The sequence below is a fragment of the Oncorhynchus clarkii genome, chromosome 21 (assembly GCF_045791955.1).
Source record: "Oncorhynchus clarkii lewisi isolate Uvic-CL-2024 chromosome 21, UVic_Ocla_1.0, whole genome shotgun sequence".
In the NCBI taxonomy this organism is placed as follows: domain Eukaryota; kingdom Metazoa; phylum Chordata; class Actinopteri; order Salmoniformes; family Salmonidae; genus Oncorhynchus; species Oncorhynchus clarkii.
In genome coordinates this window covers 16,223,170-16,511,527 of record NC_092167.1, presented here as the reverse complement: position 1 = coordinate 16,511,527, position 288,358 = coordinate 16,223,170, and the positions used below count along the sequence as shown (strand labels likewise).

Below are 288,358 nucleotides of genomic sequence, written 5' to 3'. Positions count from 1 at the left end.
GCTCAGACCCTGGGCAGATCTAGCTCTCAGCCTACCTCTGCAGCTCAACTCTGGGGGTAGAGAGGTCTGAGGCCTTCAGACTTTCTGTCAGATTTGGACAATACAGAAATTGTAATTGTTTTAGGATTCTTGTCTGTGTTCATTCTCATGACTATTAAGTCACTGTAATGCAATTAGATGTTCATTCCGTTTTGGAAACAGTTTTGTTTTAACTCCCAGTGCAATAACTTAAACTCCTTGGGTAAAAGACTCAATTATTTATCAAACTAGGACACATTTCCCTTTTCATCTCATTAAATAAGTATTTTTGTATGAAACCAGAATTGAAAGAGTTTTACGTCCGCACCTTGTCACTTTGCCTATCCGCTATTGGCCGGGCCAGTATGCGTCGGTTCATTGCTATGGTAACCGGTGACGTAAGTCAACAGGAGAAGCGTTCTAGCAGAAAATAGCTCTGACCGACTCGCACTGACTGGAGCAGGGATCATAATAACCATACGCTGAGCTTCAAGGCTGTCATCATTCATTCTTTCTCCCCTATAATTTTCCCTCCAGGCTGAGTGAGGTGCGTTTTGGGGAGATCTGTAATGCCTGTGTTCTCCTGGTGAAAAGGTGGAAGAAACTCCCAGCTGGCTCCATAAAGAACTGGAATCATGTAAGGCCTCTCAGAATCCATCCATACTCCCTGTCCTACTCCCATCCACTCTCAGTATTCCATATAAGTCTTAAACAACACTATTACTGGGAGTGACTGACGCAACACCTGTAGGCATATAATAACCGCTTTTCCTTAGATACAGTACACTGTTTATTTGCTGCCCTATAGGCCATTCTATACATTGATGCAGTTACCTTGGAAACAGACATCCACCCATCTGTCACTCAACCCTTCTCTCCTGTGTCACAGGTTGTTGATGCTAAAGGTTCCGGGTCAAGCTGGAAGATGACAGTGAGGTCCAAGAAGATGAAGAGGCGAGCCAGGCCAAGTCAGATCAGCCGAGTGCAGAAGGAGCTCAAGAGACGCAGTAAGCAGATGATACTCTGTGCTCGGCTATGCTGCCTTGTGCAGTGTAAACTTTGGGGTTTCAAAAGTAAATGGATCTAAACTCTTCTCTCCATTATTTGTCCTGCCTAAAGGGCTGTGAAACGAGATCTTGATTGATATTTCTAGACTAATTCCAAAATAAATATTACAGATGTTTACCTGAACCGTGCCTGCTATGTTATGAATAAGTTGAGATGAGTTTCTGATTGTGCCCTGCCCCCCCACAGACTCTGACGCCCACAGCACCACCTCCAGTGCCTCCCCTGCCCATTCTCCCAGCTACAGCAACCAATCAGACGAGGGCTCGGACATGGAACTCTCACCTGGTGCCACCCACTCGCCAGTCTTCTCTTTCCTGGACCTCACCTACTGGAAAAGGTAATGGCTAGGATGGTGGAATCGGTCATTTATCAGGCCCCAAACGGACAGAAACTAATGAGGAACTACCTGAACTTTTCCAATGAGAAACCATTTTTCTGTTGCAAAATGCCTTGCTACGGTGTACCCAAATGAATGCAACCCATGTTATACTCGACCAGTTTTGGTTCAGATGCTGTATTTTTCCTGTATTTCCATGCATAATTAACTCCATAGCCCCATTTAAGCCTCCTTCATGGCACATTTGTTTGCTTTGGTTTACTCTCACTATAGTGCTTTGCTGTCTTGACCGTCCTCTGTGGGTTTTAGGCAGAAGGTGTGCTGTGGCATCATCTACAAGGGACGCTTCGGAGAGGTCCTCTTAGACCCCCACCTCTATAAGCCCTGCTGCCAGAAGAAACAACTGCATGAGCCAGAGGAGGAAGCACAGGCGAGCAGAGCGAACGTGATGAGCCCCACGCCACTGAACATCCCACTCACTCCCCCAGGTCAAAGATGAGGGGCGGAGGAACAGTGGGGATTTGATGTCATAATGTCTCACAGAGAAATCACATGACACTCTACAGAAGTCAGGTGGAGACAGTTGGGATTTTATGAAGTTCTGGAGCGCTCTCAAGACAGTCTTTTGGGATTGCTTTCTATTCAAGGGCAGCTGGACTACTTCTAAAATGTTGCGTTCTGTACCAGGAGGGCAAGGTTTGTTATTTTATATCTGTTAACAATGATGGACTCTTGCCCCCCCCCCCCCCCCCCCCCCCCCCCTTTCTCTCTGAGTGCTATGAGATTGTGAATATTCACAATTTGTTTTCAATATAAAATGCTGGATCCACTAAAGCTGTATGAGAAATGGAGACCTCTGGAACTGTACCTTTTTGTAGTAGGATAGAGCCATATCCATTAGGATCGAGAACAGCCTTCCACACTCTGCCTTCTCCTGTCCTGTACCCCATACACACACTGGGTCTGGTCACTTTCTGAAAGGATTTATTCTCTTTTATTTCACTTGTCCTTCCCTTAACATGGTCATTGATCAGACTCCTAATAAAAGGTAAAGCTGTAGAAATTTGGCAAAATCAATTTGTCAGAGGTGTGGGAAGCAATTCAGTTTTTAATTTTTTTTATTCTGACCAGAGCTTTATTCTTTGCGGTTTCTTTGTTAAAGGGACTTGTCTACACAACCAATGTCATATCCAGCCTTGATTGTGCACCAGGTGTACTCTCTGATATATTGATACTATACTCTTTCCAGTGCACATTTTAATATTTAACATTTGATATTGTAATATGTAAGGCCAGTGATATTGTTCCGTGTCTTTGGATGTACATACAAAGCACATTCAAACGTTCGAGGGAGCCTATAGTGTGCCCTATAGCGCTCTCGATCGCCAGTCCTCACCTGAACCAATATAAGCTAAAAACCCACAAACTGACCTTGGAGCAGCACTTTTTGAGCACTTCCTATCTCAGTCTACAGACCAGTTCCATTTAGTGTCCTAGCCCCTTAGAGCATATCTGAAGGTGACGGTATAGTGGACACTTATTTATTCTTTTTTTTTAGTTCTTTGAAAACAAACAGGGTTCCGGGAAGGGGCTATGGTGCTAAATGGAACGAGGCCTATGGACCCTCTTATGATGTCAAGAAAAGACTGGCGAGTGGGCCAACCAAAAAGCCTCCCTGGTTTTCTCCTATTGAGAATTGATGCCCTTTAATTGTGCTTTAAGTTTGATGCCTTTCCAGAACTTTGAGTCCTGCATGATTCGGTTGTACAAATCCTTTTGCATGATGTTAGTGGTGAAATAACACTATTTTCGTCTGCCACTTGGCCTCTGGCGCAAATACTGTACAGTTCTGAATATTTGTGTATATAAGGGGGGGGGAGGCTACAATGTAATGAATAGATCACAAAAATGTTGTTCTTAGTATTGTTATATACAGTGCCTTGCGAAAGTATTCGGCCCCCTTGAACTTTGCGACCTTTTACCACATTTCAGGCTTCAAACATAAAGATATAAAACTGTATTTTTTTGTGAAGAATCAACAACAAGTGGGACACAATCATGAAGTGGAACGACATTTATTGGATATTTCAAACTTTTCTAACAAATCAAAAACTGAAAAATTGGGCGTGCAAAATTATTCAGCCTCCTTAAGTTAATACTTTGCGCCACCTTTTGCTGTGATTACAGCTGTAAGTCGCTTGGGGTATGTCTCTATCAGTTTTGCACATCGAGAGACTGAATTTTTTTCCCATTCCTCCTTGCAAAACAGCTCGAGCTCAGTGAGGTTGGAAGGAGAGCATTTGTGAACAGCAGTTTTCAGTTCTTTCCACAGATTCTCGATTGGATTCAGGTCTGGACTTTGACTTGGCCATTCTAACACCTGGATATGATTATTTTTGAACCATTCCATTGTAGATTTTGCTTTATGTTTTGGATCATTGTCTTGTTGGAAGACAAATCTCCGTCCCAGTCTCAGGTCTTTTGCAGACTCCATCAGGTTTTCTTCCAGAATGGTCCTGTATTTGGCTCCATCCATCTTCCCATCAATTTTAACCATCTTCCCTGTCCCTGCTGAAGAAAAGCAGGCCCAAACCATGATGCTGCCACCACCATGTTTGACAGTGGGGATGGTGTGTTCAGCTGTGTTGCTTTTACGCCAAACATAACGTTTTGCATTGTTGCCAAAAAGTTCAATTTTGGTTTCATCTGACCAGAGCACCTTCTTCCACATGTTTGGTGTGTCTCCCAGGTGGCTTGTGGCATACTGTAAACGACACTTTTTATGGATATCTTTAAGAAATGGCTTTCTTCTTGCCACTCTTCCATAAAGGCCAGATTTGTGCAATATACGACTGATTGTTGTCCTATGGACAGAGTCTCCCACCTCAGCTGTAGATCTCTGCAGTTCATCCAGAGTGATCATGGGCCTCTTGGCTGCATCTCTGATCAGTCTTATCCTTGTATGAGCTGAAAGTTTAGAGGGACGGCCAGGTCTTGGTAGATTTGCAGTGGTCTGATACTCCTTCCATTTCAATATTATCGCTTGCACAGTGCTCCTTGGGATGTTTAAAGCTTGGGAAATCTTTTTGTATCCAAATCCGGCTTTAAACTTCTTCACAACAGTATCTCGGACCTGCCTGGTGTGTTCCTTGTTCTTCATGATGCTCTCTGCGCTTTTAACGGACCTCTGAGACTATCACAGTGCAGGTGCATTTATACGGAGACTTGATTACACACAGGTGGATTGTATTTATCATCATTAGTCATTTAGGTCAACATTGGATCATTCAGAGATCCTCACTGAACTTCTGGAGAGAGTTTGCTGCACTGAAAGTAAAGGGGCTGAATAATTTTGCACGCCCAATTTTTCAGTTTTTGATTTGTTAAAAAAGTTTGAAATATCCAATAAATGTCGTTCCACTTCATGATTGTGTCCCACTTGTTGTTGATTCTTCACAAAAAAATACAGTTTTATATCTTTATGTTTGAAGCCTGAAATGTGGCAAAAGGTCGCAAAGTTCAAGGGGGCCGAATACTTTCGCAAGGCACTGTATGTCCCATGACTGTCATGGATATTGAGGGTGGTTCTATACAATTGTCAGTACATGACGTTAACCGAGAGCCCCTCCAACATCCCTCATGTAGGCTACTTTTGTCGTCGCTTTTATTTCAAGAAATGTGTTTTCAAGTTCTGTACCTCCTGCCCTATCCACTACTGTTCATCTAATTTAAATATTCTTAAACCATGGTAATATTTTCTGAAACAGACAGGCATTTAATTTCTAAGCCTTTTATTCTCCATGTCAGTAAAATAGACTAGAGCCTGTATCAACATTGCATACTGGGGGGGGTATTGTAGAGTTCTGTCCATGTATTTGTTCTGTTAGTATCTAGATGTGAAAGCTCACATGCCAAATTAACGCATACTCATTATTGTGTGAACTCATGTTCAATTTACCGTATTTTATTCTCTGCATCTGGTTAATATTAGCACTGAGTGTACAAAACACTTCCTCTTTCCATGACAGACAGACCAGGGGAAGACTATGATCTCTTATTGTCACCTGTTAAGTACACTTCAATCAATGTAGATGAAGGGGACACAGGTTAAATAAGGATTTTTTTAATCCTCGAGACAATTTAAATATAGATTGGGTATGTGTGCCATTCAGGGGGTGAATGGGCGAGACAAAAGATTAGTTTCTTTGAATGGGGTATGGTAGTAGGTGCCAGGTTCTCTGGTTTGTGTCCAGAACTGCAACGCTGCTGGGGTTTTCTCAACAGTTTCCCATGTGTATCAAGAATAGTCCACCAACCAAAGGACATCCAGCCAACTTGACACAACTATGGGAACTATTGGAGTCAACATGGGCCGGCATCCCTGTGGAAAGCTTTTGACTCCTTGTATAGTCCATGCCCTGACTAATTGAGGCTGTTCTGAGGGCAAAAGGAGGTGCAACTCAATATTAGGAAGGTGTTCCTAATGTTTTGTACTCTGTATGATGGCAGCTATTTCAACATACAGATAGATGGTCACCGTGGTTTGATCAAAGCTTTACTGCAGAACCCTATTTGTAATGTATTTATGTATAAAGGCATCAGACATGGACTATATATAAAAAATGATGTTCCTTTAGATTCCTCTAATCTTCAGGTTTGATTGAATGTTAGGGAAAGTGGTCATTGCTCTGTTAATTTATTTGTATGCGCTTGTATCATTTTTTTGGGGTTATTGTTGACTATTTTATAACTTTCTCCTGTAACTGCCATAACCTTTGTTCTATTAAAGTAGAGGGCCAATAGTATTCCATTCACATTATGTAAAATGTTGCCATATACTGTGATATGGATTGTATCAAAACTAATACTATTATTCATAGATTATGTTTGTAACCAAACTAGGTGTAATTCTCCTGAGATCTCCTATACGGCTGTAAAATGTGCTTATTTTATGTGGTAGTGCTACTCGCATGTGGTAGATATGCACTGTTATTTGTCTTGGAAAGTCCCAATTATTTCTCAAAACACATTTTGAATTTATACTTGTTCATTAAATGTAGTTTGTCTAGTTTGGGAATCAGTCCCATTTTTCTCAATCTCTGGAATATGCCTAATTGTTTTGAAATAAATGTATCTTTACACAAAAGCCATGAACCTTCTTGAAGCTTTGTCCCTTTTAATCCGAGGATACAATAGCATGGCTAAAAAGTACAACTTTAACTATAATGAAATTGAAAGAGGACGAGTACAATGATTGTACTTCGACTATACTGTCTGAACCAGCCATCATGAAGACGGTCTATATTAGCCATCATACTGTATTATAAAGGTGTGTGTGTGTGTGTGTGTCATCAGGAGTAATCAAAAACCCAATAACGACCACCTGGAAAGAGGCAGGGCCATTCCTAGTATAAATGGTGCACACCTGCATTCATTAGGCCTCTTTCCACCAACCAAACTGGTTCAACAGATGTCCAAAAGATGCTTGTATAGAAATGTAGTAATGGCTGTGGTGTGTAGCCCAAATGTTTATATTGTTTGTATTTAACTACAATGTTGTTTTTAACTAAACATTCTAATTGGAAGCCATATTTAAAGCCTCAATTATTGCTATAGCCTGAGTGATGAACACTGATTGTTGCTAATTTTGTAGCAACCATGTATAATCTTAAAGTTCAAGTATATTTCCTTTATTGCCCACGAGAAGATGCCCTGTTTTGACATGATTTGTGTTTTTATAGTAAAACCATCTGTCATCATCCTCAAACAAACCGTGTTTTTTCAGATCATTTACATTTTTGAATAATGATGTATTGTGTGAAGTAGGCTAGTCTCTAGCCGTTTAGTTAACGGTAATCAAATGTCATATGCATTTAAGGGATATTTTTATTACATTTTTTATGATTCACCAGCCTTGTCTAGGTTGTTGACCAGCTCTTTTCTACGGTGCCTCCACGGATGTTTCTGGCCAGCCCCTGAGTGGTAGTTTCAAAAGGTTTATGCAAATCATTTTGCGTGTTCTGGAAAATTCAGAGGCATATTTGGATGATGTGGTAGTATTGAGTGAAATTGCCCAAGCAACGGTGAAGTACCTAGGAAAGGTGGTGGATACTCTTGGTTTTACAGGCTGATCAAGATGTTCGACTTGAGGGCCACCATAATGTATTTTAACACTAGGCCTACTTAATATGCATGTATTTGACAATGTCTGTAACTTAAGTATGTCGCTGTGGGTGTTTGTCATTTGAACTGCAGTAGCCTAAGTCTGTCAACGTAATGTGTAGTTTTATGGAACTATATCTGTGGTAATCTTAAATTGGTGTCTAATTAAATCTGTAAAATTGAAGATTGTGTACTGTTATTTTGAACCTTGTGGGGGGTGGTGTGCTACACAGGGTTATTTTGATCACCTAAAGGAAGGGGGAAGAGTTTGGGTCCCCCCCTGGAAGTCAGGCCCCCTAGATATGGAGCCTTCAGAAAGTATTCACACCCCTTTACTTGTTCCACATTTTTGTTACAGCCTAATTTTAAAATTGAGTCACTGGCTGACACGTAATACCCCATGTCAAAGTGGAATTATGTTTTTAGAAATGTAACAAATGAAAAGCTAAAATGTCTTGCATCTAAGTAGTGAACCCCTTTCATGGTAAGCCCAAATACGTTCAGTAGTAAAGATGTGCTTAAGTTACACTGAACAAACATATAAGCGCAACATGTAAAGTGTTCCCATGTTTCATGACCTGACAAAAAAAACAGTTCAATATGCACAAAAAGTGTATTTTTCTTGAGTACAAATGTGTTTACATCCCTGTTAGTGAGCATTTCTCCTTTGCAAAGATAATCCATCCACCTGACAGGTATGGCATATAAACAAGCTGATTAAACCGCATGATTACACAGGTACACCTTGTGCTGGGGATAAAATGACACTTTAAAATGTGCAGTTTTTTCACATCACAATGCCACAGATGTCTCAAGTTGAGGGAGTGTGCAATTTAGCATGCTGACTGCAGAATTGTCCACCAGAGCTATTGCCAGATACAGTAGGGCAAAAAAGTATTTAGTCAGCCACCAATTGTGCAAGTTCTCCCACTTAAAAAGATGAGAGAGGCCTGTAATTTTCATCATTGGTACACTTCAACTATGACAGACAAAATGAAAGAAAAAAATCCAGAAAATCACATTGTAGGATTTTTAATGAATTGATTTGCAAATTATGGTGGAAAATAAGTATTTGGTCAATAACAAAAGTTTATCTCAATAATTTGTTGGCAATGACAGAGGTCAAGCGTTTTCTGTAAGTCTTCACAAGGTTTTCACACACTTGCTGGTATTTTGGCCCATTCCTCCATGCAGATCTCCTCTAGAGCAGTGATGTTTTGGGGCTGTTGCCGGGCAACACGGACTTTCAACTCCCTCCAAAGATGTTCTATGGGGTTGAGATCTGGAGACTGGTTAGGCCACTCCAGGACCTTGAAATGCTTCTTACGGAGCCACTCCGTTGCCCGGGCGGTGTGTTTGGGATCATTGTCATGCTGAAAGTCCCAGCCACGTTTCATCTTCAATGCCCTTGCTGATGGAAGGTTTTCACTCAAAATCTCACGATACATGGCCCCATTCATTCTTTCCTTTACACGGATCAGTCGTCCTGGTCCCTTTGCAGAAAAACAGCCCCAAGGCATGATGTTTCCACCCCCATGCTTCACAGTAGGTATGGTGTTCTTTGGATGCAACTCAGCATTCTTTGTCCTCCAAACACGACGAGTTGAGTTTTTACCAAAAAGTTATATTTTGGTTTCATCTGATCATATGACATTCTCCCAATATGGCTGTGATCGGCAAAAACTGAGAATGGATCAACATTGTAGTTACTCCACAATACAAACTAACCTACATGACAGAGTGAAAAGGAAAAACAGGCCAAATATACGAGTTGCTTACCAAAACAACATTGATGTTCCTGTGGCTTAGTTACAGTTTTGACTTAAATCTGCTTGAAAATCTATGGCAAGATTAAAAAATGGCTGTCTAGTAATGATCAACAACCAACTTTGACAGAGCTTGAAGAATTTTTAAAAAGAATAATGTAAAAATATTGTACAATCCAGTTATGAAAAGCTCTTAGACTTACCCCGAAAGACAGCTGTAATCACTTCCAAAGGTGATTCTAACAATGTATTGACTTGGGGGTGTGAATACTTATAGATATTTCTGTATTTCATTTTCAATAAATGTGCTAAAATTTAAAAAAAAAAATGTGTTGGGTGAGATTTTTATTTTATGTCATCCATTTTGAATTCCGACAAACACAACATATGGAATAAGTCAAAGGGGGATGAATACAGTCAGAAGGCAATGTATGAACACTTCATAAGACATGAAAACAATGTTCAGAATTACAGGAAATTGGACAAAGCATCCTATTAACTTTTTATTGGAATCAAAATCCTCTTGTAGCCTCACTCTGGATTAGAACTAATGCTATTTGTTCAATTCCAGCATTTCACATTGTAGTCCTTCATTTTCTTAATTTCATGTTTTTTTAAAACTAGGCAAATCAGTTAAGAATAAATTCGTATTTTCAATGACGGCCTAGGAACAGCGGGATAACTGCCTTGTTCTGTGGCAGAATGACAGATTTTTACCTTGTCGGCTAGGGGATTCGATCTTACAACCTTTCGGTGACTAGTCACTCTGTGACAATGTATGTTGTATTAATTTAATGGCAATTCTTATTTTGAACCGATTTCTAGGCTTTTTCTCCCGCTTCGGAAACTGTCCCAATAATGTCTATGATCCCAACACTGAGTAAAATACAATAAAGTGTCTTTGGCTGTGCTAGTAAGTTCTCAGTTATAATTGTTCTAGTTTCATTACTCAATTACGACATTTAACAAACTAAACATTAAAATTTTAAAAATCCAAACCGGTCCTATAAACAGTTTATACGATTAATCGCCCAGTCCTAAATTGGGGTGTTGGATGTGGATGCGCGTGCAAATCAGGTGCTATATGATGTCATGTCGATTTTCTGCACCCCAGCGGTCCCAATAAGGGAATTCGATTAATGCCACGGAACTTCCCCGGTGACCGGGTTTGATTATTTTCGTTTTGGAACCAGACTGCCTCCCAGGCGTGAGCCAGGTCCCCTATTTTGGCCGACAGCGAAGTGGGCTCAAAATTAAAATGGGTAGGTTAAGCAGGTGGAGTAGGACTAATGAGCAGTAAGACTATGTTTTCACATGCAAAAGTAATTGTTTTTGTTGTTGCACAAAAGCGTTTGATAAAAAGGCTTTATCTGCATTTCCAATTAAAACAAACTTGAAAATTCGAACATATATTCTGTAGAAAATAGATGATGCATGTTTCTGAACGATGTATGCTGCCTTGTTGACAACATGACCAAGCGGAACAGATTACTGTTCAATTTGAGACTCTTGCCCCTCCCCGCTTTTGCACATTCAAGTCACGGGCCATAGCAATTACGCCTAATCGAACTCCCTCAATGTTTGGGTATAGAAAGGTAGGCCTATATAAAGGCATGAGTTCGCACACGTTTCCCTCTGTAAACTTACATCACTGTTTGTACGGGTTAGAGAGGTCTACCAGTACTTTATCTGGTGTTTGGATAGCCTGGATTCGGGATTTGCAGCAACAGCATTTTCAACACAACCAGCCACGAGGTTAGTCAGCTGTTTTCTGAACGTGGCACTTTAAACAAGAATGACGACGTGGGTTTTCAATTTCTAATGTTTACACATTTTTCAAGAACTGCATACTAGTTGTATAATGATGGCTTAAGAAATTGCAGTATTCGAGTTGCTCTGCAGTCTTAAAATTTTGGTTTGGGATGTGTTTGGGGCATCTGTCATCTGTAGAGAGTAGGCTTTTGGAGAAGAGATGCGGGGCACGTCGGGGTCTGAAGGAAGTGATACTGATAAAATGGAAGCTTTTTAGAAGATTCCATAGAATGTGCACGCCTTATGTTGACCAAACAAATTGAAAAAAAAATACGCAACTTTAAGCATGAGATGAATCCCGTCGGCGACACAAAATGCGCACACATTCGGTATGTGTTTGGGAATCCATTTAAAATAATAACCATTGTTTTAACGATTTGTTAGTAACGTTGTCGCGTGCTATGTGATTTCTATCTGCTGTTTCATGATTCTCTCATTAAAATCCATCAACGCCATACGTAATCACACCGGCTGTGCAATGGACAAAAATGCACTATCACCGGTTTGGCAATCACCCAGTGGCGGTTGAGGCTAGCGCGTTACTGGAACATTAGCACATTTATGGAAACTGGAAAGTAGGAAAGGATAATTGAGAGGGGAACATCCTTTCTATTAGAAATTCAATTGGCCCATTTTTAAAGGAACATCTGATAGTGATGGTGCAAGATCACACGTTTCATGGTCAACATTTACATCCAATCGACACCAGTCATGACATTACCTGTTCTGTGTTGAACCCCCTCCAGTGAGAATCTGAACATGGTGCAGCTTTCTCCATCCCCAGCCCGGGATGTCTCTCCTTCACCTGAGTGCTCAGAGAAGGGGAGGCAGGGGAGCCCCAAGATTGGCTCCCCTGGTGGACTGAGTCCTCTCCAGCTGGCCCTGGCAGCCTCCACCACCATCTACCAGGGCTACGAGAGTTACATCGAGGACGGCCTCATCTGCCTCAAGCACAAGATCCGCAACCTGGAGAAAAAGAAGGTAGGATGGATGACTTGACAAGATTAGGGGTTTGGTGGGTGTTTGAGTAGATGGAGACATGGCCATTCCTTTCAGGGTTTCCTGCATGAAGACATTGTAAGTGTTTGTATCCACAGATTAAATTGGAAGACTACAGGAAGCGTTTGAAACACGGGGAATCACTCAATCAAGACCAGATAGTAAGAACAGGATTTCCAACTGTGGTAATAAAAGCAGTACACTTCTTTCAACCAGACGATTGAGATGTTGCCTTTTGAACTCTTTCAATGTGTGTCAGGATGCAGTGGAGAAGTATGACGAAGTGATCCACAACCTGCAGTTTGCCCAGGAGCTGCACAAGACCCTTGGTGGCCTAACACAAGAAGTAAGGATCTCTGTTTGCCACTGCTTATCAAAGTGCTGCTGTGTGTATGAATGGGGATGGGCGGAGCAGCACATGCATTCCTTTTGGTAGACCAGGTGTAGTTTCTCATGCGTAGTCAGAATAGCGCTTCTCCATTCATTTCAAGTGTCTGATAATAGGTCAATGATGGTAGAAAGGGTGTGACGTATTGGATTGGAATCCAGCCTCGTCAATGGATTGGAGGCTTTAGCCCATTGCACAGTTGGGAATTAGCACACCGCTGTTCCATTCTCCTGCTTGAATGCCTTGATTGCTTTCATGGCTAAGTTTGACATTCCTTGCGTCTGTGTATAAGTGCATGGTCAGATACAGTGTCAGTAATGTAGAACTGTTAGCTGGTCAACAGATCACTTGTTTCTCCAGATTCATGATGAATCATCTTGTATTTTTGCAAGACAACATAATGGACTTACACCCATTCAGACATCTGAAATCCACAATAGCAAGTTGACTGGCCTAGGTCTAGTGATCAGGCCTAGGTGTAGAAGTATTATTGGGATTGGTCCATAGAATCCATCTAACCACCCCCCTTTAGCTGCTAAAGGCCCAGAAGAAGGCGTTGAGGAAGGAGCAGATTGTCAAGCAGGAGGTTGAGAGGAGAAGGCTGTGCATAGTGCTGCAGGTTAAGTTCCTCTTGCAGACCCTGCTGCAGCACGAGCACATCAGGAAGGACCTCCTCTCTGCCCGCAACCCCCAGCTCAAGGTTGCAGAGCTACATAGCCTGCTTGAGCTTGCTGAACTACTGGGGGTGAAGAGGGACAACAATGTGAGGTACTGGGGAAATAGATGTGTGCACCATACACCCCACACACGCATTCTGTTGGACTTGATGGACAACAGCATAAGTTACTATGACACACACTCTCACACGTCTGTGTTGATTGAAGACTAGTCTGATCCCCTTCTACTGTGTCCCAGTTTGGAGGATCAGATGGACAGAGCAGCCCTGGTCTACCTGGACCTGCTGGAGGGGAAAAATAAAGCCGTAGCCGGAACCACTTGTGAGTTTAAACACTACCTGTCCTGTACCCTTTTAAACACCTGCACAGACACTACATTTACTATGACTGGTATCCTCAACTTTCTCTGCCATTTGCTGAACTACTTTAGCTGCCGTGTTTAAAATGCATGCATTTGAATGTTTGCAGACAAGGTCCTGAAGGCTAAGTTGGCGACGCTGATGGATTGTGGGTACTTTGATTGTGTACCGCCGCCACCGAGCAAGAGTCCCAAGGAAGTGGAGGATCCCATGACCAAGAAGACAGTGTCTGAAACAGCCAGCCTCTCTAGTAACTCTACAACAGTGCAACTATTCTTATTCAAAAGCTACTTATCAGACTGGGTATAGAACAATGAATGTATACAACATTTTGTAATTTAGCTGGATGTTATTTTGCCTTGCAGCCCTAATGACGTCAAACAAAAAAGACGTGCCTAGCAGAGAGGTAAGAACCACTAACATGCATTTCCTGCAAGTTGTGTGCCACTGCTTTATCAACGTTCAACTAGCGTTCTCCTTAAGCTATTTACCTGAATGCACTGTGGATATCGTACTGTGGTGCTGATAGTCTGTGGGTGATGCCAGTTTCTTAACAGACACTACCTGCCTGACACAGACCCCAATGGGTGTCGAGACACTCACGTTACTCCGAACTGGAAGGCTGAGTTCCAGGCTATGAAGGAACAGGAGCCACCGGACTCATGGGATATGGAGTCCGACTCCACTCAGCCTGTAATCCAGAAACCATGGAGAGGGGCGGCTGTGTTAATCTCCAAAGTTCCAGTTACCTCCAAGAAACAAAATGCCGAACCCAAACAGGTGAGCTATTCTCTTATACCTGAACTCTCAGGGCAGTTGGAACTTGAGACGAGTTGTGACCTCTAATAATTGTCAAGGTTAACACTGGGATTGGGCTAGCTGATCTTAGTTCAGATCAATCATACAACTCAATGACTCTTGTTTCCCCAGAGAAGAGCGAAGTCCAAAAGGGAGCGGGACGCCACAGCTGTGAGTAGACTCTTATCCTTGCATCTCTTACGTTCGATGGACCTGTCCCTATTACTCCATCATATTGTAATTTCCATCAGGCACTTCGTGTGGTCACCCCTGTGGAGGTGTTCAACTCCCAGTCTACCTTGCCCAAGGACCCCATCCTGCGCAAACAGCAGATGGAGGACCTGATGACCAAGATCAGAGGCTCCTTCAGCTTCATGCAGGTACAGTACTGCTCAGAGGTCATTTCCAGGTGAAAAGCCATCGATCATTTCCAATGTTCCACCTGGATCGGGTTTACCACGTCACGCTGTGACGAAAACAAAAATAAACGTTAAGTCCATGTAGTCCCTCCCTGTTTAAGTCTGTCTTTTGTTGGATGCCTAATAAATACAATCCTGGATTAATCCCCTGTCTCCAGGATTCTCTTCTGGATGGAGAAGGATCACCCACTAACGGCCGTCCTAGACTGGGCCGGCATGCCTCTGGATCCCCCTCTCCACTCGGTAGCCTACCACAACAAAGTTGTTATTTAAGTGGCTGACTTCTAGCAGAACAGAGAATATTCAACATCTGTTTTACCTCTTATTCTCAACAGTACAGAGAGATTCGAGGAGAAGCCCAGTGGACCTTCTCCCCAAAACACTGCATGTAAGATCTGGAGAAGTGTGTGAGATGGCACCATATTCTAGCGCACTAATTTTGACCAGGGCTCTGTTATTTAAGCTTTTGACTGTTGGGGTCAGTATTTTAAGATACATCTTTTTGTCCTCTCTCAGTCCACTCCATTGCTTTCTAAACTCCTCCCTGTTGATGACAAACCCAGTCTGACCAATGGCGACGGGGGTTGTCTAGAGAGCTGTGACCTGGACCTGACTACAGAGGACCTGGCTCACGTCATAGCCATTGTAAGAACTCTCCTATCTGTTAAATGAGACCCATTGAAACAATGACATTTTCTTCTTTTAGATCCACAATTGTTATGAAGCTTTTTATAAAGCACAATGGTTGTCCTCTCCAGGATCCATGTCTGCTGCTGTCTGAGAGTGAGACTGCCTGCCCCTCTCCTCCAGCTCCTCCTCCCCTCTACTGTAGGGAGTCCTCCATCTCCATCACCCTGGACGAGAAGACATCTGCTCGGGTAAAACGACTCATTCCCTGAACATGTAGGATTGGCAAGCCTAAAGTGCATACTATTCTGATTTTAAGTCTCCCCTGACAGTGTTCCCTCTCTGTACCCAGACTCCCATCTCTGAATCCGGTAAGCAATCCCCCTGTAACGGGGTGGTGCCTCCTTGTACCCCCACCCAAGGGCAGCCCTTTTCAACCCCTCCCAGCAGGCGTACACTCACCATGGCGCCCCCTGTTCGCTTCCAGACCATGCATTCGGTAAGTCTACCCTACCATACTTTTAACGTGGTCATAGAATGGGCAAGAGGCTTTGAATACACTCCGTTAGTCTTTGAGAGACATTTTAGTATGAGCCTTGGGTCTGTTTTGTCGTTGAAGGTCTTCAAGGTGAACGCCCCCTTACTTCCGACTGTAGACTTTAAATCCGATATTATCCCCTATTCGGACTCCAACGACCTGTGCTATGTCACCACCAGCACCCAGACCCCACCGGAGTTTGCTCCGTCGGAGGACGAACAACTACAGTCGGGTATGCCAGAGTTGTGTTCATTAGGGCAGGAAATAAAAAATGTTTTGCAACGGAAAACTCAAATTAGTTCATTGGGCAAGACCAGGGGTGTATTCGATACACAGGAAACAAGTTTCTATTGGACAAATTCAGTTGGGTACCTCCCCGTTGTCATCCGGTTTGGTTCTTATTGGTGAACGGTTTCCATTGCAAGGCGTAATGAATACACCCCTTGTTTGTCTGTTTTCTTCCTAATGAATACGACCAAGTATACTCTTATTTCTCTCCCTTGGGCAGTGAACCAGTCTGAATGCCTGGTAGGTAGTGGTGGGCAGATCTTCCTGTCCCCTGGCCAATCGGGTGGCACCATGGGCCGTTCTGACCAATCATACTACAGAGGATCTGTTAGAGGTATTGCACGTGGTGGCAAGGGGCTGGCACACTCCTACTTTCGCTCTTCTGGTGGGCACAGAGGTATTTATCCTCTTCTCTCATCCCTCAATCCTATGTTTCATCCTTTCCCTCTATCCTATCTTGTTCTGCTTATGCATGTCTCCTACTGATTCAGATTGAGCTTCTAAACCTTAATGGATTGGATCAAGTGAACTCCATTCCCTTGCCTCACAAGTTTCCACATGACATTATCATAATATTACAAGGTTTTGAGTTAGCCTTCACAATCCAATTTTCATCTGTCCCCCTCCCCTTGGGTTTGATGGGTTTCGGGCTGGTCTGTTCTCCCCAGGAGGAAGCTTCATCCCCCAGGCTCACCTGTACGGAGCTCGGGTAAGACACTGCTTCCCAAATCTGTGTGGACAATCAGATATTGTATGTACATTAGTATAGATTGCTGAAGTGATAGGTTTAGAGGTTTTGACTTGTGTAATGGTGTGTTCTTCACCATTAGGACATTGGCTACCAACATAGCTACAGGCGCGGTGGAGGCAATACAGGACAAAGGCACAATAATAGTGGCAAGTTCACTTCATTCTTCTGGCTTGATACAAAACACAATCTCTGATTGGTTGGGTATTTTGGGGGGCTTAGTTAACTGGCTTTTGATTGGTCCTCCGCAACAGGTTGGAGTGACTCTTCCCAGGTGAGCAGCCCAGACCGGGAGGGCAACTACTCCCTGGTGGACTCCGCCCACGGTGACTCGCTGCAGGGTGTTGGCATGGACCTCACCACCCAGGTGACCCCTCATGCCCCCCACACCCTGATGCACGTACCCATGTACCCGCTCCCCCAGCATCCCCAGCCCCTCCGCGTGGCCTTCACAGCAGCCCGCACAGCCAACTACACCCCGGGCACCCTGGACCAGCCCATCGCCTTTGACCAGCTCCACAGCAACCTGGGGGAAATGTTCAACACCAACGTGGGTCGTTTCACCTGCCCAGCCAATGGCACCTACGTCTTCCTCTTCCACATCCTCAAGCTGGCGGTCAACGTGCCGCTCTACGTCAACCTGATGCGCAACGACGAGGTGATGGTGTCTGCGTACGCCAACGACGGGGCTCCGGACCACGAGACGGCCAGCAACCACTCCATCCTGCAGCTGTACCAGGGAGACCAGGTGTGGCTGCGGCTGCACCGCGGCTCCATCTATGGCAGCAGCTGGAAGTACAGCACATTCTCTGGCTTCCTGCTCTACCAGGACTGAGCTATTGTGGCCTCATGAGCCAACATGGAGGATACAAGTGGAGGAGAGACTATTGCTTTGCACTAAAAAGGAGAAACTGACATTTTCCATTTCATGTGGCAGACTGCATACCCACCCAGTGCTGGGTTCATTGCAGTCCTGGAGTGTATGGGGTGTGTTCATTGTTCAAACCTTTCAGGATCACCCTTTTGTTTACCCTGTAAATTGCAAGCACTAACTACTTCCGGGTCACTAAGGGGCAGAGGGGAAGACTTCCTGCTGGCTTGACCTTTCATGACCCATAATGTGAGAATTTTCCCATTAATGTTTGGTTTTTGGTTGTGGTGCTTATAGACCGACACTCCATTTTCTGACTAAAACTGTTAGATTGTGAATAGTTGTTACACACAAACTCAGAAAGCTGCCTCTACTATACACTGCTGCTGCTGTATTGGGTGTCACAATTTTAGTTCTAGTAGCAGGACCGCTTTAGATACAATGTGTCAGGTCTCTAAGACCTTAAAGGAAATGTTATGAATTGGTGGCTTTTTGTTTGTTTTCTGAATGACTGAGTAAATTCATTGAATGGCTAATGTATGGTTGGCGAAATATGAATTATAATGGACTGTACTTGACAATGCTAAGCACTTTAAATGCATTCTGTGCTGCCTTGCTGTGTGGGGTGATCTGGGTAAAATGGTTGGTTGGGGGGGTTATGGTGTCTGATTCTGAACACTAAAGGCAGTATTGGCTATGGAGATGTGATCCCTCAATGTGCCTGAATAAAAAAATAAAAAAATGTTTCAGCAGTTGAACAGGGTTGTCTTCTGTTTTTGCATGGCACTACCTCTTTCTTCACTTGTAGTGGTTGGTCCATCCATTGTCAGCAGTAGGCTATGTCTACTAAAACCCGTAGTCTTCCATAACAAGCCTTTGGTATCAAATCTAAAATCACTACTTAATGGGAAGGCAGTTTATACTGAGGGTGATTGACAGGCTTTAAGAGATGTACAACGTGAGATCAAAAGAACGATACTGGTGGACAAGGAGGCATACAAGCAAAGGGTGGAGGGGACCCTCTCCTCAGGAAACTCAAGGGTGGCCTGGTCAAGGGATTAAATCCATGGCTAGTGCCCCCCACAAAGGCAGGGAGAACCAGTGCTGACCTTGGGAGACATGAGGGCCAGAACATAGCTAATGAACTAAACGTTTTCTTAAGATTTGAATCAGACAACTTTTTCAGTGGTAAAACAAATGGAAGCGTTAAATGTTTGAGGTTTGTTAAACAGGCTGTTTTGAAGTTCAGGGGATGTAACGCACACAAAAGCCCAGGCCCAGACAAAGTAAGTGTGCTGTGCTGAACAACTGGCTGGTGATACAGATATTTTCCAATCCTCGCTCAACCAGCAACACGTGCCAGTATTGTGGAAAACCCTGTGCTGAATGACTACCACCCTGTCGCCTTGACATTCTTAGGACTGAAAAGCCTTAAATTGTGAAGTCATATTCTCAGCGTCACCCAGAAGCTCCTCGACCCATTTCAATTTGCCTATAAGCCCAGCAGAGGAGTTGACGCCATTCTTACTCTCCTCAATATGGTCTACAGACATCTAGAGGGTGCCAAATCCCATGTTTATTTGACCTTTAACTAGGCAAGTCAGTTAAGAACAAATTATTTTCAATGACGGCCTAGGAACAGTGGGTTAACTGCCTTGTTCGGTGGCAGAATTACAGATTTTTACCTTGTCAGCTCGGGGATTCAATCTTGCAACCTTTCGGTTACTAGTCCAACGCTCTAACCACTAGGCTACCTGCCACCCCCATGTTGTCACGCCCTGACCTTAGTATTCTTTGTTTTCTTTATTATTTTGGTTAGGTCAGGGTGTGACATGGGTGATGTATGTGTTTTTGTACTGTCTAGGGGTTTTGTATGTTTATGGGGTTGTTTACCATCTAGGTGTTTATGTCTATGGTTGCCTAGATTGGTTCTCAATTGGAGGCAGCTGTTATTCGTTGTCTCTGATTGGGAACCATATTTAGGCAGCCATCTTCTTTGGGTATTTCGTGGGTTATTGTCTATGTGTTAGTTGCCTGTGTCAGCACTATATTTAGCTTCACGTTCGTTTTGTTGTTTTTGTAGTTTGTGTTTCTTCGTCGTCATTATTAAAGAAGATGTATTCATCTCACGCTGCGCCTTGGTCTCCTCCATTCAACGAACGTGACAGAATAACCCACCGTAAAAGGACCAAGCAGCGTGATAAGGAGGAACAGCGCTTTGGGGAAGAATGCACCCGGGAGAAGGATGAGTGGGTAACAACCTGAGAGGTGGTCGATCGATCCAGAGAGAGTGCCAGTGCCCGCCTGGGATTCGATGGAACAGTGCGAGGAGGAATACAGGAGAATGGAGGAACGGCGACGATATAAGGGTACACGGCTAGCACGGAAGCCCGAGAGGCAGCCCCAATAATGTTTTTGGGGGGGACACACAAGGAGATTGGCTAAGTCAGGCAGGAGACCTGAGCCAACTCCTCGTGCTTACCGTGGGGAGCGTGTAACTGGTCAGGCACCGTGTTATGCAGAGATGCGCAAGGTGTCTCGCCATGAGGTGCGTGTCCCCAGCCCGGCACCACGCACCAGGCCTACAGTGCGCCTCGCCAGTCCAGAGCGTCCGGCGACAGTACCCAGTCCAGAGCGTCCGGCTACAGTACCCAGTCCAGAGCGTCCGGCGACAGTACCCAGTCCAGAGCGTCCGGCTACAGTACCCAGTCCAGAGCGTCCGGCTACAGTACCCAGTCCAGAGCGTCCGGCTACAGTACCCAGTCCAGAGCGTCCGGCTACAGTACCCAGTCCAGAGCGTCCGTCTACAGTACCCAGTCCAGAGCGTCCGGCTACAGTACCCAGTCCAGAGCGTCCGTCTACAGTACCCAGTCCAGAGCGTCCGGCTACAGTACCCAGTCCAGAGCGTCCGGCTACAGTACCCAGTCCAGAGCGTCCGGCTACAGTACCCAGTCCAGAGCGTCCGGCTACAGTACCCAGTCCAGAGCGTCCGGCTACAGTACCCAGTCCAGAGCGTCCGGCTACAGTACCCAGTCCAGAGCGTCCGGCGACAGTACCCAATCCAGAGCGTCCGGCGTCGGGCCGCAGACCGGAACCTCTGGCGACGGGCCGCAGACCGGAACCTACCGCGACGGGTCGCAGTCCGTAACCTACCGCGACGGGTCGCAGACCGGAACCTACCGCGACGGGTCGCAGTCCGAAACCTACCGCGACGGGTCGCAGTCCGGATCCGCCAGAGTCTCCCTCCAGCCCGGATCCGCCAGAGTCTCCCTCCAGCCCGGATCCGCCAGAGTCTCCCTCCAGCGATTCATTTGGGACTTCTCCTTAGATGAGGGGCTGGTTTTGTGGCTGTTGGACATTTTATTTCACCTTTATTTAACCAGGTAGGCTAGTTGAGAACAAGTTCTCATTTGCAACTGCGACCTGGCCAAGATAAAGCAAAGCAGTTCGACACATACAACAACACAGAGTTGCACATGGAATAAACAAACATACAATCAATAATACAGAAGAAAAGTCTATATACAGCATGTGCAAATGAGGTAGGATAAGAGAGGTAAGGCAATAAATAGGCCATGGTGGCAAAGTAATTACAATATAGCAATTAAACACAGGAATGGCTGTATGTGCAGAAGATGAATGTGCAAGTTGAGATACTGGGGTGCAGAGGAGCAAGATAAATAAATAAATACAGTATGGGGATGAGGTATATTGGATGGGCTATTTACCGATGAGCTATGTACAGGTGCAGTGATCTGTGCAGTGAGCTGCTCTGACAGCTGGTACTTAAAACTAGTGAGGGAGGTAAGAGTCTCCAGCTTCAGAGATTTTTGCAGTTCGTTCCAGTCATTGGCAGCAGAGAACTGGAAGGAGAGGCGGCCAAAGGAAGAATTGGCTTTGGGGGTTACCAGTGAGATATACCTGCTGGAGCGCGTGCTACGGGTGGGTGCTGCTATGGTGACCAGTGAGCTGAGATAAGGCGGTGCTTTACCCAGCTTCCTGAGCTAACGGTCACAGCAGGTCGGACATACGCAACACCAACACAGGCTCTCCTCAGGGACGTTTTTTGTTCCCACTCCTGTACATCTTGTACACTAATAGTTGTACTAGTTCCCATCCTGACAGACACCTCGTTAAATTCGCTGATGACACTGCCTTGGTCAGCCTGTTGCACGATGACGAGGCACACCATGGCACGGCCCTAAATGAGTGGTGTGACGAATCACACTTGGCTGTCCTCTTGGACAATAAGCTTCAGTGGAGTAAATATACAGATCTGATCTACAAAAAGAGTCGACAGAGACTGTACTTTCTCAAACAGCTGGCATCTTTTAATGTTAATTGTACTGTACTGACTCTGTTTTACAAATCTTTCATTGAGACTGTTTTAACTTTTTTTTATAGTTTGTTGGTTTGGCAATGCCACTGTCAGTCAGAGAAATATCCTGAGAAATATCCTGAGAAATATCCTGAGAAGGATTATCACCACAGCAAGCAAGGTACTTGGAGTCAAACAGAGGGCTGGCTTTAAGGTCAGGGCCCTCCGCAAGACTCATAAAATCTAAAATTTATACCCAAGCCACCCCTTGTACCCGGACTTTGAACTACTCCCTTCTGGGCGCAGGTATAGGGTACCCCTCGGCAGGAAAAACAGAACTAGACAATAATTTGTGCCAAATGTGATATCCCTCCTAAATAGCTTGTGCTAATGTTCCTATTGACCCAGTAAGGCCAGTAGGCTAGTCTCTTTTTATTGGTATGTAACTGTTATGAACGTTGTATTGTCAATTTGATTTGTATTTAAATACCACTTTAAACGTGTACATGACACTGCAACAACATTTCCCCACGGGGACAAACGGGGACAATAAAGTCAGTAAAGTAAAAGTAAAGAAAAGATGGCATTTTATCTCAATTGTTAAATGCATTTAAGATGCTGTACAGTTCTACTCAACGACATCTTGAAATGTATAGTCCATGCGGAAACGCAAGTGTAATAGTTTATTTTTCCAAAGGATGTATTGTCACCTCTGCATGGTTTGTCACGTTTGTCAAATTATATCACTCCTTGCATTAGCACCTCAGCCTACAGATTACAGTGAATTTATTGCTGTCTAAGAGTAGTTGGCTATTCCTACAGGTATAATTACACCGTTAAACTAATGTAACAAGTGTGTAACATCACTAGCATATCCCTTGTACGTTAAAAGTACAATAGCTTTGGTGAACTCTTGCAATACTTCAGAGGAAGTGGTCAAGCGACAGGGATAACTGGTCCCCAAATCTGTCTTCTGCAGCAGATGGCTTTTTAAAACATTTTTTTTGTATGGAGGTCAATGAGAGTGTCAAATTTGGAGTTGTGCCTGTTCACACACGTACTGTATCTGCCCTCTCATTGGCTACAATGGTCCCACGTGACCTTGCCGCCTCTCGACTGACTTCCAATGTTTAAGACATTTCTTTCCATTGTTAGAGCGGCCACTTGAGTATCTGGTTAATATAATGGATCATCAGTGCTTCAATAGACTTTCTTCAAACTTGTGTTGTCTTATTTCAGTGCATTTATATGGTGTTGAGCACATTACACTGCAGTGTATTTGTAATACTAAATCACATTTTATAGGGTATGAATGACATGTGACATTAACACACTTCTGTTGTGCTTTCTACTTGAATAGCTTCCTGTGTCAGAATACATTTTAATAGTGTACAGAGTACATCTCAAATGCTGGTGGTGTTCCGCTGCTCAGACCTTGATGCATTCCAGACTAAGGAAATGACCTCTAACATCATTTTGGGCAGTTAAATGTAACAAAACTTAAAATGCTATCTGTTTTTTTTTAACACTATGATTTGTTAACTAGCATGATAGCTGTACTTTTAGTTCATGGTTGACGCAACTTGTTGGCCATTAGCTAATCTGCGTTTCTCAGTGAGTTCAAAGCACACGAATGCATCCAACTGGTATTTACAACTAATTTACAAATTCAAAATGCTGCATAACACATTGGTCGTGTTCCCATGCTTAGGCGTTGCCTGCATCAACCAATGATTGAGCGCCACGTCATTGACTGTGCCATCGACTGACAGATTGCTATAACATATGCGTAAAATACCTATCCAGGTATCATGTAATATAAAACACAGCAGAGACATGTCATTGTTGTAAGATCTGGTATGCGTCAGCAACATCTGGGCAGAGGAACGTGCTCAAAATGTGGCATGCTGGCATTTAAAATACCTATCCATGCATTGAGAAATCTGCCAGTCGTCAGCAAAGTCTAAGCAGAGTGTGGTAGGAGAATCAGAATTAACTAATGGTTGCATGCCATGTCATCAACTATGCCGTCGGGCACCAGATTGCTGTAACATATGTGGTTAGCTGATATGTAAATGACCTATCTAGGCGTTGTAAGATCTGGCACGCGTCAGCAATGTCTGAGCAGGGGAACAAGGCCAAGTACTGCAGAAAAATCTCACTTACCCCCTTACCCTGGAGGGGAGCCTGTTCCTTATTGGCCACCACACACCTCCATCAAAAACCAATAACAACCACCTGGAAAGAGGCAGGCCATTCCTATAAAAGGTTTCTCACCTGCATTTATTATCCCTCTTTCCACCAACAAAAATAGTTTAACAGAGTCCTACATATTGTATACTGTAAAATGTAAGTAATGTATTATTGTGGTGGTCAATGTTAAGTATATGCCTATTGTAAATGTATATATTGTTTGTAACAGAACCTCACCTAACAGACACTAGCTCGCCCTCCAACCCAGCCTTGCAAAATTGGCTTGAGCAAGATGAAAAGCTAGCCAGCCAGATAAATTAGCCCCTAGCTCTTGGATAACTATTCTCAATATGAAGTGTCCCAGTTCAGCTATGGTTTCCCTGGAGCAGTCTCCAGGGGCCCCGGACATCGCAGAGGGGCAAGCCTACGGCAAATGGGAAGGCGTGGAGATGGCTGCTAAGATCAATGCTATGCTGATGGCCAAGAGGAAAACGGATGGTTCCTCTGCCACTACCTGATAAGGTGAGCAAGGGTTAATGTAACTTTCTCTTCCTCTGCCCTGGTCCCGAGGAACCACTGCCCAGGCTTTTGATCCAGCCCTAAGGGTCAATTATCCATTGAGACACAAACTCCAGACTAGATTTTGTTCATACTTGTGTTTGACAACTGTAATTATTGTCAAGTGCAAAACAGTGTACAAAACATTAGGAACACCTTCCTAATATTGAGCTGCACCCCCTTTCGCTCTCAGAACAGCCTCAACTCGTCGAGGGATGGACTACAAGGTGTCGAAAGCATTCCACAAGGATGCCGGCCCATGTTGACTCCAATGCTGGCTGGATGTCCTTTGGATGCTAACCCATTCTTGAGACACACAGGAAACTGCTGAGCATCAAAAACCCAGCAAGTTGCAGTTCTTCACACACACAAACCGGTGCGCCTGGCACCAACCATATCCCATTAAAAGGCTCTTAAGTATTTTGCCTTGCCCATTCACCCTCTGAATGGCACACATACACAATCCATGTATCAATGCTTAGAAATCCTCCTTTAACCTGTGTCCTACCCTTCATCCACACTGGTAGAATCCGTGATCAATCGGGGATCATAGCTTTCACTTGGTCAGTCTGTCATGGAAAGAACATGGTCCTAATGTGTTGTACACTCAGTGGCCAAGTCCCATTGCTGGTGGTAATAGCCGAGATCAGTTGACACCATGAGGCCCTCACTTATACCACCTCCTATAGTAAAACAGCAAAGTGAACAACCCAGACACACCAGGGTTACTGCTGCTGCTCAAACCCTTCTCTAGGCAGCCAGTCTCTAACGCAGTACTGTTCCTGGGGACTGTACAGGCTTTTGTTCCAGCCCAGTACTAACAAACATGACTCAACCAATCAGGGGCTTTAGTAGCCCACTGGGCAAGAACTAAAGCCTGGATGGTTTCCCTGGAGTGTCTAACACTGTAACTGCATGATATTGTGTGACCATGATATAAGATCTTCAGTGTATGTATGCTGAACAAAAATATAACCTCAACATGCAATGATTTTACTGAGTTACAGTTCAGATAAGGAAATCAGTCAATTTAAAGAAATGAATTACGCTGTAATCTTTGGATTTCACATGACTGCACAGGGGTGCAGCCATGGGTGGGCCTGCAAGGGCATAGGCCCACCCACTGGGGAGCCAGTCCCAGCTAATCAGAATGAGTTTTTCCCCACAAAAGGGCTTTATTACTGAAATAAATTCTCCTCAGTTTCATCAGCTGTCCGGGTGCCTGGTCTCAAACTGTGACAACGCTCCCGCTCTGTCTGCTGAATTCTTTCTCTCTGCTCTTGTTTTCCTTCAAAGCATGTCGGTGGGCGGAGCCGGGAGGGTCATCAGCTAAATGGGACACACATGGGCTCGGGTGTGTCCTGGGGATAAATACCCCCCCCACACACTCGTTGAGAAGACACTCTCCATGCATAAACACTGTTGGATTTTGTTTGTTGTGTTGGCAGCTTGCAACACCCCTCATTATCACATCGATGCAACCACTCACTTACACACCATTGTTACTTGTTTGTAGTGTACTTAAGTATAGTTAATAAATATTTTTGTTACTCCTCGATCTCCACGTTGTCTCAATTTTTTTTGTTAGGAGACGGTTTGATGTGGGGGCTCATCCGGGATCTTAAGGTTGGTTCTTAAACATTTTGGTGGATAGTATTTTGTTGCATTATGATGGGTTGATGTTCTTTGGTTGGTATTCACTGCCTAGTCATAAGTGTTTGGTGTTGTGCCTTAGAGACGTCGCAGTGTTTTTGGTTGTCCAGTGATATCCAGGCAACGCACCGTTTTGATGACCTGTAGGACCAATACTAATGTTAAGATCACTGGTGTGAGTAATTTCTCTGGGAGAAAATGTGGAGTTAAAGTGATAACTCTGTAGGTGTTTTGTTTGTCTCGTGACAGCTTTTTTGAATTGCGTAGTTTGGTAGGCCTGGTGTCAGTAGGTTATTATTTTTGACTTGCTACTGGTGGATAGGTGGTGGTCTGCGTTGGAGAGTAACGTTGGTTAGTTTCCAGGCCCCTGCCTACGCTGGAAACTCCTGTACCAACAGCAAGTAGAGCATCCCTCTGAGTAGGTGAGTACAATCTGCTATGTACCTCAGTGGGAGATTTGGGCAGGGTAATGTAATTTGTTACCAGGAGCTATATAGCCTGTCTTTTCCCCTGTTAGGCTTAGTGATGTGTTCCACTTTTGGAATATGTTGGGCATGGTTACTGTTTTGTTGGTGTTCCCTGGATTTATGGGGGTGATGACCCTCCCAATCTGACATTCTCTTAGTTTGTCTTAATAGGATGTCGGTGGGTGGAGCTGTCTGCTAAATGGGGTGTGTCCTGGGGATGAGTACACCTTCCCCCATTCATTGACTCTCTGCGGCCATGCAGACACACTGTTGGATTTTGGTTGTGGATGTTTTTTTTATATTTGCTTTGGCACCTCAACACATCTATGCACGCAACCACTCACTTACATGATTGACTACACACACACACCATGGTTACTTGTTTATAGTTTACTTTAGTTTAAAAATATTTGTTATTCATTGACCTTCATGTTGAATCCCTTTTTGTTAAGGGCTATGAGCCGGATCGTGACAGACATCCTGCAGATGAAGAAGCCGGATGGAGGTCCTGGGCTGGCGAGGTTACACATGGTCGGTCTGTGGTTGAGGATGGTTGGATATACTGAGAAATTCTCTAAAACGATTTTGGAGGCAGCTTATGGTAGAGAAAAGAAAATTGCATTCTGGCAACTTCTCTGGTGGACATTCCTAGAGTCAGCATGACAAATGCATGCTCCCTCAACTTGAGGCATCTGTGGCATTGTGCTGTGGCAACTGCACATTTTAGTGGCCTTTTATTGTCCCCAGTACAAGGTGCCCCTGTGTAATGATCATGCTGTTTAAACAGCTTCTTGTAAGCCACACCTGTCAGCTGGATGGGTTATCTTGGCAAAAGAGAGATGCTCACTAACAGTTATGTAAACAAATTGAGAGAACCTTTTGGTCCCAGACTTGGCACTCCGGTACTGCTTGCCGTGCAGCAGCAGAGATGTCTGACAACAATATCCTCACTGGAATAGAATAATTATCAACCTTTGAAAGCAGCATAATGATGAGATTCTGATTAGAATCACTGATCTGATTCTGACATGGTTAGCTTGAAAACACTAAGTTGGGAACCTGGAAATGAACGATTATATTAAATTATAACTGTTGGTTCCCCTGTTTTATCTTTTGGGGTGTTTTATTTATATCATGCACTTGGATATTATTCAGTAATGAAAAGTGACTTACAAATGGTTTGAACCATTTTGTCACTACAGCAAACCCTCAAGGTTCCAGATAAACCTAGAGGTCAAACAGGGAAATGGTTCCATTTCATTTTTCTCATAGGGGATTTTAGTAACACTTAAAATAAGGGCTGTTTCTCCTTTAGGCTTACCCTGGTGTGACATTTTGATAACCATGTAAATCTCTGTCGGACAAGGGGACTTATTAATATATTCGTCCTCCAACCTGTTCATGTCTGTACAATCTGGGTGTTTCACTCTTCAGGACTCCTTTACATTTATGCTTTTGTTTTGATAAATTGTAATACGAGTTATATTCGGATATCTCGTTTTAACCAGCATTCTTTGTGCCAAGTACTGTGATGACCCTGCTATATTTGACATTTTAGTCATTTGGATGCTCTTATCAAGAGTCAAGTTTCTTGCTCAAGTGCACGTCGGCATATTTTTCACCTTGTCGGCTCGGGGTGTCAAACAGCAACCTTTCAGTTACTGGCCTCTCTCTCTCAATGGGGGTCCAATGAACCTGGAGAGGCCCATCCTGACTATCTTACAGTACACATGTAGGCTATGCAGTTCAGCCTCAGAACAGCTGTGTTCTGCAGCTACTGTTCACCAACTACTGAATACCCTAAAACTCATCCATGACCAGGAACTTGGCTGTCCTTGCCTCAACGCTGGGTGGGAAAACTACTTTAGGCTTTGGCCGGGGTAGGCTGTCATTATAAATAACAATTTGTTCTTAACTGACTTGCCTAGTTAAGGTTAAAAAAAAAAAGTGTCAAGGACTGGATAGAAGATGCTCCTTCAAAACATCCTTATCTTGCTCACGCCTACGCTCACCGAAAGTGGATGTGACTACAGTCTTCTGTTTCCTCTTGTCAATGCTGAGACTGCACTGTTGAGCAATATAGATGGCCTTTCTCCTTAGCTCCGCAAAATAACTCATCTCTAGTGCTGAAATGGTCCACAGCTCTAGCTAGGTCAAGTGAGGGTGACTGAAACATGTCAGAAATACAACTGGTGTCACCCAACACTTTTCTAAATGTCGCTAGGAGCCCAATAAAAATTCTGTCAATCTGGTTAAGTAGGCCCTGTGCCTTCCAGACCTGTTCTCAGGGCCTACATCCTCAAGGACATGGAACAACGCAGCTAGTCTGTCCATCAGAGTGCGGCAGGTATTGTGCCTGCATGTCCATCTGGTATCACTGAGCTTCTGTATGTATAGCCATTCAAGTAAATTTGTATAATAACGAAAGAGCTACAAATAGGTTAGCTAAAATGGGAGTTTGTCTTGCACTTTTGTAAAAATATTTTGCAGGGACTTGTGCTCAATTAAATGTCCTTAACCATTTGGCCTAAACAAAGGTACATTTGATAGCATTATATTCTGTGATGTTACTGGGAGAACCACCACAGACATTAGCAAGCTAGCTTGCGAACTAGCCTCTTCGTTTGTCTGACAAACTTATATAGCTAGCTCAGCATAATTTGTTTGGAGCTCACCTACTCTATGCCCAGTCCATATTATATTTCAAAAGCAGCATTTTCAACAAGTGAACCAGAAAAAATGCACCTTTTCCAATTGGCGGCAGGTAGCCTAGCAATGAAGAACTTTGGGCCAGTAAAGGTGGAAAAATCTGCCCTTGAGCAAGGCAGTTAACCCCCAACAACTAATCCCCGGGCACTGTTGACGTCAATTGAAGGCAGGCCCCCACACCTGTCTGATTCAGAGGGGTTTAGTTAAATGCGGACGACACATTTCTGTTAAATACATTTAGTTGTGCAAACCCTCCAGCTTAAATATAAATCATATGAACATAAGGTTGCTGGAGTTTGACAGGCTTTCCATCTTCCCCAAGCCCTGGAGCTTTTCTGGGAGTTTCTCTTTTTACCACGTGGCCTGATTAGAAACTCTAGTCCCATTGCCCATATTCAACATTTTTACAACAGTCTAATCACGTCAACGTGTAATGTCCAGCGTTTTACCTGCTTAGGCTACCAGATCAGGGAAAAACTAAAGGCCCCAGGAAAAATCCCTTGCTTCACCATTGGGACCTGTGGTGTGCCACCTCTGCTCTGTATGGTTGCAATGAATTCTGCCTGTTACCCTCTCAGAAATGCCCAGTTCGCAGTGTGTAGGCTAGGCTTACAGGGCGCAAAAAGCCTGTGTCCAACGCATATCTCCTGGGTTCTGGTTGAGAGATGCAATGCTCAACTGACTGGAACAATTTTGAAGTTGTCTTGCCAAAATCAATTCAAGTAGCCTATAAAGGTTGTGTTGCTATATAGATTACATAGCCTATGGCCAGACAGGATGATATTAGGTATATTGTCATTTCAGTAAGTTACTCCAATGACTGTATATATGGTGACACCAATCATTCCTATTTGAAGCCTTAATAGCACATTGAACCAATAGCTACCCAGACTATCTGCATTGACCCTTTTTGCACTATTTTTTAACTCATCACATACACTGCTCTTACTGGTTACCTATCCTTTTTCCTAGTCACTTCATCCCTTCTTCCAGTGCATTCAGAATGTATTCAGACCCCTTCACTTTTTCCACATTTTGTTACGTTGCAGGGTAGCCTAGTGGTTAGAGCGTTAGACTAGTAACCGGAAGGTTGCGAGTTCAAACCCCCGAGCTGACAAGGTACAAATCTGTCATTCTGCCCCTGAACAGGCAGTTAACCCACTGTTCCCAGGCCGTCATTGAAAATAAGAATTTGTTCTTAACTGACTTGCCTGGTTAAATAAAGGTAAAATAAAAAATAAAAAATTCTAAAATTGATTCCATTTCCTCACCATATGGAACATTTCTGGGATCTTTCATTTCAGCTCATGGGCCAATTGTGCGTCACCCCACGGACCTCCCAGTCGTGGCCGGTTGCGACAGAGCCTGGGCGCGAACCCAGGCCGGCTCTGTCGCAACCGGCCATGACTGGGAGGTCCGTGGGGCGACGCACAATTGGCCCAGCGTCGTCCGGGTTAGGGAGAGCTTGGCCGGTAGGTATATCCTTGACTCATCGCCCAGCAGCGACTCCTGTGGCGGGCCAGGCACAGTGCACGCTAACCAAGTGCACTAACCAAGGTTGCCAAGCAACCTGCAGTACAGCGCCCTTAACCACTGCGCCACCCGGGAGGAATACCTATGGTTGAGTTGTGCATTTTCAGAGTCATATTCTTGTGAAGTTTAGAGGATCTCATGTCTAATGCTGAAGTGTTGTGGTTGCACATTCACCTGCCTCATCTAAAGCCTCTTCTTTAGGGTGCTGCTATAGGCCACCAAGTGATAACTAGCACTAGTTGATAATGCAAAGGATGACCTGAATATAGACTGGTTTTCATCATACTATCTTCTCACTGTAACCAGCAGTGCCTGTAATCTGGTTCAGGCTATTAATCAACCTATGAGGGTGTTTAAAAACAGTACAGAAACTATAATCGACATGTATTGATCACATTTCGACCAATGCTGCACAACCCTCAAGTTGTATCCAGACCCTTTGTCTGTACTGATGTATTTGGCTGGACATACCTAGAAAAGCCAAAGTTCCAAAGGTTGGGTCTAAAATGGTGTGAGATCATACAAAACGTTTTGTACTGATTCCTTTGTTAGAGATACAAAAAATATTTGTGGTGTAATGAGCATCCCAGACACTTCACTTGATGCATTTACAAAAGTAGTTTATTGCAGTTATTGATAAGCTTGTACCTAATAAGAAACTGACTGTTAGAACTTAAAGCCCTGTGGATTGATGAGACATTTAAAAGCTGTCTGGTTGAGGGACGAGGCAAAAAGTGATGGATAAGTCTGGCTGCACATCTGATTGGCAAACTTACTGTATTGACAAATGACTAAACAAAATAAATTGTATTAAGCCAAGAAATTACAATAAAATAGAAAAAAGCTTTCAAATACTTTAAATTAAATTATGGACAGACTAATTCAAATATTTTGCATCGAATCAGACAATTTAGATAGAAAGCTAGAGGATGGTAGCCGCACGGCCGGTCCGCTCTTTAGGTAGGACTAGGCCGCCGCCTGTGGCAGCAGATTGACGAGGGCGGCCTTTTCTGAGCTAAACTGACCAAGACTCACCAACAACACACAACCTCACATAATTCTGACCAAAAACACTCTCAACCAGTGGCATATGGGCTTTTTTAGGTGATTCCTGATGACGCCCTTTAATAACCATTCCCAGCATGCATCTCTGCAGCGCTCCACCAACATGCAGTCCAAACAATGTACAGAAATCATGTAGCAGATTTAGGATATGGAAGAAAGTATGTGTCCTTTTCTGTAGCCTACAGGATGGATATAAAATGTATGAAAATGTAATGAGACTGACACTTTTTACATCATGAAGCTTTCTCTGATCAAATAGCCTAACCTAAAATGGCCCTCAACAACAACAAAAAACGATTTTAAAAAGCGCTGTCATGTTAATTAACTTCTCCTAAAAATACGACGGGTCAAATTAAAATGGACAATCATTGTTGTCCAGGAGTTTTACCCCGTTGGCATGATTTAGTGCTTTCAAGTTTGTGTCTCTACCAAAAAACAAATTCAATCCCTTTTAGACAACTTCCTTGACAAAACGTTCCACTGTAATAGTGAAGGTGGAAACTTGGCAGAGAAAATCTAAGCAGTAAGTTTGAGCTCTCAGCTTCCCTATGAAATCAAAACATTTTGAACAGAAAACCAAAGAAAATGTACACTGACAATTAGGTTTTTAAATTCTTCATCAAACCAAGAAAGAAATTGAGAAACCTATCCAACCAAAAACATAAAGACCCAGAAAACCTTAGTCTGCGCCTTCACTATAGTGAATCACGAAAACAATACAGAAATACACTACGGAAAAAGAAGGAACAGCACATCAGAAATCAGCTCAATGTAATTGAAGAATCCATAGACTAACCACTTCTGGGAAAATTGGAAAACACTAAACAAACAACACAGCGTTATCTATCCAAAAATGGAGATGTATGGGTAAATCTTTTTGGCGCTATAACAAAGGACAAACAGCAAAAACATATACATGATCAAATACAAATATTAGAATCAACTATTAAAGACTACCAGAACCCACTGGATTCTCAAATTACATTGAATGAACTGCGGGAGAAAATACAAACCCTCCAACCCAAAAAGGCCTGTCGTGTTGATGGTATCTCAAATGAAATTATAAAATATACAGACAAATTCCAATTGGCTATACTTAACTCTTTAACCTCATGCTTCGCTCTGGCATCTTCCCCAATTATTGAAACCAAGGACTGATCACCCCAATCCACAAAAGTGGAGACTAATTTTGATCCCAATAACTACCGTGGTATATGCATCAACAGCAACCTTGGGAAAATCCTCTGCATTATCATTAACAACAGACCTGTACATTTCCTTAGTGAAAACAATGTACTGAGCAAATGTCGAATTGGCTTTTTACAAATTGACCGTACGACAGACCATGTATTCACCCTGCACACCCTAGTTGACAAACAAACAAAACAAAGGCAAAGTCTTCTCATGCTTTGTTGATTTCAAAAAAGCCTTTGACTCAATTTAGCATGAGGGTTTGCTATCCAAATTGATATAAAGTGGTGTTGGGGGAAAACCATAAGACATTATAAAATCCATGTACACAAACAAGTGTGCGGTTAAAATTGGCAAAAAACACTTTCTTTCCACAGGGTCGTGGGCTAAGACAGGGATGCAGCTTAAGCCCCATCCTCTTCAACATGTATATCAACGAATTGGCAAGAGCACTAGAACAGTCTGCAGCACCCGGCCTCAACCTACTAGAATCTGAAGTCAAATGTCAACTGTTTGCTGATGATCTGGTGCTTCTGTCACCAACCAAGGAGGGCCTACAGCAGCACCTAGATCTTCTGCACAGATTCTGCTAGACCTAGGCCCTGACAGTAAATCTCAGTAAGACAAAAAGTGTTCCAAAAATGATAGTCACCAGGACCACAAAGACAAATTCCATCTAGACATCATTGCCCTCGAGCATACAAAAAACTATACATACCTCGGCCTAAGCATCAGCGCCACAGTAACTTCCACAAAGCTGTGAACGAGCTGAGAGACAAGGCAAGAAGGGCCTTCTAAGCCATCAAAAGGAACATACAATTCGACATACCAATTAGGATCTGGCTAAAAATACTTGAATCAGTTATAGAACCCATTGCCTTTTATGGTTGTGAGGTCTGGAGAAGAGTGGTCCTGGTGGTCCTGGGGCTCTGTTCACAAACAGACCCCACAGAGCCCCAGGACAACAACTAAATTAGACCCAACCAAATCATGAGAAAACAAAAAGATAAGTACTTGACACATTGGAAAGAATTAACAAAAAAACAGAGCAAACTAGAATGCTATTTGGAGACCGAGAGTACACAGTGGCAGAATACCTGACCACTGTGACAGACCCAAACTTAAGGAAAGCTTTGACTATGTACAGACTCAGTGAGCATAGCCTTGCTATTGAGAAAGGCCACTGTAGGCAGACCTGGCTCTCAAGAGAAGACAGGCTATGTGCACACTGCCCACAAAATGAGGTGGAAACTGAGCTGCACCTAACCTCCTGCCAAATGTATGACCACATTAGAGAGACATATTTCCCTCAGATTACACAGATCCACAAAGAATTCGAAAACAAACCCAATTTTGATAAACTCCAATATCTACTGGGTGTAATACCACAGTGTGCCATCACTGCAGCAAGATTTGTGACCTGTTGCAACAAGAAAAGGGCAACCAGTGAATAACAAATACTATTGTAAATACAACCCATATTTGTTTATTTATTTTCCCTTTTGTACTTTAACTATTTACACATCGTTACGTTTTAAATGTCTTTATTATTTTGAAACTTCTGTAAGTGTACTGTTAACTGTTCATTTTGATTGTTTATTTCACTTCTGTTTATTATCTACTTCACTTGCTTTATCAATGTTAAATGTTTCCCATGCCAATAAAGCCCTTGAATTGAATAGAATTTAAATTAACATTCAATATTCTGGCCAAAGCTCTGGTGGACAAACAAATTTGTGCACAAAACTGGAGAGAAATAAGCTTTCTGCATATGGAAATTTTCTGCAATCTTATTTCAGCTCATGAAACAGGACCAACACTACATGTTGCATTTATATTTTTGTTCAGTATATTTTTGTAGCCATTCATGGGCAGTTTTGAACAAGTCCTACAAATAAGCATTGGATATGAAATGCTGCAGGAATCAAATATAATTTGACATTTTAATATTGTGGACATGCTAGGCAACAAACATTTTCTAGAGTAAGATGATGGCAAGGATCTTCAACCAGTAGGCATAAACCTCCTGAATATTGATATTCATTAGATTTCTCTTGAAGGTTTGATGATTTAGAGAAATGAATTCTTATAACAAGAACATTTTCAAATACCCAGCAATTGGGAAACACAGATCAGGGGTGGCCAACCCTCCTGAAGAGTAAGCAGGATTTTTTCCCCAAACCTATTTTAAAGTGATAGTTCACCCAAATTATAAAATGTTTGTGTCCTTACCTTGAAACCAGTAAATGGACAATGAGACCCACTGCCATAAACCATTCAAATGTCCTGGCCAAAAACTTGATGTAGCTGTAACACCCTGCCACTTGTTGCACACAACTTTCCACCTGAGAACAGGGATTAATCCCTGCTTCCAACCTTCCCATAGTTTCTAGCATTGGCCTGTCTCCCTATCTCATTTCATTACTGTCTGAATAGTGTCAAACCACCTAAAAAGTGTTTACATTTTTTGGCAAACTTTGTATTTCACCCACCAAAAGTGGCAAAGTTGCAAGTTGTCCAATTTTGAGTGTTCATTTAATGTTCAAAGCATTCTGAATACACCTGACCTGTGTTTAAAAATATATATTCCACCATGGTCATAGGCCTAAACCATGTCAAAATACATAGAATTGCAGGAAATTAGCTTTAAAATAGTAACATTTCCTCCTGTCTGGGGGTTGTGCCAAAGGGGCAATGAAATTCACATAGCAAATCTCACTCCAAGCATTCTTCAAAAGTTGGCAGCTGTGTCAAATGACCAAACGCAGTAGGCAGTGTCATGGTGTATTTAGCCATAGAAGCACAGTGACATGCCTCAATGCAGTCATATTGGTTGGTTATTGGGGGTGTGGTTTTCAGTTGGCTCTTGTGTTAATCTGTTCTGTTATATTTCATCAAATCGGACTAACTCTGTGCACAGCTTGCTATGAATTCTATATGATAGTGTTTGCATGTTTATGTAAAAAGACTAATGGCCTTTTTGAAACACTGACAAGTAAAGAGCAGTTTTCTTGTTGTTGCTAAATCTGATTTGGTGGGCCTGGCTCCCCAGTGGGCCCACCCTTGCCTACGCCTCTGGTTAAGAAACATCACGTCAAATCTAAGGTTACCACAAATGATTGACTGAAGGGACATTTTCAGTCATGACCACTCCAGTTCTTAAGGTGGCAGTAAAGACAAATCTCTGCAATGTCTATACCTATTACAGAGAGAACAAGAAAGAAGGGCTACCGTAAATCGCCACTATTTACATTGCTTTGCGTCCACCGCCTGCTGATTGCCGGTAAAATGGGGCAGGGCTATGGCAGCTCCATAACGCTTTGCCGAATCTGAAGCAGTTCATATATGTGATTGTGAAACATAGAAATTAACACTCGATTAGACCTGGATTTTACATTATGGATCCCAATCGGATAATTCAAGCCCTGAAAGGGACGATCGATCCCAACCTCCGGATAGCGGCTGAAAACGAACTCAATCAGGTGGGTGGATGCCCAAAATAACTTTGTTGTTTTTGTTATCCGGTCAGCATGAACCCATTTCCAGAAAGGGTTGTCCGTGTTTATGATTTGGGATCGCAATAAGGCCGTGTTTCGGGATCAATGATTAGTCCTTCTATAACTTATGTTTGCATCTCTCTGTTTATTGTGTAGGACACGAAACAGTAGATTGACATGTAATGTAACTTGCAACACAAACTGTTGCACCGGAGAACAATAGAATTGTGAGGGAGAGTGCGCCCACTGTGCAGCAGTCCGGAGATTGAGCTATTCGTGAAACAATGTAACTAGCAAGTGTCCGTTTGGAGTGGAATTGTAGACGTCACGCGCGAGTTGAAACATTGTAACAAATGCAGCAATTTCAGCCAGCGATAGTAAAAGTTTACAATTTCGATGGTTCATTGGATTTGACCGGTGAATTCTAACCGGGACAAATGATTGGTGTGTCTGTATGAAATGCCTGTTTGTCAGTGATTCAACAAAGTGAAATTAGGAGCATTTGCTGGAGACAGAACACTGACAGGGAGAGGAGGGAGATAAAGAAAGAGCGAGGTAAAGAGAAAGAATTTGGTTCAAAATATCCCTCCTTTTTTAATTGTTGTTTGCTGGTTATAACTTTGACAGACCCTGGCTCTTTTTTACAACCTGAAATCTGATAACTGGTCTGGCAAGATTGATGTGAGTGTGAGAGGAGCGAATAGGCTACATGCTTCACCTGCTCTGTTTTCCTTGTTCTTCAGTTAGTATTGACATCAACAAACAACCTGGGAGTCCACCTCCTTACACTCTGCTCGGTCATCATATCATTGTTTTGACCACTGTGCTCACTGTGCGCTGTAGATGTGAAGCTGACACCTGAAGTAGTCAGGTGCTTAACTTTATGTGGTCCGATTTGGGTTGAGCTCATTTTAAAGCAGTGTCTTATTTTGTGTGTTCCAGTCGTACAAGATCATCAACTTCGCCCCCACTCTGCTCCAGATCATTGTGTCTGAACAGGTGGAGTTCCCTGTTCGCCAAGCAGGTAAGAACCTTGCCTCAGAACATGACATAAAGACCTGCATCTGGCTGTTTTTAAAACATCACTGGACAAATGCAACAACTATAAACAACACTGATAATAGCCTCACTTTGGGCCGGTGTCCAGGACACAGATTAAGCCTAGTCCTGGGCAAAAGATCACTTTCAATGAAGGTTCTTCATCAAGCATGCTTTTTAGTCCAGGACTAAGCTTAATCTGTGTCCAGGAAACTGGCACATGAATGAATTGTAAGGTAGAATTGTGTCAGTCTTGCCAGTCTGAGTGATCTCTGTTTGCCAGCGGCCATCTACCTAAAGAACATGGTGAGCCAGTACTGGCAGGACCGCGAGCCCTCTCTAGGGGAGGTGGTGTTCCCCTTCAACATCCACGAGAACGACCGCACGCAGATCAGAAACCACATCGTGGAGGCCATCATCCAGTGTCCCGAGTCCATCCGGTGGGTCCTGCTGTCCTAACCTCCTTTACCTCCCTTAACCTACTAACCCTTACCTCTTAGCCTGATACTCAGGGAAGGTGGTGCCCTGCTCCGGTCCTCTGCTCTGCTCTACCTAGAGTCTTTGAAACCGGGTCACTTGACTGTATAGATCATCTGTGACTACAAGTGCCCAATGAAGAGGGATGTGAGGATCGTTTAGTGATGGCATGTTATAGAAAGAATACAATGCTGATGTGTGTGTGTATTCTCTCTCCCAGGGCCCAGTTGACAGTGTGTTTGCGAGCCATCATAAAGCATGACTTCCCTGGGCGCTGGACGGCCATAGTGGATAAGATCGGCCTGTATCTGCAGTCTCAGAACAGTGGCAGCTGGTACGGCAGCCTGCTGGCCCTCTACCAGCTTGTCAAGACCTACGAGTGAGTCAACCAACCGGCGCTGTTTGTCCCACCTGAGGACCCGTCACTCTCACTAGTGATCAAGTCGTAACGATGCCGTGTTTTGAGCCACCATTTTCAGTCCTAGTTTAGTAGTTCTAGTGTATAAGCTGAGTGATATAAATTATTATTTCATTTACATTTTTCAGTCATTGCACCCAGCCTGTTGTCGATGATATCACGTGTGTGTGTGTGTGTGTGTGTGTCAGGTATAAGAAGGCGGAGGAGAGGGATCCGCTGCTAGCAGCCATGCAGATCTTCCTGCCCCGTATACAGCAGCTCGTCACCCAGCTACTGCCTGACGGCACCATCTTCTCTGTCCTCATACAGAAACAGATCCTCAAGATCTTCCACGCTCTCGTACAAGTGAGAGAAAAGACTGTGTGTGTGTGACTGACTGACTGTGCGTGCAAGTGTCTGTGACTGACTGACTGTGCGTGCAAGTGTCTGTGACTGACTGCATGTGGCATGCGTGTGCAATTGTGTGTGATACTAATACCAGTGTCTCTCTATTCTGCTCCTGCAGTACTCCCTGCCTCTCCAGCTGATTAATAACACAGTCATTACCCAGTGGATGGAGCTCCTCAGAGCTGTTATGGACAGAGATGTCCCCCCAGTAAGTTGTATTTCTTCATCCTTTATTGTGTAGACCTGCCAGCCTTCTGCGAATTCTTCGACCTACGTTTTTTTATTGAAAGGGAGTGGCGAACCTCTGTTGTGTGTGGTTGCTAGGAGACGTTGGAAGTGGATGAGGATGACCGTCCTGACTTGGTGTGGTGGAAGAGTAAGAAGTGGGCCCTACACATCATCACCAGACTGTTCGAGAGGTGAGGGGACACGGGAGATGTATTTGTGTGTTGATGAATTTGGATGTATGTTGATGTGAATATGTTTGTTTGTTTGTGGATCGTAGCCTTTTTTTCAGTCTAACCATGTTGTTCTATACTTGTGTGGCAGGTACGGAAGCCCAGGCAACGTGACAAAGGAGTACTTTGAGTTTGCAGACTTTTTCTTGAAGACGTACGCTGTAGGGATCCAACAGGTAAGAGTTTGTAACATTCTAAATATGACATCCCACTTGAATGTATGTCTGTTAGTCCACATCTACCAATGGTGGGTGGGTGGGTGTGTGTGGTGTGAGCAGCAGTAGTCTTCTGTTTAGTCTGACCCCGTACGATCTGGTGTGACCTCGTCTCTGGGTGGTCTCCTTCAGGTCCTGTTGAAGGTGCTGGACCAACACCGACAGAAGCAGTATGTCACGCCTCACGTCCTCCAGAAGTCTCTTAACTACCTGAACCAGGGCCTGTCTCACTCCCTCACCTGGAAACACATGAAGCCACACATGCAGGCGGGTCAGACAGACACCACTACACCTGTACCTCTGTGACACGCTAATAATAATGGATTTGATTTATATTTAGGTCTTTTCCATCACAAATGTTGGAGTATGTGTGAAATTACACATTGTTATACCGGTGGTATGTCTGTGACATTACAATTTTGGATTGAGTTACAGTATGTGGCAGGTGATGATCAAAGTTAAATTTGTCTAATCTTTATGTCAGCATTTATATCTGCTGTTTTATATACTTAGTAATTGAGCTAATCAGAATACTGCTATGCTTCTGAAAACGATGTTACAATTCCATTCCACTTTTAGTAGTTAACCTGAGTGTGTGTGTGTGTGTGTGTGTGTGTGTACTGTGCGTTCCACAGACCATCAGCCAAGAGGTGATCTTCCCTCTAATGTGTTACAAAGACGAGGATGAGAAACTGTGGCAGGAGGATCCATACGAGTACATTCGCATGAAATTCAGTGAGTACACACGTTCTATAACTCAATCAGTTAGTAGTTTTGGAGGTAATGGGACATTGTATGGTCAGTATACATAATGACATGTTAGGTTGAAAATGTATGGCTTCCACAGAATAGAGATAATGTAAATTGTGATCTTGGCTGGGTTTCATTCTCTGTTCCAGATGTGTATGATGACCATGCCCTCCCTGCCACCGCCGCCCAGAGCCTCCTGTGTAAAGCAGCCCGCAAGAGGAAGGAGGTGAGTGGAGAACCACACAAGAACCAAACAAAAACTACCCAACAGTCCTAAATAGATTACTTTCCTCCTTTCCTTAACTGAGTCTTCTCTGAAATGACTTGCATCACTTCTCTGCCCCCCCCCCCTCCCCCCAGGTTCTTCCCCAGATGATGGAATTCTGCCACCAGATCATGATGGAGCCCTCTGCTGACCCCCGCAGGAAGGATGGGGCGCTGCACGTCATCGGCTCACTGGCCGAACTCCTACTGAAGGTCAGCAAGTGTGGCTGTCTCTGTACTTTCCCCTCTTGTTTTATGGCCTGTTTAGTCTATCTGTGACTGAGTCCTCTGTTCCTGTTGTCTTCCTCTTGTCGTCCTGTAGAAGAGGCTGTACAGGGAGCAGATGGAGCTGATGTTACAGAATTACGTTTTCCCTCTACTCAACTCCCCTCTGGGATACCTCCGGGCCAGGGTGAGACACACACGCACGCGTGCGCTTTCACTCCAGGGCCCCTCTAACCTAACCCTTCTCATGGAGCGGAGAATGGGTGTGTAAGAACATGTAGGGCGGCAGGTAGCCTAGTGGTTAGAGCGTTGGACTAGTAACTGAAAGGTTACAAGATCGAATCTCTGTCGTTCTGCCCCTGAACAAGGCAGTTAACCCACTGTTCCTAGGCCGTCATTGAAAATAAGAATTTGTTCTTAACTGACTTGCCTAGTTAAATGAAGGTAAAATAAAAAATAGAAGTGTGTGTGTTATTGTGTGTGAGCAGTTCTTCGATCTTTAAAATGGCTCATTCCCTCTTTATACCTACAGTCCTGTTGGGTGCTACATTCCATACAGTCCATCCATGTGAGTCAGAATGGTCTGTCAGTCCTGTTTTATATGGATTAAACATCCCTCTCCCTGCGTTTCTTTACCCTCCTCACCCCTGCTATTTTACTTACTGGCCCTCTTCAGGCTGGTGATCGTGTTGGGAAGCACCACTGCACATTTTGGTGACTGGAAGTGGACAGTGCTGATTTGTACATAATGTGGATCGGCTCCACACTGATAGCGATGCCCATCCGTGTGGTATATGGATCAGTGATTGTGACCCTGTGTTTGTCTTCAGTCGTGCTGGGTGCTGCATTCGTTCAGCCCGCTGCGTTTCCATAACGAGTTGGTCCTGAGGAATGCGGTGGAGCTGGTCAAACAGGGCCTGGTAGCAGACAAGGAGATGCCCGTCAAGGTGGAGGCTGCTATCGCCTTGCAGACACTGGTCAGCAACCAGGAGCAAGGTCTGGGGTTCACACACACGCACGGACATGCACACATGCATACACAAATGCACAAGCATCGCTAGCACAGACACACACACACACACACACACACTCTGAACCCTCTCTCCCTCTCTTTAGCTAAGGTCTACATCAGGCCCTACATCCGGCCTGTCATGCAGGAGCTGCTCCACGTCATCAAGGAGACGGAGAACGATGACCTCACTAATGTCATTCAGAAGATGATCTGCGAGTACAACCAGGAAGTGGCTGTCATCGCCGTCGACATGACCCAGAACCTGGTACGCCCCCTACGCCTCCACTGGCATGCTCTACTGTTTAACAGGATCTGTGTGTGTGTGAGAAAGAGTCTTTGTATGTATACTATCTTCACCAGTATCATTCTACATAAAGAGTGAGAAGTAAGAGTGCATCTAACCTCGCTCTGTGTCTGTCTGTCTCTCTGTGTCTGTCTGTCTCTCTGTGTCTGTCTGTCTCTCTGTGTCTGTCTCTCTGTGTCTGTCTGTCTCTCTGTGTCTGTCTCTCTGTGTCTGTCTGTCTCTCTGTGTCTGTCTGTCTCTGCGTGTATGTCTCTGTGTGTATATGTGTGTGTGTAAAGGCGCCCGCATGCTTCCTATCTGAAACAGTTTGTGCATATATTATGACAACATTTTGTGACGTTTTTGATTGATTGGTCTTCGGCTAGGGTTGTTTGGCTGTTCGTGAACACTTTTCTCTCGAGGCAAGCCGAATTCGGTAGCGAATAAATACTGCACCAAACATCTTAGTTAGATGTAAAGTTGCATGACTAAGATCTCCTAAGCATGACATTTTTTTAGTTTAATTCAGACTATTTTGGCTACGGCGTCTCAAGATGGACAAACAGTACTATTGTCGCTCCCCCCCCCCCGTTTTTCAAGCGAAGGTCTTTTTAAGCGAGCACAGCCAAACCGAAACACGCGAAAGCCTTAACACCCCTTGCTTATGTGTGTCTCCAGGCTGAGATATTCACCAAGGTGCTACAGAGTGAAGAGTATGAGGAGAATGAAGACAAGACGGTGATGGCTCTGGGGATCCTCAGCACCATAGACACCATACTCACTGTTATGGAGGACCACAAGGAGGTGAGACAAACTGTATACTCACGCATTCTACAGATGTACACACACACAAACACACACACTCACCCTATTCCAAATCGAGTCCTCTGAAGCTCCAGTTGAATGTGTGATGATTGGTGATTGATTTGCTCCCTCTCCCCTGCTTTGTTTGAACACACAGAGTTATTGAACATCCTGTATGTCAGACTAGGGCTGTGACGGTCATGGAATTTTGGATGACAGTAATTGGCCAGCCAAATGACTGTGCTCTCTGTAATAACCGTTTTCCCTCTCTGCTCCTGACCACATGTGCCGCCATAGAAATAGAATGAATAGAACGGGCGTCCCCATTCAAGTCAATGATGGTATGATGGGTGGACTGGCGGCCATTGCGAGTGTACCCATAGAAGTAAAAACAGGAAGTGTACCCATCAATATGTGCTGTGATTTGTTGATTCAACTCCACTGACATTACAGAAATACATTCCATTGCATGAGCCACACCAGTTAACATCATTTGAAAGAACAGTGTACATTTCATAACGTTGTTAAGAGTCCACTCAACCGTACGATTGCCCTGCCGCTCTGTCTTCAGTCAGCTGTTCGTGACACATTTTACGCTTATGACTGTTATTTTATCCATAACCGTTGGTTGTACGGCAATTGTGCCCTCCCTATGTCAGACCGATATTAGCCTGGGATCAATAGATCTTTGACCTTTTGATATCTCTCTTTCTCTTTCTGCCTGTATCTTTCCTCTCTCACCCTCTTGACTGCCTCTCGTTATTTCGTTATCGTGTTCTCTCTCTTCCCCTCTCTCCATCTCCCTCTCTCTCTCAGATCACTCAGCAGTTGGAGGGCATCTGTTTACAGGTGATAGGCCTGGTGCTGCAGAAGCCCATCATAGGTATGGCAGGTGTGTGTGCTCACGTCACTGTCTGTTTTTGTGTGTACACACATACTCATTTGTTTGCTGTGTGTGTCTATTCTTCTGTGTGACCTTTTGTGGGTGTGTGTGTGTGCTTTTCACACACATTACACAATAACCATATTAATCTCACTTCCCTGTTCCATTGAGCTGTTCCCCGTCTTGTATAACACCTTGTCCATTTCCGTCGCACAATGAGCACGGTCTAATTATCAAAAGGTGCTTCCCAGATAACCAAGCACCGTGTGTGTGTGTGTGTGTGTGTGTGTGTAAGGAGAGAATACATCTCTATGTTAATGAATGGGTTATGTGATAACTTGTATAATGTTAGTTTCCTTCAAGAAGAGTGGGGGGGGTGGTCACTGTGGAAGATTGTTTATCTCTCAAAGGGAAACATCAATTCGATGATCTGTCTTCTCTTCTCTCTCCCCTCCAGAGTTCTACGAGGAGATTCTGTCCCTGGGGTTTGGGCTGACCTGCCAGACCATCTCCCCTCAGATGTGGCAGCTACTGGCGGTGCTCTACGAGGTCTTCCAGCACGACTGCTTTGACTACTTCACGGGTAGAGTACTGAGTCACTGAGTGAGAATATTGGGCTTACACACCTGTCTCGGTGAACATTGAATATGCCAGTGAATGTGATGTTGAATAGCATGATGGTGATACTGGCTAAACATGCTGATGATCACGGTCTGTTCTCTTTCAGATATGATGCCTCTTTTGCACAACTACGTTACCGTGGATACAGACATGCTCCTGTCCAACCCCAAATATTTAGAGGTCATATACAACATGTGCAAAAAGGTGAGCGTGAGCATATGTGTGTGTGTGTGTGTGTGTGTTCAGGTAGAGTTTGATGAAGTGTCCCATGTTGACCTTTGACTCCTGTGCTGTAGGTGCTGACCAGTGATGCAGGTGAGGATGCAGAGTGTCACGCTGCTAAGCTGCTAGAGGTCATCGTCCTCCAGTGTCGGGGGAGGGGCATCGACCAGGTGAGAGGGACCGCGAAGGCTTCTGGGTAGTATTTAAGGGTAGAAGTGGTCCCAGTTCAGCCCAAATCAGTTTGCACGGTCTTTCCTTTTCATACCCTCAATCTCCCGTTGGGAGGGATGATTGCTATCAATATTGAATTGATTCTTCTCTCTCACCCGCATGTGATTTGGCACAGTTGTATCTCTTGTTTGCTCTCTCGCTCGCTCTCTCTCTCACTCTCTCCCCCCTTCCTCCAGTGTATCCCGTTGTTTGTGGAGGTTGTGTTGGAGCGGCTAACCAGAGGTGTGAAGTCCAGTGAGCTGAGGACCATGTGTCTGCAGGTGGCCATCGCTGCTCTCTACTACAACCCAGCCCTGCTCATCCACACGCTGGACAACATGCACTTCCCCCACACCCCACAGCCCATCACCGCTCACTTCATCAACCAGTGGATGAATGACACTGAGTTCTTCCTGGGGTAAGTGTATAAACTAAGCCATACGCCCTACATCCTACGCCCTATACACTACACACTATAATGTGCACAGTGGATAAACAACGTGCCCTAAACCATGGTCCCTAAATACTACTAGACCCATACTGTATACGGTCCACTTCATCAACTATATTGTTAGTTATCACTGAGTCACACTGTGTTCTTCCTATAGCAGTGTAAAAACATAAAGGACATGCAATACTTATACCTACTACAGTACACTGTACATGATTAATTCACCACCTACCTGGAGTTCATTGTCTCTCTCCCTCTCTCCACTCCTCTCTCTCCCAGGCTCCATGACCGTAAGATGTGTATCATTGGACTGAGTGTTCTGATGGAGCTACCCTCCAGGCCAGTGGTGGTAGACGGGATAGCGGCTCAGATTGTCCCCAGCGTCCTGCTCCTCTTCCTGGGGCTCAAACACCTTTACTCCTCCCGCCTCAACAAGCCAGATCTTCTGGCCTGTACTGGGGTACCGGAGGAAGACCAGAACGGTGAGAGGAGGAAAACGGGTGACAGAGGAGGAGAGGAGACAGAACAAATGAGAGGGGAATGGAGAGAGCAGGCAAGAGAGAAAAGGAAAGGAGAGATGCTAATACTGTTGAATCAAACCCGCTCCTTGGAAGCCATTGGGTAGGGCCAGGGATAATGTCAATGGTAGAAGATTACGACACTACTAACACTAGCTATGGATGTGGTGGGAATCAGTCCTCAGCTGTTCATGTGTGTTGCTTTACACATCTATGGCCAGGTTTCAACACCTATGGACCTCTCTCTCTCTCTCTCTCTCTCTCTCTCTCTCTCTCTCTCTCTCTCTCTCTCTCTCTCTCTCTCTCTCTCTCTCTCTCTCTCGCTTGACTTCTCACTCTGCCTTCAGGTCATATTAGTTGCACTACATTTCCCTACATACCGCAGGGCAGCTGTGCTGGCATTCCTCAGTCAAGTGTGAAGAACCTGGAGTTCCAGAATATTCAGAGTGCTTCTGGGGGTTGTAGTGTTGTTGTGCAGTCAGACACAAAGGTAGTAAATGAGACTAGCTCAGAGGTAATGACTTTGAGTGTTCCATTTAGTCTCCATATTCGCTCCATTTGAGTTGATTTACCTTCTGGGAATATAGGTGTGTTATTGGGAACAGCAGGGTACAGGGGAGGTTAGGATGAAGTAAATTGTTATGTATGTTAGCTAAGCAGCTGTTACTGTAATTTGGCATATTTAAAATAGCATTAAGAAGAATTGTGCCTTTCAAAAGGTCTATTCATTCTGTTTGTCTGTCTGCGTGTGTATTGCGTCCACAGAGGAGATCCCTAGTGATGAGGACGAGGTGAATGAGAACTGTAACGCCATGATGCAACAGCAAACCTGCACACGCGTAGGCCACGAGGACGATGAGGGGGAGGATGAGGATGAAGACTACTGGGATGAAGAAGGGCTGGAGGGGACACCCCTGGAGGAGTACAACACGCCTCTGGAATATGACAATGGAGAGGACGAGTACCAGTTCTTCACTGCTGCCCTACTCAGTAAGTGGTTACACATCTACACACACCGACTCGCACACAAATGCACACACAGCTACTTGTGCGCACACACACACACACACACACACACAGGAAAAACAAATATGCATGCATACATGTACGAAAGCGCGCACACACACACACACACACACACACACACACACACACACACACACACACACAGAGAGGCATCTAACCCTTACTCTATCATGTGTGTACTGTAGGGGTCCAGAACACTGACCAGCCTTGGTACCAATCTCTGACCATGCCCCTCAGTGATGACCAGAAGAAACAGCTGCAGGAGATCTACAGCCTGTCCCAGCAGAGGAGGAGCACCGCTGCCAAGGGCCAATGGTGAGGCAGAAGAGAGGTACGGGGGACCAATGGGGAGAGAGGACAGGGGGCGAATGGGGAGAGAGGACGGGGGGGCGAGGGCTAATTGGGAAAGAGGGGAGAGCGCCAATGGGCAGGAGAGAGAGGACAGGAGGCCAATGGGTTGGGAGATGGTGAGGCTGAAGAATAAGGATGCAGGGTGTAAAATACAACAACAGTAAAAGGTTGTTGATTTAAACATGTATTTTGACAAGCATGCTGTATTTTCCAGTACGTTGAGTCCTAACACTGTGTCATGTTGTTTCAGAGCTGTAAGGGACATGGCTGGAGGCCTGGATGGAAGGAGGAGTAGCAGCAGAGTTCTGGCCTGATCTGAAGTGGATTTAAAACACACCAAGAACTGTTTCAGACCAGATCTATCTAGACTTTACTGATCCCACCAAGACCGGGCCATCTAGAACCGTAACTGAACTCGGTGGAGACCCACCAGAGACCATAACACCAGGACTTTACACTACACACTTTACGGTTCACATCTCAGACCGTAATTGGACCACACCCACCCCAGAGAGAGAGAGAGTGTGTGTGAGATTGATGTCCTGCTCTGTATCACTGACCAGCTAATTCATCTTCTAGTGCAGTACAGTCCTTGGGTCTGTGATTCTGTAACTGTGTGAATGTAAGTATTGTACACAAAATCTCTGTTTCTCTATAGCCTGACTTTTGTTTGGTCTCGAGAGGACTGGGCAGGTGTCCTTGGTTGCCATGGCATCAATCAGAACCATGTGTCAGTTAGTCTGAACCAAAGCTGTGGTGCTAATGGATGGACAGACAGGCATGTTGGGGTGAAGGGTTAGGGGTCAGTGACCTTTAACCCACGGGGGGGTTCCTTTCACACTGATGAATTGTAATGGGGGGCAAGATGCTGGGAGGAGAGTGTTTGTTTGTCTTTGTTTTATATAACTGTTTTCATTTAACTTAAGAAAATCATAAACGTTCATGTAACATCTAGCCCTGTGCCTTTTCCTGGTGTGTGTGTGTGTGTGTGTGTGTGTGTGTGTGTGTGTGTGTGTGTGTGTGTGTGTGTGTGTGTGTGGGGGTGGGGGTGGTAAAGATTTTATATTGATTTCACATAGAGGATATTGCGGCAGCTGAAACGTTCCGTCTTTGTACGTCTCTTCCTGCTCTGTTGAATCAATACTAGGTCAGAGTTCACTGCTGCGATCAACCCTCATTTATAAAACATCCAGCTCAGTAGCACACAGATGGATTGAACAACTACTGTAACATCATGTAGGTGAACAGTTTCAGCAGGAGTAAATATGTTTTCATAACATCATTTACAGGCTTCTCTCAGGGCCCATGTTCAAATACTTCCAAATGGATTCCTCCCATCCTCCATGGTTCTGACACAAGACAGAGGGCATAACATGGTGGAATATGGCTTTCACCAGTCTACCAACTATCTGGACTTGGGTGTCAAATTCAAATCACAGCTGGGAATCTCTCCATGCCCGGCAGTTCTTTTTCTCATGTCCCCAGCTGTCCAGAAAGAGGAGCCAACTGTGAAAGGAGTTTCCTCTGGAATGTTAGAGATGTCCAAATACCACAGGGCTTCTTTCTGCATTTTATAGTCCGTATTTGATTCTCTAGTGGAGTCAGAGGGCTCTGCTTGCAGGATTGGTAGTCAGATCCTGATGTTTCAGATGGGACGCTTGGATGGGTTTTGGTGCGGCAACGGCGTTCTTGCTCTCCCTCTCTCTCTCTCCCTGTGTTAGTATTCTGTGTGTGTTCGGCTGCAGTTTGTATGTTCTAGCCCACTGCAGTTTGTACTGAAGACTGTGTGTGTGCAGGACAGTAAGGAGCAGCCAAGCGTTGAAGAGCTGTCGAACTCTGCGGGCAGTGAAACCAACATAGGGTGTGTGTTATTTGTTGTTGACTAGTGTCTGGAGTTGTTTCTCTCCAGAAAATGTTCTGTTGCAATCTGCCTCTGCACTTAAGCACCGCAGTGAATTAGGTTCTCCAACAACCACCCTCCCTCTCGCTTCTATTGGTCTGTATGATTGTTTTATGTAGGTGATGTTGCGTATACCTGACACTTCCAGGCCATGCTAGGATGCTGTTACACTAATCTGTGAGAGAGAGAGACGGAGTTAACTCTAGTCTACTGCCCTGGTAATAATGCAGGGGATTCTCTGGCCCCTGTGTCCCTGTCTGGGTGCCTCTCCTCCAGCCTGCCTGGTGGCCTCTTTCCCCCTGGGGAGCATAGTGGAGGTAATGATGATGGCCATAGACCGTGGTGTGCTGGGCAAAGCTAATCGGATCTGATAGTATAGTCTCACTAAAGCAGAGTATGAGAAGGGCAAACAAGGGCAGAGTCAAAGAGAGAGACCTCACTGCAGTTCAGCAACCGAATAGCTTCGGCTCACAGTTAAAAAGGGAGCGGAAGTCCCCAGCTAACTATTGAGTGGAGTACTGTGATGTGTGTTTGTTCTCTGGGGCAGCTAACTGCCTGTGTTCTCTGCAGTGTGTGCCTCTGTCAGAATCACTTACATGGATGGATGGATGGATGGATGTGGGTAGGCAAAGTTCAGGTGAAGTGAATTTTGTGTCATGTGGTAGTTCCCTGCCCTTTTATAGCCACCCAAAAACACACTCACACAGAGAACTCTCCTGTGTGCGTGTGTGTCCAGGGCACACAGGGACCATCTCCACCCGCCAGTGAAGCTGAGACAGAGATGCAGACTGACAGTGCTGACTGTGTCTCTATCGGCCCTGTGTGAGTCAGAGGTCCCCAGACTCCACCACGGATAGTGAGGACTGGAGTGGAATATTTATATTTATATATATACATATATTTTAAACAGTTCTCAAGTTTAGGGAGCATCCACAAACAGTGTGGCCTCTGCTAAGAGGAGTGGACTTCTATGGCACAGGTTGAAGTGTGCTGCCTCGCATTGTAACAATACAAGGTCACTGGTTCAAGCCCCATTCCGGCTGACTACTCCCCCTCCACCGCTGCATTAGTAATGGGATATTTGATTCCTAATGGGGGTCTTGGCTACTTTGCAACTCCTTCTCACACTCCAGTTAATTGCATTTGCTTTGGTAATGAGGGAGTCTGATTGCATATCATGAATCATGCGCCACTCTCCCGTCCTTGTGCCCCTTCCACTTGAATCCCAAAGGGTTTTTTAAAGAGAGCGGCTCACTGTCAACTTTCCCGTTCAGAGGAATAAGGCAACCTCCGAGAGCGTTCCACACACTAAAGAACTTTATTTCCAGAGGACATATATGAGATGGTTCTGTACAGAGAAGAGATGTGAATGAATAAACCACATGAGACAGAATCAGTAATAGCACAAGAGCAATTAATAGACTATAAGGGGATAGTGACATCAGCAAAGGACTAAGTAACACATAGCATCAACTACTATTAACAACTAGCAATAGTAACAACCAACAGTAAATGCACACGTTTCAATAACAACATCACTCACCGTTGTCCACTTGGAGAGAGACTGAGGAGGCTCTGACCTGAGCAGGCAGGACTCTCTGGTATCCTGCCCCCTAGCAAACTATTGGTGGCCTGATGGCAGAGGTCACTGGAAGTTTGGGCAGTCAGTTTATGATCCCCTAGTCTCTGGCACCATCAGGTGGAGTGAGCTGCATGAAATTAGAAACCTCGCAGGGAGGAAGATCCATAACAGGTTTAGTCTGACGATTCCATCCCAAAGCTCTTCATACCTGAGTAGTAGTATTATAATCACCTCTCCTTCTAATGAGCTACTCATCCTCAAGTACACCTGTGAGATGAAATACCACCTCGTGCTGCGATGGGCCTGGCGGTGGCGTAACTGCCAGGCAGGCTCATTTAGTGGCAATCAGCCACCGACCTAAGGTAATGAAATCAAACGCAGTTGTAGAAAGAGAGAGGCCCACACTCGCCTCAAACATGTAACCGTATCATTACCGATGGATAATGGCTATTGTGGTCGACACGCTCCGTCGCCCACAGGAATGTAGGCCTGCCTAGCCCTGCTGAGCGGTGCGGCAGTTGGTGATTGCACCATGCATTCTGAAGGCAATTAGAGCACAGAAAGCCACCTTGAACACTCACAGATGCACCATTCCAATGGGGAAAAAACAAGCAAATTAATGAGGCAAACCCGTTTCATTATTAATAGTCAGAGAGACCACAGAGAGCAGATGTTTGATTTTCTCCTGGTCCCAGAATGGTGAGGTGAATATATGGTGTGCAGCAATGTTCCCTAAAAAAAATTCTGGCACTGAGCAAATTTCAGGTCTGCTGAACGCAAACATTGAAAGTCCTGTACAACTTCCAGGGCGTTTACTGTGAACACTGAGGCTGTACCCTCTTTAACTTACAGTTTTAACAGTGGCCAAATAGGCTACTTGATCATAAACTATGGAGAAAATGCATCCCATAACATTTTAACATGGAAATAGCTGTTCTATCATTCAGCCGACAGTAGCAGCCTATGTGTGGTGTTCAATGTCGGCCTACATTCCATGAGACTTTTGGAAAAAAACACGCAGGCCTTGACATTACCCTGTTTTATCCACTCGTTGTTCAGACAAGGTGATTGAAAATGCTGCTGTGTTGTTTGATGCAAGTAACCACTTTACAAAATCAAATGCATTATTATTCTCCTACCATTACTACAGGGAATCAGACAAATTATGCTACACTCTGCCTATTGGCTACTTAGATTATTCAAACCTGTCTCAAAATATAACACTGCCCCTTTAAGACCAAAACAAAAGCTCATTAACTGACTGGCTTTTCAAAGGTGTCTAGAAAGGTACACGTTTTTGTGCTCTTGTAGGAAGCAATCACTCCCCTATTGCTGACTATAAATAATCTATAACTGGGCTAATAATTCACTAACTATCAGAGGATATGAACAAAATGTACATGTGGCTTCATGCAGCTCTTGCTTTGATCTCACAAGTTCATCTACTCATGACTGCTCATGCTGTAAACGCATTCCAGTTCAAAGTAAACGGCACAGATCCATATATGGCAATAGTCTATTTGCATATAGGCCTACTGCAACTCTGATTGTTTATGCTGCACCATACGGGCTGAGTGTCGCTGTCAATGCAATAGAATCCTACTCCGATGCTTTCAGCCTACAACAAAATATCTTGCATAGTTCGTTTTGTTTCAGTATGTTGCATTGAAAGTGGCTAATGTTGAGTCAATAGTGTTAACAGGGAAACTCTAGAACAGTGGTCAGCAACCTTTTCTGAGTCAAGATCAAAATGCAAGCTGAGATCTACCGCTTAATTCTTTTTTTAACATAACGTAAGCCTATGCAACATTAACCAATTAAAAACAGTACTGTAGCAGAGGTTTGTGCAGAAAGCTATAAGCCCAATACATTATCACTGCACATTGGCTTTGCTTGAATTGCCCTGCCAGTGCATTGTTGTTCCGGACATTTTTTTTAAATAATAGTATTTGTTTTAATTAGGTAGGCTATATGATCACACTGGTAATAGATCCATTGTTGTATTACTTGTGCGGCACAGCTGAGTGAGCATACATTTCAATAATTTGCTTTTTATTTTTATTTTACTGGGCTGACGGTGCCTGCATCCCTCTTCTCTCTCTCCTCTACTGACACTGACCAAAAAGGGACAATGTCTTCCAGCTGAAGACAACTCCAGTCGCACGGCATTATTTCTGCCTCATGCACAAATTCATGTTGTTACTCCTATGAACCGAGAAAGTGAAATATTCCTTGATATTAAAAATACCCAATCCACTAATAATAACGCAAGCCTATTAATACGTTCCTACTCATTCATTACTGGTGCACTGCTTGTTGTAGCGCTGAATACAGTTGACAGTGCTGAGTAGAAACTTAAACATGAACTCATTCATAAAAACAGCAGCTCTTTGCTGTATTCGTTGACAGTCTCTCTCTAGTCATGGTTTTTAAACGTTTTGAAATCTCACAGTATCAACTTTGCTGTATATATGTTTTTGTGCCTGCTTCATTACTGCAGACACGGTCATCTGAGCCATTCGATTGGCCAGCGGTAAACCTACAGTGCACTTGATATGCTCTCTGGGCATTCGGAGTTTGTACCTTCTGAACAAACGTACATGCAATTATTGAAAATAGCAACAGTTCGCTTACCCGGCGCAGAGGGCAGATGAATCGGATACACCTACCCTCAACTGCACGAGACGAATACAAAGAAAACAGAAACATGCTTTAATCGTAGATTTTTTACAGAAATCTTTGGCTTGTTGACCATTGAACATCACTCAACTTTCTAGAGCAATCTCTTGCTTCTCTCTGCGGACTGATATTTCAGCGCGACAGTCTCGTGGCTAAGTTTAGAGCGAACATTGGTGCGCAAAATGGATACTTATACCCAGGTGAATAGCGAGCGGCTAATAGATGAAACAAATGGCCGAGAAGACGGCCTTGATCCGTGTAGCCGGCTAGACGCCAGCTGCTGGGTGAAGAAATGGCCCTGAACAGCCTTCATGATGATGTGAATACAGCAACAGTATCATGTGCATTTTATAAGTCAGGGATGGACAACTGGCGGCCCACGGGCCCCACCACATTTAAAATAAAATATTGTTTAGAAACTCCTGTTGGGTCTCAACTGTTGCAAGTTAGAATATACAAGGTGCAATTTCGACACAAAGCGTCTCTACACCCTATGGCAAAATGTGTACACTTGCAGGAAATTAGCTGTAAAACAGCTCGTTTTCCTATCTGCCCAATGGCAAAATGAGCAGAATTGCATGAAATGAGTTACAAAATTGCAAAATCTTGCAAAAATGTGTAGGATTGCAGCACTTGCTCTAAAACGAACATTCTCTACACCCTGCGAGCAACTGTGGCTCTCATGAGTTCAGATATGTTGTGGCCCCCCACCACCATCAAAGTTGTCCATCCCTGATAGGATATCCTGTCACCGCACAACCCTCTGGCAATGACTAGAGAGCAAGAGAGGGGGAGGAAGGAGAGTAAGGGAGGGGGTACTTGACAACTTAGTTGTTTTGCCCTTTAGCATGTCTTTCCCAGTAGGCACGCCCCACCCCCTCCTCCTCCCCAGGTCCTGTCATGCTGGCACAGGAGGTGGTTGTCTGCAGGTGTTGCACGCCAGTTTGTTTCCTGGCGGTGTGTACATGGTTCAGTGTTCAGTGTGCCCCAGTGTACCCTTTGCCAACCCCCTACTGTGCCATCAGAGCCCCCTCCCTAGTACCACCCACTAGCTGTAGTGACAGAAAGCTATTCTCAAGTAGTAGAAAGGGCAACTGAAGTGTGTTTGTCAAACATGTTATTCATACCTTATTAAAAATGTGCTTTCACGGCAAAGTCTACACTTGGGTTCGGCACATGATTTGATTTAAAGCACATAGCCTATGTGTTTTCATCACGAGTGGAAACACTTTTGTGTGTGTTTGTGTAATTTAGCGCGGTGCAGTGTTGCGTGAGTGTCTTGTAGGCAGTCATAGTTGTCAGTCTGTGTTGCTCTCACCGCCACTCACGTAGCTGCTGACTTGCCACATCCAGGGACTGTTACACACACTGCTGCTGTGAATGAGTGTTAGTAACAAACTCCTCATTATTGAGTTAATAAAGCTGCATAAAAACATAGTCTCTAGGTTGCTTTCTTGAGAAATGCAGCTCCAACATGCAGGTGTTTCAGCCTAGCTCAGTGCTTTCTGTGGTGGGAGTGGCCAGTGGAAAATATGGAACGTAGGTGTTGGTAATGTTCTCCGGTTGTGCTGTGATTGGCTCAGTGTTGTCTTACTCATGGGGACAAAATTCAAGCCCCTTGGGTGCTGCCATAGAGTTACATTAGTAGGTCATTGGCCACAGATAAAATGACGTCAAATCACGGTATATCTACAGTAGCTTTGATTGGACTGATCATGTCAACATCATACTTTCTAAATCTTAGCTAGCAGTCATCATCATGAATCAAGTCGACAATCTGCAGGCGAATCCTTTTTAATCCTTGTCATATTAAGATAAATAATGAAGAGAAATGATAGATAATACATATCAGTGCTCATTGGCCAAATTCAACAATGAGTGGTTTGGAAGGAATCTGTGACCGTGGCTAACTGCAAGCATTGCAAAGCAATCACTAGCCTTCTATTCATTGGAGTGCCTGTGTGGTCCCAAGTCTGGGATTAAGGTTCTCTTTTTCAAGCTTAAAATGATAAACATTCAACATTGGCCATGCTGCTAATGAAGCATGATTTGTGCCGCGCTCAAAACAACTTCAATGAGTTTAAGACAACTGGGAACTCAGGAAAAACAAGCTCCGACTGGGAAAATACGTCATCCAACTCGGAATTGTAAATCCAGAACTCTGGCCTCTTTTTAGAGCTACGACCTGAAGATCACTGACGTCTTCATGATTCAACCTTGTTTTTTTTTCAAGTTCCCAGTTGTCTTGAAAGCACCATAAATCCAGAGAATGGCAGACTTTGATGACAACATTTGCCCACAAAGGACCGCCATACCACCTTCCTGTTCAAGTGAGCACAGCACAGCAAGGTGAGTCAAAAATGTATTGTATGCTGCTGCATAAATTATGTAATATGCCAGGCAGATATGTATACTGTAACTAAGAAGGTAATACTAAATGTATGTTGTGTAGTAAGCTGTTAGTAGCCCATGTGCCTCACCATAATAATTTGGTCTATTTACCCCTCTTAATTTCACCTACTATTCTGAATTGGTGGTGCACATGTAGCTTATAACCTGTTTTTGAGAAATGTAATCCTTGAATATTGTAAGAGTTTTTATTGTCTGCTTATATGCCCCCTTTATTTATCATACAGTTCTGATTTGGTGTACAGGGAGAACACTGTAAGAACGGCCCATGTTCTGAATTCTGTCGCTGTACATTTCAAAAGTGCTGAACAAATGGTTATATTGACTACGTCCGTCCTAGCTTGCTCATTGATGTCTTATTCAAACTGATGGATTGCCTCTTGTCTGCTCGTCGTCCCTTATGCCATAGTTTGATCTCCATTGTCAGTAGAAACCACATTTGTTTAAGCAAGTCAGCCATGTCAGCTATGTTTTTTGTAAAGGCAGTAAACGAGGCTGAATGAACTGTTTCATTGCCAGGCAAGGCTCCGCTGATAGCCAGATGTAGCAGTGTTGGGACTGCTGTTGGGACTCTGCTGTTGGGACAGCTTTATGTAGGCCCTAACAGTTTGTGTGTACCGTTTGTCACCGTTATATTGCAATTAATGTATTGTTTAGTATTGTGTAGTGGCTTTGCTGGCATGCATCCCACATTATTTTATTATTTTGCCCCACAGAGATTTACATGCTAAAATCGCCACTGTGTGTATATGCATTTGATCAGAATGACTAACCTGATGGATTATGGGAAGCAGCTATATGGATGTCCTCCACACTGCTTGAATAAGAAATGATTTAGTCTGGTCCATCTGTGCTTGTCCTTCAGTGCAGTTGTGTTTTCAGCTCACAGCTCTGTCCTGTCCCGAAGCCTCTAAAACAGAGACAGAGAAAAAACATCCTACCCTTGGCTCAGTCTGTCAAGGTTGTGGCGCTGGATTTGCTCACAGCCTCACACACATAGAGTAGGCTACATACACACCACCACCCTGCACTGACAGACACACACACATACAAACTGACACACACACACAAACTCTGCCCACCATCCCCACAGGGCACAAAGAGACCTAATTCTCTACCCTTCATTTGTCTGAGAGCTAAAGTCGTCTCAGGCGTCAGACTGGAACTGACAGATATGTTAATGTCAGTGAGAACACTGGATATTTAAGGGAAGTGTGTGTGTGTGTGTGTGTGTGTGTGTGTGTGTGTGTGTGTGTGTGTGTGTGTGTGTGTGTGTGTGTCCATCCTCATCTGCGTTTCTCATATATATATATATATATCAGTCTGTGTGAGTTGGATTCATCCTAAAGCACTGTTAGCATTATTAAACACCAAACCCCAAACAAATTCATACTGGATGTGATTGTGTTGGCATATTTCCCTCCCAACAGATGGTGGTAAAAAAAATAGGCCATTGTAGAAGTATAACCATTCCTCTTCATCAACAGGTGATGATGCTGCCTTGCCAATGCAACTTTATGGAGAGGGTCATTGGCATGGACACTGGTGGTCGGCTGGTGTTTGGCCAGGCAGGACAGGAATGACAATGAGTAGTTTTAACCACAAGAAGGACAACGACTATGTTTAACTGAACGGACATATTCGGACATACGCACACACACACACACACACTCTATTTTTAAGTGCTACATCATTTGGAAGTCAAGCACCTGTATGCAATTGTCTCCATTAGTCATATTGCGTCAGCGGGGATAGTTTTGACACTGGCTCTGAGCTGTCTGAGAGTAGCCGCTGTTTCTGTACTGGGACTGGACGATCCCTTCACCTTTACCTGCTGCATATGAATGTAGCCCTTCATTACTTGCCATCTTGACTGTACAGGTTTCTGTGGAAGACAGCAGCAGGAGTGGTGTGGGGTTGCAGTGGCCAGCTGGTGTGCCTGTAGCAGGGCCCGCTGGATGGATGATCATCATACAACACAACAGCCGTTCCCACCGACCAGGCTGGCACTACACCTGCATTCTGCTGCTGAGGGCAAACTCAACACCAGCCTATTTAGAAATTATTAAAGTGATGCTTTGAAAGGGGATTTTTTTATGTATGGTGTTTTTGGAAAGTGTAGATTTAACATACTGACCTAGTGGATGTTTTTTCAATGAATAGATTTTCAGTAGGCCTAGTACAGTAGCCTACAAGGAAGTGGATGGATATTAAATCTTATACTCATCATAACCTGCTATGGTCAGGTCAATATCCCACATCGTAACCATCATCATGGTTCATTGATTTATGGTTATCTCTCTAGTAAACATGTTTATTACCAGTGTCTATACTGAGCTTACAAAACATTAGGAACATCTTCCTAATATTAAGTTGCCCCCCTTTTGTCCTCAGAACAGCTTCAATTAATCGGGGCATTGACTACAAGGTGTCAAAAGTGTTCCTCATTAGGGATGCTGGCCCATGTTGACTCCAATGCTTCCCACAGTTGTGTCAAGTTGGCTGGGTGTCTATTGGGTGGTGGACCATTCTTGATACACACAGGAAAATGTTGAGCATGAAAAACCCAGCGGCGTTGCAGTTCTTGACACAAACCGATGTGCCTGGCACCTACTACCATACCCCGTTCAAAGGCACTTCAATATTTTGTCTTGCCCATTTCCCTCTGAATGGCACATATGCACTCTACAAATGAGGTGTTTAACAAGGGTTCTATAATCCTCAAAGTTATTTGAAGAACCTTGGCACTAACAGTTGGGCAGTTAGGTTCCTGCACGAACCCCATAGGGGGTGGGGTTAATTGAGGAACCTCCTTAGTTGTTGGAGGTTCTTGCAGGAACCAACTGCCCAACTGAAACATTTGGATTTGAAAGGACAGCAGGTGCAGACACTTAAATGAAAAATATAAAGATGCCCTCAATTTAAGGTAAGGTTTGTCCCTTGTATGATCTAAATTGATATTGTATTTTCAAATTTGTGCAAATATTTCTAAAACAGAAAATGGACACAATCCAATGGATATCAATCAACAGAGGTAGGAATATACAGGCTATGAGAATATGTTGAAGGCTAGCTGTATTGGGTGCAGATGACTGAACTGCTCACTTCTGTGTCTGCAGGTATACAGGCGATGAGGCATACAAAGGTATGTCTGTTGGTATGTTATGGAGATCACATGTACCATCCTCCCTTGCCTCTTCAATGAATATCCCATAGGCCTCTACATTATGGATAAGATATATGAATGAAAACCATCATCAAAACAGTATTTTACCACAAAAACCAAGGTATGAATAGTGTCATGTGCATGTTTTGTTAAACATCTGTATAATTACTATTTTTTGGGACTCACGGACTTCACCCTCCCTACACCTCTGATGAATATAACAGGAAACCTGTTCAATCACCATGCACTGCAAAATCATTCTGGCTATGGATACGGAGAACATCAACACATTAACATCAACAGGCCAGAGGATATACCCATTGGACTTGAGGCTCTGATGGGAGTTTACCTCGTATTTACATGTTTTATTCTGTTTGCCACTAAAATCCTAATAAACAATGACAACTAAACTATTGTGTTATTGTTGTGCATATTATTATTATTATTATTAATAATAATAGGGGAGGGGGGTAGTTCAGATATTAACCCCAAAAGGTTCTTTGAGGATCTATTAAAAGGGGTTCTTTGAAGAACTTATAAGGGTTCCCCCACAGTTTCAATTTGAAGAACCCCTAAATGATACTACAGGAACCTTTTATTTTTAGAGTGTAGTTCAATGTTCCCCAAAAGGTTCTTCAAAAGGTTATTTGAGTATCCATTGAAAGGGATTCTTTGAAGAACCCTTAATGGTTAAATTTTCTGCATAATTTTTGGACAGAAAATGTCTGATTTTTGCAATGTTACTTAAATGGAAAAAAGCTGTCCTTGAAACAGTCTTGATATGTTTGTCAAAAGAGAGGTCAGGTTCCAGAGTAATGCAGAGGTCCTTCACAGTTTTATTTGAGACAACTGTACAACCATCAAGATTCATTTTCAGATTCAACAGAAGATCTCTTTGTTTCTTGGGACCTAGAACAAGCATCTCTGTTTTGTCTGAGTTTAAAAGTAGAAAGTTTGCAGCCATCCACTTCCTTATGTCTGAAACACAAGCTTGCAAGGAGGGCAATTTTGGGGCTTCACCATGTTTCATTGAAATGTACAGCTGTGTGTCATCCGCATAGCAGTGAAAGTTAACATTATGTTTTCGAATGACATCCCCAAGAGGTAAAATATATAGCGAAAACAATAGTGGTTCTAAAACGGAACCTTCAGGAACACCGAAATGTACAGTTGATTTGTCAAAGGACAAACCATTCACAGAGACAAACTGATATCTTTCCAACAGATAAGATCTAAACCAGGCCAGAACTTGTCCGTGTAGACCAATTTGAGCTTCCAATCTCTCCAAAAGAATGTGGTGATCGATGGTATCAAAAGGTCATTTACCACCTTCACAAGTGCAGTCTCAGTGCTATGATGGGGTCTAAAACAAGACTGAAGCTTTTCGTATACATTATTTGTCTTCAGGAAGGCAGTGAGTTGTTGCGCAAACTGCTTTTTCTAAAAATGTTGAGAGGAATGGGAGATTCGATATAGGCAGATAGTTTTTTATATTTTCTGGGTCAAGGTTTGGCTTTTTCAAGATAGGCTTTATTACTGCCACTTTTAGTGAGTTTGGTACACATCTGGTGGATAGAGAGACGTTTATTATGTTCAACATAGGAGGGCCAAGCACAGGAAGCAGCTCTTTCAGTAGTTTAGTTGGAATAGGGTCCAGTATGCAGCTTGAAGGTTTAGAGGCCATGATTATTTTCATCATTGTGTCAAGAGATATAGTACTAAAACACTTGAGTGTCTCCCTTGATCCTAGGTCCTGGCTGTCAATCTACACGAATTGAAGTGGATTTAACAGGTGACATCAATAAACTTTCATGTGGATTCACCTGGTCAGTCTATGTCATGGAAAGAGCAAGTTCCTAATGTTTTTGTTCACTCAGTGTACACTGTCATGAAGTTGGCCCGGGGGTACGTTTATGACAGTCATAAATACCTCTTCCCCCCTTTTTCCTCTCTCTATGCTACTGATGTTACATTTGCAAACACCTTGGTTAACATAGAGATTCTGGGAACATCAGAATGTGGGGGGACATTATCTATATTCTGGTAATCCGACCAATTGAATATGTGGTGGTACTTAATGAATATGATGTCAGTTCGGTTGTCATCTGAGACATTCTCATCAATGATAAGATGACATAAACTCTACAGTGGAAAGTCTACACATCAGAGTTATCGGATTCACATGGAATTGTTGTTCAATCTAAATGTTTGAATATGAAATTATTTGTGATGGGATGAAATGTGATTTTAGCTTCTAAAATATGAGATTTGGGTTTTCATGAGTGAATTAGGCCCGACTCAGTGGCCCGCCCACGTGAAGAGACATAGGTTGTAAACTATGAAACACACCCCTTTTCTCCCTTCCTATATAAAGCCTTGATGACTGTTCTGAGGATGTGAGGACGACGGTCTGATGTCAGAATGGTTCAGATAATAACTACAGAACGAAGCCAACATCAGCGTGAGCTTTGGTTGCGAATGGTATGAACTTTGAACTCTTATTCACTACAGAAGTGATACCTCCTAGCCGCTGAGTTAGCAACAGCAGATGCAAACGCAGGTTAGGAAGGAACAGACAGAGTATCCCGTCTACCACACGACTCTCTAGTTAATTACATTTACATGATTAGCTCAATCAGGTGATATTAATTACGGAGAAATTATTTTATAGAATAGCATGTCATATCACTTCATCCGGCATAGCCAAAGACACGACAACACTCTAAAAAGAAAAGGTTCCTGGAGTATTATTTAGGGGTTCTTCAAATTGAAACTGTGGGGGAACCCCTATAAGTTCGCCGAAGAACCCCTTTTAATGGATTGTCAAATAACTTTTTGAAAAACCTTTTGGGGTTCATTTTTTTATCTACCCCCCTACCCTATGAATATTATTAATATTATGCATAACAAGAACAACAATAACACAATAGTTTAGTTGTTAGTGTTTATTATGATTTTAGTGGCAAACAGAATAAAACATGTAAATACGAGGTAAACTCCCATCAGAGCCTCAAGTCCTATAGGTATATCCTCTGGCGTGTTGATGTTAATGTGTTGATGTTCTCCGTATCCATAGCCAGAATGATTTTGCAGTGCATGGTGATTGAACAGGTTTCCTGTTATATTCATCAGAGGTATAGGGAGGGTGAAGTCCGTGAGTCCCAAAAAATAGTAATTATACAGATGATTAACAAAACATGCACATGACAGTATTCATACCTTGGATTTTGATCAGATTTTGCTCAGATACCTGCAGACACAGAAGTGAGCAGTTCAGTCATCTGCACCCAATACAGCTATCCATTGGAATGTGTCCATTTCCTGTTTTAGAAAGATATGCACAAATATCATCCTAAAACAATATTCATGTAGATCACGAGAAGATCATTACATTTTCAGTTAAGTGCCTGCACCTGCTGTCCTTTCAAATTAAAATGCTAATGTTTAAGTTGGGCAGTTAGGTTCCTGCAAGAACCTCGATGAACCCCACCTCCTATGGGGTTCTTGGAATAATCTTTTGGGGGTCATTTTCAGTGCCAAGAACCCTACGTTTTTTGAGGATCTTAGAAGAACCCTTGTTGAACCCCTATTATTTTGTGTATAATAACCTGCTAGGCAGGGTAAGAGTCAGTGACCTCGAGCTCACAGAGACAGACAAGGTCTTTGTTTTCTCATCTCTCCCACTCAGACTGACAGGACACGGGCATGTATCTAACTCACTCTATTAGCGCGTCCCCGCATGGCCCGTACTAGACAATCATTCGTTTATTATTGTCCTAGTCTAAAGATAAAGGTCATGTCTGCTGAAACAGTACGCCGCGCGCTATTGATTTTCGATCTAGATGGTGCTAATGAACCTCTCTAGCTCTGCGAAGGCCTGTACTGCGCCGTGCGCATGCGTCAAGAGGAGGTTTCTCATTTCGCTGGCTGTTCCATAGTCAGTCCCCGCAGCCCACAGTAGGCAATACAGTCGCTACCTGCCTGTCTAGTGGAACGGATATGGCTCCCCACTCACCCCGGCTTTTTCCCAGACCCAAGCGGCTTGTTGCCAGGCAAGGGCCGACATGACAGTACACCGACGAGAGAAGACCCCTGGTCGGCTCCGCCTGTCGGTCCCGTTAGAAGCGGGGAGAGGAGCGGGTCGATATGCCGTGTTGCTGGCTCTGTGCGCGCTGTGCTACAGTAACTCTCTGCATGGGGAGTTCGTGCACGACGATGTGTGGGCTATCCTCAATAACCCCGACGTCCGGCCCGGGTCCAGCCTTCAGAGCATCTTCTCCAACGACTTTTGGGGCAAGAGGATGGCGGACAACACAAGCCACAAGTCCTACAGACCGTTATGCATCCTCACCTTCAAGTAAGTTCTCTCTCTCCCATCTCTCCTATAGCTCTCTGTGGTTATCTTCCCAGCATCGGTTGCAAAGTCTATGTAGTTTACTTGAACAGTTGGGTCTCGGGCTGGAATGAGAAACAATGTTGCAGAAGTTGGTGGCAATGTCCAGAAATGCGCCGGCCTCGTCAGCTATCCTACCTGTGATCGGATACAATTAATACCATGTATCCGTTCCCAGAAATAGGCTGACGTCATAGGCTAGCCTATTGTAGGTTACTTCGATCGCCTGCGGTCATGAACGACGCCCATCTGCACTTACCTTAAACAAACATGCATGTAGCCTAATGGGTTATAAACAGACTGCTACCGCGGTCCGGTTACGCAGTTAGCTAAACTTGCTGAAGCGTGCCATGAACACTGCTCGCTCGCAAGAACATCCGCTTTTATTTGTGCTCCTTGCTCTTAGAATATGCTACTTGAAACATTTTCAAATAGCCCAGTGTCGTCATACAGTATGTTAGCTGGACCGGGCAGATATTGACCGTTTTTTGCCTCTACACTTGTTGCTTGCTGTGGAATTCTCACTCACGTTCACTTCAATGTATTTTTGGCGGATATGTTTGACACTCCAGAACATTTATCGGCCACATTTTGGGAAATTAGTGTTGAATGTTGTTGTATCAACTAAACAAACAGTCGTCATTCAAGGGAACTTTTCCAGCCAGTGTCATTTTATTCTCCGGGTACACACACTGGAGAGGGCGTGTCACAGGCAGCGCAATGGGACGCGAGAGGGTTCTGGCTCTCGGCTCAAGCGTTAGTCAACCAGAAACATTAATAGCCTACAAATTTCACAGATTGATGAAAAAACATACTGCAGACTATTTGAAAGATGTGTTGATATGAAAACTACACACAAACCATAGGCTCTGTTTCTATCTAGCACATGTAGGCTTGATATTTAACCTTGATTCTAACTGGGCAAGTCCGTTTTTAAGAACAAATTCTTATTTACAATGGCTGCCTAGTAAACATGTCTAGCAGGTCTTTATGTAATCAGCGAGGGCACAAATTGCTTGGTTTTCTTCAGCAGGCAATACAGTTTAAATATAAACAATAGATATGAAAAGCCTGGAATATTAATATGAACCATCAGGCGGTAGACAACCACAGGATAGACCGATTCTCTGCCTGGTAAAGCTTTGTGCTACTTTTTTTGCACGGGACTGTGGATACACTCACACCGTCCTATGTATGGAACTTATCTATTCTAATACTTTGAGTTCTTAGTAAGACATCTCCACTGTCACTCTCTCGCTGTATCCTCTGACCTCTTCGCAGAGCCTGAACCGCATGCCAACCATGTGCTGCTCCTCCCCGACACTGCACGATGCGCCAGAAAATACATTTCAAAAAATATATTATTTCTTCTCTGCGCTACATTCCCGTGTTGAGCGTGTAGGTATCAACATCCTCTTTGAAAAGAGCACATTCAGAGCTGAAGTCGCGAGATGCTGATTATGACAACAGAGAGGTTGTCAGCTGCTGTGTGTGAGTGTGCTGAATACTTAGTGTGCTGGTACGGGGGAGAGGGAAGGCTGATGTGCTGAGGCGTTGAATGGGTTTCTCTCTTTTGAGGCAGTTGATGGAGCATCTGGTTGTATCGCGCTCTCCTTCTGGTTCTGCAGTTGGTTACCCACACACTGCTGTCAAGCCAAGCAGCTGAATCTCCATCTACACATAGCCCAAAACTGGCCAGATGCATTTTCTGTGGTGTGTACGCTCACGATCAGTTGTCAGTGTCTCAGTGACACTACAGTACCTTGTCTGGTCTCCTCTGTGTTCGCTTTAAGTTCAGACTAAATGGGGCAAATCTGACTCACATTTGCATGTATGCTTCCTTATTATGGGAGACTAAGTGCCTATTTACACACATGTACCGTATATGGGTCAGTGGTACATATGTACACTCACACACACACTCCCACATCTATGCCCTTGAGGATCTGCTAGGTATATCTGTCATTTCAACATGCAGGGGCTCACACCTCATACACACACACACACACCAACGCACGTTGTGCCTGTGGGGGCTCTGTGCTCAGTATAGCAGTGTGTTTCTGTGTCCGTGATCACTGTCGGGCCTCTGAGACGGTCCTCAAGGTGAAGGACACACACCCCTGAAGCACTTTAAAGTAGCCTATTAATGGAACAATGGCTTTGGGGAGAGAGCAGGAGGGGACCAAGGGAGAGGGGGAGTTATAGGTAGGTAGAGAGAAGGAGGGAGGAAGTGAATGGGATGAAAAGAGAGGGGCATAACAACCGAGAACAACAGAAGAACAGGCTATGAGATCACGTCACAGCATATGGTCCAGCACCCCCCCCCCCTCTCTTGAATCCCACCCAGAGGACATAGTATAAACATGGTACAACAGTGTAAAGACACATAACCTGCTGAAACCTCTGTCATATTCCCTGTCGCCTCCAACACAGCCAGGCTGCCTGGGGACAGTTACTGTGTGCTTTGGGAGCTGGACACCTGTCTGTTTCAGCATTGACCAGTGTAACCACTCTACCTGCACGGCTCAACACTTCTATCACAATACAGAGACTATAGTGCTGTAGCTAGGCAACGGTGAAACAAAAATGACACCTATACAGTGGTGGGCCTAGAGTTTTTCTTTCTGGTCAGGGGATGTGGTGTGGAAAACCTCCAGATCCTAGTCGTAGGGTATAAGAAAGGCCTTGTTTTTCCTGGTCAGATCACATTGTCAGGAAATTGTCCGCTGTCCAGTCTCTGGTCTCTAATTGAAATGCATTCGTTTTAATAACAGAGTGCACATCCGCCATGACTCACTGAGAAGGCCTATCCTACAACATCCACTATGTCTGATCTATGATGTAACACAGGATATAGGAGGGGTGGAGCCTGCTTTTCATCATCACTTAATGGATTGGACGTTGGCTTTTATGAGACATCCCCATTATCGCTTATGTGTGACAATCAGCTCTATGGTCTTTCCCCCATTAAAACCCATGTTACGTTCTCTTCAGATTCCCTTCTGTCTAGTTTAGTTCAGTTTCAGATTCTCCCAGTCTTTCACCCTGGAAATGTGTGGGTTTCTTCACATTAGTAGTCGGACTGTGCTCGTTTAATGACGAGAGAAACAGGCTGTTTTACGGAGATGGTGTAATACTGTAATTTAATTCATAATGGAGGTTTGGGGTTGGGATTCTTCTCTTTGAGACGGGGGAGGAATCATAATTACAATCTCACGGAGAAATGCTTTTATGTAACCTGAACTAATGGTTTTCTGTACCTGGGTGTGTAATGGAGATTTTAGTATTGTGTCATAACTGTGTGTGGGTGGGGGGAAAAAAATTATTTGAAAAGACATATGCAGATATGAGATATATTCTATGAAGATTCCAAATGGCTTATCTCAGCCTTTTTACACCATCAAAAAGCTTCTTTAAAGGGAGATTATATGTGTTTCTGTGCTGGCATTTCAAAATGCTCGGCTTCATTCATGTGAAAGATAATTAGGGTTAGGCTCATCCATTTAAAATCGGGTAATTAAAGGGAAGGGAATATCCTCAACAAAAATGAATTTAATTGTATTCAATTCATGTAATTACCTTAAGTTAGATACCCGTCCTGAATTGAATTGACTCCGGTCGAATGGAATTGACCCCAGCCGTGATTGGACTGTAGTCATTGGTGATGGAGGAAACTGTAAAGGAGGGTCATAGTTCCGGACACTGTGGCTGTGAAACATTAGCAGCGAATGTTTCATATCCTGCAGTTTTAGTTTGAATAAGTCTCTTTTCTCTCTAATTATGATGGTAAAATGTGGTTGATTACAGATCTGGTGATTTTGATTACAAAATGGTAATTACAATCTCTCTCTCGCTCTCTCTCTCTCTCTCTCTCCATCAGATTGAACATCCTCTTGGGTGGAATGACCCCTCTCTACTTCCATGTGGTCAACGTGTGTCTTCACTGTGCCGTGACCTGTCTGCTCATGCACACGTGCGATCGCTGCGTGTTCGACGACCCCCGTCTGGCCTTCCTCACCGCCCTCCTCTTCGCTGTGCACCCCATACACACTGAGGCTGTGAGTATGCACGCACACACACGACCCCCTCTAGCAGACATGCTTCTTCTTAATGACTCCTCCCTCACGTGTAAAACCAATGACGTGGATTGCGTCACATACTGTAGAGTAGCACTACTTTGTGACACATGCAGTCATCCTCTGACGTGGTAATCTGTGACTAACTGTGCTCTCACTCACTCATCTCGCTACTGGTGAATCAGGTCCCTGTTCAATAAGTCCGGAAAAGGCAACCTTCCTGTTTTCATATTGCAGGTTCCAGCTCCATGACTTTAGTTTTGAATGTTTGAAAAGTAGCGAGGCTAGGGTAGGCTAGTGGTTAGAGCGTTGGACTAGTAACCGAAAGGTTGCAAATTCATATCTCTGAGCTGACAAGGTACAAATCTGTCGTTCTGCCCCTGAACAGGCAGTTAACCCACTGTTCCTAGGCCGTCATTGAAAATAAGAATTTGTTCTTAACTGACTTGCCTAGTTAAATAAAGGTAAAATAAATGAAAAAGTTTTACAAATGCAAATCCTGTGTGGAGGAGAATTATAATTCATTCTCACAGGTGAAAGTAGAAGAAAGACTGCTGTGTTAAAGTTAGAGCTCTGCAGAGACACTGAGTGAAACAGAGAGAGAGATGAAAAGGGCGAAGGAGAAAAATGTGGAGAGGGCGAGGCAGAGGAATGTATGAGATGGTGGAGAGAGCGAAGGATAAATGGAGGGGCGAGGGAGAGAAAGAGAGCAAGAGGGAGCTGAATGAAGAGCAGCAGGGGTGAGAGCTGAGCTACACTATAGAGCTCTACAGGGTGCTCCCTTGAGCCCCTGAGAGAGAGAGGGGGAATAATAATAATAATAATGGAGAGGAGAGACGAGACCAGGGCTGCTCCCAGTCTGTGTCTTGCATCCCAATCAGCCTTAGTCTCTCTAGTGTTAATCCTGCAGTTCCCTTTATCCTTCCATCTGTCCCCAGTGTGAGATTCAGCCCAGGCTTCATTGCCCAACCTTCTCCCTAAACCATAAACTAATCATGGACCAACCTCCAGCTCATAACCCCTGTCCACTTCCACAGCCACTCGAATCACATCCACAGCCACTCGAGTCTTTAGCCTCCTAGCTCATACCAGCACTTGCCTCCCTAGCATACATTTTCAGGAGCTTTAGTCCCATTTCCACCCAGTGTCAGTCTGCTAGGCAGTCATGCAGTAAGTAGTTAGTCAGTCATTCTGAGGGCTGGGGCTGTGTCTCTGCAGTGAGTGACTGTGCCAGTGGTACCAGAATCTGATGAACTCAGTGCAGTAAACCGGTTACGTCATTAGCCAGGGGACCAGCTGGAGTTCACTTCACTTATACTGATGAGGACACGCACGCACGCACGCACGCACGCACGCACACACACACACACACACACACACACACACACACACACACACACACACACACACACACACACACACACACACACACACACACACCACAATAAGACAGAGATTAAAAAGTGGCTTATCCCTCATCCTCCCTCTCTGTGGAGCTCCTGGCATCACACAGTCCCTGTCTCCCTATCCAATATGGCCGCCATAAAGATGCAGTCATTCAGATCTGCAGCCAGTGAATGGAGGTGCTGTTCAAGGCTGAAAGCCCTCTATTCATCCCACTCTCCTGCTGAGAGAGACTGGTCAGGTCATGTGGGGATCCCACTGACCGTCTGCGTGACTCACTGTCCACTTAGGCACACACATGGTTGGCATGGCGAAGTAGATGTTGTTGAGTGTCTTAGCTGTAGGGAAAAGACCGGCCAGACAGAGGTGAGGTACGCTAAACTGTAGATAGAATATTTTTTCTCCTGATTTTTAACACCATGTTATTAAGAAAATACATATTTTGCAGACCTCAGGGAGTGTGTGTGGTGTGTGTGTGATATATGTGTTTGGGTCTGTGTCCTTGGGTCGTATTGTATATTCTACTCCACGTATTAAGTTTAGAGTGGGGCAGCTGTGTTCAAATTCCTGCAAAAGTATGTAATTGGCTAGAAGGAGGTAGTCTGTGTTTTTTGTGTGTGTGTGTGTGTGTGTGTTTGTGCCAGTGAACAGAGCCCAGTGTGTGTAGAGCAGAGCAGGCCAGAAGACAGCAGTGGAGAGGTGGGAGAGCCATACTTACTATTACAGCAGCTCTGGTTAACACAGTAGCTATTATTGAAACACCTTTGTGTCAGTCAGTTCAGTGTATCACTGTCACCATTGTGTCACCACTGTCAGAGGTACCGTCTATCACTATAGGTTTATGGACATGTTTGATGCTGGGTTAAAGAGGAGTAGTATGGTACTGACTAGCGTCCTGTCCAGGGGGTGTACTTGTACATCAAGCTGCCTCACGCTACAGAAACAGGATGGGCCCAGTCCGTTCTGGCTTGGACAAGGCTAATTACTGACTACTGTAGTAGGGATGTGTGGTTAGGTAGTACTTTACTGTAGTAGGGGTGTGTGGTGGGGTAGTACTTTAAATCAAATCAAATTTTATTAGTCACATGCACCGAATACAACAGGGCACTGCTTACTTACGAGCCCCTATGCAGTTTAAAAAAAATACAGATAAGAGTAAGAGATAAAAGTAACAAGTAATTAAAGAGCAGCAGTGAAATAACAACAGCGAGACTATATACAGGGGGTACTGATACAGAGTCGATGTGCGGGGGCACTGGTTATTTGAGGTAGTATGTACATGTAGTTAGAGTTATTAAAGTGACTATGCGTAGATGACATTGGCTGCAGACAGCGTGATCACACAGTTTTCTGGATCAGCTGCTGCTCTCATGTATGTTTCAGTGTTATTTGCCTCGAAGAGAGCATAGAAGTAGTTTAGCTCGTCTGGTAGGCTCGTGTCACTGGGCAGCTCTCGGCTGTGCTTCCCTTTGTCGTCTGTAATGGTTTGCAAGCCCTGCCACATCCGACGAGAGTCAGAGCTGGTGTAGTACGATTTGATCTTAGTCCTGTATTGACTCTTTGCCTGTTTTGATGATTCGTCCGAGGGCATAGCGGGATTTCTTATAAGCTTCCGGGTTAGAGTCCCGCTCCTTGAAAGTGGCAGCTCTAGCCTTTAGCTCAGTGCGGATGCTGCCTGTAATCCATGACTTCTGGTTGGGATATGTACGTACAGTCACTGTGGGGACGACGTCATCGATACACTAATTGATGAAGCCAATAACTGATGTGGTGTACTCCTCAATGCCATCGGAGGAATCCCGGAACATATTCCAGTCTGTGCCAGCAAAACAGTCCTGTAGCTTAGAATCTGTTTCATCTGACCACTTTTTTTATTGATCTAGTCACTGGTGCTTCTTTATTGAATTTTTGCTTGTATGCAGGAATCAGGAGGATAGAAATATGGTCAGATTTGCCAAATGGAGGGCGAGGGAGAGCTTTGTATGCGTCTCTGTGTGTGGAGTATAGGTGGTCCAGAGTTATTTTTCCTCAGGTTGCACATTTAACATGCTGATAGAAATTTGGTAAAACTGATTTAAGTTTCCCTGCATTAAAGTCCCCGGGTACTAGGAGCACCGCCTCTGGGTGAGCGTTTTCTTCTTTGCTAATGGCGGAATACAGCTCATTCAATGCTGTCTTAGTGCCAGCATCTGACTGTGGTGGTATGTAAACAGCTACAAAGAATACAGATGAAAACTCTCTCGGTAGGTAGTGTGGTCTATAGCTTATCATGAGATACTCTACCTCAGGTGAGTAATAGCTTGAGACTTCCTTAGATATCATGCACAAGCTACATAGACTGCTGCCCCTTGTCTTACCAGACGCTGCTGTTCTATCCTGCCGGTACATCCTATAACCGTCCAGCTGTATGTTGATGTTGTCGTCGTTCAGCCACGACTCCTTGAAGCATAAGATGTTAGTTTTTAATGTCCCGTTGGTAGATTCATCTTCCGCATAACTCGTCCATTTTATTCTCCAAAGATTGCACGTTTGCTAGCAGAACGAGGGAAGAATGAGGAAGTGGGGGTTTATTCGTTCGCCTACGAATTCTCAGATAGCAGCCCGACCTTCGGCCCCTCTTTCTCCTCCTCCTCTTCACTCTGATCATGGGGATCGGGGTCTGTTCCCGAAGAAGCAGTGTATCCTTCACGTCGGGTTCGTCAGAGTCGTGAAAGGAAAAATAGGATTCTGCTAGTCCATGGTGAATAATCGCAGTCCTGATGCCTAGAATTTATTTTTGGTCATTAGAGATGGTAGCGGCAACATTATGTACAAAATAAATTACAAAATTAAGTTTACTGTAGTAGGGATGTGTGGTAGGGTAGTACTTTACTGTAGTAGAGGTGTGTGGTGAGGTAGTACTTTACTGTGGTAGAGGTGTGTGGTGAGGTAGTACTTTACTGTAGTAGAGGTGTGTGGTAAAGTAGTACTTTACTGTGGCAGGGATGTGTGGTAGGGTAGTACTTTACTGTAATATGGGTGTGTGGTAGGGTAGTACTTTACTGTAATAGGGGTGTGTGGTAGGGTAGTACTTTATTTACTGTAATAGGGGTGTGTGGTAGGGTAGTACTTTACTGTAGTAGAGGTGTGTGGTGAGGTAGTACTTTACTGTAGTAGAGGTGTGTGGTAAAGTAGTACTTTACTGTGGTAGGGTAGTACTTTACTGTAATAGGGGTGTGTGGTAGGGTAGTACTTTACTGTAGTAGGGGTGTGTGGTAGGTTAGTACTTTACTGTAATAGGGGTGTGTGGTAGGGTAGTACTTTACTGTAATAGGGGTGTGTGATAGGGTAATACTTTACTGTAATAGGGGTGTGTGTGATCAGGATAGAGTACTCAACCCCCCCTAAGGGAACAGCATTATCCTGAGTTCGTCATGAGGAACCCTCTCGCCTCACGCCGTGCCTCATACCAGGAAGGGTTGTGGGGTTATGTAGGCTAATACACAACCACTCACACGTACACACACACTCACACGTGTACACACACACACACACCACACACACACACACACACACACACACACACACACACACACACACACACACACACACACACACACACACGGTGTAAATCAGTACCAAATGTCCCATTAGACCTTTCCAAGGGTCAGGGTGTGCCTCTAAAGCACATTCTATTAGAAACAGCCCTATAGGGGTGTGGCTCAGAATGTACCATGATATGTGTTTCTCACTGCACACACGCATGTGTGCACACAAACACACAGCTGGTACTCCATGGGGTAGGACATTTAGATATTTTAAGTGAGTGTTAGGGCTGGGAGTGTTTTTGAGTTGAGATATATTGTTAAAGTGTGTGTGTGTGTGTGTGTGTTTACCGAGATGACACTGCTGAGTCACCTTCAGTCACAGTGGGAGGCAGGGATGGATAGAGGAAGATGAAAGGAGAGAAAGAACAGAGGGGGGGAAGTGACGGATGAAGGGCAATGGATGAGGGGGTGGGAGGGAAGAAGAAGTTGAAAGGGAGAGAGGGAGGAGCGTGAGGACAGGGAAGGGTGGAAGACTCTTGTCTTCTTCCTCATTAATTAAATATATAAGATACTGAGCTCCTCTCCCTGCTTTATTGATGAGCTTCTACAGCAGGAAAATGAAATACCAACAGTTACTGTAGGTCATTTTTGTTTATTTAGGAAATACAAAGTGTTAGTATTCCTGATTCCATATATGATCATGAGTAAAAAAAAATGACCAATGAGAGCACAATCAGGAATAATACCAACACTTTTGTATTTGATTAAATAAAAACAAATGATTACTCAACAACAACACTCAAATTAGTGAAAAATGCGAGTGAAGTCAATATGTAAACATGGCTCAGACCTATTATGCTATAATTTGTTTCTTAGGTAGAGAACAATATGCGCTCTTGTGTGAATCTCATAAAGGAGGCGTGTCTGTAGCACGGCAGGCTACTTCTCATTTCCCACTCCTGGGTAATGCAATGGGCAGTCACTAGCTATATTTCCATGAACTTGTCCAGTGATTTTTAGTTTTTTCTTCGTAATTTACTTTTGCATAGAAAATAGTTGTGACAATGAATTGCCTGCTAGGGTACGTTTCCATTGAACTATCTTGTCGATTTAAAAACAGCTGGACACAAGGACGCCACAGAAACAAACAAACAACTTTTGTTGCAAAAACCTACCATGTCAAATAAATTGTTTGTGGTTGAAGTGTTTAGGCAAATTGCGCATTAATACATTTGTGACAGACTGTATGTCCTCCCACCTGTTTCATGTCTCAGGTATAGCCGGCCAAAGCCAGCATGTATGGAATGCGGTATTTTACTAATATTAGCCATGTTCTAATAATTATCCTGCGCCAACATATCGCCATGGTCCGCGCTGAAAGGTGCACTACTGGACATCTGAAATAATTGGATGGTGAAACTTGCCATCCAACCAGAAAAGAAATTCTGGTATTCTTGAAAGTCAGGACAATCCTTGACATATACATACAGTATATCACAAAAGTGAGTACACCCCTCACATCTTTGTAAATATTTGAGTATATCTTTTCATGTGACAACACTGAAGAAATTACACTTTGCTACAATGTAAAGTAGTGAGTGTACAGCTTGTATAACAGTGTACATTTGCTGTCCCCTCAAAATAACTCAACACACAGCCATTAATGTCTAAACCGCTGGCAACAAAAGTGAGTACACCCCTAAGTAAAAATGTCCAAATTGGGCCCAAAGTGTCAATATTTTGTGTGGCCACCATCATTTTCCAGCACTGCCTTAACCCTCTTGGGCATGGAGTTCACCAGAGTTTGCCACTGGAGTCCTCTTCCACTCCTCCATGACGACATCACGGAGCTGGTGGATGTTAGAGACCTTGCACTCCTCCACCTTCCGTTTGATGCCCCACAGATGATCAATAGGGTTTAGGTCTGGAGACATGCTTGGCCAGTCCATCACCTTTACCCTCAGCTTCTTTAGCAAGGCAGTGGTCGTCTTGGAGGTGTGTTTGGGGTTGTTATGTTGGAATACTGCCCTGCGGCCCAGTCTCCGAAGGGAGGGGGATCATGCTCTGCTTCAGTATGTCACAGTACATGTTGGCATTCATGGTTCCCTCAATGAACTGTAGCTCCCCAGTGCCGGCAGCACTCATGCAGACCATGACACTCCTACCACCATGCTTGACTGTAGGCAAGACACACTTGTCTGTGTACTCCTCACCTGGTTGCCGCCACACACGCTTGACACCATCTGAACCAAATAAGTTTATCTTGGTCTCATCAGACCACAGGACATGGTTCCAGTAATCCATGTCCTTAGTCTGCTTGTCTTCAGCAACCTGCTTGCAGGCTTTCTTGTGCATCATCTTTAGAAGAGGTTTCCTTCTGGGACGACAGCCATGCAGACCAATTTGATGCAGTGTACGGCGTATGGTCTGAGCACTGACAGGCTGACCCCCCACCCCTTCAACCTCTGCACCAATGCTGGCAGCACTCATACTTCTATTTCCCAAAGACAACTTCTGGATATGATGCTGAGCACGTGCACTCAACTTCTTTGGTCGACCATGGCGAGGCCTGTTCTGAGTGGAACCTGTCCAGTTAAACCGCTGTATGGTCTTGGCCACCGTGCTGCAGCCCAGTTTCAGGGTCTTGGCAATCTTCTTATAGCCCAGGCCATCTTTATGTAGAGCAAAAAAAAATAATTCAGATCCTCAGAGAGTTCTTTGCCATGAGGTGCCATGTTGAACTTCCAGTGACCAGTCAGTATGAGGGAGTGTGAGAGCGATGACACCAAATTTAACAGACCTGCTCCCCATTCACACCTGAGACCTTGTAACACTAACGAGTCACATGACACCGGGGAGGGAAAATGGCTAATTGGGCCCAATTTGGACATTTTCACTGAGGGGTGTACTCACTTTTGTTGCCAGCGGTTTAGACATTAATGATTGTGTGTTGAGTTATTTTGAGGGGACAGCAAATTTACACTGTTATACAAGCTGTACACGCACTACTTTACATTGTAGCAAAGTGTCATTTCTTCAGTGTTGTCACTTGAAAAGATATACTAAAATATTTACAAAAATGTGAGGGGTGTACTCACTTTTGTGATATACTGTATATATAGTTGGAAAAATGTATTTAGTAAGCAGCAGGCATTTAGAATTAAATGTAGAGTGGAGTTTATAGTTACGTGATGACCTCACGCGTACCTTCAAAACTATTCTCCGAACATAATTTATATATACAGTATAATTTTTTTTTTTTAATTCCTTAATTTTGTCACAATGAAGAAAGTTTGACAAAATAAAAATCCACCCTTGTCAAATGGATAAAAATGTTGTCGATATTTGATAAAATATCTCTTTCCATTACACATGTTGCAACGTTATTGCTTTAATCTGGGCCATTGGGAACCTGCCTAGTGTTAAGTAGCCCTTGGAGGTCCATCCATTTGTAGTAAGCGCAACACAGGGTCATTGGCCAATTCATTCAGAACTCCGGCTTTAGCCTGCTTATATAGAGCGGATACTACCTGTTTTCAGAAATGGGGGCGAAGTTCGTAGCTTGACTCGAGCACTTTCACAAAGTGCTGAATACCCCCACCCCCCATTCTTCTCAACCACCAATAATGCGCTCATATCCACGGCTATTAACGTAGGCTACCTATCGCTCTTGTAACTTCTTTGGTCAGAATGAGCTGCGAAGGGCTGCTTGAATGCAGAGGGGAGATGAAGTTGTGTTTTTATCATATTGTTTACGTTTCCATCTTGCTCAGGAGGTAGGAATACTGGGGTGACGTCTGCGTAAATGTGTCAATGTGTTTGATGTGTTGGCGGCTGCTACTCTCTCTCCATCGTCGTTCTAATCTACTGGGAAGCCCATATGTTCCCAAACTGGAGATTTAAAGGATGATGGAGACTCCTGGTTTAACGACCACACCATCGCACAAAACTAGTTTCGGCCTGTAGTAGTGATTACAACGTGCACATAGGCTCTAGTTTTCTTTTAGGAATAGCCGGAACTGTTGTTGGTTTTTTAGCTCAGATTTATGAAAGATGTCTACAATGCAGTGTAGGCCTAGTATTTTCTAAATATATTTTGTATTTATTCATTCGGGTTCACAGTGCAGACCAAACCGAGGTCCCTGTATCTTTACACACACACACACACACACACACACACACACACACACACACACACACACACACACACACACACACACACACACACACACACACACACACACACACACACACACACACACACACACACACACACACACACACACACACACACACACACACAGTGACAGAGGTTGGCTGTCTTGCCAGTTAGATTAAAAGGTTCTGGGACCCAACTGTTATATTTACAGACTCTCTGGAGGGTGGCAATCAATCTACTTCTTCCTGTCCTCCTCATCTATTGCTATCCCTCTCCCCTCCCTCTCTCCATCCCCCTGCCTTCCTATCCTGGAGGTTTTGAGATTTATGATCTCACAACTCCTATCTGACCCAGTTCATCTTTCAGAGTCTGACTTTCTCTGTCTCTGTCTCTGTCTTTCTCTGTCTCTGTGTGTGTGTGTTCTTTATCTCAGTCCCAGTTGGACATGTCAGTGTGCTCATCCAGTCTGACTAACCACCTCTCTGCAGCAGAGACTTAAAAACTGCAGACCTCACTAGAACTTAACGCACCCCAGACCCAAACAGAACTATAATACAACCTAACATATCACCAGCTAACATATCACACCTTAAGTATTACCACCTAACTAGGTCTCTCTCTTGGGGAAGAGGCTCAAACATCAGGCCACTTTGTGGTAAATATATAGAAAGTAATAATGTCGTACTGTCATCTCCAACCTGCCCTGAACTTTCTCTGGACATTTCTCTGACAGACTGTACCATAACATAGAGTTATGTGTCTCAGTGTAACCTAGCAACAAAATTGACTTCCCTATGGACACTCACTCTACTCTGACACTCGTCTACAGGTTGTGCGGGTCACCTGAGCCACAGGACTAATGTAAACTCTGTTTGTGTATGTTTCAGGTGTCTGGTATCGTGGGCAGGGCGGATGTCTTGGCCTGCATGCTGTTCCTCCTGGCCTTTCTCTCCTATATTAGGTGAGAAACCTTCTCTCTCTCTCTCTGTCACTACTATTGAGGGCGGATTGTGTGGAGTTTCTTTTACACTGGGCGGCATTTTCTCTTTACTTAATAGCATCCCCCCCTTCTCTCTCTCTCTCTCTCTCTCTCTCTCTCTCTCTCTCTCTCTCTCTCTCTCTCTCTCTCTCTCCAGGAGTGTGGGTGTGTGTGATTCTGCAGACTGTCTGCCCTCCACTGTGTCTGTGTGGGTGCTGGGTGCCAGTCTGCTGCTGGGCACCTGTGCCATGCTGGTCAAGGAGACGGGCATCACCGTCTTCGGGGTGTGTGTGTTCTACGATGCCCTGGTGCTCTGCCGCAAGCCCCTCCTCTTGTAAGTCACCTGTGTGTGTGTGTGTGTGTGTGTGTGTGTGTGTGTGTGTCGGGAATAGAACAATAAAGCAAGTAACACTATATTTCCTGCAAAAGCAACAACACTGTACTGTAACTTAGCAACAGAACAGCGTCTTAAAGCTATAGGAGTCAACATTGAAGTCACCACTAACTATTTAGCAGGCAGCTTTAGTCTAGAGCAACAGAGAGAGAAAAAAAACAAAGCCACAAGTAAGTAGCAGCAGTAGTGCTGTACACCATTCATCAGCCCACAGTAGGGGTTAGTGGTGCACTCATTCACTATCAGACCAGTACAGCTGTTGTAATACTACAATAATACTGAAGGCTATTACAGAGGCTTAGCAGTGAGTCTCTATGAGAGGCCTGTAGTCCAGGACTGTCTGTCAGCGGTAGCACTCTCTCTCTCTCACACACACACACACACACACACACACACACACACACACACACACACACACACACACACACACACACAGTTTGAGCGCTCCACTGATATATTAAGAGGTTATATCAGATTAGCATGTCCATCCAGAGGAAGACATAAACAAGAGACACAGGACATGGCTTAGGGAGAGACAATGCCAAGAGTAGATTTCTGGCAGGACGGGGTGTGATGAGCAAACACAAAGAAAAACATCCAACTACCAAGGGGCACATTTACACACAGAGACACACATGGATAGTGACGTACACACACACTCTCACAGACACACTCAAGTCCCACAGCCACACGGCTCAATGACAGATGCCTGGGGCAGTTACCCTAACACAACCCCTAATACACACACAAACGTCCCCCCTCACTGTTAAGTCCTTTAATGTGTTAGAGGCCAGCCCACTGAACACAGGCTAATTCCAGCACATTCCAACACTTAATGGGGTGGAGGCCCCCCAAAACATCTGGACCTGGCTTAGGCAGGGTGGACTACACACACACACACACACACACACACACACACACACACACACACACACACAAAGCTGTCTATGTAGCAGTAGTTTTCACCCGTCTCTCCCTTTGTCTGATCCTGTGTTACAATCCTTTGTAATATACACCCCAGAGAGGCAGAAACCAGGACGTTCCCATACCAACATTTGGCCATAATGTTACTGTACACACACGTTATTCTGTTTCTCTAGATGGTTGATCCACCAAATTAACTGGCTGGCATATAACCAGCTCATACACACACACACACACACACAACACAACACACACAGCTGTGTTGGCCTGCTGTCCGGCCTGACTGTGTGTTTACATGGCACAGTAACATGCCTCTGTGTCTCCAGCCAGAAAACACACACAAACTGCACACACAACTTAAATTCCCTCCACCCACCAGGGAACGCCCAGAGTTATATCCACAATCAGGCACTGTGCCTGGGCCACAACCCCGATCTCTGCTCCCTGTCCTCAGCCACCAAAACCGCTCCTGGGCCTCAGTCCTCTCTCCATCCCCTCTTTCATGTGTGGAGTTCCATACCTCTAACCACCACCACTAGGCACTGCAGTCTTAAGTCCTACCCCAAACCAAGCACTGACCCTGGGCTTGGACTGTCTCACCCCCCCCCCTGCTACTCACCACACACCAACCTCACCACCATCTCTATGGTGTGGCTATGACATCACAACACAACATGATGGAGATGGAAGGAGGGAGGGATGAATTGGTGTGAGGGGAGGGAGAGGGTGAGAGACAGATGTGAAAGAATAATGGTTGTGTTTGTTTGTGTGTGTGTGTGTGTGTGTTTGTGTGTGTGTGTGTGTTTTGTGTAATCCTTTGCAGTATGTTAAAGCCTCAAATACAAGCCCAGAGCCCTATCAGTGTCTCAACTAGTGGTGACAAGAACGCTCTCTAATGGATGGTGTGTGTGTTAGTGCAGTAGATGGAATCTCTCATTTGACCGCACGCACAGCATATTTCTTCTCTAAAGGCCTACAGTATCTGCCACGGGGCCTGCGGTTTGGGAGACCTCAGACTGTGTGTGTGTGAGTGAGTGATGCTGTGATCTGTGAATGAACCCAGCAGAAAGGGACCGAACAGAAAAGAGCTGTATGTGTCTGCTGTGAGCTCCACAGGCCCTGTTGCAGGGAGAGACCGAGACTATGTGTACGGATGTGTTTCAGAAGGCATAGAGAGAGGATGAGGAGAGGGAGAGAGTATCCACTGAATACGCACTATTTTCCGGCCTCTCGCCTCACTGTACTGTCTTTGATACTGGTGCCAGGGAACAGGAAATGGGGATCATCTCCGGAATTCAGCGAGGAAGATCCAATAGCATTTCAAGCCAGACCCCCGCTTTTCCTCTCTCCTTCGCTCTATCTTTCTGTCCCTCTCACTCTCCTGTCCATTTTCACTCTCTTCTCCCTCCCTCTTTCCTCCGGTCGCCCTTTGTTCTGGACTGTCAACATGCATTAGATATGCGTTGGAGATAGGTTAGTGATATGTGTGGGGGTGCGTTAGATCTCTCCACAAGCCTGTCCTGTGCCGGGGTCTTTGATACGGAGGGAAGATTTAATAGATGCTGATTTAATTTGGGCCTTAATTAAACACCAACAGCTGTTCATGTATCTACAGGCTGGACTAACTGATAGAACTGGGGGAGGGAGTGGGGGGGGGGGGGGGGGGATAGAGGGAGGGAGAGAGAGAGAGGGAAGGAATTAAGGAGGGAGAGAAAGATGGAGATAGTATGTGAGCCTGTGTGTGCAGTGTGTGTGTGCGCTCTATGTGTGTGTGTGTGTGTGTGTGTGCACTCTGTCTCCTCTCTGTAATGAGAGCCCTTGGGCCACAGCTCTCTTGCCTGTTTGGAGACCTGTCTGTGATAAGCAGGGTATGTGAACGGTGTTGAGCGGTGGGAAATCCCGCTCATCGCTCCAAGTCCTTTCCAACCTTGCTGCTAAAAACCGGTCTGTGCTCACAGGGGGGAAAGACTGACGCCACAAATTCGCTCCATTCATTAAAATCACAATTTAAACAACACCTATCTATTTCTGTGACTGCTTGGACCTACTATTTGGTTTGGAAGTATTGAAACCAAACCATATGATTGGAATGAAAAGTAGGCTATTTTGATAAACATGAAAAGGTGAATGTCATCATTTCAAATAGGCTACATGTCATATTAAACCGCATATAACACTCTAAATAGGTCAGGAGCCAGACAGGGAGCCTAAGAAGGAACGAAAAGGAATGACTCAGGCTATATTATTTCAATTATTTAAAGTCTATAGCCTACAAAGATATACATTGTGAAACATTTGCAAGTGCGACACAATACCCTGGTAGGGACATAAAGCGTTTCCCAATTTAAACAACATTTAATCATTAAATCCAAATTTAAATTAAAAACGTTTTATTAGGCTCAGTGCCTTTTTTAATTCATTTTTTAGAAACACGAGTTTAACCAGTTTGTGGCTTCAGGCTCATGTGATGGTCAGGCCAGTAGCAGAGAGCATCCTCTCCGCGCTCGCAGAGCCACTGGAGATGCTAAACACCCTTTTGGGCACTCTTGCCAAGCTGGGCAGAGATGGAGTTATTTATAGAAATGCCTATAGGTAGGCCAAAAAGGTTTTTAGGCCAAATAAACCAATCAAAACAGAAAGCTCCTTGAAAGGGGGCATATGCCAGGCCTATTGGGCCAAAATCAACGATGGCCTATTGTATAGATAATAGAACAAAAATGAACAAAACTTTGAAGAGATCAGATTTTTAGTTTGTAAATACTTTGCACTTAATTAGCTACTCACCTCGTTCCTTTCTTTTAGCATGTGCACGTAGTAAGTACACCATCATGCTTTCAGGATAGGTGTCTTTTCAGATTAGACAATGATTCTTTAGTTGTGGACATTACATTGCCGCAATCCCTCTCTTGCTCTTGGTCCTCATCTTTGTAAGTCACCTTGATTTAGCACCTGTGTGTTTTATCAGTTTCTTTATGGAAACATTTAGCGAACTCCATGACAGTAGTTAAAGCAAGCACACAAGCAGCACACAAGTAGACTACAAATGCATGCTGGGCCAGGCATGCCCTGAGCTCATGAAGTGAGTGCTACTGGAGCGAAATTGAAGCAGGCGAGAAGGCCGACCCTCCAACCTTTTTGTAATCTCACTCCGCGCTCCAGTCAAATTGGGCACTCTTCGCTTTGCTCCAGTTCCGTTCACATACTCTGGTGATAAACGGTCCGGAACTGGGATTTTAAACAATCCAACATGACAATGGGAGGAGAGAAAGACTATGAGGGATGAGAGAAAGACTATGAGGGATGAGAGAAAGACTATGAGGGATGAGAGAAAGACTATGAGGGATGAGAGAAAGACTATGAGGGAGAAAGAAAGAAAGGGAGCATGCGACAGAGAGGAGGCACGGAGAGTGACGGAAAAAGAGTGAGTGAGAAGAAAGGCAGAGCGAGTGAGTGAGATAGCGACGGAGGGAATAAGAGGGAGAGAAAGATGAAGAGAGCAAAATAATGTCAGAGTGATCGCCATCACGTCTTTCTCCGGTGTATCTGGCCCAGTGGGGTGTGAGGGCCTGTTTTTAGATGAACGATTGACCTGCATTGTCATTCAAATATTCAACCTCCCCCCCACACACACACAGGCCAGAGGTTTGAACACTAATTGGGAGATTGTTTTGTAAATGCCTTATCAAAAAAATGTCTGGCGATTTTTGTTGGGGTGAGCTTTTTCTCTCCTGCCTAATTTGTTTTGGCACCTGTTTATCGCCGGCCCACACAACTGGAGAGCAGCCAATCGGATGGGAGAACAGATGTTTTAACCCTGTCTGGGTTGAGAGCACAGTATTTCACACTACAGTTACAGTACTTTTATCACACTGCATGCTCTTATTCCAAGCATCCTTATGTACTGTGTATTCCTTGTGAAAAGTGCCCTGCATATGGAAATACAGAGAACTCCTCATACAGTGTTCACATGCGTGCAGGAGAATTGAATCACTATAAGTAGTTGACCACGAGATCCACATTCACTATAAGCAGAGTCTACTATATACAGAGAGTGTACTATATGGTTAATACGCTGCCATTTGAAACACAGCCGTAGACAGTGTTTATGAGACGTGTCTCTGCCCTGTGAGTTAGCCCTCCTCCAGCTCCATTAGGTCTGTGTTAGCTCTGCCTGATAATGTCATCTCCTCCAGGCATGTTTACAGACGGGCTAGGAGATATGAGGGGCCCATCACACATGTGTTTCTGACTGGGGCCCTCTGCTTTAAAAATATTCAGACAGAGAGAGCTTGGGTCCAGAGGGGGTTTGTGACAGAGGAGTGTGTGTGTGCGTTGTACGGTATGAGTGAAAGCATATGGCTGACCAGAGAGTTCAACTCTGAGTAGATCTCTCCATAAACCTGCATACCTACACAACTTAATGCAAGTTCGTGTGTGCCTGTGTGTATCTGCTGTATTTATGATAGAGTGTGTTCAATTTCGGGCTTTGTCCCTCATTCTTTTGGGGAGGTTCACAACTGTCAGTTGTGTTTCTTGTTAGGATCTCTTTCCTTAGGTGTTCTGCTCCCCCTGCCTTGCTTGTACTTCTGAAGAGACCTCTAATTGAAAGAGGAACTCACACGATTTCTTTTGTGACACATTTTCTCTCCACTCACAGGAGTCTTTGTAGTCGGTGCATGTGGCACAATGTTCCCAAGGGATTTTGTTGGTGTGTTTTTATGTGTATTTAAAAAAAAAGTTTGTTTAAAAAGTTGATGGAAATGATGGTTATGATGAGACAGACTATAAAATAAGTCCCTGAAGTGTGTGTGTATCCTTGTGTAAATGTGTGTTGGAGATATGTATTTTGATGTTTCATTGAGTTCTTTTGAGATTAAATACTTTGAAGATTCTATTTACTCAGACAGAACCCTTTGAAACTTCTAGAACGTGAAGAAGCCTCTGAAGAGAGTCTGTCTGTCCCCATGAAATGGAGCACTGGAGATAGCGTTAGTGAGTGTGCGTGCCCTGCTGTGTAGCTTACATACATTAAGGGAACATTTTGTCCACATTGCAAATGTACGGTCCCTTACTAGTCATCCGACAACGTTTCTCAAATTCGCGGACGGCGTCGGGCCGTGCAGCAGGGCCGGATCTTCCAGGAAGTCATCAAACGATGTCTCTCGGACATTCGGTTTCCGTTTTATAAAATGTTCAAATTTTGGTCATTTTTCCGCTGTCCCGGTAAATCCCACAAGAGGGCGAGTGGAATCATATGGCAAATGAACAAAACATCACCAATCACGACATGGTCTTATCTCCTAAACGGAAAAGTCTTCGAAGACGAAACTTGGTGAGCATAGGTTTAGCATAATGGGCAGTTAGCCCCGAACAAGATGGCGTCCAGGCCTCAACGGTTTTTGAGTTATGGCCATTTTCTGGGATTAAAGGTCAAAAATGAAAATAGAGCAATCATTTTTCCGCTTCACGTCAAAGTAAATGAACCTACGGTGTGAATAAAAAAAGAACCAGCCATTTATCTATCGTAATTTAAGAGAAATCGTACAATGTCAAATTGGTGATGTTCAAACATTTAAAAAATGTTGTTTTAAGTTACAGTTGCAGCGTGTTCAGACAAATCTTTTTGAATTGTGTTTCCGAGCTATGCGAGATTTCTGTGATTTTCTGAAATAACACGCACTCATTCAACCCTCTGTAAATAAGTCAGTTCTTAACATAAAGACTTAACTCAATATTCTATAAGTGCCTACCCAAAGGAGGATGTGTTCACTTTCAGCTTCCTGAGTAAACCGGAAGTGCCTTAAAATGGTGTCATAGGTGCTGTTTGGAAGGGTTAAAAAGGTCTGATCTTTTCAAAACTTCATGTGTTAACCCCTCATGAACTGTAAATCATTAATTTCTCCCAACCGATGTCAAATAAAAGCTCTCACACACACACACACACACACACACACACACACACACACACACACACACACACACACACACACACACACACACACACACACACACACACACACACACACACACACACACACACACACACATACACACAGCAAGGATGGAGTGACAAAGTGCGGTGCTTAAAGACACTCAGAGCCTGCTGCAATGGCATTATCATAATCTCTCGGCTGAGCCGAGTTCAACGAGATGCCCCGCAAGACCGTAGCTTGCTCGGTCTGAGCTCAGCGACCATGAAAAAAGCAGGCCCATAATGAAGCCTGGCCCTAAATTGCAGGTGCTTTTGGGTGACAGCGGGAGAACAGTTAGGGTTAGAAGCACAATTAGACCTCAGGGACATTCCTGAGGTCCTCCCGATCTGTGCAAGCCTAACATTGACCAGTTTTCAATGACTTCTCTCCCCATAGGAATACATTGCCTGCACCCCTAAATTCAACCTGAAGCGTATGAGGGTTATGAATGTCTTATGAACCTGTCTTCGATGACAATCCATCAGGCCACTATGAGGTCTACCTGTGTTGATTCTAAGTTTCCTGGAGCAACCGGAAGTGGTTAAAATCACCCTAAAAGTGTTTTTCCATACCCAACCAGCAGTTTGTGATAATTCAACCCTGTGTAAATCGGTCAGTTCTTAACGTAAAAACTTAAAACTCAGGATTCTGTAAAAGCATACCCCAATCAGGATATGTGTTTATTTATAGCTTCCTGTGCCACCAAAACTTCATATGTGTGATTAGGCAACCCCCATGAACTGTGAATCAGTCATGTCTCCCATAAAATTTCCAAGAAAAAAATCACACACAGACAGCTAGGACAGAGGGACACAGTATGGTGCGTAGAGACAGACAGAGCCTGCAATAGTTACCTTTGTTCGAACTATTAAAGAACCGTCAGACCTAGAGTTCTGAAACTTTAGAAATCTGTTCTAGAGCTCAGGTCGATAGTGCGTGGTGAGTTATGTGGCTCTATAAGGTTCTCGGACCGAGAAACAGCCTCGTACATTTGCAATAACTTCAATTAATTTTGACATCACGAAAATTACGACATTTAGAAATGTCCCAGAGTTGCAAGACTAGGTGCATTTCAACCGCCTCGGCCCATAGAGACGGACCCTAACGTTTCTGTCCGATAGCACATTCAAGGACCCCGTAGCAAGGCATAGAAAAAGGGGTATTTTCAGCACCAATTAAGGTCTTGCCCGGGCACCGAATGATCTAGCTAGGCCTACACATACTGTCAGAACTGGACCCGCAGCTAGAACACAACCACGTGTTTTACGTTTTTACTATGGTTTGAACAGAAGGCGCTGTGAATTTTGGGCCTGCTCTGAAATATGTGATAGTTGGCTTCTAAACGAGTTGGGAAAAGTGGGTGTGGTGTCAGTTTGTATCAGTTTGGTGTCAGAATGATATCTAATTGACTGTTGGACGGTGACTTGCTGGCTGACTTTTGTCCATTTGCAATATGTTTGAACTTATTTATTATTCAGCCCCTTTACTTTCAGTGCAGCAAACTCTCTCCAGAAGTTCAGTGAGGATCTCTGAATGATCCAATGTTGACCTAAATGACTAATGATGATAAATACAATCCACCTGTGTGTAATGCACAGTGCATTTGCAATAAATGCACCTGCACTGTGATAGTCTCAGAGGTCCGTTGAAAGCGCAGAGAGCATCATGAAGAACCACCAACACACCAGGTAGGTCCCGAGTTACTGTCAGGCTAGTCAATTTTGAAGTTTAAAGCCGGATTTTTGAACATGACAAATTTGTGATGCTTTAAACATCCCAAGGAGCACTGTGCAAGCGATAATATTGAAATGGAAGGAGTATCAGACCACTGCAAATCTACCAAGACCTGGCCGTCCCTCTAAACTTTCAGCTGCTGCAAGGCAGCAGCTACTCTTCCTGAGGTCCAAACATATTAAAACACATGATCACATATAAAACTAAAGACAGTACATCATATAACATTATTACATCACTACATAGGACAACAATCAGTCGTATATTGCACAAATCTGGCCTTTATGGAATTTTGTTACGTTACAGCCATTTGATTATATAGTTTTTTTCACTCATCAATCTACACACAATACCCCATAATGACAAAGCAAAAACAGTTTGTTTTTTAAAACATTTGGGCTAAGATATTTTTTTAACAAATACATTTACATAAGTATTCAGACATTTTACTCAATACTTTGTTGAAGCACCTTTGGCAGCGATTACAGCCTCAAGTCTTCTTGGTTATAACGATACAAGCTTGGCACACCTGTATTTGGGGAGTTTCTCCCATTCTTCTCTGCAGATCCATTCAAGTTTTGTCAGGTTGGATGGGGAGCATTGCTGCACAGATATTTTCAGGTGTCTCCAGAGATGTTCGATCGGGTTCAAGTCCGGGCTCTGGCTGGGCCACTCAAGGACATTCAGAGACTTGTCTCAAAGCCATTCCTGTGTTGACTTGGCTGTGTGCTTAGGGATGTTGTCCTGTTAGACTGGGGTGACGGTTGACCTTCCAAGGTCCTGAGCTCTCTGGTTTCATCAGGGATCTCTCTGTACGTTGCTCCGTTCATCTTTGCCTCGATCCAGACTATTCTCCGAGTCCCTGCCGCTGAAAAACATCCCCACACCATGATGCTGCCACCACCATGCTTCACCGTAGGGATTGTGCCAGGTTTCCTCCAGACGTGATGTTTGGCATTCAAGCCAAAGAGTTCAATCTTGGTTTCATCAGACCAGAGAATCTTGTTTCTCATCCCCACTGTCAAACATTTGACAAACTCAAAGTGGGCTGTCAAGTGCCTTTATGAGGAGTGGCTTCCGTCTGGCCACTCTACCCTGACTTGATTGGTGGAGTGCTGCAGAGATGGTTGTCCTTCTGGAAGGTTCTGTCGTCTCCACAGAGGAACTCTAGAGCTCTGTCGGAGTGACCATCGGGTTCTAGATCACCTCCCTGACAAAGGCCCTTCTCCTCCTATTGCTCAGTTTAGCCGAGCAGCCAGCTCTAGGAAGAGTCTTGGTGGTTCCAAACTTCTTCCATTTAAGAATGATGGAGGCCACTGTGTTCTTGGGGACCTTCAATGCTGCCGAAGTGTTTTTGTACCCTTCCCCAGATCTGTGCCTCGACACAATCCTGTTTCGGAGCTCTATGGACAATTCCTTCTACCTCATGGCTTGGTTTTTGCTCTAACATGCACTTACATCTGTGGAATCTTATATAGACAGGTGTGTGCCTTTCCAAATCATGTCCAATCAATTGAATTTACCACAGGTAGACTCCAATTAAGTTGCAGAAACTTCTCAAGGATGATCAATGGAAACAGGATGCGCCTGAGCACAATTTCGAGTCTCATAGCAAAGGGTCCCTATACTTATTTAAATAAGGTATTTCTATTTAAACTTTGTAATACATTTGCGAACATTTATAAAAACCTGTTTTTGCTTTGTAGTTATGGGTATTGTGTGTAGAGTCCAGGATATTTTCTGAATCCAATCGAGAATCTGTGGAAAATGTGGAAAAGTGAAAACTGCTGTTCACAATGCTCTCCATCCAACCTCACTGAGCTCGAGCTGTTTTGCAAGGAGGAATGGGAAAAAATGTCAGTCTCTCGATGTGCAAAACTGATAGAGACATACCCCAAGCGACTTACAGCTGTAATCGCAGCAAAAGGTGGCGCTACAAAGTATTAACTTAAGGGGGCTGAATAATTTAGCACGCCCAATTTTTCAGTTTTTGATTTGTTAAAAAAGTTTGAAATATCCAATAAATGTCGTTCCACTTCATGATTGTGTCCCACTTGTTGTTGATTCTTCACAAAAACATACAGTTTTATATCTTTATGTTTGAAGCCTGAAATGTGGCAAAAGGTCGCAAAGTTCAAGGGGGCCGAATACTTTCGCAAGGCACTGTACACTTTAGCCAAATGCATTTAAACTCAGTTTTTCACAATTCCTGACATTTAATCCTAGTAACAATTCCCTGTCTTAGGTCAGTTAGGATCACCACTTTATTTTAAGAATGTGAAATGTCAGAATAATAGTAAAGAGAATTATTTATTTATTTCAGCTTTTATTTCTTTCATCACATTCCCAGTGGGTCAGAATTTTACAAACACTCAATTAGTATTTGGTAGCATTGCCTTTAAATTGTTTAACTTGGGTCAAACTTTTTGGGTAGCCTTCCACAAGCTTCCCACAACAAGTTGGGTGAATTATGGCCCATTCCTCCTGACAGAGCTGGTGTAACTGTAGGTTTGTAGGCCTCCTGGCACACACACTTTTTCAGTTCTGCCTACACATTTCCTGTAGGATTGAGGTCAGGGCTTTGTGATGGCCACTCCACTACCTTGACTTTGTTGTCCTCAAGACATTTTGCCACAACTTTGGACGTATGCTTGGGGTCATTGTCCATTTGGAAGACCCATTTGTGACCAAGCTTTAACTTCCTGACTGCTGTTTTGAGATGTTGCTTCAATATATCCACATAATTTTCCTCCCTTATCATGCCATCTATTTTGTGAAGTGCACCAGTCCCTCCTGCAGCAAAGCACCCCCACAATATGATGCTGCCACAACCATGCTTCACGGTTGGGGTGGTGTTTTTCGGCTTGCAAGCCTCTCCCTTTTTCCTCCAAACATAACGATGGTCATTATGGCCAAATAGTTATATTTTTCTTTCATCCGACCAGTGGACATTTCTCCAAATAGTACAATCTTCTGTCCCCATGTGCCGTTGCAAACTATAGTCTGTCTTTTTTATGGCGGTTTTGGAGCAGTGGCTTCTTCCTTGCTGAGCGGCCTTCCTGGTTATGTCGATGTAGGACTCGTTTTTACCGTGGATATAGATACTTTTGTACCTGTTTTCTCCAGCATCTTCACAAGGTCCTTTGCTGTTGTTCGGTGATTGATTTGCACTTTTCGCACCAAAGTACCTTCATCTCTAAGAGACAGAACGTGTCTCCTTCCTGAGCGGTATGACGGCTGCGTAATCCCATGGTGTTTCTACTTGCGTACTATTGTTTGTACAGATGAACGTGGTACCTTCGGCCGTTTTGAAATTGCTCCCAAGGATGAACCAGACTTGTGGAGGGCTGCAATTTTTTTTCAGAGGTCTTGGCTGATTTCTTTTGATTTTCCCATGATGTCAAGCAAAGAGGCAGTGAGTTTGAAGGTAGGCCTTGAAATACATCCAGGAGCATCATAGCCGGTGTAGTAGGATTCAATCTTAGTACTGTACTGACACTTTGCCTGTTTCATGGTTCGTCCGAGGGCAGAGCGGGATTTCTTATACGCTTCCGGGTTAGAGTCCCACTCTTTTAGAAGCGGTAGCTCTAGCCTTTAGCTCGGTGCAAATGTTGCCTGTAATCCATGGCTTCTGGTTGGGGTATGTACATACGGTCACTGTGGGGACGATGTCGTCATTGCACGGATTGATGAAGGCAGTGACTGAGGTGGTATACTCCTCAATGCCATTGGATGAATCCCGGAACATATTCCAGTCTGTGCTAGTAAAACAGTCATGTAGTGTAGCATCTGCGTCATCTGACCACTTCCGTATTGAGACTTCTTTAATATTAGACATTGCGCACCAGCTGTTATTGACAAGTAGACACACACCCCCACCCCTCGTCTTACCAGACGTTTTGACATTTGACACATTCGGGGAAAGCATTGTAACAGCTGGTCAAAATAAAACCGTACTCTAAACCCTCTCTATTACCATAATGATCCATGCACAGTGATACAACACCCACTTCATCTTTAGTGTCCATGCCTCCACAGCCTTTTGCCAATACATTGTTGAACATAGAAATTAAATATGTAGATTCTGCAGTGTTGAAAGAAGACATGGCGCATGTTTAAGGAACATCTTTATTAGCAGTAAAGAAAGCTTGTTTTTTCATAATTAAACATTTTAAAGGCAACACATTTATTTTTCCGGCATTGCCATCAATTCTTGCGAACCCTTCTTACAGATTAGAGGAGAGCGAGAAAGAGTAGAGAGAACATTGGACTGTGAGGAAGAGTTAGCTTTCACTCTCAAATGTCAGCTTTTGCGTTGAATGGGTTTAATCAAAGCAATGTGTAGAGTACATTTGGTACTTTTTCATTTTGAATACGAACATTTATTCATACTTAAGACAGATCAAATACAATTCTGATTCTAAGATTCCAATGACAAAACACAAATAATGTGTAATGAACCTTAACTAAATTTGTAAATGTAGAAATGCAATCTGTTATAAAAAATGGTCCCCGTTCCAACAATACAGTTCAGAGTCTTGTTAATCAGGCTGTGTGATTGACAGGAGAGATGATCAGAGGGGCAGAGTTTTCACCACCATCATTACTACAGGGACAGAAGTATGGATAGAGTTTCTCTGTGAAGGTGCAGCCAGTGAAAGAGTAGATATGAGACCTGGCCTCCACATCATAAAAGGAGACCCGACCCTCTTCATAATCCACAAACACCCCCAATTTATGGGGCTTCTCTCTCAGGGAGAGGGGAACACCAGGGCCAGCTAGAGCCTTGTACTCTCCATTCCTCAGCCGTACAGTCCAGTATCCATTATTAGGTGTCAGTGGGATTTTATTATTCTTCCTGTTGATAGACTCTCTGGCCACTCCTAAATCCCACTTAGTCTTCCCTTTGACAGTCACCTCATAATAAAATCTCCATGAGGAGAATATTTCTTTCCCAAGGACATCACCGTAATTATGAAACCTTTTTGGATTGTTAGGAACATTCTGTTTTGTGTCTCCATATTTCACTTGTTTTCCACCCTCAGACAGGATGAGGTAGGGATGTGCTGTATCAGGGTCCAGAGTCACATCCACTGCATACTGCTGAATCCTCTTCAGCTCAGCGTCACACAACTTCTCCACTTCACTCATAATGGTCTCCTCCACTTGAGACGCAGCTCTCCTCACAGTCCCCACACAAAGATCACCGTGAACACTGATCTCAGACCAGTCTCTAGTGTCTGGAGGGGTGCAGAGGGATGGGAAGCTCTGTAGGAGGTGGAGGTGGTCCTCAGTGTGTGAGAGCTGCTCCAGCTCAGTGCTTCTCCTCTTTAGCTCAGTGACTTCCTGCTCCAGCTCTTTAATGAGCCCTTCAGCCTGCCTCTCTGCTGCTTTCAGCTTCTCCTCAATCCCCTCAATGAGCACAGCCTGACTTCTCTCAATGGAGCGAACCAGAGCAGTGAAGACCTGTACACTGTCTGATATCTCTCTCTCTGCCTCTCTCTTGCTGAGCTCTACAGAGTGTTTTATCTCTTGAACCTTCTTCAGTCTCTCCTGGATCATCTTCTGCACTTCTGCCTCAGTCTTCCTAAGCTGAGCCTTCCTCTCTCCACGCTCTTCCTCTAGAGGGACACTGTCATGAGTCATGTGGTCTGCTTTCAAGCAGAAGACACAAAGAGACATCTGGTCACTTCTACAGAACAGCTCTAGAGGTCTGTCATGCTTTTTACACATCCTGTCTTCCAGTTTCTCCGCAGGGTCAATTAGCTCGTGCCTCTTTAATGCTTGGGATATCTGATGAGGCTCCAGGTGAATCTCACAGTAAGAGGCCAGACACACCAGACAGGACTTCAGGGCCTTGAACTTTGTCCCAGTGCAGACATCACAGGGCACTTCTCCTGGTAGGTCAGGGTGGAGGCCTTGGTTGCTGTTAGATTCCCTAACACTCTTTCTGAACTGTGCAGCCATCTCAGAAATGAACGTATTGACGAACAGATCTGGTCTCTTATCAAATGTATTTTTACACATGGGACACTGGCACAGGTCATCCCTATCCCAGTACTTTGTGATACAGGCCTTGCAGAAGTTGTGTCCACATGAAGTAGAGACGGGCTCAGTGAACACATCCAGACAGATGGAACACAGGAACTGCTCTTCAGACAGGAGACTGCTGGAGGTGGCCATATCTAGACAAGAGACCAAAGGTGAAACCATAAAGCATTTACTGGAATTCTTATGGGATTGATATTAACCAAACATAATATATGGTTTTAACATAGAAATCAGAAGTTTTACAAAAGAGAGTTTAACATACTGGAGATAAAGAATCTGGATAATATTTAAACACGGTCGAGTTTAGGTTGACTTGTCCATGTTTATCTCTCTACTCACCTGTGTTTATGTGAGTGTGGGTGCTGTCTCTGTTCTTTCCATTTGTGGGGTCAAATTAGGCCTAAAAGCTTGTTTTTTTAGAAATATTTATAAAGTGTTTGAGAGAGTTTGTTCCCGTACACAATATACTGTACGTCTCACCACTTTAGTTTCAGTTCAGTAAAGTGAAGTTGAAGTGCTCCTCCCCACCGGATTCTGCTCTGCAGCGTTTCTCTTCCTGGAACAGTATTAACCCTTTACACGGCTGAACTCTCCCAAGTTCTCTTCGACACTAAGATCAAAAGAGCAATCATCGGGACTGCTTGAAATCGACAGCAATCTACATTTACAGGTCAATTTAGTCTGCGTAATTGTTCAGCCATAAACGATGTAGTGATAATGAACGTTCTTGTTACGTTATTTTACCATCTTAAGTCAACCAAGACAGAGTGACCTCCAAGAGGACAGTTAAAACAGGGCAGGTTTTCATCATTTTCACCGGTCTAGATAGTAAATGAAGTGATCACCAAATTGCTTTTTGTGTTATTTTCACTGGTGTGTGTTTTTTTTTTGTCTCCTAAAGAGCAATTCAAAGTTTGAGACAGTTTGTTCTGCTGTTAAACATATAGCTCCCTCATTCCCTGAAAAGTACATTAATTACATTACTAAGCTCCTTCCTGTGCAATAGTGCTGTGTGATGTATCTTTCTTTTTACTGCGCCATAAGGTTAAACATGATCTTTCACTGTTTTAATTGTTCTTATCTACCGTCATTGCTTTGACCTCTACTAAAGTGTTTTAGTCCACATGGAGATGCGCTCTAGATAGACTGTTATTGACGATAACACGGTGTTCAGTTCCTGCCTCGGCCTCTTCTCTGTTCCAGACGTGCACCCCAACTCTCTCTACATGACTAACGGACATTCATTCTGTGGAAGGGATCTCCTCTTCCTCTTTTCCATTCAGCACAGAAGATCTGTGATCATAACAGTATATACACAGGGATGCATCATCCACTTAGGATTTGGAGTGTATATGCCCCATTGTCTTTGGCCTATGGAATGTCGAACATAGAAACATAGAAACAACGACATAACTGTTTTTATTCAGGTTCATATCCTTTTGAAAGTTTTCCTTTTCAGTAAATACAATCATTTATTTGCAAGGTTAAGACAGAAATCAGCGTGTCAAATGTTTTATTTGATTGTAAGATTTCAGAGGACAGTAGTTTAAATACTAATCATACCGATACTGAGTCAATGTGCGGGGGTACAGGTTAGTCGAGGTAATTTGTACATGTAGGTAGGGGTAAAGTGACTGCATAGGTAATAAACAGCGAGTAGCAGCAGTGTAAAAACAAAGAGGGGGGGGGGGGGTCAATGTAAATATCTCTCTTGCTGAGATCTACTGAGTGTTTGATCTCTTGAATCTTCTGCAGTCTCTCCTGGATCATCTGCTGTACTTCTGCCTCAGTCTTTCTAAGCTGAGCCTTCCTCTCTCCACGCTCTTCCTCTAGAGGGACACTGTCATGTGGTCTGTGCAGAACTGACACACACACACACACACACACACACACACATCTTGTCAGTCCTACAGAACAGCTCTAGAGGTCTGTCGTGCTTCTTACACATCCTATCTTCCAGGTTCTCCACAGGGTTGATCAGCTTGTGTCTCTCTAAGGCTGAGACTCTGAGGCACCAGGTGAGTCTCGCCGTAAGAGGTCTGACACACCAGGCAGGACTTCAGGGCCTCTTCCCAGTGCAGATGTCACAGGACACTTTCCAGGTTTGGCAGAGAACTCATTTTTACCTCTGATTTAAATCTTGCAATGTTCTACAACTACTCAACATTGTGTTGACACGACGCTCAGGTCTTCTGTAGAATTTCTCCTTACACAGATCAGTGGCATCCCAATACCCGCTGATACAGTCGTTGCGGAAGTTGTGTCCACAGGAAGAGGTGACCGGCTCAGTAAGCACATGTAGACAGACAGAGAACAGGAACGGCTCTTCAGAAAGGCGACTGCTGGAGGTGTTACCGTATCTAGACAGATACCAGAGGTGAAACAATAAGGCATTTGGTGGAGTCAGTACCCTGTGGTACTACTTTTCATAGTTTCCAGTTGAGAGGTTTTATTCTGATGGGGTCACATATGGGATCAATCTTGATAAGTTATTTCTATACATGAGTCATTTTTACCAAAGATAATTTAACCCAAATACTGTAGCTACTCTAAATTTAAGAAGACAAGAGAATACATAAAACGTCCTTGCGATCTCTCTACTCACCTCTTTGTGGCTATATTCTTTGTTCCTTCTGTCTGTATTATTAAAATTTGATAAAGTTTAGCGTTTTAAGAGATTTCCAAAGAGATTGAGATAGTATGCACAATGTACTGTATGTCTCAGTTTCACAGAGTAAAATTATGTCTTTCTGCCTCACGCAATATTGCTATGCACTTTGAAACAGTAAGCGGGATGGAGTTAACCCTTTATATGGATGAACTCTCTGAACTCTCTGTCCTTAGACACTTCAGAGACAAAAGTTAACTTTAAATTATAAGAATAGCTTGAAATCTGTTAAAACATGACATGGGCTTTTTTTTATAAGATAGAGATGATTTTTCTCCAGTGTTCAACTTGAAAGTTTTCCTTCAAAAGGTGCATTACCAGTCCTCCCTGTACGATATTGCTGTACCATTTCTACTGCACCCTGAGGTTTAAAGGGATTTTACTGTTTCTATTGAGCACAAGGTTGAAGTGTTTTCTGAAAGGGGTTCGGCAGAAATCTGCAATATGATATACTTTATGCATTAGATCTGTCTATGAATTGTCATGGGGTTATTAGTTTGTTGTGTATTGTAAAAATGTCCCCTATCTCTTCTTCTATTCCCTCCCCTCCACTGTAAACGAAGTCAGTGTCTGTGTGTGGGTGACTGAATGTAAAGTGGATGGATAGGGACTGGTGGTGCCTGCTGAGTGATGGAGTTGCCATCTCTCGGTTACTCTATGGATATTAGATGACTGTGCCTGCCCAGCTGCTCACACAACAACACACCTGGACAGACAGGCAGAGATAGAGACCCCGCTCTCATCAAATCTTAATAACCTGGGGTGTGAGTGTGATTATGCCTTTTTGAGACAATGTTCTGTGACTCAGCACAATTGACTGTATCACACCCAGAGGAAAAGGGAGAGAGAGAGATTTGTTTTTGTAGCTCAGCGGAGCATCTGCTCAATGTATCTTCTGGACGTTCCTAATTAGCAACTAGGGAGCCTATGTGTACATAGCTCTCAAAGATTTATGAGTATATCTCTCTCCCTCTGCCCTCCCCTCCCTCCGCATCTTGCTATTCCTCTTCCTCTCTGCTCTTCCTTTCGATCTCCTTTCTTAGAGGCGTGCTTAAGCAATAAGGCCTGAGGAGGTGTGATATATGGCCAATATATACCACGGCTAAGGGCTGTTCTTATGCACGACGCAACATGGAGTGCCTGGACAGAGCCCGTAGCCGTGGTATATTGGCCATATATCACAAACCCCCGAGGTGCCTTATTGCTATTATTAACTAGTTACCAACTTAATTAGAGCAGTAAAAATACATGTTTTGTCATGTACCACGGTTGTCAGCCAATCAGCATTCAGGGCTCGAACCACCCAGTGTGTGGTGCTGAGATGTGTATTACTTCAGTGGTGAACATAATTCTATAACACACATACACCTTTCAGTGTACCCAAACCAGACCCTGAGTGGCTTAGAGTTCTCTGGGCGGTGAGCTTTCATTTGTCATTGATGAGAGTTGATGGTTCACTCTGGCAGATAATTGAATTCTCGTTTGGCCTCTTGTTTTAGAGAAAGCCTGGGTCCAAGTTAAATAAAGCCAGTAGGCTCATTTCAAAAACAATGAGGCCAAACAGAATTGACTAACACAACTGGCTCGGCCTCGTTATCGACTGATTAGATTACCTTTTCAACACACCCTCGCTTTGCTGATCTCAGATTTGACTTGTAATCCTGCCGACGGCCTTAAGTTCAGTTGCTCAAACATATTTCTCTGCTGCACAACCACACAATGTACAGTAAGTTCAGTTATTGAGTGAGTGAGTGATTGAGAGTGTGTGTTAGTGTTTGTGTGTTATTCAGTTTGTGCAATACAGGAGTGTTTGCATATATCGGATTTTGTAATGGTTTATCACAGCCTCTGGGCCTCTACCTTTGGCTGATCTACAGTGCCTTCAGAAAGTATTCACACCCCTTGACTTTTTCCTAATTTTGTTATGTTACTGCCTGAATTTAAAATTAATTGAGATTTTGTGTTACAGGCTTACGCACAATGTCCCATAAATTCAAAGTGGAATTATGTTTTTAGAAATTGTTACAAAATTAATACAAACTGAAAAACTGAAATGTCTTGAGTCAATAAGTATTCAACCCTTTTGTTATGGCAAGCCTAAATAAGTTCAGGAGTCAAAATGTGTTTACAAAATCACATAATAAGTTGCATGGACAGGCCTCCCGGGTGGCGCAGTGGTTAAGGGCGCTGTACTGCAGCGCCAGCTGTGCCATCAGAGTCCTGGGTTTGCGCCCAGGCTCTGTCGTAACCGGCCGCGACCGGGAGGCCCGTGGGGCGACGCACAATTGGCCTAGCGTCGCCCGGGTTAGGGCTTGGTGGGGGGCTTGGTCGGTAGGGGTGTCCTTGTCTCATCGCGCACCAGCGACTCCTGTGGCGGGCTGGGCGCAGTGTACGCTAGCCAAGATGGCCAGGTGCACGGTGTTTCCTCCGGCGCATTGGTGCGGCTGGCTTCCGGGTTGGATGTGCGCTGTGTTAAAGAAGCAGCGGCTTGGTTGGTTGTGTATCGGAGGACGCATGACTTTCAACCTTCGTCTCTCCCGAGCCCGTACGGGAGTTGTAGCGATGAGACAAGATAGTAGCTACTACAACAATTGGATACTACGAAATTGGGGAGAAAAAGGGGTAAAATTTAAAAAAAAATAAAAAAGTTGCATGGACTGTGTGCAAAAATAGTGTTTGATGTTTGAATGACATGATGTTTGAATGACTACCTCATCTCATGCAATTATCTGTAAGGTCCCTCAGTCAAGCAGTGAATTTCAAACACAGATTCAACCACACAAAGACCAGGAAACCACTTCCAATGCCTCGGAAAGAATGGCACCTATTGGTAGATGGGTAAAGTTATGAATTACACTTTGGATGGTGTATCAATACACCCAGTTACTACAAAGATACAGGTGTCCTTCCTAACTTAGTTGCCGGACAGGAAGGAAACCGCTCAGGGTTTTCACCACGAGGCCAATGGGGACGTTAAAACAGTTACATAGTTTATTGGCTGTGATAGGAGAGATGGATCAACAACATTTTAGTTACTCCACAATACTAACCTAAATGACAGAGTGACAAGATGGAAGTCTGTACAGAATAAAAATATTCCAAAATGTGCATCCTGTTTGCAATAAGGCACTAAAGTAAAACTTTACTTTAAAGTAAAACCTGAATACAAAGTGTTATGTTTGGGGCAAATCCAACACATCACTGAGTTACCACTCTTCATATTTTCAAGCAGGGTGGGGGCTGCAGCATGTTATGGGTATTTTTTAAATTTTATTTAACCTTTATTTAACCAGGTAGGCTAGTTGAGAACAAGTTCTCATTTGCAACTGCGACCTGGCCAAGATAAAGCAAAGCAGTTCGACACATACAACAACACAGAGTTACACATGGAGTAAACAAACATACAATCAATAATACAGTAGAAAAGTCTATATACACCATGTGCAAATAAGGAAGGTAAGGCAATAAATAGGCCATGGTGGTGAAATAATTATAATATAGCAATTAAACACTGGAATTGTATAATGTGCAGAAGATGAATGTGCAAGTAGAGATACTGGGGTGCAAAGGAGCAAGATAAATAAATACAGTATGGGGATGAGGTAGTTGGATGGGCTATTTACAGGTGCAGTGATCTGTGAGCTGCTCTGACAGCTGTTGCTTAAAGCTAGTGAGGGAAATATGAGTCTCCAGCTTCAGTGATTTTTGCAGTTTGTTCCAGTCATTGGCAGCAGAGAACTGGAAGGAGAGGTATTGGCTTTGGGGGTGACTAGTGAAATATGGTCTGTTTTACGAGGGTATGTTTGGCAGCATGAGGAAGGATGCTTTGTTGTGAAATAGGAAGCCGATTCTAGATTTAATGTTGAATTGGAGATGTTTCATGTGAGTCTGGAAGGAAGGTTTACAGGAGAGTCTAACCAGAAGGAGAGTCTAACCAGATACCTAGGTATTTGTAGTTGTCCACATATTGTAAGTCAGAACCGTCCAGAGTAGTGATGCTGGACGGGCGGGCAGGTACGGGCAGTGATCGGTTGAAGAGCATGCATTAAGTTTTGCTTGTATTTAAGAGCAGTTGGAGGCCACGGAAGGAGAGTTGTATGGCATTGAAGTTCGTCTGGAGGTTAGTTAACACAGTGTCCAAAGAAGGGCCAGAGGTATACAGAATGGTGTCGTCTGCATTGAGGTGGATCAAAGAATCACCAGCAGCAAGAGCAACATCATTGATGTATACAGAGAAGAGAGTCGGCCCAAGAAGAGACTGCCAGAGGTCCGGACAACAGGCCCTCCGATTTGACACACTGAACTCTGTCTGAGAAGTAGTTGGTGAACCAGGCGAGGCAATCCTTTGAGAAACCAAGGCTGTTGAGTCTGCCAATAAGAATGTTGTGATTGACAGAGTCGAAAGCCTTGGCCAGGTCGATGAAATGGCTGCACAGTAATGTCTCTTATCGATGGCGGTTATGATATCGTTTAGGACCTTGAGTGTGGCTGAGGTGCACCCATGACCAGCTCTGAAACCAGATTGCATAGCGAGAAGGTACGGTGGGATTCGAAATGGTCGGTAATCTATTTGTTAACTTGGCTTTCGAAGACCTTAGAAAGGCAGGGTAGAATAGATATAGGTCTGTAGCACTTTGAGTGTCTCCCCCTTTGAAGAGGGGGATTACTGTGACAGCTTTCCAATCTATGGGAATCTCAGACGATACGAAAGAGAGGTTGAACAGGCTAGTAATAGGAGTTGCAACAATATCTAGCCCGGCTGATTTGTACGGGTCCAGATTTTGCAGCTCTTTCAGAACATCAGCTATCTGGATTTGGGTGGAGAAGTGGGGGAGGCTTGGGCGAGTTGCTGTGGAGGGCGCTGTTTATCGGGGTAGGGGTAGCCAGGTGGAAAGCATTGCCAGCCGTAGAAAAATGCTTATTGAAATTCTCAATTATAGTGGATTTATCGGTGGTGATAGTGTTTCCTATCCTCAGTGCAGTGGGCAGCTGGGAGGAGGTGCTCTTATTCTCCATGGACTTTACAGTGTCCCAGAACATTTTTGAGTTTGTGCTACAGGATGCAAATATATGTTTGAAAAAGCTTACCTTTGCTTTCCTAACTGCCTTTGTATTTTTGTTCCTAACTTCCCTGAAAAGTTCCATATCACGGGGGCTATTCGATGCTAATACAGTACGCCACAGGATTTTTTTGTGCTGGTCAAGGGCAATCAGGTCTGGAGAGAACCATGGGCTATATCTGTTCCTGGTTCTACATTTTTTGAATTGGGCATGCTTATTTAAGATGATAAGGAAGGCACTTTTAAAGAATAACCAGGCATCCTCTACCACTGGGATATCCTTCCAGAATACCCGGGCCAGGTCATTTTAGAAAGGCCTGCTCGCTGAAGTGTTTTAGGGAGCGTTTGACAGTGATCAGGGGTGGTCGTTTGACCCCAGACCCATTACGGTTGCAGGCAATGAGGCAGTGATCGCTGAGATCTTGGTTGTAAACAGCAGAGGTGTATTTGGAGGGCAAGTTGGTTAGGATGATATCTATGAGGGTGCCCGTGTTTATGGATTTGGGGTTGTACCTGGTGGGTTCATTGATCATTTGTGTGAGATTGAGGGCATCAAGTTTAGATTGTAGGATGGCCGGGGTGTTAAGCATGTCACAGTTTAGGTCACCTAGCAGCACGAGCTCTGAAGATAGATGAGGGGCAATCAATTCACATATGGTGTCCAGGGCACAGCTGGGGGCAGAGGGTGGTCTATAGCAGGCGGCAACGGTGAGAGACTTGTTTCTGGAAAGATGGATTTTTAAAAGTAGAAGTTTGAATTGTATGCTTGTCATTGGCAAGGACTAGGGAGTAAAAAAAAAAAAACTAAGAACAGGCTAAATCCTAGAGGAAAACCTGGTTCAGTCTGCTTTTCAACTGACACCGCAAGACAAATTCACCTTTTAGTACGACAATAACCTAAAATACAAGGCCAAATATACACTGGTGTTGCTTACCAAGATGACATTGAATGTTTCTGAGAGGCCTAGTTACAGTTTTGACTTAAATTGGCTTGAAAATCTATGGCAAGACTTGAAAATGGCTTGAAGAATTAAAAAACTTTTTTTTTGCAAATATTGTACAATCCAGGTGTGCAAAGCCCTTCCAGACTTACCCAGAAAGACTCACAGCTGTAACATGTATTGACTCAGGGGTTTGAATACTTATGTAAATGAGATATTTCTGTATTTCATTTTCAATTAATTTGCCCCCCAAAAATTAACATCTATTTAATCCATTTTTAATTCTGGCTGTAACACAACAAAATGTGTAATAAATCAACTGGTATCAATCATTTCTGAAGGCACTGTACTGATCCTATTGGCCAGGGTTGAGGCTCTGTAGCAGACCAGAATGCCTCTCTTTCATTCCTACACAGCTGATTGGCTCGTCTGTCCCAGGTGGGGGGTGTGGGTGTAGTGGGAGGGTTAGGGTTAAAGCGTATATCTCGTTCCCATGCACAACTGTCGACTGGTACGAATAGTGTGTGCTTGGAAAGCTGAGCACCTGTGTTTTTGTGTGTGTAGCGAGTTGGGTGTACAGTGCATATACGAATGCTGAGCTTATAGATTCCCATGAGAACCTCTCCCATCCAACCTGACAGAGCTTGAGAGGATCTGCAGAGACGAATGGGAGAAACTCCCCAAATACAAGTGTGCCAAGCTCGTAGCGTCATACCCAAGAAGACTCAAGACTGTAATCGCTGCCTGAAGGTGCTTCAACACATTACTGAGTAAAGGGTCTGAATATTGATGTAAATGTCATATTTCAGTTTAACATTTTTAATACATTTGCAAAAAAAAAAAAGTTGTGATCTGAATGCTGAGCTTATAGATTCCCATGAGAACCTCTCCCCATCTCTTTTCCTTTCTCATTCTCTTATTCTTCCTGTGTCTTTCTGGTCTGGACCACCACTTCACCTCCCCGGTGGTCTCTGTCTTCTCCTGGTGGATGAGCTGACTGTCCGTCACTCCTGAATAAGTCATATCCCAGAGAGAGAACACACTGCAGGAATCTGTTCTCTCCTCTAGGTCAAGCACACTGAAAGTGTGTGTGTGTGATTTAAGATTTGATGCATGTCTGTCTGTGTTTGTCTTCATTCGGGTGTGTGTCTTTGTCCATCCGTGAGTGTGTGTGCGTGTGTCATTATTCATCTCTGTGTGTGTCCATGCGCGCATGTGTGTCAGTACATCTTGGTCCCTGGTATCTGCAGAGTTACTAATGAAGGGGCTGCTCTCAGCGCTGGGCCTCAGTATTAATAACCAGCAGCCTGAAATAGAACTGAATACTATTAACATGCTAATACAATCAGCATGGAGCCCTGTCCGTTTCCCTAGCAGCCTATTCACTTCCACTCTGGTACCACACTGCCTCTCTGTAGAACATCATTATCCTTTCTATACAGTTGTGTGTGTGTGTGTGTGTGTGTTAGGGCCGGGACGATATTCGCTAGTATCGTGGCAAGGAAACAAAACACGAGTCGCAGGTATTTATTTTCCAACCTATAGCACAATATGTTACATACAGGTTTTCAAATGGCCACAGAGTTTGGTCTGCATTGTGTTTGCCATGGAAAAAAATATTGCGATACTGGTTTAGTCACAGCCCTAGTGTGTGTGTGTGTGTGTCAGTGGAGGCTGCTGAGGGGAGGACGGCTCATAATAATGTCTGGAACAAAGCGAATGGAATGGCATCAAACCATGTATTTGATACCTTTCTACTGATTCTGCTCCAGTTGTTACCATGAGCCTACCCTCCCAAATTAAGGTACCACCAGCCTTGTGTGTGTGTGTGTGTGTGTGTGTGTGTGTGTGTGTAATGTTCATTGTTAAAGATGTTAGTGTAGATGTGAAATTATTCAGATGATTATATAAGTGGGTTATGTAGGTAAAGGAGAAACTGAGTGAACCGTGCTGTGTGATGGGGAGTGTGTTCAGATGATTGCCTACCTGCTATACCATAGCAGTGTGCACCTATTAGAGACATTATAGAGGGACGTTGTAGTTAGACGGCCACATAACAGCACCTACTGTGACTGCCTACATGGCTTCTGTAAATAGAACTCATGCCTGAGTGAGATGATTGCAAAAGCATAGAGCATATAGGACCCCCACCCCCAAGAAACCTGCTGGGAAACAGACGGGGAGGGGTCTTTATGCTTTAGCAATCATCTAACTCAAGTCCCTGAGTTCTATCTATGGAAGACATACTGCAGGCGCAGATGGGAACATATTTGTCAGTTGAATTCATGGGTGACCATTTCCTGAATGCCCGAGTCTTTTGGTTTTCCTGGCACGTTCCTCTGCCTTCCTATTCCTAAAGAGGACTAGAGAGGTGCTGACCCTGGCCATCAGCACCATCACCATCCTCTGCATTACAATACCTTCTCTCTCTTTCTCTCTCTCTCTCTCTCTCTCTCTCTCTCTCTCTCTCTCTCTCTCTCTCTCTCTCTCTCTCTCTCTCTCTCTCTCTCTCTCTCTCTCTCTCTCCATGACATGTATTAAACAGGACTTTGTCTCCTTCACGGTCACCTCTCCTCACTGGCTCTGTCACTTCATTTCACCCTTCTCTTTCTCTCTGCCCCTGTGTCTGCCCCTGTGTCTGCCCCTGTGTCTGCCCCTGTGACTGCCCCTGTGTCTGCCCCTGTGACTGCCCCTGTGACTGCCCCTGTGTCTGCCCCTGTGTCTGCCCCTGTGTCTGCCCCTGTGACTGCCCCTGTGACTGCCCCTGTGTCTGCCCCTGTGACTGCCCCTGTGACTGCCCCTGTGTCTGCCCCTGTGACTGCCCCTGTGACTGCCCCTGTGACTGCCCCTGTGTCTGCCCCTGTGACTGCCCCTGTGACTGCCCCTGTGTCTGCCCCTGTGACTGCCCCTGTGACTGCCCCTGTGTCTGCCCCTGTGTCTGCCCCTGTGTCTGCCCCTGTGACTGCCCCTGTGTCTGCCCCTGTGACTGCCCCTGTGACTGCCCCTGTGTCTGCCCCTGTGTCTGCCCCTGTGTCTGCCCCTCTCTCTCTCTCTCTCTGTTTCTCTTTCTGTCTCTCTCAATTCAATTAAATTTGCTGTATTGGCATGATGTGACAATGTACATATTGCTAAAGCTTATTTTGGAGATTTGCATAATTAACATAATAATAATAATAATCAATGTTGTCAACGGGACAACAGTAACAACAATAATCAAGTGTCAAAATAACCATACATTTAACAATAAGCAGAGAGGACATGTGCAGGTTGCTCTCTCTCTCTCTCTCTCTCTCTCTCTCTCGCATCTAATTCCATATTTCCATGAAATGCGAGGAGCTTTCCAGTGGCTTATGGACAGAAGTGAATTAATGCGGACATCAGACTGATGTGAAAAGCGTTTTGTTTTCAAATCCCTGGGTGAACGAGGTGAAGGGGATTGGTACATGTATCCCTGCACTCTTTCCCCCTGCCTATTATCTCACAGCTGTGATGGGCTGTCATTGTTATGCTGCCTCACACAACCCAGGGAACAGAAACACACACACACACACACACACACACACACACACACACACACACACACACTGTAGCTGGAGCAATACCTCCCCGGCAAGCGGAGGTATATCCGCACTAACACCCTCACGCACTACTGTGTGTACACAAAACCTCTCTCATACACAACCACCTTCGCCAATTACCTGGGCAAGCCTACGACCAAACTACAACACCTCTTTCAAGTTCCATCCCACACTCACCCACACATGGAGCCTTACGAATGAGGTAGAATCCTGCAGCCACAGAATGGAGCACATAGTAACCCTCTCCCTATGACAGGACCTCCTCACTGAAAAGGAAACGGCCTAAATCAGAGCCAAAATGGAGCCCACTGTCCTCATGAGTGTGAAGCAGTAGGCTCAGCATAGCGGAACCCATTTCCTGGTCTTGCGTGATTTGGGGCTGTGGGCCTTTTGTCATGAAGCTGTGTTAATTTCAGTTTAGCAGGTTAGCTCTGAATGTACACTGATTGGTCAATAATGGAACTGACTAGCAGTAGAGCGTTACGTGTACTGTTATGAATTGTGCGTGCGTGCGTCTGTAATCACTCTACCCTCTCAATTTAGTTATCCTACAGCATTCAGTTCCAGCCCATGTGAGGAACTGGAGTGATTAAAAGAAACGCAAAGCAAGAAGTTTCTCAGTAAACAGGCTGATTGTGAGATTGAGGCTAAGCTGGGGGAATATGGGAGAGATGTGTTTTAATATGTTAGGCCTCAGGGTCTCGTTAAAAGGTCTGTGCAGAGTTGATAGGTAAGCAAGAAGTGTGTGTGTGTGTGTGTGTGTGTGTGTGTGTGTGTGTGTGTGTGTGTGTGTGTGTGTGTGTGTGTGTGTGTGTGTGTGTGTGTGTGTGTGTGTGTGTGTGTGCGTGTGTGCGTGTGTGCGTGTGTGCGTGTGTGCGTGCGCGTGTGCGCGTGTGCGCGTGTGCGTGTGTGCGTGCGTGCGTGCGTGCGTGCGTGTGTGTGTGTGTGTGTGTGATGAGGTCTGCCATAGGCTTGACTGCCAATGCTGACCAGTCATTTATCTCACACACACACACACACACACACACACACACACACACACAGTAAAACAATTTTGTATATCTGTAAGGATGCCCAATCCTAATCTTTATCTTGGGGATTATATCATTCAGACTTTGACCCTATCTAGCAGGGGGATGAGTGTTGTTTGGGGTACTGCTGCAGTTGCATGTATTTCTGTGCTTCACTGCTCTCAAAGCTCTGCAACCTAATCTTGATTATGACATAATGAACAAGGCGGGGGGGGGGGGGGACCCTGACCGAATCACATAACGAGTGTGTTTTTAAAGCAACGGCAACAGAGGAGATTGTTTGTCAGGACATCTCCTGCAGGATTTGAACAAAGGAAACAGTCATCATGGATTTAAGAGCTCTCGTATTACTGTCCCCACTTCTCCCAATCCCCCTCTCCTCCTCTCCTCCTCTCCTCTCCTCCTCTCCTCCTCCCTCCAGGATCGTCTGCTCTGTCACTGCTCAATGATTCAGCATCCAAACCACACCGCTTTGCTGTAGTTTATCCCTTTCTTGAAGGATAAAAGTGGTCTCTTGGGTGTGTGAGATTGTGTCTGTGTGTGTGTATAGGTTTCACACACCCCTTCTCTGCTCGATCACGTTCTGTTCCTCCTTCACTCCAAAGCTATTTTGTAGTGTGTTTTATAGTGTGTGTGTTTTATTGTGTGTGTGTGTAGTTAGTGTGTGTGTGTGTGTGTGTGTGTGTGGTAGTGTGTGTTTCACTCCAAAGCTATTTTGTAGTGTGTTTTATAGTGTGTGTGTGTTTTATTGTGTGTGTGTGTGTGTGTGTGTGTGTGTGTGTGTGTGTGTGTGTGTGTGTTAGTGTGTGTGTGTGGTTAGTGTGTGTTTCACTCCAAAGCTATTTTGTAGTGTGTTTTATAGTGTGTGTGTTTTATTGTGTGTGTGTGTGTGTTATTGTGTGTTTCACTCCAAAGCTATTTTATAGTGTGTGTTTGTGTACTCCCTATCCATCTGTCTTTTTCCTTCTACTCCTTGACAAAGTGTTTTGAGGTCCACTCTTAAGATACACTGAGGAATCTGGTTGACTGTCAGCTTACCAAACACTGGTTTGACCATGCCTTACCTCACACCATTGACACAAGACCTAACACTGCATGACGTTGTCTTTCCGGTCTCCACCGAAACGTATTCTCACCATACGGTACTTCCTTTCCTTCTGTCCTGTTAATAAACTGTGGGCATAAATGAGCGCGGTGGGTCGGGCCAGCCCCGCGGGGTGGTTGCCGTAGCACCCAGTCTCTGATCTCCCCTCCTGTTTGAACTCCGCGTCGTACGATTATAAAGCAAAGAACACATCACTTATTCAACACAGAGAAGCAGCAGGGACAGAGATGTAGCATGACTGCTGTACAAACAGCACCTAGTCTGTGTCAGCCAGTGTCCCCGGACCAGAGACGGTGCCCTTTTTCTGTGTGTGTTAAATAATCATGTGTGTAAAAGCTTCTGCGTATACGCATCTGTGTGTGTGTGCCTGTCATCCATGTGTGTGTGTGTGCGCGCTTGTCATCCGTGTGTGTGTGTGTGTGTGTGTGTGTGTGTGTGTGTGTGTGTGTGTGTGTGTGTGTGTGTGTGTGTGTGTGTGTGTGTGTGTGTGTGTGTGTGTTTGCATCTCTGCTGAACAGACACAGGGGGACGGTGTGTTCAGATGTATTACAGAGGCTACTACAGCACTGCGTCCTTTCCTACAGCAGGGTCTAATCAGATGACCTTCTACAGTTTCACTGGACTCCTGTTCTATTGTGTTTGTGTTCTGGGATTATTTATTTATTCCCCACTTGAGGAGAATAGCCTGGGAGATGATTGTGTTTCTGTAGACAGTGGAGGGGCCTCTATGGGGGAGGAAGAGGGGGGCAGGAACCCCTCTCTGTAGTGAAGGAATGGGATGGGGCAGGTAGAAGGGGTGGGGCAGACATTAGGCAGCAGACACAGGCAAGGGCTACCAAGAGATTAACACACACACACACACACACACACACACACACACACACACACGTTGCATGATGCGACAAAGGCCTGCCTGTATTGGCCTCTACTCTACTGTAGCTGTGTGAGTAGCCCTTCACATTACATCACCCATCACACCACAGGAACAGAAGTCAGGCAGGGCAGACGCTGGAGACTGCTTTGTCCAGTCGCCCCTGAAAAGGAGAGTGTGCCAACCAAGCCAACAGACACTTCATCAACCATGAATGCTGCATCCTTGTACTCACACACACACACACACACACATACACACACACACACACACACACACACACACACACACACACACACACACCTCCCTCGTGCAGGGCTGTCATCTAAGATAGCCCTATGTAGAACGTAATCCATTGTAACATGAGACCGTGTTAAGTGTCAGGGTATCATCGCATCTACTGGGGATGAACTAGGTACACACACACCTTTCTGGTCTCCACAAGCATAGTTAAGCACGTCCACCCACATGCAGAGAGGCATAACTCATTCCTGTTTGATATGTGTGGAAAGCAGAACTCAGACCTGTGTGTATATGTGTGTGTGTGTGTGACAGAATATAATTCTTCCCTCTGTACCTTAAACACAGTGTGGTTGGTTTGAAGGTCAGTATGAAGGTAGAGATGCGCTGCCATTGGTCCAGAGCTCCTATACAGAACACTTTCACCCCAGGCCCTTTTTCCCCACTGAGCTGATAGGAGGGGAGGGGAGGGGGGCATAAATAACAGTGGCACGTGAGGATGACAGACTTAATGGCATGGGAGGAGGAAATACCACACCCCTAGCAGGAGAGTTACAGAAATGACTGGAAGGGAAAGGGGAAACCTAGTCAGTTGTACAACCTAATGCATTCAACTGAAATGTGTCTTCCACATTTAACCCAACCCCTCTGAATCAGAGAGGTGCGGGGGGGCTGCCGTAATCCAGGTCATCGGCGACCAGGGAGCAGTTGTTGGGGGTTAACTGCCTTGTTCAAGGGCAGCTCGGGGTTTCGACCTCTCGGTTACTGGCCCAATGCTCCTGCCGCCTGGAGCATAGCCTGTTGTGAATGAACTGTTATTCACCTAGCAGAGAGTAGTTACACAGTGATGGTTATTTATGTTATTCATTCCTTGGGGTTTTGGAGGGTTTTTCCTGCAAGCCCGTGTGTGTGTGTGTGTGTGCTTCATATAGAGACGTGTGTGTGTGTTGTCTGTCTATGTTTCCATGGTGTGTAACTGATCCCTGGTGTATAATGTCTAAGACAGACAATACACACACACACACACACACACACACACACACACACACACACACACACACACACACACACACACACACACTGCATCACTAAGCAGTGTGAGGAGGTGGCGCCAACTCTACTCTTGAACAATCAACCACATCTCAATGTCTCTCCCCTCCACCCCCCCCCCCCCCCCCCCCCCCCCCCCCTCCACCTCGTCATTCATCCCTTCCTGAAACCACAGTCACAGTTGTCATGACAAATTAACATGTTTGGATGCGTGGTGATGTCTTCTTGCCCATCAGGCCTTTGGGGAGAGGGAGAGGCCCAAGTCTGAGAACGCAACAATACCTGTCTCTGTGTTTGTTTGTTTGTCTGTTACATCTCATTCCTCTACACAGCATGAAATCTGTCTTCAGCGCAGCTCAAATCTGTAATGTTTCCCAAGGTCGACGTGTCTCTTTACATTCCGTGCTCGGAATTCTGTCTGTGTGAGCGTCACCGACTCTCGGAATCTCTCGCCCCTTTCTCTCCCTGCTTTCCCTTTTCTCTCTGTCTGTCTCTCTCGCTCTCGCTCTCTCTCTCTCTCTCTCTCTGTGTTGCTGCCTCAGTGACTGTGGGATTTTTAGAATGCATTTCACAGCATTGCACAGGCTTACAAACACATCGTGACAAGATAATGACACTCGTTTGCAATTGTCTTGTTCTTTTAAACTCTCCTTCTCTCTTTCTAATGTCTCTGCAGCATTAGATAGACACCAGAGTTCCAGACACCAGAGTTCCAGACACCAGAGTTCTCTCTCTCTCTCATTTCATTGACATGCTCTGGCAGATATTCTCCCTTCCGTCTTTCTTTTATCTGTCTCTGCCGATTTCTCCTCTTCTTTCTCTCCCCAGGTCTCTGTCTGTGCACCTCTGTTATATAAGACACTTCATACTCTTCCCCTCTCTTTTCTCCACCTCCCTTCTCCTTTCCTCTCCTCTCCTCTCATCCTCCTCTATCCCCCATTATGGAGTCTCAATGCCATTAGTGAGTGTACATGTGGAAGGGTGAACAAGGAAACCGATGAGACCAAACATGCCATTAACCCTGGGGGAGGATTCAACTGTACGTGTCTGTCCTCGGACTCAAACATTATAGGTCCGTTCTCTGACCTTTCGTCTCTCTGTGTTGTTGCGTTCCAGGCACCTCTCCGGCTCCAAGATCAAGGATCTTCTCAGAATCTCCGTCCCCTTCCTCAAACGAGCCTGTGCCGTCTCTCTCTATGTGAGAATCAACCACAATCATTACAACTAAGACTATGTCTATATCTCAGTACACATCTGTTTGGGATAGTAATCATGTTAAATGTGTAGGTTAAAGCACATGTTTGATGTTATGTTCGGTACAGTTAACATTATATACATTGAATGCGTATGTTAAAGCACCGGTTTGATGTTAGTTTTTGGTACATTTCACTGTTATGTTGATATTTGTAAATGTAGGTCTAGTTGAATGGTAATGTCCCGCTGTTCACTCCTCCCTCCTGTAGGTGGCAGTCATCATGTCCTTCAGGCTCTGGCTGATGGGCGGCTCCATGCCTCTCTTCTCGGAGCAGGACAACCCAGCCTCCTTCTCTCCTCACCTGCTCACCAGGTTATTCCTAGCCCTATCACAGACATGTTAAATCAATTTCAATGCCAAAATGCTAAGATACCGTATTTCCTGCTACATGTAACCACTATGTTAAAAGTTGTATAAAAAGCTATGAATATACATAGAACCACAAATAGACCCAAACAACAGCCTCCCTCCCTGGGTTAGCCTCCTACCCACTCCCCAGGCTTCAGGGCTTACCCCATGGTTGTAGGCCTCAGAGTGCGTGAGCAGTAGCAGACACTGTAGCTCTGGCAACAGATCATCTGTCATCTGTCAATTAGCTCTTGCAAGGCCACCTGGGAAATGTACTTCCTAAATCTCTTCATACCCTACATCCAATCCTTCTTTCCCTCCTTCCCTCCTTTCTCCCTGGCACTGTCTCGAGGATGCTCTTGTCATTGAGAAAGGAGAGTGTCCGTTTTAGTGTCAAACATTTCCATCCAGCCAGCGATCTATTTGCTGTCTATCTATCCATCAGTCAGTGTGCTCCATAATGTTTTAATGAAGAGATGCGTCTCGTAGTGAATACTGAGGATTGAGACTAACCTTGAAGAGTGTGTGTGTCCTTTTGATTCTGCCAATCAGTCAGTTATGGATGTGTGTGTGTGTGTGTGTGTGTGTGTGTGTGTGTGTGTGTGTGTGTGTGTGTGTGTGTGTGTGTATCGTCCTTGGTGTGTGTGTGTGTGGTCTGTGTTTATTCATTCCCACTCCATCTGTGGTGATGCAGTAGTGATTATCCATCATGTCAGCGTTTCTCTGCCATTCCATTTATAATTCATCACAGCGCCCTCCCTTCTGTCATCAATCTACCCTGTGTGTGTGTGTGTGTGTGTGTGTGTGTGTGTGTGTGTGTGTGTGTGTGTGTGTGTGTGTGTGTGTGTGTGTGTGTGTGTGTGTGTGTGTGTGTGTGTGTGTGTGTGAGGTTGTGTGTGTGTGTGTGAGGTTGTGTAGGTATGTCTGTCTGTGTGTGTAGGTGCTTGAGTGATTTATTTGAATAAACATGCAGACTGCGGTCACTGCTTGATATGACATATTTATCAACTGCGGGGGACTGGAGAAGTAGCTGTGTGTTTGTGTGTGTGAGTGCGTGCGTGTGTAGGTGCTTAAGTGATTCATTTGAATAAACATGCGACTGCGGTCACAACTTCATATGACTGATTTACCAACCGCGGGTGACTGGAGAAGTAGCTGTTTTCTATATGAATTTGTTAGGTCCTAGTTTTCAGATTACAAACTCAACAGACACTATGCAAGCTTTAAACCAAGTTTATTCTGCCCAGAGGGCCAATACAGCCGCATTAGACAAAGACATGGTTTCACCCGTGGTAGTGTATACATACCCCACCTTGGGCGGAGTCTCCTCCTCACCCGTGGTAGTGTATACATACCCCACCTTGGGCGGAGTCTCCTCCTCACCCGTGGTAGTGTACACATACCCCACCTTGGGCGGAGTCTCCTCCTCACCCGTGGTAGTGTATACATACCCCACCTTGGGCGGAGTCTCCTCCTCACCCGTGGTAGTGTATACATACCCCACCTTGGGCGGAGTCTCCTCCTCATCGCTACACATTGCATCCTTATTGCTAGGCAGGGAGCTAAGAGATATGGGCCTAAAAACTGTTCCTCCCCTTATCAATACTGCCACGTGTGACCGTTTTCCCTGCACTCAGCCCCTCCCAAACTTCATTATGGCACCCCTCATGTCTCTTTTAGAACTAATGATTCATAATAGGTTTGGTTTTTGAGCTTTAACTATCCAATTATGTGCAACAGTCACAGCCTGGTTAATGGCTGTGTGTGTGTGTGTGTGTGTGCGTGTGTGCGTGTGTGTGTGTGCGTGCGTGCGTGCGCATGCTTTGGAGTTTTAATCTTCAACTGACCATGTTGCAGACCAGTGACTTTTCTGTTGATTTAGCGTTTTCTATTCCTCTCTCGTTTCTCATAAAGGTCAGGTGTGTTTGTGTGTTATTGCCTATTTGTGTGTGTGTGTGTATGTGTGTGTGTGTGTGTGTGTAATTGCCTAGTTGAGTGTGTACATCAAATTTAATGCTGAAAGCTTTTTGAGAATCTTGAGTGTCATACTGCAACTCACATTCTAATCCATTAAACATCAAGTGCCATTGTCTGTGATTGCCTTTTTCTGTGTGTGTGTGTGTGTGTGTGTGTGTGTGTGTGTTTTGCACATGTGCGTGCATGTATTTATTTACCTGTGTGTTTGCCCGTGTGTGTGTGTGTGTGTGAGAGAGTGTATTTCAAGGGTATTTGTCTTTCTGGTATGTCAGTGTCCTCTGCGCTGAGTGGTGTGGAGTGCTCTCCTCACATCATGACTGTGTGAGCCTTTAAGGCTGTTAAGCTGGTTGGTTTGACACCTGAATTCAGGACTCTTGATCAGGGAGAACATGCTGGAACACAGGAGACCGAGGAGACACGGCTACAGTCCTCAAACCTCCCATCACCTACCTGTCAGCAACTGCTATTCATTTTCTCCATTATTCTTTCTCTGTCTCGATGTCTCTCTCTTTCGATGGCTGTTTCTCTCACTTTCCCTCTCTTTCTTGATTACGCTCCCTCTTTCACTCTCTCTCTCTCATTTTCACTCCCTCTTCTCTCTTTCTTGATTACTCTCTTTCACTCTCTCTCTCTCATTTTCACTCCATCTCTTCTCTCTTTCTTGATTACTCTCTTTCACTCCCTCACCCCCTCTCTCATTTCCTCTCTCTTTCTTGATTACGGTACTTTCTCTCGCTTTCACTCCCTCAATTTCTCTCACTCTTTCTTCTGTCTCTCTCTCTTTCACTCCCTCAATTTCTCTCACTCTTTCTTCTGTCTCTCTCTCTTTCACTCCCGCAATTTCTCTCACTCTTTCTTCTGTCTCTCTCTGTTTATTGATTACTCTCTTTCTCCCTCTCCCATTTTCTTTCTCTTTTTCTCCCCAAACATGCATCACTTTCCTCTCTCCCTTTTCCCCTCCCTCACTTCTCCCTGCCCTGTCTCCTCCTCTCTGTTAGGAAATGCTGTGCATGTTGTGTTTAGTGGGGGGGAGTGGTGGGTTGTGGGCAGTGGGGGGAATTGAATCTATGTCCCGTTCCAGTCTGATCATGGCAGTTGGTGAGCATACTCCTCCATGTTGAACTCTCTGTGTGTGTGTGTGTGTGTGTGTGTGTGTGTGTGTGTGTGTGTGTGTGTGTGTGTGTGTGTGTGTGTGTGTGTGTGTGTGTGTGTGTGTGTGTGTGTGTGTGTGTGTGTGTGTGTGTGTGTGTGTGTGTGTGTGTGTGTGTGTGTTTGTTCATGCTTGTGCATGTCTATCTGTATGTCTTTCTCTCCAATAGCCAGCCTGACTGGGTGGCAAAAACAGGAGGATGAGGTTGATATTCTGTACATCCATTGCACATATCTAGCCTCCTATTCAGCAGGGATTTCCCCTCAATCTGCTATAGCACGAGGTTAGGTGAATCTGTCAATAGATCACTTAATGGCTTCCTCCGGCATTAGATGTTCCTCCATAAATCGATGATATACCAGCAGTTCATATTCACTCTGCGTCCCCTCTCAAATCAACAGGCGATCTGAACCCGCCTGTCCAAATCAATGGAGAATTGACTTTCCCTATCTATTCTATGGGAAAGCTTGTTTTGCTGCAGAGAGAGAATCAATGTGTAATCTATGCATATCTCTGAAGCTGCTGCTCTTCTGAGTGGGAGGAGGATGCTGATAGGGTGTCACAGTGTTCTCATGTTCTCTGACCAGAGATAGGGCTGGGTGCCATTTTGGATGCAGAAACACACACATGCAAATTACTTCTAGCATCACCCTACTGTGTGTGTGTGTGTGTGTGTGTGTGTGTGTGTGTGTGTGTGTGTGTGTGTGTGTGTGTGTGTGTGTGTGTGTGTGTGTATGGGTGTTAGGATTCATTTTCTTCAGTGCACTGAAGCACACCAATATGCCTTTTCCCGTTTGCAGTGTTGTCTAATCAAAGTTTCATTTCACTTCAAACCACATCGACTATGTGTCCATTTGAAAAGTGTTGTCTTACAGTTCACCATCCCAAACACCGGACTCACTAACTCATCTCCAATCATAGCTTCAGCTACAGAGCAGTTCATACTGTGTCCTCTGCGCTGAGTGGTGTGGAGTGCTCTCCTCACATCATGACTGTGTGAGCCTTTAAGGCTGTTAAGCTGGTTGGTTTGACACCTGAATTCAGGACTCTTGATCAGGGAGAACATGCTGGAACACAGGAGACCGAGGAGACACGGCTACAGTCCTCTAACCTCCCATCACCTACCTGTCAGCAACTGCTATTCATTTTCTCCATTATTCTTTCTCTGTCTCGATGTCTCTTTCGATGGCTGTTTCTCTCACTTTCCCTCTCTTTCTTGATTATGCTCCCTCTTTCACTCTCTCTCTCTCATTTTCACTCCCTCTTCTCTCTTTCTTGATTACGCTCCCTCTTTCACTCTCTCTCTCTCATTTTCACTCCCTCTTCTCTCTTTCTTGATTACTCTCTTTCACTCCCTCACCCCCTCTCTCACTTTCCCTCTCTGTTTATTGATTACTCTCTTTCACTCCCTCACCCCCTCTCTCACTTTCCCTCTCTGTTTATTGATTACTCTCTTTCACTCCCTCACCCCCTCTCTCATTTTCTCTCTCTTTCTTGATTACTCTCTTTCACTCCCTCACCCCCTCTCTCATTTTCTCTCTCTTTCTTGATTACTCTCTTTCACTCCCTCACCCCCTCTCTCATTTTCTCTCTCTGTTTATTGATTACTCTCTTTCACTCCCTCACCCCTCTCTCATTTTCTCTCTCTGTTTATTGATTACTCTCTTTCACTCCCTCACCCCCTCTCTCATTTTCTCTCTCTTTCTTGATTACTCTCTTTCACTCCCTCACCCCCTCTCTCATTTTCTCTCTCTTTCTTGATTACTCTCTTTCACTCCCTCACCCCCTCTCTCATTTTCTCTCTCTGTTTATTGATTACTCTCTTTCACTCCCTCACTCCCTCTCTCATTTTCTCTCTCTGTTTATTGATTACTCTCTTTCACTCCCTCACTCCCTCTCTCATTTTCTCTCTCTTTCTTGATTACTCTTTCACTCCCTCACCCCCTCTCTCATTTTCTCTCTCTTTCTTGATTACTCTCTTTCACTCCCTCACTCCCTCTCTCATTTTCTCTCTCTGTTTATTGATTACTCTCTTTCACTCCCTCACTCCCTCTCTCATTTTCTCTCTCTGTTTATTGATTACTCTCTTTCACTCCCTCACTCCCTCTCTCATTTTCTCTCTCTGTTTATTGATTACTCTCTTTCTCCCTCTCCCATTTTCTTTCTCTTTTTTTTCCAAACATGCATCACTTTCCTCTTTCCCTTTTCTGTATCGATGTCTCTCTCTTTCAATGGCTGTTTCTCTCTCTCTCTCTCTCTCTCTCTCTCTCTCTCTCTCTCTCTCTCTCTGTTTCTTGATTTCTCTCTCTCTCTTTCACTCACTCTCTAATTTTCTTTCTCTATCTCTTCTTTTCTCATCCATGCATCACTTTCCTCTCTCCCTTTTCCCTTCCCTCATTCTCTCCCTGCCGTGTCTTCTCCTCTGTTAGGAAATGCTGTGCATGTTATGCTTAGTCGGGAGAGAGGGGGTTGTGGGTAGAGGGGGATCTGTCTCTCTCTGTGTGTGTGTGTGTGTGTGTGTGTGTGAGAGAGAGAGAGCATGCGTGCATGCGTTTGTGTGTGTGAGAGTGCATGCATGCATGCATTTGTGTGTGTGTGTGTGTGTGAGAGAGAGCATGCGTGCATGTGTGAGTGTGTGTGTGTGTGTGTGAGAGCATGCGTTTGTGTGTGTGTGTGTGTGTGAGAGAGCATGCGTTTGTGTGGGTGTTAGGATTCATTTTTATCAATGCAATGAACTACAAAAGATATTCTCTTAACCATTTGCAGTTTTGTCAAATCAAAGTTTCACTTCAAACCACATCGACTATGTGTTCATTTGAAGAGTTTTGTCTTACAGTTCACCATCCCAAACACCGGACTCACTAACTCATCTCCAGTCATAGCTTCAGCTACAGAGCAGTTCATACAGAACCGTTCCTTACAGCCCTGTGTTTGTTGTTCCAGTTAGTCTTTGAGCAGAGGAACGGCCACCCACTCAGACTGGAGCTGAAGCCTTTCCATTTCTATAGAGGAGCCAGCTTATCTGTTCAAAATGATAAGGGGCAGCCATTGACTGTAATGGAGAGTAATTTAGTGATTTAACAGTGTGAGTGTCTGTGTGTGTTCTCTATCGCTTCCCGCTCCCCCCTCTCTGTTTTCTTTCATTACTCATTCTCCTCTCTCAGCTACCAGTCCTTTCACTTTCCCCTACTCCCCCACTCCTCCCATCTCCTCTCTCCCTCTCTTCTCTGTCTCCTGCTCAGTCAAGCAGACCTCCTCTCTCTTTCTGTCCGTGGCCATGGAATGGTCTCAGGTAGCTCCACCAGTGTGAATCAATAGCACAGCCGCTCGGACCACTACGTCCCAAATGGCACCATATGGCCTTTGTAGTGCACTACTTTTTGACCAGGGCCCATAGAGCTCTGGTCAACAGTAGTGCGCCAGAGGGAATAGAGTTCCATTTGGGACACTACCCCATATCTAAACTCACGGAGGACATGATGACCAACAGAACAGGAACAAGATGTTCTTTAATGGCTGTTTGCAGTCAACAACCATAGCGTGTGATTGAATACAGTGCGATTCAACTTCCTGTACATGTAATGTAAGAATGTGACCAATAGTTAACATTTGAACCCTCTCTCTCTCTGTCTATTTCTCTCTGTTCTTTCCTGTTCTCATGTCTTCTCCCTCTAGGTTCCTGACCTACTGCTACCTGTTGGTGTTCAACGCGTGGCTGCTGCTGTCTCCCGCGGTGCTGTGTTATGACTGGCAGGTGGGCAGTATACCCCTGGTGGAGTCACTGTGGGACATGCGCAACGTCGCCGCCCTGCTGCTGGGAGTGGTCATGGTCGCCCTCTGTCTGCACTGTGTCATGTCGCTACAGGTGAGATGGACATGGAGATTAGGTGCCCTCAGAACAGCCTCAATTCGTCGGGGCGTGGACTCTACAAGGTGTCGGAAGTGTTCCACAGGGATGCTGGCCCATGTTGACTCCAATGCTTCCCACAGTTGTCAAGTTGGCTGGATGTCCTTTGGTTGGTGGACCATTCTTGATACACACAGGAAACTGTTGAGCGTGAAAAACCCAGCAGCGTTGCAGTTCTTGACACAAACCGGAGTGCCTGGCACCTACTACCATACTCCGTTCAAAGGCACTTAAGTCTTTTGTCTTGCCCATTCACCCTCTGAATGGCACACATACACAATCCATGTCTCAGTTGTCTCAAGGCTTAAAAACCCTTCTTTAACCTGTCTCCTCCCCTTCATCTACTCTGATTTGAAGCGCATTTAACAAGTGACATCAATAAGGGATCGTAGCTTTAACCTGGATTCACCCAGTCAGTCTGTGTGGAAAGAGTATAATGTTCAGAATGTGTTGTACACAGCGTATTGATTATATCTGTCTAGTACTTGGACGTCTACATTAGAAGCTAGGGGTTTCTGAACTAGGCCTGCTTTTACACACTGACACTCACAGGTTTCTAAACACAGACACTATGCTATCAAAACTCTCACCTTCTAATCAGACCACACTCTGTTCGAGGAGTTGCTCAAACTCTCACACGTTATTTGCGCAACCCACACCATGAACATACAGTACACGCTTTCTCTGCGTTGCCGTGGTGACAGGCAGTGTTTAGAGAAGGAGACTTATGTGTGAAAAGTGTGTGTCCTATGTGTGTCTATGCCAGGTGGGTATTGGGTATGCTCTCACATGACACCCTCCTCTTAGTGCATCCACCCTCCCTCCCTCTCTCTCTCTCTCCTCTCACTCGCTCTCTCCCTCCTCTCTTTCTCCCCCGAGAGGAACTCATTCTACAAGCCTTATTCAATCAAGCCTGCTTGTCAAAAGCATCATTCATCGTTATTGAATAGACCTTTGGTCCCCATCCCACTCAGACAGAGTGAGAGATGTTTCGGCTGCTACTGTCAGCTGTCAACACCGAATGGCATTTGTGATATTGATCTCTTTACCCTTTACCCCTTGGTTTGCGTCGGTGTAATTGTTTAAAGCTGAAAGAATTGTGAAAGCTCTTGTTCTCTTCCTGTAGTTTGGTAGGTAACTTCTCAATATGCTGATCTTCTTGTAGAGAATGAAGTGAAACAAGGCGGCAGGTAGCCTTAGCATTTAAGAGCGTCGGGCCAGTAACTGAAAGGTCGCTGGTTCGAATCCCCAAACTGACTAGATTTAAAAATCTGTTTATGTGCCCTTGAGGAAGGCAATTCACCCTAATTGCTCCTGTAAGTACTATTTCTCAATGAACTTTACCCTTAACATGGCCTCCACACCAGTCATCCAGAACAGCCCGCGCAAACAGAGTTCTGTGATCATGTGTGAGTGATGGGAACAGGAAGTGTATTGAAAAGGAGTCAGGTGTGTGTGTGTATGTGCATGCCAGAGCAAGTTGAGGAAAGACAAATGCAAGTGAGGAAAAGCTAAATGGAGAGGTGCAGTACGAATGAGAGGGAGAGTAAAAGAGAGGAAGCGGAAGAAGAGGGAGCATGAACACTTTTCTATTAGCAGGGAAGAGTGAGGAAATGAGATGAACATTTAATTGGCCAGCCCCTGCTGGGTGGGTACAGGATTACTGTAGGAGAAGCTGACTCATACTCTACAATACAGCAGTGGTATTCTGCTGTGCACTAATCAGACAGAGGTAAACTCATTAGGCTGGTTAGTGTCATTGGTTGATAAGACAAGTTATCACTGCTTGAGAGAGAGAGAGAGAGAGAGAGCTTTCTTTTTCCTCACTATTTCAATCTTCTGTTTTTCTCTCTTTCCCCCTCTCTCCCCTGTCTCTCTCTGACATCCCTTTGCTCTGTCTGTGTTTGCTGAGGTTTGCATTAGAGGTCGACCGATTAATCGGAATGGCCAATTTAATTAGGGCCGATTTTCAAGTTTTCATAACAATCGTTGATCTGCATTTTTGGACACGATCATGGCCGATTACATTGCACTCCACGAGGAGACTGCCTGGCAGGCTTGACTACCTGTTATGCGATTGCAGAAAGGAGCCATGGTAAGGTGCTAGCTACCATTACACGTATCTTATAAAAAACTATCAATCTTAACACAATCACTAGTTAACTACACATAGTGGATGATATTACTAGTTTATCTAGCTTGTCCCGCATTGCATATAATCGATGCGGTAACTGTTAATTTATCATTGAATCATAGCCTACTTCGCCAAGCAGGTGATTTAACAAGCGCATTCGCGAAAAAAGCACTGTCGTTGCACCAATGTGTACCTAACCATAAACATCAATGCCTTTCTTAAAATCAATACACAAGTCTATGTTTTTAAACCTGCATATTTAGTTAATATTGCCTGCTAACATGAATTTCTTTTAACTAGGGAAATTGTGTCACTTCTCTTGCGTTCTGTGCAACAGAGTCAGGGTATATGCAGCAGTTTGGGCCGCCTGGCTCGTTGCGAACTGTGAAGACTATTTCTTCCTAACAAAGACAGACAACTTCGCCAAACGGGGGATGATTTAACAAAAGCGCATTTGCGAAAAAAGCATAATCATTGCACGAATGTACCTAACCATAAACATCAATGCCTTTCTTAAAATCAATACACAGAGGTATATATTTGTAAACCTGCATATTTAGTTAAAATAAATTCATGTTAGCAGGCAATATTAAACTAGGGAAATTGTGTCACTTCTCTTGCGTTCATTGCACCCAGAGTCAGGGTATATGCAGCAGTTTGGGCCGCCTGGCTCGTTGCTAACTAATTTGCCAGAATTTTAGGTAATTATGACATAAGATTGAAGGTTGTGCAATATAACAGGAATATTTAGACTTATTGATGCCACCCGTTAGATAAAATACGGAACGGTTCCGTATTTCACTGAAAGAATAAACGTTTTATTTTCTAAATGATAGTTTCCGTATTTGACCATATTAATGACCTATGGCTCGTATTTCTGTGTGTTATTATGTTATAATTAAGTCTATGATTTGATAGAAATCAAATCAAATTTTATTTGTCACATACACATGGTTAGCAGATGTTAATGCGAGTGTAGCGAAATGCTTGTGCTTCTAGTTCCGACAATGCAGTAATAACCAACGAGTAATCTAACCTAACAATTCTACAACTACTACCTTATACACACAAGTGTAAAGGGATAAAGAATATGTACATATATGAATGAGTGATGGTACAGAACGGCATAGACAAGATGCAGTAGATGATATCGAGTACAGTATATACATATGAGATGAGTAATGTAGGGTATGTAAACATAAAAGTGGCATAGTTTAAAGTGGCTAGTGATACATGTATTACATAAAGATGGCAAGTACAGTAATTACATATACATATGAGATGAGAAATGTAGGGTATGTAAACATTATATTAAGTGGCATTGTTTAAAGTTGCTAGTGATACATTTTTTTACATCAATTTCCATCCATTTCCATTATTAAAGTGGCTGGAGTTGAGTCAGTGTGTTGGCAGCAGCCACTCAATGTTAGTGGTGGCTGTTTAACAGTCTGATGGCCTTGAGATAGAAGCTGTTTTTCAGTCTCTCGGTCCCTGCTTTGATGCACCTGTACTGACCTCGCCTTCTGGATGATAGCGGGGTGAACAGGCAGTGGCTCGGGTGGTTGTTGTCCTTGATGATCTTAATGGCATTCCTGTGACATCGGGTGGTGTAGGTGTCCTGGAGGGCAGGTAGTTTGCCCCCGGTAATGCTTTGTGCAGACCTCACTACCCTATGGAGAGCCTTATGGTTGTGGGCGGAGCAGTTGCCGTACCAGGCGGTGATAGCCCGACAGGATGCTCTCGATTGTGCATCTGTAGAAGATTGTGAGTGCTTTTGGTGACACGCCAAATTTCTTCAGCCTCCTGAGGTTGAAGAGGCAATGCTGCGCCTTCTTCACAATGCTGTCTGTGTGGGTGGACCGATTCAGTTTGTCCGTGATGTGTACGCCTAGGAACTTAACTTACTACCCTCTCCACTACTGTCCCGTCGATGTGGATAGGGTGGTGCTTCCTCTGCTGTTTCCTGAAGTCCACGATCATCTCCTTTGTTTTGTTGACGTTGAGTGTGAGGTTATTTTCCTGACACCACACTCCGAGGGCCCTCACCTCCTCCCTATAGGCCGTCTCGTCGTTGTTGGTAATCAAGCCTACCACTGTAGTGTCGTCCGCAAACTTGATGATTGAGTTGGAGGCGTGCATGGCCACGCAGTCGTGGGTGAACAGGGAGTATAGGAGAGGGCTCAGAACGCACACTTGTGGGGCCCCAGTGTTGAGGATCAGCGGGGTGGAGATGTTGTTGGCGGCCTGTCAGGAAGTCCAGTGCACAGGGCGGGGTCGAGACCCAGGGTCTCGAGCTTGATACGAGTTTGGAGGGTACTATAGTGTTAAATGCTAAGCTGTAGTTGATAAACAGCATTCTCACATAGGTATTCCTCTTGTCCAGATGGGTTAGTGCAGTGTGGTTGCGATTCCATCGTCTCTGGACCTATTGGGGCGGTAATCAAATTGGAGTGGGTCTAGGGTGTCAGGTAGGGTGGAGGTGATATGGTCCTTGACTAGTCTCTCAAAGCACTTCAGGATGACGGAGGTGAATGCTACGGGGCGGTAGTCGTTTAGCTCAGTTACCTTAGCTTTCTTGGGAACAGGAACAATGGTGGCCCTCTTGAAGCATGTGGGAACAGCAGACTGGGATAAGGATTGATTGAATATGTCCGTAAACACACCAGCCAGCTGGTCTGCGCATGCTCTGAGGACGCGGCTGGGGATGCCGTCTGGGGCTGCAGCCTTGCGAGGGTTAACATGTTTAAATGTTTTACTCGGCTGCAGTGAAGGAAAGTCCGCAGGTTTTGGTAGCGGGCCGTGTCAGTGGCACTGTATTGTCCTCAAAGCGAGCAAAGAAGGGCTGGTTTTCTTTTTGTAATCCGTGATTGACTGTAGACCCTGCCACATACCTCTTGTGTCTGAGCCGTTGAATTGCAACTCTACTTTGTCTCTATACTGACGCTTAGCTTGTTTGATTGCCTTGCAGAGGGAGTAGCTACACTGTTTGTATTCGGTCATGTTTCCGGTCACCTTGCCCTGGTTAAAGGCAGTGGTTCGCGCTTTCAGTTTCGCGTGAATGCTGCCATCAATCCACGGTTTCTGGTTTGGGAATGTTTTAATAGTTGCTGTGGGTACGACATCGCCGATGCACTTTCTAATGAACTCGCTCACCGAATCAGCGTATTCGTCAATGTTGTTGTTGGAAGCAATGCGGAACATATCCCAATCCACGTGATCGACGCAGTCTTGAAGCGTGGAATCAGATTGGTCGGACCAGTATTGAACAGACCTGAGCGCGGGAGCTTCTTGTTTTAGTTTCTGTCTGTAGGCTGGAAGCAACAAAATGGAGTCGTGGTCAGCTTTTCCGTAAGCAGGGCGGGGGAGGGCCTTATATGCGTTGCGGAAGTTAGAATAACAAGGATCCAGGGTTATACCAGCCCTGGTTGCACAATCGATATGCTGATAGAATTTAGGGAGTCTTGTTTTGAGATTTGCCTTGTTAAAATCCCCAGTTACAATGAATGCAGCCTCAGGATATGTGGTTCCCAGTTTACATAGAGTTAACCTCTCTGATCTCCCCATCCCGGATCCGGTATCAGGAATACAGACTCAAGCTCATTAGCATAACGCAACGTTAACTATTCATGAAAATCGCAAATGAAATGAAATAAATATGCCATCTCTCAAGCTTAGCCTTTTGTAAACAACACTGTCATCTCAGATTTTCAAAATATGCTTCTCAACCATAGGAAAACAATAATTTGTGTAAAAGTAGCTAGCTAGCGTAGCATTTAGCGTTAGCATTAGCGTTAGCATCCAGCACGCAACATTTCAACAAAAACATAAAAGCCTTCAAATAAAATCATTTACCTTTGAAGAACTTCTGATGTTTTCAATGAGGATACTCTCAGTTAGATAGCAGATGCTCAGTTTTTCCAAAAAGATTCTTTGTGTATTAGAAATAGCTCCGTTTTATACATCACATTTGGCTACCAAAAAACCCCGAAAATTCAGTCCTCAAAACGCGAACTTTTTTCCAAATTAACTCCATAATATCGACTGAAAACATGGCAAACGTTGTTTAGAATCAATCCTCAAGGTGTTTTTCACATATCTCTTCATTGATATATCGTTCTTGGACGCATGGTTTCTCCCCTCAATCAAATGGAAAAGTACAAGCAGCTGGCAATTGCGCACCGAATTCCACGCAGGACACCAGGCGGACACTTGGAAAATGTAGTCTCTTATGGTCAATCTTCCAATGATATGCCTACAAATACGTCACAATGCTGCTAAGACCTTGGGGGAACGACAGAAAGTGTAGGCTCATTCCTTGCGCAATCACAGCCATATAAGGAGACAATGGAAAACAGAGCTTCAGAAATTCTGCTAATTTCCTGGTTGACGCATCATCTTGGTTTCGCCTGTAGAATGAGTTCTGGGGCACTTACAGACAATATCTTTGCAGATTCTGAAACTTCAGAGTGTTTTCTTTCAAAAACTGTCAAGAATATGCATAGTCGAGCATCTTTTCGTGACAAAATATCGCGCTTAAAACGGGAACGTTTTTTATCCAAAAATGAAATAGCGCCCCTAGAGATCCAACAGGTTAAATAAAGTTCGTTCAGGGCCCTCGATGTGTCTGCTTGGGGGGGAATATATACGGCTGTGATTATAATCGAAGAGAATTCCCTTGGTAGATAATGCGGTCGACATTTGATTGTGAGGAATTCTAAGTCAGGTGAACAGAAGTACTTGAGTTCCTGTATGTTGTTATGATCACACCACGTCTCGCCCCTCTTCTTACCAGAAAGATGCTTGTTTCTGTCGGCGCGATGCGTGAAGAAACCAGCTGGCTGCACCGACTCCGATAGCGTGTCTCGAGTGAGCCATGTTTCCGTGAAGCAAAGAACATTAGTCTCTGATGTCTCTCTGGAATGCTACCCTTGCTCGGATTTCATCTACCATGTTGTCAAGAGACTGGACATTGGCGAGTGTGCTAGGGTATGCTAGGGAGTGGTGTGCAATTTGCTCGTCTCCGGAGCCTGACCAGAAGACCGCTTTGTTTGCCCCTTTTACGGCAACGTTGTTTAGGTTCGCCGGCTGGGATCCGATCCATTGTGGTGGGCAAAACACAGGATCCGCTTCGGGAAAGTCATATTCCTGGTCGTAATGATGGTGAGTTGATGTTGCTCTTATATTCAGTAGTTCCTCCCGGCTGTTTGTAATGAAACCTAAGATTACATGGGGTACCAATGTAAGAAATAACACGTAAAAAAACAAAATACTGCATAGTTTCCTAGGAACGCGAAGCGGCCATCTCTGTCGGCACCGGGTGTAGGGGAGAAGGGTCTGACTGAGCGGTGGTAGGCAGCAGCAGGCTCGTAAGCATTCATTCAAACAGCACTTTCATGCGTTTGCCAGCAGCTCTTCGCATTGCTTTAAGCATTGCACTGTTTATGACTTCAAGCCTATCAACTCCCGAGATTAGGCTGGTGTAACCGATGCGAAATGGCTAGCTAGTTAGTGGGGTGCGCGCTAATAGCGTTTCAAACGTCACTCACTCTGAGACTTGGAGTAGTTGTTTCCCTTGCTCTGCAAGGGCCATGGCTTTTGTGGAGCGATTGGTAACGATGCTTCGTGGGTGGCTGTTGTCGATGTGTTCCTGGTTCAAGCCCAGGTAAGGAGCGAGGAGAGGGACGGAAGCTATACTGTTACACTGGCAATACTAAAGTGCCTATAAGAACATCCAATAGTCAAAGGTATATGAAATACAAATGGAATAGAGATAAATAGTCCTATAATTCCTATAATAACCTCAACCTAAAACTTCTTACCTGGGAATATTGAAGACTCATGTTAAAAGGAACCACCAGCTTTCATATGTTCTTATGTTCTGAGCAAGGAACTTAAACCTTAGCTTTTTTACATGGCACATATTGCACTTTTACCTTCTTCTCCAACACTTTGTTTTTGCGTTATTTCAACCAAATTGAACATGTTTCATTATTTACTTGAGGCTAAATTGATTTGATTGATGTATTATATTAAGTTAAAATAAAAATGTTCATTCAGTATTGTTGTAATTGTCCGATTTAATCGGTATCGGCTTTTTTTGGTCCTCCAATAATCGGTATCGGTATCAGCGTTGAAAAATCATAATCGGTCAACCTCTAGAATGCATGAGGCTTGGTTATTGATAAATGATGAGTCTAATGGCTTTCTCCCTTCCTCGCTCTCTCTCTCTCTCTCTCTCTCCCGTCACACTCCCGACATGCTACAAAGGCCCTTGGGAGATGTGACATAGTCACACAGTGCCATCAGTGTGACTTGCCTCTGTAACCCCTATGACCTCCCCTAGAGAGATCTGTCTGTATCATCATCCACAACCACCTCAATCAGAATGCACAGGTGACCCATGACCCCAGGAAGTAATTGGTGCATCACTCCTGTCCCTGTTGGTGTTTGTCAGTTCCTGGTTCCTGCCCTTAACCTTGACCTCAAGAAGTCATTGAAGCATTTAAAGCCCGGTCTGTGGGCGCGTTCCAGGCCTGGCTACATTGCAGTTTCCTTCTAGATCACACAACACTTGGATGAACGCAGCCCATGCCGCCATTGCTTGATGTGACTGCAATATACAGTAGATTGTCTGCAACAAGGTCAATGTCATAGAATTAGAATGACCACTTCCAGGTTCGGTCACTTCCTGATTTATATCCCTGACCATTGACACGGGGGTGTGGGGGGTCAGTACATCATCAGCAAAGGCATACAGTATAGCAAACTCATGGAACCAACAGCTGTCTGAGAGGAACAAGTACAAGAGAGGGCAGAAATTCTTGTGCGTTCAGATCCGACAGTGCAGCAGTATCTAACAGGTCATATCAACAATTCCACAACAAAACCTTATACACACAATCTAGTAAAGGAATTGGATGAGAATATAGAAGTATAAAATATATGGATGAGCAGTGACAGAGCGGCTAAGATGCAATAGTATAGAATACATAGTGTAGGATACAGTATATACATATGAGATGAGGATTGTGAGATATGTAAACAAGTGACTAGTGTTCCATGTATTAAAGTGGCCAATGATATCAAGTCTGTAGATAGGCAGCCGCCTCTCTGTGCTAGGGGTGGCTGTTTAACAATCTGATGGCCTTGACATAGAAGCTGTTTTTCAATCTCTCTGTCCCAGCTTTGATGCACCTGTACTGACCTTGTCTTCTAGATGATAGATAGTGTATAGTGGGGTGAACAGAGTGGCTCGGGTGATTGTTGTCCTTGATGATCTTTTTGGCCTTCCGGTGACATTGGGTGGTGTAGGAGGGCAGGTAGTTTGCCCCCGGTGATGCGTTGTACAGACCGCACCACCCTCTGGAGAGCCCTGCGGTTGTGGGCGGTGCAGTTGCTGTATCAGGCGATACAGGTGATACAGGCCGACAGGATGCTCTCAATTGTGCACCTGTAAAAGTTAGTGAGGGTTCTCGGGGAGACGAGACACATTTTTCTCAGACTCCTGCTGTCCCTTCAATGTGGATTGGGGGGGAGCTCCCTCTGCTGTTTCCTGAAGTCCACGATCATCTCTCTTGTTTTGCTGACATTGAGTGATAGAGTGTGGTGTCAGGAAAATAACCTGAGGGCCCTCACCTCCTCCCTGGAGGCCGTCTCGTCGTTGTTGCTAATCAAGCCTACCACTGTAGTGTCGTCTGCAAACTTGATGATTGAGTTGGAGGTGTGCATGGCCCCGCAGTCGTGGGTGAACGGAGTACAGGAGAGGGTACTATGGTGTTAAATGCTGAGCCGTAGTCCATGAACGGCATTCTTACTTAGGTATTCCTCTTGTCCAGATGGGATAGAGTAGTGTGATGGCGATTGCATCGTGTGTGCGTGCACATGTACTCACGTGCATGTGTGTGTGTCTGTGTGTGTGTGTGTGTGTCTGTGTACTGCCTAGCCATCTGTTGGCCTGGAAGGGCTGGTGAGTGTGTGTGTGTGTGTGGACTGCCTAGCCATCTGTTGGCCTGGCAGGGCTGGCGAGTGTGTGTGTGTGTGTGTACTGCCTAGCCATCTGTTGGCCTGGCAGGGCTGGTGAGTGTGTGTGTGTGTGTACTGCCTAGCCATCTGTTGGCCTGGCAGGGCTGGTGAGTGTGTGTGTACTGCCTAGCCGTCTGTTGGCCTGGCAGGGCTGGTGAGTGTGTGTGTGTGTGTGTGGACTGCCTAGCCATCTGTTGGCCTGGCAGGGCTGGTGTGTGTGTGTGTGTGTGTGTGTGTGTGTGTGTACTGCCTAGCCATCTGTTGGCCTGGCAGGGCTGGTGAGTGTGTGTGTGTGTGTACTGCCTAGCCATCTGTTGGCCTGGCAGGGCTGGTGTGTGTGTGTATATGTGTGTGTGTGTGTACTGCCTAGCCATCTGTTGGCCTGGCAGGGCTGGTGAGTGTGTGTGTGTACTGCCTAGCCATCTGTTGGCCTGGCAGGGCTGGTGAGTGTGTGTGTGTGTACTGCCTAGCCATCTGTTGGCCTGGCAGGGCTGGTGAGTGTGTGTGTGTGTGTACTGCCTAGCCATCTGTTGGCCTGGCAGGGCTGGTGTGTGTGTGTATGTGTGTGTGTGTGTACTGCCTAGCCATCTGTTGGCCTGGCAGGGCTGGTGAGTGTGTGTGTGTACTGCCTAGCCATATGTTGGCCTGGCAGGGCTGGTGAGTGTGTGTGTGTGTACTGCCTAGCCATCTGTTGGCCTGGCAGGGCTGGTGAGTGTGTGTGTGTGTGGACTGCCTAGCCATCTGTTGGCCTGGCAGGGCTGGTGAGTGTGTGTGTGTGTGGACTGCCTAGCCATCTGTTGGCCTGGCAGGGCTGGTGTGTGTGTGTGTGTGTGTGTGTGTGTGTGTGTGTGTGTGTGTGTGTGTGTGTGTGTGTGTGTGTGTGTGTGTACTGCCTAGCCATCTGTTGGCCTGGCAGGGCTGGTGAGTGTGTGTGTGTGTGTGTGTGTACTGCCTAGCCATCTGTTGGCCTGGCAGGGCTGGTGAGTGTGTGTACTGCCTAGCCATCTGTTGGCCTGGCAGGGCTGGTGAGTGTGTGTGTACTGCCTAGCCATCTGTTGGCCTGGCAGGGCTGGTGAGTGTGTGTGTGTGTGGACTGCCTAGCCATCTGTTGGCCTGGCAGGGCTGGTGTGTGTGTGTGTGTGTGTGTGTACTGCCTAGCCATCTGTTGGCCTGGCAGGGCTGGTGAGTGTGTGTGTGTGTGTGGACTGCCTAGCCATCTGTTGGCCTGGCAGGGCTGGTGTGTGTGTGTGTGTGTGTGTGTGTGTGTGTACTGCCTAGCCATCTGTTGGCCTGGCAGGGCTGGTGAGTGTGTGTGTGTACTGCCTAGCCATCTGTTGGCCTGGCAGGGCTGGTGTGTGTGAGTGTGTGTGTGTACTGCCTAGCCATCTGTTGGCCTGGCAGGGCTGGTGAGTGTGTGTGTGTACTGCCTAGCCATCTGTTGGCCTGGCAGGGCTGGTGAGTGTGTGTGTGTGTACTGCCTAGCCATCTGTTGGCCTGGCAGGGCTGGTGAGTGTGTGTGTGTGTGGACTGCCTAGCCATCTGTTGGCCTGGCAGGGCTGGTGAGTGAGTGTGTGTGTGGACTGCCTAGCCATCTGTTGGCCTGGCAGGGCTGGTGTGTGTGTGTGTGTGTGTGTGTGTGTGTGTGTGTGTGTGTGTGTGTGTGTGTGTGTGTGTGTGTGTGTGTGTGTGTGTGTGTGTGTGTGTGTGTACTGCCTAGCCATCTGTTGGCCTGGCAGGGCTGGTGAGTGTGTGTGTGTGTGTACTGCCTAGCCATCTGTTGGCCTGGCAGGGCTGGTGAGTGTGTGTGTGTGTGTGGACTGGGACATATGTCAGTCAGCCAGTTCTGAAGGGTTCTACTGGGATGGACTAACGGTCCAGAACTAGAGGGGTCTGATCTGGGAGGGATGCCTTGCTGCTGACCACCCAGTATAGTCATCTGGAGCACTGGGCTGTAGCGCAGAATATTCCTCTACACCAGGGGTTGAGAGATGAGGAGAGAGGAAAGGAGGGATGGTGGAAAGGGAAGAAAAGAGGAGAGGAGGAGAAGAGAGAGTAGAGTGACGGGGGAAACTAGAGGACATTTAGAATGGAGAGGAAAGAGTTAAGAGTAGAGGACTGAGGTGATGAGTGGTAAAGAGATGGAGAGATTGACAGGGCGAAAGAGAGAGAGAGGAGATGAACAGGTGAGAGAGAGGAGGAGGAGGAGGATGGAGGGAGAAAGGTGTGCAAGGTTAAAGCAGCTGTATTGTGACAGACGTTGTACAGGCGCCTGCTGCCGTCTCCATGGTAACGGAGAAGCAGTTGAGACATTGCTCTCGTCTACAGCAGAGTTCAGATGTACAGGGAGAATAGGAAGAAGAAGAGGAGGAGGAGGAGGAGGAGTGAGAGTGAGAGAGAGATTTTGTGTGTGCAAGAGAGAGAGAGTCCCCTGAAGGGGCTGTGTTGGAATGACATACAGGGAACCAATGACACATGGAGAGAGACTATCAGCAACCCAACCTCCCTCATCCATTCACTGGTCCACTCCACTGCCTAGTGTATGGGATCACACTGCTTAGAGCAGCACGGTTGAATGGGGGAGAGTGTATGTGCATGTGTTAATTACTGTGTGATCCTATCTATGGCATAATATCTAGCCCCCAGTCTGTGTGCTTCCATGCGTGTGTGTCTGTAGTCGACTAGTGTGTGATCCTATCTATGTCCGCATGCTGTACGTCCCGCGGTGTGATTAGGTGGTTGACAGGAGAATGGGGCGTGGATTGGACCGGCGGCTTAATTAAGACGCCGCGGCTTTGCAACAGTAATTTAACGAGGGAATCAACGCCATTACTGAGGGCACAGTCATTAGACCAATTAGCTTCTGTTTGTTCTAACAACTACGCCGGCTATGTTCAGAATGGAAAAATACAGAGGGGGCTTTTCACTCTTATTAAAAATGAATTGGTTCGACGCAGCGTAGATTTCAAATGAATGAACTGTTTTTAATGATCTTCTCAATCGGCGTCGGGCTTCGATATTTCCGAGCATCAGTCAGATATGCTCAGTAACTAAGTGTGACATGTATAATGAATGTGCCATTGATCTATTTCCACTGCTGTTTGAAGTGGGCCTGCTTACATGCACATCATGTATTCAAACACTGGACAGTATGCGTGCTACTGCATACAACATGAAGGCCACAGGCGAAACAATTCAATGTGGGGGATTTTAGGCTCTGTTTTTCCTATGGATGTGCTAACCTCTCACACTTTCTCTCCCTCTCGCCCCCCCCCTGTCTGTAGAGGTTGGAGAATAGAGGGGTGTTGCTGGGAGTGTTGTTCCTGGTCTTTCCCTTCATCCCTGCCAGTAACCTCTTCTTCAGGGTGGGCTTCGTGGTGGCAGAGAGGGTCCTCTACATGCCCAGGTGGGTTGTGTGTGTGTGTGTGTGTGTGTGTGTGTGTGTGTGTGTTTGTGTGTGTGTGTGTGTGTGTGTGTGTGTGTGTGTGTGTTATTGTAGGTAATGTGTGTGTTTCCCCACCTCTAAACCTCTCTGGGTTAGGATGGTTTTTAATTAGATAGCTGGTGTAATTCTCCTGTGTGCAGTAGTGTGTAGACTAGCTTGGTTGCCCTTACTGCATTTGTGTGTGTTTTAGGGCTGACCCCATTTAGTCAACTGTTCGAAAGGGCAGAAACAGTGAGCAGCAGGAGGACCAGGTTTTTTTCCCTTCTGTTTAGGCTATATTGATCTCTGGCTCCCTCTTTTTTTAGTAATTTGTGTGTCTTCATTTTTATCCTACATCTACTGTAGTTGATTTATTTAACAATACACTTTTAAAAAAAATTCAACCAAGAACAGACGACTCTTGGTCGACCAATATATTTTTTTGTTGGGGACAGCCCTAGTGTGTTTATCTGTGCGGGAGTTTACAAGAGTGTGTACGAGTGAGTGATTGAACATATGGAGAGCGCGTCACACATGCACGCACACACATGCACGCACACACACACACACACACACACACACACACACACACACACACACACACATGGTTATTTTCTGCGTGCTTCACACTTCAGTCAATTGCCTCTCTGGTACGTCCTTGTAGTGGATTCCTATGAAGTGCTCTCTCTCTCTCCTCCCTCTCTCCTTTATTTTCTCTCCTCCCTCTCTCCTTTACTTTCTGCTCTCTCCATCTGTCTGTTCTCTCTCGCTGCCTTGCGTCACTCTAAGGGCTCCTTCGTCCTTCAGTGCTTTCTAGGGCTTCCCAGATAAGTTTTCTATTTATTTTTCCTGATGCTGATATCTTATAAGAAAAGCAAATTCTGTTTTGTCTGTCAATGCTCTGTCTCTCTTCTCTCTCTCTTTCGACTTTCTATTTTCCTGTCTCAGGGCCTACCCCCATCTCTTTCTGCTAATCCGGTCCCGGTGTGTGAATGTACCTGTCCCGGTGTGTGCCTGTGTGCGTGCGCATGCGGGTGTGTGTGTAGGATTATCATGGCTGTAGGGGCCTGGAGCCCTGATCAGGCTCAGATGGGCCCTTGGGGGCCTCTGCCCTTTAAACACACACACATGCCCGCGCGCACACAGACACACACATTCACTCCTGCAGGTTGGGAGTTTAGAGTGTATAGCCTGGAGGAAGCTGTGTAAAATCCGCTCACTTCATCTCTCTCCACTCACTTAACCTCCTGAATGTATAATGACAGAATAAAGTGTCAACAGATGCTTCTCAAATATGTAAATGATCCCCCCTCAAAAGCAGTTCCCACTGCTGTGATAGGAGGAGTAAGGGAAATGGGACTCCTCCTCCTGTACTGTGGGGGAGTTGATCAAACAGAAAACATGCAACTGTTTTCCAATGTGTATGTGTTGTATCATCTCAGGCAGGTATATGTACAGTATGTGTGTTATTACAGCCACGGTGTAACTAACCAGCGCAGTGGGATACTTGTCAACGAGGCAGAGGGCATGCTGGGATTGATTTAAAGTGAAGGGAACATGAGACGGTGCTAAAGAGAGACCCCTCATCTCTGCCTGCAGTGTGTTACATGTTAGGCTAAATGTAGTCCAGACATATGTCTGGGCACAGGGTTTACACTTCCATCTAAATGTAGTCCAGACACATGTCTGGGCACAGGGTTACTTCCATCTAAATGTAGTCCAGACACATGTCTGGGCACAGGGTTTACACTTCCATCTAAATGTAGTCCAGACACATGTCTGGGCACAGGGTTTACACTTCCATCTAAATGTAGTCCAGACACATGTCTGGGCACAGGGTTTACACTTCCATCTAAATGTAGTCCAGACACATGTCTGGGCACAGGGTTTACACTTCCATCTAAATGTAGTCCAGACACATGTCTGAGCACAGGGTTTACACTTCCATCTAAATGTAGTCCAGACACATGTCTGAGCACAGGGTTTACACTTCCATCTAAATGTAGTCCAGACACATGTCTGAGCACAGGGTTTACACTTCCATCTAAATGTAGTCCAGACACATGGCTGTGCACAGGGTTTACACTTCCATCTAAATGTAGTCCAGACACATGGCTGTGCACAGGGTTTACACTTCCATCTAAATGTAGTCCAGACACATGTCTGGGCACAGGGTTTTCACTTCCATCTAAATGTAGTCCAGACACATGTCTGGGCACAGGGTTTTCACTTCCATCTAAATGTAGTCCAGACACATGTCTGGGCACAGGGTTTTCACTTCCATCTAAATGTAGTCCAGACACATGTCTGGGCAAAGGGTTACTTCCATCTAAATGTAGTCCAGACACATGTCTGAGCACAGGGTTTTCACTTCCATCTAAATGTAGTCCAGACACATGTCTGAGCACAGGGTTTTCACTTCCATCTAAATGTAGTCCAGACACATGTCTGAGCACAGGGTTTTCACTTCCATCTAAATGTAGTCCAGACACATGTCTGGGCACAGGGTCACTTCCATCTAAATGTAGTCCAGACACATGTCTGGGCACAGGGTCACTTCCATCTAAATGTAGTCCAGACACATGTCTGAGCACAGGGTTTTCACTTCCATCTAAATGTAGTCCAGACACATGTCTGGGCACAGGGTTTACACTTCCATCTAAATGTAGTCCAGACACATGTCTGGGCACAGGGTTTACACTTCCATCTAAATGTAGTCCAGACACATGTCTGAGCACAGGGTTTACACTTCCATCTAAATGTAGTCCAGACACATGTCTGAGCACAGGGTTTTCACTTCCATCTAAATGTAGTCCAGACACATGTCTGGGCACAGGGTTTTCACTTCCATCTAAATGTAGTCCAGACACATGTCTGAGCACAGGGTTTACACTTCTTTATTGGGCATGGTTGCTTTAGGGAGGTTTATGCTCATACAACAGGTTTTCTCCTGCTCTATATCCCCTTTTAACCTCCTCCTACCCCCTTCCGCCCTTTTCCTATCGCAGTCTAACTCAAATTGTTCTAATTCCCCCCCTCCCTCCTTCTCTCCCTCCCTCAATCCCTCGCCTCCTCCCTCTCTCCGTCCCTCTAACTATTAATTCTGCTAATCTTTCCTTGCTCGGGTCTGCAGGGAACTTTCACTTATACTCCCTGAGTCATCTGCGTAGCTGAGCGCAGGATTAGTAGTGATTTCCATGCAGACAGGTTCCCCATCCCAGGGTTTAATATCGCCCACTCACAGCTCGACACTCGGCCGCTAAATGAATTCCACCCCAGCCAGAGGTATTAGAGATGCATCACTAACCCGCTGCAAATGCAAAAGGGGACCGAGATTGTGTGTGTGTGTGTGTGTGTGTGTGTGTGTGAGACAGAGAGCGATTGCAATTATGCGAGCTTGTGTGTGTGCGTGTGTGTGTGTGTGTGTGTGTGTGTGTGTGTGAGTGTTTGCATGAGAGAGAGAGATTTGTGATTGCGGCTAGAGAGACAGAATGTGGATGTGTGTGGGTGTATGAGAATGTATTGGAAGAGATTGGAGTCTTGTGTAATCGGACATTTCTACTATCCCTTTCCATTTTCCACTTTGCCACGCCTGCAGAGAAACGCTTTGTTTGCTTTTCAAATGAAACATGTGCCAGGTTCTCGGTTAGCATTCTGTGTGTTTGTTAATTGATTTTCTCCGATGCTGTATACCTTCCTTTCGTCTGACTTTCTGACGAACGCGCTAGCAGAACTTTTTAATGAAGCCCCAAGCGTACGGAGACGTCTCCGGGGAAACGGAGTTCTGCTCCGTGTGTTTTTCGAGAGCTTTCCGCTGTCTGCAATCACACAACCATTTTACTCCACAACAGAGCAAGAGGGAACGTTATCATGGCAGGCAGGCTTGGTGTGTGTGTGTGTGTGTGTGTGTGTGTGTGTGTGTGTGTCTGGCAGGGCTGTACAACTGACAGAGGCGCGGGCGTTTCAGCTGAATCCATTGGCGGTGCTTTTCAGAGAGAGGACAATTAGCGCAATCATCCATGATCATGCTGATTCACTCAGTTTACGGTCTGCTGTCTGAGATCAACGTCACAGTGCATGCTCTCACGCTCTCTCACACACACACGCACACACACACACAGACACACACACACACACGCACCGTGTCATTCTAAGAGACTGCACTTCTCTCATGTGTCCCATGCTTTGTTTCACACAGGCCTCAAGGCTTATTATGCACAACACACACACACACACAGTACTCAGATGGGAGTTGTGCAGTGTGTGTGTGCCTGCATGCAAGCACGTGTGTGTGTGTGTGTGTGGATAGTGGATAGGATAGGATAGTTTTCTGCTCATTGAATTCCAGCGTGTGATATCAAGGTCCCCACTTAGGCTGGCATTCATCCCTGTCCGCCCACCCAGGGCTCTGATTGGGGGTGGAGGGGGGGGGGGTTGGGCCGTGCCATGCGCCAGGGTAAATATTAGCACTGGCTAGGACGTTAGCTCTGACAGCAGAATGTCTAAAGCAGGACTGATGGCTGCCGGGGCTGTCTGGGTGCTCTCTCTCTCGCTCTCTCTCTCTCTGTCTCTGTCTCTGTCTCTGTCTCTCTCTCTCTCTCTCTCTCTCTGTGTCTTTCTCTCTCTCTCTCTCTGTCTCTCTCTCTCTCTCTCTCTCTCTCTCTGTGTCTCTGTCTCTGTCTCTCTCTCTCTGTGTCTCTCTCCCTCTCTCTCTCTGTGTCTCTCCCTCTCTCTCCCTCTCTCTCTCTCTGTCTCTCTGTGTCTCTCTCTCTCTCTCTCTCTCTCTCTCTCTCTCTCTCTCTCTCTCTCTCGCGGTGTCTCTGTCTCTCTCTCTCTCTGTCTCTCTCTCTCTCTCTCTCTCTCTCTCTGTGTCTCTCTCTCTCTGTGTCTCTTTCCCTCTCTCTGTCTCTCTCTATCTCTCTCTCTCTTTCTCTGTGTGTCTCTCTCTGTGTGTCTCTCTCTCTCTCTCTCTCTCTGACACACACACTCATGAGGATACTGTAAATCAGCAGACAGACTTTAAATAGCTGGCTGCTAGCTCTCTCCCATGTATTCTCCCTCGGTTTCAATCACTCTCTTTGGCTCCTCTCTCGCTCTTCTCCTCTGTCTGTCTGTCGCCGTCTCGTTCTATCACATCTGTACTTTTAACACTGTATTTTCTGCCTCCTTTCTTTTTTCAACCTGTTCTCACATTCTGTCTCTCTCTCTCTCTCTCTCTCTCTCTTAAGATGATTTTCCTCTGTGTTACTTTCTCACAATGTCTCCTGGTTATTTTGTCCACCCACTTTCCTTCCTTCTGCCTGGGTTTGTAGTGGAAACTGCAATGGTTTGGAAGGAATGAGAGAGCCCTGTTTGCCCTGTGCTAATACACACACACACACACACACACACACACACACACACACACACACACACACACACACACACACACACACACACACACACACACACACACACAGGGGTGTGAGACAGCATTGGAGTGGGAGATGGGGTTTGTTCAGTCTTAGGTGTGTGTGTTTGGGGAGGTAGGGGACTGTAAGGAAGCAGCCATGTTATATTTCCTGTGGAAAACCAGGGTACTGTGGGACTGGAGAGGGGGGATTCTTGGATAGACTTCTAGGACTTCTTGAACTCTGGATAACTGAAAATCACGTCATTTTCTTGGGTGTGTGCACATGCACAGTGCTTGTGTGTAGTGTTTGTGTGTCCGTTGTCCTGCTTTTGTGTGCGTGCGTGTGTGTGTGTGTGTGTACGTGCACATTCATTGGTGTGTGCATGTGTACATGCATCATATGTGTGTGGACATGCTGTTAAAGCTCATCGCGCTATGTTTAGCTCAAACTGTCAGGACACGGCGACCAGGGACGTCTTAACCATAAACAGGAAGTGTATGAGCGGCCAATGAGAGCTTCCTGTTCTAGAAAGGGCCGTTTTCTTAATGTGTCGTTTTCTTGTTGAATCCTGTCCAGGGAAAACTCTAGAGAAGCACATTGGTCTCAGAGTAGTGAATGTCTTTGAGAGCAGGAGGAATAGAAAGTATTATCCATGTATGTATTTACACTGCAGCACTGGACTGGAGATAATTGAAAGACATCTCTCTTTCTCTCTTCCCATCCCCCCCTCATTTCGGCTCCCCTCCTCTCCTTCCCTGTACTATATCTCTCCCTCTCCCTCTTTACTTTTACAAACTCCCCACTCTTTCCCTGCCTCCCCTCCTCACTGACATACCTTTCTCTAACTTCTCTCCTTCCCCCCATACTGTCTCCTCCCCCACACTCCTCTCTACGTCAAATTCACCCCCCTTCTTCTCTCTGACCTTTTTCCCCCATCTTTCTTCACTCCCCTCTCCCTCTCTCTCCCCTTTACCCCCTCCCTCCTCCCCCAGTATGGGTTACTGTATCCTGGTGGCCCATGGCCTGGGCAGGTTGTGTTCTGTGGTGGGTCGCTGGGGCACCACGACCCTGACCGTCTCCACGCTGCTGCTCCTCCTGCTCTTCTCCTGGAAGACCGTTCAGCAGAACGACATCTGGCTGTCCCGGGAGGCCCTCTTCAGGTCAGTGGTATGGGGTGTGTGTGTGTCTGTGTCTGTGTCTGTGGCCCTGATTCATGCAATGGCTTGAGTTATCACCAGTAGCACATTAGAGAGGCTCGCTCTTTCCACTCACATTTTCTCTTCCTCTCTCCCACTATGTACCCTTCCTCTCTCCTTCCTTCCACACTCTCATTTCCATGTTGTTTTACATGCCAGATTAATGGGTGTGAATATAAAGCTGTTCATTAGAACATGGCAAGGTCAGATTACATGCTAATCACACACACGCGCACACGCACACACACACACACACACACACACACACACACACACACGTAAACACACACGTAAACACACCCCTGACCCCAGCTACAGTATATGTCCTCAGCAGACATTATCTCTCTCCCAGACTCTGCTTCCTGCTGTTTATCGATTAGTTTATCTGTCCGTTCCTCTTCCTGTCTGCTTCGTTAACAGATAAGGACAGGTTACTAAGACTCCCTCCATCCCTCCATCTCTCATTCTGGGATCTAGGCAATTTACTTGTCTAACATCAGCTAGCTTGTACTGAAGTGGGAGGGGGGGGGGGGGGGGCAATATTTGCGCAATAGTGACAATTTCATGGAGCGATTGGTTTCCCTCCAAAACCAAGCATAGCCTACCCTCCACTTAATGAAGGCTGGTTTAGCAGCATCTCAAAGGTGTGTGTTTTTATCCTGGCCATTAGCCAAATAGCCTATGATTAAAGGGGTTTTAAATGGTCTCCGGAGAGTGCTTTGAAATATTTCAGAGGTTTTAGCCCTCATGCTTTTTATTATTCATAATTCACATACCTGCATAATTCATTGAACTTTTTCAAGTACGCTATCCATCTCCATTTTCAAAGAGCGGCCCTCGTTCCGATTACAAAAGACACACTCCTTCAAACTATTCAGTCCTATGTTTTTTTATGTGTTGAGAATCTGCCTTGCAAATAGGAGACAATGATACAATGGCCAATGTAGAAATATTGTTGTTGTTTTAAAAAACAGATTGCTTTTTTTGGGGGTTTATATGAATAAAGACCAAGCCCTTCATAGGCTACCCTTACCTTAGGCCTAGGCTACTAACACATGCTGGTTCAATGGCAATGCATTGTCTTTTTTTATCCTTGCCTTTATCCTAGCCTATCCATAAAAGGTGTTTAAATGGTCTATTCGTCAGAGTGCCTTGAATGAAACATGTACTACACATCCTAAAACGTAAACGAATCTGACTTGCATTCTTAATTTCACTTGTTCAGGTATCCAACCCCATCTCCAAACAGCACCTTTCATCCAGTTACCAAAGATTTGCCTCTCCAAACATATTTAAATGATTTAGTCCTATAATGCAGTATCAACGGTAGGCCTAGGCTATATTTTGCTTCTTGAGAACGTGCCACACACATATGCAATTTACAGGAGCCTAGTATTTTTTATTTTATTTTAGGAGAAGTGCGATGAGGACAGACATGCCCTCGTTGAAGCCAATTACAACAATGATGACTGTCAACACTCCAAACATATTGAGGGGAAAAAAACAGGATTGAATTATTATTATAATTATTTTTACTATCACTCGTTACTGTAGCCTAAGCTTTTTATTAAACTGGAGTATCAATCCGCAATGGGCCAGGGCGAGCAAATGCAGTGCACCCAGTCGAATTGCAGTTGATGACAAAGCCCATCAATAACTTATAGAACTTGAGACGAACACATGCAGTAAAAGGAGACTGCACTTCCTGATTTGGCCTTGTTTTGAAGAATGCTCATTAAGAATGCTAGCGGCCACGGCTGAAGCCAAGCGAGAGTTGTCTTGGGGGTGTGGTTTGGTGGGGGTGTGGTTTGGTCGCGGTGTGGTTTGTTCATCTGCTTCACCGCCTCTCCTCCTTTTCCCCTCATCCTCTCTCTCTCTTTACTACAGGTCTGGCATCCAGACGTTGCCTCACAACGCCAAGGTTCACTACAACTACGCCAACTTCCTGAAAGACAGAGGGCGCCACCAGGAGGCCATCCACCACTACAAAACTGCTCTCAGGTCAGTTATAGTGTCCATAATGACCGAGCTTTTGCTGTTTACACCACTACAAATCTGCTCTGAAGACAATCTGAGTGTCCAAGAAAGTAAAACTACAGGAATAAGAGTGAGTTTAGGTGTTTCATCCTGATCACTGTGTCAACTGGACACAGTCCTGCCAAACCACAATCATTCCTCAACCGCAATAACACCATCAGCTTTTCAACGTTCAGGGATACAGTCATTCTGCCAAAACCACAGTCTCGGTTCTCAGGGCATGTTTGAAACCTCAGGTGACCTCACCCACTCCTGGACCTGAAAGTTTTCAAGTTACATTCAAAATTACATCGAGGTAAGAAAACCCCACTGAGAAACGGTAAGGAACCCCCCTGAGAAACGGTAAGGAACCCCCCTGAGAAACGGTAAGGAACCCCACTGAGAAACGGTAAGGAACCCCCCTGAGAAACGGTAAGGAACCCCCCTGAGAAACGGTAAGGAACCCCCCTGAGAAACGGTAAGGAACCCCACTGAGAAACGGTAAGAAAACCCCACTGAGAAACGGTAAGGAACCCCCCTGAGAAACGGTAAGGAACCCCACTGAGAAACGGTAAGGAACCCCCCTGAGAAACGGTAAGGAACCCCACTGAGAAACGGTAAGGAACCCCCCTGAGAAACGGTAAGGAACCCCACTGAGAAACGGTAAGGAACCCCCCTGAGAAACGGTAAGAAACCCCACTGAGAAACGTTAAGGAACCCCACTGAGAAACAGTAAGAAACCCCACTGAGAAACGTTAAGGAACTCCACTGAGAAACGGTAAGGAACCCCCCTGAGAAACGGTAAGAAACCCCACTGAGAAACGTTAAGGAACCCCACTGAGAAACGGTAAGGAACCCCACTGAGAAACGGTAAGGAACCCCCCTGAGAAACGGTAAGGAACCCCACTGAGAAACGGTAAGGAACCCCACTGAGAAACGGTAAGAAACCCCACTGAGAAACGTTAAGGAACCCCACTGAGAAACTGTAAGGAACCCCCCTGAGAAACGGCAAGGAACCCCACTGAGAAACGGTAAGGAACCCCACTGAGAAACGGTAAGGAACCCCACTGAGAAACGGTAAGGAACCCCACTGAGAAACGGTAAGGAACCCCACTGAGAAACGGTAAGGAACCCCACTGAGAAACGGTAAGGAACCCCCACTGAGAAACGGTAAGGAACCCCCCTGAGAAACGGTAAGGAACCCCACTGAGAAATGGTAAGAAACCCCATTGAAATCTTGGCTCCAAACCTCAATCAGCAAGCGGTCAAGAAACGGTCAGGTAGGTCTCAACGGAGAACAGTTCTTCGCCCTTGCTCCAGGACAAAGAGAGGACATCTTTCTTAATATGGCATGTCGTCCCTATAATGTCTAGACTGTACCTTCAGGCCTAACTAGAATTCATTAATTTAAGTAGGAGACACGTTATTGACTATCGTAGGTTGATGGTCCGCCCCCTCAACTAATTACAAAACACAATTTTATTAAATCAGGAGGAACTATGTTTTCTGCACCTAAATGCATAAAGGCACACACGCTCTCTTGCTTGCACACACAGGCACACACTAGATTGCATATTCTCAAGCATGTAATGGCCTTGTCTCAGCTCGATGCTTGCACCCCATTCATCTCAGTGAGACACAAACACCCAGCGCTCTACCTAATGAAAGAAGGGATCCATTTGTTCTGCCTGTCACTGGCCCTGGCCCAGAGGGCTATATATTTATCCCCCAGTCCAGCTTTTCCTTTTTCTCGTCCCCCTCTCTTCCCTCCCCACTACCACCCTCCATTCTTCTTGAGTCATAACTGATGATCCTTTCAGTGCTCTGTCATTTTGTCTCTGTGTAGTTGTGCGGGTGTGTGTGTGAGAGAGTTTGTTTGTCTCAGTCGTCAGTATTTGACTGACAGGAGCAGGGAAATCATCATGCTGTGTATGTCTGCTGCTGTATCGGAGTCTCTCTCCCCTCCTACTTCTCCTCCCTTCTTCCTCCCTTCCCTCCTCCTCCCTTCCCCCCTCCTCTCTCTTCCCTCTCTCCCCTCTGCATGTTTTCCCTCCTCCCCCCTTCCCTCCATGTCCCGTCCCTCCTCCTCTCTCTTCTCTCCTCCCCCTCCCCTCTCTTCCAGTGTGCCAGGCGCTAGCTAGAGCCAGTTTGACATATTTGGACAGAAGGGTTTAGGTCCAGTGGGATCATTCTTTTCTCTTTCTGCAGTTTGTTCTTTTTACCTTTCTATCCCCCCTGGCAGAGATGTAGACGCTCCCTGAAGGATGCTCCGTGAGCCGGCTTAGCTAGAGTGTTTGTGGGTGTGTGTGTGTGTGTGTGTGTGTGTGTGTGTGCGTGTGTGTGTGTGTGTGTGTGCATAGGGATGCATATCTCAGACCTCAATCAGTTCCCTTCCCCGTTTCTATGTTCCTCATCCCCCTATCCGTCCATCTCTCCATCCTCCGAATACCCCATCATTTCATCCACTTTTCTCCCCCTTCCCCTTTTCCCATCTCTGTCTCATCCCTCCACGTAGTCAAAGACAGACGAGCAGAAGTGTGCTCCCCCCTCCCTCTCTTTCTCCCTCTCTCTCTCTCTTTTCCTGTTCCCCTCTAATGCCTTCTCCTGCCTGTATCTACGTATAGCAACAGGATCCTGCATGTGTGCTGTTGTAATCCTGTCCAGAACCCTTTGCTGCCTTTGTCCCCCTCCAAACCACATGACTCTCTACACAGAGGCTGCTCTGAAATGGTACCCTTTTCTCTATGTTCTGTCAAAGGTAGTGTACTGTATAGGGAATAAGGCAGAAAAACTTCAAGAAATGAAGAGGTGGTGAATTCCATTTGTTTCTTAACGGCTATTGTGTACGTTGTCAATGGGCTGCACGGTGCATTCTGGGTCATTCTGGACAAGTGGGAGTCAATTGGGCCCTAGCTCAAAAACCCAATATTAGCACGAATTACGTGAACAAGAAAAACAACGTGACAAATGCTACCATGACGTGAGATAATAACTTGTTCTCTTTCATACCGTATAGCTTTGAAATCGGGACATTGCGTAGGTAGAAGGGATCGCGTGACGCTTAACTTAGCAACCGCGTGACGCAGCATGACAACGTGAAAGCGATTGGTCTACAGTCGAGGCATTATATGTTACATTATACAGTCATTGGCCAATGACATTACCATCTCCTCATTTCTTTAAGTATTTCTGGAATAGGGTGCCTTTTTTTTTCAGACAACAAAGTTTAACCCTCAGGCAATTTACCTCCACTTCAAATGAGGTTCGTAGCTCATTTTTCTTGTTTTTCATTTGGGCTAAAACGTGGTAAGAGGCGATGTTGTTACCCTGGAGTTGTTGGTTTTATTGCATGCTTTCGAGGTTGTTTTATTAGTTTGTTTTTCAGGTTTAGTGTTCTGGTCCCCTGCTAAGACATTAGATTGGGTGATGGTGTGTGTGTGGGGATCAATAGTGTGCTTACGGGCAGTGTGCGTGCCACTAAGTCCACACTGCTTCCTTTCCAGGCAGGGTCACACTGAAAGGCGATGTAAACTGTGACTCGTTAGCCAATGGAACGGAGCCCGAGTTGCCATGGAAATGGACACGGTTGTCGTGGCGTTGTTTCACCCCTCGCCCCCCGGCGTTGTGATGAGTGTCTCTCACAGTTATGGCACTAATAATTCAAATGGATTTACAAATTACATGCCACCTTTGACCCGATCCTTTCTTAAAGCACTCAAAGCTCTTTAAGGGCGTTTCATGCCTTTTTCAGACACTCTAGAATGATTGATTTACAGAAGCCATTTTGTGTACGATAACCATTATCAGGATAACAACCACTCATCCTAATGACGGTATCATGGGGTCATGTCGTCTTCTTGTATTGCTTTGGGGGTCATGCAAGGACACATGAGAAGGGTCACATGTCCCCAAAGTGCTAAATTGCTTCCTGTCATCGGCATGGATTTCAAGGACCAGACCGATCAGGCACCTTTTCAACCAGTAGCGGTCATCACAAAATGTGATGAAGGAAGAATGTTTTCTTCCAGATTGGAACTTGAAGATACCTGTTTGTTTTCTTCTCCTCCTCTCCCTGAACTACTTTCCTGCTCTTCTCCTTTCCTCCTCCCTTCCTCTAACCTCTCCAGGTTGTGCCCTCGCCATGCCAGTGCCATGAACAACCTGGGTACTCTGACACGCCACCCAGAGGATGCCGAGCACTACTACAGGACCGCCCTGGACACCAACCCCCAGCACAACAGAGCCCTGTTCAACCTGGGAAACCTGCTCAAGTAGGCTGTACACACACACACACACCTGCATGCATATACACACACGGCATGCGTGCACACACACACACACACATTGTGCGTGCACTCAGAGGTCTCAGCACAAGGCTCGCACCCCATTCATTCGTACACACCCTGTCCCTGCAGCTCACGTAACGAGGAACACACAGTGCCCTACCTGAGGATAAATGGCTTACATTAGCAGAATGCTGTGTCTGTTCTTTCTCACACAGTCATAGCGCCGAGGGGAAATAGTTTAGACACGTGGTGGCGAGCTGTTCTGCTTGTTGTGTGTGTGTGTGTGTGTGTGTGTGTGTGTGTGTGTGTGTGTGTGTGTGTCACATCATCGACACTGCTCTGCTCTACTCATCCCTGTCACTCTGGCAGGAGGCTGATTGGAAAAACATTTAGTTTAACACAGAGATAAACAGAGCACTCATGAAATCACTGGGTAGACACAAAGAGGAGGGGCTTAGGTGGGGGCTTGTTAGAACAACAAAACACTTTCATACACACACACACACACACACAGACACACACACACACACAGACACACCAGCGCAGCAGACTTGGCGTTTGCCGGGACAGTGGGAGTATTCTGTTACTGTTTGTTTACTGTCTGCATTATAGCCCCCACCTACTTTATTGTCATTGATGGGCGTGTAAGGTGTTTGTAGTACACACACAGCAGCATTCCTGCTTGCCTGGCTGGCTCTAATGGAGAAACATGGCAGTAATGGCAATACAAATTAACTCCATTATTGCGCTACAGATCCATCAACATCAACATTGATGGGAGTGTAAAGTGTTTGTAGTACACACACACGCACACACACGCACAGCAGCATTCCCTGCTAGCGTGGCTATCTCTAATGTTGAATCAAATTAACTTCATCATTGCGCTACAGATCCATCAGGTCTATATTTTCAATTACGACCTGTGAACATACAGCTTCGGGCCTAGAGACAGACCCAACATGGATTCCCATTACTCCTGCTGGGCCTGACACCGTTTCCAGGTCATCTACTGTATGGATACACAGCGGGTGTGTGTGTGTTTGTGTGTCAGCAGAAAACGGACACAACATAGCCATATGATGATGATGATGATGATGATGATGATGATGATGATGTTATTTCAGGTCCCAAGGGAAGAAGGAAGAGGCAGAGGCTCTGTTGAGAGACTCCATTCGGTTTGGCCCACACTTCGCTGACGCCTACTCCAGTCTAGCATCACTTTATGCAGAGCAGGTAACACACACGTACATGCACGCGCACACACACACACACACACACACACGCTTTGCAGGTAATACACACGCCATTGCAGTGATGTCTCAATCTATGCACTGGTTGCATACACACACAAAAATACACACATTCTCTCACACACATACTTAGCATGCACTCACACACACACTATTGTAAGAGCACGTTAGGCAATGTGAGTTCTGCTATAGCCCCCCTTCCCCCCTTTCCATGGATTCAGAATTCAATTAAAATTCGCTGTAGATCATTAATCTTGCTGCCGGGAACTCCAGTCACTGTGCCATTACTTTGGCTTGTTCAATTAAACACGCTCACTGACTCCCTAACCTTCTATTACCACAGGCTCTTTCTAACCTTATCTCAGCGTAGCCACAATTTCACACATGACATCAGCTCATACTCAATAATTCAATATAACTATTTTATTGATCTCGTATTCTTTTTATTATAGAAGCGGTTTGCGGAGGCCAATGACGTTTATCTTCAAGGCATAGAGAGCTGCCCGGACAGCTCGGACCTGCATAATAACTACGGAGTGTTTCTGGTTGATACCGGTGAGTTCCGTTGGGTTGGTAGGAGAGGAGAATGTTGATCTGTCTGCAAATAAAGTTTTAGCTTACTCACACTTCTCTCTCTCTCTCTCTCTCTCTCTCTCTCTGTCTCTCTCTCTCTGCGTCTCTGTCTGTCTCTGTCTGTCTCTGTCTCACACCTCTCTCTCTGTCTCTCTCTCACACACCTCTCACACCTCTCTCTCTCTCTCGTCACCTCTCTCTCACACACCTCTCTCTCTCTCACACCTCTCTCTCTCACACACACCTCTCTCTCTCACACACACCTCTCTCTCACACACCTCTCTCTCTCACACACACTTCTCTCTCTCTCACACACTTCTCTCTCTCTCACACACTTCTCTCTCTCTCACACACTTCTCTCTCTCTCACACACCTCTCTCTCTCACACACACCTCTCTCTCTCACACACACACCTCTCTCTCTCGCTCTCACACACCTCTCTCTCTCACACACCTCTCTCTCTTGCTCTCACACACCTCTCTCGCTCTCACACACCTCTCTCGCTCTCGCTCTCTCTCTCTCTCTCTCACACACCTCTCTCTCTCTCGCTCTCACACACCTCTCTCTCTCTCGCTCTCACACACACCTCTCTCTCTCTCTCTTACACCTCTCTGTCTCTCTCTCTCTCAATTCAATTCAATTCGCCTTATTGGCATGACGTAATAATGTACATATTGCCAAAGCTTATTTTGGATATTTACAATACATTTAAAAAAAAAATGGGAATCAAATTATCAAAGGGACACAGTAACAACAATAACCAAGTGTCAATATAACCATACATTCAACAATAACTATAAGTATACAGTAGAGGACATGTCTCTCTCTCTCACACACTTCTCTCACTCTCACTCTCTCTCTCACTCTTCTCTCATTAGGAGAAGGCGATCTGGCAGCAGCCCACTACCAGCATGCCGTGCGTCTCAAGCCGGTGCACTACGTCGCCATGGTAAACTTGGGCCGCCTCCTTCGCTCCTCAAGTGAGAACAAGGAGGCGGAGTCTTGGTACAAAAAGTGAGTTAAGAGGTGACAACCAATTTGGCAATATGGGAGAGATTCACAAGTCAAAACGAGAGCAACACTCTAGCCAAGTGCCCATTGTCCAGAGAAGAGAGTCATGGGTGGCGCTGTCCTGTGTGACCTTGTATGAGCTCTTGTTGACCTTCCATTGACCTCTCCCTGACCTTTGACCCCAGGGCCCTGCAGGTGACGAGGAAGGTGGACATCCTGACGCCACTAGGGGCGCTGTACTACAACACAGGACGCTATGAGGAGGCTCTGCAGGTGTACCGCGAGGCGGCTACGCTACAGCCAGATAGCACCGATATCTGGCTGGCTCTGGTGAGTCACACACACACACAGACGCAGGCACACACACATGCAGGCATGTACGCGCCACATGCTGCAGTCATACCAGGACAGCACAAACAGATGTCTGGCCCTGAATTGCCCTCTCTCTCCCTCTCCCTCTCTCTCTCCCTCTCCCTTCCTCCTCTCTCTCTCCCTCTCTCTCTCCCTCTCCCTTCCTCCTCTCTCTCTCCCTCTCTCTCTCCCTCTCTCCTCTCTCTCTCCCTATACAGGCACAAGTGTTAGCCATGGCAGGCCGCTCTAAAGAGGCCGAGAAGATGACTCTGGGCATCATATCGAAGCAAGGGAACTGCATCGAGTGTTACCGCCTACTGTCTGCCATCTACAGCAAACGAGGCAACTACACAGAGGTGCGTGTGTTGTTGGGTCTGTGGTGTCTGCCTTTGAAAGAAAGAACGGGAAAGAGTAAGAAGAATAGAGAGAGTGATGGGGGATGGGCGAAGGACCGAGACGGTCAAGAAAAACAGAACAATCCTTATCGCCTCGGGGTCAGCAACAGTGATCGACGCGGAAACAGTGGTTGCTATGGAAACCCATCACATCCAGATTCTGTCTCCTCCGAGTCTCACAGGGTCCCATCCCCATCTGTTCACACTGATCGTTCATTCGTTACTTCATTCACTTCATCTCTCCATTCTGATTACATTCTCCTCCTTCTCCACCGCCGTCCCTGGTTCCATCCCTCATTCCATCCCTCCGTCTCTGGGGGCTCATCTGTAGACACTCTAACAGAATGGATGCAATCCCCACCCTTATCCCTGTGTAGTGCACTACTTATGCGGAATTGGGTGCTATTTGAGATTTAGCCTCGCTGCTAAAAAATAGTATTTCCTTCCTAAAATAACAGAGGTGGTGTTGGGGGGCTGACTAGAGCAGCTAACTTTTTTGTGCCCCGTGACCGGCAAGATAAGGCCTTTTTTTTCCCCTCTGGGGACCGCTTGGGTATAAACATATTGACAATTGCTTTTTTTATTCAGAACACCAATTTTTCTATACATTTTCTCTATTATGTGTACTACCCTAACACCAGTGGAGGCTGCTGAGGGGAGGACGGCTCATAATAATGGCTGGAACGGAGAGAATGGAATGACATCAAACACATATGTATTTGATGCCTTTCTACTAATTCCGTTCCAGCCTTCACCACGAGCCGTCCTCCCCCATTAAGGTGCCACCAGCCTCCTGGGCCTAACACATATCATTTGCTTAGGACAGTAATAACATTTTTGCTATTTGATTCTCTATTTTAGGACACCTGGTAATATCATCAACAAAACAAAAATATATATATATTATTTGGTGAACATGTTGAACTTGGCCTTACTGCCATTACCTCAATAAACATAGTAACACACTAAGATATGTCAAATCTCAAATCAGGGAGGCCACCTTTCGATCTAAAGGATTTATGGTATGTGGTCACTGAAATGCTTGAGAAAGGTATTGGGAAGAAGATCTGCATTGTTTTCAAATGGGATGTTGTCATAGTTCCAACGTGTCCTGTGCAGTTTGTGAGCTCCGTAGAGGGAAACGGAAGGTACGCCCACGTTGCTGAGAGTCACGGCTTTCGGTGATGGGGTCATAATAGCTAATAGCTCCGACCGGTCAAAAGTTAGAGCCGAAACTTGTTGGAAGAAAAAAAGAAAGTGCTCTGTTCTGTCACGAACCGCATTTATCGGCGATCGGAGGTTACTCGCGTAACCGTGGTTTCTATGAACCAAGCGCGACATTTAGTAGATCGAGGCGAATCCAGTGCAATGAGTCAGGCTTTTTCAGGCCTTCCCTCTGTGGACTGGCGGCGGTCCCACGGGCCTGGGTTTGAGAAAGGCTGGACAAGAGGACGCTTGTTTTCTCTCAGTCTCTCAGATAGAAAACAGAGTGAATATTACACCCTCCTCCCTTTGGATAGTCTTAGTGTGTTTCTGTCTAGTGTCTACATACTAACTCACCAGGGATACTGCTACACTTCCAGATCTGTTAGCCACACTATCTCGTTATCCCCTTAATGGGGGTTTTATACATGCTTTTTGTTTTCTCTCTCTCTCTCTCTTTCTGTCAAAGGGAAGGGAAAATAAAAAGCGATTGATGATATTTATGTTATCTCAAGGATGAGACGTCTCTCTCCCAGAGGCAAAAGGAAATGCATTAAATTCCCACCTCTCTCTTCCTCGTTCTTTTCTTTCCCCTTCAAATCTCTCAACTTTCTGCTCTCTCTCTCTCTCTCTCTCTCTGTCTCTCTCTCTCTTCCTCGTTCTTTTCTTTCCCCTTCAAATCTCTCAACTTTCTGCTCTCTCTCTCTCTCTCTCTCTCTGTCTCTCTCTCTCTCTCTCTCTCTCTCTCTCTCTCTCTCTCTGTCTCTCTCTCTCTTCCTCGTTCTTTTCTTTCCCCTTCAAATCTCTCAACTTTCTGCTCTCTCTCTCTCTCTCTCTCTCTCTCTCTCTCTCTCTCTCTCTCTCTCTCTCTCTCTCTCTCTCTCTCTCTCTCTGTCTCTCTCTCTCTTCCTCGTTCTTTTCTTTCCCCTTCAAATCTCTCAACTTTCTGCTCTCTCTCTCTCTCTCTCTCTCTCTCTCTCTCTCTGTCTCTCTCTCTCTCTCTCTCTCTCTCTCTCTCTCTCTCTCTCTCTCTCTCTCTCTCTCTCTCTCTCTCTCTCTCTCTGTCTCTCTCTCTCTTCCTCGTTCTTTTCTTTCCCCTTCAAATCTCTCAACTTTCTGCTCTCTCTCTCTCTCTCTCTCTCTCTCTCTCTCTCTCTCTCTCTCTCTCTCTCTCTCTCTCTCTCTCTCTCTCTCTCTCTCTCTCTCTCTCTCTCTCTCTCTCTCTCTCTCTCTCTCTCTCTCTCTCTCTCTCTCTCTCTCTCTCTCCACAGAACACCGTCTACTACTATAATCAGCCTCACTCAAAAAAAAATCTCTCTCTGACTACCTTTTCTCTGCTCATCAGCCAGTGAATGACGAGTCTGTCTCTCTCTCTCTGATATGTCATGGTGCACTTCCAACCAGGATTTAGCCCGGTGTTTTACCAAAAAGCCTCAGACTTTTGTGTTTCCAGCTCCGTGGCCTGGCTCCTGGGACTCACTGGGCCACGTCCTCAGTAGACCTGCTCTGACTTGGGGTCAAGGCTGCTGGGGCATTCAGGTTAAAATGACATAACAATGGCTAGCTGTGAACACGGGTTTACACCTTCAACGGTTATCACCTCCTCACAAGGCAACTCTTTTTGTTTATGCAGAGGTTGTTGATTCTGCTCCTCACAAGTCCTCACTGTCATCCCTAGCTATGGAAGTCTATCCCTATCCATGGAAGTCTATCCCTAGCCATGGAAGTCTATCCCTAGCCATGGAAGTCTATCCCTAGCCATGGAAGTCTATCCCTATCCATGGAAGTCTATCCCTATCCATGGAAGTCTATCCCTAGCCATGGAAGTCTATCCCTAGCCATGGAAGTCTATCCCTAGCCATGGAAGTCTATCCCTAGCCATGGAAGTCTATCCCTAGGCATGGAAGTCTATCCCTAGCCATGGAAGTCTATCCCTATCCATGGAAGTCTATCCCTAGCCATGGAAGTCTATCCCTAGCCATGGAAGTCTATCCCTAGCCATGGAAGTCTATCCCTAGCCATGGAAGTCTATCCCTATCCATGGAAGTCTATCCCTATCCATGGAAGTCTATCCCTAGCCATGGAAGTCTATCCCTAGCCATGGAAGTCTATCCCTAGCCATGGAAGTCTATCCCTAGCCATGGAAGTCTATCCCTAGCCATGGAAGTCTATCCCTATCCATGGAAGTCTATCCCTAGCTATGGAAGTCTATCCCTAGCCATGGAAGTCTATCCCTAGTCATGGAAGTATATCCCTAGCCATGGAAGTCTATCCCTAGGCATGGAAGTCTATCCCTAGCCATGGAAGTCTATCCCTATCCATGGAAGTCTATCCCTAGCTATGGAAGTCTATCCCTAGCCATGGAAGTCTATCCCTAGTCATGGAAGTCTATCCCTAGCCATGGAAGTCTATCCCTAGGCATGGAAGTCTATCCCTAGCCATGGAAGTCTATCCCGAGCCATGGAAGTCTATCCCTATCCATGGAAGTCTATCCCTATCCATGGAAGTCTATCCCTATTCATGGAAGTCTATCCCTAGCCATGGAAGTCTATCCCTAGCCATGGAAGTCTATCCCTAGCCATGGAAGTCTATCCCTAGCCATGGAAGTCTATCCCTAGCCATGGAAGTCTATCCCTAGCCATCCCTATCCATGGAAGTCTATCCCTAGCCATGGAAGTCTATCCCTAGCCATGGAAGTCTATCCCTAGCCATGGAAGTCTATCCCTAGCCATGGAAGTCTATCCCTAGCCATGAAAGTCTATCCCTAGCCATGGAAGTCTATCCCTAGCCATGGAAGTCTATCCCTAGCTATGGAAGTCTATCCCTAGCCATGGAAGTCTATCCCTAGCCATGGAAGTCTATCCCTAGCCATGGAAGTCTATCCCTAGCTATGGAAGTCTATCCCTAGCTATGGAAGTCTATCCCTAGCCATGGAAGTCTATCCCTAGTCATGGAAGTCTATCCCTAGTCATGGAAGTCTATCCCTAGGCATGGAAGTCTATCCCTAGCCATGGAAGTCTATCCCGAGCCATGGAAGTCTATCCCTATCCATGGAAGTCTATCCCTAGCCATGGAAGTCTATCCCTAGCCATGGAAGTCTATCCCTAGCCATGGAAGTCTATCCCTAGCCATGGAAGTCTATCCCTAGCCATGGAAGTCTATCCCTAGCCATGGAAGTCTATCCCGAGCCATGGAAGTCTATCCCGAGCCATGGAAGTCTATTCCGAGCCATGGAAGTCTATCCCGAGCCATGGAAGTCTATCCCGAGCCATGGAAGTCTATCCCTAGCCATGGAAGTCTATCCCTAGCCATGGAAGGGTGTGTACACTAGTGTACACTGGTGATACAGTCGAGAAACAGAAGTAATGTTGTGGTTGAGCTTCACTCATGAGAACACTCTGAAACATTCTCCACACACGTCTCATCAGGATCCCAGTGGGTGTGTGTGTGTGCATGTGCGTGTGTGTGTGTGTGTGTGTGTGTGTGTGTGTGTGTGTGTGGTAACCTCTGTAAATGTGTACTAATTCTCTCCTCTTCCTTCAGGCTCTGGATGCTCTAGACAAGGCTTTACTGCAAAACCCCATAGACATGTCTGTCAGGGCAGAGCTTCACTTCTCCAAGGGCAACCAGCTCAGAGAGATGAACCAGCTGGACAGAGCCTTCGAGGTACAGGAGGCTCCACACACACACACACACACCTCATTACTCTGCATACTTTCCCCCATCTGCTCTCTCTTCTCCCTCAGACTCCCTCTCTCCTCATCCAAAAATGTTTCAAACTCTCCAACCTAATTAACTTTGTCTCCTGCTGGACGCTCCCCTCTCTCTCCCTCCTCAACATTACACCATCTTATCTCCGTCCTCACCATCATACCCCTCTCTCCCTCCTCACTGTCATACCCCTCTCTCTCCCTCCTCACTGTCATACCCCTCTCTCTCCCATTACACCATCCTCACTGTCATACCCCTCTCTCTCCCTCCTCACTGTCATACCCCTCTCTCTCCCTCCTCACTGTCATACCCCTCTCTCTCCCTCCTCACTGTCATACCCCTCTATCTCCCTCCTCACTGTCATACCCTTCTCTCTCCCTCCTCAACATTACACCATCTTACTGTCATACCCTTCTCTCTCCCTCCTCACTGTCATACCCCTCTCTCTCTCCCTCCTCACTGTCATACCCCTCTCTCTCCCTCCTGTCATACCCCTCTATCCATACCCTCAACTGTCATTACCCCTCTCTCTCCCTCCTCACTGTCATACCCCTCTCTCTCCCTCCTCACTGTCATACCCCTCTCTCTCCCTCCTCACTGTCATACCCCTTCTCTCTCCCTCCTCACTGTCATACCCTTCTCTCTCCCTCCTCACCATCAAACCCCTCTCTCTCCCCTCCTCACCATCAAACCCCTCTCTCTCCCTCCTCACCGTCATTACGCCTCTCTCTCTCCCTCCTCACCGTCATTACCCCTCTCTCCCTCCTCGCCGCATTACCCCTCTCTCTCTCCCTCCTCACTGTCATACCCCTCTCTCTCCCTCCTCACTGTCATACCCCTCTCTCTCCCTCCTCACTGTCATACCCCTCTATCTCCCTCCTCACTGTCATACCCCTCTCTCTCTGTCATACCCTCCTCCTCACTGTCATACCCCTCTCTCTCTCCCTCCTCAACATTACCCCCCTCTCTCTCTCCCTCCTCACCATCAAACCCCTCTCTCTCCCTCCTCACCGTCATTACGCCTCTCTCTCTCCCTCCTCACCGTCATTACCCCTCTCTCCCTCCTCGCCGCATTACCCCTCTCTCTCTCCCTCTTCACCGTCATTACCCCTCTCTCTCTCCCTCCTCACCGTCATTACCCCCCTCTCTCTCCCTCCTCACCGTCATTACCCCTCTCTCTCACTCCTCACCGTCATTACCCCTCTCTCTCCGTCACCTCCTCACCGTCTCTCCCCCTCCTCACCGTCATTACCCCTCTCTCCCTCCTCACCGTCATTACCCCTCTCTCTCTCCCTCCTCACCGTCATTACCCCTCTCTCCCTCCTCACCGTCATTACCCCTCTCTCTCTCCCTCCTCACCGTCATTACCCCTCTCTCTCTCCCTCCTCACCGTCATTACCCCTCTCTCCCTCCTCACCGTCATTACCCCTCTCTCTCTCCCTCCTCACCGTCATTACCCCTCTCTCTCTCCCTCCTCACTGTCATACCGTCACCTCCTCACCGTCTCTCCCCCTCCTCACCGTCATTACTCCTCTCTCCCTCCTCACCGTCATTACCCCTCTCTCTCTCCCTCCTCACCGTCATTACACTACCCCTCTCTCCCTCCTCACCGTCATTACCCCTCTCTCTCTCCCTCCTCACCGTCATTACCCCTCTCTCTCTCCCTCCTCACCGTCATTACCCCTCTCTCTCTCCCTCCTCACTGTCATACCGTCACCTCCTCACCGTCTCTCCCCCTCCTCACCGGCATAACCCCTCTCTCGCCCTCATTATCCACATTTCCCTTCTCTTTTCTTTTCTCTCCTTTCACCTCTGTGAATAACTTTAGAACCTCCTATAACCTCAAACTTTACTTCTTACAGAACGAAACCACTAATTGGCTCATATATCCCAATCTCCCCGAAAGCTACTAGGAATAAAGAAAATAACATATTTTTAGGTATATTCCCTAAGAACAACACGATTTGCATCTCCTGCATGAAGTATATTATCTGCAGGGGTTTCAAGGGCACCTGTGGATCTTCTAAGTGCCGGGTGCTTTATTTCTCCTGTTCAAGCGGACACACTTGAGAGAGAAGAGATACAAAGTTTGCAAATAAAATCACATCAAACAGCATTCCAAATCAAATGTATTTATATAGCCCTTCTTACATCAGCTGATATCTCAAAGTGCTGTACAGAAACTCAGCCAAAACCCCAAACAGCAAGCAATGCAGGTGTAGAAGCACGGTGACTAGAAAAACTACCTAGAAAGGCCAGAACCTAGGAAGAAACCTAGAGAGGAACCAGGCTATGAGGGGTGGCCAGTCCTCTTCTGGCTGTGCCGGGTGGAGATTATAACAGAACATGGCCAAGATGTTCAAATGTTCATAAATGACCAGCATGGTCAAATAATAATAATCACAGTAGTTGTCGAGGGTGCAGCAAGTCAGCACCTCAGGAGTTAATGTCAGTTGGCTTTTCATAGCCGATCATTAAGAGTATCTCTACCGCTCCTGCTGTCTCTAGAGAGTTGAAAACAGCAGGTCTGGGACAGGTAGCACGTCCGGTGAACAGGTCAGTGTTCCATAGCCGCAGGCAGAACAGTTGAAACTGGAGCAGCAGCACGGCCAGGTGGACTGGGGACAGCAAGGAGTCATCATGCCAGGTAGTCCTGAGGCATGGTCCTAGGGCTCAAGTCCTCAGAGAGAGAGCATACTTAAATTCACACAGGACACCGGATAAGACAGGAGAAGTACTCCAGATATAACAAACTGACCCAAGCCCCCCGACACATAAACTACTGCAGCATAAATACTGGAGGCTGAGACAGGAGGGGTCAGGAGACACTGTGGCCCCATCCGATGATACCTCCGGATAGGGCCAAACAGGCAGGATATAACCCCACCCACTTTTCCAAAGCACAGCCCCCACACCACTAGAGGGTTATCTTCAACCACCAACTTACCATCCTGAGACAAGGCTGAGTATAGCCCACAAAGATCTCCGCCACGGCACAACCCAAGGGGGGGGGGCGCCAACCCAAACAAGACCACGTCAGTGACTCAACCCACTCAAGTGACGCACCCCTCCTAGGGACGGCATGAAAGGGCACCAGTAAGCCAGTGACTCAGCCCCTGTAATAGGGTTAGAGGCAGAGAATCCCAGTGGAGAGAGGGGAACCGGCCAGGCAGAGACAGCAAGGGCGGTTCGTTGCGCCAGAGCCTTTCCCGTTCACCTTCACACTCCTGGGCCAGACTACACTCAATCATATGATGAAGAGATGAGTCTTCAGTAAAGACTTAAATGTTGAGACCCGAGTTTGCGTCTCTCACATGGATAGGCAGACCATTCCATAAAAATGGAGCTCTATAGGAGAAAGCCCTGCCGCCAGCTGTTTGCCCAGAAATTCTAGGGATAATTAGGAGGCCTGCATCTTGTGACCGTAGCGTACGTGTAGGTATGTACGGCAGGACCAAATCGGAAAGATAGGTAGGAGCAAGCCCATGTAATGCTTTGTAGTAAATCAGCCCTTGCCTTAACAGGAAGCTTTATCCGGGTAGCCGGAAAGTAGAGGTCTTTCGCTGCCTTGATCTTTTTCCCCCTTGTCACTAAAATAACACCACCTCCACTGTCTGGATCAACAAATAAGCTCATTTCCGCCCAACCACACTTCTCACAAGAGAGAGAGTGTGTCCTAAGATAAACTTATTTCGCTTCCCTCTCTTTCTTTCGTTTTTTCCTCGTGCTGAACTCTCTCTGCTTATACAGCAGGTCTCTCGTTCCTCTCTCTCTGTCTTTCCACTCCCTCCCTGTCTCTCTCTCCCTTTCCACTCTCTCACTCCCTTTCTCTCCCTCCATCTCTCCGTCTTTCTTCAGTTCAGGAAGTCAATAAAGGCCTTCTATGTTGAACAGTTTATTCTCAGGGTTTCTTTTAGAGATAAACTCTGCAGTTCTGTCTCTCTCAGTGGGTCTTGGCCAGGCGCCAGGGCTCCAGCTCTTGTTCGGGTGTTGTTCCCCTTCTAAGAAAAGGCACAAAAGGGCCAATTGAGATCATGCGGGCTTGGGGTGTGGTGGTTGACAATGTTGAAACGGATCCAATGTCTGCTTGTGTTATTTTGATTGCATATTCTATTGTTTCAGGGTGTTTGGTGTTCAAAGACACACAACATGTTGCGCCGATTTTAAAGTTTCAGTAATCTTCTCAGTCAACTTTTCTCCTCCATATTCACTTTATAGTCCGTGCATAAGAACCCTACTGCCACCTAGTGATCGTTGGTTGTAACTACATTATGTTAAGGTATGCTTGGTCTTCATTACAGAGCTACAAGCTGGTAGTGGAACTAAAACCTGACCAATCGCAGGCTTGGATGAACATGGGAGGAATTCAACATATCAAGGTACTATGACGACACAGTAGAGTTAGTTTGCACAAGTTAAAAGCCATTTACAAGCCATCAAGTCTTTGATTATACCGGAATTGCATATCAAGCAATAATGGCAAATGATGAGAGCTGATAAATGTCTGTATTTGATCCACTGCAGGGAGACTATGCAGCAGCCAGGCAGTACTACCAGAGGGCCCTGATCCTAACCCCTGGCTCCAAGCTGCTGAAGGAGAACCTGGCCAAGCTGGACCGGCTGGAGAGGAGGCTGACCGGGGCCTAGACTAACCCAGAGACACAGCACTATCCTGGGCATGAGTTGGGGACCAAGGACCCTGGATGCCCCAACAGTACGGTTAAAAAAAAAAAAAACGTATTCTTAAGTCAACCTACCTGGTTGATGATGTGAGATTATGGTGAACATGACAGGGTTGCAGGGTATGGAATCAGACTGGGAGTGATGGAGCTTCCAGGGGAGCATGAGGCTGGTTAAGCCTGTGACGGGAGTCACATTCTGGGGGAAGCAGATGGAGAGAGGACCCGAAGGAGTGGAGATGGAGATTCAGCCAGCAGCACTTCAAATTGGAGCGGACTGGATCAGCTCTCTTCAAGACAGTACCATAAGCTCCACACATCGCCCAGCCTGAAAAAGCTTCAAACAAACTGATCTGCTTTTTAAAATGTTTTGTTTAGTTTTATTTGTTTTCGTATTTAATATCATGTTAAATCCTGTTTTAGGCACTACATCTGTGATCACTTCCCTCATCGCTGCTGATGAGCAAATCCACAAGTAAACCCATGTTGAGATTTTGAAATGTATTGGGTGTCATGTTCACAGTAAATGCTCCAACAATATCATTCTAGCTGGAAGACAAATTGCATTTTGCCAACATGAAGGACAGTTTTCTGAAGTCACTGTATATCCATGCTTAGGTTTGGGCTTGCCTTGACTCAAATGTGGCCCCTGCAACCCCTTAGCCTGAGCTTGTCTGGGATACATAAGCCCTGTTATAAGACAAGGTGTCAGTGTGCTCCGTGAGCACATTGACAACATGTGCTTTTAACCTCAAGCTATGGCAGAGCCTCTGAGAAGCAAGCAACGTCTGCTCAATGTAGCCTTCCACAAGTACAAGTAAGCTAGTGTCTGTAGACTCCTCCTAAGGCCTAACACTTACCCTCTGATCCGCTCAACATTTCTGACGCTGTGTATTATTTGTTGCTGTTGATGTTGCTATGATGATCGTGAATGAATATTTTATGTGGAATATACAATAGGATAAAGATGAACTGACTAGTGCAATGACTGAGATTGATTTGCACCATACAAATAAATATATGTTTTATTAACTGGTGTCGGTGCGTGATAAATTGAAGTGTCTCTATCATTGTGAGTGGGAGAAAGTCATATGAAATGGGTCTATACTGCCCTCATCTGGCCTAGTGAGTACATTACATGTTAAGGAATCTAATTAGGTGATGATGGTGGCAGGTGCAGCGTGGGAAGCTGATGAGCGCTTCAAAGTAGAAAGGCACATTGTCAAGTTTCATTTTTATTCCGATTGGTCTTAAGCCAAACTTTTTTAATGCACTTTGGATGAAAATGCTTGTTTTCCTAATTGTGTATCTGTCTGTGTTGGGGCTTGGAATCCAGCACGGTAAGGGCAACACATTGATTTTTGTTCTAGTTTTGTTGTAGTGACTTGATTGAGTAAATGGGGATTCGTCTGTGATTTTTGACCATTCTCTTTAGATGTACATAACCAGACTGAAATTGTACAGAATCTTCAAAATTGTGCATTGAACGGAACAGAAGAGGGAAATGCAACCCTCACCAGTGGATTTCAATTTGAAGGTATGGAAGAACACGTTTAACAGTGAATTATAAAACATTCGAGGTGAGGGCGTTGGCACTGTGTGCTCTTTTTAAGGATGGGTCCCAATCTCTAGGATACAGTGGAACAGGGGCGACCTGCCTGTCGCTGACTACAACCCAACCTGGGGTGGCGGGGTAGATTTTAGCGGGTGGAATAGTGGAGAACAATTGGAGGTCTACGTAGTAGCGACGCAAATATCATGGTACAAGCTATATGGACACTCAAATATTGTGGTACTTTTTAATGGTAAGTTTCCAAACATATATTATGATAAATGGAATTGAGTCTCATTGTGGTTAAATACGTAAAGCCAGTTATAATTGAAATGGGTTAGAGGACAGTAAGAAAATACGGATCAGTATTTACCTGGCTTGAAGAGATGGAATATAATATCTGTTTACAGGACACGCATTCAACAATTTTAGATTAAGTTGTGTGGAAAAAGGACTGGTAGGGGGAGGCATATACTTTTCACTTGGGCATAGAAACTAAAAGGGGTGATGATATTAATTAACAACCATTTTGATCTGAATGTGCAAATTGTCCAAATAGATCTGCAAGGTAGATGGATTATTTTAAATATGTTATTGGACCGCTCATTGATCTGTATGGTCCAAATATTGATGATCATTCTGCTTTGAAAATATATGATAATTGATCAAGAAATACAATGCTCCATTTATTATGGTTGGAGATTTATAATACTGTTTTAAATAACTCGATGGACCGTAAAATAAGTCGTCCTACAAACGATCATCCCCGTGCACTTAAGGAAATCACGAATATCATCGATATTTTGAAACTAGTGCATAAATGGAGGCTTAAATATCCTGAGCTAGTGAGATCTACATGGAGGCTCAATCAAGCTAGTCGTCTTGACTACTTTCTTATGTCATTCTCCCTGGCACCAAAAGATAAAGTGCTGACAGAATGCGGTCAGACCATCAAATAATTGGCGTATACATTACTCTTACAGAATTTCCACGTGGGCGAGGATATTGGAAATGTAATAAAGCTTATTGGATGATAACTTGTTTTTAACCAGGACAGAAGAATTTATAACTTTTTCCGACTCTACGTACAGCAGATCCCTTATTGTATGGGACACTTTTAAATGTGGCTTTAGAGGCCATGCAATTCAATACTAATCTTTAAAACAAATGCAATTTAGGTCAAAAGAGTTCGTATTAACAAAGTAAATGGGACTAACCGTACAGATGTCAATTAAAAACTAAGAGGCACAGAATAAGTTAGAGGAAAAATACATGGAGCAACTTAAGAAAGATCAAGTGTAATATATTATAAAGTGAATTGGATGGAATATGTGGAAAAATGCACCAAATTAATTTTTTAATACAACTTGTTACAAGTGACAGTCACCCCACAGAGCACCAAACCAATATTTTGAAAGCGGAAGCAAAGTACTTTAAGCATATATTTTCGTTTCAGTCTCCTCCATCTCCACTAGTTAGAGGTATGGATTTTCTTTCTATAATAATGTAAAATTAACTTCTGTACAGAGACTCATGTAAAGGCCAAATTACAGGGGAAGAACTTGCTGATGTAATTAAAGCATTTAAGTCTGGGAAAACTCTTGGGCAGCTGTAAGCAAGCGTAGGTTCAGAATCTATTCTGGCTATATGTAATGCGCACATTGATCTACACAAACACTGGTAGCATCAGCCCTACTAGCAAGACCAGACATGCACTGCAATACTAAGCTACTTAAAACTAAGCCCCCCCCCCCCACACACACACACACACACACACACACAAGTCCTGATGCAGTGAGTAACCTGTCCCTGCACACCAATAAAGAAACCTGTAACCTCTGAGCTTTGTTGCAGATCTGGCAGGGGTTCGGTCCTTCGTGCCAGAGCAGGAGATGGAGGTGAGGATCATTGGTGGTGTGGAGGCCTGGGCCCACTCCTGGCCATGGCAGGTATCCCTAGGCTTTACCACCATGCCAGCCTGTGGTGGTGCCATCATCGCCCCTCAGTGGGTTCTGACTGCCGCACACTGCTTCAAGCAGTGAGTAGTTCTGGAAGTTCAAGTAACCATAAATGGAATGGATGTATAGCTAGAGAAATCAAAGTAATTATGGATGGCGTTTTACAGGTATAACAAAGTGGATTTCTGGACCGTGATGGCGGGAAAACATGACCTTGAGAATCCTAATGAAGAATGTCAACAGGTGGGACGCACGCATGGACGAATGACATTCAAGTCATTAAACATTTTTTAAAGTTCTGTATTACTATTCTGCGTTGACATTTGAACTGTTAAGGCACACATTTATTTTCAGTTGGTTGCAGTCTCAAAAATAGTCACCCACAAGGATTACAACCGCATGACAAAGATGCATGACATTGCCCTGCTGAAGCTGAAGACCCCGCTGATGTTCAACCAGTGTGTGAGACCCATAGAGATATGGATGAGGCCAATCGAACCCAAAAAGCAATGCACAGTGACCGGCTGGGGTACCACCAGAGAGAGTCAGTAGATTGCCTAAATTTCAAAAAGAAATGTAGGCAGTTGCCTTTTTTCTCTTTATAAGAAAGGTCAGGTATGGTCTTCTGGGGTCATGACTGACATTAAATCATAATTGATCATTCACAGTGAGGACGGTCCTGTTTCTTGTTTTCACCTCTTCGTGTGCTCTTTCTCCCTTTTCCTACTCTTCTACTCTCAGATGGGCCTCGTGCCAACAGACTCCAGGAGGTTAATGTGACCTGCCTGTCCCCAGAGGACTGTAACAAGTTCTACCGTGGTGTAGTTCAGCCCACCATGTTCTGTGCTGGAGACCCTGAAGGAGGTGTAGACGCCTGCCAGGTAGTGAACTCGAACCCTGACCGTGCTCTCATTTATTTATCCCGTTTATTGTATTCTACTTTCATATAAAAAGTCTGTCCTGTTATCCCGGTCTTGTGATGTGGTTGTTCCTGCAGGGTGACTCAGGTGGACCTCTGTCCTGCTACACAGGGTCCAGGTATGAGTTGGCTGGAGTGGTCAGCTGGGGAGTGGGCTGTGGTAGAGCCCAGAGGCCTGGGGTCTATACTAAAGTACAGGTCTACCAAGACTGGATCAATGAATTAATTCAAGGTAAGTACACACTTGGAGCCCAACCCTGGAAAAGTACTTCATTTTAAGCACTCAGAAGATTTATTTCTAATCTTTTATTTTTAACAGGTGAAAAGTCTATGTTTGATGGTATTACTGTGACTGAAGGTAGGCTATGTCACTGCTAAATTAGTTAACTATCTGAAATAAACTTTTACGGGAGTAAAAATGAACATCTGATTAATTTTAGTCTTCCTGCCAACACATCAAATTGTTTTTTGTTGATCAAAACATTGCATTATCAAAACCGCAGATCATATTCAGTTTGACCACTAACCCTCTTGTACCCACACTCTTCCTGTCTCCCAGAGAGTTGTGGTCAGAGTAAGGTATTGGCCTGCCGGCTGGACTCCCGCCCGGCGTGGTTGTATGTGACCTTGGAGGGTGCGGTGCGGGTGGGGAGTGTGACAGAGGCTTGCGCCAACTCCTGGCCCTGGCAGGTCAGTCTGCAGTCCAAAGGGAGACATTACTGCAGCGGGACCCTGATCCACCACCACTGGGTCCTGGCACCGCAACACTGCCACAGCAAGTGAGTCAGTCACCAAGTACTGACACAGGACACACACTATCGTCTGTAATCTACCCCTTCAAACATTCAACCTCCGGCTGTGTACCCCCTCTAGCACCAGGGTCAGCGCACTCTCAAATGTTTTTTTTGTTGCCATCGTTGTAAGCCTGCCACACGCACTATACGATAAACTCACATTTATTAAACATAAGAATGAGTGTTTGTCACAACCCAGCTTGTGGGAAGTGACAAAGAGCTCTTATAGGACCAGGACACACAACATATTTTGCTCTTTATGTAGCGATCTTGCATATAAAACCTTATTTGTTCATCAAAAATTGTGAATAACTCACCACAGGTTAATGAAGGATGTCCTTGAAAGGATCTCGCATAGGTATGTGGTTGCAAAGGGCATCAGTCTCTTAACAGCATGATTTGCCAAGGCAGGATACTCTGAGCGCAGCCCAATCCAGAAATCTGGCAGTGGCTTCTGATTTAAATTACATTTTCACAGAACCGCTTGTTGCAATTTCGATGAGGGTCTCTTGTTCAGATATCGGTAAGTGGACTGGAGGCAGGGCATGAAAGGGATAAAGAACCCAGTTGTATCTGTCATCCGTTTCTGTTAAGTACCTGTGAAATTGCGCACCCAACTCACTCCGTTGCTTCACTTTCACATTTGACATTGTCTGTAAAGCAATGCACGCAAAAAAATAATTAAATGATTGAAAGACCTGTGTGTTGTCCTTGTTAATGCAGACCGAGAAGAGTTCCAACTTCTTAATTATAGCCTCAATTTTGTCCCGAACATTGAATATAGTTGTGGAGAGTCCCTGTAATCCTAGATTCAGATCATTCGGACTAGGAAAAAACATCACCCAGATAGGCCAGTCGTGTGAAACTCATCATCAGACAAGTGAAAATGATGGTCAGTGAAGAGAACTTTAAGCTCGTCTCTCAATTAAAAAAACATGTAATTACTTTGCCCCTTGATAACCAGCACATCTCTGTGTAGTAAAGGGTTACATGTTGCTTGACTGTCCTACCCACTCGGTAGCTCACCATAGGAAACACTTCTAGCCCCTTTCTTATTAATGGTATCTGTTGCTTTTATATGTCTTACTACTCGAAAGTCTTAATTCTCGCTCAGACTCCTGTGGCTTATTTTTCAAGTTGGCATGTTTTGTTTCTAAATGTCTGCGCAAGAGTGAAGGTTTCATCGAGTTGTGAGATAGTAGTTTTGCACATATAACACACTGTGGCTGAGGAAAGGCACTACTCCTAATATAAGTGAACCCCAAATCAATGTAGTTCTCATCATATTTGCTCCTCTTCGATGGTCCAACATCCCTCTGTTCGGTGCTTTCCCGGGTAAGGGGGCAGTAGCTCTTTGCCTGCATATTTCACAGATGTCAGTGTCCATGCTAGCTGGGCAAACAACACATGTAGAATTACTGATGCTAGCATTGGATGTGCTTGTGGAAGCAGAAGAACTTGTGTTGTCGACAGGTGCAGGTTTAGTACTGCTGGTAGTAGCAGTATGTGTGTCTATGCACGCTGGCCTTTTTTTTTTTTTTTTGAGCAAATGGGATGAGCAGCAGCTACATTTGGCTACATACGGACCATTAGTGGAATTCCCGCGAGAGAGTAACGGTTAATGTGATTGGATGTTAATTATTTGAGTAGGCTACCTGTATTTGACATTGTGTTAGTTCACTGAACACTAGATGGTTTAATTTTATTTTTGACAGTGAAACAAGTCTAGTGGGGTCTATTCTCTCTATTTCAGGGCTACAGTTGACACAGTGGTGCTGGGAGGTCACGACCTGAGGTTCATGGCTGCCCAGACCATCCCGGTGGATGAGGTGTTCAGCCACCCCCAAGACGGAACCTTCCCTTCGACCTCTGACCTCACACTCATCAAGCTCAGTGTTCCAGCTCGATTTGGTATCAAATATTCCTCCAGAATGGGTTACTTTCGCTCACTGATTGTTTTGCTTGACTGGTTTACAGGACTGTTAACTTTGCTTGCAGGCCTAAAGCATGTGACATATCTAAGGATGCTTATTCTGGTGGTTTTCTTCTCTGATATGTACTTAGATGACACAGTGTCTCCAGTTTGCCTCCCACATGAGGATTTTAAGCTGGATGACAGCTGGTCCTGTGTGACAACAGGCTGGGGAACCAGCAACTCGGCACGTACGTACAGCAACAAAGCTCATGACCATAGGTTCTTGTGTGCTGTTGGTGGCCGGTTTATCACTGAGGGACTCCTCCTCCTGCATCCACGGTGTTTCATCGGTCTTGCTCTTACTCATTGTCATAAATAGGCAGCATCCTTCTCTATATAAATATATAATATGCTCTCTTGTCTCCCCCTAGCGAAGGTTAGCAGAGCCACCCTGCACCAGGCCAGGCTGGGTCTGGTCAACAGGACCGCTTGTAGAGCGAGCTGGGGTGAGGATCTCATCACGGACACTCAGCTGTGTACAGACCCAGCCGGCTCTGTCTCCTGCATGGTATGTATAGTGGGACGGTTAACTCTAAGGTGTACTCGTGAAGACCTGGGTGATGATTGGATCAATGAATGGTTGTAAAATGGCTATGAACTAACACTACTGATGTGAACGAGTGGTCTTCATAAAAATGAGGAATGATTCTAAGTTGATGTTGAATACCCGACTGGACTAGTGCACGCGAACGTTCACTACGTTGTTATAGTTACATTGTTTTAACACTAGTGTAATATATCAAGTTTTTCTTATTTCTTCCCTATCTATAGGGGGACTCTGGTGCTCCACTCCTCTGCCAGAAAATAAATGGGGTCTTCTTCCTCTTTGGGGTGGTCACATGGGGCAGCCCGAACTGTGACATCAGCACACCAGCAGTCTTCTCCCGACTATCAGCTTATCATTCCTGGATCACAAACATAACCACTGACATCTGACTTTGTTTCACATAACGAAATAAACAATGACTTTTTTTTTTTGATCCAGTGTTCATTTTCAGACTTGTGTAAGGCAAAGGCCCACAATGAAATGGTGTATGACGCAATCACAATAAGATGTTCCAATAGGTTTGAGGAGAACGTGTCGCGCGCCCGTGCACACACACACACACAAAGCTGACTGTTGTCACACACAAAGCTGACTGTTGTCGCACACTGTATTTCTGTCTTCATATCGTTTGTCAAAGATGTTTACTTTTCTCTTGTAATTATGTTTGTAGACTATGATTGAAGTAAATTGCACATGCATTCAATTATAACGTAGGAACATGTTTTAAGGAGGTAGGAATGAACATTTTCTCATTCCATGACATCCTGACCAGGTGAATCCAGGTGCAAGATATGACCCCTTATGGCACTTAAATCCACCAATCAGTGTAGATCAACGGTAGGAGACAGGTTTACGAAGGATTTTTGAAAGCCTTGGGATATGGATTGTGTATGTGTGCCCATTCACCCTCAATGGCAAGACACAATATTTAAATGCCTTTTGAGCAGGTTATGGTAGTAGGTGCCAGGCGCACCGGTTTGTGTCAATTGCAACATTACTGAGTTTTTCCACACGCAACAGTTTCCTGTGTGTCTCAAGAATGGTCCACCACCCAAAGGACATCCAGTCAACTTGACACAACTGTGGGAAGCAATGGAGTCAACATGGGCCAGCATCTCTGTGGAACGCTTTCGACACCTTGTAGCAGCCATTCCCCGGCGAATTGGGGGGGTGTGCAACTTTCATAAAACAAAAACATGATATTTTTAAACAGTCAAAAGACAGACGTTCAGCCTCCTGCTCTGTTTATCTGGCCTATAATCTCACACAAGGTTCCTTTTATCACAATATGTCAATATTTGGCTACCTATAAAAGCCAATGGCATGCTTGGAAAAACTACCAGTGCCACTAAGATAATGCTAATGTATCATTCAAACAGGTGCTGCACAGCTTAAAATGTCAGGAGCCTTGGGTTGACCTGGAATAACTTGTCCTAGACAGCCAGCTACCACGACACAACACATGGGGAATGTCAGATTTACCCGCTTTGTTTATTTGAATGATGATAAAATGTTTGTAGGCTACAGTAACTAATGACCCGATACAAAGATCATTATTTTTGTGTAGGCTTTGTTTTTTAAAAATGTTTCATTCATAGAGTTATATAGAGAACTCTAGTGCCCAAAAGCCTGTTTGGGAGTTGGAAGTGTTGACTTTCCCCATTTTGAAGTAGTGGGACTGAGTGGGACTTGCTATGAGTTAAGGAAGAATCACATAATTCCATCCAGGTCATCAGGGAATCAGCCAATGAATTCTACTCCGAAAACATTCCATAACTGCAAGTGGCAGCAAATCGCCAACCAAGGCTTTATACCTGTTCAAACAACACAGGGCCCTTTCAGTTCGTTTACCAACTTGTAGAAGTACATTGACTACTTCAAAATGGAGATAGATGGTCTCAATGGCAGTGCTCGTGCACTCACAGAAGCCAAAGTGGGAGAGATACAACGTTGTGATCTCAATACAACTCAATGATTTTGTATCATAAGGGCGTGCGTGGTACGCGAATAAACGCATCATAAATGTCATGTTAATTGACTTATCTCCTAAAACAAAACATATAAGATATCATAATCCTGTGTTGACCTCAGACCTTTTTCTGCGTGTTTTCCAAAATCCTGTTCATTCCCCATTCATTTTTCCCATAGGGATGGCTTTATTTATTTCCAAGTTTTAGGACTACAAGATGGCAGCTCTAGAGAGTACCACAGTTTGAGTCATAATACCCATCAAACCTAGTGGTCAAACAAAGAAATGGTTCTAACACTTAGAATAAGAGCTGTGTATCATGTAGGCTTACCCTGGCGTGACATTTTGATAACCGTGTAAATCTCTTTAGGACGAGGTGACTTTTCAGTGTTTATAAAATTCCCTATGGGAAAAATGAATGGTGGAAAAACAATTGGAACCATTTCCCTCTTTGACCGCTAGGTTTTATGGGTATGATGACACCTCCACTGTGAAGCTCTATTGTGGCCATAGCAAGTGAGAAACCACACCGGGCTGAGAAGCTGTCCACATTTGGTGAATTAGGATAGATAAACAACAATTATTCAATATAGCTAAGTTAATAGATTTCAACGAAGATAAACGAAACGGAGGGGAAATCCGGTGGAGGTGGTTGAGCAACGCTGAGCTGTGACTGGAGCAGAGATGCATGGAAAGGTAGGGAGGTTAGAAGTTGAGGAGGATGGGACGGAGTGTAGTGGTGGAGTGGAAAAAGGTGGATTCCAGCCAGGAATCATGTATTGGTTAATTTGCATTATTGCGTTAATCCTTCAATGGAATGCCAGAAGTTTGATGGCTAATGGTCAAGAGTTCAAACCGTTTATTGAGGAGTTACCAGCCAAACCTGATGTGACATGTCTCCAGGAGACATGGCTAAAACCTACTCTCGATTTTGTATTACAGGGTTATGTTGCAGTCCATAGAGATATGATGGCAGGGGGAGGAGGAGGGTGTGTTACCTTTATAAAGCAAGGGAACCCATATAGGTGTGTGGGAGAGGGAGTGGAACAGTAGTATGTAGTGGTAGCATTGTGGTTGGGAGGGAGGGATGGAATATGGTAATAGTGAACTTTCACAACCTGTGTAAGAGATTGGAGTTGCTGTCCCTTGGGAATGTAGAAGGTCAAGAAAGACAGGTAATGTGGTGTGGGGATTTTAATGCTCATAGTACACTATGGGGAGGGTCACGGACTGATGTAAACTGACTAGTGTTGGAGGGAAAACTGGATGAGAAAGGGCTTGTGAGTCTTAATGACGGCCGGGGAACCAGGATTGACCCAGTAACTGGAAATTAATCTGCTCTGGTTCTTACTTGGATCTCAAGTTGAATGGCAGGCGGATGTCGTTGGGAGGTTTTGGAGGAATCTACCATGGGTAGTGATCACTATCCTGTCATGTGTACTGTAGGATTGAGGGAGGAAGAATCAGTAGGAAATTGATATTTGGTAAAGCAGAGTGGGGTCCGTTTCAGGAGTTGAGTGAACAGGAGTTGTCTCAGGTTGATCTTAATTCAGGTATTGAAACAGTCAATGATGGATTAAGAGGCACAATAGTAGGGGCAGCAAGGCAGGTGATTCGTATGGGTACAGGGGGGAGAAAGAGTAACGCAGTCCCCTGGTGGAGTGAAGAGTGTAGAGAAGCAGCGAAGAGTAGGAACAGCGCTTTCAGAATGTTGAAAAGGTCCCATAATTTCCAGCACCGGAATCAGTATAAGCAAGCACAAGCAGTAGTAAGGAGGGTCATTAGGACAGCTAAGAGGGAGTATTGGCGCCGGATGGTTAAGAGGATGAGTGGGGACAGAAGAGATTGGCATCTCTCTGTGCTGAAAAGTGGGGGGATTGCTGCATATGGAGAAGGCAGAGATGCTAACCCAGGCATTTGTGAATGATGCACAGCTCAAACAATCTGACAGAAGAGAGGCAGCATGGGAGAGAGAGGGTCAGCGGAGAGCATCCGGGGGTCATGGATCAGAGAGAGATGGTGGGGGGATACATTGAATGGCCCTTTTACGTTGGCTGACATGAAGAGAGCATTAACTAAAGCTGGGGTAACATCTCCTGGGAAGGATGAGATGTGTTACATCATGATGGCTCATCTCAGTGACGCTGCAATGGGGAAAGTATTGGGCCTTTACAAGAAGGTGTGGCAGGAAGGGAAACTGCTGCCAGGAAGTTGGAAAGAGGCGCTAGTGGTGCTAATACGTAAACCTGGGAAAGACCCTACCAGTCCTTCAAGCTATAGGCCGATAGTGTTGACATCTCACGTATGTAAACTTATGGAAAGGATGATAACTGACTTACTTTCTGGAGAGTAAAAGACTAATGTCACCAGATCAAGGGTAAGGAAAGGCAAATAAGAAGGTGGTGGTAGCTGTTTTCTTTGATGTAGAGAAGGCTTATGATATGATGTTGAAGGAAGGCCTATATATTAAGCTGGATAATATGGGGGTTGAGGGAAGGGCTTTTAACTGGATGAAGGATTTTATTTTGTCATTCGAGTGTCAAACCAGACCCCAGGAACCTAAACCCCTCCCACCCTCTCCAGATTCCTTCCATACAGATTCAAGTATATTTCCTCCCCAACCTTCTTTCTAGAAAAAAACACAGTCTGTGTCTTCTCAACTGAAAACCTGAAGCCCCACTTGACGGACCACTGCTCTACTTCACTAATCGCTTCTTGAACTCTTCTGGCTGCACAACAAAGAACTAATGACACTTCCCTGGCCCGAGACAGAAGGGAGGAAAGTGGTCACAAAGCTGAGACTGGGACACACAAGGCTAAATAGTACATTGAAAGTGCTGGCGGAACATCCGCCTTGGATGTGTGATCATTGTTAGGAGGAGACGGAGACAGTGGAACATGTTCTATTTCAGTGGCAGAAATATCTGAGAGAAAGGCAGCGAATTGTATTAGATTTGAGGTGTAATGGGGCTGAAGAGCAAGGATTAAGTGAACTGCTGGGGAAATCTTCAGGGGATGTACTTTTTAATGATGTATTTCCTTTCCATAGGAAAACGAGATTATTGGGTAGGATTTAGAGACCTTCGCTGTCTCTGGTCCACACTCCAGTCCAGTTGGTGGCGGTAATGGAGTTGAAATTTGGTTGCCAACCGCGATATAAATTCCACAGAAGAGAAGAAGACAAAGAACCACGCCTTCTGCACCATCCACTTAATTTTTTTTTTACCGTCCTGGATGAATTGCACAGCAGTGGTTATTTGTTCGTGCTGTGTTAAAAGAAGTAGGAAATAGTTTTATATTTAGCAGGAACGCCAAGCCGTAAACATGGGGGAAACCAGATTACCGCGTCATATGTTTTTATGGAGTATGGCAATTATTTACATGTTTGCTTTTGCATCCCTCTATGTTCAGATACCAGGTAAAACAACATTTATCTATTTGACATCTATTTATTAATTGCAATCGAAGGAACCTTATTATTTATTGGTTGACTGTTTGTGATCATTGAAAGGTATTCCGCTCTGCGTTGTTGAGTCGGGTGGTTCCCACTTTTTTCCAAATATTTCGCTTGTGATGATGAACTGATTAATGTAGTTGCATCTGGTCGGTTAAGTACACTGGGGATGAAATGACTACTTTCTGAACTAGCCTGTGTTGTTGGACTGATCGGGCGACCTAATGACAATTTCCACGTGTTAAGCTAGGTTCATTGCCTTTGCTAGTGTTACAACTCCTGCACCACCACTATAGCTTAGGCCTAGAAAAGGAGAATGTCTTTCGAGTGTATATTCAGTAGACTATTGTTTGATACTTTACGTACACAGATCTACATTGATGTGTTCGTATTTATTTATAAACATGAACTAGTTGTCTAGGTGAATGGCTTGTTATAGAATGGCACTACGCGTAGTAAGGGGAACCAAACATGAATGTAGGGTGGTACGAACCATCCTGATCTCGCGAGCTCACAAGTTCGTATGAGGCTAGGGCAGGCTGGCTTTATAAAGGAGAGTGTGGCAAATTGGCAGCAATAGAAGTGATGTGGCCTTACATGCTATGGCCACGTCCTGACAGCACTGGCCATTATTTGACAGATGCCCGTTTAGATATTTGCTTGGGGCAAGTGGATGTTTTCTTTACAATGGTCGTTGTCGGTGCCTTTTTTATGGCTGTGTGTCTGTTTGAGGGTTAGGATTTCCCCCAGAATGTGCACACTGAAGCTTCCTGCAAGCGCTGAGTGCGTTGGGAATAACCCGTCATCAATCCAGTATTCGAGCTTGGCTCAGACCCCAAACAGTATACAATAGATCTGACTTGTAGTAGCATTTTCACGTTTTCCCAGTCTAAATACGAACTTGTAGTCATGTTGATTTGCCATTACTGTCATCACACCACTTTACTTTATCCTGCAGCCATCTTATTATGCAAATTGTATGTGAAATGTACCAAGGTAAAATACATTTTTATATTGAATCTTTGGTTGTTATTCGGTTTTGTCTCCTCAATAGCTATTGAACCAAACATTCCATTATTATGAACAATTCTGAATCGGGGAGGATTGACAAAAATCCACTTCTTATTCTTTTTAAAGACATTTAGATTTTCTTTACCAGGGGGATTTAATTCTTCAATAGCTTTTACACAAAGCACGCTATGACTATGACAATTATTTATTCATAATTGGGGGAGGATGGATACATTTAATAATTTTTCTATAGATTTATTTTTTTACGTTTAGTCTTCAATATTTCTTTCTGTTAAATAACAGGTTGTTGGGGTGGGAGGAGGGTGATTAATGGACAGCCCCATTCACTCAGGCTGCTACACTAGTGATTAGGTCCACCTGCTAATCAACTCAGCATTTAGTGTGTGTGTCAATTATATTTACCCTTGGAATCCTTCACAGCTCGTCATCTATTCGGTGCGGTATTGTCGTCGGCTGTTCCTGTGTGGAACATTCCGTGGATTTCACTGCGATTGTAAAGAAAGGTGCAAACGCTACGCCTTGTTGGTTTCAGGCGTTTTGGAATACATCTTAGGCAGGATTTCTGACTAGACGCCGCCAAATTGTAATCATCATACACTCCCGCCTTGTTGGTTTCAGGCGTTTTGGAATACAAGGTGTAGTGTTTGTACTTTTCTTTACACAAACAAACATGTCCATCCTCCCCCGATTTAAGCAATAAGTCCCGAGAAGGTGTGGTATATGTCCTGTATACCACGGCTAAGGGCTGTTCTTAGGCACGACGCAATGCGGAGTGCCTTGATACAGCCAGTTGCTGTGGTATATTGACCATATACCACAAACCCCTGAGGTGCCTTATTGCTATTATAAACTGGTTACCAATGTAATTAGAATAGTAAAAGAAAATGTCATACCTGTTGTATACGGTCCGATATGCCATGGCTTTTTAGCCAATCAGCATTCGGGGCTCAATCCGCCGAGTTTATAATATAGAATTTATCATTTTCATAGTCATGGAACGCTTTGTGTAAGAGCTATTGAAGATTGAAATCTTATTATGAAAAATTCAAGTGTGGACTTTTCTCCGTCCACCCCTGATTTAGATAGTATTATCTTCATAGTCATGGTATGCTTGTTTCAATAGCTCTTGATGAGAAAATCAAATATCCAATACAAAACACATTTTACCAAGGGCAAAATATGTACATGTCCATTGCTTGCAATCCACTCCATAGGCCACCTGCTGCCAGTCTGTAAAGTGACTAACTGAAATAACACATCTCATTTGACAAGTGCTGGCAAGATGAGATGCATTGAACATGAAGTCATCATTGCACAATTTAGTGTTTGTGTTTTACTTTATTTCTCTGCTTCTAATTCCAAATGTGAGCATACTTTCAGTTGGTCCACTCTGTGTGCCAGGTATGTCGAAGTGGCACTTCTGGTCTATCAGCTTCACCTGTCGTCTCAAATGTACACTAAATACACTAGATTCCAATTAACTGTAGTAAAACTAGCTGTATGCTTTCAGTTTTTTTATTAAAAAGTTATTCCACGCATTAATGCCACATTCCAATCAGTTGATCACAATCTTGGCTCAACCCATAAGCAATGAAAGCTTCTAAGCTCTACCTTTCCTTCATATGTTCCATTTGACTGAATAGGCAGACAGCACAGATAAAACAAGTACCTTGTTTTCACATACATGACCTTTGAACTATTTAGCAGGGTACCTTAAACCCACTTACTTTAAGTATGTGAACATGACCTCTATTCATTAACCCCATTCTCAATACACACAACCCCCCCTTCCTCACTGTTTTGTTTATCCATCCCTGCTCTTTGTCTCGGTGGCCAGGTCTCTATGGCAATGAGGGGGTCCTGCCTGTGCGCCTGGTGGAGCCCCGTGTGAACGGCTCCAGGCCAGTGTTGGAGCAGATACATGCCCACCCCTCCCTGCTGTGGCTGGGGCCCCGGCTGGGTCTGGACCTGGACGCCCAGCAGGCAATGGAGCTGCTCTGCCTGGCGGGGGCGCTCTTAGCCCTGGGAGCAGCCCTACTGGAGCCCCTCCGAGACAGCCTGGTGTTCTTCTGCCTCTGGGCCCTCTACCTCTCCCTCTGTCAGGTCGGTGGGCGGGGGTGGTTGTCTGTCTGTCTGCCACTGGTTTGGTTAGATACTGTACAGTAAATTTAATGATACGGTAAATTAATCAATATCATTTACTCTTGACAGGTGGGTCAAGACTTTCTGCGTTTTCAGTGGTAAGTGATCTGTTCTGGATTCTCATATGAGCTGAATTGATAGAGCGTAACAGGCTGCAAAGCTCAGACTTTGAAACGAAAATAAATTTGTTTACTAAAGTGTTATTGCTGAACACAATGTCTACTGGGTCTGTGTGATGTAATTTTGTTATCAGGCATGGGTTTTATTGCAAGAGCATCAGTGTCAGACAAGAAACTGCTATTGGAACCATTTGCCAGTCAAATTCACTATCCACTCCTCATAATTCTGTGTTTATTACATATTACAAGCTACCGTACAGTGCACCGGTTGTCTATCTTGCGACTAGAACGGTTGTTGAAAGTGTTTGTGCATATGTATCAGTCTTTGACATCGTGCATATTTTATAGAGGTAAGCAGACTTTGCATTGAAGGACATCTATCACACATGTAATATGGTTTTAGAGTTATTGACTTTTAGCTAAGCTTGGAGATGTGCTAGAATTGCAACACATTTACTGATATCTGGTTGTAGCAAAGCAAGATGGCGTACTACTGAGCCAGATGTCTATGTGTCAGGGGAGAAGCTCCAGGTGGTATCCGATTTTAAGTACCTTGGCATCATACTTGATTCCAACCTCTCTTTTAAAAAGCATGTGAAAAAGGTAATTCAAATAACCAAATTCAACCTAGCTAATTTCCGATTTATACGGAATTGTTTGACTACAGAGGTAGCAAAACTGTACTTCAAATCTATGATACTCCCCCACTTAACATACTGCTTGACTAGTTGGGCCCAAGCTTGCTGTACAACATTAAAACCTATTCAGTCTGTCTACAAACAGGCTCTCAAAGTGCTTGATAGGAAGCCCAATAGCCATCATCATTGTCACATCCTTAGAAAGCATGAGCTCTTGAGTTGGGAAAATCTTGTGCAATACACCGACGCATGTCTTGTATTCAAGATCCTTAATGGCCTGGCTCCCCCTCCACTCAATATTTTTTTTAAACAGAAAACCCAGACATATGGCAGCAGATCCACAAGGTCTGCCATGAGAGGTGACTGTATAGTTCCCCTAAGGAAAAGCACCTTTAGTAAATCTGCATTCTCTGTGAGAGCTTCCCATGTCTGGAATACACTGCCATCAAACACACATAACTGCACCACATATCACACTTTCACAAAATGCTTGAAGACATTGCTAAAGGTCAATCAGATTTGTGAACATGGTCCCTAGCTGTGTGTTGCCGCTTTCCATGTTGTCTGTTGTCTGTAGCTTGTGAGGTGTGGAAACACTTTGTTGCTTTTATGAATTTTGTCTTGCTGCTTTTTGTTTTATGTTGCTCTGTCTGTATGCTACGTCTTGCTTGTCCTATGTTGCTCTGTCTGTATGCTACGTCTTGCTTGTCCTATGTTGCTCTGTCTGTATGCTACGTCTTGCTTGTCCTATGTTGCTCTGTATGCTATGTCTTGCTTGTCCTATGTTGCTCTGTCTGTATGCTATGTCTTGCTTGTCCTATGTTGCTCTGTCTGTATGCTATGTCTTGCTTGTCCTATGTTGCTATGTCTTGCTTGTTCTATGCTGCTATTGTCTATATTGTAATTGTTTTTAATAACCTGCCCAGGGACTGCGGTTGAAAATTAGCCGGCTGGCTAAAACCGGCACTTTTACTGAAATGTTGATTAATGTGCACTCTCCTTGTAAAAATAAAAAATAAACTCAAACTCAAAGCAAGATGGCGTAAGGCCAGGGCCGGGCTGCCCATTAGACATGATTAGGCGGCTGCCTATGGCAGTAGATTGACAAGGGCTAAACTGACCAAGGCATACCTTTTAAACAACACATAAAACCTCACATAATTCTTCCCAAAAACAATGACAGTTTCTTTCAACCAGTGGCTTATGGGAGTTTTAGCTGAGCTCTGGTGCCACCCTGTGATAAGCAGTTCCCACTTTGTCGAAGGCCGGGGTGGAAAATGTCTTGCTTTGTCCATTCCCAGCGTGCCTCTCCAGGGTGCTGTTGGAGAGATGCATCCACCAACTTTCTGTCTATGAAAAAAATAATCTAACAACAAAAAAATCACGTAGCAGATCTAGCCTACGGTAGGAAGAGTATGGAAATGTATTGAGGCAGACACTTTTTACATCACGCACGTTTCTCCAGTCAAACAGCTGAATGTAAATGGTGCCCAATCAAATAAAAAAATGCGCTGACATGTTAGCGAACACCATATCCTAAACACATTTATTTGTAACAGGAATCGGGACAAACAAAGGCCTAAAAAGTCTGAATTTTTCCACCTCTGATAAAGATGTATTTTCAACGTCATTTTGCTTACAGGGACTATTCTAGTTTTGTGGGGGTATAGGGTGGTCGGAGTTTGTTTTTGTCTCGCCTAGGGTGTCAGAATGGCCAGGACTGGGCCTGTGCAAGGCTTTGGTTTCCACGGCAGTTGCATGGAGTAGTAAATAGATAATAAATAGTTGCCTGGTTGTGTTTTTATAAGTAGTAGGGGTGGGTGTGTCTGAACTGTTTATAGTTAGCTGGCTATCCACTAACGCACAGCATTTGGTTCTGCATGAAGAGAATGCCAACCTACAACCGGTTTTAAGATGCACAGCTACCAGTATGTTTTGCCTCTGGCTCTAACGGACATTGCTTCTACTAGGCTAACTGATTCCCTGGAAGGCAGTGTCATTGGATTTGAAGCTTAGTGAATATGTACTGTATTCCACTGTTTTGAGCAGGAATTTCATGTAGCCTTCTGGTGCAGGAATTTCAAGTGAAATGTAATCTATTGATTTTATTTATTTATCAACTTTGTCATTTCTTTGAGACCTGAGATTTTGGGTTGTTGGAGTGATTTTAGTGCCGTATACATTTATAGTTATGATGTGAGGAGGACTTGGGATTTTTTTCCCCAATGAGAGCGGTATTTGATTATTAATGTCTCGTTTGATTCCCTTCCATAGGGACAGTCTGCTGTTGGAGGCGGGCTTCCTGACCGTGCTCGTCGCGCCGCTCAACCTCCTGCGGTGGCGCTCGGCATTCCGTCAGCATGACGCCGTGACCTTCTGGCTGGTGCGCTGGCTCCTGTTCCGCCTCACCTTTGGTTCCGGTGTCGCCAAGCTAGCCAGCCACTGCCCCAGCTGGTGGGGGCTCACCGGTGAGACAGGGGAACCTCTTATGACACAACTGTACTGTTCAATGTATACTGTACCAAAAATATAAACGCAACAATTTCAATGATTTTTACGGAGTTAGTTTATATATGGAAATCAGTCGATTTAATAAATAAATTCATTAGGCCTATTAATCTATGGATTGCACATGACTCCGCAATGAGTCAGCCAGTCAGAATGAGTTTTTCCCCATAAGTCTCCAACTTCAGCGATTTTTTTTTTGCAAGCCCTTTCATCTCCCTCACCAACTTTAAACATCTGCTATCTGAGCAGCTAACCAATCGCTGCAGCTGTACATAGTCCATCGGTAAATAGCCCACCCAATTTACCTACCTCATCCCCATACTGTTTTTATTTATTCGTGGTCTCACACGATCCTGTAGGTGAAGAAGCCGGATGTGGAGGTCCTGGGCTGGCGTGGTTACACGTGGTCTGCGGGTTGTGAGGCCGGATGGAGTACTGACAAATTCTCTAAAATGACATTATGACCTTATGGTAGAGAAATTAACATTCAATCAGCGATGGCTCTGGTGGGCGGCTCTAACAACGGCTCTGGTGGACTTTTTTTTGTGTGTGGTTGTTTCTTGTGCCCAGCACAAGGTGCACCTGTGTAATCATACTGTTTAGTCAGCTTCTTGATGTGCCACCTGTCAGGTGGATGGATTATCTTGGCAAAGGAGAAATGCTCACTAACAGGGATGTAAACAAATTTGTGCAGAAAATTTGGTAGAAAAGCATTTTGTGTGTATGGAAAATGTATGGGATCTTTTTATTTCAGCTCATGAAACATGGGACCCACTTTACATTGCGTTTATATGTTTGTTTAGTGTATCTTCGGGACTGCAACTAAATGGGAGTCTGTTGGGACGTTGGGCTGAAATTGGGACTCCTGATCCCAATGTCAGGCCAGTGTCCCAACAGCTTCTGGATCGCAACTAATTGGGAGTCTATGTTCAATGGTACGAGTAATGTGAAGACTGGTTGAGCAATGATAACATTACTCATGCTTGTAGATTTATTAATAAAGGCAATGAGAAAGGAGTGCGTGTGCTTGGCTATGATTGTAAAGTGTGCATCATGTAAGGGGTGTGTACCTCACCCAGCGGCAGTATTCTCATTAACTTCCATGATGGTAATGATGATGCCTGGAGCCTCACTACACATCAGTCGCAGTTCAGGAAAAGTGTCAGCGATTTAAAAACGTGATTTCAAAAAAGGTGTGAGGTGCAGTGTTATGGGTCAATCTTTACTCATCCATGTCTCATATCCTCCCTCCCCTCTGTCACCCCATCAAACCCCTCCCTCTTCCCAGCGGTGAAACACATGTTTGAGGCCCAAGGCATCCCCCTGCCCTGGTCCTGGTTCATCCAGCAGCTGCCAGACTGGTACCTGAAGCTGGGGACTGTCGGTCTGTTGGTGACCGAGATCGCTGTGCCCCCCCTCTACTTCGCCCCCATCCGCCACCTCAGACTGGCAGCCTTCTACATTCAGGTGTGTGTGTGTGTGTGGTTACACCAGCAGCTGCTAAACATGAGTGTGTAAAATGTCTAAGAAAGGATTGAACACACTGATATACAGGCTTCCAGTTTGTTTTCAATGTTTCCACCTGCCGCCTAAATCGCTATCAAGTGTTGAGGTCTGGCTGAGAGAGGAGAGGTTCAGAAAAACGCCTGCCTACAGTACAATTTGTCTAGTCTGTTATCATCCAGGGAATCGCCAGACTGCTGCTATAAGGCTCTAGATGTGTGTGTGTGTGTGTCATTTGTGTGACATTTGTATGCTTGATGGTGAATGCATGACACCTAACTATACACATGTCTAAGGGGAATTTGAGTGTTGCAGGATTGCGACCCCACACATGTAATTTGCACGATGCCTTTATCTAACTATACCTACCTACTTCTCTCTGTAACTGATAACCAGGCAGTGTACCAGGTGAAGTTAATGTTCGTGGGGAACTATGGCTTCCTCCCCTTCCTCTCCCTGGCTCTGACTTTCTCCCTGTTGGACGACGACCATATCAGCTACTGGCTGGGCCACGGCAAGAAGAAGAGCGCCAAGAGTATGACCTCACTTCTCTTCTTATGCAACTCTCACATCTCACATTTAACACCAGAGTAGACGTTCAGGCCAGCTTTCTCCCTAAAACAGCATTATCCACACCCAGGATGGTGTTTTAAGCTGGTGGAAGGTACTATAAAACACAGGCTGTTACAGTAATGATCAGCTTCCTTTCGTTTCCTATTCTGCCTTGCCAGTTGGCCAGCACAGTGAGGGGTGCATTGCTGAGTGCATGCCAGCAAAACACTGGTTCAGTTCCGATGGGTGTCCTTGAGTCTTGATGGCAGGGAGAGGAAAAGGGGGAGTGTTTCATTATTTTATTCTCAGGCAGAGTGGTCTGATCTATCAGGTGTTATCCTGTTTAAGTACTTCTGTGACGTATTTTGTTTATCTACAGTTAACATTCCTAATGTCCTAAAAGGGTAACCCCTTAACGTAACTTGCAAAATACATTTTTAGTAGCTGGACAAAAACAAATGATGGACTCTGTGATACTAAGAGTACCTAATCTAATTAAGTTGTTTTTTTGCAGCCTGGCACCAAACCATAATGTCATTGGTGTTTCTGGCTGTATTTGCTGCCATCATCTATGGAACTAAAGTGTTCTTCACACTGGAAATGGACTGGGAGGCCAAGACTATGACCTCTAAAACCGGTAGGTTAACAGTGCATTTGGTATTCAATCCCCTTGACTTCTTCCACATTTTGTTACGTTACAGCCTTACTCTAAAATTGATTGAGCAATTTTTTTTAAATCGACACACTATCCCATAATGACAAAGCAAAAACAGGTTTTAAGATTTTTTTGGGCAAATGTAGGTTTTTATCAATGATCTCTCAGCACTTTGCTCTGTTCATATTTGCCTCTATCCTGACTAGTCTCCCAGTCCCTGCCACTGAAAAACATCCCCACAGCATGATGCTGCTACCACCATGCTTCAGGCCAAAGAGTTCAATCTTGGTTTCATCAGACCAGATAATCTTGTTTCTCATGATCTGAGAGTCTTTAGGTGCCTTTTGGCAACCTCCAAGCAGGCTGTCATGTGCCTTTTACTGCGGAGTGGTTTCCGTCTGGCCACTACCATAAATGCCTGATTGGTGGAGTGCTGCAGAGATGGTTGTCCTTCTGGAAGGTTCTCCCATTTCCACAGATGAACTCTGGAGCTCTCTGAGTGACCATCTGGTTCTTGGTCACCTCCCCGACCAAGGCCTTTCTCCCCCGATTGCTCAGTTTGGCTGGGCGGCCAGCTCTAGGAAGAGTCATGGTGGTTCCAAACTTCTTCCATTTATGAATGATGGAGGCCACTGTGTTCTTGGGGACCTTCAATGCTGTAGACATTTTTTGGAGCCTTTCCAAATAATTAGAATTTACCACAGGTGGACTCCAATAAAGTTGTAGAAACAGCTCAAGGATGATCAATGGAAACAGGACGCACCTGAACTCAATTTCGAGTCTCATAGCAAAGAGTCTGAATACTTACCTAAATAAGGTATTTCAGTTTTTTTACTTTTAATACTGCAAAAAAATATAGAACCTTTTTTCACTTTGTCATTATGGGGTATAGTTAATCCATTTTAGAATAAGGCTGCAATGTAACAAAATAAGGACAAAGTCAAGGGGTTTGAAGACTTTCCGAAGGCACTGTAATACTGTATACCTAGTGACTCTGTAGGTTAACATCTATATATTACTGTAACCTACCGAGTCACTAGGTATAACATCTATATATTACTGTATACCTAGTGACTCGGTAGTGTTGCTTTATTTTATTTCCTGATGGATGTCAATCAATAATTGTTATGTTAATACATTGTTATGTTAATAGTTAAGTGATTTTGTTTCATGTATTTGTCCTGTTTTGTAGCCTTCACCCAGCAGCAGTTTGGCAATTGGTTGAAGCTTGTGACAGGACCCACTATCTGGGTAGGAGTTCTCTCTCTCACCTGGGAGGTGGTGGCAGCCATGCTTGGGTGAGTAGGCTATATCATACTAAAACAGTATCTGTAATAAAGTTTGCGATTCAAAGATGGTAAATCTTAGGACCAGGAGTTTTTCAATTGTGAAAGACAGTTGAAGTCAGAAGTTGATTATATAATATTATTTATTTATAGTCATTAAATCTCGTTTTTCAACCACTCCACACATTTCTTGTTAACCAACTATCGTTTTTGGCAAGTCTTTGTATATGACACAAGTAATGTTTCTAACAATTGTTTACAGACAGATCATTTCACTTATAATTCACTATCACAATTCCAGTGGGTCAGAAGTTTACATACACTAAGTTGACTGTGCCTTTTAAACAGCTTGGAAAATTCCAGAAAATGATGCCATGGCTTTAGAAGCTTCTGATAGGCTAATTGACATAATTTGAGTCAATTGGAGGTGTACCTGTCGATGTATTTCAAGGCCTACCTTCAAACTCAGTGCCTCTTTGCTTGACATCATGGGAAAATCAAAACAAATCAACCAAGACCTCAGAAAATAAATTGTAGACCTCCACAAGTCTAGTTCATGCTTGGGAGCAATTTCCAAATGCCTGAAGGTACCACGTTCATCTGTACAAAGAATAGTACGCAAGTATAAACACCATGGGACCACATAGCTGTCATACCGCTCAGGAAGGAGACGCGTTTTGTCTCCTAAAGATGAACGTACTTTGGTGCTATAAGTGTAAATCAATCCCAGAACAACAGCAAAGGAGATGTGAAGATGCTGGAGGAAACGGGTACAAAAGCATCTATATCTACAGTAAAACGAGTCCTGTATCGACATAACCTGAAAGGCCACTCAGCAAAGAAGAAGCCACTGCTCCAAAACAGCCATTAAAAAGCCGGACTACGGTTTGCAACTGCACATGGGGGACAAAGATCATACTTTTTGGAGAAATGTCCATGAAGCATAATGACCATTGGGGTGGCAGCATCATGTTGTGGGGGTGCTTTGCTGCAGGAGGGACTGGTGTACTTCACAAAATATGGCTTCATGAGGTAGGAAAATTATGGATGGATATTGAAGCAACATCTCAAGAATTCAGTCAGGAAGTTAAAGCTTGGTCGCAAATGGACAATGACCCCAAGCATACTTCCAAAGTTGTGACAAGATGGCTTAAGGGCAACAAAGTCAAGGTATTGGAGGTGCCATCACAAAGCCCTGAACTCAATCCTATAGAACATTTATGGGCAGAACTGAAAAAGCGTGTGCGAACAAGGAGGCCTACAAACCTGACTCAGTTACACCAGCTCTATCAGGAGGAATGGGCCGGAATTCACCCAACTTATTGTGGAAGGCTACCCAAAACATTTGACCCAAGTTAAACAATTTAAAGGAAATGCTACCAAATACTAATGGAGAGTATGTAAACTTCTGACCCACTGGGAATGTGATGAAATAAATAATTCTCTCTACTATTATTCTGGTATTTCACATTCTTAAAATAAAGTGGTGATCCTAACTGACCTGAGACAGGACATTGGGATTAAATGTCAGGAATTGTAAAAAAAACTGAGTTTAAATGTATTTGGCTGAGGTGTATGTAAATTTCCGACTTCAACTGTAGATCTAGTTCCACTGCATTTGCCGACCCCCAGAACAGTGGTCTGCCCCGTTGCAGCGTGAGTCATCCTTGTTTTGCGTTTAATGTCCACTGATCTCAGATCTGTGTTCCTCCCCCAGGTGTGTGTGTGTTAGAGGGTGTCTCTGGAAGCTCTGGGGTCTTGTCCAATGGGCTGTCATTGTCTCTGCTGCAGTCGCCGTGTTTGCTATCAGTGTGGTGAGTCACACACAAGCCTTCTGATTGTGAATCATTTTAATGAAGACAGCATAAATCTACCTAATTTGTCTGTTGGAGTTGGCACTGTTTATAAGATTCTCTCTGATTGGTCATGGTGTTGTCCCCAGGTGCCCTACTCGTCCATGGAGCAGGTGTACAGCAGTAAGATCCTCCCGGAGGTGAGACAGGCCTACAGCCTAGTGGAGCGCTATAGACTGGTCAGTGCCTACAGCCTGGACAGCAGGGTGGGCGGGAGGTCAGAGGTCGTCCTCGAGGGCAGCATGGACAAGAATACCTGGACGGTAAGAGAGCGGGGACCAAAATAATAGTTTTGGCTGAAAGGTTTTGTTTTTTCTCAGATTTCACAATATTAGACATGGAATGTCCTCAATCACATGATCTTCCTCAACTACTTGACTTTTATAAAGTAAAACAATCTTATATAGTTCTGCGAAAGGTGTATCGTGTTTCAATGCACCTTTCCCAATTGGCCCTCCTAGGAGATAGAGTTCATGTACAAGCCGGGAAATGTGGGCGTGGCCCCTCCAGTGGTGGCCCCCCACCAGCCACGGTTAGACTGGCAGATGAGCCAGGCAGCCCAGGGACTGGCCGAACAGAGCCCCTGGTTCACAAGCCTAGTGCACTGCCTACTGCAGGGCAATAAGGATGGTATGTACTCTGTGATAATGACTTCTATTTTTTCAATTAAAGTGTAGAGCACAGACGTCTTTGTTTTAATATGAGGAAAGCGCAGGTGGCATCTGGCAGGCTACTTTTATTTTGGCTCTTAATGGGTGTTTTTAGGCCTGTGGCCTTTTCTAGGATCAGCTCCCCCTCCTGTCTATGTAATCAATAAGATAATGATATTAAAGGCAAAACTGACCCTAGATCAGCACTCCTACTCTGAGACGCTTTAGGAATACGGGCCCAGGTGGGCGTGATTTACTCACACATTGTAGATCATTGACCTTCCAACAAAGGAGAAATATCAGCAACACTCAGATGACCACTCACCTGCATGCTGCACTACGTTTCTCACACATGACTCTCTATCTCTCCCTGTGTCCCAGTGGTGAGACTGATCCAGACAGACTCAGCCCAATACCCATTCAGCCAGGCCCCCCCGGTCTACCTCCGAGCCAGCCTCTACCAGTACTGGTTCACCCAGACCGCACAGGACTGGTGAGCAGCCTACGGCTTCCACTTCAGCAGTGGGTGTACTGGGGAGAGAGTGCTAATGGTTAACCCATGAATTCCTTAGATTATTCATTCATAAAATCAGTTAAGATATACAAGTGAACTTAAATATTCACTATATTAAGTGATGTTATTCATAAAATGCACACAAAATGTACAGTATTCTATTTGTCAGAATTCGATGAAGCCACTCGATTCAACTAGACAGAAATCAAATGTTCCTATGGTAACGAGTGGTGTATTGGTTGTCTTCCCTGTCAGGTCTGGTCCTAAAGAGTGGTGGAGAAGAGACTATTCAGAGGAGTTCTATCCTGCAGTGCAGCTGGGTGACCCTACCCTAGAGGGCATGCTCAACCAGCATGGACTCAAGGTAGCAAAGCCTTTTTGCTCAACTGGGTTACGTTGTAACTTTGTGTTGTGCTAATAATATCAGTACTGTGGCTTGTGGTGATTGCCCCTCCAACTCCAGATGTGGTGCTGTATTGGCTATATGGAATTCACGCTCCCCTTTGCTTGTGTGTGTGTGGTGTGTGTGTGGTGTGTGTGTGGTGTGTGTGTGTGTGCTGTATGGCCTGGTGTACCAAGTCTGATTTCTCAGACACGCATACCAACAACACTCACACTCTTACGTGTCTTTGTTGTGTATGTACATGTGCTTACATATTAACTTTGTGTGCAGGAGACGTTCCCGATTCAGCCCAGTCCTGACTCTCCTCTGGCCCAGGCTCTGAAGAAGGTACGGGGCCACGTTCAGACTCTACCTGGCCACCTGGTGCTCTGGTCCCTCCTGGCCACTGTCGCCACCATCTGGCTCTTCAAAACCCTGCTCTCCGGGGTCCTGGGGGGCCGAAAGGCTAAACCCACTCCGGCCGAACCCAAGGCCAAGAAGGCTAAGGCCCAGCCAGCAGCGAAAAATGCCTCGGCCTCCAGTCTCAAAGCAGGGAGGGAGAATTCTGAGGAGAGTAGACGGGATGCTGACAAGAGCCCTAAGAAGAGGAAGTGATGTGGGACTGCTGCCGTGGGACTTCCTGTTACGTTCTTGTTGTTGCCCCTTGTCTCGGGATGGAGGGCGGAGAGAAGGGGTGTTACCTACATGTAAATCTCAGGTGTTTCTACAGTAACTAACAATCCGACCAGCTCTTTCTACAGTAACTACCAATCCGACCAGCTCTGTGACTCAGAGACCACCACCGTGGCCTTGTATTCAGTCAGTTCTCATCACTCACTCACTCACTCACTCACTCACACACACCCATATATTGCACATACACAAGCAAAAGCGTCTATTTTCTCTGTGCCTCCTTCCGTCACCATATTCTCAGGTCCACCTATGGATGAGTCTTCAGACATGCCTACGGGCGAGTCCCTGGCATCACAGTACAGTGGTGCTTTGTTATGAGCTGTTTTTGAGCTTTGCCATCTGTTCTTCAGGGAACACTTTATCTGAATTCTGGGAATGCATTCATCCATTTTAACGGTTGTCCAACAGTTTTAATCTTGTGCTATATCTTTAATATGATATTCAGGCTGGGTGCAGTTATTGTACCTCCGTGAACCCTTTCATGGACCGCATCAGAACTTTTTTTTTAAAATTTGAAGTTGTCAAGTGATTCCATGTAATGATATCTATACCCGACCACGAGAAACTGTATAGCGACATCGTCAAGAATACTGTATTCTGAAAGCTTTGTCCTGCTAAACCTTTTGCCTTTGAACAGCAAACCACAGATTTCTAACGTCAAAATGAAAAAAAAAAATTTTTTAACAGCTTAAAATGCATAACTGCTCCTAAGAAATCTTTATATTCCACATCTGTGTATATTTGACACGTAGTATTACTTAAGCTTAGTGTATTAGGTTAAAGCACTGCTGCAAAATTACTGGGCTCTTAAGGAGAAATTCCAAGCCCTTAGCGATAGACTGAATAGCGCCCTGAGGCGGTACAGATTGTGTGACTAAAATGTAAAAGTACTTTTTACTGGTCCGTGTTTTAAAAAATAAAAATCTTAGCTGTATATTGAAACTGAACACTTAGATTTGACAAACTACAGATGGAAAAAAGACAAATGTTCAGTGCTCGTCAGAAACTAGACTTTCGATTTTGTCAAATCTAGTTGAAAAGGTGTGCTTGTCAATACCAGGTAAACTAACAGGTCTGCATGTTATGTTAAAGGTCAACAACAACAACAAAGGGACTGTGGCTTGGAGCTTCAACCCCCGTTTTTAGATTTGTGGGTTCAGTTATTTTAGTGATTTGACCTGGGCTGATCGTTTCTATAGGAACAGAGACTAATGACCAATATGTGGTGCTCTTTGTTTCTGCAATTTATTCATGACAAATGTACAGTGTGAAAGAGCCAGTGGCTCTCTGGTAAGGATCTCACCAATTTAAGGATGGGGTTAAAGGGTCAGCTCCTGAGTGGCTGTGTTGACACTCGGTAATGGTTGGAAGGCTGGTAGATGTCATGGGGGTGAATCCCTGGGGTCCCCTCCTATGAAGAAACTCCTGGGGGAAAGGTGGGCACTTCGTTTTTACATTTATTTTCATTTATAGAGGACGTGCCCACTTACAGGAGTATCCCCATAAGCACTGCTCTTTGCTGTCTGTATCACAGAGGGAACCCCAAGTATTTGCCCCCTTCTGCTTATGTTATCACACCCTTCTGCCAATGTCACCTTTATGTGGCAGCCACTCCAAGTGGCCTTGACTCACTGACCTGCAGAGTCCTCAGTAGGCAACCGTGCCCCAGAGTTCAAACCTGTAAACCCATGCTTATGGGGCGAGATCCTAACGCCAGAGCCCTTCACTCTTACGCTTTGCTTCATAATTTGACATTGAGAGTTCGGTTGATATGTATATTTGGCTGTGGTTAAAAGTTTTCTTGAGTGTGTTGTTTGGATGAATGGAAAGATTTGCTCAAGCATTGCTTCAAATGTTTTATCAACAAAGACAGTTGCATCTGGTTATCTCCGTTTCATACTATTAAAGATTTGAAATTGTGGGTAAACCTTTTTTGACAGAGACTTAAAATACTTATTTTGTATATGAATTAACCCCCCCAAAAAATCTGTATAATATTTCTTTCACGATTATGCCACAGGAAGACTGGCCACATTACTAGACAAGGCACTGAGAATGAGTCCATAGTGAGGTTGTTTTGTGGGAGCCTGAGCCCTGTTTGTCCTTCCTAGGGCACTGTCCAACTCTGTCTGAGGAGGATAGTCTTCGGGCTCGATTCAAGCTGTGTCGTGGAAGTTTGCCGTTAAATTTAAATAGCGCTAATGTTCCCGCATTCATGGTAAATGCTTCATATGTCGGTGCAATCGGAAAACATTTCTGTAGTGCTGAAGTTCAGATTGAATTGTGCTCTTAGAAGTCCCACAGTGCTGCCCTCCACTGGTCAACATGTGTACAACATGTAGCAGCACTCCTCACAGCTTTATCAGAGGGAGAGTGAGGACTGTGACGTGTGTGTGTCTCTCTCAGCAGTCCTGGAGCAGGTCATACGGGCCACCCTCTACCACCTGGTGTTTGTCCTCCTCCTGTTAAAACACATATGTCATCTGGAGTTATGGTATCACCCCTAGAGCAAAGGGGCCACTTCACCATGAATTGTTCAATGGCATTCGTATTCATGCACACATATTTTCTCGATGGTGGTTGGTATACAAGTAAAATAGGGTGGGGTCACTTACAGGGAGCTCAGATGGAACTGGTTCACTTGTGGCAGGGGCGGAGTCATAAGTGGGGTTAACAATGTTGGGGTTGCAGATGGCAGGGTTGCAGTCTGGAGGCGTCTCGTCCTCTTCCTGCAAAAGAGGGCAAAGGTCAATTATCAAGTTCGAGGTTCCCCATGTTTTATTGTGCGTTAGCTTCTGAACAAACAGAATATCAGTAAATAGCTTTGCCTGCAATGAGACAAAAAGTCATTGTTGCACAACATTCAAGACATTCAACCAACACACTCACCTTAAAGTAGTGGAACTGGAACGGTTTGGTCTTGTGGGTGTAGAAGTGGTAGCCTACGAACCCAGCCCCAGCCATCAGCGTGATCAGCAGCACAACTCCAATCCCCATCCCTGCCTTGTGACCTGCGTGGAGCTGGGGGACCAGTCACAGATAGGGTCAGAAGTCAGACACAGGAGTCCACCAATACCTGACCTTACCAACTGATTTATGATCGGTTCTCACAATTTGAATCAGTCCGAATCTTAAACTATAAATCTGATCAAGGACCAGTAGTTTAGCAACATCTCGTCAGAGATCAAGGAGAGAAAATAAACAGAAAATGATGTAATAATCTCACCACTATCCAAGGGGGTGGGGCTTTGAGGGGTCCCTGCAGCACATGGATGATCCCATTGGATGCCAGGATGTCGGAGTCGACGATGAAGCGGTCGTTGATATAACGGGAGGAACTCTACAGAGAGAGATCAGGATGGGACCAGTTTGAGCTCACAGACTACAATCATGAGGTGAAACTTTATTTTCAGTGGTGAACTATTCTATAATATGTGGTCTATGAGGCTGGTTCAGTAGCTAATTTTCACATTTTCTCAAACATCTTAGTCCAATCTAGGAGACCTGGTTAACCAGGGAAACATATAATACATTCATATAACGGGGACTGAAAAACGACAGAGAACCTGAGTGTGGTACAGTGAGTGAATGAACAAAGTACAGTAAGTACAGGGTTGATGTGTACAAGTACTGTAGCTCCATGTCTCACCAGGGCCTTGGGGTTGAGGAAGTCAACGATACCCAGGACAACGAGGCTTTGGCCCAGCCGGGTGCGGATACGGCTGCCGTTGGTCAGGTCTTTCAGGGCCAAGGCCCGGCCCTCTGAGAGGTGGTACTCCATGTCCCTGTGGGTCAGTGTCTGGGCGATACAACACAGGAGAGTGAGTGTACACATGTATACATATGCATGTTCATATAAGTCTGAGTAAGGACTCTATTCAATCTGGATCACTGAAGCGGTACAGATTGGTCATTTCCGATTGGGCCGACATGCAGCGTTTACCAATAATGCAGTCTCCGCTAACGTGGGAAACAATGTGTTTGATGTATTTGACAGCATTCCACTTATTCACCTCCAGCCATTACCCTGAGCCGGTCCTCCCCAATGAAGGTGCCACCAACCTCCTGTGGTTATATTTTTATCAAAAAAATGCTTCTCTGCAAAAATCTGGGTAAAAGATTGAAAGGAACGTGAGTCTAATTGTGTATTTAGTAATTGCTTGCTTTTCTAAAGTCTACCAACTAAGATAATTAGACAAGCTAGCTACTCGGATTTGCGGGAACTGGAACACGCTGTCGTACACGTCGATCCAGAGCATCCCAAACATGCTCGATGTCTGTCTGGTGAGTGTCTGGTGAGTATGCAGGCCATGGAAGAACTGGGACATTTTCAGCTTCCAGGAATTGTGTACAGATCCTTGCAACATGGGGCCGTGCATGATCATGCTGAAACATGAGGTGATGGCGGCGGCAATGGGCCTAAGGATCTCGTCACGGTATGTCTGTGCATTTAAATTGCCATCGATAAAATGCAATTGTGTTCATCTGTAGCTTGTGCCTGCCCATACCAAAACCCCACCTCCACTATGGGGCACTGTTCACAATGTTGACATCAGCAAGCCACGCGATGCCATACACGCTGTCTGCCATCTGCCCTGTACAATTGAAACCGGGATTCATCCCTGAAGATCACACTTCCCCAGCGTGCCAGTGGCCATCGAAAGGTGAGCATTTGCCCACTGAAGTCGGTTACGACGCCGAACTGCAGTCAGGTCAAGACCCTGGTGAGGACGACGAGCACTCAGATGAGCTTCCCCAAGACGGTTTCTGACAGTTTATGCGGAAATCTTTCGGTTGTGCAAACCCCCAGTTTCATCAGCTGTCCAGGTGACTGGTGTCAGACGATCCCGCAGGTGAGGAAGCCGGATGTGGAGGTCCTGGGCTGGCGTGGTCACGTGTTCTACGGTTGTAACTAACATTTTTATTTTATTATTATTATTATTTTGGATATTTAAACAGGACAAATCTCTATGGGCATGATGCCTCTGGTGGTAATGTACAGGGTTGTGTGTGAGACAGTGCATACACATGTTCGGGTGTGCATCATAATGCATGTCAGTGTGTCTGACAGGGTGTTCTTGTACCTGGTTCTGGTACAGTCCGGTATTATCAGGTACAAACAGAGTGGACTGGATGGTCAGGTTACTGAGGCGCATCATAAACTGTTTTCCTGACACGGACATCTGGGAGTAGTTCAGGATTTGCTGCAGGTAAAAACGACACCGGATCAGTAACAAACCACTGTGAGTGAACATACAGTAAATCGAAACCTGAATAGAATGATACCATTTAGATACTCACAGAGAGGAAGTTGGAGAAGGTGGGCTTCTCAGTGAGAACCTGCAGGAGGTTTCCAGTGCAGGAGTATCCATCTCCTATATAACCTGCTTTACATTCACATTTCACCTCTGGAGGGGGACACACACACCTTATGAAACACCTTAGAAAACACATTTTTCACACATAAAGAGGGCTGTCTCTCTCTCCCTCTTTCCCTCCCCTCTCAATTATTCCCTCCTCTCCTTTTCCCCTCTTACCCTTGACCCTGTAGCAGAAGGTGTCCCAGGTCTCACTGAGGTTGTTGCGTAAGCCGTAGTCTACGATGCCCACGTGACCAAAGCCACACTTGGGGTTGGAGTAGGTGGTGGGGTAGGCCACTCTGGCCTGGTCCAGCCAGCTAGCCGCACACAGGTTGAGCCCAGCCTGGAGATAGAGGGGTAGCATAGTAGGTGTTTGTCAGTCTGTGTGTGTGTGTGTGTGTATATGTATGTATGTATGTGTGGGTAAAGGTGTTAGTGTATCTTTTCTGGTGTGTGTTAATGTGTGTGTGCTCACCTGCTGTGCGTAGGAGAGCTGTGTGTACGTGGCGATGGTTCCCCCCTCTCCTGTGCAGGCCTCCTGGGCCGATGTATAGTTCAGCTTGTACTGTCCCTTGTTGGACCGGAAGTGGAACACACCGACTGTGCTGTCTGGTGGGAGGGGGGGGGCACCAAAGATAGAAGATGTAAACATCACAGCATATCACACACCACATGTGTGCATTTGGGTCTTGGAAAAGAGCTATACTGTATATATATCCTATGTATTCTTATGCAGACTTTCAATGAAACTCCTATACAAGGAGTGTACAGTATGTGTGTGCGTGCATGGCGTACCCTCGTAGTGAAGGTCGGTACACTGGGCGTCAGAGTGGCACTGCCCGTTCTCCTGGAGACAACGGTTCACAAGAAGCTCCTTCACCTCACACGTCACACCATCCCCGATGTAGTTATCCTTACACACACACTTCTTCTTTCCCTGTAGACAGACACACACACACACACACACACACACACACAACACACACACACAAAGATGAATTCATATTTAAAGCAGACAAATAGCTGACATGCTAGGACTATTGGCGGTACGCTAATAAGTTACCATAGCAACCACTGTAGTACCCATGGCACCCCGTGGCTGACCCCTTACCGGCCCAGTCATGGTGCAGGTGGCGTGCTCGTGGCAACCCCCGTTGTCATCGACGGAGCAAGGGTCTACTGGCCGACAGATGAAGCCGTCTCCAGAGTGTCCCTGAGGGCAGGCACAGCTCACCTTCTCCCCCTTCTGACTGCACTTAGCTCCCTGGGCACAGCCACCGTTCCAGAACTTACACAGGTCGGCCACTAGAGGGCGATGGAGAGGAGGAGGAAGGAGCAGCAAAAGGAGAAATTCATGACACAGAAGAGAAGCAGTGATCAACAGTGATGTACATAATTAGTTTAATGTGCTTATACACAGTATGTGTATGTGTGTGTGTGTTGTAGTACTCCAGTGTTGTCTCTGCAGGCCATTACCTATGCAGCTGATGCCGTCTCCCTCGTAGAAAAGTTTACATACACAGGTGTTGTTCTCTTTACATATGCCGTTCTGAGAGCAGGTTGGCGAGCAGACTGGACCCTCCGCTATAGGGAGAGGGGATGAAGGGTGACAGGAACAGTTAACATCAAAGTTTAAATGATAAATATCAGTGTTTTAAATGTAGTAGAAACAGCCATTTCAAGATGATGGCTCTTGGGCTTCCTTTGTGTGGTGGACATTTTATAACTTGTGGTTCTTTACCTAGTTGTGTCTCACAGCGTTGCCCGGTCCAGCCCTGTTCACAGAAACAGGAGCCTGTCCCTTTAAGGCCTTCTTCACATGACCCATGCTCTGTGCAGTTACATGCTGAGGAAAAAATGACATCATATCACAAATCAGGTTCAAGATTCAGTATGGAGAATGATTCAAGAGGATACTAAATTAAGCCACACAAGTTCAAGATGAAATTCTTCACACAAGGTAGCACAATTAAATCTTGAGATGAAGGTATCCACACTAGAGCGCTACACACCTGTGCAGTCCGGTCCATAGTGGCCTTTTTTACACAACTCACAGGCGTCGCCATGGAAACCAGTGTCACATGTGCAGTTACCGTTGCCTAGGTGACCGGCATCACACTTTCCATGGTTCAAACAGGGAGATGTATTCCCGCCAGGACAAACTTGAGGTAAACAGGAACAGGAAGTCAAAGGCATGATGGGAAACAACTCAGATCTGTAGCCTTTCACTTCAAACACCTGCTTTAACAAATGCCAATCACATTTCTGAGACTGCATGAGACTTTTGGAGCTAGTCTTTGAGAATTACATTCATTATGGGGTTTTCACCACAAACTGTCATTGTTGTCCTATTTATTAGGCTGAATTCCAAATAGTACCCTGTTCCCTAGTACGTCTGACAAGTAGTGCACTATAAAGGGAATAACATGCCATTTGTGATGCAGTCTTGGTATGATCAGGGAGAGTCAAATTTTGGGAGTTCTTACCCAGACAGTCACGTCCGTAGAAGCCAGCACAGCACTTGGGTTGCCAGAGAACAAAAGTACATATGGCCTGGCAGCCTTCATTCATATTCACTATCATGTGCAGGTCACATTTCTTCACCTCCTGCAGAATACATATACAGGGGCAGTTTTTAGTAGGGGAGAGATGCACGTGTTGTATTCACATAACGGTTACGACGGGTGGATGGATGAACAGATACCTTGAGTTTGGACCCAGGGGGGCAGCGTGTTGATGATGTGCAGAATGCACAGGGTAGCTACCACACAGGAGAAACACAGACAAAACATTCCAAGACAATAATCATTCTAATCACCTTATTCCACGGTAGCAACAAAAAAATCTACTGCATGATATGGTCACACTCACCGGGAAATCTACAGTTTCCTTTTTGTCACAGCGACCCCCGAGGCTCGGCGGGTTCAGCAGACAGTCGATCCCATAGGCTATCCCACCGTTGAAGAGGAGGTGCCTCTGGATGATTCGGCAGTTCCCGTCGTTGAGGAAGATTTCACCCTGTGCAGAAAAGTACATCTCTCAGAAAATCTCTCAATCTTTCAATCCCATTCATCTCTCAATCCAAATACCACAAGATGGCCTTACTTTTTTTGCCTCGAAATTGATTTGATTCCGCATGTTAGTGTTGTACAAACACAACTCTACTTTGTTTTACTCACTATGTTGTCCAGCCCTCCACAGTTGGCTTTGAGTTCGGATCCCTGGAGCGTCCGTATAGGATCGATGTGGACCAGCTCTGCTGCATACACCTTGGTGTCTCGGAGGATGTGGTATTTGAGGTACTCCAGCAGGTGTCCTCTGTTCTGTGTGTTGTAAAGGAAGTCTTTCTGCTCCTGGGGCAGTGTGGCCATGGCGCGGTCCGACGGCAGGAACAATGTCACGGGCTGGTGGAGGGGGTCGTTCACCATTGCCATCACATCTGTGTCCTGCAGGGAGAAACAGAGAAGAACATCTTCTTTAACACTTTTCAGGGGAGAAGTTTAAGATTGTTATTCTCAGAATCCATAAAGGAAATAGGAACTTCACTGGGACAAATACTAACCAACAGCAGTTTGTAGAAGGTCTTGTAACCATTACCATCAGCCACATCAGTGAGGTTCAACTGTGAAGGGAGAGATGGAGAGGGAAAGAGAGAGGGACAGGGAGATGGTGATGAGTTATCCAATGATGGAGTGGTTGACAGATTTCAACAGGTATATTGATTACAAATAGTCTTTATCTTTGTACATACTGGCCCCTCTATCACATCAGCCTTCTTCAGACTCTCTGGTATCATGAAGGTGTCAATCTCATGGATGATCCCATTGATGCTCGGGTCATCACTGTGCACCACTTTCACCATGTTGTTGATGAGGATGGTACCCTGGAAACAAGGACAGGAGACCTCAGCTCTCTCACCACAACCATGGAATCTCTTCCTCAAATGTAGCAGAGGAACCAGATGCAACATCTGTGCATACTATACTTCTACACTTCTCAAGGTTTACAGTGCATTCAGAAAGTATTCAGACCCCTTGAATTTTCCATATTTTGTTACGTTACAGCCTTATTTAAAACAAAAATAAAATAATAATAATCCTCATCAATCTACACACAATACCCCATAATGTCAAAGTGAAAACAAGTTTTTATTCATTTTTACAAATGTATTAAAAATAAAAAACTGTGCTTTGATCCTTTGCTATGAGAGTAGAAATTGAACTCAGGCGCACCCTGTTTCCATTGATCATCCTTGAGTTGTTCCTACAACTTGATTGGAGTCCACCTGTGGTAAATTATATTGATTGGACATGATTTGGAAAGGCACACACCTGTCTATGTAAGGTCACACAGTTGACAGTGCATATCAGAGCAAATACCATGCCATGAGGTTGAAGGAATTGTCTGTAGAGCTCCGAGACAGGATTGTGTCGAGACACAGATCTGGGGAAAGGTACCAAAAAATGTCTGCAGCATTAAAGGTGCCCAAGAACACTGTGGCCGCCATCATTCTTAAATGGAAGATGTTTGGAACCACTAAGCCTCGTCCTAGAGCTGACTGCCCGACCAAACTGAGCAATCGGGGGAGAAGGGCCTTGGTCAGGGAGGTGACCAAGAACCAGATGGTCACTCTGACATAGCTCCAGAGTTCCTATGTGAAGATGGGAGAACCTTCCAGAAGGACAACCATCTCTGCAGCACTCCACCAGTCAGGCCTTCATGGTAGAGTGGCCAGACGGAAGCCACTCATCAGTAAAAGGCACATGACAGCCCGCTTGGAGTTTGCCAAAAGGCACCTAGAGTCTCAGACCATGAGAAACAAGATTCTCTGGTCCAATGAAGCCAAGATTGAACTCTTTGGCCTGAATTCCAAGCGTCACGTCTGGAGGAAACCTGGCACCATCCCTACGGTGATGCATGGTGGTGGCAGCATCATGTTGTAGGGATGTTTTTCAGCATCAGGGACTGGGAGACTAGTCAGGATCGAGGGAAAGATGTACTGAGCAAGTACAGAGAGATCTTTGATGAAAATCTGCTCCAGAGCGCTCAGGACCTCAGACTGGGGCGAAAGTTCACCTTCCAACAGGACAACGACCCTAAGCACACAGCCAAGACAACGCAGGAGTTGCTTTGGGACAAGTCTCTGAATGTCCTTGAGTGGCCCAGCCGGACTGGAACCCGGTCGAACATCTCTGGAGAGACTTGAAATTAGCTGGGCAGCAACACTCCCCATTCAACCTGACAGAGCTTGACATGATCTGCAGAGAAGAAAGGGAGAAACTCCCCAAATACAGGTGTGCCAAGCTTGTAACATCATACCCAAGAAGCCTCGAGACTGTAATCGCCGCCAAATGTGCTTCAACACAGTACTGAGCAAAGGGTCTGAATACTTATGCAAATGTAATATATGTGTTCATTTTTTTTAATACATTTGAAAACATTTAGAAAAGCCTGTATTTGCTTTGCCATTATGAGATATTGTGTGTAGATTGATGGAGTCTGAATACTTTCCGAATGCACTTTATAAATAATGTCCAATCCATCATGATAATAGATTGAATCTAGGATAATAATCCAGACATTGAAGCAACCAATAGAATCCACTGGGAGTGTTGTAATCTCATTGGTTACCTCAGAGTAGGTGATGGTCAAGACGTCTCCCATGAGAGTGGTCAGGTTTCTGGGCGTGGTCAGGTCGCTGGCCAATAGGGTATGACATGACACGATGTGGTAGCGAAGAATCTTGGCCCTCTTCTCTCTCTTTGAGGGATGCCTCAACTCTTTTGCCTAAGAGCAAGTCATGAGACAAGATAAGATCAGTACACACACAGGTACATAAACACAGGCGCACACACACACACACACACACACACACACACACACACACACACACACACACACACACACACACACACACACACACACACACACACACACACACACACACACACACACACACACACACACACTTTCCTACCGTCTCCCCCTGGCCGAAGGCCTCAGCTGTTGGAGCAAAGACTGTGAATGGACCCCGGCCCTTCAGAGAGATATCTGCCATCTGAAAACAAACAGCGTTCAACCAACAACATCTTTAGTTCATTTGCTATTATTTATATCAACAGTGATTGTGTTGTGCCTTTCTTACTAGGATGTGTAACTTAATACAGAACATACATAAAAGTGTGCTACTGTCAAGGAGAGACTCACCATCAACCCAAGATAGAAATCCCTCAGTTTCCTGGTGAGAAGCTCCTGTAGATGAAAAAGACAAACACTGATCAATGGTCAAATGAAGAGAGTGAGTGAGTGTGTGTGTGTGTGTGTGTGAGAGAGAAATAAATAAATAAATAAATAAATAAAGTGAGAAAAGAGGTGTGAGCTTACATGGGGTATGTACGTGCACTAACAAATGGCAATCAAATGTAACTTTTACTTGATCATGCTACGCGTAGTCTCCTCTCCTGCTCACCTTGCCCACAGTGCCTTTGCAGCTAATGCCGTCGCCCATGTATCCACCCATACAGGTGCAGCTGCGTTCCCCTGGACCAGTCATATTACACCTGGCGTACCTGTGGCAGTCCCTTTGTTTCTGCCAAGAGGACAACCACTCTGTTACACTGTTCACCACACTGTTACACTGTTCACCACACTGTTACACTGCTTACTACTCGGTTAAACTGTTCACCACCCTGTTACACTGTTCACTACACTGTTACACTGTTCACCACATTGTTACACTGTTCACCACACTGTGGTGTGGCAGTACCTGTGGCAGTACCTGTGGCAGTCCCTTTGTTTCTGCCAAGAGGACAACCACTCTGTTACACTGTTCACCACACTGTTACACTGTTCACCACACTGTTACACTGCTTACTACTCGGTTAAACTGTTCACCACCCTGTTACACTGTTCACCACACTGTTACACTGTTCACCACACTGTTACACTGCTTACTACTCGGTTAAACTGTTCACCACCCTGTTACACTGTTCACCACACTGTTACACTGTTCACCACCCTGTTACACTGTTCACCACCCTGTTACACTGTTCACCACACTGTTACACTGCTTACTACTCGGTTAAACTGTTCACCACCCTGTTACACTGTTCACCACACTGTTACACTGTTCACCACCCTGTTACACTGTTCACCACCCTGTTACACTGTTCACCACACTGTTAAACTGTTCACCACCCTGTTGCACTGTTCACCACACTGTTACACTGCTTACTACTCGGTTAGACTGTTCACCACCCTGTTCACCACCCTGTTCACCACTGTTCACCACACTGTTACACTGTTCACCACATTGTTACACTGTTCACCACCCTGTTACACTGTTCACCACACTGTTAAACTGTTCACCACCCTGTTGCACTGTTCACCACACTGTTACACTGCTTACTACTCGGTTAGACTGTTCACCACCCTGTTACACTGCTTACTACTCGGTTAAACTGTTCACCACCCTGTTACACTGTTCACCACACTGTTACACTGTTCACCACCCTGTTACACTGTTCACCACCCTGTTACACTGTTCACCACACTGTTACACTGCTTACTACTCGGTTACACTGTTCACCACCCTGTTACACTGTTCACCACACTGTTAAACTGTTCACCACCCTGTTGCACTGTTCACCACACTGTTACACTGCTTACTACTCGGTTAGACTGTTCACCACCCTGTTGCACTGTTCACCACCCTGTTACACTGCTTACTACTCGGTTAAACTGTTCACCACCCTGTTACACTGTTCACCACCCTGTTACACTGTTCACCACACTGTTACACTGTTCACCACACTGTTACACTGCTTACTACTCGGTTAAACTGTTTACTACACTGTTACACTGTTCACCACACTGTTACAGTGTTCACCACACTGTTACACTGTTTACTACACTGTTATACTGTTCACCACACTGTTACACTGTTCACCACCCTGTTACACTGTTCACCACACGGTTACACTGTTCACCACACTGTTGCACTGCTTACTACACTGTTGCACTGTTCACCACCCTGTTACACTGCTTACTACTCGGTTAAACTGTTTACTACACTGTCACACTGTTCACCACACTGTTACACTGTTCACCACACTGTTATACTGTTCACCACACTGTTACACTGTTCACCACACTGTTACACTGCTTACTAATCGATTAAACTGTTTACTACACTGTTACACTGTTCACCACACTGTTACACTGTTCACCACCCTGTTACACTGTTCACCACACTGTTACACTGTTCACCACACTGTTACACTGCTTACTACTCGGTTAAACTGTTTACTACACTGTTACACTGTTCAACACACTGTTACACTGTTCACCACTCTGTTACACTGTTCACCACATTGTTACACTGTTCACCACCCTGTTACACTGTTCACCACCCTGTTGCACTGTTCACCACACTGTTACACTGCTTACTACTCGGTTAAACTGTTCACCACCCTGTTACACTGTTCACCACACTGTTACACTGCTTACTACTCGGTTAGACTGTTCACCACCCTGTTGCACTGTTCACCACCCTGTTACACTGCTTACTACTCGGTTAAACTGTTCACCACCCTGTTACACTGTTCACCACCCTGTTACACTGTTCACCACACTGTTACACTGTTCACCACACTGTTACACTGCTTACTACTCGGTTAAACTGTTTACTACACTGTTACACTGTTCACCACACTGTTACAGTGTTCACCACACTGTTACACTGTTTACTACACTGTTATACTGTTCACCACACTGTTACACTGTTCACCACCCTGTTACACTGTTCACCACACAGTTACACTGTTCACCACACTGTTGCACTGCTTACTACACTGTTGCACTGTTCACCACCCTGTTACACTGCTTACTACTCGGTTAAACTGTTTACTACACTGTTACACTGTTCACCACACTGTTACACTGTTCACCACACTGTTATACTGTTCACCACACTGTTACACTGTTCACCACACTGTTACACTGCTTACTAATCGGTTAAACTGTTTACTACACTGTTACACTGTTCACCACACTGTTACACTGTTCACCACCCTGTTACACTGTTTACTACACTGTTATACTGTTCACCACACTGTTACACTGTTCACCACACTGTTACACTGCTTACTACTCGGTTAAACTGTTTACTACACTGTTACACTGTTCAACACACTGTTACACTGTTCACCACTCTGTTACACTGTTCACCACATTGTTACACTGTTCACCACATTGTTACACTGTTCACCACACTGTTACACTGTTCAACACACTGTTACACTTTTCACTACACTGTTACACTGTTCACCACACTGTTACACTGTTCACCACACTGTTACACTGTTCACCGCTCTGTTACACTGTTCACCACACTGTTACACTGTTCACCACCCTGTTACACTGTTCACCACCCTGTTACACTGTTCATCACACTGTTAGACTGTTCACCACACTGTTACACTGCTTACTACTCGGTTAAACTGTTCACCACTCTGTTACACTGCTTACTACTCGGTTAAACTGTTTACCACACTGTTACACTGTTCACCACACTGTTACAGTGTTCACCACACTGTTACACTGTTTACTACACTGTTATACTGTTCACCACACTGTTACACTGTTGACCACCCTGTTACACTGTTCACCACACGGTTACACTGTTCACCACACTGTTGCACTGCTTACTACACTGTTGCACTGTTCACCACCCTGTTACACTGCTTACTACTCGGTTAAACTGTTTACTACACTGTTCACCACACTGTTACACTGTTCACCACACTGTTACACTGTTCACCACACTGTTACACTGTTCACCACACTGTTACACTGCTTACTAATCGGTTAAACTGTTTACTACACTGTTACACTGTTCACCACACTGTTACACTGTTCACCACCCTGTTACACTGTTCACCACACTGTTACACTGCTTACTACTCGGTTAAACTGTTTACTACACTGTTACACTGTTCAACACACTGTTACACTGTTCACCACTCTGTTACACTGTTCACCACATTGTGACACTGTTCACCACACTGTTACACTGTTCACCACACTGTTACACTGTTCACCACACTGTTACACTGTTCACTACTCTTTTACACTGTTCAACACACTGTTACACTTTTCACTACACTGTTACACTGTTCACCACACTGTTACACTGTTTACCACACTGTTACACTGTTCACCACACTGTTACACTGTTCACCACACTGTTACACTGTTCACCACACTGTTACACTGTTCACCACATTGTTACACTCTTCACCACACTGTTACACTGTTCACCACATTGTTACACTGTTCACTACTCTGTTACACTGTTCACCACACTGTTACACTGTTCACCACATTGTTACACTGTTCACCACACTGTTACACTGTTCACCACATTGTTACACTGTTCACCACCCTGTTACACTGTTCACCACATTGTTACACTGTTCACCACATTGTTACACTGTTCACCACACTGTTACACTGTTCACCGCTCTGTTGCACTGTTCACCACACTGTTACACTGTTCACCACATTGTTACACTGTTCACCACACTGTTACACTGTTCACCACACTGTTACACTGTTCACTACACTGTTACACTGTTCACCACTCTGTTACACTGTTCACTACACTGTTACACTGTTCACCACATTGTTACACTGTTCACCACACTGTTACACTGTTCACCACATTGTTACACCGTTCACCACTCTGTTACACTGTTCACTACATTTACACTGTTCACTACATTGTTACACTGTTCACTACATTATTACACTGTTCACAACATTTACACTGTTCACTCCATTGTTACACTGTTCACTACATTGTTACACTGTTCACTACATTGTTACACTGTTCACTACATTGTTACACTGTTCACTACATTTACACTGTTCACCACATTGTTACACTGTTCACCACACTGTTACACTGTTCACCACTCTGTTACACTGTTCACTACACTGTTACACTGTTCACCACATTGTTACACTGTTCACCACACTGTTACACTGTTCACCACATTGTTACACCGTTCACCACTCTGTTACACTGTTCACTACATTTACACTGGTCACTACATTGTTACACTGATCACTACATTTACACTTTTCACTACATTGTTACACTGTTCACTTCATTGTTACACTGTTCACTACATTTACACTGTTCACCACATTGTTACACTGTTCACCACTCTGTTACACTGTTCACTACATTGTTACACTGTTCACTACATTTACACTGTTCACCACACTGTTACACTGTTCACCACACTGTTACACTGTTCACCACACTGTTACACTGTTCAACACACTGTTACACTTTTCACTACACTGTTACACTGTTCACCACACTGTTACACTGTTCACCACACTGTTACACTGTTCACCGCTCTGTTACACTGTTCACCACACTGTTACACTGTTCACCACCCTGTTACACTGTTCACCACCCTGTTACACTGTTCATCACACTGTTAGACTGTTCACCACACTGTTACACTGCTTACTACTCGGTTAAACTGTTCACCACTCTGTTACACTGCTTACTACTCGGTTAAACTGTTTACCACACTGTTACACTGTTCACCACACTGTTACAGTGTTCACCACACTGTTACACTGTTTACTACACTGTTATACTGTTCACCACACTGTTACACTGTTGACCACCCTGTTACACTGTTCACCACACGGTTACACTGTTCACCACACTGTTGCACTGCTTACTACACTGTTGCACTGTTCACCACCCTGTTACACTGCTTACTACTCGGTTAAACTGTTTACTAAACTGTTACACTGTTCACCACACTGTTACACTGTTCACCACACTGTTACACTGTTCACCACACTGTTACACTGTTCACCACACTGTTACACTGCTTACTAATCGGTTAAACTGTTTACTACACTGTTACACTGTTCACCACACTGTTACACTGTTCACCACCCTGTTACACTGTTCACCACACTGTTACACTGCTTACTACTCGGTTAAACTGTTTACTACACTGTTACACTGTTCAACACACTGTTACACTGTTCACCACTCTGTTACACTGTTCACCACATTGTGACACTGTTCACCACACTGTTACACTGTTCACCACACTGTTACACTGTTCACCACACTGTTACACTGTTCACTACTCTTTTACACTGTTCAACACACTGTTACACTTTTCACTACACTGTTACACTGTTCACCACACTGTTACACTGTTTACCACACTGTTACACTGTTCACCACACTGTTACACTGTTCACCACACTGTTACACTGTTCACCACACTGTTACACTGTTCACCACACTGTTACACTGTTCACCACATTGTTACACTGTTCACTACTCTGTTACACTGTTCACCACACTGTTACACTGTTCACCACATTGTTACACTGTTCACCACACTGTTACACTGTTCACCACATTGTTACACTGTTCACCACCCTGTTACACTGTTCACCACATTGTTACACTGTTCACCACATTGTTACACTGTTCACCACACTGTTACACTGTTCACCTCTCTGTTGCACTGTTCACCACACTGTTACACTGTTCACCACATTGTTACACTGTTCACCACACTGTTACACTGTTCACCACACTGTTACACTGTTCACTACACTGTTACACTGTTCACCACTCTGTTACACTGTTCACTACACTGTTACACTGTTCACCACATTGTTACACTGTTCACCACACTGTTACACTGTTCACCACATTGTTACACCGTTCACCACTCTGTTACACTGTTCACTACATTTACACTGTTCACTACATTGTTACACTGTTCACTACATTATTACACTGTTCACAACATTTACACTGTTCACTCCATTGTTACACTGTTCACTACATTGTTACACTGTTCACTACATTGTTACACTGTTCACTACATTGTTACACTGTTCACTACATTTACACTGTTCACCACATTGTTACACTGTTCACCACACTGTTACACTGTTCACCACTCTGTTACACTGTTCACTACACTGTTACACTGTTCACCACATTGTTACACTGTTCACCACACTGTTACACTGTTCACCACATTGTTACACCGTTCACCACTCTGTTACACTGTTCACTACATTTACACTGGTCACTACATTGTTACACTGATCACTACATTTACACTTTTCACTACATTGTTACACTGTTCACTACATTGTTACACTGTTCACTACATTTACACTGTTCACCACATTGTTACACTGTTCACCACTCTGTTACACTGTTCACTACATTGTTACACTGTTCACTACATTTACACTGTTCACCACACTGTTACACTGTTCACCACACTGTTACACTGTTCACCACACTGTTACACTGTGCACTACACTGTTACACTGTTCACCACACTGTTACACTGTTCACCACATTGTTACACTGTTCACTACTCTGTTACACTGTTCACCACTCTGTTACAGTGTTCACTACTCTGTTACACTGTTCACCACACTGTTACACTGTTCACCACATTGTTACACTGTTCACCACTCTGTTACACTGTTCACCACACTGTTACACTGTTCACCACACTGTTACAGTCTTCACCACACTGTTACACTGTTCACCACATTGTTACACTGTTCACTACTCTGTTACACTGTTCACCACACTGTTACACTGTTCACCACATTGTTACACTGTTCACCACACTGTTACACTGTTCACCACATTGTTACACTGTTCACCACATTGATACACTGTTCACCACACTGTTACACTGTTCACCACATTGTTACACTGTTCACTACTCTGTTGCACTGTTCACCACTCTGTTACACTGTTCACTACACTGTTACACTGTTCACCACATTGTTACACCGTTCACCACTCTGTTACACTGTTCACTACATTTACACTGTTCACTACATTGTTACACTGTTCACTACATTGTTACACTGTTCACTACATTTACACTGTTCACTACATTGTTACACTGTTCACTACATTGTTACACTGTTCACTACATTGTTACACTGTTCACTACATTTACACTGTTCACCACATTGTTACACTGTTCACCACTCTGTTACACTGTTCACCATACTGTTACACTGTTCACCACACTGTTACACTGTTCACCACATTGTTACACCGTTCACCACTCTGTTACACTGTTCACTACATTTACACTGTTCACTACATTGTTACACTGTTCACTACATTGTTACACTGTTCACTACATTTACACTGTTCACTACATTGTTACACTGTTCACTACATTGTTACACTGTTCACTACATTGTTACACTGTTCACTACATTGTTACACTGTTCACTACATTTACACTGTTCACCACATTGTTACACTGTTCACCACACTATTACACTGTTCACCACTCTGTTTCACTGTTCACCACATTGTTACACTGTTCACCACTCTGTTACACTGTTCACTACATTGTTACACTGTTCACTACATTTACACTGTTCACTACATTGTTACACTGTTCACTACATTTACACTGTTCACCACATTGTTACACTGTTCACCACTCTGTTACACTGTTCACCATACTTTTACACTGTTCACCACTCTGTTACACTGTTCACCACTCTGTTACACTGTTCACTACATTAACACTGTATTGAGAGAGAGATTAGAGATGTACCGTTCGACAGAGGTTGATAACCGTACAAGACTCCTTCCCATCTCCTGTGTAGCCTTGGCTGCACACACACGACGTCTGGATAGAAAACATGAAATAAGTCAGTTCACTGTTTTACAACAGATTGATGGACACCGAACACACACAACGGACCGACCAACCAACCAACTTACTTTGTTAGGTCCGGTGTGAATACAGTCTGCATTCACATGGCAGCCTCCTTTACCGTCCAGGCAGGGGTTAATCTCTGAGGGAAAATAAAACAATGTTTAACATTGTTTGGGTCGAAATTGGCTCAAATCATTTCTTACCGTTACTTTCAGTGGTAGCCCAGCTCAAGATAACAAAACGAACAAACACAGCTGAAACTCAACATTATTTCAGAACCTGACCTGTCAAAGTGTGCAGATTAAAGATGCACACTTACGTACACACACCATCCCATCGCCGTGATATCCCGTGTTGCACACGCACTGCCTGCGTCCAGGGAGAGTCCTCTTACACACAGCGTGAGGACTGCATCCTCCGTTATTGTCTTTGCAGGCATCTTTCGCTGCGCACACACACACACACACACACACACACACACACACACACACACACACACACACACACACACACACACACACACACACACACACACACACACACTTGTTACACCTAGTTTCCTGTGTGGTAGTCATGTATAGTGTAATAGCAGTTCAGGTACCAGTATAATAGTGCATGCTGGAAAGTGACAGGAAGGATACCTTTGCAGTCAGTGCCGTTACCCTGAAACCCGGCCAAACATTCACAGCGACCTACTACACATCTGTGGGAGAGATGCAAAAGAGGAGAAGAGATGGAACCACAGTTTGCAGCTAAGAGATGTAAGAACCGTTTCTCGGGCCTGATGTGCTGAGATGGTTTGATTTCAACATAGTCAAATCATAGAGTGGTGGGAAGCTGAAGTCAGAGTGAGTTCACTCACATTGCACTGGTGTGGCACTTCCTGTCCCCACAGTTCTCTTCTCTGGTGAACTCTGAAACACAGCATACAGGAATGACATGTTACAGTGTTATGAGATGATACCTGTCATACATACTGGAAAGATTATGCAAGGAGCTAAAATTATACTCATTAAAAATAAGAACAATGCCAGCACATATGCTTTCATACAGTACATACTGTCATCACAGGTGACCCCTCTCCAATACGCATCACACTCGCATGTCCCATCTCCATGGATACCGTCGTTGCACCGGCCGTTCTTACACCTACAGTCTGCAGAGAGGGGGGGAGGGAGGGTGAGAGCGAGAGAGAGAAATATGCTGATGAAAGTAGCATATATAGAGATTGTGTTTCTGTATTGCAAAAGCATCCCAATGTTGAATTGCTGGATTCTATAATGTAGTGGCAAGTTGATAGTGGATATATCTTGCGACAGTACCTTGGTCACAGTGGACGATATTTGACTACACTATTAGAAAAAAGGATTCCAAAAGGGTTATTTGGCTGTCTCCATAGGAGAACCCTATTGGGACAGCCAAATAACCCTTTTGGGTTCCATGTGGAACCCTCTGTGGAAAGGGTTTAACATGAAACCCAAAAGGTTTCCACCCAACATATTTCCAACCAAAAAGGGTTCTTCAAAGGGTTCTCTTATGGGGACAGCCGAACAACCCTTTTAGGTTCTAGATAGAATCTTTTTTTCTAAGGGCTTACAATACATTACTACAGTACCTTGGTCACAGTGGATGCCGTATTTGCCCTCCTGGCACGTTTCACAAGCAGTCCCGTTGAAGCTCTTGTTACACTGGCAAACCCCTGTACCGTTGGTCCTGTCCTGGCACATCCCGTTCCCATAGCAAGGCTGGCCTTTGGGCCCTGGACACGGCTCACAGTGCTCCCCGTAGAACCCGCCACAGCACCTCCGCACCTACAGGGGGAGCTAGAGTCAATCACCGGGACACGCACTTCTACTCTCACTTCCAATTGGCGTAAAGGTAGAGTATGAATGCCTGTCAATTCCCTCACTCAGGTAGAGCTTCTCTGGACCCTTGTTGATTCCTCTTCTTGGATTTAAAGCATTGAATATGTGTAATAAATATGCAAACACAAAACAAATGATTTTAACAGTGCTTTTGTTTCTACACCAGTGACCCATTCTAGACCAGGGATGCATGCCAAATTCCACCCTATTCCCTATGGGCCCTGGTCAAAAATAGTGCACTATATAGGGAATAGGGTGGGACACAGTCCGAAGGGTGGTCGTATTCCAGTGATTCCAACGCAGTGCTAGTGGTGCTGCTGGTGTCTCACGTACAATGGTAGTGTTCTTGCAGATGGTCCTGCAGCCGATGCTGAGCAGCCGTTCTCCCTGGTAGACCCGACTGAACATACACTTTTTCCTGACCAATGCCTGTAGGGAAAACAGCCATAACACAGAGAGTAATTCATGAAACATGACAGCCATTTTGGATCCACTATAAGGTAGCTGGATATACTTGAAAGGTGTCATACTATTGTGGTAGCTCCAGTTGGACAGGAGTTGAGTTGTGGGTAGAAGCAATCTTGACACAATCCCTTCAGACAAAATATAAATCAATTATTATCTGAGAAAATGAATGTCAAATGTTTAGAAAAAGGAAGAAAGGGGCTTTACCGGAAATGTCTTGAATTGCTGGATGTCGCAGCGATTTTTGGTGATATCTAGTACTGCAGATAGGCCGTGGATCACCCCTTTACCTCCCAGGATGTCTGACACATTTACCTGGGCTTCATTCACAAACAACTACAGAGGAGAGAGAAGAGAAGAGAGAAAAAAAAGGAGCACCACATTTTGAGAGGACTCAAACAGTAGCAGACTATAGCCAATATGGCTGATATAACATTAGTAGAACACCAACAGAATTCCCAGAGCATCCCATAATAATAATACCTTGTCATCCCTGGGTAAGATGCCTAGCTGGTAGGAGAACCCCAGCATGGTCTCCTTGTAGGCTCCACCCAGCAGGTCTACCTTCATTAACCTATCAGACAGCACTATGTGGTACCGCGTCGTATTCAGGTCCTGACAACAACCAAAACACACACACAGTACTACAGTTCATACATTATATAAGCACGCACACTCGCAGCCACACACACACACAATGTGTACCAACATTAAAAAATCGTTTGAGGTACCATGGTGTCTGAAGCGGTATTCTTGAGGTACTCGAGGACAGCGCCGTCTGTTGGAGCGAACACTGTGTAGGCCGAGGCCTGCTCTATCTCTGCTGTCAGGTTGTGATGCTGAGAGGGAGCCGACAGAGACAGACATTTTCCTCAGATATGGCTGCATACGGAATCACACATATTTTTATGGAGAACCTTATTAGGACATTGATAAAGCTAGGGTTGTTCATCAGAGTGCTCTGTTCAGAAATAGAGTTTGGGTGCTGTACGAGAGTGTGGATGAATAGAATGGCAGCCTTATAATGTACATACGACAAGGTAACTCCTGAACAGGGAGAACTCTGGCCTCCGTGCAAGCAGCTCCAGCAGCCCCTCACTGAGACTCCTCTCTGGAACCAACACCGTGTCAATAATGTGGATCAGTCCATTGGTTGAAGCCACATTCGCGGTTGTTATTGTGGCTCCTCCAATCACTGTGGACTGACAGACAATACAGGGTTAACTTCAGGCCATGTGTTACAGTATCACAGTTCCTGTTCACTTCAACCTTCGGATAAAACCTGCCTCTAAACTCACCTCATTGGTCATAGTAACAGGAAGAGCCTTCTTCAGAACGGAAGTGAGCTGCAAGTTGGAGGACGCATCGCGTAGGTCATCTAGTGAGTAGACACCTTGGATCATGTGATTTCTATCAGGGGATAATCAGAAATAAGGATTATCACAATGGAAAAATCTCAGTGCCTATAGTAAAACGTTTTTAAAAGTTGTCCAAGGGAAAATAAAATAGACGGTTCTTATTGGACAAGTCCAGGTAGTCTCTTCCTGTTTTAGAACACATCATTTCGTTTGGTGCCTAATAAATATGACCCAGGTCTTACTTGATGATACTGGGTAGGTTCCCCTGGGTTGTCCAGAAGTCCTTGTCCTCTTTGGTCATCTTGTCTGTAGCTGCTGTGGACGGCACCAGCAGAGTTATGTTCTGACTGTTCATGAGTGGCAGCTGGGAAATGCCTATGTCCTGGGAGAGGGGAGGAGACAAAAGAAAATACTAAATGTCTTGCCGACCTAAAACCATCATCATGGTGATGAGTTGTGAATATGACCTTATGCAGATTGTAGCATGATGTACTACAATACCCATAATGCTCTGTAACCATATCCGGTTGTATCTTGCTAAACATTCCTGAAGCTTACACTATGCACTCTTAGATAAAAGGGTTCCAAAACGGTTTTCGGCTGTCCCCATAGGAGAACCCTTTTTGGTTCCATGTGGAACCCTCTCCATGTAGAAAAGGTTCTACATTGAACCAAAAAGAGTTCTACCTGGAACCAAAAAGGGTTCTTCAAAGGGTTCTCCTATGGGGACGGCTGAATAACTCTTAAAGGTTCTAGATAGTGTGGTGTGACGTCTCATTATTGATACAGGAAGTCAGAAGTGAAAATAAGTTGCTTCTTATTCAGACAATAAAGAATATGAACAACAGCATAAACAACAGGGAAAACTAAAAAAAAAAACTGCTGTAAATGACAATGGTCAAACTCACAGTCACCCATTTGGCGAACTCAGTGACATCAGGAAGGGCCATCAACTCCTACAGAGACACAGTGGAGGTCAGGTTTGTTATTCAGATCAATGTAGGTATGTCAGTCCCCCAATCCACAAACATATGTAGCTACCTGTCTTGGCAATAAGGTAGGAAGTGCTCACCTGTCCCACGTTGCCGTAGCACACCTCTCCGTCACCTGTGTATCCATCCTCACACACACACTTCCATGCACCGGACACGTAGAGACAGCTTGCCTGTAGGAGAGAAAGTAGATCAAAGTTCACGAGGTCAAAGACTATCATCACAGTCAATCAGTATTATGGTCGGTGATTCTATTGGTTCAATATCATGTTGGCCAATGAGAAGTAGCGGGCACCCACCAGATAATGACAGCCGCCATTTTGTGCCACGCACGGATTGCTCGCCTCGCACTCCCTCCCATTGCCACGGAAACCACTATTGCACGCACAGCCGCTCTGCATTTGGAAATAGGAACATGCATAGAATCAACTGGAGACTTTGGGCTTTATTGAATGGATGGTTAAGATAGATGGTAAGGGAGAAAATATAGAAACAACATTGCATTGAGTCAATCAAACTGTTTTGGGAGTTTGATGCCCTACCCCTCTCTCTCTCACCTGTCCAGGGCCCACGTAGATGCAGGTGGCATTGGGATGGCATCCCCCTCTGTCAGGGCCCAGGCAGTCATTGATAGGCTGGCACCCATCCTCATCCATCCTCCATCCTGCCAAACATTGGCATGTGTGTGAGACTGGCCCTGTCTTTATACACTTGGCCTGTAGGGGGTAATGGAGAGCACAGTCAGAACAGCTCAGTACAGAAAGCAGACTACCATGCTTAGGTGAAAAAAAGGTTCAATTGGAAAAGGTACTGAAAGACGTTGATGGTGAGATGTATGGTTTTCGTACATTGTTTATGTTTTTTCTGTGCTTACATTCACATCGCATCCTCCACGGTGCGGAAGGGCACAGGGTTCCGTATACACACACGTGATCCCATCGCCTTGGAAACCAGGTTTACACACACACCTTCACACACATAAAAAAAACATGCCTTTTACTTAGAACTAACTTTTGCAGGAGGGACAATCTTGGATACAAAACACTGTGTTGTCATGAGAATTTAGAACATTGAGTGAGAGAAAGGGATTCTATTGTTATACCAACATCCCCAACAAGGCCGCAGTGAAGCCTGCACACTCACCTGACTGCCCCTCCGTTGAAGTTACACTCTGCGTGGGCATGACAGAAGGTCACCTGGGGGCCACAGGCCTGGGTGTGGCGCTCACAGTACTGGCCAGTGTAGCCCGGCTGGCAGGAGTCCACCTTACAACGCCCGTCTGCCTCGGGACGGTTATCACACACACCATGGATACAGTCACAAGCTAGGGACAGAGGGGGAGACACACATCATCAACATGAGACAGACGTGTCATCATTGGGGACACTGATGTGTCCCTTTGTCGATATTGATATGTCTAAGACGGGGGTGTACTTTTGTCGCAGGCTGGTCCGTATTTGTTGGGGTTGGAGCAGTAGTGACACCGGGAGCCTTTGAAGTTGGTCTCGCAGACACACGTCCCGTTTCCCTCGATCCCCTCAGAACACTAAGACACACGGTAGAAAATAAGTATGAATACCTACATGCTGAACATAAACACGAAGAGGATAATTTATTTATTATTTTCTCAGTCAGACTGGTTAAGTGGTTAAGGGATACATTGGTTAGGTGGGGTGTCTCACCTGTCCGTGACGGGAGCAGGGGGTGTTGAACCCTCCAGGACATGGGGTGCAGTCTGGCCCATAGAAGCCCTTACAGCACAGTGGTGTCTGGGGAGAGGGTGATGTAGAGGTGGGGTTAGGGAGGAGGATGGGCTTAGGAGGGTGTAGAACTCAAATCAGGGCGTGCCTACAGAGTGTGTGAGGGGTGCTTGAGGTGTGCGAGGTGCGAGGGAGGTGTGGTGTGTGTGTGTACATGTTTTCCTACATTATCAAGACCAGAATGTCCTTACAAGGTAGGATTCTTTCATTTGTTAAAATTATATTTTAGGCTTGAAGTTTTCGTGTTTGGGGTTCAGTTTAGAAGAAGTTAGAAGTTAGGTTGAGGGTTAAGGTTAGGTTTAGGGTTAGGAGTTAGGGTTAGAAGTTTTGTGTGTATCTGTGTGTGTCTGTACCGTGAGGGTCCTGTTGCATATGGGGGCGCAGCCAAACGTAAGGATGTTGAAACTCAATATGTTCCGGAACACACAGCCGCGAAGGAAGGTGTTCTACACAAAGGGGGCGACGTCAGCAAAATAAACACAGAGTTGTATACAGTACATGGATGGCTGGATGTGTTTACTCAGTGTCCACCGGGCTCTGTCAAAAGTAGTGCACTATATAGGGAATAGGATGCCATTTGTGACACAGGCCATGGCTCTGAGTAAACACATACATTGCCTTCTGAAAGTATTCACACCCCTTGACTGGATTACATTTGGATTTTGTACACAGTGGTGTAAAGTACTTAAGTAAAAATACTTTTAAGTATTACTTAAGTAGTTTATTGATGTATCTGTACTTTACTATTTATATTTTTGACCGTTTTTACTTTTACTTCACCATAATGTGCTTTTTACTCCATACATTTCCCTGACACCCAAAAGTAAACATTTTGGGTGCTTAGCAGGACAGGAAAATTGTCAAATTCACACACTTATCAAAAGATAAGGTCTTGGTCCTGGTCGTCCCTACTGTCTCTGATCTGGCAGCCTCACTAAACACAAATGCTTCATTTTGTAAATGATGTCTGAGTGTTGGAGTGTACCCCTGGCTATCTGTAAAATAAAATAAACTATCTGGTTTGCTTCATATAAGGAATTTGAAAGTATTTATACTTTTACTTTTGAAGTATATTTTAGCAATCACATTTACTTTTGATACTGAAGTATATGTAAAACCAAATACTTTTAGACGTTTTACTCAAGTAGTATTTTACTGGGTGACTTTCCCTTTTACTTGAGTCACTTTCTATTATTAAGGTATCTTTACTTTTTCTCAAGGATGACAATTGGGAACTTTTTCTGTCAATGTGGAATTATGTTTTTAGACCTTTTAACAAATGACTTAAAAATGAAAAGCTGAAATTTCTTGAGTAAATAAGTATTCAACCCCTTTGTCATGGCAAGCCTATTATTTTCATGTCTGGATGAAAAGTGTGCCTAAAGTAAACAGCCTGTTACTCAGGCCCAGAAGCTAGGATATCCATATAATTCGATTTTCATCTGGACGTAGATTTAGATAGAAAACACTCTAAAGTTTCTAAAACGCTTAAAATAATGTCTGTGAGTATAACAGAACTGATTTGGCAAGCGAAATCCCGAGGACAAACCATCCAGGGGGGAAAAAAATTGAGGAAGCCCTATTTAATAGGAACCTGGTTGCAGTTCCTATGGATTCCACTAGATGTCAACAGTCTTTAGAAATTGGTTGATGTTTTTCTTTTGAGATATGAAGAACTAGGGGTGTTCATTGTAAATGTCATTCAAAGTGGACTCTACTGTTTGATGCGCGTGAACTGGAACGCGCTTCACATTGTTTTTATCCGGTTTTGAACATAGTATATCCTGTTTTAAATTTGATCGATTATTTACGTTTTAGGACCAAGCTTACAGGTAACTTATTAGATACTTTGTAGTATGTGTTCAGGAAGTGGAAATGTGTCTAATAAGCTATAAATTAATTAATATTTATATTTTGTGTTTTTAAGTTATCATTTCAGTTTTACTTGGCGTTATCACTGTTACACACATGTGTAACATGTTGGGCGAGTTGGAACCGGTGTATTTCTGAATCAAACTCGCCAAATAAATGGACATTTTGGGATATAAAGAAGGACATTATCGAACAAAAGGACCATTTTTGATGTTTCTGGGACATTTTGGAGTGCCAACAGAAGAAGATCTTCAAAGGTAAAGCATTTATTATATCGTTATTTCTGACTTTTGTGTCGCCACCTGCCTGGTCGAAAATTATTTTAATGTGTTTGTATGCGTGGCGCTGTCCTCAGATAATCACATGGTCTGCTTTCGCCGTAAAGCCTTTTTGAAATCTGACACTGCGGCTGGATTAACAAGAAGTTAAGCTTTATTTTGATGTATTATACTTATATTTTTGTGAATATTGAATCTTGATATTTCTGTAGTTTGAATTTGGCGCTCTGCAATTTCACTGGATGTTGTCAAATCAATCCCGCTAAAGTTGCATAATAAGTTGCATGGACTCAATAATAGGGTTTAACATGATTTTTGAATGACTACCTCGTACAATTAAGGTCCCTCAGTGAATTTCAAACAAAGAATAAACCACAAACACCAGGGAGGTTTTCCAATGCCTCGCAAAGAAGGGCACCTATTGGTAGATGGGTAAAAATAAAAAGGCAGACATTGAATATTCCTTTGAACATGGTGAAGTTATTAATTACCCTTTGTATGGTGTATCATTACACCCAGTCATTACAAAGATGCAGGTGTCCTTCCTAACTCAGTCGCCAGAGAGAAAGGAAACTGCTCAGCGATTTCACCATGAGGCCAATGGTGACTTTAAAACAGTTATGATGGGGGAAAATCCAACACATCACTGAGTACCACTCTTCATATTTTCAAGGATGGTGGTGGCTGCATCATGTTATGGGTATGCTTGTAATCAGCAAAGACTAGGGAGTTTTTTGGGATAATAAGAAACGGAATAGAGCTAAGCAAAGGCTAAATTCTATAGGAAAACCTGTTTCAGTCTGCTTTCCAACATACACTGGGAGACACATTCAGCAGGACAACAACCTAAATCACAAGGACAAATATACAAGTTGCTTACCAATATTATATTGAATGTTCCTGAATGGCCTAGTTACAGTTTTTTTTTACAGAGTTTGAATAATTTTTTAAAGAATAATGTTCAAATATTGTACAATCCAGGTGTGCAAAGCTTTTGGAGACTTACTCATAAACACTTACAGCTGCCAAAGGTGATCCTAACATACATTTTTTTAATAGATTTTTTAAACCTTTATTTAACTAGGAAAGTCAGTTAAGAACGAATTCTTATTTATAATAACGGCTTGCTGGGCCAATGCTGGGCCCATTGTGCGCCGCCCTATGGGACTCCCAATCAAGGCCAGATGTGATACAGCCTGGATTGGAACCAGGGATTGTAGTGATGCCTCTTGCACTGAGATGCAGTGCCTTAGACCGCTGCGCCACTCGGGAGCCTGAGTAGTGACTTACGGGTGTGAATACTGTCATCAAGGCAAAGGGTGGCTACTTTGAAGAATCTCAAATATAAAATATATTTGTATTTGTTTAACACATTTCTGGTTTCTACAATGTAGAAAATAGTAAAAATGAAGGAAAACCGTTGAATGAGTAGGTGTGTCCAAACTTTTGACTGGTACTGCATGTACATTTCTGTATTTAATTTCCAATACATTTACAAACATTACAAAAAATGTTTTTTCCCTTTTTCATGATGGGCTATTGTGTGTAGATGGGTGAGAAAACAAATATTTTTTTTATCCGTTTTAAATTCGGGATGTAACACAAGAAAATGTGGAATAAGTCAAAGGGTATGAATACTTTCTGGAGGCGCTGTACAAGGTTAAGGAACGAGCCATGTGAAAGCAACTGAAAGGGATGCTTAGGTCTCTATACAGTATTTGCAAACTATTTGGGGTTGAGTGTGTGTGGGTTCTTACTGTGGACACTCCGGATGCGCAGCCGGACTTGGTCACCTTTGAGCAGCTGACACAGTCACCCTGGGTAGTAAACATGTCCGTAAAGAGAGACACTCAAATGAGGACAAGCAACCAGAACAAACTACCTCGCTAAATCTAAATTAAGGATGACTCTAATAATAAGTTAATAATGAACAAAACCTCGGAAACTAAAACACTTAATGTGAATTGCGGGGGGACGATCACAAAACCTGGCACTCAAACTCACCTTCAAAAGTTTGTTCTCTGTGATGTCACACCTGTGAGGCAGTACCGGCTCGATGGAGGGCGGGATTAGAACTCCGTCCATCGAATAGAGGCGTCCGTTCTTGGCCTCCACGTCTGCCTCCAGTACAGCCATGCCGTTGACCAGGATTTGACCCTATGGGGTTTTGTCAGAGTCAGACACACACACCTACTGTACACACACTTACACGCACACACACACACCATATACACCTCTTTGCTTGTGTTGATGTGTCACATGTACTTACGTTTTCAGTCACATTGAACGAGAGGATCTGATTGGCAATGGTCCTAATCCGCTGGTTGCTCACAGCATTATAGCACTCCAACTTCAAACCAATGAAAAACAACAACCATATGCAAACACATTCACAGAATATTCAGAGTGGGAGTGCTGATCTAGGATCAGATCTCCTGTTCATGTAATCTAATTCATTATGATATAGACATAACATAACAGGACATAACAGATCCTAGATCAGCACTCATACTCTGAGAAGATTAATGAATACGGACAGACCTTGAAGTCTAAGGGACTCTACATGATCTGGTTTGGTGATTGACATGTAGCCTAACATGCACACTCACATTGAATGAGGGGATCACATGATTCCTTAGTAGCTCCAGTAGTTTAGTGCTTCCCTGAAATCAGACAAAAATAAGCCAAACACACACACATCACAGTCACGGTCTGGAGACATCACATGCATTGCAAAATGATGTGTGTGTTTGTGTCATCAGAGGCATAAGAGTTTGCAAATGTACATGCGTGTGAGTGTGTATGTGTATGTGCACATGAGGTCACCCATTCCCTACCTCACTAGAGGTGAGATAGTCCAGCTGTCCCTCCTTCATGGCATCGAAGGCTGTGTTGGTGGGGGCAAAGATGGTGGAGGGCCCAGCCTCCTCCAATACAGAATCAACATTGGCTTTCTGGACAGATGAATTCAAACCAAATCAAACTTTATTTAGGTTGAATATTTCATACCAAAAATTGAGTTGCATATAAATACATACAAATAAGAATAACAATACATCAATAAGATATCAAACAACAGGTTGATGTTACTTCATATCTGATATACTATACCCACTCTGAATAATACATAGAATATGTTAAATCAAATTTAAATAACATGAAATGAATACAGAAGACAGTACCATCAACAAATCCTTGAACTTGGAAAACTTCCCATAGTCTGATAGAATCTTCATCAGATTCTCCTGGAAAAGATAACATGACAAGTCATGTCAAAATGGAATTTAGCCTAACTTAACAACCAGTCTTGTTGCTTTCAGTTGGCTCATTCATCCCCCTCCTCTCCCCTGTAACTATTCCCCAGGTCGTTGCTGTAAATGAGAATGTGTTCTCAGTCAACTTACCTGGTCGAATACGGGGTAAATAAATCAAATTTAAAAGTAGGCACAAATGTAGGCGTTACAAATGCTATTCTAAGTATAATAAACAATGTGTCTTGTTGGTTCCAAATGGCACCCTATTTCCTATGTACTGCACTACCTTTGACTAAAAGTCATGCACTAAATAGGGAATAGGTTGCCGTTTGTGACGTAACCTCTGTCTCTGGTATTTGTGTACCTTTTTGTCGCTCTCCACCGTGGGTGAGACACTGTCCATCAGCTTGTTGATAATATGGATGATCCCATTGGAAGCGATGACATCAGACTGCAGGACCCCGCCCTTCTTCCTGCTGCCATGGATACGGATCTTGAGCTGCTTGTCCTGTGGAGGGGATCATCAAGTTATTTTGCTGACATGACCAGCGTGACCTGTCATTGGAGCAGTGTTTCTCATTGGACCGTCTTGTGCTTGTCATCACTACTACTATGAGAAGCACACTCTTGGGACGGTGTTCACATTTGTCAGTCTAAATCAGGAGGGCCTTGGTAATGAGGCTTGCCCCTGTGTGTGTGTGTGTGTGTGTGTGTGTGTGTGTGTGTGTGTGTGTGTGTGTGTGTGTGTGTGTGTGTGTGTGTGTGTGTGTGTGTGTGTGTGTGTGTGTGTGTGCGTGCGTGTGTGTGCGTGTGTGTCTCACGTCATCTGTCGTCACCGTCTCCCCTGCCTTGCCCGTCAGAGTGTAGTAGATGACCCCTCTGTTCAGCATGTCATAGGGCATCTCCACGGGAGCAATGTGCAGCTTACACAGGTACTTAGCCTTCATTGGGTCAGCCATCAGAGTTATCAGCTGAGACAGAACAACACATACTCACTGTTACAACAAACATGATAAATATTTCAGCTATAGGGGGAAAAGTAAAAAATATTGATCTTGTGTTCCAAAAAAATATACAAAATATACAGCAATATAGCTACAGTGTCTCCAGGTGTCTACTGTGTATCATACAGCCATAGTGCCTCTAGGTGTCTACTGTGTATCATATAGCCATAGTGCCTCTAGGTGTCTACTGTGTATCATATAGCTACAGTGCCTCTAGGTGTCTACTGTGTATCATACAGCTACAGTGTCTCCAGGTGTCTACTGTGTATCATATACAGTGGGGCAAAAAAGTATTTAGTCAGCCACCAATTGTGCAAGTTCTCCCACTTAAAAAGATGAGAGAGGCCTGTAATATTCATCATAGGTACACTTCAAAATTAGAAAAAAAAATCCAGAAAATCACATTGTAGGATTTTTAATGAATTTATTTGCAAATGATGGTGGAAAATAAGTATTTGGTCACCTACAAACAAGCAAGATTTCTGGCTCTCACAAAAGTTTATCTCAATACTTTGTTATATACCCTTTTTTGGCAATGACAGAGGTCAAACGTTTTCTGTAAGTCTTCACAAGGTTTTCACACACTGTTGCTGGTATTTTGGCACATTACTCCATGCAGATCTCCTCTAGAGCAGTGATGTTTTGGGGCTGTTGCTGGGCAACACAGACTTTCAACTCCCTCCAAAGATGTTCTATGGGGTTGAGATTTGGAGACTGGCTAGGCCACTCCAGGACCTTGAAATGCTTCTTACGAAGCCACTCTTTCGTTGCCCGGGCGGTGTGTTTGGGATCATTGTCATGCTGAAAGACCCAGCCACGTTTCATCTTCAATGCCCTTGCTGATGGAAGGAGGTTTTCACTCAAAATCTCACGATACATGGCCCCATTCATTCTTTCCTTTACACGGATCAGTCGTCCTGGTCCCTTTGCAGAAAAACAGCCCCAACGCATGATGTTTCCACCCCCATGCTTCACAGTAGGTATGGTGTTCTTTGGATGCAACTCAGCATTCTTTGTCCTCCAAACACGGCGAGTTGAGTTTTTACCAAAAAGTTATATTTTGGTTTCATCTGACCATATGACATTCTCCCAATCTTCTTCTGGATCATCCAAATGCTCTCTAGCAAACTTCAGACGGGCCTGGATATGTACTGGCTTAAGCAGGGGGACACGTCTGGCACTGCAGGATTTGAGTCCCTGGCGGCGTAGTGTGTTACTGATGGTAGGCTTTGTTACTTTGGTCCCAGCTCTCTGCAGGTCATTCACTAGGTCCCCCCGTGTGGTTCTGGGATTTTTTCTCACCGTTCTTGTGATCATTTTGACTCCACGGGGTGAGATCTTGCATGGAGCCCCAGATCGAGGGAGATTATCAGTGGACTTGTATGTCTTCCATTTCCTAATAATTGCTCCCACAGTTGATTTCTTCAAACCAAGCTGCTTACCTATTGCAGATTCAGTCATCCCAGCCTGGTGCAGGTCTACAATTTTGTTTCTGGTGTCCTTTGACAGCTCTTTGGTCTTGGCCATAGTGGAGTTTGGAGTGTGACTGTTTGAGGTTGTGGACAGGTGTCTTTTATACTGATAACAAGTTCAAACAGGTGCCATTAATACAGGTAACGAGTGGAGGACAGAGTAGCCTCTTAAAGGAGAAGTTACAGGTCTGTGAGAGCCAGAAATCTTGCTTGTTTGTAGGTGACCAAATACTTATTTTCCACCATAATTTGCAAATTAATTCATTAAAAATCCTACAATGTGATTTTCTGGATTTTTTTTCCTCATTTTGTCCGTCATAGTTGAAGTGTACCTATGATGAAAATTACAGGCCTCTCCCATCTTTTTAAGTGGGAGAACTTGCACAATTGGTGGCTGACTAAATACTTTTTTGCCCCACTGTAGCTACAGTTCTCTAGGTGTCCACTGTGTATCATATAGATACAGTTCTCTAGGTGTCTATTGTGTATCATATAGATACAGTGCCTCTAGGTGACTACTGTGTATCAATATAGATACAGTGCCTCTAGGTGACTACTGTGTATCCATATAGCTACAGTTCTCTAGGTGCCTAGTGTGTATGTTACCGGAGTTCCTTTGAAGCCCTTGTTGATTGGGACGAAGATGGTGAAGGGGCCAAAGTTGCTCAGGGGCCAAGTAATGGCACCTGGAGCAGGAGGAGGAGGAGGAGGAAAAGAGAGATAGAGATAGAGAGAGAGAGACTATATAAACCAAGGCCCATGACAAAAGAGGTGTTTTTCTGCAACTTTAATGAGTCACTGATTGGCTGATGATTAACCAATGAGACGCACCAAAGAGTGTGATGGCATTGCTGAGCTGACCGGTCCATTGGCCTCCGGGCTCTGAGTTCAGATCGTTCAGACGCTGCATGATGTTGCCATAGCAAATCTTGCCGTTGCCGACGTAACCCTCGTGACATGTGCACCTGGAGTAAGAGAGATGTACAAAGGTAAGATGCTCTTTTGAAAAAAGGATGGTTTTACTGCACAAATATCTTTAAACACACTAAGTCAAAGAGAACAGAAACACACTGACTCTACTATGTTTGGCTCCACTGTTGAACAGTTGGCGTGTTTGCTGCAGGAGTTAGGTCTGCACAAGTCCTTCAGGCTGCAGCTCACCCCTCCTGTCAGGTGGTCAAACCCGTCTTGACACTCACAATGAGACTACGAGAGAAACCAAAAACACCACTCAGGGGGTGGTTCACCAAACACGTCCACCCTCAAATAAATGGCACATTATCACCAATTGAAGCAATAAAATGTTATATTTGACTTGCATTATCAATCCGTTTCATTTGTCAGTTAGAGAACCACCCCCCCCCCCCCCCCCCCCCCCACACACACACACACACACCTTCCCTGGCCCATCGTACACGCAGCGCGCAGAGTCAGCAGAGCACCCCCCCAGGTGTGTTTGACAGGGGTCTATGGGAACACACACGTGCCCGTCCCCGCTGTAGCCCTGGGCACAGGTACACAATTGCTTGTTGGGCCCCACATGGGCACAGGTGGCATGGATGTGGCACACCTGCTGCAGGCACGGGTTTATGGCTGTGAGAGGAGACAAATCATCTTATAAACTATTATATACAGTCCATTCGGAAAGTATTAAGACCCATTGACCTTTTCCAGAGTTTGTTACATTACTGCCTTATTCTAAAATGGATTAAACAAAATGTTCCCCCTCATCAGTCTATTCACAATACCCCATAATGACAGAGTAAAAACAGGTTATTAGATATTTTAGCAAATGTATCAAAAATTCAAAAACTGAAATATCACATTTACATAAGTATTCAGACCCTTTACTCAGTATTTTGTTGAAGCACCTTTGGCAGCGATTACAGCCTCGAGTCTTCTTGGGTATGACGCTACAACCTTGGCACACCTATATTTGGGGAGGCTCTCCAATTCTTCTCTGCAGATCCTCTCAAGCTCTGTCAGGCTGGATGGGGAACGTCACTCTACAGCTATTTTCAGGTCTCTAAAGAGATGTTCAATCGGGTTCAAGTCCGGGTTCTGGCTGGGTCACTTAATTATGGACATTCAGAGACTTGTCCCAAAGCCCCTCATGCCATTGTCTTGGCTGTCTGCTTAGGACCGTTGTCCTGTTGGAAGGTAAACCTTCTCCCCAGTCTGAGGTCCTGAGCGCTCTGGAGCAGGTTTTCATCAAGGATCTCTCTGTACTTTGCTGCGTTCATCTTTCCCTCGATCCTGACTAGTCTCCCAGTCCCTGACACTGAAAAACCTCCCCACAGCATGATGCTGCCACCACCATGCTTCACCGTAGGGATGTTTGCCAGGTTTCCTCCAGACGTGACACTTGGCATTCAGACCAAAGAGTTCGATATTGGTTTCATCAGAGCAGAGAATCTTGTTTCTCATGGTCTGAGAGTCATTTAGTTGCCTTTTGGTGGAGTGCTGCAGAGATGGTTGTCCTTCTGGAAGGTTCTCCCATCTCCACAGAGGAACTCTGGAGCTCCGTCAGAGTGGCCATCGGGTTCTTGGTCACTTCCCTGACCAAAGCCCTTCTCCCCCGATTGCTCAGTTTGGCCGGCGGCCAGCTCTAGGAAGGGTCTTGGTGGTTTCAAACTTCTTCCATTTATGAATGACGGAGGCCACTGTGTTCTTGGGGACCTTCAATGCTGCAGAAATGTTTTGGTACCCTTCCCCAGATCTGTGCCTCGACACAATCCTGTCTCGGAGCTCTACAGACAATTCCTTCGACCTCATGGCTTGGTTTTTGCTCTGACATGCACTGTCAACTGTGGGTCCTTATATAGACAGATGTGTGCCTTTCCAAATCATGTCCAATCAATTGAATTTACCACAGGTGGACTTATCTCAAGGATGATCTATGGAAACAGGATGCATCTGAGCTCAATTTCGAGTCTCATAGCAAAGGGTTTGAATAATTATGTTAATAAGGTATTTACGTTTTTTTTATTTTTAATACATTTTCAAATTATTATGATTTTTCTGTCATTATGGGGTATTGTATATAGACTGATGAGGAACATTTTTATTTCATACATTTTAGAATAAGGCTGTAACGTAACAAAATGTGGAAAAAGTTAAGGGGTCTGAATACATTCCGAACGCACCGTAACTCACTTAGTACTAGGCCGCTAGTAGCCATAAGGCCATAAGGCTACCCATTTACAGAGAATAGGGACACAGCCATGCTGTCACTCACATATGCATTGATCTCCAGAGGTTCGGTAGCCAGGTAGACATTGACAACGCAGCGACCCGTCCAGCGAGCCCTGCATACAGCGAGTGTTCTGTGGACAAAGCAGAGAAGAGCACTCCGGCAGCTCTGAAAGATGACAGAGACACATTCTGTTATTAAGGTGGGAGCAAGTTGTCATTAGATGAAAACATACAGGGATCAGGGAGATCAGGGAGTTAATGCCGACAGGAATAATGCATTATGATACAGTTCTAGCACATTATAAGACATGTCATAAGCATGCTTCACCACTGGTTCTCTTACCCAGATCACATTTTGGGCCTTTATACCCAGAGAAACAGGTGCATATCCCGTCACCGTGGATACCAGCATTACACAGGCCATGTCCACACGTGCAGGCTGATGGACCGGCAAATGGAGAATGATGGGAACGACAGAGAGAGAAACAGGTCAATATTACAATGCAATGGATCATCAACAAACGGGACCAACGTGGACTGTATCTCTAGGTGCACGGGGCAGTCACAAAATGGGGTAGGTAAAGCATCGCAATCTTAAAGAAAGGGACCGAGTTGGTTACCAGAACTACAGGTTGAGCCGTAAAGATTATCTGCACAGTCTTCACAAGCTGTTCCCACGAAGCCAGGCTGAGGAGGACAAACACAGTGATGGACCATTCTTTGTCTGTGCGTGTGTGCGTGTATATGTGTTTACTTGCATATGTGTGTCTATGCGTCATCATCCAGTACCTTACAGCTGCAGCTCCCGTTGCCACCCATGCCTTCAGAACACAGTCCATTATTACTGCAGGGCCTGTCTGCGTCCTCTGGGCACTCTGGGACAGGAAGACAGTACCATTCGCATTAGTCTCATATCAACAGAAAGATGGACAACCAATCTCAATGAAACAGTGATTGGAAACCGAATGGTGTGTGTTGTTCCAATGTCCAGGGTAGCACGTGACTTGACAATAGCCTGGACGTAATGACCACTTCCTCTCCTCCTCTCCTCTGTCTCTCTCCTCCTCTTTCCTCCTCACTCTCTCCTGTGTGCCTCTCTTATCAGAACGGCCCATAATCACTCATCCCCTTCCTTCCCTCAAGCTGCACACACACAATGTAAACACAAGCATGCACAGGGGGTTGCCAAGGGTCTCCTTACAATCAGCAGACTCTAGGAAAGTAGTTGTTCTTGTCAGCAGATTCTCACTCACTCACCATTCCTGAGCAGAAATGGTCACCCAATTGCAATAATATCCTTTAATGTTTACCCAATATTTACCTTAAATAAATGATAACCTTCTAATGTGGGTCATTTGTACCTAAAATGTGGGGAGAGTAATTCAGTCGACATGCATCATGTCTCACCAGGACAGAGAATACTTCACACCTCCATGTTACCCTGTCACAGAACAACACAGGGAACCATTGAGACAGAGAGGAAGAACTATGGCCCCTGTTAATGTACTTACTATTGCCCATCTTTGATAACCTCACAATACAATCACTGGGAGGGAGGGAGGGAGGGGGGGAGAGAGAGAGAATGTGTGTGTTAGTGTCTTTGTGTGTGTCCGTGCGTGCGTGCACGCGTGCGTGCATGTGCGTGTGAGAAAGCGAGAGAGTGTGGGAGGGGGGGATAAGAAGAGTCTATGACAGGAACAAAAGAACTAGAGAGAGGAAGCCTGGACTCAGTACTATCGGGATGTCAGCACATTCCTGGAAGACAGGGGCCTGCTGACGATGAGCCCTAATTGGGAGGAAGGAAGTGTGCGAGTCCCCTGCTCCGAAAGGCCTAACCTGCATCCTGCACCCAATACCACAATGTGGGTTGTCCTGGCCTGCCGATGAACACAGGACACTGCTGACACACTTTCCTACTTTGGACAGCTTTCTGTTCTGTCTATTTGTTCCCCTGTAGCATTTTTTTTTCCTGAAACATGCCACTCTTCCTCTCCGAGGAGGGATGCGAGCGCTTTCCTCCTGTTTTTTTTGTCACACAGCACTCAGCACTCGGATTCAATGGCAGTAGCAGCCAAGTACACTTCTGAACTCTTCCTATCAAAACATTCCCTCAGAGTCTCCACAACTTACCGTGTTACAGAACCACCAAAACATGAGCACATACGAGAAACCCTCTGTTTCAAAGCAAGCCTTTGAAAAGTGAGCATCTGGGGTGAAGTAGGGATTTCAGAAATGATGTTACCACCACCAAAATGGTTTGTCTTTTCATCTGGTGTTGATTTCCTCATCAATGCGGCTTGATGACTCAACGATGAGCAGCAGTGATCGATTACAGTATTGGATGCAGTGTGTTGTTTTACTCACCGATGCAGTCTGGTCCCCAGTACCCTGGACAGCAGTGAGGCTCAACCACCTCCTTGTAACACTCATGAGAACAGCCCTTGATATTCAGCACCAGACTGGCCATGGGACTCACACGGTACCTACAGAGAGAGAGATGACATATCACTGGGTGTAGGATGCAGTGCCACATTAGTCACAACGCTCTGCACAACATACCCGGTTGTGTCTTAGGTGAAGCAGAGACATGAGATATTACTTAGATACTAATAAGAGATAGCTCCTCCATCTATTCCATTTCTGCCTCACTCCCTTCCCTATTCTGTCCACTTCTCCCCCCATATCCTTCTTCCACCCTCATTTCCTCCCCATATGCCCTCTTCCACCCTTACCCCCTTGCCCACTCACTTGCAGTCTGGGTTTCCCTTCCCGGGGATCTTCTTGTTGAAGCCTGCTGGACAGCCCACGTTGGAGCTGACGCTACAGGAGTGGCACTCTGTCTTGGTCATCACCAGGGTTGTCTTGTCACACCGGTTCTGTTGTGGTGGAGGGAGAAGAGCGGATAACTGTAAGACACACCCGCACAGGCCTGGTGCTGTGTGTCATTGTGGACTGAGGAACATCCCAAATAACCACACACAACAGTGTACTGACATGCTTTTCTTGTCTCTGATGACTTCCCATTGTGTGTCAGAAGTCACAAAGTCACGGTTTGAGAGTTACCTGATGAACGTACCAGGGCCGAATCTCTTAGCGGTTCCCAACTGAATGTTGAAGACGATGCCCTATAGAGACAATGCCCTCGCCAATCCTCTTATCCACTCAAATCAATGGAATTTTCCACAGTTCTTTAAAACAGTGGAAAGGTCAGACTATTATTTCCTGCCTGTCTTTCATCATACTAGAATAACATTAACCACCACTATATAACCCAACACCCAATCCCCCTACAGAGAAAACTGTGTTTGTGCATGATGAATAGTTAGTTTTTTGGCAGTAGTGTACTCCTGGGCATACACAGTGTTTTGACATCATCAAAGCGTATTTGAGAGCGTTTGTTTACTTTGACCAGAGTTGGACAGACGTTGGGTAAACAGAACGATATTGTTTAATGGCTTCTGCTGGGATCTGCATCATCTGATCTGATCTACCCAGCATGCAACAGTACCCGGGCGCTACTCAGAGAAACCGCAAAACTCAGACAAAGACACACACAAACATGCTCGTTATGTTTCAAAACCACATAGATACAAACCCCTGAAACACAGCACTAAGTCATCATACAGTACACCGTCCAAAATCCCCAAACCACACAACAACACTTGAAAATGTCCAAAAAAGTCAGCAACAAAACAAGTCAAGCTGAATTGTTAGATACTACTGCTGAATTGTTAGACACTACTGCACTGTTGGAGCTAGGAACACAAGCAACTCGCTACACCCGCACTAACATCTGCTAAATATGTGAATGTGAACAATAAAATGTGATTTGATTTGTATTGTGTGTCCCATGCCCACATCTCCCTGACCACTCTTGGCAGTCCTTCCATACGTCTAGCTACCAATGAGGGTGTGACAGTGAGTCTGAATGACGAACGCACTCACGTGTGCGTGGTAAAAGTGGGACTCACCTTGGCGGCAGCAGCAGAGGAGGTGTAGCGGTCTAACCCCAGAAGTAGCAGCATGAGCGCCAGTGGTCCGGTCACAGGCGCCATAACTCTGGATCTCTCTCCTTCTCTCTCTCTCTCTCCGTCAGTATCACTCGCTGTGCCCCTGTGGCTCCCTCCCTCTACCTCTCTGACCCACTCCCTGTCACTTTGAGTCACTCTTTTGAGCTCTCCCTCGCCCTCCCTCTCTGAGGCACGTCAGTGGACTGTGACCGCTCACTTAGCCCATCTGACTTTTCAACAACCTCCCTCCTCTCTCCCCCTCCCCTCAACTCCACTCTTTCCTGTGCCAGTAGTACCAGAGAGGGTCACCTACATTCATACACTCCACACACGTGCACATACACAAACATGCATGGGCATACTGTCCATGCACGCACACGCACGCACGCACGCACGCACGCTGGCGCTTACACGCCCATACGCACAGACACACAGATGCACACACTGACACACACACACACACACACACAATCCCCCCCCGGCACACACACACACACAACCCCTTCATCCGTCTATACTCCAGCATCTGTCAGCAGTTGGAAGGGGGGGTTAGGTCTGGTCTTGTCTTCAAACAGTGGTGTTGGAGCGAAGGAGAATGGCAGGACATCCTGGAGTGTAAATAAGATTCACCCTCTCCTGTCCCATCTGCACTCTTCCTGACAACATTCTGTCCCGTCATGACTTTCAGACCCAGCGTTTTCCCAGAAGAGGTCAGAATGACATGCTTTATGCTGAGTGGCATTACTGACCTAACATACACACACGTACGTGCACGCACACACTCATATAAGAGTTACCAAAGCAGTGCAATGTGTGTGAAAGGGTTGAGGGTGGGGTTCATCCTTTGTTTACGATGAAACATCAAGATATAGATGGATACATACTACACAGGCAATCTTCCAAATACCAAAACATCTAATTAACTAACATACAGTGTTACAGTGTTGACTACTCATATTATCCAATCAACACCAACAGTGTTTAATCCCATTTATCATATCAGCTTCATTTGGTAAATGGCCCAAAAAAGGAGGGATTACCATCTGTCACCTTCATCCCTGATCCAGCCACTCCACAAAGTACGGAATCACGCTAATCGGTCCAGAATATGACGGGATGATTCCAATTCAGTAGAGGGGCCACTCAGGTGGGAGGGGAGAGGGAGATCCTCAGAACATCTTGAGCAGGGAGCTCAGAGGTTACGGTTGTGGTTGTGGTTGAGATGAACAGCAACAGCAAGGCCTTGGCTGATCTAGGCTTGGATTGGGGTTTGGTCCATGGCACACCATTGGCAGAGGGTGGCACAGCTTTGGCAGAGGGTACAGTGCCCATCATCTTGGCAGTGGCCACAGTCTTCCTTCGGGAGGGCTACAGCATCCTCTCTTTCCTCATGTTCCTCCTCATCACCATCGTCTCTGTCTCCAACAACCTTCTGGTCACAGTCGTGTTGACGAGGAACACACACTTCCTGTTGATCCCCATGAACATCATCGTCCTCCGCCTGGCCGTCTCCGACCTCCTCCTCGTCCTCTACGGCTTCATCGTTGCTATGGTGACCGACTAGGGGTTCTGTCTCTTCTAAGTCTTAAACAAAAAAAATATTTCACCTTTATTTAACCAGGTAGGCTAGTTGAGAACAAGTTCACATTTACAACTGCGACATGGCCAAGATAAAGCAAAGCAGTGTGCGTCACATCCTGACCGTAGTTCCTTTTTATGTCTCTGTTTTAGTTTGGTCGGGGCGTGAGTTGGGGTGGGCATTTGATGTTTTGTTCTATGTTTTGTATTTCTGCTTTTGGCCTGGTATGGTTCCCAATCAGAGGCAGCTGCCAATCGTTGTCTCTGATTGAGAACCATACTTAGGTAGCCTGTGCTCCCACTATGATTGGTGGGTAGTTGTTTTCTGTCTCTGTGTCTGCACCCGACAGAACTGTTTCGTGTTGGTCTAGTTTTGTTATTTTGGTCGTAGTGTTCTGAGTTAAAATAAATATACATCATGAACACATACCACGCTGCACTTTGGTCCTCTTCACCTTCTTCAACCCACGACAGCCGTTACAGAACTACCCACCACAAAAGAACCAAGCAGCGTGGTAAGAAGGAGGAATGGACAATGGAGGACATTCTGGACGGGAAGGGATCCTACACATGGGAGGAGATCCTGGCTGGAAGGGATCGCCTCCCATGGGAACAGGTGGAGGCAGCCAGGAGAGCGGAGGCAGCAGGTAAAGGGAGCCGGCGCTTTGAGGGAACACGACTGGCAAGGAAGCCCGAGAGGCAGCCCCCCCCAAAATATTGGTGGGGGCTCACGGGGAGTGTGGCTAAGTCAGGTAGGAGACCTGAGCCAACTCCCCGTGCTTACCGTGGCGAGAGGTTGACCGGGGCAAGGCACCGTGTTATGCCGTGAGGCACACGGTTTCCCCACTGTGCAGGCATAGCCCGGTGCGCTACATCGCAGCTCCTCGTATCGGCCGGGCTAGAGTGGGCATCGAGCCAGGAATAATGAAGCCGGCTCAGTACATCTGGACTCCAGTGCGTCTTCTCGGCCCGGGTTATATGGCACCAGCCCTACGCACGTTGTCCCCGGTTCGCCAGCACAGCCAAGTGCGGTCTGTTCCACCCCGCCGCACTTGCCAGGCTACAGGGAGTATCAAGCCAGGACAGGTTGTGCAGGCTCAGTGCTCGAGACCTCCAGTGCGCCTCCACAGTCCGGTCCATCCGGTGCCTCCTCCACACACCAGGCTGTCTCTCTGTCTCCTCCCTCCAGGTGCTCACGCCTGTCCAGCGCTTCCAGAGTCTCCCTCCTGTCCAGCGCTTCCAGAGTCTCCCTCCTGTCCAGCGCTTCCAGAGTCTCCCTCCTGTCCAGCGCTTCCAGAGTCTCCCTCCTGTCCAGCGCTTCCAGAGTCTCCCTCCTGTCCAGCGCTTCCAGAGTCTCCCTCCTGTCCAGCGCTTCCAGAGTCTCCCTCCTGTCCAGCGCTTCCAGAGACTCCCTCCTGTCCAGCGCTGCCAGAGCCGCCCGTCAGTCAGGAGCTGCCAGAGCCGCCCGTCAGTCAGGAGCCGCCAGAGCCGCCCTTCACTCCGGCACCGCCGGAGTCACCCTTTACTCCGGCACTACCAGAATCTCCCATCTATTCAGGGCCCGCTGCAAGGGTCCCCAGTCCGAGGTCGGCGGCGAGGGTCACCGCTCCAAATGTGGGCCAATACTATGGTGGAGTGGGGTCCACGTCCCGCGCCAGAGCCGCTACCGCGGACAGATGCCCACCCAGACCCTCCCCTATGGGGTTAGGTTTTGCGGCCGCAGTCCGTACCTTTGGGGGGGTAATGTCACGTCCTGACCTTAGTTCCTTTTTTATGTCTCTGTTTTAGTTTGGTCGGGGCGTGAGTTGGGGTGGGTATTTGATGTTTTGTTCTATGTTTTGTATTTCGGCTTTTGGCCTGGTATGGTTCCCAATCAGAGGCAGCTGTCAATCATTGTCTCTGATTGAGAACCATACTTAGGTAGCCTGTGTTCCCAATATGATTGGTGGGTAATTGTTTTCTGTCTCTGTGTCTGCACCAGACAGAACTGTTTCGTGTTGGTCTAGTTTTGTTATTTTGGTCATAGTGTTCTGAGTTAAAATAAATATACATCATGAACACATACCACGCTGCACTTTGGTCCTCTTCACCTTCTTCAACCCATGACAGCCGTTACAGTGTGACACAGACAACAACACAGAGTTACACATGGAGTAAACAATAAACAAGCCAATAACACAATAAACAAGTCAATGGCACAGTAGAAAAAAGAAAGTCTATATACAGTGTGTGCAAAAGGCATAAGGAGGTAAGGCAATAAATAGGCCATAGGAGCGAATAATTACAATTGAGCAAATTAACACTGGAGTGATAAATGAGCAGATGATGATGTGCAAGTAGAGATACTGGTGTGCAAAAGAACAGAAAAGTAAATACAATTAAAACAGCATGGGGATGAGGTAGGCAGATTGGGTGGGCTATTTACAGATGGACAGATGCAGTCAGTTACATTGGTGAGTCGTTTTTGATGCTATTTGTATTGGCTGTCTGATTAGATCTTTATTTTAGGTGTTAATTGTTTTCAGGTGTTTTGACCTGTTAGTAATGAGTGTCCCTCTAAATGAAGCTAATACAGAGATTGGTTGAGACATATGGGATGTACAACCATTTTCTGCTTTTACATGTTTTGATAACATTTTATTACCTCCTTTAAACACCAGATTTAAAACTCTCTTTTATGTTTTGTTTCTCTGTGGATACTCACCCAGCTGATGTATGAGCGGTACTGTGCCATGTGTAAGCCCATGGCTGCTCTGAAGATGAACCGATGAAGGAGCATTAAGGGCCTGGGGGTGGTGTGGCTGGCCTGCCTGCCATGGGCCCTCTACTGGGCTGGAGCTCCTGCGGCCCCCACCTGGGGCAACTTCCTCGTACCCTGCATGGTGCTCTGCTTCCTATTTCATTCTGTGGTTATAGTCTACTGCTACAGTAATGTACCCAAAAGTAATGTACCCAAAAGTTTTGAGAATGACACAAATATTAATTTTCACAAAGTCTGCTGCCTCAGTGTCTTTAGATATTTTTGTCAGATGTTACTATGGAATACTGACGTATAATTACAAGCATTTCATAAGGATTTTATTGACAATTACATGAAATTGATGCAAAGAGTCAATATTTGAAGTGTTGACCCTTCTTTTTCAAGACCTCTGCCCTGGCATGCTGTCAATTGACTTCTGGGCAGCACATTCTTGCATAATCAATGCTTAGAGTTTTTCAGAATTTGTGGGTCTTGATGGAGCAAGGTGCTCCATCATGCTGGAAAAGGCATTGTTTGTCACCAAACTGTTCCTGGATGGTTGGGAGAAGTTGCTCTCGGAGGATGTGTTGGTACCATTCTTTATTCATGGCTGTGTTCTTAGGCAAAATTGTGAGTGAGCCCACTCCCTTGGCTGAGAAGCAACCCCACACATGAATGGTCTCAGGATGCTTTACTGTTGGCATGACACAGGACTGATGGTAGCGCTCACCTTGTCTTCTTCGGTCAAGCTTTTTTTCGGATGCCCCAAACAAATCGAAAAGGGGATTCATCAGAGAAAATGGATAGAAGTGGCTTATTTGCTGCCCTTCTTGACACCAGGCCATCCTCCAAAAGTCTTCACCTCACTGTGCATGCAGATGCACTCACATCTGCCTGCTGTCATTCCTGAGCAAGCTCTATACTGGTGGTGCCCCAATCCCGCAGCTGAGTCAACTTTAGGAGACGGTCCTGGCGCTTGCTGGACTTTCTTGGGCGCCCTGAAGCCCTCTTCACAACAATTGAACCGCTCTCCTTGAAGTTCTTGATGATCCGATAAATGGTTGATTTAGGTGCAATCTTACTGGCAGCAATATCCTTGCCTGTGAAGCCCTTTTTGTGCATATCAATGATGACTGCACGTGTTTCCTTCCAGGTAACCATGGTTGACCGAGGAAGAACAATGATTCCAAGCACCACCCTCCTTTTGAAGCTTCCAGTCTGTTATTCGATCTCAATCAGCATGACAGAGTGATCTCCAGCCCTGTCCTTGTCAACACTCAAACCTGTGTTAACAAGAGAATCACTGACATGATGTCAGCTGGTCCTTTTGTGGCAGGGCTGAAATGCAGTTTTTTGGGGATTCAGTGCATTTGCATGGCAAAGAGGTACTTCGCAATTAATTTCAATTCATCAGATCACTCTTCATAACATTCTGGAGTATATGCAAATTGCCATGATACAAACTGAGGCAGCAGACTTTGTGAAAATTAATATTTGTGTCATTCTCAAAACTTGTGTCCATGACTGTACTCAGCACCATGAGGAGGGTACTAGGTGTGGGTGTGCCAGCATGTACAGCATGCGTTGACCGTACCTGTATGTGTTGTCTCAGCTGAACCATAGTGTGGAGCAGCAGGGCGGTAGATCTGCGCCATGATTGGGGCCTTTAACCTCTGCTGGCCTACTTCTGACTGGTCACACTGCTGGCTGGCCTACATCTCCACATCCCTCCTCTCCTGGCCGCAATGCCCACCTACTTGGCCAAGTCCAGTCCCTTATACAACCCTGTTACCTACTTCCTGGCCAACACAGGTAGTGGACAGAATTTTATGTCAGGGTTTTTCAGTTAGGGGTGAGGGTGTGAAGGGTAAAGGGTGTATTTTGAGGTGCAGTTACTCTCCCCACAAAGAGGCCACCCAAGTACAGCAAATAGTACATTTGGATAAGACTGGTAAAGTACTTGGCAAATTCATGGTAAGGTAAGGATTCTAGGCTTGAACTTCCACCCATTTTTACTTTGTAGATTTTAGCTTCAATTCTGAAATGGTTCACCACCTCCTCTTTAACAACACTCCCATCCCTCTCTTCTCTATCTCTCTCTCTCTCTCTCTCTCCCTCTCTGTCTCCTTCAGTTCCGTGATTATGCTCTGTAGCTCATGTCCTGTAGCCACTACGTCCCCCGCGTCTTTGCCGATACAGATGACACTAATCCTGCAGCAACAGGAATTGTGAATTATTATGTGGATTATAATTGACATGTTTGTAGGGGTTGATCCATTTTTCATCCGGGAAGATCGAGTCTGAAATGTCTACGTGGAAATCACAAACTTCAGAAGCCTTTTTAAATGTCAACTACACTACATGTTTAAAATGTCCTGCATTGCAGGAGAGGTCTCCAGCAACAGGGTGATCAAATTAAGATCCCACATCTGTACCTCTCATCGTGGACAGAACCATTGTTCAATATCCACTGGAACAGATCTACACTAAAGCCAGAGGACTCCATACATAGTTTTAAAGTTCTACAGTACTATTACTTGATGTGTCTTGGACCTATCTGGTGCACATAAGTCTTTACAGACACTCTTTTAATTAACTTTGACAGCAAACAAATGATAAGCTTCCAGTCGTTTCAGGAAATGGTAAGCTTGTGTGACCCTTAACCTCCTTCCAAACCCCTTCAACCCATAACGTTTTTATCTATGCATGTCATCTGGCTCTCGGCGGCTGCAAAGGACAAGGCTCAAAAAGTACTTCTGAAGGCTTAAAGAAACCGCTCTGTCCTACTCCTTTGTCACCAGATTTGCTGAGATTACTTCCTGATTAGTCATCCCAGTAAGAGCATCTATCATCCCCAATACAGGATTAGGAGTTTCTGGATAACATAGCAATATTTTTTTAAGAGAGGATTTCTTATTTGATTTAGTGGATTGCCCCTGGTAAATCTGGGTGTATGGTCATACATTTTCTCTAGCAGGTTTGTCTCTTTGCATACATCATTAAGCAATGCCTGCATTTGAACTCAAGAGGACAGCAGAGAGTACAGAATGAGAGCTGTGCTGTAAGGACCTGTTGAAATAATAGGCTACAAATGCACTGCTCATCATTGGAGGCTAGTGGTAAGAGCTACAGGAGGACAGGCTCGTTGTAATGTAATTGAATGGTATCAAACATATGGAAACCACACATTTGACTCCATTCCATTTGTTCCATTCCAGACAGTTGAATGAGCCTGTCCTCCTACAGCTCCTCCCACCAACCTCCACTGCAGATCATATTATAATAAGAAAGATAGTGAGTGAGATATATTTGGAAGAAATACAGAGATAGTGGAAAGAGAGAGAGAGAGAGAGAGAGAGAGAGAGAGGATACCACTCATTGGCCAGTAAGAGGAATGCCTTAGGGTTAGAGGGCACTGGCATCAAGAATGCTCCATCCAGCCAAACTCCTAAGGGTTGAACCCATGCCGACCGGCAGGGGTTGCGATGGACGGCACTGTGAGATTCCGGACACATGAGAACACACAGTCGAGGAAAGACACAGTCTGAAAAGAACATGAAACTTGGCCCAGTCTACTATGTTTTTATGCTTGGATGCACAAGTACTTCCCGTGGAAAACATGAAGAAATATATGTAAAAATCCAAACAGAGACAAAACATGACTTATGGTCAGCATATGAATGCGTCCAACTCTGTGGGGATGGATGGAGCACATCAGCTTCAAACAGAAGACAGCGTCACTGGGTTTTCACTGGGTCCCAATGCGTTTATTAAGCAGATATTACGATGCTGTCGGGGCTCTGATAGCACCTTTGAAGCAAATCCTCAACCCCCTCTGTGATTGGCTAAGAAATAACACTCAGAGAAAAACCTGTCTGGGGTTGACTTACTGAAATAGGCATTGTTTTTCAGCTGTGGATGTCCCGTTGAATCAACCCAGAACAGTATCCATCCATATTCACACTGTGTTTCATTCTATCGTATATAAACAGACACGCAAGGCCACAATGTGTAGTGGATTACAGAGATCTACATTGATAGACTGTCTGTTTCTCTGAACGTGTTTACATGGGTTCCAGATTATGTGGCAAAGACCTCCGTCGTAGAAACACTGGACGCATTCATTACAAAAACCCTTTAGCGTTGCTATTGGACAAATTCAGGTCGGTCCCTCTTATGTTTCGTTCTGTTCGCTTACGTTTAAAAAACATTTTGCAACAGAATTGCCGTAATGAACACGCCCCTGGTCTTCATTTGTTTGGTGAGAGTGACATTTTACAAGGCCCCGTTTGAGTTTCCCTCTGTCCTGTTAAAATAAACTCACTAGAAGTCAAACGTGTGCTATGTTCCTCCTCACATACATGTGTCAAACTACGGTCGGCCACAGGCTTCAAGGGAGACTACAGATGAATCATAAGAAGTTCTCCATGGGTAGTCTGGATTAAATTAAAGTGTTTATTTTTTTTTAAATTGGATAGTGGGGAGGATATATTTATTGAGTTAAAGTGTGAGAGGTGAAGATTTATTTTGGTCTTGTGGACAGAGAATAAGTTAAGCATGGTCAAGATATGAGAAAGGAATGAGTGTTGACCTACAGTATGAATCTATTGTCATGCTGACTGAGGCATAGACATACAAGGAGACCATTAGGACTTAAGAGGTTCAGAAACAGATGAGATACATGATAAATACTTTCAAAAATGAACTTTTACACAGGATATTACAGACCTGGGATCAGTCCCGTGGGGCTCAGTTGGTACAGCATGGTGCTTGCAACACCAGGATTGTGGGTTCGATTCCCATGAGGGACCAGTATAAAAATGTATGCACTCACTGTAAATTGCTCTGGACAAGAGTGTCTGCTAAATGACTCAAATGTCATTATGTCCTTAGTATCTGGCTTTATGGACTCATTTAACTGAAAAGGGACAGCGAGAAGTAAGACATGCGTAATCCTCCATTTATTTTGTGATTTCTGGGAATGTAAGTGGAGCACCTGATTCCTGAAAGCAGTCCTCTGAAAACAAAACCATGACTGAAAATCCTTGAGGTCAGAGCGCTTCGGGCTCACGTCAACTGCTCTCCTCCGTCTCGTCCCGCTTTCTTTAGGTCTGGGTCCCCCCCCTCCCCCCCTCACCTCACCAACAAGTCATAGTGCAGGAAGCTTCAGGGAAATGTATGGGTCAGTATCGTTCGAATTTTAAAAGGCTCTTTAAGAGAAAGCACTCACGGTATTTAGCATAGCATCGCCACTTCTCACATAGCACAGCCTCTCATTCAGGAGAGCGAGAGAGAGAACAAGAGAGAGAAAGAGAGAATGAAAGTGGGCGAGAGAGGTGGGACAGAGGTAAAGGAATAGAGAGACTGAAAATGGGAAGAGAGTGAGAGAGGAAAAGAAAGGAGAGAGAGGAAGAGAAGGAATAGGCTTAAATTCTTAGAGACAGCAAGAGGAATGCTCCGAAACCAACTCAAGCATCTCCACGGTCCTGCTGCCAGTGAGTCTACTGAGAACAAACTGCTCCGTTCCATTGAGGCATTCCTTCATTTATAGCTGGTTTCGGATCCAAACACAAACACAGGAAAGAGAAAAAGTGGATCGGACAGCAAAAGGATAATAAAAGACCTTAATACAATGACAAACAGAAAAGCAACACATTAAATGGTACAGTTTGACAAACACATGCTGTATGTCTGAGAGCATTGGATGGGCTTGAATCTTAAGACACTCTCGTCGTGTGATACAGCATAATTTAATATTTACAAAATGTAAACAATTTACAAAAATACTACGTCATTTTGACATATTCTCAATTAAAGCACCTGTAGCTTTACTCTGCCCTGAATTTGCAATCTGAATAGTACAAAACAAACATTTTAGGTTAAGAAATCTTTCCAAAATATCAACAAAAAAAAAAGGTTTTTTAAATGTCATGGTACCATATCTTTTTGAAGTCATTACTTTAAAGTTTATTACAAAAATTCTATACAAATTTGGAATGATTATTTCAAGACTTCTTTCTATGCATTGATACGGCAAGCTTTCCAACGAGAATAAGCCTAATCTATCCACCATCGATCACCATAGAGCCATGGGTGGAAGCCGGATCTGTTCTTGCTCCCTAGCCTGGAAGAGAGCCATAGAAATGACACAAAAGATGGCAACCTCTGACGGTTGCCCAATCCCTGTACTGCCTATGGCTCTAGCCTTCTGTTGTCTATATGAGACTTCGTTCTGATCTGGAAATGTACTGACACCGTTGACTGCATCTACTCTACAGTCCTTTAAAGCTGTTGCGGCCCTGCAGGACAGAGTCCCCCTACAAGCACTTTTTGGTCCCTTTGTTGGTCCTCTTATACACACACCATTCACTGAGTCCATTTGAAGACTTGAAGAGTGAGGTTTTAACTTTCATCAAAGTTCAGTTTGTTTTTATCATGGAGTCTGAGTTTCGGGGCTCATTTCGACTCATCCGAGTAAATTGCGAAGATGTCCATGTTTGGTTGTCAGAGTGTGTGGATCCTCAAACCTCTGAAACACTGTGGAACTCCTGTCCCATTGGATAGCCTCCTACAAGGCTGAGCCCTGATAGGCCATTCAAAAGTCAATGATTTTCCACTGTCTTTGTCTACCTCTGCTGGTGTGGTGTATAAATACTGTCTTCCTGAGGGTTGAGATGGAGGGTTGTTGATGCTGCGCCCCTCTTGTCCATGGGAGAGAGGAATGATGGGGAAGTCTTTTAGTCTCTCATTGGGGACGGTGTGTATGTGTGTGTGTGTGCCATCGCCTGCCTCCCTCTCCCTATTTACAGGTGTGCATGTCATTCATGCTCTCACACTTCTGACACCTCACATAGCAACACCACACAAACTTACACTCGCACCTCTCTACGTGGCGAACCACGTGTGTATTATACCCTCGACCACAGCAGAGCAGGTTACACCCGTCGGGGCCGGCCGAGGTGCGGTTACACCGGCGCCCTCTAGTGCCCGCCACGCCCCAGCGCCGGTCCTCCAGACAGTAGTTAGGAGACTTGTTGAGGAAGATAAGTTCTTCCTTCCCGATGGGCACGCGGCGCTGGTCCTTCTCCTTCCTCCTCACCTTCCTCTTGGAGCGGTCCAGCACCTGCACGCTTCCCTCGTAACGCTCCTTCAGGAAGTTGCCCACGCGCTCGAACGACGCCATGGTACGCCAGCACGTCTTCACGGCGCACGAGCCCGACACGCCGTGGCAACGGCAGTCGGTGGCCATCGTCTTGGCGACGGCCTGAAAAGGGGAAAGATGGAGAGGATGGTGTTAGGAATAACAACAGACTTACAACACAAAGAATTACAACACTGTAAATGTTATGACAGACTAGCTACCAGAACTCTGTTTGATAGAGACTGCCTTTTGTTTACACAAACGCTGTGGGAATGTTTTGAGCAAAATCACGATCTATTGTTCTGAATGCTGGATCTTGGACTGGGACTGTAACATGAGTCCTGAGGTTTGTGCATTCTACTTCTAACTCTGACACAATAGACTCACTGGGTGCTGTGTACAACTGGAACAAAAGTTAAACTGTCCTTCACAGTTTAAACTGAGAGATTGAGGAGACATTTTCTTTAGGACCACAAACCCCAGGGCTCTACAGCGGTCTTAGGATGACCCCAGAAGAGCCTACCACTTTCACCCCTTTTCCACCTCTCCTCCCACTCCCTCTTCCCTGTTGGGTCAGTTTAGTTGGAAAGGCAGTGTGTGTGTGTGTGTGTGTGTGTGTTACAGTAAACAGATACACTGCTACCATTGTGTCCACATCCCTCTCCAGTAGTGAAGCCCTCTCCTCTTGACAGTGGCTAGTTGATAAGAGAGAAACCCAGTAAGTGTGTCTTAGTGAATGCCATTTAGTGGTAACGCGCATGCCCTGCCCACCTGAGGATCTTTTTCAGCCATCTATTTCCTGTGTTTGAGGGGTGCAAAATCCACGTCACTTAAATCTCACTGGATCGATTGCTTTCATTTTACTCCTGCTTCATACTCTTGCTTGTGCCTGACGTCCCCCCCCCCCTGTTAACGTTACAGAAACGGTTGTAAAGAACTGTAAAACACACCCCTGTAATGGCTGAAATGGACTCAGTGGCGCAAAGTACTTAAGTAGAAATACTTTTAAGTACTACTTAAGTCATTTTTTGGGGTATTTGTACTTTACTTTTACTTCATTATTTTCTTTAGGACTATAGTGTACTTTTTTACTCTCTACATTTTAATTGACACCCAAAAGTACTTGTTACATTTTAAATGCTTAGCAGGACAGGAAATGGTCCAATTCACACACTTATCAAGAGAATACGTGAGCATCCCTACTGCCTCTTATCTGGCGGTCTCACTGAACACAAATGCATCGTTTGTTAATGATGTCTGAGTGTTGGGAGTGTGCTCCGTAAATTTTCAAACCAAGAAAATGGTGCCGTCTGCTTTGCTTAATATAAGGAATATGATATGATTTATACTTTTACTCTTGATACTTAAGCATATTTGATCAATTACATTTACTTTCGATACTTAAGTATATTTAGAACCAAATACTTTTACTCAAGTAGTATTTTACTGGATAACTTTCACTTTTACTTGAGTAACTTTCTATTAAGGTATCTTTACTTTTACTCAAGTATGACAATTGGGTACTTTTTCCACCACTGATCAATGGAGTCATTGTTATACCGTTGAATATATAAGAACACTAAAGCTTTGTCTGGGATGACACGTACATCACAAAAAATACAAGATATTTTGATGGGTGTTCATTTTTGGGGGATTTTTTTTTTTTAAAGCAATAATTTAATACAGTTGAAATGTTTACAAAATAGATGTGCTGAAATGAAAGCAACTCCCGAATATGAACACTCGGATTATAGTGATATGTCTGATATCACAAACAATGTTTAGATAGGGGTAATCTAGAGCCAAGCGTGTTGACTTTATCGGTGGGTATCCTGCACACTTGTTGAATTATGCAAGAGTATGTGACAACAGTAATTAATGAGGAAGTCTAGACAGTGCAGGTGAGTGTAGGTAGGGTATACATAGAAAGTGTTGGGTGGTTGCAGCCCTCTTCCACTCCGTTATGTTAATTTATTCATATGTACAGCCTGTGTATTTATGCAAATGAGCCACCTATCATTGTCTTTCTTTTAACACAAAATATTTTAAAATACCTGATACACTAAGAAAATGTATACAGTGCCATCAGAAATTGTTCACAGGCCTTTGACTTTTCCCACATTTTGTTGTATTACATTTAATTTAAAATGGATAACATTTAGATTTTTATGTCACTGAAAAGGAAAAGGAATAGAGCTAAGCACTGGCAAAGTCCTAGAGGAAAACCTGGTTCAGTCTGCTTTCCAACAGACACAAATCCACCTTTCAGCAGGACAATAACCTAAAACGCAAGGCCAAATATACACTGGAGTTACTTACCAAGACAACATTGAACGTTCCTGAGTGGCCTATACCTAAATCTCCCACCAAAATCCCTGAACTCCATTCATTATTTGTCTGTGCCGGTAAAATGTTTTATGTGATATAATTAAGTCAATATCTGATGGATTATACAATTTCAAAATGTTTGGAGTATCTTCATCCATTGTCCAACTGTTGCATTTTATTAGACTTGTTTTTCAAACCTTTTAACAATTTTGATGACCGTTGCTACAATTTAGTCACGCTGTCACGCCTCACCCATTAACTCACATTATCGAGGATGTTACACTTTCTTTCCCCTCTCTCCTTCTGTCCCGTCTCAGCATCCCCCTCTCACACTGACCTTCTTGTTCTTCCCTCCAATCTTTCTGCTTTTCTCTGAATATCGTTCCCGCTCTCTCTAACACACACACACACACACACACACACACACACACACGCACACTTCCTAGAACGTCTCCTGAAAGTATTTTTAACAGTGTGTGATAAATTCTATTAACCACTGAATGGTTTGGCCCTAACTCCTCTCCAACCCCATATGGTGAACGAAACCCATAACTATAATAGTTACAGTAGGATTCCTTTCATGGTGCTAGATTAGTCGTCATATCAGTCATTCATTCAGACACAAAGAACCCTACACCTGCTAGAGTCTTGACTACTAGAGTTACAGCTCCCATGTGCCCTATTCAGCTTTTACATACTCCCCAGAGTACCCTTAACAACTGTGTTCACTATAAAATACTATTTCTCTCTAGCTAGGTTGTGGATGTGTGTGTGTGTTTTGTTCTGTGGTGTATTGTGTCAAATCTAACATTGGACTTCAACGTTGTGCTGTTTTGGTTCTGTACACGGTGTGTGTGTTGTACATGCTCTGTGAGTGTTATTCGCCCTCAATGTGTGTGTGTGTGTGTGTGTGTGTGTGTGTGTGTGTTGCGTCTCACCTGTCTCCCGGCTTCACTGTTGTGCTGGTTCATGGTGAGCAGTGCATCCCCTCCCCTGGCTGAGGACACATTCTTCACTGCATTATCTATGAACTTCCTGCTGAACCATGTACCGTACTGGATATGGTCTGAGCAGCCGCCCCAGTGCCACCCTTCGCTGGGCGAGCCTGTGCCCTGCAGGCTGGTGTCACAGCCACATTCCGTCATGTTGCCCGCACTGCAGGAGCGCGTCACTGCCTGGACCAGCCCCGCCGCCATCACCGCGTGGATAAACGCCGTCTCCTTGGTCCCTGTCAGACAAAATGGAAAGAGGTTTTTGGTAGGGCAAAGGTATGCATGGATTATTGCGTAACAGTGGCTGTGGACCTCTAAAGCAGGCATTGGGTGGATTCTGAAAAGATTCCACTCTCACACCTTTCAGCCAATAACACTTCAGATGGAGGAAAATGGCACAATTCTAGAATTACAACTTCCGTGTGTCTCAGTAGCACAGGCCTAGATATCCATACAACTTCCGTGTATCTCAGTAGCACAGGCCTAGATATCCATACAACTTCCGTGTGTCTCAGTAGCACAGGCCTAGATATCCATACAACTTCCGTGTGTCTCAGTAGCACAGGCCTAGATATCCATACAACTTCCGTGTGTCTCAGTAGCACAGGCCTAGATATCCATACAACGTCCGTGTATCTCAGTAGCACAGGCCTAGATATCCATACAACTTCCATGTGTCTCAGTAGCACAGGCCTAGATATCCCTACAACTTCCGTGTGTCTCAGTAGCACAGGCCTAGATATCCATACAACTTCCGTGTGTCTCAGTAGCACAGGCCTAGATATCCATACAACGTCCGTGTATCTCAGTAGCACAGGCCTAGAAGTACCACAGGCCTAGATATCCATACAACTTCCGTGTATCTCAGTAGCACAGGCCTAGATATCCATTCAACGTCCGTGTATCTCAGTAGCACAGGCCTAGATATCCATACAACTTCCATCCATTGTGGTCGTATGATACATCTTTGCTTTGGAGGGATACTTGTGAGATGTGAGTTGAGTAGACATATAGCCCCATGGGAACTGTCCTGCCCTGTGTGAGGGGGGTGTTGGGTTACACTTCACAGGTTAGGGGCCACAGTAGGCACTGAGTGAGGACAGACAGCACTGGCTCAGAGAGAAACTTAGAACATGTTGGTATGATGATAAATGTGTAGCACGGATCAAACCGGTATCACAGTTACTTGTACGACCATCTGGAACGCTGACCACCGGACAGAAACATTCGATTATGTCCTGTAATGAACGAAGGCTGAAAAAAAATGTAAACCCAAGTGTGAAAGGGGGTAGCCTACTAATGTTTATAGCTTATGGAATGGGCTGGTTAGACAAAACTCTAAAATATGCAGAATCTTAGGGATAGAACAGAAGCACAATGGCACCTGACGACATCAAGTGTAACTATTCAGAGTGCAGGTTCTAAGAATGACATAGAACTATGTATGAACTTTAAACAAAATCTAGGATAAAACGTAAATCAGAGGTCCAAGCCACAAGTTGATTCAAAACGTTTGTGCAATCATTTACATGTGGGTTAATGGAGAAAGAAAAGCCTTACCTCCCTGGAACAACAAGAAATCACCACTTCAAATGTAAGTTTGCCACTTTGAAGGTTGGATCATTAAAACAAATGACAATTGATGTTATTTAGGTTTTCTGTGTTGCATTATATTATCCCCCCAAAATTGCTGCGTCCTAACCCAATAAGAACATTGTCTCCGACACGAAGACAAGACACCTGTGATCAAACCGCAGAGCATACGTTTTTACAGTTGATTGTAGGAGTCGGGACATGGGATGGAAATGCGGAGATTTAACCTATATACAATAGGCTAAATCTCCACATTTCCATCCCATGTCCCGACTCGTACAATCAACTGTAAAAACGTATGCTCTGCGGGTTGATCACAGATGTGCATTGGCCTAAATCAACATAAACTATATGGTCAGTTTTTCTCCGATTTTTTTCCGTCTGGGTTGAGTGAAGAAAGTTGATAGATTGCATGTGACTGGGTGCAACAAGGATAGAGAGGAATTTGGAAGAATGAGTTTCATGTGAAAATAACATGTTGATAGCTAAACCATGCGCTGACTCTTAACCATCTTGGAAAGCTGCATGGAGACAGATTTCTGGAACGATATCTCTAGAACAAAGAAACTGTGTTCTTAAATTACATGTCGACCATGAATCTCCTAATTAGGATAATCCCGGCTGGTTTAGGACCAGAGGTGAGCAGGAGTTTTCTGTTCAAAGACAACACTTGACCGTGGATAAGTGGTGTGTTGGGACGGTTAAACCGAAACAGATGTGCGCAGACGTTCTCGCTCTCTCTCTCTCTCTCGCCCCATAGGGGATACAGCTGCTTGAGTCGGCAAATCAAATCACCTTCCCTCCCTGGACAACATTAAACATGTTCATGACTCAAACCAAACCGATCACGAGTAAAGAGTTATGGAAAATGGAAGACGTGCCTCTTTTTGACGCACTATCAAATAGAAAGACAATTGAGGGACTGTTTTTATGCAGCAATTGCCTTAAACGGTCAAACACCAAATGATGTGGGCACACATTAAATATCGGATTATGGAATATAACCACTAGATGCATCCAAAATATAGCCTAATTTTCCAAATTAATCCCAATCAAAAATAACATTATCAATAGGCCAGAAAAGTGCACACGAATTTATACAAACGAGAACAAAGCACCCTATTGTTTCATGTCTATTAAAACGAGTATTTAAACCGCCTGTCCTTACCACTGGTTAGCTCGTAGCCGAACACAGAGAGCTCTTTGGTGGTAGAACAGTTCCACCGCTCGTGCTCGAACTGCGTCTGGCACTCCGCGATGGCGATGCGCGCGCCGGCCTTGATGCTTGACAGGAGATGGGGCTTTCTCTTGCACAGGTCCTTCTGCTTGTGCGTCAGCGGGAGATTGGCGCAGCCCAGCTTCTCTGGTACTCCCACGGAGGTTATTCCCAACCACCTGAGACACAAAGCAAGCAGCGGAGACAATAAATTACTTTCGAAACCACTTTCAGCCCCAAACGGAATCGCATTCTATGCGTAAAGAAAATTGTGCAATTTGACAAAAAGACAAGTTTAATCACAAGCAATGAAATATACTTACATCCAACTGGCTCGACAGCAGACAGGATACAGTGAAAACAGTAAGAGAAACAGAAAGCAGATCTGATGTACTCCGCAGCCGCTTCTTCTCTCCATGGCCACCTCATTTACAGAAGCCGACTTGCCTCCCGGGCACTGGGGAAGGGTATGTCCATGGAGCGCTGGATCGGTGCTGGGCTCTGTCTCATGCTAGCCCCACAACATAAGACCCTAACAGAACTAATCCTCAATCCGTGGTTATCTCGAGCAATTCAGTAAAAAACATCCGCGGGGAGGGAGAGAGGACGCGGGCGGAATGGTGATTCCAATCACGTGTCTCAGTGGCTAGTAGTAGCCTACAGTTGGATGGGTGATAAGTTCCGACGGTGTTCCCCAAAACACAGACAAACAGTTTTATCCTGGACTGGGAGAACCCACACAGAGTCTCTCAGCGGCGCGCTCCTAGGCTCGGATTGGTGCACCCGTGGATTCATATTAAGCAGACGCGCATGTCCTACGAGATAATTGGACGGACGCGAAAAGAAAAAACGCACTGACAGGAACTGAGCAAAACGTTTGGCATGGGAGAAGGTGGGTTTCTACTAGATAGCACATCCAAAGTCAAAATTGGCAATAGCCCATCGTAAAAATGTATGAAAACAAAATGTAATTTTTGGTCTTAATTTGAGGTTAGCAACGTGGTTAAGGTTAGGTTTAAAATAAAATGTTAAGAATATAAATGGTCGAAATAGGCGTGGTTTATGACTTTGTGGCTGTGGTAACTAGTAACGACGGAGAAGGTGGAAGGAAGCACAAAAGCCAGCAGAACACTTCTTTATGATGGTCAATTCACTCAAGCGCTCTAAACCTAATCATGTCAGGTGAGAATAATGATAATTTCCCCCCGAAAAATTCCTTGATACGAAACCTTGAGTAACTTGAATGCATAACATATTTATAATAGGCCTACAATAGATTATCTCATACACAATTATTTGTGATAAACAAGGCCTGGTTATGAATTTTGAATTTAATACCAATTTAATTCTAACTAATCCTTATGACAACCATATTTATATATTTTTATCTATAATCATATTTAATGATTTCATATGCAATGGTTTCCAATTTTAAGATTCATATAAAACTACAGTTAGTGAAAATGTCCTCATGATTTCAACACATCGAAATCATCCTCTGAGGCTATTTTTTTTCCCCCGGTACTCGTGAATTGCGTAATATTCGTTAGGTTTAGAAGATTTGGAATCTCATTTTGCCATTGAAATGTATAGCTTAAATGAATAATGGATTGATTCAAATGCAACGACAATAACCGCATTGCCCATTGTGTAACCAATTATGTTTGAGCAAATATTTTCAGTCACTATTGAGTTATTTGCCTTTTCCTGAATAATAAACCTCATATGTAGTCAGAGAGCAATTTCGATGAGACAATTTAACGACATTTTTAAAAGGGTTGACTGACCACCTTTCTGTTGAGTATATTGGACTGGGTTATAGGGCGGTATGGGGCAGACGAGGTGAGGTCTACTCAGCCCCCAGAAATGTCACAACCCCCCTCCCCCCAAGCCTTTCAAATTACCCGACTAAAACAGTGCAGAGTGAAAGGTCTGCCTGAAATTTGACATCAGAGGTCGGAACCGCAGTGCAGGGCAGAGTCCACCATTCTTCCTTGGCGCGACAACAACCCAGGCGGCAGGCCCACGTCTTCAGGGCGGGTACATGTGCCCGAAAGGCAAGCCTTTGTCTGTAACCTTTTACATGAACCTTCCTTTTGATCGAGACTGTTGCATCTACCTTATTCTATCCCTCGCCCGCTCAATGCTGTTATTTATCCACATATCGCACTAGACAATTCCATTTGACCATTCAACACTTTTACGCACGCACTTGACTTCGCATGCGTTCCCTTTATTTGATCTACACACTGTAAAACCAACGTTTTTAACAAATATGGAAATATTTTCCATATATCGTTACATTGTATTACATTTCATTGCGGTCATATAACCGTGTTAATAACGTTTTTTAGATAGGCCGAGGCTACATAATTTGAACACACCATTTTCAGTGTAAATATGCCTAAATAAAATAGACTGATAACTTTCTGGAATTAAGGCTCTAAAATTGCGTTGACCTCAAACACGATTTAGGCCTGCATTTAAATCTACATTAGTTTTACTTCTCGATCGTGTTGCTCGATCTCTGCCTTGATCAAACGGTGGGTAGGGTGATTGGATGTGTCGGATTAGCGGGACATGACTGCAAAGAGGAGCCAGACAGGGCACATTACGCGCAAAACGGAGTTAAACCACATTACACCGACAACCATTTTATTATAGCACAGTTGTAGCCTAATTGAACATTTGTCTCTCTAATTATGTCCTTCTAAACCAGGTGACGCATGTATAGGCCTATGCGGGACAAGAAATTATGATCAAACTCTGGTCTTGGTGGCACGAAGGAAATGACAAAACGAAGAAGGAAAACAAGAGCGCGCCTCTGCCCATCTTCCTCAGAGCGTCACACGGCTTCATACCTCTGCATGGTTGAATTGGGATGATGACTGTAAAAGGATTTGTCTAATACTGTGCGCAAACAGCATGTACAGACTTATCCTCATGTTGTGCACAATTTAAAGAGGAAATATGCGATGCCAACATCCTAATTGTTTATAAGCTAGGGCTTTGTGGAACTTTCAAAACACAGTTTCATGCTTTCAGAACATAGTTCGAGGACACAAAGTTTAGTTAAGAAAATATATATTTTAATGTGAGAATATTGTATCGGAATAACTCTTATATGTACCATCTGGAAACACAAAGCTGAAGTTAGTGCCATTTGAAGATGCATGTTCTTTAATAATAAATTAATAGTGTTGATAATATTTAGTATGAGGAAAATATGTCTTTCTGTTTTTTTCCCTTCAGTTTTCCTTCAAAATCACTGAATCAAATTATTAGGTTTGCTATCAATGTTCCATAGGACCACTAAACAGAGTAGTCTCCACTCCTGTGCGTGTGCATGTGTTTGTGGCTATCTGTTACAATTACCTTCATCTTCACCAGCTCAGTTCCCTCCATAAAAATGATCAGAGGACAGATAAGACAACATGTATAGATCCATAGCATACATTACACCAGTCCTTCATTAGCATGTCAACAATATGCTGCATGTAAAACATTATACACTGATTATCAACATTATAGGCACGAATAAACAGATGTAGAAATATAAGAAAATCCTACATAAGACATTCGCTTGAAGAATAGCTCAGCTTTCGTCATATCTTTGGCATAGAATAGAATACGTTGTGGTGTCCACAGAACACGTGGATGGATGAGGTACTGTATATGAGGAGGAATTGCTGGATATCCAGAAGTCCCTCCAATGGCGAGAGATCGGCTTTCCTGATGCACAAAGGCATCAAAGGCACACATCAAAAGGGGTTCTCGAACCTCTCCTCGGGGACCCCCAGACGTTTCACAATGTTGTTGTAGCCCTGAACTAGCTCACTTGATTAGTTGACAAGTTGAATCTGAATCAGGTGTGCTAGTTCTGGAATACATCAAAACACATGGAATTGCCGGGGATACACGAGGAGAGGTTTGAGAACCAATGCTGTACAACATTTCAACAACATTTCCACAACTATAAAACTATACAATTGTAAAGGTTTGTGCTGGAGCGTTGAGGGAGCATTGTCAGTTGGTTGGTGAGCAAGGCTTACATGTGGGATGTACACACGACACACTCCTTCAACAGTCACTCTCGCTCTCCTCTTTATTCTTTCTCCAGCTGCTTCCCTTGTCTTTTGGTATTAGGCCAGACATCCCCCTCTTTGACCAACCTTGAAACCTCTACCTAGCTGAGGTAGCAGTCACATGACAGGGGGCCCAGTGTGTGGGCCAATCAGAGGAGGTCTGTGTGACAGACAGTGGTGATGTCTGTCACACGGCTGACCAGTCAGGACTCTCCTGTTACTCCAGCACTTCCTGGACGGAATGACCTCAATTTTTTTTTTAGAGAGATGCTTGTATGGATACGCACGCACGTACACACGCATGCACGCACACACACACACACACGTTAGTAAGCAAGGACACAAGTACACACACACACAGTCAGTGGTGGTGAGGGGTGGGTCTAGTTTCCCGTGTCTCTCACACACAGTCTGCTCAGTAGGATCTGCGAGTACACCTGGTTCACCGCTCCTCTCACGTGATAGGTGGAGGAGTTAGACCCCGCCCACTGGTCCTGGTGCTGCAGGGTGGGCTGATCACTGAACCCGGTTCCAGTTCCACTGGTTCTAGTTCCAGGTTCCTCGCCGTGTCGAAGGAGCTTCATCTTCCTGTGTAGCGGAGCCTTGGAGAACGACAGCTTTTCAACCTTCAAGGAACACAGCAAGGAGAACCACGTCAACACCTCACCTCTAACACAACATCTACCTACTGACATTATACTGTAACTAGGTAACTAGACCATGGCCAGAGCTTGTACTACCGGAGGCTAGCTAACGTTGCCTGGGGTGTCACGGAACAGAACAGAGCACAAACCCATCGTCACAGTCTGGAGCTCCTTTAATATAAACCACACTGGAACAATCAAAGCCTGACCTAAATCCTGACATAACAGAAACCCTGTCCATCCCCTCAGAGGCTTGGGTTAGACATAACTACACTCATGGATCCCATACACCTTCTGGCTTCCTTATGGGAAATCCTGTTGTCACTTAAGACCCATATGAACTGGGAGAGGCTGGGGTATGGAGGGGGGCACATGCCCTCGTATATATGACCGTAACCACTTCACAAGTGCCCTGGGGCCCAGCTGCTACCAACGTGGAGCTTTACTGCCCAATAAAACCCGGCCTAACGGCTAATTACTGATTAACCGATCCATGGAACAATTTTATAGCTGAATTAAAACAAGTGACTGTTCTTTATAAAGGGAGCTGGAGAGGGGGCAGAAGGGGATTGTGTGTGTGTGTGTGTGTCTGTGTATGTGTGATACAGCAGCATTTCCTTCTAGAAAGCTCCCTGACATGGAGGGGGATTGTTTAATCAAGAGGGCATAAGAACCGATTTCCTCTGGGCCCAGAAAATGGCAGTTCAGCATTTGGATCTACCGTAGGGTTAAATCCCAGGATTATTTAAGCCCAAAGATTCCCTCCTGGTAAATCGGCGTAAACAGTAATAGCAAGTATCCATAATGAAGTTATTTCAGATATTACAGTCGGAGAGGGAGTCCATGGGGAAAGAACTTGCTGTGGATCTAGCTGTGCTCCCTGGTCACTGAAGTTTCGACAAACCATTAGTTATAATTGGTATCAATTACTGTATCCAGAGAGAAACATGCAATACCTGTGTTAAAGTGTTGGTAACATTGTGCTGTGATTTGAATAACTGACTAGGATGTAACCAAATCCTGAGAATGAATATTTACTACGATAAACAAAGGTAACATGCTGAATTTCAATAAGGGTGGGGCAAGAACTTGGAGTGCTGTGTTTTTTTTATTTTTTTAGACGAGGGTGAAGGTGGGATGAAAGGGGTTACCTCGTGAAAATGGCAGGCGCACCGTCCCTGCAGGAACTCTTTGTAGCGGCCCATGGTGACACTGAATGTGTCTATGACCTCATACCCATAGTGCTTTGCGGCGGTGATGATGTTGCTGTTCTCTCTGTACAGCTCCTGTACTCCTCTCTGGGCAAGTTAAAGTAAGACAACAAAGAAGTAATCGCTACTCAACACAAGGAAAAACTATCTTAAAACACTCACATTGGGAGCCGTATCGTAGCCATAACATTTTTGTACAGTTGCCCGGAGGCCCCTATTGCAACACGCCTGAAATATAACTGACCTTTGAATTGAATTAGTTGTATTGCTGTTGAACAGGTGCCCATTGCTGATGTTGGACCAGTCAGCATGTTGGAAGCCATGGACTATTAGCCAATAATGTTTTTTTTTGTAGATAAATACACATGGCACGGACAAAGGGCTATCCACCAGGTGACTAAGCACTGCCTTTTAAAAACTTTAACAGATAAGCAGTAATGTGAACAGCATGGGAAAATAATTAAGAGTGAAGAGAGAAGCTGAGGGGGAAAGAGAGAGAGAGAGGGGAAGAACGAGAGAGAGAGTGATAGAGAGAGAGAGAAACAGATCAGTCAAACAGAGAAAAGAGTAGAGGAGGAGACACCAAGAGGGAAACTGAACGCACACAAACAGGAGGATGGACCTACCAGTGAGAGAGAGCGGATGCCATCCACAGGGAGATGGAAGCCCATGCCCAGAGACTTCACCACCACCATGATATCCTGTAGCCCTTCTCTGGAGGAGAGAAATGGGTAATGAGGTCTATTCTTGGCCAGTGAATATATTTAATTAAACAGTTGCTAATTCCTGAACGGTCAGGAAGGGAGTTTGCCACGGAGTGTATGCATCAGTGGGTTTACCTCTCCAGCACTTCTCTCATGATCCTTAGGTGGTTGGTGTTGAGCCACTGGACACCTCCTGCCACCAGCACAGTCTGACGGGAGTTCTCCAGGGGTCGCGACCTTCGGAGGGGATCAAAGGTCAAAAAGACTTCAGCTCGCCAGTAGGACTATGTCTATTGAACAGGCATAGGCACACATGCTGACAACACACTACTGCTTTCACACACACACACACACACACACACACACACACACACACACACACACACACACACACACACACACACACACACACACACACACACACACACACACACACACACACACACACACACACACACACACACACACACCACCTGCTCAGCATATCCTTCAGTAGTCACATCCAAAGCAGAGTGCGGTCCCAGAGAGAGAGTCGTGGTTGGGAGACCTGCTGTGTTAAATTACACTGTGACACGACTCCTAACACATGACTCTTAAACGCAGCCCCCGGACCTTTGATCACAGCAACTGATTAAGGCTCCCTCTCCATATGGGGGGACAGGGCTTCGAGTGTTTATGGGAGCTAAGAGCCAAAATGGCTTCTACATACATATGGTTTCTTGATGCCAATCTAACAGCTGATGAGTAGACTGCAGTGATTACAGGACATACTGTAGTGCAGCAGGGGCGGTAACGCCCACTCTCATCCATCCACCCACACAGACTCCCCCTCTCCTTCACCTCAGTATGAGCTGCTCCAGGGCCCTTTGGAAGGTGGGTCTGTGGCTCTGCTCCAGCCAGAACTGGGGGTAGTAGGAGTAGGAGACGTGTGTGTGTCCCTGATTGACATTGCGATAGACCAGGCTGTCGTGGGCCTTGCCCCAGTCCTCCAGACTAGAGTTGACCCGCTCCATCAGGAAGTACATCATCCCCCGGTTAGTGGAGTCACCTATGAACATTACCTGAGTGGCAAGAATAATGGTTTTGACTTGACAGGATCGAGAACACCTGGGTTGTATTCATTAGGGCACACCGTAGAAAAACGTACCAAAGTCTTTTGGAGCAGAAAACGAAATGAACATTTCTTATTGGACAAGTTAATTTAGTCGCTCCCCGTTTCAGCCCATTTCTTTGGTTTCCTGCCCTAATGAGTATGGCCCAGTTTTCATTGAATTTGCACTTCAAAATGATTTTACTGTAGTTGACTGGCATGTCCTTCAATATATAACTGCTGACCTTTATGGCTGACTGCAGCATTGCCAAAATGTGAACACATGAAAGGCAAATCCCACTAGGCACACTGGTTGAATCAACCAGTGGAAGAGTGGAAGAGACGTTGAATTGACATCTGTGCCCAGTGGGATGCTTCTATTGCGACCAATCCACATAACACAATATGACATATCAAAAGTGTCCAAGTCAGTTTCCAGCTAAGCCAATCAGAGTGTGTGAAAGAGCCTTTTCAAACACCGAACAGAGCCAAAACAGATGGACTGTAGTTTAGGTGGCAAACATCTCATCTTTGTGAAAAGCTTCTGATTGTCCAAATCTGTTGATGAGAAAATGGGGAAGTCCAGAGAAACGTAACAAACACGACATCTGGAGCAAACTGATGTAACTCGTAACTCATGCATCAAATCACTATTGATACAGATCCATATTAAAGTATCCTGTCAGAAACAGTCAAGAGTTAAAACGTGAAAAGCCAAAGGGGTAGACTGGGTAGGGTGTGTGAGGACAGGAAGTTGAGAGGCTTTATTAAAATTAGCTGCAATGTGAGCTAAAGTGGCTAAAGCCCCACACTGACCTCTGACCTGGAAGTAACTGGCAAGTCTTTCACAAACTACCCACATTCACCAGAGACAGCTTTCATTAAACCACTATCCACATTCCCTAGAGAGATTTGACTAAGCCTATAGAAAGCCCTAGGACTGTAATACCTACTATGGCTCTAAGGCAGTGGTATTCAAAGCCTGGGTCGCAAACTGCAGTGGGGTCGCCAAAATGTTTTTGTTTTTTAGGAACAATAATTAAGAGTACAGATTGTTGTATGGGGCAATACACAAACATTTTTGAGAATGATAATTTGAACGATGCAATTTTGAGTAAATGTGTTTATTGGTTTCCTTTCATTTTGATAAAATATGAAAATGCAATGAATCAAAGGTTATTTTGTTGATGTAAAAATCTAAATTGACCAATTTTAAGGTTGTGTCATTAGATTTGGGGTGGGAGCGCAATAAATTATTGGGAAAGAATTGGGGTCCCCAGAAATTCTGCCAGACAAAATGGGGTCCCCAGAAATTCTGCCAGTCAAAATGAGGGCCCCAGAAATTCTGCCAGACAAAATGGAGTCCCCGCTAAAAAACTTTAAATAAGATATATACCTATTAAGCCTTATATATTTCCCGGGTTGGTTTAATGGCTTTACGTCCCTGAGGGCCGCTCCGTACTGTGACACTAGTGCAGGAAACTACATGCCCTCCCATTAGCATTACTGGAGGATTTGAACTAAAGGCTAAGACTTTAGTTCATACAGTTTTCTGCTTCTGTCCCTCCACCATTCATCCTGTCCTCAGCTCTGCCAACCCCTGCTGGGTTTACAGACCTATTCATACAGCGTCACATAAACCCCACTTTCTCACCTCAGAGGCATCATACCATAGCCTACCTCATCTACCCTCTCCACCTGGCTTCAATGAAAGGGAGAGAGCGAGAGAGAAAAAGAAAAACAGATGTTTGAGGGATGGCTTAGCCATCAAATTAACTCACTAGGGAAATGTGCTAGACACTGCCTTGTCTTGTTACCTTACATTATCATCTCTGGTCCATCTTTAGACCAGATGCATGCTGGTTAGCGTAGTCTTAACACACATATCTGCCCACACCTTTCTCACACAGTGCTGACCAAGCACACTCTAAAGAGCCTGACCAGTACAGCTGGCTTCCATATCATTATGTTATCCCCTGTGCAATATCTCTCACAAACATAGACATAGTGTGTGTGTGTGTGTGCACATGCGAAAGTTTTATGCATGTGGAAAATATTATCACTCTCACTGAATCTGTCGGCGCTGCTGTCTGTCTGGATCCATGTGTCGTCTTTTATGACTCAGCTGGAGGGCCTTGTTAGCGCCTAGTTAGCACCCAGTTAGCGCCCGCTGCTAACCAGCCCCACCTACCTCCCGCTTTTGGGGAACAAGCTCATTTCTAATCTGTACTGTTAGTAGATTGTGGGACAGTAACCTGAGCAGAGAGCTAGCTAGGGACATGAGAGCAGTGCCTGAACTCAGGTCATGGACTATGGACATACACTGCTTGTCGAACATCTCATTCCAAAATCATGGGCATTAATATGGAGTTGGTCCCCCCTTTGCTGCTATAACAGCCTCTTCTGGGAAGGCTTGCCACTAGATGTTGGAACATTGCTGTGGGGACTTCAGCCACAAGAGTATTAGTGAGGTTGAGGAATGATGTTGGGTGATTAGGCCTGGCTCGAAGTCGGCGTTCAAATTCATTCCAAAGGTGTTTGATGGGGTTGAGATCAGGGCTCTGTGCAGGCCTGTCAAGTTCTTTGACACTGCTCTGGACAAACCATTCTGTATGGACCTAGTTTTGTGCACGGGGGCATTGTCATGCTGAAACAGGAAAGGGCCTCCTCCAAACTGTTGCCACAAAGTTAGAATCACAGACTCGTCTAGAATGTCATTGTATGCTGTAGCGAGAACAGAGAACACGTTTCCACTGCTCCAGAGTCGAATGGCGGCAAGCTTTACACCACTCCAGCCAACGCTTTGTATTGTGCATGGTGATCTTAGACTAGTGTGCGGCTACTCGGCCATGGAGTGGTGTACTTTTGGCCATGTAGTGTATGTGATTGTGTCTCAGTGTAAACAAGGTATGACATGATTGTTCTTTTCTCAAAAAAATAATTTTTTGGGCTTAGTTGTGGTCAATTTGCAGTTAAAAAGATTATTATAATTATGTTCTGGCCCCATGACCATCAACCTTGACAAAAATCACCCCACTGATGAATTTAGTTGCCTACCCCTGCCTTAGGGCTTACCTTCCTGTGCATCATGCAGTCCTGCAGCTGGGGGAGGTCCAGCAAGGGGTGGTAACAGCCCTCGGGTTGCCAGACAACCTCTCTCCAGTCACAGGTCCGGTTGTCGGCACAGCTGAGGCAAGGAACCACCCAACGACCTGGGGAGAGAAAAAGAGAAGGAAGGAAAGAAATGAAAAGAGAAGGACAGGCAATCAGACAACCAGAAGTGAATGAAGTGGTTAATTGTTCCTGCTCCAAAAAACACATCTATATTCATTAATAAACTATTTCCATTAACAAAATCTAGACAGACTTTTCACAACTCTCACACATTGTGAGAGTTATAATTCTCCACAGACACGTCACATTGCTCTCCCTGCTGACATTTATTCTCTGCCCTGCAGGGTAGGATATTGGATTTAATAGCTGAGTTTAACCTCTGACCTTTTGCACTTCAATCAAAGGGCAGAGTGTGTTGGCCGCTTAAATCAGCCTTGTACAGATACACACACAGCACGGTTTCATATGGACATCTGGGCACGTATGCATAATATTTCAGAGCGATGAGAATTATTTCTAAGTAGAACATTTCTGAGGATCCTGTAGTGAAATAATTTTTCTGACAGTAATTCATAAAGCCTTTCAGCTATGTAGGAAATGTAATCTATAAAAACAATGTGAAGTGATATCTTTGATGGGGGACAGACCTGGTGCATCCCCAGAGATGCAGGGCCGAGTTGGGGCCTGGGGCTCGCCTGCAGAGAGTGGCCCAGGGAGTGGCTCCAAACCACAGGGCTGATCTGGTTGCACCACCAGGCCACAGTCCTGCGTAGACACAGGGTGAGAGAGAGAGATGAGATTATGAGGAATGGTCCATTGTACTGGGAGGCTGAGGGAACTCCATGTTGAGATGATGTTGTAGTCTAGTATCCATTCAGTGCTATTGTTGTGGTTTCCATTCAGTGCTATTGTTCTAGTATCCATTCAGTGCTATCGTTCTAGTATCCATTCAGTGCTATCGTTCTAGAATCCATTCAGTGCTATTATTCCAGAATCCATTCAGTGCTATTGTTGTGGTTTCCATTCAGTGCTATTGTTCTAGTATCCATTCAATGCTATTGTTCTAGTATCAATTCAGTGCTATTATTCCAGTATCCATTCAGTGCTATTGTTGTGGTTTCCATTCAGTGCTATTGTTCTAGTATCCATTCAGTGATATTGTTCTAGTATCCATTCAGTGCTATTGTTCTAGAATCCATTCAGTGCTATTATTCCAGTATCCATTCAGTGCTATTGTTGTGGTTTCCATTCAGTGCTATCGTTCTAGTATCCATTCAGTGCTATTGTTCTAGTATCCATTCAGTGCTATTGTTCTATTATCCATTCAGTGCTATTGTTCTAGTATCCATGTTGTCACAATGAAACACAGTAACGCAAATGGAAGGTTGGGGTAGATTTATGACCATATGAATTCAACAATTCAACTCATCTGACCATTTATGCAACCATATAGACGATGGAAATCTCCATTGTCAAAGGCTTTCATAGCTGTAGTTGTGTACTGATAGGAATGATCATGTTTTCCCCTCTCTGTTTGAGTTATGGGAGGCAGTTACTGTAAAACCAGTCTCCGACCACTGAGTCATCCCTGTCTCAATTTTTATTTTATTTAACCCGTAATTACCAGGTAATGGTAATGACCTTTCTGCCATTACCTCACTCACTGTGTTTCCATCTCTCTTTGGGCCCTCTCTTTTCTCACAATCTTTCACTTCTTTACTCAGCTCATTTCTCTCCATCACTCCCTTCCTTCTCTCTTCCCTTCGGTATTAGAGAGCTTGGCGGTGGGCGCTGTGTCTCTCTCCTTGAGGTTGGTGGTGGTGGGGGTTCAAATGGTTGGAGGTGAGGGGTCAGAGGTCAAACAAACCTAACCAGATGAATGACAGCGGCCGGGAAGCTACGTATCGCAGGGGCCCCCGTGGGAGCCGCCCGACCGTCTGGCCCTGAGTACAGAGACACCGCCAGGCCCCTCCTCTTATATCGGGCTTGCGGCGCGACTGAACCTCACACACACACACACACATAGATGCCCCCCCCCCCCCCCCACACACACTTACACACATACACTTCCCCTTTCAAAAGGGCCATGAAGAAACTGAACCTCACACACACACCCACCCAACCTCCCTCTGAGGGTCTTCAGTTCACACGTCCACACCACATTCCCCACGGCTCCGACGCAGCTCTCAACAAAGTGCCACAAGACAACTTAACAGGGATTTTCTTGTTCGTACCTGTGCACAGTGTACACGCCACAAACACAGAGGCCCTGGGGTCTGAGGGAGCCGCCTGGGGCCACGGCCCAACCGCCGTTATGGAGGAAACGCACCGCGGCCACCTTTCATCCTTCCCTCCATCCCTCTTCTTAAAACGGACCGGAGAGTCTCGCTGCCACGTAAAAAAGATCTGTATATACAGTATATATATTTTCTCTTCCCTTTCTCAATCTTTTTCCCTCTCTTTCCCTCAACCCCCCCTCTTTCTTTTACAGTGGCAGGTACGCATATAGACCAGCATTTATCTGATGTCAAGTTCTCCCCCCCCCCCCCCCCTTAAAAATAATTATCCAACAGGGAGCTTTAATAGCATCCCTCGACACCAGCCCTCAGTGAAAACCCCTGATTCATGGACCATCAATTCTCAGCCAGGCTCCCCAATAGGACTCTCCTAACGTCACATTCGGTTAATAAAGTGCTGAAAACCAAGAGATGGTTTGTGGCCACCGAGGGATTAGAGAGCAGTACTTCAGAGGAGAATGTAGTGTGTGTGTGTGTGGGGGTGGGGGGGGTGACTTGGTTATAAGGGTCTGAGTCCAACACTACAGTAATCTGCATTGATCAAAGAGCTATGCTAACCAACCTCGATACAAGGGAGTGGTAATCCCCGACACACACAAACACACACACACACACACACACACACACACACACACACACACACACACACACACACACACACACACACACACACACACACACACACACACACACACACACAGCTAATCCAACCGTGCTCTCCATTAGATCATAGCTGCTTGTCTCTGTGCCAAGTGGCCTTGTTAAGACACCACTACCTGCTTTTGTTGGAGCAGACACAAAGGCTGGTCAATCTACCGACTCCAATCCTCCAGGACCAAAAGGACCCTACTCATTAGAGAAGCCAGCTTAGTAGGAAGACAAGTAGGGGTTGAGATCGGAACAAAAAGTTAATTGGGGGAAAAAGGAATAACACGCAAAATAATAAATATTTGGGGATATAATAAATATTTGGTGAATTATATGTCTCAAAAGGGTATCAAGCTTTTCCTGTCAATGCGTCAACAGTAGGGCAGGAATGCCAGCTGAATCTGGCAAGCAGAGAAGGAGCTCGGATAACGCTCGGCTTGAGAAGTAGTAGCACAAGGGAAACACACCCAGGCATAGGAGTGTACAAACACACACTCCAAAAATCACTCCTCTGAAGATAGGCTCGGTCTAATCCTGAATAAAACAAGACAACTGTATAAAACAATAAAGCTAGGGGAAATCTCTTTCACCTCAGTCTTCATGCCGAGTCTCCCAGTGGTTGTTGGCTGCTGTTGAGACGACAGGCCAATCCCTAAAAAGACTGCTGAAATAAACTGTACGTTCTGACAACAACGCAACAGAGCTCTAGAGTTCCTTCAGGGCAGTTATACTGTAAAGCGCTGGATTCCTCTCCTCAGAGCGTCAATTTTATGGTTATAGGAGAGCTTCTGACTCCCAAAGAACAAAGTGGAAATAAAATAAATGAACCAGTAAAAAGTGTTGTAAATATCATCGTGGAAATACAATAGAAATACCAGCCTTGAGCAAAATAACTCTTAGGCTTTACCGGTTTCATTGATCAGTAAAGATCTTCAGAGTAAATGCAATACAGTATATATAATAATGAGAGAGACATTCCGAGGTAACAATTTATAATCTGCAACGTTATTAAAGTCCGTTTTTAGGTGGTTGACACAGCCTATTGTGACAGCTTGAACAGCCACCTTAAAAGCTGGAGTCCTTAATGGTGAAACCGCCACGTCCGTTTGTGATACTACAACAACAAAAGAAGTTACCGCAAACAACCACCACTGTTTTTCCCCCTCTGACGTCGTCGCACACTATGTACTGCCATTTCTTTGTACCATGCTGCGCGACGCTCCTCAGTACGTCAACAAAAACAGTGACAACGGGTGTGGGGCGGGTTGTGACCCTATTTCCCCCTAATGCAGATTCCATCTGAGGCCCTTTATGCTCATACCCTTATACGGGTTGAAAAGGGCAGATTCGGGCACTGATAAGCGCCTAAATTGGAACGCAGTGGCTGTACAGTAACATGCTATAAATGACTTCAGACCTCAGGCTCTGCGCTTCACAGCGCTGTATGGGTTTTGACTGACAGCCATTCTGAACTTGAGCACAGCGCGCGACAAGAGGTTCCCCCCCATCCCTCCTGCTAATTGGGCAACTCTTGCCAAAATGTTGTCGTCTGAGTGAGGGAAATGCTGTAAATTAAGAGGACTCATTGTATTTTGAAAGACGTTGAGGATTATAATAAATACCGATTTAATGTCATACAAGCAAGCCAAACACCTGTGAGTCCAAATGTGCACTTCACATTTCCATATCATAAAATTAACATTGAACGTGTTTATGACCACTACGAGATGACCTGACGTCATACCCTGGGTTGTTCCGAGAACAGAATGCACGCATGACAAAATTACGATCTGTTTCTCTGAATTGACCTCTGAAAGCCTCGTCATTTATAATTTAGCTAGTCATATTAGCAACAGAACAAGCTTTCAAATGATGCCCACCTGACCCAGTTTGAAATAAAAAATGGGCCGTTTTTAGATTGCGTATACAACAACAGTAATTGTGTGATGGAGGGGATGCAGGGCAGTGTTCCAAACAAAACAACAACAAGTGTGCTTGCTCTAGTTCCTCAAAGGCACAGCTAGGAGAGATTTTAAAAAAGCACCTTATAGTTGAAGACTCTTCTTTGAGATAAAAGTGTATTGAAATGACTTAGGAACTGTGCACACGTTGAAGAGGTGTGTGTCCACTTGGAGACACCAGTTAGTCCTCTCACTCAAACCCATGTCGTTTTTTTTGTCTTATGTTGCATCTACCCCACGTTACTGAATGTATCCAGAGTGTTTTCAGATTTTGTTAATCAATAAATGTGTCCAAAGTACAGTAAATGTAAAATGCACATACAATCAACACTGAAATGTTTGGATTCAGTCTTGGTGAACTGTTGTGTCCTCAATGTTGGTCTAATCACTTTCCCATAACCTCAAACCTGATCCCTTTCAATTCATATGCTTTTCATATTTCTCCTCTAAGAAACATTTCAATGTAGGCCTATCCATATAGGCCAATTCCCACGAGTGTAAAGGGTTAAAGAGCATTTCATGTAATCTGTCATCAATAGGATTTGATCAGATGCTATTAGGTTGTAATCCTGTCTGTCACGCTTGGGGCTAAACCCTCGATTTTCCATAGGTCTTTCTGGGCTCCCCACCATATCCCAACAACAGAAGGAAAACACTAAACGGCTACGTACACGTAGACAAGTATTCTCTGGCAGACTAGTTGTTTTCTTGCCCTAAAAACTGCACAACATCCATTTTTGTCAAATCGTGTGTATTGTATTGGCTTTTGTTATTCGTTTCTTGTGAGAGAGGGGGAAAGAACGAAAGGGTAGAGTATTTTCTGGCTAGAACACTGTTTTCACTTCTACCCGAGTTGAAGTATATACGCCATGCATTTCATAAATGTTGACTTGTTAACAAGACTGCTGCCTGCGATCTGAGGAAATGTTATTTTAGTTCTTGTGGGAAAATTACATTTTACTCTCTGGTGTGGGAATGAATGGGAGGAGGGAGTTAGGGAGGACGAGTGAAAGAGTGGAATATTCAACCCATTAGAGAATGACACACACACACATCCCTGTATTGCTTACTACTTCCCTAAGCATGCATCTGATCAAACCAGCCTCTCTGATGCACCGTAGCCCTCACAAACCATTGGCTGTCCAATCAAAATGAATCACTGGTCACTATGTAACTGTTGAACACGGACATGGTCTTGAAGACATAAACAACCCTTGTTAGAGTGACATTGATGAGACCATAGGGATAGACCATAAACCATGGAATGGGTTCCCCTTCAGTCATTACATCACCAAGTCATTATTGCAGACAGATACAGTGACCAAGAACCACACCGCAGAATGTGGGAGGATGCAGGTTCCACTAGGTTCCCTCCAGGGCCCTGGGTGTTCATGTCTACCACCCTCTGAGCTTCCCAGATGTCTTCTGATCGCACTCCCAGTGGTCCAAGCGGAAGAGAGGAATCCTACCGCCAGTCACGCATGGAAGAGGACTATCAAAGAATTATGGGATGAATATAAACAAGTTTGTCATATCATGTGATTGTAATGACAGGGAAAATTGCTGTGGGACATGGTAGAGAAAAAGCCGGACTTCTGAGAAGTTTGTTGTGTGTACACCAGTCTCCAGCCACTCTAAACATCAAAGTAGAGCTTATAAAAATGTCTAGCAATATCCCAAGGGAGATACGGGATATTGCATGAATAAGGCTATACGATTAGGAGATCATCACACGCACGCACACACACACACACACACACACACACGCACACGCACACGCACACACACACACAGCAGCATAACAGTCTTTCAGAATGCATACGGTCAGCCATCAGATAAGAGTTCCTTATTACACACAGAGGAAATGAGAAGAGTTCTGAACTGACAGCTCTAACGCTCAGACCTCTACCCCAGAACCACAGAGGAGCCGCCGCAACATGATACACACACACAAACACACATTTATTACCACACACACATCCTTATCAATCAGTGACCCTCTAACTCACATACATACGCGCGCACACACACACACACACACACACACACACACACACACACACACACACACACACACACACACACACACACACACACACACACACACACACACACACACACACTTCTCCTGCTTTCTTCCTCTCATCAAGGGGCAGAGTGTGTGTGTGTATCATGTTGCGGCAGCTCCTCTGGGTCTCAATGGGCTTCTCCTGGTTAATTAAAGGTTCAATAAAAAATACAAGCGAGTAATAACTGTACAATGCGTCACACTGGAACGTATGAACAAACGTATACAACAAAATCATGATAGAAGACATGAAGACCTTTTGGTAGGAAGTCCCATGATGGCACTATGAAGTACATGAGACAGAGTGCCAAGTCAAAAAGGGGAAAGAAACCCAGCCAGATCCCTGAGAAAACAATGGTCAGCCAATCTGGAATGTGTCTGCCACACAGCGATATCCACACGGCCACATGTTCAATCACTTGCAGCTCACAAGGACTTTCCCAGCCTTTCAGCGCTGCCAGTGTAAGATATGTACACAGATTCCTACAAGTACAATCACAATTGCGCCAGAATGTTGTGGGTTTTAATTAATTAAATTTCACGGGGGATAAAAAAAAAAAACTGTTTCAATTCCATGCATTCTGTTTCTATGGGAAAACAATGACTTCCCCAACTAGGTTATTCATCTATATCCATTCCCAACTCTCAGCCTGAAAGCGCCTTGTTCATGGAGGAACTTTGAACCATCAGAGCCACCATTAGGAGACTTTACTACCAATCACATAATACATATAATGACGGTGTGGTCATTTCAAGTACGTTTTAACCATACAGTCCTTCCTCCACATCCACAACCATGATGTGCCCTGGCAACAGAGTGACCTCTGGAAACCGCAGGCTGAGATGACCAGTCTCTATGACCGTGTAAAGATCATCAGAGCATGAGTAGCTAAAGCTAAAATGAGAGTTAGCCGTAAACACTAGCCCGTACTAAGTGAAATGGAGCCATGAGAGTGCTATAGATCCACTGCAGTGAGGACCAGAACTGGAGAACCTGGGAAACATACAACAAGAGTCCAGGCCAGGACTGAGTCATCCCAACCCAACCCCAGAGGTTCAACAAGGGTTTGTTTGTGTCCGGTATTAAACTTAAATCTGGTATTGTACTGGTTTTCTGGGACTCAGATCTGGCCAATGGAAGGTTAGGCAGTCCAGTTCTTATGGGCAGTCCATTGCGAGCTTTGTTGTTGTTAGGAGCGCGCAGAGAAAGACACAGAGAGACAAAGACGGGAACAGAGAGACATAGAAATCGAGATGGAGAGACAGGAACAAAGGCACAGGGACAAAGACGGAGAGAAAGAGGACTAAAGTGATTGAGAAGTCTTGGTAAGCCCAGAGTCTTAGTGAGCCAGTCAGTCAGTAGTAGACATCCCAAACAAATGGCAGGAGAGCCAAAGTAACAGTGACTGGTGGAAAATTCGGTGGATAATGGTACAGTTATTGCAACATGCAGGGGCAGTAATCACTTAAATGGAACCCCTGATTGGGAGCGAGCGTAGAGCTGCATTTACTAGATCATACATCATAATTTTCTCTTTTTAACAGAGCCCACTACTCATGCCAGAAGCCGGATAAAGTCCCAACCACATCTGTAAAGGTTTAATAGCAGTAGGATTCTATGTTTTTACCGTTCCAAATCAAGGTTTACAGATCTGCACTTAACAGAGTCGGGAGTGTATATGGGAAATATTTCCTATAAGGTGGAGTTACTACACTGATTGAGTGATGATTAAAAGGTGGAAACAGAGACTTGTGGGCAATTGGAGGGAATATGCAGCGGTGTTATTCATATTTGGGTGATCCTCGGTGTGATTACCAGGGCTATGCCTGCTGCTGAACAGTATTCCACAGTCCACACCGTCACATTGGACATGCTTGGCATTACCATAGCAACGTGTAAAAGCAAAAGAGCAATGTTTACGCTTTGGTGAGAGGGAGGCTTTTCTTGGCACACGCAGGGCCTAAACACTCCATCACTGTCTAAGACCTCAGATATTCCTTTATAAGCAAACGTTCTGAAATGTGTACTGTTATTTTTTGTGATAGTAAATAGTATTTTGCAATATTTATTGATTTGTGTACATGCTAGATATTGGAGCTTGTGTATGTTCATAGTAACGAGAGCTACAGGTTTTGGCTAGTCAAAGTGAGACAATTCATTCGTAAGTTGTTGACTGGTTAAATTAGGTTGTCATGGGCTCCATTTTTATTGGGATAGAACACACACAGAAACAAATGCATACATTTCCTATAACCGATTTATAACATGGTTTATTGGGCCTTTGGAGGAACCGCCGAACCCCGCGCCTGCTGGACTCGACTCCGGGGGGAAGGGGGTGGGGGGCAAGGAGGAGAACAGTGGGTTCTGGCAGCGGAACGCCCACACATCCACCCTCTGATCAGAACAACAGTACACAACTCATTACCAGTTTACAATACCACCCAGAAACAATGCCTAATGAGGAAACAGACGCATACAGGAACATATGCAGAGGTGGGGCGGCAAGTAGCCTAGTGGTTAGAGGGTTGGACTAGTAACCGAAAGGTTGCAAGATCGAATCCCCGAGCTGACAAGGTAAAAATCTGTCGTTCTGCCCCTGAACAAGGCAGGTAACCCACTGTTCCTAGGCTGTCATTGAAAATAAGAATTAGTTCTTAACTGACTTGCCTAGTTAAATAAAGGTAAAAAAAAAATATGCAGAGGTGTGTGTGCTCAGTGCGAATGAGAGAGAGTGAGAGAGAGGCAGACAGAATCCGAGAGAAACAAGGGGGAGTCAGATGGAGAGAAAGAAAAAGAGTGAGATGAAAAAGAGCGAGATGGATGCTGAACAAGAGGCTAAGGGAAGAGGGTATGTGAGAGTTATGTCAGCTAATGTACAAGCAACCTCTAGTACTACTGTATAATCAAACATCAAACTGCAAGGCTAAACCAAACACATAGCACAGCTGAAAAACCCATCCTGTGATAGCCTACTCTGTCTCTGTGTGTATGCCCACATTTGTGTGAGAACATACATGCATGTTAATACGCTTGTTAATGTGCCTTAAAACTCAAGAGTGTTTTCCCATGTGATAATGTGCTCACTCTCCCTGCCAACACAATCCACACATCTTAACATTATGGTTTCCCTCCACTATGAGCTGGCCTCACTTCTCCTCAGACGTCATTCCCATTTCCCCGTGCCAGGAACACTGCCAGGGACACCACCGGGAATAACAGCGATCCAGGAGTGACGCCATTAAGCCTAACTGCTCCTTCATGAACAGAGATCTGTCATGTCCTCATGACAACCATCCTCATTTAACTGTGTAAAAGCAAGGAGGCCCATGCATTGATCCAGAGGGGAAACAGGGGAAAGAGAAATAGTGAGAGAGTGAGAGAAAGAGCGTGAGAGGAACAGAGGGATGAGAGAAGAGGGAAGACAGAGGGTTGTGTTTGTTCCTGGAGGATGACGTTAGGAAAGTTCCGGTTCCGGGAATCCTGTGGTTGCCAGGTAAGCGATATTCCCAAGTTAGGATATTCCCTCATAGACAGGTGCTGTGAGAGTTGGAGGAGCGGGGAATTAAGTCAGGACAGTGGAAATGTGGGCATTGCCAAGTTTACATAAGTCTTGCTCTCTGGACCTCCATGTGCCCATAGTCACGAGGAAACACACCATTACCACGATGATCTTCATGGACCAGACAACCTACTGTCTGTGTCTCTGTGTGTGTGTGTGTGTGTGTGTGTGTGTGTGTGTGTGTGTGTGTGTGTGTGTGTGTGTGTGTGTGTGTGTGTGTGTGTGTGTGTGTGTGTGTGTGTGTGTGTGTGTGGTAGTAGGTACAGTACCAGTCAAAGGTTTGGACATACCTACTCATTACAGGGTTTTTCTTTATTTTCTATTTTCTACATTGTAGAATAATAGTGAACTCATCACAACTATGAAATAACACATATGGAATAATGTAGTAACCAAAAAAGTAAACTATGTTTTATATTTGAGATTCTTCAAAGTATTCACCCTTTGCCTTGATGACAGCTTGGCATTCTCTCAACCAGCTTCATGAGGTAGTCACCTGGAATGCATTTCAATTAACAGGTGTGCCTTCTTAAAAGTTAATTAGTGGAATTTATTTTCTTCTTATTGTGTTTGAGCCAATCAGTTGTGTTGTGACAAGGTGGGGGGGTATACAGAAGATAGCCCGATTTGGTAAAAGACCAAGTCCATATTATGGAAAGAACAACTCAAATAAGCAAAGAGAAACGAAAGTCCATTACTTTAAGACATGAAGGTCAGTCAATCCGGAAAATTTCAAGAACTTCTCATGATTCTCATGAGGACCGCCACAGGAAAGGAAGACCCAGAGTTACCTCTGCTGCAGAGGATACATTCATTAGAGTTACCAGCCTCAGAAATTGCATCCAAAATAAATGCTTCAGAGTTCAAGTAACAGACACATCTCAACATCAACTTTTCAGAGGAGACCGTGTGAATCAGGCCATCATGGTCGAATTTCTTTAAAGAAACCACTACTAAAGGACACAAATAAGAAAAGGGGACTTGCTTGGGCCAAGAGACACGAGCAATGGACATTAGACCGGTGGAAATCTGTCCTTTGGTCTGATGAGTCCACATTTGAGATTTTTGGTTCCAACCGCTGCGTCTTTGTGAGATGCAGAGTAGGTGAACGGATGATCACTGCATGTGTGGTTCCCACGTGAAGCATGGAGGATTAGGTGTGATGGTGCTTTGCTGGTGACATTGTCTGTGATTTATTTAGCACACTTAACCAGCATGGCTACCACAGCATTCTGCAGTGATACGCCATAACATCTGGTTTGTGCTTAGTGGGACTATCATTTGTTTTTCAACAGGACAATGACCCAACACATCTCCATGCTGTGTAAGGGCTATTTGACCAAGAAGGAGAGTGATGGAGAGTGATGGAGTGCTGCATCAGATGACCTGGCCTCTACAATCACCTGACAGTTTGGGATGAGTTGGACCGCAGAGTGAAGGAAAAAGCAGCTCAGCATATGTGGGAACTCCTTCAAGACTGTTGGAAAAGCATGCCAGGTGAAGCTGGTTGAGAGAATGCCAAGAGTGTGCAAAGCTGTCATCAAGGCAAAGGGTACAACATAGAAAATATTAAAAATGAAGAAAAACCCTTGAATGAGTAGGTGTGTCCAAACTTTTGACTGGTACTGTACCTCTAGTTGCTTCAATCTCTTTCTGTATATCATCCCCTCTCTGTGCAGACTGTTAGGTTAGAGCAGCTGTAGGGAATTATGAGGGGATGACCGCGGGTGTTAACCCCTTGCCCTGAATCACAGACCCCTAAATCATCCCACCCAGACTGGCCCTGTCAGTGGCAAGGAAACACAGCCGTGACACGCACGCACGCACAGAGAGAGAGAGGGAGAAGATAGAAAGACAAGTGGTAGAGACAGAGAGGAGAGGAGGGTTTCAACATACACAGTGTAACAAGGGTCGGGGGGGGGGGGGTCTTCTAACCCGACAAAGTTATTTCCCCCCTAAAAGATAAAAGCACCAAACCATTTAATGAATGTTTCTTAGAATGCCTATCACCCCTCATCGTCTCTGACTGATCAAACCAGATCAAACACAACAGCAGCGATTATTTTTATTGGACTGAGGGAGACCAACAGGAGTTTTAATGAGAAGACCCGTCTCCCCCTCTTCACTCCATCTCCCTCCTCCCTCCCTCCGCTCCAGTATGATAACACGGGAGCGGAGGGAGGGAGCATGAAGTCAGCCATTGTCGGAGAGAAGTGGCACACTCCTGGGCTGAGCGAGGAAGGAGAGGGGTGGAAGGGAGGGGGGGGGGGTAACAGAGCCAGCTTCTGTGGATCAGCTCTGGGACTGGGCCTCGGTGGAATTCACAGCTGCAGCACATCAAAGAGCCAGACTCCCACCAAGCCTCCCCTTGACAACAACACCAGGAAATAAATGCTTAGTTTCCCTCTACGAGACGGGATAAGGATAGGTGTGGAGACCAGGTTTGGGAAACTGGGACAGAGCCGCGATCTTGCCTGTGTTGATGGAATGGGAAGTGGAGGAGATGTAGGGAGGGTTGAATGAGACGATAATGGAATGAACTGTGTCCAGCCATAACAGTGGACATATAAAGATTTAAAACTGTGTGTGGAAGGTTAGTCCTCCTTCTGTAGTAACAGAAAGTGCTCCTGGTTGGACTTTCTCACGGGTGAGTGTATCAGTCCTCATAAGTAAGCCATGGCTGGGTATAGCACACCAGCTTTGTGAAGTCAATACAGACGGAGGATGGGATACGAGACAAGGAAGCTACTCCAGACTATTGGGATCCACCCTCAGTCAGTTTCCCATTCCCACCTGTGGCTATCAACATAGCTAGATAACCAAGCAGCATCAGACAGCCAGACAGCCTGCTGATATGAACACTGAAGCCCTGAGCCTTCACATGATAGCACTTCAAAAGCCCCACATGCGGCATCAATGGAGACCCTGTTCTAGGGCCCAATTCTCCTGCCCCCCATGTAGGATGAGTGGACAATATCTCCCTCATTTGCTCTCTCTCTGACCCACGGAGGAAGAGAGTGAACGACTAGAATTTTAGCGGAAGAGGGGAGCAGATGAGATAGTAGTTGTTAGCAGAGCGTGGTTGTCAGTGACATGGAAAGGGAAAGGGGGATACCTAGTCATTTGTACAACTGAATGCAATCAACTGAAATGTGTCTTCCGCATTTAACCCAACCTCTGAATCAGAGAGGTGCGGGGGGGGGGGGGGGGGGGGGGGGGGGGGGGACATCTACGTCTTCAGCGCCCGGGGAACAGTGGGTTAACTACCTTACTCATGGGCAGAACGACAGATTTTTACCTTGTCAGCGCGAGGATTCGATCCAGCAACCTTTCGGTTACTGGCCAACGCTCTAATGCATGGCAGATTGACGGACAGGGCAGGTTGCAGAGCAGGGAGACCTGTGTCGGAGGTCAACGAAAACGCCATCACCTCAGAGAAAGTGTGAAATATAAAAAGGCACATCAAAACAGCACACAACAGGACAAGACAAAGTACAACATTGCACAAAGCAGAGAACCACATATTGAACTTTCAGAGTTACACACACGTTGACCACCCCTCAGTTGAAACACTATTTTGAACAGCGTATGTGCTGTGCAACTCTGAGTGGCGCATTGGAGGGTTACATCAGCTGAAGAGAATGAGCAACCACATCTGAAATATCCCTTAGTAAGAACATAATACTATGGATTTCCTTTCCTATGGGTGGAACACATAAATGTGGGGACTTGTGGTACGGAGAGGGAGTTTATATTGGGTTTGCCCTGGGGTCACACTGCTAACGACTACACCAGACGCTCTCAGCAATTAGCCCTCGTTAGCGCTCATTATTCCCAAAACACGACATAAGGCTTCGTCCAATGCAATTTAAATCAAGGTTTTGTACATTTGACACTAAATACATTCCATCACCGTCCTCATGATATCCCCTCTTTAAATCATCTATTTTATAAGAACAAAATCAGGAGCCAAACCTCTCCTCAATATGGTGGACATATCACAGAATCCTGAAGGCCCTTTTCTCACTGCTTTGCCTCAGCTGGTCTAATTGACAGGTGATGCATTCAGGTCACTTTGATATGGAAGGTCCCCTCCTCAATATGGTGGACATATCGCAGAATCCTGAAGGCACTTTTCTCACTGCTTTGCCTCAGCTGGTCTAATTGACAGGTGATGCATTCAGGTCACTTTGATATGGAAGGTCCCTGGATGGGGGCTGGATGGTGATATTAGAGAGAGTGGGGCCAGGGGGACTGGGAGAGAATGAGGGAAATGGGAATGTGCTCTGGCATCAAAATAATTCATCTCCTCTGCCACTCTCCTCTCTGATCCCTTAATGGTTTCCACAGCATGGCTCACATGGGGTGAAACTGTTTGCCTGATTTGTGAATGTATGTCTGAGCATGAATGTGTGTGTGTCTGTGTGTGTGTGCATCTGAGCGTGTGTGTGGTGAAGCACAGAGCTGTGAGAGCACGCTCATGGTTTGTAGAGACTCCAGTCTCTGGGAGTTTCTCACACTGACTTCAGAACAGAAGGAAAGCATTAAGCCTCTAGCGTTGTTATACCCCAGACCACCCGGACTGGCCCAAGTCTTCCTATCTATACTCTGCCACAATCTCACACAGTGTGTGTGTGTTTGTGTGTGTGTGTGTGTGTGTGTGTGTGTGTGTGTGTGTGTGTGTGTGTGTGTGTGTGTGTGTTTGTACATGCGTGCATACGTGCGTGCGTGTAGATGACAATTCGATTCTTTCACTTCTAAAATGGCAATTAAATTAATTCTCGCTAAGCCAAGCAGATCAGGATCAGGAGGAGCAATGAAAAGTTGTGTTTCAGATCAAACTTTGAAAAACAATTTGCTGTGCTAGACAGGCTCTGCAATTTGGTTATGTCTGCCTGTCACATTCATGCACCAAGAATGCCCATCAAATGCTGTGGAAATATAATTATTTCAGACTGTACATCAAGGGGGGTGGGGGGGTGGTATCGCTTGCCAAAGTCCCTCTGGCATAGCATGAGCTTGTAGCAGCCTTTTGGTACAGGGAACCAAGAGCAGAAGTATGTCGAGTTGTGAGTGAGTGAGTGAGTGAGTGAGTGAGTGAGTGAGTGAGTGAGTGAGTGTAGGCTGAGTTACTAGCCGTATTTGTTCATATGGTGAGGCAAATCAAATCCTCATAACACAGATAGACAGAGGTCTTAAGTCACACAGACAGATCAAACGGTCTGCCCAGGCAGGATGCTGAGAAGACTCCATCACATGAGGATGAGAGGAGTGGAGGGATGAAGAGAGGGGATACAGGGAGGAAGGGGTTCTAGGAGCCTCTGAACCTCTATCCAAATGGGGTGTCCTACAGGACAGAGAGAGGGAACTTACTGTAGCTCACCTTCCATTCATATACAGTCACCTCCTAAATTATTGGCACCCTTGATAAATATATATATTTTTTAAATGGCACACATGTTGACCCACATCATTCGTCCTCCTTTTATCCCAGTGCAAGATGATACAGCTGGGTGTAGGAGTATGATGGGTTGGGGTCACAAGGTTGGATGTGTGTCAGCAGCATTCCATTCGTCCATACAACCGGTCCCAAATCAGCCTCTAGCACATCTGATAGTAACCCTGGCTGATGGATGAGATAGAGGAATAGGATGGTGGTTGGGATTCCCTTTAGGCTCTGAGTCAAAACAGATTACATTAATTACAATGATGATGATTAATTAAAACCTCTACAGGATCGGTGGGTCCCCCACGGGACGGTTGAGCTAACATAGGCTAATGCGATTAGCATGAGGTTGTAAGTAACAAGTACATTTCCCAGGACATAGACATATCTGATACTGGCAGAAAGCTTAAATTCTTGTTAATCTAACTGCAATGTCCAATTTACAGTAGCCATTACAGTGAAATAATACCATGCTATTGTTTGAGAAGAGTGCACAGTTAGGAACTTAAAAAATGATTTATAAACCAATTAGGTACATTTGGGCAGTCTTGACACAAAAGTTTGAACAGAAATGCAATGGTTCATTGGATCAGTCTAAAACTTTGCACATGCACTGTTGCCATCTAGTGGCCAAAATCTAAATTGCATCTGGGCTGGAATAATACATTATGGCCTTTCTCTTACATTTCAAATATGATGGTACAAAAAAAACACAAATAAACACATTATTTTTTCTTTGTATTATCTTTTACCAGATATAATGAGTTATATTCTCCTACATTCATTTCACATTTCCACAAACTTCATTAAAAAGTGTTTTTTAATATACTGTATCTAATGTGGATATTACAGTCCCCTCCAAAATGATTGGCACTCTTGATAAAGACGAGCAAAAAAACAATGTATTAAATAAATCATACAAATACTGAGCAATATTGAATGCTAAAAAAAAACACTTTTAACACACAAAATGTTAAAAGTATATTATTTTTGACTAATCCAATTGCTCAGAGTAAGATATTTTGTTTAAAAAGTAATAAAATAAAACAGATTGTCAAAACAAATTCCTAAAGATTGTTAGAAATAAAAGAAAACAAAATCTGCAATAACATTTACATTTAAAAAAAATTAATCTCAGTTTAAGGAACTGTATTGTGGCCTTCCATGGCTTCCTGTTTCACTGGGGTATAAAAATGAGGTAACACACAAATAAAATGCAGTTGTCATCCATCACCATAAATCAGGGTACAAAAATAGCTATTTATTTACTTACCACTATTAGGACAATAATGAATATGCTTAAAACCACTGGAACAGTGGCAAACTACCCTGGTAAATGAAGTGTATCTTGTCCCCATGCACAGTGAGGAAGACTTGGTTGCTCACATCTTGGGGTCACCAAGTATCCAAATCCACAATTAGACTTGAGTTTGCTAAATGGCATTGGCACTTGGATTGGAACCAGGTGCTATGGTCAGATGAGAAGAAAATAGAGGTCTTTGCCCACAGAAACCAATGGTGACGCATAGCAGAAAATAGCCTCATACCTACTGTAAAATATGGTGGTGCATCTTTGATGTTATGGGGATATTTTGCTTCCACTGGTCCTGGGGCCCTTGTTAAGGTCAATAGCATCATGAACTCTACCAAGTACCAGGACATTTTTGCAAAGAACCTGGTTGCCTCTGCCAGGAGGCTGAAACTTGGCCGTAAGTGGATCTTCCAGCAAGACCATGACCCCAAGCACACATCAAAATCCACAAAGAAATGCTTAATTAACCACAAATTCAACTATTTACAATAGCGATCTCAGTGTCCAGACTTGAACCCCATTGAAAGTCTGTGGTTTGAATTGACGAGGGCAGTCCATACACGCAGACAAAGAATATCAAGGAATGGTCCAAGATCCTTCCCAATGTGTTTCATAAACATTTTAGAAAAAGTCTCAGTGCAGTTATCCTCACAAGGGGAGGGTGCATAAAGCATTGAAAACAGGGGTGCCAATAATTTTCTTTTTTAGAAGACAAAAATATGATTTGCTAAAAAAGCATTCAAAATAGCTCAGGATTTGTATTATTATTTTATACATAGTCTTTTACGCTCATTTGTATCAATGGTGCCAATAATTTCAGAGGTGACTGTAATATCCACATTAGATATAATAATAATCATCATCATTGTAATTAATGTAACCTTTTTTGACTTTGCCTAAAGGGAATCACAACCACCATCCTATTAGTCCATTTGATCCACCAGGAGTGGTTACTCTCAGACGTGCTAGAGGCCGAGTTTGGACTGGGTGTCTGGGCGAATGGAATGCTCTTGACGCGCGCACGCACACACGCACGCACGCACGCACACGCACACGCACACACACACACACAACCCTGTGACTCCAACCCATCATACGCCTACACACAGCAGTATCACCTTGCACTGAGATAAAAGGATGAAGGGTGTGTGTCTATTCCTCCACAACGACCTTGTTCCCAAGACGAGTAAAACACCTGTAACCCCCCACCCACCCACCGAAGGGGTGACCAGCTGTGTGAGTGAGTGCATGTGTGTTTAAGTGAGTGTACCAGCTGTGGTGGGGTATGGTCAATGAGTTAGAATGAGGTACAGTGGACAATGTAGGGCAGTTCAGACAGTGTGTTTTCCCAGACCCAGACACCTTGTAGTGACCCTGAGGAGGCATAGGGAGGACAACCGTAGCAACACTCCCAACACCAAGGACACAAAGTTGGCATACCAGCCACACACACAATTGCAAAGGGATAAATTCTATACTTTATCAAATGTACAGTGATAGAATTCAGAACATGGGCCGTTCTTACAGTATTATCAGTATTCTCCCTGTACACCAAGTCAGAACCGTAGAATAAATAAAGGGGGCATATAAGCAGACAATGAAAGCTCTTACAATATTAAATTATGTAATTTTTCTAAAACAGGCTATAGACTAAATGTGCACCAGCAAGTCAGAATAGTAGGCTAAGTTATGAGGGGAAAAGGGAGCAAATTATTAGAGTTAGGCACACAGGCTCCTAACAGCTTACTACACAACATACACTTACTAAACTCAGCAAAAAAAGAAATGTCCCTTTTTCAGGACCCTGTCTTTCAAAGATAATTTGTAAAAGTCCAAATAACTTCACAGATCTTCATTGTAAAGGGTTTAAATACTGTTTCCCATGCTTGTTTAATGAACCATAATTAATGAACATGCACCTGTGGAACGGTCGTTAAGACACTAAGCTTACAGACGGTAGGCAATTAAGGTCACAGTTATGAAAACTTTGGACACTAAAGAGGCCTTTCTACTGACTTTGAAAAACTCCAAAAGAAAGAAGCCTGGGGTCCCTGCTCATCTGTGTGAACGTGCCTTTGGCATGCTGCAAGGAGCCATGAGGACTGCAGATGTGGCCAGGGCAATAAATTGCAATGTCCGTCCTGTGAGATGCCTAAGGCAGCGCTACAGGGAGACAGGACAGACAGCTGATTGTCCTCGCTGTGGCAGATCATGTGTAACATCACCTGCACAGGATCTGTACATCCGAACATCACACCTGGGGGACGGGTACAGGATGGCAACAACAACTGCCCGAGTTACACCAGAAACGCACAATCCCTCCATCAGTGCTCAGACTGTCCGCAATAGGCTGAGAGAGGCTGGACTGAGGGCTTGCAGGCCTGTTGTAAGGCAGGTCCTCACCAGACATCACCGGCAACAACGTTGCCTATGGGCACAAACCCACAGTCGCTGGACCAGACAGGACTGCAAAAAGTGCTCTTCACTGACAAGTCACAGTTTTGTGCCCATTTGTCGGAGTAGCGTTTATCGTCGAAGGAATGAGCGTTACACCGAGGCCTGTACTCTGTGAGCGGGAGGGTCTGTCATGGTCTGGAGCAGTGTGTCACAGCATCATCGGACTGAGCTTGGTGTCATTGCAGGCAATCTCAATGTTGTGTGTTACAGGAAAGACATCCTCCTCCCTCATGTGATACCCTTCCTGCAGGCTCATCCTGACATGACCCTCCAGCATGACAATGCCACCAGCCATACTGCTGGTTCTGTGCATGTTTTCCTGCAAGACAGGAATGTCAGTGTTCTGCCATGGCCAGCGAAGAGCCCGGATCTCAATCCCATTGAGTACGTCTGGGACCTGTTGGATCGGAGGGTGAGGGCTAGAGCCATTCCCCCCAGAATTTTCCGGGAACTTGCAGGTGCCTTGGTGGAAGAGTGGGGAAACATCTCACAGCAAGAACTGGCAAATCTGGTGCACTGCAGTACTCAACGCAGCTGGTGGCCACACCCAATACTGACTGTTACTTCTGATTTGACCCCCCATTGTTTAGGGACACATTATTCAATTTCTGTTAGTCACATGTCTGTGGAATTTGTTCAGTTCATGTCTCAGTTGTTGAATCTTGTTATGTACATACAAATATTTACACATGTTAAGTTTGCTGAAAATAAACACAGTTGACAGTGAGGACGTTTCTTTTTCTGCTGAGTTTATAATCCAGTGTGATAGCAAATAGCACCAGGAAATCATTGGTGGCTGTGCTGTGTGAACAATTTGTCAAGGATTCAGTCTGTTTTTCCTCTTTTCTCTCGTTCGCTTCTGACTAAAAACAGGACCACATGTTCTATGGGAGAGGATGGTTTATGCCTGCTGGGATGTGAGGACCGCTTGGTGACCACAATAACCATTTGGGAGACAGTCAGCTCTTCCCAATAACCACAGCCCTCACACTACCAGCAAGAGAAAATCATCAGGGGCTGTTATGTGTGTGTGTGTGTGTGTGTGTGTGTGTGTGTGTGTGTGTGTGTGTGTGTGTGTGTGTGTGTGTGTGTGTGTGTGTGTGTGTGTGTGTGTGTGTGTGTGTGTGTGTGTGTGTGTGTGTGTGTGTGTGTGTGTGTGTGTGTGTGTGTGTATTTATATAGAATGTGTGTGTCCATATGAGGCTCAGAAGTGGTTTCCCGTGTGTGTAGGTGTGCATGCATGTTTGAAGATTCATAGGGAAGAGTGGAGTAAATTGAGCCAAAGGGGTAAGTTGAGCCACCCTTGTTTCTAGGAAACCATACACAAAATGTATAATTTGACCAAATATTTAGGAAGAGGGCATCATTTCATGGAGTATGAAGAAAAAAAACACACATGGAAAAAGAGGTAAGCAAGTTAGGTCCAAAGAAAACAGATTTCCACCAAGTCAAATGAATTTATTGTGTTAGAAGTTCCATGACACTTGTATTTAAACCGAAGTAGATCATTTATAGATTTCCCTATACATCAGTTGGGGTCTCTATAAGCTTCAATATGAGGTCCTAAACCTAGCATGAAAGTGCATCCTTTTAGCTGTGTGGGCTAATATAGTCCAAATGTTTGCCTTGGGGTAAGTTGAGCCAATGACCATGGGGTCAGTTGAGCTAATGGTTGAGCCAATGGCAAGTTGAGCAAATGTAAGTATTTTCTTCCCAGGCGTAATGGTAGGCATTATAACTGGGATGAGGTAACACCAGGGCCTGGTCTGTTAAGTGTTTTTTTTAAGTACAAAGTATTTGTTAGGTGTGTCAAAAGATGCTTAAAATGATTCAAAGACAAAGTGATTGTGATGAATTGTGTTTGGGAAATAAAGATAGACATGGTTTTAAAAATGTAGTGGTAATATTTAATTCAGTACAGAAATGTATAGGAGGCTTAATTTACCCCATAAGTTGTGCCAAGAGACCAGATGTGGGGACAAGCTATGTTTTCAAAACTGTAATGTTTACATGAATTCGGATTATTTCCAGGGATACACAACATCCTAAAATCTATGTCGATATCACTGAGAAAAAGAATACTATATTTCCCTTGATGGAGTGATACTGAATATAAATAATTGACTTAACTTACCTCACTGTCCCCAACTGTTTCTATCACTGTAATGTCCAGAAATGCTCCTCCTCTTAACGGCTCAAATCCCTGCATTGATTGGTCAGCTAAGGGTCCTCTCCATCAACCCTGCCCCGCCCCGGGACACTGCCCCATCGCCACCCTCATACCCAAGATGCATCAGGAGATAGGGTGGGAGGTTTGGAGAAGAGTGAAGGGGGGGGGGGTCAGGTGAGGGAGGGACAGAGCGTCCTGGACCACATCCCAAACCAAACTCTTACTGGGGTGTGAAAGCTCAAATATAGCCCATGACACAGGAACTCATGGGAACATCAGACCCTCTCAATCCCTTTATGGCCCCCGCCAACCCCGCTCCTCCACATTCCAACGGTAATCTGGAAAATACCGGCTTCGAAATATCAACCAACTGTATCTCGACACTGCTGCTGCTCCACTGCCTCTCGACGCCATTCGCGGCCGTAACCGACACTAAACTTTACACAGACTCACCGCGAAGGCTCCCTCGGAGAAACCCAACCGCCGACATGACAAATGCTGTAAAAACGAAGGAACCGTACTGTTCCTTCTCAACCGAATGAATTGATTTTCCTTTGTTTACATGCTATGAAACTTGTGTTGGGTGCCAGACCAACATCGCTCATAGAAGGAAACACTTCCCATGCTCTGGGAATTGAAATCATGGCTCTGTAAAAGTCAATAGTGCGTCTCATTTGAATATGGTAAGAGATTAGGGAAATTGTATTTTGTGTTCCTCTGACGTGGTCCTCCAGTAAAGTCAGTGAACCCCAGACAGCAAGTCACTCTTAGTTAACTTGATGGGGAACATGAAGTCCCACTAACCATACATTTTGACCTTGTTTTACACATATTAAAGTGCTGATCTAGGATCAGGTGCCCCCTATCCATATACAGTTATTCATTATAATCTAAAACTAAACACTGATCCTCTATCAGCACTCCTACTCTTGAGACCTTGTGAATACAGGCCCAGGTCTCTGACAGTGCTTGTCCATCTGTGAGTGTATGGTAGTGAGTTACAAGCGTGTAGAAACACCATGCCCGCACCACGTACCTGCACGAAGCCACACATCACATGCTCCCCAAACATGGGCAGGCTGGGACGGCTCTCGCGGTACATGTGCAAAGTGTATATTGTCATGACAACAGGCTCGAGCTCTGTGGTGAGCGACTCGTCCGTCACTAGGATGTTGATTATGCTGTTTCCCAGGCCGACCGGGTAGTTTGCTGTTCTGTGGAAAAACAGAGGCAGAGCTTCTCAGAAACAAGGTCCAGAGAAGTCCAGGGAGATGAAACACACATAAGCACAAACACACACACACACACACACACACACACACACAGAGCGGAGACATGAAAACACACATACAGGATGGTGAGAGAGAGGGCAGGTTATAGAATAATTCCTAAATGTCACGTTTAGCGCTGTATGTGTGTGGCCGTCTTACGTGTGTGTGTCTTTCTGTTTGTCTGTCAGAGGTCAATCCTCTGACCCCAGTGCTACTGAGTCTAATGGGTGCTAATCAGGGATTGGCTGCTGAGATCAAAGCTACGGACATAAGAAACAGAGTTCTACAATCACACAGAGTAAAACTCAGAAACATCCCCTGACCAAAACACTGGACTGAAAACACATATTCCCACATTCCCAGAATTCAGATGTTATAACTCACTTATATTATAGACCTGAAGACTGGGCAGGTGTAAGCAATATAGGACAAGATCCATTTAACCTATGAAAGGGCTTCTTGAAGACCTAACTCCATGAGTGCTAACACCTACCATCTCACTGAATGTGACCCAGCTACATTTGAAAGCCCAGCGTGTGACTCACAGGGTGAAAGGTCATGGCTGGGAGGGTCTCACCTAGGTCCTCTGTGCTCATCCAGGTGTATGTGACAGGCTGGGCTGATGGGCTCAGGGCGGAGGCGTAGGGTCACCACGTCAAAGGGGACCTCAGCACGGTAGTCCTTCACCCAGGGACTGAAGGGGGGGCTGAGGGTCAGAGGGGGATCTGTGTACAGTTGTCTGAGGTGGGGGTCCACACACCTCTCTGATACACACCACAGGGAGAGAGAGAAAGAATGGATTATAATACAGATAAAAAGGCTCGCATACATCACGCCGTGTGCCTCTGTATTTTTCATATTCAGAATACTGTTACCCATTTAACCATCAGAAGGAGCATCAAAGAACAAAGATGGTTATCTAAAACATGCATGCTCAGTGTGTGTGTGTCCATTCAAAGGGATTAAGGATAAAGACATTCACACAAACACACACACTATGTAATGGGAGGAATGTTAATAACAAGGTCCACACGTGTTGAGCACAAGCCCAGAGAATGCTCTCTTCCTCTGGAGGCAATTGACTCTGGTGTGTGCCAACCTCAAGCAGTTTGCAGATGCAGTGGGCACAGTAGAGCCACCTACCCACCCCCCCCTGCCCGAAGCACCGCCACAACGCTAATATTTTACCTTGAACACTGCAACAGAAGCCAACTCCTCTGCTCTTTCGTCCGCGTGAGGCTACAATACATCGAGTTTCCCAGGGAAGCTGTGAACCCAGCTGTAGCCTATTGCATGATTGTGTTTATGAGTCAGTTATTAAAGAATGTGAAACAATGTTGTGTATGTTAACTATTGCATGATTGTGTTCATGAGGTGTATGTTTACTGCTTTTCATTAAATCGTGCATGGCTAAAATATTGCTGTGGCCTAAAATAAATGTTGTTCATATGGGCAGAATATTGTAGCCTAGGTCTACATAAATTCGTTAATATGGGTATATAAAGTGCTACAGCATTTGTTTGTCTGAAAGGGTACACTATGGCTTTTTAAATGCCGCCACGAAACCTTCTCTGAACGGGTATTTAACCTGTCCGTAAAGGAATGCCGCTTCTGAAGCGGGGCTAAAGTCCATCACTAGGGCAACCAAAACTGTCAATCAAATGATCTCGAGCTACCTGTGAGCAGCCTGCCTGTCTGCTGCCTGCGCGCAGACCACTCACTCCTAAAAAGTACTAAAAACACATCTACCATACCATAAAAACAACAAGAAACAGCACATCAATCAGCAACGTTTATCGTTGTCAGGGAAACAATACCGAACATTCTATGCCTGAGCAGAATTTGACTGTCTGAAAAGGTAGAGATGCTTTTTTTTTTATTGTCTGAAAGGTTATCAATTGTTGTGATCGACCGGTTACTGTAAAGGCGTCATATGTATGAAAATCGTTCGTTTAACTTGGAGTTAACACCGTCATGCGACCTCGGCATTCGAAAGCATCATATTCCGTGCACTTCCAGAATGATTTATTTGCGGTCTGTCGTTCCAGTCTGTTGGTGTAGCTTTCATGCGCCTGGATATTTTTCCACACATAGAGAATACATTCGGGTTCCATTGCTTGTTCTGCTCCTCTGAGAATAATGAATAATGAGGGTAGCAGTGCAAGATAATTTAAAGCAAAATATTTGGATTATTTGCATAAGAAAGACTTGGACTATCATAGCCATCCATCCAGTATTTTTTTTATTGAAATGTCGGCCTTTTACGAGGTACATTTTTTCTGTATTAAATTTTAATTATTATTTTTTATAACTGATCAAAATTAGGTATGCTATAACCTACAACATTCTGCTCATATGAACACATTTATTTTAGGCCATTTATTTTAGGCCATAGAAAAGCTATGCATTATGTAATGGCAAGGACCAAACATAAACATTGTTTCACATTCTTTAATAAAAGACTCAAACAGAAATAGGCTATATAGCAGGCTCCACAGTTTCCCTGACAAATAGGCTTATAAGGAAACTAGACGAATATCGACAATGTTGAGTGAGCTAGAGGGTCTGTGCTCGGTGTTGTACCTTCCACAAACAGTTTTGCCCTACAAAAAGACACGTAAGCTTCCCAGTGTGGAGCTCTGGTGAATTCAGAGCGTCACACTTCAAACCATTGAGATACAGTGCCTTGCGAAAGTATTCGGCCCCCTTGAACTTTGCAACCTTTTGCCACATTTCAGGCTTCAAACATAAAGATATAAAACTGTATTTTTTTGTGAAGAATCAACAACAAGTGGGACACAATCATGAAGTGGAACGACATTTATTAGATATTTCAAACTTTTTTAACAAATCAAAAACTGAAAAATTGGGCGTGCAAAATTATTCAGCCCCCTTAAGTTAATACTTTGTAGCGCCACCTTTTGCTGCGATTACAGCTGTAAGTCGCTTGGGGTATGTCTCTATCAGTTTTGCACATCGAGAGACTGAAATTTTTTCCCATTCCTCATTGCAAAACAGCTCGAGCTCAGTGAGGTTGGATGGAGAGCATTTGTGAACAGCAGTTTTCAGTTCTTTCCACAGATTCTCGATTGGATTCAGGTCTGGACGTTGACTTGGCCATTCTAACACCTGGATATGTTTATTTTTGAACCATTCCATTGTAGATTTTGCTTTATGTTTTGGATCATTGTCTTGTTGGAAGACAAATCTCCGTCCCAGTCTCAGGTCTTTTGCAGACTCCATCAGGTCTTCTTCCAGAATGGTCCTGTATTTGGCTCCATCCATCTTCCCATCAATTTTAACCATCTTCCCTGTCCCTGCTGAAGAAAAGCAGGCCCAAACCATGATGCTGCCATCACCATGTTTGACAGTGGGCATGGTGTGTTCAGGGTGATGAGCTGTGTTGCTTTTACGCCAAACATAACGTTTTGCATTGTTGCCAAAAAGTTCAATTTTGGTTTCATCTGACCAGAGCACCTTCTTCCACATGTTTGGTGTGTCTCCCAGATGGCTTGTGGCAAACTTTAAACGACACTTTTTATGGATATCTTTAAGAAATGGCTTTCTTCTTGCCACTCTTCCATAAAGGCCAGATTTGTGCAATATACGACTGATTGTTGTCCTATGGACAGAGTCTCCCACCTCAGCTGTAGATCTCTGCAGTTCATCCAGAGTGATCATGGGCCTCTTGGCTGCATCTCTGATCAGTCTTCTCCTTGTTTGAGCTGAAAGTTTAGAGGGACGGCCAGGTCTTGGTAGATTTGCAGTGGTCTGATACTCCTTCCATTTCAATATTATCGCTTGCACAGTGCTCCTTGGGATGTTTAAAGCTTGGGAAATCTTTTTGTATCCAAATCCGGCTTTAAACTTCTTCACAACAGTATCTCGCACCTGCCTGGTGTGTTCCTTGTTCTTCATGATGCTCTCTGCGCTTTTGACGGACCTCTGAGACTATCACAGTACAGGTGCATTTATACGGAGACTTGATTACACACAGGTGGATTGTATTTATCATCATTAGTCATTTAGGTCAACATTGGATCATTCAGAGATCCTCACTGAACTTCTGGAGAGAGTTTGCTGCACTGAAAGTAAAGGGGCTGAATAATTTTGCACGCCCAATTTTTCAGTTTTTGATTTGTTAAAAAAGTTTGAAATATCCAATAAATGTCGTTCCACTTCATGATTGTGTCCCACTTGTTGTTGATTCTTCACAAAAAAATACAGTTTTATATCTTTATGTTTGAAGCCTGAAATGTGGCAAAAGGTCGCAAAGTTCAAGGGGGCCGAATACTTTCGCAAGGCACTGTATACAGCATTCAAATTCCAATGCATTTCTATGCATCCTGTTGGTGAGGTGCTCCAGAGCCAGCCAATTAGCCGACACCTGAGCAGCGCCTCACCTTTGTCTCCAGGGAGGTCCTGGGAGCCTGAGTGTTGGTCCCACCCGGTCTGTGTTTCTGCTTCATTGGTCCTATGAGAAACATGGAAGACTGTCATTATTTAGAAGGAAAAAAAATCCATTGGAACAGGGAACATCCACTCAGTCATTCTGAGGATTGTCCCTGCGATAAAAGAAAACCAAAGAGCGATGACAGACTTTAAGCCCTCTAATAAACTGACCTTTTTATAAGTCTCTCAATCACATTTACAGTCTCACACAAACCAACTGCATCAATTCATAAATATGGATATAGTAAAAACACACATATGGTGATCAAACACACACACTTTCCTGGCCAGCGTCAACATTCCAATTGGTTCCTAGCCTACAAGAGGTCCAGAGGTGTTTATCAGCACTTGTTATAACTCTCACCCAATCAAAGTAAACTATACTGGCTGTTCTCCAGATACTCTCTCCTTTTTCTCTAGCCTGATAAACTCTCCCTTTTCTTCTCCTCCACACCAGTTTCCTCCACTTCCCACATCCAGCACCCTGTTCCCCTTCCACTCCTCTTCCAAACTCTTCCATCACCAACCCTTCCTCTACCCCTTACCATCCCCATTCTGCCACTACCTCCCTCTCTTTCCTCCCATCATCCTCATCATTCCGCCTGCTTCCCTGCCCGTGAGTGTGCTACATGCTCCTAGCTCCGTGCTCAGCCCCAGAAGTCAGACCAGCCCAAGGGCAGAGGGAGGCTGTGTTCTGAGTGCCAGCAGCCCAGCTCCGTGCCATAGCCCTGGGAAGGATGGGAGGCCAGATGGGGCCCGCCAGTGGAGCCAGTACCCAGCCAAGAAGGGATTTAACCTAATTCTGTTCCAGTTTGAGTGGATTGGGCCTGAAGCTCCTCTCTCATGCTACAGCCAGACTAACGCACATGTGCCAGGGGCTTAATGAAGGGATGCTTAGGAGAGGTTGAGGAACGAAAACCATCCTTAAATTCAGCCAAGTTTATTCCCCCCAAGACCAGTCAGTTGTCTGTTTTTTTTGTTTGGTCTATCCTTTCCAAATATATGGAGAGTAAAACAACACCAAGGGGATTGAGCAAGGTAACAGAACCTCATGTGAACTGATTGACGTGTGTGTGTGTGTGTGTGTGTGTGTGTGTGTGTGTGTGTGTGTGTGTGTGTGCTCACCTGTAAGTCTGGTTCCTTTGCTCTGTATAATGAGAACAGACTCTGTCCAACAATGCTGAGAAATGCAGCCTACTCCCAGACTCCTCCGCTCTAGGGAACGATCGAAAGAGAAAGTCTTGGATAGGAGAGCGCTGCGGAGAAGCTGCGGGATAAAGCTGGATATAGACAAGTTTTCAATTACTGGAAATACAGACACTCTAAATAACATGATTACAATCTGGAATCACTGCAAGTGTTCTGTAACATTGATTACGTTATGCTTCAGAATTAATCTGGTTATACTCTATACAGTGCATTTGTAAGTATTCAGACCCCTTCCCCTTATCCACATTTTGTTACATTACAAGCTTATTCCAAAATGGATTAAATATTTTTTGTACCTCCTAAATCTATATAGAATACCCCATAATGACAAAGCGAAAACATGTTTTTAGAAATGTTTATTTATGTGTATTATGTCTTATACATAAAAAACAGAAATACCTTATTAACATAAGTATTCAAACCCTTTTCTATGAGACTCGAAATTGAGCTCAGGTGCATCCTGTTTCAATTGATCATCCTAGAGATGTTTCTACAACTTGATTGGAGTCCACCTGTGGTAAATTCTATTGATTGGACATGATTTGTAAAGGCACACACCTGTCTATGTAAGGTCCCACAGTTGACAGCGCATGTCAGAGCAAAAAAAGAAAACCATGAGGTCGAAGGAATTGTCCGTAGAGCTACGAGACAGGATTGTGTCGAGGCACAGATCTGGGGAAGGGTACCAAAAATGTGCAGCATTGAAGGTCCCCAAGAACACAGTGGTCTCTATCATTCTTAAATAGAAGAAGTTTGGAACCACCAAGACTCTTCCTAGAGCTGGCCACCCGGCCAAACTGAGCAATCAGGGGAGAAGGGACTTGGTCAGTGAGGTGACCAAGAACCCGATGGTCACTCTGACAGAACTCCAGAGTTCTTATGTGGAGATGGGACAACCTTCCAGAAGGGCAACCATCTCTGTAGCACTCCACCAATCAAGCCTTTATTGTAAAGTGGCCATACGGAAGCCACTCCTCAGTTAAACGCACATGACAGCCCACTTGGAGTTTGCCCAAAGGCACCTAGAGGATTCTCAGACCATGAGGAACAGGATTCTCTGATGTGATAAAACCAAGATTCAACTCTTTGGCCTGAATGTCAAGCGTTACATCTGGAGAAAACCAGGTATCGCTCATCACCTGGCCAATACAATCCCTACAATGAAGCATGGTGGTGGCAGCATCATGCTGTGGGGAAGTTTATCCGAGGCAGGGACTGCGAGACTAGTCAGGATCGAGGGAAAGATGAATGGATCAAAGTACAGAGAGAACCTTGATGAAAACCTGCTCCAGAGCGCTCAGGACCTCAGAATGGGGAGAAGGTTTACCTTCCAACAGAACAACGACCCTAAGCACACAGCCAAGACAACGCAGGAGCGGCTTCGGGACATGTTTCTGAATGTCCTTGAGTGGCCCAGCCAGAGTCCGGATTTGAACCCGATCGAACATCTCTGGAGAGACCTGAAAATAGCTGTGCAGTGACGCTCCCCATCCAACCTGACAGAGCTTGAGTGGATCTGCAGAGAAAAATGCGAGAAAATACCCAAATACAGGTGTGCCAAGCTTGTAGCATCATGCCCAATAAGACTCAAGGCTGTCATCGCTGCCAAAGGTGCTTCAACAAAGTACTGAGTAAGGGGCCTGAATACTTACGTAAATGTGCTATTTCAGTTTTTATTTTTAATACATTTGCAAAAATTTCTAAAAACCTGTTTTTGCATTGTCATTATGGTATATTGTGTGTAGATTGATTAGGTTGTAACGTAACAAAAATGTGGAAAAAGGCAAGGGGTCGGAATACTTTCCGAATGCACTTTAACAGAGAGTAATGTAGAATAGAGGTTTACCAGTTCAAATGGCCCTGGTGTCCTCAGCTGACGGAGGAACTGCAGGAGGAGATGAGTCTGGTGTTCTGGTAGACAGAGACCGTATGTCCCCCCACAGCCACCATACTACCAGAAACATACAAAAGAAATTGTGAAGGTCAGTGGAATTATGATACCCATACAAATTTCCCTCTGAAATTGTCATGTTAAAAAGAGTCCATCGTCATTGCCCTCATATATTGAGTGATTTATTAAGTTAAAACACAGTTGTTTAGTACCCTCTGTCCATCGTCTGTCTCGGTGTGTGAAGGGCTCTTCCGTCTGGCCTGTCCATTGTGTGCTGGGAGCAGGAAGAGAAGAGCATCTTCCAGGATGAACTCTTTTGTGATCTGTCCGTCAAACCCTGGGTCCCTCAGCCCATCAAAGTGCAGGTCAGTCTCAGCCTTTCAGACAGGGATTATGGGAAACTTTTAGCAATGGCTTTCATTAAGGGACTGTACTGAGAGTAAGCATGTTCTGCCACCTAGTGGATATATGAGTTATCTTAATACCTTTGGAAACGTATGAATGGGTCGCAAACACAATGCCCTGCTCCCTTCCCTCTACCCTGACTCACACTTAGAGGTCTGAACATATTGGAGACGTGTAAGCAATGAGGGGAATTCAAGGAAGGAATTGGTCACATTGAACCTTAAGAGACATGTTGGTTTCCCTAAAATGAGTACATGGAACAGGCTATACAGCCTACAGAAGGAAACATCATCATGTTTATTAGTGGCTCGGTTTATAGGAGTGGAACCAATGGATACCATGTTTGGAATCTGGAAAAAGGGGAAGGCATCTCTGGGTCAAACCAATTTTATAACTTTTTATAGCTGTTTTATAACTGTGACTAGTTGTATCACTCAGTAGTGTGCATAATGGGTATGTGCGTGTGTGAGTGCACATGTGTGTTTGTATGCAACCCACATGTATGCAGCACAACAGCTAAAATACTGACTCTCTCTTCTCTGCTCAACTCGGAAGTTACACTACATGACCAAACGTATGTGGACACCTGCTTGTCGAACGTCTCATTCCAAAATCATGGGCATTAATATCTAGTTGGTCCTCCCTTTGCTGCTATAACATCCTCCACTCTTCTGGGAAGGCTTTCCACTAGATGTGGTACATTGCTTCCATTCAGCTACAAGAGGTCTAGTGAGGTCGGGCACTGATGTTGGGCGATTAGGTCTGGCTAGCAGTCTGCGTTCCAATTCATACCAAAGGCGTTCGATGGGGTTGAGGTCAGGGCTCTGTGCAGGCCAGTCAAGTTCTTTCATACCGATCTCAACAAACCATTTCTGTATGTATATCGCTTTGTGCACATTGTCATGCTGAAACAGGAAAGGGCCTTCCCCAAACTGTTGCCAAGTTGGAATCCCAGAATCATCTAGAATGTCATTGTATATTGTAGTATTAAGATTTCACGTCACTGGAACTAAGGGGCCTAGCACGAACCATGAAAAACAGCCCCAGACCATTATTCCTCCTCCACCAAACTTTACAGTTGGCACTATGCATTGGGGCATGTAGCGTTCTCCTGCCATCCACCAAACTCAGATTAGTCTGTCGGACTGCCAGATGGTGAAGCATCATTCATCACTCCAGAGAACGCGTTTCCACTGCTCCAGAGTCCACTGGCGGCGCGCTTTACACCACCCAGCCGACGCTTGGCATTCCGCATGGTAAACTTAGGCTTGTGTGCGGGTGCTCGGCCAGGTAAAAATAATTAATGAAGCTCCCAACGAACAGTTATTGTGCTGACGTTGCTTCCAGTGGCAGTTTGGAACTCAGTTGTGATGCAAACGAGGGCAGACGTTTTTTTACGCGCTATGCGCTTCACCACTCGGCAGTCCCGTTCTGTGAAGTTGTGTGGCCTACCACTTCGCGGCTGAGCCATTTTTGCTCCTAGAAGTTTCCACTTCTACAATAACAGCACATACAGTGGACCAGGGCAGCTCTAGCAGGGCAGAAATGTGACAAACTGAATTGTTGGAAATG

The 288,358-nt window shown here is 44.8% G+C and overlaps 10 protein-coding genes and 1 long non-coding RNA gene across 15 annotated transcripts in view; 7 read left to right on the top strand and 4 right to left on the bottom strand.

Moving 5' to 3' along the window:
* The window catches only part of LOC139379336 (SIN3-HDAC complex-associated factor-like), a 10,663-nt gene extending 8,511 nt beyond the window's left edge, over nucleotides 1-2,152 (top strand). For both annotated transcript variants that reach the window (XM_071122141.1, XM_071122140.1), the window contains exons 3-6: nucleotides 556-655; nucleotides 908-1,025; nucleotides 1,273-1,423; nucleotides 1,733-2,152. In XM_071122141.1, coding sequence (XP_070978242.1) covers nucleotides 556-655; nucleotides 908-1,025; nucleotides 1,273-1,423; nucleotides 1,733-1,922 — 559 coding nt within the window. In that variant the 3' untranslated portion in view covers nucleotides 1,923-2,152. The remainder of the gene's footprint in view (nucleotides 1-555; nucleotides 656-907; nucleotides 1,026-1,272; nucleotides 1,424-1,732) is intronic.
* A 9,302-nt stretch (nucleotides 2,153-11,454) lies between these two features.
* LOC139379335 (caprin-2-like) lies at nucleotides 11,455-18,027 on the top strand. The gene is made up of 21 exons (XM_071122139.1): nucleotides 11,455-11,492; nucleotides 11,910-12,144; nucleotides 12,261-12,323; nucleotides 12,422-12,508; nucleotides 13,083-13,318; nucleotides 13,466-13,548; nucleotides 13,696-13,836; nucleotides 13,952-13,992; nucleotides 14,133-14,366; nucleotides 14,517-14,555; nucleotides 14,636-14,764; nucleotides 14,962-15,046; nucleotides 15,139-15,191; nucleotides 15,320-15,448; nucleotides 15,562-15,681; nucleotides 15,783-15,929; nucleotides 16,050-16,200; nucleotides 16,477-16,653; nucleotides 16,925-16,965; nucleotides 17,087-17,153; nucleotides 17,259-18,027. The coding sequence occupies exons 1-21, from the start codon at nucleotides 11,455-11,457 to the stop codon at nucleotides 17,837-17,839; spliced, it is 2,877 nt and encodes a 958-aa protein (XP_070978240.1). The 3' UTR covers nucleotides 17,840-18,027.
* Nucleotides 18,028-36,817: 18,790 nt separating this feature from the next.
* On the top strand, nucleotides 36,818-48,626 carry LOC139378660 (importin-8-like). Of its 4 annotated transcripts, none has more exons than XM_071121035.1 (25): nucleotides 36,818-37,044; nucleotides 38,002-38,083; nucleotides 38,381-38,537; nucleotides 38,795-38,953; nucleotides 39,181-39,337; nucleotides 39,498-39,587; nucleotides 39,704-39,798; nucleotides 39,929-40,013; nucleotides 40,185-40,319; nucleotides 40,688-40,787; nucleotides 40,952-41,028; nucleotides 41,163-41,279; nucleotides 41,389-41,478; nucleotides 42,122-42,287; nucleotides 42,408-42,568; nucleotides 43,265-43,390; nucleotides 44,207-44,273; nucleotides 44,731-44,856; nucleotides 45,001-45,098; nucleotides 45,191-45,286; nucleotides 45,524-45,744; nucleotides 46,057-46,259; nucleotides 47,061-47,285; nucleotides 47,507-47,636; nucleotides 47,923-48,626. In XM_071121035.1, coding segments are annotated over exons 1-25 (3,048 nt in total). In that variant the 5' UTR covers nucleotides 36,818-36,960; the 3' UTR covers nucleotides 47,924-48,626. The 4 variants fall into 4 exon arrangements, with proteins under 4 accessions (XP_070977136.1, XP_070977135.1, XP_070977134.1 ...); XM_071121034.1 differs by having other exon boundaries at nucleotides 36,822-37,044; nucleotides 47,507-47,652; XM_071121033.1 differs by having other exon boundaries at nucleotides 36,822-37,044; nucleotides 44,207-44,282.
* A 14,470-nt stretch (nucleotides 48,627-63,096) lies between these two features.
* On the top strand, nucleotides 63,097-158,875 carry LOC139378657 (protein O-mannosyl-transferase TMTC1-like). The gene is made up of 19 exons (XM_071121030.1): nucleotides 63,097-63,765; nucleotides 67,682-67,859; nucleotides 77,855-77,928; nucleotides 78,104-78,280; nucleotides 110,682-110,763; nucleotides 111,029-111,132; nucleotides 117,971-118,160; nucleotides 131,640-131,761; nucleotides 138,165-138,332; nucleotides 140,256-140,369; nucleotides 144,512-144,655; nucleotides 145,795-145,903; nucleotides 146,373-146,475; nucleotides 147,372-147,507; nucleotides 147,690-147,834; nucleotides 148,074-148,211; nucleotides 152,997-153,119; nucleotides 157,466-157,543; nucleotides 157,689-158,875. The coding sequence occupies exons 1-19, from the start codon at nucleotides 63,473-63,475 to the stop codon at nucleotides 157,809-157,811; spliced, it is 2,601 nt and encodes an 866-aa protein (XP_070977131.1). The 5' UTR covers nucleotides 63,097-63,472; the 3' UTR covers nucleotides 157,812-158,875.
* On the bottom strand, nucleotides 91,085-93,526 carry LOC139378658 (E3 ubiquitin-protein ligase TRIM39-like). Its single transcript, XM_071121031.1, has 2 exons — nucleotides 93,361-93,526; nucleotides 91,085-93,155 (listed from the first exon to the last, which is right to left on the bottom strand). The coding sequence occupies exon 2, from the start codon at nucleotides 93,151-93,153 to the stop codon at nucleotides 91,516-91,518; it is 1,638 nt and encodes a 545-aa protein (XP_070977132.1). The 5' UTR covers nucleotides 93,154-93,155; nucleotides 93,361-93,526; the 3' UTR covers nucleotides 91,085-91,515.
* A 94-nt stretch (nucleotides 158,876-158,969) lies between the features above and the next one.
* Nucleotides 158,970-165,052, top strand: LOC139379153 (acrosin-like). The gene is made up of 11 exons (XM_071121994.1): nucleotides 158,970-159,183; nucleotides 159,279-159,380; nucleotides 161,250-161,433; nucleotides 161,521-161,596; nucleotides 161,708-161,897; nucleotides 162,095-162,234; nucleotides 162,351-162,504; nucleotides 162,592-162,630; nucleotides 162,832-163,051; nucleotides 164,820-164,961; nucleotides 165,044-165,052. Exons 1-11 carry the CDS (start codon nucleotides 159,123-159,125, stop codon nucleotides 165,050-165,052), a joined length of 1,317 nt encoding a protein of 438 aa, XP_070978095.1. The 5' UTR covers nucleotides 158,970-159,122.
* An 88-nt stretch (nucleotides 165,053-165,140) lies between these two features.
* Nucleotides 165,141-165,897, top strand: LOC139378659 (uncharacterized). The gene is made up of 3 exons (XR_011628314.1): nucleotides 165,141-165,229; nucleotides 165,413-165,549; nucleotides 165,813-165,897. It is a non-coding gene; the product is annotated as an uncharacterized lncRNA (long non-coding RNA).
* Nucleotides 165,898-170,734: 4,837 nt separating this feature from the next.
* LOC139378656 (lipase maturation factor 2-like) lies at nucleotides 170,735-187,470 on the top strand. The gene is made up of 14 exons (XM_071121029.1): nucleotides 170,735-170,975; nucleotides 173,881-174,146; nucleotides 174,255-174,283; nucleotides 177,217-177,410; nucleotides 178,739-178,917; nucleotides 179,350-179,488; nucleotides 180,020-180,142; nucleotides 181,353-181,458; nucleotides 183,164-183,260; nucleotides 183,389-183,562; nucleotides 183,761-183,929; nucleotides 184,331-184,442; nucleotides 184,719-184,827; nucleotides 185,137-187,470. Exons 1-14 carry the CDS (start codon nucleotides 170,882-170,884, stop codon nucleotides 185,458-185,460), a joined length of 2,115 nt encoding a protein of 704 aa, XP_070977130.1. The 5' UTR covers nucleotides 170,735-170,881; the 3' UTR covers nucleotides 185,461-187,470.
* On the bottom strand, nucleotides 186,761-227,329 carry LOC139378655 (stabilin 2). The gene is made up of 67 exons (XM_071121028.1): nucleotides 227,165-227,329; nucleotides 225,942-226,069; nucleotides 225,558-225,676; nucleotides 223,983-224,068; nucleotides 223,814-223,880; nucleotides 223,537-223,632; nucleotides 223,237-223,359; nucleotides 221,395-221,591; nucleotides 221,074-221,204; nucleotides 220,830-220,963; nucleotides 220,605-220,684; nucleotides 218,344-218,493; nucleotides 217,887-218,030; nucleotides 217,451-217,513; nucleotides 217,106-217,222; nucleotides 216,878-216,931; nucleotides 216,538-216,618; nucleotides 216,273-216,425; nucleotides 216,026-216,085; nucleotides 212,472-212,564; nucleotides 212,041-212,127; nucleotides 211,793-211,904; nucleotides 211,502-211,682; nucleotides 211,233-211,326; nucleotides 210,916-211,074; nucleotides 210,658-210,753; nucleotides 210,439-210,531; nucleotides 210,275-210,322; nucleotides 209,609-209,748; nucleotides 209,307-209,418; nucleotides 209,043-209,210; nucleotides 208,740-208,847; nucleotides 208,492-208,623; nucleotides 208,216-208,344; nucleotides 208,074-208,136; nucleotides 207,877-207,972; nucleotides 207,294-207,489; nucleotides 206,739-206,834; nucleotides 206,541-206,592; nucleotides 206,320-206,381; nucleotides 205,998-206,123; nucleotides 205,744-205,817; nucleotides 205,574-205,648; nucleotides 197,368-197,487; nucleotides 197,106-197,150; nucleotides 196,876-196,956; nucleotides 196,530-196,685; nucleotides 194,650-194,781; nucleotides 194,461-194,520; nucleotides 194,078-194,344; nucleotides 193,770-193,916; nucleotides 193,603-193,659; nucleotides 193,385-193,505; nucleotides 192,911-193,060; nucleotides 192,640-192,744; nucleotides 192,375-192,482; nucleotides 192,010-192,203; nucleotides 191,694-191,835; nucleotides 191,374-191,507; nucleotides 191,076-191,241; nucleotides 190,840-190,946; nucleotides 190,623-190,742; nucleotides 189,188-189,337; nucleotides 188,765-188,878; nucleotides 188,428-188,559; nucleotides 188,154-188,267; nucleotides 186,761-188,000 (listed from the first exon to the last, which is right to left on the bottom strand). The coding sequence occupies exons 1-67, from the start codon at nucleotides 227,246-227,248 to the stop codon at nucleotides 187,941-187,943; spliced, it is 7,641 nt and encodes a 2,546-aa protein (XP_070977129.1). The 5' UTR covers nucleotides 227,249-227,329; the 3' UTR covers nucleotides 186,761-187,940.
* A 9,923-nt stretch (nucleotides 227,330-237,252) lies between these two features.
* LOC139379334 (protein Wnt-16-like) lies at nucleotides 237,253-245,556 on the bottom strand. The gene is made up of 4 exons (XM_071122138.1): nucleotides 245,115-245,556; nucleotides 244,744-244,970; nucleotides 241,929-242,218; nucleotides 237,253-238,785 (listed from the first exon to the last, which is right to left on the bottom strand). The coding sequence occupies exons 1-4, from the start codon at nucleotides 245,207-245,209 to the stop codon at nucleotides 238,321-238,323; spliced, it is 1,077 nt and encodes a 358-aa protein (XP_070978239.1). The 5' UTR covers nucleotides 245,210-245,556; the 3' UTR covers nucleotides 237,253-238,320.
* Nucleotides 245,557-247,858: 2,302 nt separating this feature from the next.
* The window catches only part of LOC139378654 (cadherin-like and PC-esterase domain-containing protein 1), a 70,265-nt gene continuing 29,765 nt past the window's right edge, over nucleotides 247,859-288,358 (bottom strand). Inside the window, exons 9-21 of the mRNA XM_071121026.1 lie at nucleotides 286,594-286,758; nucleotides 286,337-286,441; nucleotides 284,407-284,561; nucleotides 283,233-283,303; nucleotides 279,407-279,593; nucleotides 278,595-278,772; nucleotides 256,287-256,404; nucleotides 255,601-255,737; nucleotides 252,276-252,496; nucleotides 251,571-251,672; nucleotides 251,358-251,445; nucleotides 250,672-250,818; nucleotides 247,859-249,502 (exon numbers count right to left, since the gene is read on the bottom strand). Of these exons, the coding sequence (XP_070977127.1) occupies nucleotides 249,260-249,502; nucleotides 250,672-250,818; nucleotides 251,358-251,445; nucleotides 251,571-251,672; nucleotides 252,276-252,496; nucleotides 255,601-255,737; nucleotides 256,287-256,404; nucleotides 278,595-278,772; nucleotides 279,407-279,593; nucleotides 283,233-283,303; nucleotides 284,407-284,561; nucleotides 286,337-286,441; nucleotides 286,594-286,758 (1,917 nt within the window). The 3' untranslated portion in view covers nucleotides 247,859-249,259. The remainder of the gene's footprint in view (nucleotides 249,503-250,671; nucleotides 250,819-251,357; nucleotides 251,446-251,570; nucleotides 251,673-252,275; nucleotides 252,497-255,600; nucleotides 255,738-256,286; nucleotides 256,405-278,594; nucleotides 278,773-279,406; nucleotides 279,594-283,232; nucleotides 283,304-284,406; nucleotides 284,562-286,336; nucleotides 286,442-286,593; nucleotides 286,759-288,358) is intronic.

What these genes read in the sequence shown, in the direction of transcription:
- LOC139379335 (XM_071122139.1), top strand. Translation starts at nt 11,455, where the DNA reads ATGAATCCCGTCGGCGACACAAAATGCGCACACATTCG. An exon ending in GGGAGCGGGACGCCACAGCT is followed by an intron (nt 14,556 to 14,635) that starts GTGAGTAGACTC and finishes AATTTCCATCAG; the next exon opens with GCACTTCGTGTGGTCACCCC. An exon ending in TGGATCCCCCTCTCCACTCG is followed by an intron (nt 15,047 to 15,138) that starts GTAGCCTACCAC and finishes TATTCTCAACAG; the next exon opens with TACAGAGAGATTCGAGGAGA.
- LOC139378660 (XM_071121032.1), top strand. Translation starts at nt 36,961, where the DNA reads ATGGATCCCAATCGGATAATTCAAGCCCTGAAAGGGACGATCGATCCC. An exon ending in ACATGAAGCCACACATGCAG is followed by an intron (nt 40,320 to 40,687) that starts GCGGGTCAGACA and finishes TGCGTTCCACAG; the next exon opens with ACCATCAGCCAAGAGGTGAT. An exon ending in GACACTGAGTTCTTCCTGGG is followed by an intron (nt 45,745 to 46,056) that starts GTAAGTGTATAA and finishes TCTCTCTCCCAG; the next exon opens with GCTCCATGACCGTAAGATGT.
- LOC139378657 (XM_071121030.1), top strand. Translation starts at nt 63,473, where the DNA reads ATGACAGTACACCGACGAGAGAAGACCCCTGGTCGGCTCCGCCTGTCG. An exon ending in TGCCGCAAGCCCCTCCTCTT is followed by an intron (nt 78,281 to 110,681) that starts GTAAGTCACCTG and finishes GTTGCGTTCCAG; the next exon opens with GCACCTCTCCGGCTCCAAGA. An exon ending in CCGATATCTGGCTGGCTCTG is followed by an intron (nt 147,835 to 148,073) that starts GTGAGTCACACA and finishes CTCCCTATACAG; the next exon opens with GCACAAGTGTTAGCCATGGC.
- LOC139378658 (XM_071121031.1), bottom strand. Translation starts at nt 93,153, where the DNA reads ATGGCCACCTCCAGCAGTCTCCTGTCTGAAGAGCAGTTCCTGTGTTCC.
- LOC139379153 (XM_071121994.1), top strand. Translation starts at nt 159,123, where the DNA reads ATGAAAATGCTTGTTTTCCTAATTGTGTATCTGTCTGTGTTGGGGCTT. An exon ending in GAGGTGTAGACGCCTGCCAG is followed by an intron (nt 162,235 to 162,350) that starts GTAGTGAACTCG and finishes TTGTTCCTGCAG; the next exon opens with GGTGACTCAGGTGGACCTCT. An exon ending in GATCAATGAATTAATTCAAG is followed by an intron (nt 162,505 to 162,591) that starts GTAAGTACACAC and finishes TATTTTTAACAG; the next exon opens with GTGAAAAGTCTATGTTTGAT.
- LOC139378656 (XM_071121029.1), top strand. Translation starts at nt 170,882, where the DNA reads ATGGGGGAAACCAGATTACCGCGTCATATGTTTTTATGGAGTATGGCA. An exon ending in TCTACCTCTCCCTCTGTCAG is followed by an intron (nt 174,147 to 174,254) that starts GTCGGTGGGCGG and finishes TACTCTTGACAG; the next exon opens with GTGGGTCAAGACTTTCTGCG. An exon ending in CAAGAAGAAGAGCGCCAAGA is followed by an intron (nt 179,489 to 180,019) that starts GTATGACCTCAC and finishes GTTTTTTTGCAG; the next exon opens with CCTGGCACCAAACCATAATG.
- LOC139378655 (XM_071121028.1), bottom strand. Translation starts at nt 227,248, where the DNA reads ATGGCGCCTGTGACCGGACCACTGGCGCTCATGCTGCTACTTCTGGGG. An exon ending in CGGCATCCACTGTGACCAAG is followed by an intron (nt 206,835 to 207,293) that starts GTACTGTAGTAA and finishes CCCTCTCTGCAG; the next exon opens with ACTGTAGGTGTAAGAACGGC. An exon ending in GCAAAGGCACTGTGGGCAAG is followed by an intron (nt 197,151 to 197,367) that starts GTGAGCAGGAGA and finishes TTTCATCTACAG; the next exon opens with GAGCTTCTCACCAGGAAACT.
- LOC139379334 (XM_071122138.1), bottom strand. Translation starts at nt 245,209, where the DNA reads ATGGAGAGAAGAAGCGGCTGCGGAGTACATCAGATCTGCTTTCTGTTT. An exon ending in TGCTGTCGAGCCAGTTGGAT is followed by an intron (nt 244,971 to 245,114) that starts GTAAGTATATTT and finishes TTTGTGTCTCAG; the next exon opens with GTGGTTGGGAATAACCTCCG. An exon ending in CGGCTACGAGCTAACCAGTG is followed by an intron (nt 242,219 to 244,743) that starts GTAAGGACAGGC and finishes TTTGTCTGACAG; the next exon opens with GGACCAAGGAGACGGCGTTT.